The 288358-nt window shown below is 36.0% G+C and overlaps 7 protein-coding genes across 8 annotated transcripts; 3 read left to right on the plus strand and 4 right to left on the minus strand.

Annotated features, from left to right (window-relative positions):
* Window positions 1-795: 795 nt before the first annotated feature.
* LOC144435492 (xanthine dehydrogenase/oxidase-like) lies at window positions 796-25933 on the minus strand. The gene is made up of 32 exons (XM_078124084.1): window positions 25868-25933; window positions 20857-20914; window positions 20375-20471; window positions 19879-19987; window positions 19219-19407; window positions 18848-18904; window positions 18464-18550; window positions 17973-18114; window positions 17374-17541; window positions 16948-17024; window positions 16332-16428; window positions 16017-16126; window positions 15331-15524; window positions 14803-14959; window positions 14200-14289; window positions 13773-13890; window positions 13075-13126; window positions 12603-12738; window positions 12222-12341; window positions 11480-11698; window positions 11000-11133; window positions 10541-10715; window positions 9516-9707; window positions 8760-8908; window positions 8084-8165; window positions 7571-7795; window positions 6603-6677; window positions 6412-6464; window positions 4637-4823; window positions 3924-4112; window positions 1290-1472; window positions 796-828 (listed from the first exon to the last, which is right to left on the minus strand). Exons 1-32 carry the CDS (start codon window positions 25931-25933, stop codon window positions 796-798), a joined length of 4020 nt encoding a protein of 1339 aa, XP_077980210.1.
* A 6707-nt stretch (window positions 25934-32640) lies between these two features.
* LOC144435625 (ADP-ribosylation factor-like protein 16) lies at window positions 32641-38667 on the minus strand. The gene is made up of 5 exons (XM_078124220.1): window positions 38496-38667; window positions 38087-38143; window positions 36271-36390; window positions 35367-35482; window positions 32641-34345 (listed from the first exon to the last, which is right to left on the minus strand). Exons 1-5 carry the CDS (start codon window positions 38556-38558, stop codon window positions 34177-34179), a joined length of 525 nt encoding a protein of 174 aa, XP_077980346.1. The 5' UTR covers window positions 38559-38667; the 3' UTR covers window positions 32641-34176.
* A 3348-nt stretch (window positions 38668-42015) lies between these two features.
* On the minus strand, window positions 42016-61251 carry LOC144435648 (lysosomal alpha-glucosidase-like). The gene is made up of 18 exons (XM_078124244.1): window positions 61112-61251; window positions 60007-60323; window positions 59495-59640; window positions 56987-57152; window positions 56271-56367; window positions 55583-55821; window positions 54943-55074; window positions 53818-53928; window positions 52917-53030; window positions 52049-52136; window positions 51227-51344; window positions 49900-50030; window positions 49122-49273; window positions 48612-48760; window positions 47988-48135; window positions 46080-46287; window positions 44463-44668; window positions 42016-42645 (listed from the first exon to the last, which is right to left on the minus strand). Exons 1-18 carry the CDS (start codon window positions 61128-61130, stop codon window positions 42583-42585), a joined length of 2604 nt encoding a protein of 867 aa, XP_077980370.1. The 5' UTR covers window positions 61131-61251; the 3' UTR covers window positions 42016-42582.
* An 11986-nt stretch (window positions 61252-73237) lies between these two features.
* Window positions 73238-116706, plus strand: LOC144434771 (neuronal-specific septin-3-like). Its single transcript, XM_078123254.1, has 11 exons — window positions 73238-73388; window positions 73557-73587; window positions 94765-94920; window positions 104832-105005; window positions 106898-107032; window positions 108574-108655; window positions 109433-109570; window positions 110971-111088; window positions 112224-112319; window positions 112615-112711; window positions 113376-116706. The coding sequence occupies exons 1-11, from the start codon at window positions 73377-73379 to the stop codon at window positions 113543-113545; spliced, it is 1209 nt and encodes a 402-aa protein (XP_077979380.1). The 5' UTR covers window positions 73238-73376; the 3' UTR covers window positions 113546-116706.
* Window positions 116707-118576: 1870 nt separating this feature from the next.
* LOC144435796 (forkhead box protein K2-like) lies at window positions 118577-153805 on the minus strand. The gene is made up of 7 exons (XM_078124419.1): window positions 153440-153805; window positions 137467-137655; window positions 131494-131785; window positions 125465-125661; window positions 124823-125033; window positions 123688-123883; window positions 118577-122708 (listed from the first exon to the last, which is right to left on the minus strand). Exons 1-7 carry the CDS (start codon window positions 153799-153801, stop codon window positions 122425-122427), a joined length of 1731 nt encoding a protein of 576 aa, XP_077980545.1. The 5' UTR covers window positions 153802-153805; the 3' UTR covers window positions 118577-122424.
* Window positions 153806-167900: 14095 nt separating this feature from the next.
* On the plus strand, window positions 167901-172297 carry LOC144435797 (small ribosomal subunit protein uS2-like). Its single transcript, XM_078124420.1, has 7 exons — window positions 167901-167938; window positions 168837-169006; window positions 169337-169455; window positions 169972-170217; window positions 170592-170720; window positions 171345-171509; window positions 171918-172297. Exons 2-7 carry the CDS (start codon window positions 168874-168876, stop codon window positions 172089-172091), a joined length of 966 nt encoding a protein of 321 aa, XP_077980546.1. The 5' UTR covers window positions 167901-167938; window positions 168837-168873; the 3' UTR covers window positions 172092-172297.
* An 8965-nt stretch (window positions 172298-181262) lies between these two features.
* On the plus strand, window positions 181263-194965 carry LOC144435975 (spondin-1-like). Of its 2 annotated transcripts, none has more exons than XM_078124621.1 (6): window positions 181263-181363; window positions 187723-188014; window positions 189080-189262; window positions 191204-191253; window positions 192126-192210; window positions 194720-194965. In XM_078124621.1, exons 2-6 carry the CDS (start codon window positions 187747-187749, stop codon window positions 194776-194778), a joined length of 645 nt encoding a protein of 214 aa, XP_077980747.1. In that variant the 5' UTR covers window positions 181263-181363; window positions 187723-187746; the 3' UTR covers window positions 194779-194965. The 2 variants fall into 2 exon arrangements, with proteins under 2 accessions (XP_077980747.1, XP_077980748.1); XM_078124622.1 differs by having other exon boundaries at window positions 181294-181363; window positions 187726-188014.
* The last annotated feature ends 93393 nt before the right edge of the window (window positions 194966-288358 follow it).

Here is a 288358-nt window from a genome sequence, read left to right on the forward strand (position 1 = left end):
CATGATATTGTACAGAATGCAACCCAATAAGGTCATATACTCTCAGATGAATTGAATATTTAGGGTGGCAAAATGAAAAATAAAATACAGAAATCTTTGACAAAGAAATTGAACCTTCATAAACCAATGCCAGAAATGTCTTGTATTCCTGTTTGATATAACGTACAGGGATGAACCATACTAAAATAGAGACACATTTCACATGGCAATGCCATGGTAGGAAACAATAGAAAAAAATGATCTATTGATCTGAAATATTCTGGGTAATGTAGAATTGATAGTGCTAGGCCACTTCAGCATACAATCTCTTCATTTTAATATAGTTTCTGCGTTGCCCCCTGAAATTGACGTCATACGTACTCTTATGAATATGCACATTCTCGCATAATTTCCACAACGCAGACATAAGATGCAAGAGATGGATGTGGTATGCGACAACGCTGGTATTACTCGGCAAAAATGAAAGTTATACGCCAGTTTCTGCTGACATATTGGTCACCCCAACACATTACGTTTCCCTTGGGCTTAACCCGCGCGAAAAGAACTAAAGAACTGCGCTGGCATGACCCACAGTCCCTCAAGGAAACGTGTGTTACCCTCCTGACAAATAAACATATATATGATAGTATGTGTGTACCTGTGCCTCTGTGTGTGTGTGTGTGTGTGTGTGTGTGTGTGTGTGTGTGTGATCCATACCAATTAAACTGGCATATTAAGTAAAATCCATTGAGGAAAATATTAGTTATGTGATTATTGTATTTTTTATTAAGCCATCCATAGATCTTGTCCTTCATCCTACGGTCTCACAAAGAAACACTCTTCATATTCCTGTAAGGAGAAGAAATATTATATAAATAGATTTTTAATCTTATTTTAACTTAGTCTTTTTTTTTACACCCGCACGTATTTTCTTTGCTGTAATTTGAAAACGAGTACGGTAAGCTCTCAATTTTCAAATGTCACATATAAAATACCCTGTTTCATCAAAATGACATCACAAGAGAACATTTCGTAGACATTCAGAAGTTGACTTTTTCTCCTTGTCTGTATTTTTTTAAATCTAGAGGTGAATTTATATTGCCATGACGACTATCACAAATTATTAGGAACCCATAGATTATATGTTCATTGTGGGAGGTGTTTGAATGAAATGGATTTAATCATAGACACTGTCTATTTTTGTTTCTAAAAGTCATTTAAAATTGTCATGCTGTTAAAAAAATCAGGTTTCTATGCCTCGTTACATTCATATAGACGATTCAAAAGTGAGTAAAAGGTTTGTAACTTACAGACGACTCTTGGACTTTATCAGTAAACTTGTCAATGCAGGCAAGTCGAATTCTCTCAGACGTTGCAGGACTATCTAAACGGAAATATCCTGACAATCCAGCATCTGATCTGGCTGACATTATGGCGTTCTTGATTGCCATCAGAACAGCTATGCCAAGGAGGAGAGGTGGTTCTCCCATCGCCTAATCAAAGACATCAAAAAGCACGTGATAAACTACCGCGACATCAGCAAGCTCTACATCAGTTTTAATACCTATTATGTTAAATGGCGGTTTCAATAGCTGTGGTTCAAAGAATTTGGACTCAAACTCAAATAAGAAGTAAATACATTAGTTCATATCAATATGATCCATTTTCTGTTTCACATATTCACAAGATATGATAATGATCTTGATGGAAGCCATTTCTACATCGCCAGCACAGCTTACAAAAAAGAAATGGACGATACTTTATCTTTTAATTAGTATAGCTAATTTAGAAAATGTAAGTCTAGTGACGTATAATAATGTTTTGATACCATGTGACAAGTCGTCATACATTGCAAGTTACGATAGAATGCGATTCCAGCCAAAAATGCCCTGATATATATATATATATATATATATATATATATATATATATATATATATATATGTATGTATGTATGTATGTATGTATGTATGTATGTATGTATGTATGTATGTATGTATGTATATATATATATATATATATATATATATATATATATATATATATATATATATATATATATATATATATATATATATATATATATATATATATAGTACTGGTAGTACTGGAACTCTTTCTTGGTTGTAACTCGGAGTTTCACGCATTGTGCGATCATCAGACAACTCTGGTTTCTACTCTCTGGGTGTGCTGTTTATATAGAGTGTAGACAATAGAAATATCATCACTATTGTCTGTGTTGGTGGGTTGGTGTTGTGTGTGTGGAGGTGTTGGTTGTTATTGTGTGAGTTATTGGGTGCGGACAAGTAGGTGTTGGCGGGTTGTTACATGTTGGGCTTTGATGTTCCGTTAGTTAACGGGTTTAGTTTAGGTGATAGATGCTCTATTGAAGTTGGACAAATAAAACTTATTCTCGTGTCGGCATTTGGATATCAACTGAGTTCTTTTGTTTAGTGTGGAGTTTTTGTCTGCTTTAATAATGGTTAGTTTTTCGGTTAAACACAGGTTGGATCGTTTTGTTTTATTGATGTATGCTTGGGGCTGTCTTGCTGATGGACCAGGATACGGAAAAAGGCTCATTGTTTCTTTTCAGTTTCCAAATGTGTTTTGATAGTTCTGTGCTGTTTTCGTATTTTTCATGTTTGAATGACTGTTTGTGGTTGGCGTATCTCTGTTTGAAGTTGTTCTCTGTTAAACCTATATATACTTTTGTTTGTTTTTTCCGTGGACGGTGGCTTGGTATATGATGTTTTCCGTTTGGCATTCGCCGTTCAAAAGGCAGGTATCTTTCTGTCTGCAATTACAAGGTTTTTGAGTGGGTTTAGTTTCGCTGTTGGAGACGGTGGCGTTGTGCGCTTTGATTACGGTAGCCATGTTTGGCATGCAGCTATAACTGACTTTGACATTGTTTCTGTTGAATATTTTGTGTAACTTGGAGTCTGCTGGGAAGTGTTTTGCGATTAGGTTGAGGAATCGTTTGCGCACAACGCCACCAACTCCAACAGCGAAACTAAACACACTCAAAAACCTTGTAATTGCAGACAGAAAGACACCTGCCCTTTGAACGGCAAATGCCAAACGGAAAACATCGTATACCAAGCCACCGTCCACGGAAAAAAACAAACAAAAGTATATATCGGTTTAACAGAGAACAACTTCAAACAGAGATACGCCAACCACAAACAGTCATTCAAACATGAAAAACACGAAAACAGCACAGAACTATCAAAACACATTTGGAAACTGAAAAGAAACAATGAGCCTTTTTCCGTATCCTGGTCCATCAGCAAGACAGCCCAAGCATACACCAATAAAACAAAACAATGCAACCTGTGTTTAACCGAAAAACCAAACATTATTAAAGCAGACAAAAACTCCACACTAAACAAAAGAACTGAGTTGATATCCAAATGCCGACACGAGAATAAGTTTTATTTGTCCAACTTCAATAGAGCATCTATCACCTAAACTAAACCCGTTAACTAACGGAACATCAAAGCCCAACATGTAACAACCCGCCAACACCTACTTGTCCGCACCCAATAACTCACACAATAACAACCAACACCTCCACACACACAACACCAACCCACCAACACAGACAATAGTGATGATATTTCTATTGTCTACACTCTATATAAACAGCACACCCAGAGAGTAAAAAACAGAGTTGTCTGATGATCGCACAATGCGTGAAACTCCGAGTTACAACCAAGAAAGAGTTCCAGTACTACCAAAACTATTACGCTCTGCCACTGCGGTATAGAGCACTGTCTTAGCAGATTGATACTCACCGAGTTATATATATATACATATATATATATATATATATATATATATATATATATATATATATATATATATATATATATATATATATATATATATATATATAAACATATAAACAAGATGGAGAAATGATAATTGACATAGTAAAATATCACCTTTGAGGAGTACAATCCAACTTTACTTGGCGCGCCTTCCAGCAAAGTCACATTAAATTGTCTTGGTATATCACCAGCACGTGGAAGTTTGTACATTCCAGGTCCTCTTGTCAAAAGTTTACCACTCTTGGAATAACGTAATTCCTCTTGTGTGTACATACCGTAACCCTGGATAAAGCCACCCTCAATCTACAGACAGACAAACACAGATGGGTTTGTCGTAAAAACATAAGATATGACCCAGAAGCGTCAACGGAAGTGATATAATCATATCACAGACAATATTGATAAGTGTGTGGCTCTATGTTGGTGTGGCATCTAATAACACAATATCAATATGCAGACACGAACATTAAATATGAACAGATGATTTTTATTCTCCGTCTGATTCAAATCCACGATTCAGTGGTTCTTTTAATCATGATATCATTTTAAAACTATTTTCACTTGCATTCATATTTTTGGATGTACTGATAAAACTGCTAATCTTAAGTTCATTTCCAATGACAGGATTTATACTTTACTCTTACCCCCGTGATATGTGTACCTAAGTCGATAATAGAACCAGGCAGATGTAAGCATTTACTAAATGTAAGTTATTGTGGTCACATTATTATAAATGAGTTTATTCTTTAATGAGCGACATGAGAATCCCCGACTGACTTGCAGTGCCGGCTATCGATGAAATTGTAACTTATAATTCTATCCTGTACCTGTCCGATGTCCAGTGCCGGGTTGAAACTATCGCCAACATCCATTACAATATCAGCACGTTTCAACTGATGATCGCCAGTTAAACAGTCAATCTCAACTTCACAGCAGGCCGCACCGTAGCTAAAATAGAAGTTGGTGCAGCTCCCATGAATATTGTCTGGGTAGAAGTTGAGCTGTTTCGGATACCTAGAATATTGAAATTTGGCACGGACTGTTAACAAAAATACCACCAATGGCGTTGTAGCACAACTGTACAGTTTTTAAAAATGTTTATCCATATGGTAGTCCATGCTAACAATAAGTGAATGCTGAATGACTATCCAGTTGCCTATCCAACCATGTTGCTGTCTTTATGATATATGCTATCATTTGGCTGTTGCTATGGGCGTGGTCATGTTGTTAGATATATTTGCATACATTTTTGTATGTTTTTGTTCACTTGTGTATGAATTCCTGATATTATCTTTGCAATACACATGATCATTTGGCTGTTGATATGAGTGTGGTCTTGTTGCTAGGTACATTTACATACATTTTTTGAATGTTTATTCAATTGTCTATTAATCCCCTTTGTTATCTTTGCAATATATGTGATCATTTGGCTGTTGCTATGGGCGTGGTCTTGTTGCTAGGCACATTTGCATACATTTTTTGAATGTTTATTCACTTGTCTTTCTATTCCTGTTATTATCTTTGCAATATAAATGAATATTGGGCTGTTGCTATGGGCGTGGTCTTGTTGCTAGGCAAATTTACATATATTTTCTGAACGTTTATTCAATTGTCTATTAATCCCTGTTGTTATCTTTGTGAAATACACGACCGTTTGGCTGTTGCTATGGGCGTGGTCATGGTTGCTATGGTATTTGCATACATTTTTTGAATGTTTACTCATTTGCCTACCAGATGATGTTGTTATTTTACCAAAATATACTGCCATTTGGTTGTTGCTAAGGGCGTGGTCATGGTCGCTAGGGCCAATTTTGTCAAAATGTTTTGAGGAATAACACTCAGAAACATCTCACCAAGTTTCAGACTCGGTGACCAAGTACTTTTTGAGATATAAGTTTTTGACCAAAAATGAACATTTTTACACCTAATTTGCATATCAGTCATGGAATCATGGTATGCTTAATAGTTCTTCGTCCATACATCCCTAGATACATTCCCATTAAATTTCAGCCCAATCTGCTAAGTAGTTTTGGAATTATAGATTTTTAACCAAAAAGACACATTTTTAGCCTAATTTGCATATCATTGATGGAATCACCCCGTCATGAACAAATCTTACTTAACACCCCCTTAAGAATGTTCCCACTAAATTTCGCACCAATCTGCCCAGTAGTTTCTGAGTTTAAGTTTTTTGACCAAAAATCACATTTTTTGACCCAAATCACACACCTGTGATACGATCATTTTGATTTGAACAATTTCCCAACTAGACACCCAAGGTAATGGACCCACCAAATATCGTGACAATCGGTTCGGCGGTTTTTGACTTTAAGTTGTTTACACACACACACACACACACACACACACACACACACACACACACACACACACACACACACACACACACACACACACACACACACACACAGACGCCGGGCGATCCCTATAGCACTACTGAAAGTCAGTTCAGTTTTGCTAATAATCTAGAGATTATATTTCAAGCTATTAATCTGCTAATTCAAATTATTTAGAAATAACAATCTTTGTTCTGAAGATTAAGAAGTCAAATGAATTAAGACTTAAGAATGCAGATATTACTCACTTGAAAAATCCGGTTGCAGACAGGCTTACTCTATTAAAATAGGCAGCACTTATCTGCGGATGTCAAATAAAAATGTGACCAAAATCAGTATTAGCTTCTTTAATAACTTGATAGCATGTAGAGATACCATAGTTTCGGTGAAAGGAATAGTTAAAAGTTAAAAGTAAATCCAGAGTAGATATTTGACTTACCCATTCTTCCCATGTTCCCTTCGGATTTTCTTGAATCATCGGCTCCAATCTTTCCATTAATGTTTCACAGGCAATCTAAAGTAAATACGAACATAACAACATTCATCCATTCTATTACTAATGAACTGCCAAGGAATACCAGACAATTATCAAAGCCATCTTAACCGGAGCAAGAACGTTTAAATTTGAAAACATAAGCCAGTGTAAACAATACAATTAGTGATGAAGAAAGAGGATTCAAAACCCAACGGAACGGTATTAGATGGATCAAAGATACTGTGTCTTCAAATCTTTAAAGGGAAACACCACTCCACGAAATAGCTGTATTTTCATACACAATCGGTTCTCAAGAGTCAGGTCATGATTTCACATCATATAAATTAAAACTGTATATCACCTCTATTGGTCTCACAATTTCTTCAAAGCAATAGATTTTGTGGTGTCAGTTGTGGGCCACTGTACACACGGGTCAACACTCATGGAACTTAGTAGACAAACACGCTGATTAAATGTACACTGAATATTCATGACTCCTAAGTGCTTATTACCATTAGATAAATGTAAAAAGGAGTTAACAGTAACTACTTGTGCCGTGTTTTGAAGATAGAGGAACTAATCCTACAACTGGAGTAATAACAACTGGCCTTTAACTTTATATATACACACTCTGGATCGAGGATAAATGAGTAGTCTGTCGTCATGGACGCATTTTACCTATTTGTCTTCAAATCATGCCACAAGAAAGATAACCCCATCTAACTCCCCTCCCCTTCAGGTAGCGTGACTTGTGTCCTTAGATAATCTGAAGTAAGATGCTTATTGTAAATGGGTTACCATAGAGATTTGTGACGTAGAACTTCGTGTTAGGCGCATGACATTGTCAATTGACTATTTTCTCGTATTCTACCCTGCATTTAACAGAGCGCGGTAGAATCTGAATGTTATTTCATGTTAATTCGGTGCCTCACCTTCACAGCAGTGCCGAACAGCTCGGTTCCTGTAGATGCACCAGTAGCTGTAGCGTTTGGTACTTTATCTGTGCTAGTTTCATTGACTTGTATACGTTCAAATGGTATACGTAGAACACGGCTAGCTATCTGTATTGTCTGGGTGTGTAACCCTTGACCCATCTCAATACCACCATGTGTCAGTAACACAGATCCATCGGTGTAAATATGCACCAAAGCAGCTCCCTTAAACAAACCAGAAATATCAAGCCTTTACCCAGAACGTTCATTATAACCTCTGCTGAAATACGACTTTATTCAATTCTCTGGATGTTAATAAAGATAGTATTGCAGCCTATTTTCTCATTAAACGAAGGTTCTGGGATATTCTTGCATGACCAAACTTTCTTTCCTTCAGTATTTACGCGATTCGAGGTTTTCATATATATTACCAGCATCTCATCGGAATTCATTGCGATCACAGACAAAGACATCATGCTGAAAGTAAATTGCAGTCTCTATGTTAATTCCTACCTGGTTGAGGAAATTAGCAGAGTAACCAATTTGAGTCTTCTGTGGGACTAGGGCAATTCCTCGCTTTTTCCATCGATTCTCACTAAAATACAGCCATGAAAGGGAATATTGAATATTAAAAATATCACTCCATGTCAGAATTCCCTAACAAATAAAATGCAACGTGTAATCAATATTACGAAGTGGACAGCACTGCGTTCCATTTTCACAATAACACTATTACGTATACCCTGTATTAAGATACCACGTGTCGTGTAGTGCCATCAGCCAAACATCACTTAAACAGGTTGAGAAGCCTGATAGGGTTGAAAAACAAGACGTATCTTTCAGTATATAACACTGTTTAGATAACACATTGGATAACAATTATGTTTCAATTGGTATTTTTTCACCATATATGTTGTGTTGCTAGTGCTTCTCACGTGTAACGTTTTGACTTCATCACACCTGTAGAACTTGACACCCTGCTTAATGGAAATATCCAAATAATAGAATAGTAATAATCCAACATGCTGCAAGGGCTGCCAATGGACTCAGGTACCTACAAGATACTTCTGACCCACGCACTGTGGCCCCACTGAGTAGAGGCAAATACTAGTACAAGTACGCATGTATACTTCATCCACATGCTTGTGATCGATCGTTGTCTTGTAACATCTTGATAAAGTACATTCACCTATTAAAGAGATCGACTTCTTGTTTTCTATTTTCAAAGTCACTTTTCTCTATACACTTGGTCCAACATCTCTTGAGGTTCCCGATGTCTGGTAATTCATGAAGAAGGTTGTCAACATCGCCTTTTTTGAGTAAATTGACTGCACGCACCTGTTGGATTAAAAATTACAGTTGAAGCAATTTGGTCTTACAATTTCGTGTTAATGAGCTATGATATCACCAACAGCTGTAATGGCGGGTTTGGAAATTTGTGCCCAAGGTAATACTATACGTTGGCGATTTTTACCACGACCACTCAGGGGAAATTTCAGGCAATCTGGCATGTGAGTGTTGAAATACATTTTGAGCATGTCCTCGTTTATAAACCAAAGGCAAAGCATGGTGTTTGACGACAATATATAAACGTCGGATACAAGCCAAACGTTGAATGCAAGCTATCCGTATGACCATGAGTTATAACCTTTTCAGTTAATACATTAAGTGTCAGATTGTTCCAGTTATTAAGTTAAGGAACATATAAAATACATGACGATACAGAATTATAATTCCTCTCTATTACGAGATGTGAGATTTAACTATTGCATGCAACTCTCGAAGAACTAAATACGGTTCTTTTTATTTCAATACTGTTGAATCCCGTTTGTGGTTTTCGTAAGTAAAAATATATTCAAACTAAACACACTAATGGAATATCATTATAAGCTATCTACCAGAACTAAATCTAACTGTATAAAAATAATTTCTAAAAAAAACTTACTTGTTCAGGTAGCAAACCACATTTTCCAGCGACATGGTCCATAATGGTCTCAATCACCATCATGCCCTGGGGTGTACCAAATCCTCTCATGGCAGTGGAAGATGCAATGTTGGTCTTGCAAAGTTTTACTGCCACCTTATAAGCGGGAACTTTGTATGCGTTGTGAATCTGACAAATTATGTAGTCCCTCACCTGTAATGTCCAATTTATTGTGAAATTCTTTTGAATGTCATATAAAGATCTTACAACAACAAAATGTGCATAGTACAGAAATTTGTTTTGTTCTAAGGTATTATATTTTGCATAGTTCGTTCTAACATTCCAATTGGATTCTTAATATCACAATGCAAGTTACATTCAACCTGGAAATGTCAATCTACTAATAGTGAGACTGGGTATTTGTGAATTTGCTTCAACAACTACTATTATATTAATTTGCATTGTTTTTGCTATATTCACACACCGTTTGATCATTAATGATAGCTTTGGGGGAAAAATACACCTTTTTCAGCTCCCGAAAAGATACTTATATTCTCTCTCTCTCTCTCTCTCTCTCTCTCTCTCTCTCTCTCTCTCTCTCTCTCTCTCTCTCTCTCTCTCTCTCTCTCTCTCTCTCTCTCTCTCTCTCTCTCTCTCTCTCTCTCTCTCTCTCTCTCTCTCTCTCTCAAGCATGCGTATGTATGTATGTATGTATGTATGTATGTATGTATGTCCCAGTCTTTCTGTCTGTCTATCTGTCTGTCTGTCTATCCGTGTTGTTTCTCTGTGTTATCAATTATTTGGGAAACTATAACTCAAATGCAATTGGGTACACATATAACCAATTAAGTTGGCATTTTATAATAATTGGGCCGAATGAACTAATACTTCTTGGGTATGCAAATCATTTGATGAGGAAATGTTTTATGCAGAATCTCTTATCAGTATTAATTTGTATAATTGGCATAACATTTCTTAATGCACTTATTACATAAAACTAAAAAAAAGGCTACTCCATGGCACTTCATCTTGTAAAACAAACTTACAGTGAGTGATATATCAGTTGTACATCCAGCATTGAGAAAAACTTCTGCTTCAGTTACACGTAGCTTGCCATCTTTAGAAAATCCTACTTTATATCGTCCCAAAGCAGGATGACGGGTTCCAATCATTTGCATATCTTCCTGTCTAGTTAAAGCAATTCTTACGGGTTTTCCTACCCTAAAACGAGGGTTAAACAGACATATTTTAGACTTGTATTCATTATTGTGAAAAGAAACATTACATTGGTACAACATGCAGCGACTTTGGAATAATACGTTGACACATAGAAAAAGCACATATTGACATTGAAAAAAAGACACTCCGAAAGACACTGTCGTAGTCATCTGCATTCTGTGACCGAAATCAAAGATACTTATGTGCATAACATATTATATATATATATATATATATATATATATATATATATATATATATATAGTTTTGGTAGTTCTGGAACTTACTTCTTTGCGGCAACGGCACATGCTGGAATGACTCTTAGAGCTCCAAATAATTTTCCTCCAAAACCACCTCCAAGGCGACGTACTTTGCAAGTTACCTTGTTTGCAGAGACTCCAAGAGCACTTGCTGTAACCAGCTGTGGTAAGAGGCAAAACAGACAATTGAAGAGATTAGGCAAGAAAATAAAGATGAATACAATGTGCTAATGACCATGTCGAAACAGAGCAATTTGTTTACTTTGCTTTGTAACTTTTACAAAACGTTTGAATTGCACAAACTACTTATATACTATGCATTGTATCCATCCTTCATTTTCAGCAGAGTGAGGACTTTGGACGTATTTCGAACGTCAGCCATGTTTGAAGCTAAATTTGACAGAGGCCATTTATACTCGCCCGGTTTGTTCCACTCATATATAGTCTTCCAATCAACTGCAGTATCGAAACACCACTGATTTCAAATTATCGTTGTATTGGCTGTACCTGTACACCCATGAGATTTTGAGTGCTTCCAATTACAAGCATTTCATCTCTTTCTTGTGGTTTTGCGATGCAAGATTGCGTTTCCATGTAGTATTGACATTGTCCGCTCATGTACACTTCTCCTTCAATGACAAAGTCAGACTTCTCGAATTCTTCGTCGATATTACCGTGTTCTTGATGCAGGAAAGGATAAAAATATGACTCATTTTGAATCGCATCCTATATGAAAAGAATAAAAAGTGAGATATCCTTGTGTTTTAGAAGTTATTCGAGGTACACTATCTAAAGTAGACTCTCTTACAGCCCTCGGAGCTTCGCTTTACTAAAATTAAAGCTAAACGAATTATTTTGTATGTACCGATGCCAGCTAATTAACCGTACTCGAATATCCTTGTACTACGACGCTCCGTGTTATCGCTTCGCGAAAATACGGAGCGTCGCAGTCACACGTCAACGAACAGATATCTCTAGGTGGTCGATGAGGGCGCACAGTACAAGGTTGTTCGAGTACGATCATGGAGTACGTTATGTAGATGGTATCGGTACATACAAAATAATTCATTTAGCGTCAATTTTAGTAAAGCGAAGCTCCGAGGACTGTGAGAGAGTCTATATATAAAGTAGATTCAAAGGTCAGAATATGAAACAATGAAGAATCGTGTCAAGTTGAAATCATTGTATACTTGTATTGCACAACTTATTTGATATACAAAAAAATAGTTATTTTCAAGGCAATACTCACATTTATGGTAAGTATGTTTTCCATATCTTCATAATCCACTTTCACCAACATTGCTGCTTTGCGTGCTAAGGCAAAACTTTTAGCCACTACCCCGCCAATAGGTTGGCCAACGTGTTTTACCTTTAAAATGGAGAAATGGCACTTTCAATTCTCGCTTATGATAAAATGTAAGTATATTATCCTTGTAAAGAGGAAATCGTTCTCGGTATTTGTTCTGACTTCCTACAACATTGAGGATACTTTTCCGATAAGGTTATTCTGAACGTGCCACCTTTGTACAACCTACAGGATCACATCATATGGCACCCTGCTGTTTTATGCCATACCTTCCACAGGGTCACTTTCACATTGCCATTTGCTTCAGTACACAAAGTTTCTTACCTCGTTCGAAGCAAACAGTTCCTCATCAAGATTTGTAGGGTCCGCTACACTCCATGCATTGCTTCCTGGAACGTCCTCTGCGCCAACGAATGCATGAACTCCTTCCAATGCTAAGGCTTCTATAGTATCAATTTTGCTACATACAAAAAATCGAAGAAACATAAAATGTGTTCACATATAAGGAATGATCATTTTTGAAGTTTACGATAAAGAACAATGTATATAATGAAAGACAATGATTGTAACTTGGCATATTATAACCAGTGTTATTACCAACATATTAGCAACATTATAAATACTAGTTTGTGTTGCACTTCACATCATCTATATATCTGGTTCTCCACTCATCCCATCCCCACCCCCCACCCCAACTGCTTTTGCTTACTGTTTATGTTCACGAAGATCTCATAGTCAGTAATCAGCAATTTAAGTAATCGGATAACTAAGATAGATAAATGGCTTGAAAACTCACACGATCTTGGCATGAGCCTTGGTGCTGGTCACAAAAGCCAAATGTAACTCTTCTATAGTATTGAATAAAGAAAATAATTTTAAGTTTAATATACAGTTTAGGGGATGGACAAATTGGATGTGTATATATTGTTATGGCATATACACCTTAGAACGGTAATGATAACAATGTGAGTATAAAGCAGCATCCTGCCCACATCGCTGATGATTCACTTAGGAGTATTTATAAATGAGTGTAATTTAATATTGATTTCATTATATCATTGGGATCTGCATGTTTGACTATAATAATGATAATGGTTGTTATTTCAAATCCAAATGGGTTTTTTTTATATCTAAATGATTTGCTGCTTCAATGGGTGTAACAAGCGCAAACAAAACAAACAAACAAACAAACAAACAAACAAACAAACAACGTGATCGCAAGATTTGGAGAAACGAGAAAAGCGGCGAATAAACCAACCGATACAACCGACGACATTGTGTTCTAAATGGATGCAAAGGAACAGAGTGCATGTTACTTAGAAAAAAACATGAAGTATCAAAATTAAGAAGGACATGTGTAAAGAGATGAATGAATGAATGAATGAATGAATGAATGAATGAATGAATGAATGAATGAATGAATGAATGAATGAATGAATGAATGAATGAATGAATGAATGTTTCAAACATGAGGAAACTATCTGATTTCGTAACCTGGTTCTGGTGGTACGTCATCACAGTACACAGCTTCACCAGTAACTATCTGAATACCAGATTCATTCATAACAGGTTGTCCTATTGTGTCAATGGAAGATTCACCGACTGATACGGCCTAGAAAAACAACGGGAACGCCAGTTTCAATAATTCTAACAGTATATAAACCCAAATGCATATCACATACCACAATAGCTAAGTTCTTCCAAAATGTATCAGTTGTGTTGTAACATATTTGCGTCGACTTATCCCATTTTAATGGTTAGGATGGTACATCAAAGATACAAGTTGAATTCAATTTCCAAAAGTCTTGACAATCGTGTACTATCATTTGTAAATAATCCTCTACATATCAAAACGAATGTGAAAAAAAAGAAGAGATTCATCAGATGTATAAAATAGCTGACAAGATCGGATATCGCCAACCTGATAAAACTGTGTTCCAAGTACAGTCTGTGATTCCATCACTTTGGTAGCCGATTGGTAGGTTTCAGGTGGAGTCACAGTTGAAATATCCTTTAAATGTAGAGAGAATAAAAATGTTTAAAAAGTCAGAAACAGTTATTGTATGCAAATTTATTCTAATTCAAAGTTATCCTTGTATTAATTAACTGACGGGAAAACTTAATAAAGCTATATTTTATCAATCATCAGTGCAATAAAACATCAAAGTCTTCCAATATTTTGACGACTGACAGACATCTACATCTGAGAACGAGGCTATGACCTAAAAAGGTCATGACCTCAAGCCTAAATAAGGTGTTATAAAGGGAAAACTTATAATTGAAGTAAAACGTTTCATGCGATGTTTTATCTATTGAATCGTCTTTCCATTTATTCTGCGTTTTTGGTTTTCTTTCATCTATCAAATCCTTGAATATTTGCATTTAAATCAAGCTTTTCAACATTCAATAATGGGATTTCATAGATTATTAAGTTTTAGAAAAAAAATATTTTGATGATGAAGATAATGAATTATGACATAACATATGGTTTTAATTGTTACCAACAGAACAATCAAAGTCATACCTGGCATTTGAGATCTCCAAGGACTTTCAAATAAAATTTGAAGAAAAAACTTTGTAGTAGTGATCTTCGATATTCTACCATACCTCCACTAGATGACAATGGGAGGTCCTTGCTGAGCATGCGCAAAACGTCTTCAAGAAGTTCATTATTCCACTTCCTAAATATATGAAATGAAGCTTATCCCATGTACTTATTGCATACATGTATTTTTGTGCTTATTTGTCGAACAGACTTATTAGTATGTTATATTAGCTTGTCCTGCACTGCAGTGTTGTTAATTTTCTTGCATGTAATCAAATCTTACATATATATATATATATATATATATATATATATATATATATATATATATATATATATATATATATATATATATATATATATATATATATATATATATGATATATATACTGCCAATGTTCCTAATTAATAATCTTAGTACGTTATGTATGGTTTACGTCTATATCTCTGACGCTGCTGACTTCTATAAAGTGTAACACATATAAATCGTTAAGCTGTAGCACTTACCTTGCTGACATTTGGTCTGATAGTTCAGTTGCCAGGACAACAGTAGGTCCTGTTCCTCCAAAACTTAGACTAATTTCTTTTATAGTATCGGAGTGATCTTCAAACAAGACTGTCATCCCAGCATTTACCATGGCGATGTCTTTGTCATTGCGGTGTACTTGGTCTTTCACCTTGTAACCAGCAAAAAACTCGTTCTATGATTTGAATCAAATGAAAGTAAGGACGTTAAACAAATGCGATAGTAATACACACGTTCAATTGTATTCGGTTAATAGTTAGCTCTGGAAGTATACGCTACGGAGTTTCAACACGGTGTCTTCTCCCCTTCGCTATGGCGCCTCCCTATTATATATCTGCAAACCCCGAGATTACAGTGGGGACTGGAGAAGACGTGTTGACACCCCATAGCGTATAATTTCAGAGCTAATTTATAGTAGTCATCAGTTCTTATTCCTAAGAATATTCTTTAAATTTTGTAAATTAAAAAGTCATAATGTGTATTTACCCGTTTGTTGTGATAAAGGCAATTTTGTTTTCTTTTGTGATGTGTACACAGTTTACTATTTGTTAGCTGCCTGTTATGCTATTGGTGCTTGGAAAACATCATTATATATATTGCTTTACATAGGACAGTATCCGCTTGTACCTTATCAATGTTCATAAGATTGAAAATAAGAATGTCCTACCTGTTTGGTGGTTGGGACACTGACACTTAATAGAATCTCATCCTTCTTTAGACACGTTGTTCTGTAGCCGGTAAAGAAGTTCATATCCAGAGTAAGCTGACGACAGCCATCTACATTATGTAAGGGTACAATAAGTGATAGGATTATCAAATTGTTTAGGGGTAAATAGCTTTTCTAAAGGAATTATATTTTTAAAAAGAAGTTCAAGAAGTACTAGGGAATTAATATCATAATCGTAGTATAATGGTGCAGGAGTTCAGTGGCCTGAGGTGTGTCTGAGAAATCGGCATATCACGGAGATAAGAAATAAAATACCTTTTTTTGAAGCAACCATAACTGTGGTTCCTGCAGCCATTAATAATGGTATTATATCTGATAGTGGACTTGCTGTCATAATATGACTTCCAATACCCTGATTGATAAAAATGTAAAATATATCATTTTAGACTAAAATTTTAAACCACAAATTAGTTCATTACACCTTCAACACACAAAGAAAATGTCTGAAGAGACCATATAGGGGACAGGATAGTCAAGAAGTAGTAGTTCATAGTATATCAATATATCAATTTAACGCTGCGTATTTCTAAATATCAAAGAACCGTTAGATATTTTACTTAAAGGCACACTTTATGAAAGTCGATGTATACATCATGACAATAATGAGATTTGATGGATGAATGGATGGATGGATGGATGGATGGATGGATGGATGGATGGATGGACGGGCGTATGGACGGACGGACGGATAGATAGATGGATGGATGGATGGATGGATGGATGGATGGATGGATGGATATGTGGGTGGGTGGGTGGATGGATGGATGACATTGGTTAATATGTCCCAAAGAATTTATTAACACAGAATCACTGTATGATTAAAATTGGGAAATGAAAATTAATACATTCAAATGAAATATTTGGAACTGACCGCGACGTTTTTCACTTGCACGCCACCAATATCATTCAGCATTTCGACCAGAGCATTGTAAATCCTTCCCTTGTGTTCTATATTAAGAGAAAAAAATATTGATATAAAAATAATTCATATATAGTGTTTAGGTATTGATAATCTGTCTATGTTGTGCTAACGTTTAGCAATTATTGCATCAATAAAGAGATCAGTTTGATTTGAATATCAGAACATAACTGAGTCGTATGTGTTGTATTTTGTATTGTAAAGCTTTGCTTTGCATTGTACTGTACTCTACTGTACTGTGTTGTTTGCAGTGTTAATTGTGTATTGTTGTATTGCAACATCATATCATATGGTATTGTGTTTTATTACTAGACAAAGTAACTTACCCAAAGCTTAAACGATGATCGAAAAAGAATATTTTAATTATGTTATACTTACGAGGTATGTCTTCCATTCTTTTCTTCAAAGTTTGCTGTACACTCGTCATCGAAACTGATGCACCAAATATGATGACATCATCAGTAATCTCAATCTTGTTCAACTCTGGTATGTGACGAGCTGATAACAATGTTAACGTCTCCTTGTGTTGTTTTCTCATCTCAAACACTTCAGGAAATGAAAGTGACAGTGACAATATCAAATTCGTTATTAATAATTGGAGTATTTGTTAATTGGCTGTTTTCACTTTCTTTTGTATAAAATACTATTACTACTTTGTTTACTTTAATTGTAAAGACGAATAGAAGTTATACCCATAGTCTTAAAAGATAATCTCGACTTCAAAGACTTCAGGAAATGAAAGTGACAGTGACAATATCAAATTCGTTATTAATAATTGGAGTATTTGTTAATTGGCTGTTTTCACTTTCTTTTGTATAAAATACTATTACTACTTTGTTTACTTTAATTGTAAAGACGAATAGAAGTTATACCCATAGTCTTAAAAGATAATCTCGACTTCAAAGAAGAAGAAACTATTAATCAATAACTTCAAATTCAATTTGCCACCTCAATTTTGTTTGATTATCACTACCTACCGACTTCAGCATTTCCAACCACTAGTCTAGCACCGGGGGTGTCTGACTTGTACCTCAGTAATTCATCAAGAGTGACAGGTCTTATCCAAGTCACGTATTTGCCAATAAAGCGTACAGTTGTAGAGTTGTACTGGTCATCAAGCTACGAGTAGTGATAACATCGAAAATAGTACTTATGAACGTGCCTTAGTATGTTTCACTTGTGTCGACCATACTTTATACTTGTTATTATTTAATCTCTGTCTTTATATTTACACGTCTCCTAGGCAACGAATAACGTCAGCTATAGACTAGTGGTTTCGATACTAAGAGTTTTATAATGTAATGTTCGCTGTCTTAAATCTGCCAAAATTCAGGTATTCCTCTAGCAATGGAAAGAATTTTAGCATAGGTAGTGCAATCCAGCATTATTTCCGATGTTTTGTTTGGTTCAACTTTGACATTCATTAAAGCCATCAATCCCCGTGTAATATTTTCTGTAGTACATTTACCTGCAATTCTGGTGGAAATATTGGTTCCTGGGTAGGGTCATACCGCGCAAATTCATCAGTGTTCACAAAACCACGTCCACGATTTACCTGAAACAGAATTGTCGAGAAGGTAATTGATTAAAAATACAACTTTAAGGAATATATTTACAATTGCGTCTAATACAACTTTAAGGAATATATTTACAATTGCGTCTTGTAAAGATTAAACAAGGAAAGGCAACTGCGTCATACAATCAACTTTTCAAACTGTGTTTAATATAGATTCCGTTTTGTTTTGTTTCGTTTCGTTTCGTTTCGTTTTGTTAACAAGTTTTAAATTTTTTTTTTTTAATTATACGAAAATGTTTTTAGAAACTGTAATTCGTATGTATTACATATACTTACACTTGTATCATCGTTAGCACCTAGACCACAAGCTGAAGGGTTACCACAGCAACCATTCTGACAAGGAGACACGAAATGAAATTGTGTTTGTAAGAAAGTTCGCAAGATATGGTAAACTAGGAGAGGTAGTCAAGGAATAATTCTTTAAATCATACTTGTAACATTTACAATTGAAATAACAGTATGCATGAGAATAATTTGATGGGTTTTGGAACATCAAAAGCTATGAATTGTGGACAAGATACTTCTTTTCGCCTGTGACAACACACGATAGCTAACGGTGGTATATTAACCGAAATATTTGTGGTATATTTCTAAGTTAAATATAATAAATATGTACACGTGCTGTTGAAGACAAAAACAGTCTTTACCACTGCAAATGTATTAAATCCCTCCAGTATTGGTCGGTAACCTGTACATCGACATAAGTTGCCCTTGATGGCGCCCTCAATGTCCTTAGTAACTGGTTCAGGACTACTTCGTAGTAATGCATACATTGACATTACCATACCAGGCGTGCAAAAACCACATTGCATCCCATGAACCTTTGCGAGGCGTTCCTGTCAAGAGAATGAGTAATTAGAACTGTCGTTGGAGCCTAGTAGCAAATATTATTATTGTAATAATATACACAAACGAAAGCTAGATATCAAGAATCAAAGCTAAAACAAATTTTCGGTGCAAATCAAGTGGTAATATATAATATAATGAGTTTGACAAAGGATATCGATGTAATTATGTGAGTCATACATATGCAATATGTGCTAGACTGATTCATTTGCATCTCAACTATCAAATCTCCACTTCGAACGAAATCTCCAAATTCTCCTCCACGAAATCTCCGCTTGTCATTCAAAATCAAGGATCAACACAGCTACGTTCCAACACAATCTTCCCTGTAACCTAAGGATTAAGATACTTCCTTTCACATTGCCGTACGTATCACAGATCTAGCAACTGTATTATGAGTATCAATCGCGCCCTCAACATGTAAAGAGTGACGAAACAAAAGTACGTGAAGTAAGTCTTACCTGAATGGGGTGTAGTTTGGTCTTTGATGACCCAACGCCCTCAACGGTAGTGACGGCCATCCCATGTACGGCACATGTAGGGGTATAACAAGCATTTATAGCTTGATGTCTTAGACAATAGGAAATATTGTATATATAAAGTCAGCAGAACTATATCATTGCAAACTCCTAAATTTCATCGACCATCTCTCAGTAAAATGTAGTCCAAAATAAATATCCTTTGCATTAATTTAGACGTACAACTTCTCATTCTTGATCTCACAAGCTAGCCATAGCTCTCTCTTTTTTTCCGCTAACGCATCTGTATGGGATGTCTGCTACTAGTAAGTGCTGCCGTAAAGAGGCTAGGTGATTTGCGACGATGCAATTTCAAGTTGAGATGAAACATGTCAATTGGTACTATACTTGGCCGTCGTTCAGTAATCAAATCGACAAATTCACTGAAACGTCCAAATGTTTGAAACTACTATAAATCGGTTGAACCTTGAAAGGATACAGTATTTTCTTATTTTGGTGATCATATCTTGATAACATCACAGTACAAGCTCCACATCCTCCTTCACCACAGCCAAGTTTACTACCTGTCAAATGTACTGAATTTAAATATTGTTAAGGACCAAATGAATTCACTTTAATGAATATTGACTTGAGTTGTGTACAAAACAGCTGAAAAAACATTGATGACGAAATTATCGAAAAAAAAGCTATCGAAAACATTACAGTTCGAGCACCTATTTTTCAACAATCCCACAAAGAGCCATTTTATCAGGTAACATTTTTATCAGGCAACGTCACTCAGTAAGAAAACTTCATCTTCCAAGCATATAATTCCGATATACTGTCAATCAAATTTTCGCGATAGCAAAGACGTTTTCGGAGTAATCGGATTTGTATTTGTCTAAATAAGGTAACGGATATAGTTGTCGATTACTAGTTACCTATCATAATAAAACGTTTTATTTTAAAAGTAAAGGATACACTTGTTTCGTAGGTAGGACAGTAATGTTGTCTCAGGATCAATGTCTCCATCAGTTATCTGTCGATGAAATAAATTAGATGAAATGAATAAATGTAGAGATTCGTGCACACAAACTGTATAATGAGAATTGCAACGTACAACACAAACGATCAACATATTTAACAGAACTTTACAGACGTACAAACATCTGCACATATGTGTAGATGGTTCCCTAGCAAACGAGAAAATACTGAACATGCATACATACATACATACATACATACATACATACATACATACATACATACATACATACATACATACATACATACATACATACATACATACATCCATCCATCCATCCATCCATCCATCCATCCATCCATGCATGCATGCATGCATGCATGCATACATACATACATACATACATACATACATACATACATACATACATACATACATACATACATACATACATACATCCATCCATCCATCCATCCATCCATGCATGCATACATACATACATACATACATACATACATACATACATACATACATACATACATACATACATACATACATACATACATACATGAATAGGTAGCTCAACAATCGATCAAGCGCGCAGATACATCAATATATGGATAAGTGCTCATGAACGACCGATATAAACAGAATATACGGTGATAGGCAAACAGGTAGTGGCTTTACTTGGGTAATGGCCTTTGGTCAGACGAACTAATATATACAACAGGGGGACACTCCTCCGCCAATAGTAACCAAGTCGATATTTCTGGCCATGTCATTATTAATTCGTCATTCACAAAGACATTTGGATACATGTATTAATACGACAGAGCCCAGAATGAGGCGCGAGTGTGACGTACTTAATTGTGTGTGTGGTATTTGTATGAGTGCTCGCGGTGTTTTCTGTGGCTGTGTACTTGTACTTTCTTGTTGCATTGTGAGTGTAGGGATTATAGTATATTGGATAACCGCGGAGTAAAAACAGACACTCCCTCAAACTCCCGTTGGTTGGGGTAATTACAAAGGGGAACAACTGGTAGCACTAAGTCTTGCAATACAACTGTACAAGTGATGGTTCCGAAACTTTTGGTATGGCTGATTGAGGCCATTTTTGTCGCACTCCCAAGGCCCTTGCAGCTTTGACAGGTGATGATTTTATTGCCAACAATGTATGCAAAGTCATAGATTTAACACTGTTAGCCTCTAACAAAGAAAGAAAGAATGAATTCGAGGTCAAATGAAATCTATTCACAGGGACTCGAGACGGCGACCTGAATCTCTGGACCTGTATATTCACGTACATGAGCTTACGTACCAGTGTTGAATGCTTTCTGAGTAACCAGTCTATTAACTTGGCGGATCAAAATGTATGGTGATAAGACAAAAAACTGTTTACAAACTTAGGGAACAATCAGTTTTTACGGCCGGGGGGCGGCAAATAAGAGGGGGGTCACCTTAATTTGGGACTCAAAGAAGGGGGGGTTCATCATTTTTACGAAGCGAATAGGGGGGTCACCTTGTTTTCAACTAAACAAAATCATGAGTCACGCTCCTGTACTTAAATGTCCATACATTTAATATCATAACTAGGCCAACGCCCCTAAGCTCACACAGCTGGGTAGATTCATTTGTGAGCGGCTGCCTCACGATGATATCATAGATACTGCTCTCGGCGTGGAGATTGCACTTCGTACATTTGTTATAAATGACTTCTCGCTATTGCATGCCATGGGTTGCATTGTGTCATCTTGTAGTGTAGGGTGGGGGTGAGAGGAGGTCTTTTATAATGAAATCTGTTTTGTACCCCAAAACAAACAATTCTAAAAATGTCAGATTGAAAAATGGGGAAAAAAATTGTATACATGGCACTAAAATACATTTATTGTGCCAATAAAAGAGCTATTTTTCCTCACTACATACTGGCTTTGTATTCATAGCACTACATAATACTACATACTGATTTGAAATTGATTGTGCTGTGTGCAACAATTTTACCAATTTAGTTAGAAGGGATGGGGAAGGGGTTTTGAGGCCTTACTAAAAGAATTAGTTTTTTTACCTACTGATCTCACCCCTAATGTGTTGATTTATCATACATGTACAAACTATTGAACTGTTACTTTGCATAGCTATAGTACGAACTACATGTCTTATCAAAAATTACTTTTCAGTGTTTGTGTTTCACTTCTTCTCTGATACCTGTGACCATCACCAAGTTTAATATATGTTACCAGGCTATATGTGAAAGCCCGTTTTCTCTTGCTATTGTTTTACACCATAAACTACCAAGAAAGAAATATATTCCAAGGTGAACACAATTTTAATCGGATTCTCGAAGAATATATATTATGTGAATGACTGATAAAGAAAGTTATAAACACAGATTTGTTTGATGATAATCTAGTAGTCAGGACTTCTATAGTACTGACACGGTGCAAAGTTATGAGGAAAATTAGATTTTACATCTCCCCAGGAATATCTAGTATCCACATTGAGTGACTGTATACTGCGAGTACAATGTTGTCAGCAGATCATAATATTACATTTCCTTGGTATTAGAATGTATTTATTTTCAAGGCCATCATGTTGCCAGCAATATACTGGACAACGTAGCCAATAGTAAGTGAATTGAATTAGTAATCTAGTTTAGAAACTGCTGTAGTACAGAAAACATTTTTATGACATTTTTTAATGTCTATTTTGAAACCAATGACACTTATCACATTTCATTATTCAAAACCTTTAAAAAATATTTTGGTTAAAATTAGCAGTGTGGTCAATGAATGGGGGTGGAGTTTTGAGTCAGTGCCAATTATGAACAGGACAAACAAGTGCCTTGAGAAGTGCAAACATGTACACGTATGGAAAGCCGCAGTTGTGTTAAGTCTAAAGAAAACAATACATTGACTATATGATGTGAACATATCTTTATATGATGTAAACAATTCATTATATGATGCAAGTACATCATTATGTGTGGCAGTTATTGACATGGGTTTACAAGTATATTATCTCCATTTATAATATTGTACTTGATAATTAGCTGAATTAATCAATATTAATAGTTCACTCAATCTAAGAGATATCCTAGAACCTTTGGTTACTAAAACATGAATATTTTGTATGTCCGTGAACAGACAATCGTACTTCTCATAGGGTTCCTATCTAAAGAGCTTTATACATGTGAAACAATGGATCTTGGTTAGCAATTTACCAGATACACTTAAAATCACTGAAAATGTAACATGTAAAATTAATTATGCAGTGTGCGGTATTATGCTTTGAATGTCTTTTGCAAGAACAAAAAGAGTGTTTCTTGTCAACAGATGGGAGGGGGGTCATTGTGGTTTTTTAATTTGTCAGAGGGTGGTTGGATTGTTTTGTGGATGAATTGCAGGGGGTCACTATTTTTAAGTACAACATGAACAAAAAGTCACCGGCCCACCCCCGGCCGTAAAAACTGATCGCTCCCTTAATGAACTCAGTAATTTCAGTGATGAATTATGTGCATTTCTTTCCAACCATGGAGTCCACTAGTCTATCTGCTAGACCTCGGATGTTCTTCCGATAAAATACGACACACGACCGAACATCGCTATCGAGGATGAAACAAGCCCTCACTGCGAACTTCGTTCGCTTATAGTATCGAAAGAAAGCCCGAACGTCTAGCAGCAAGACTAGGAGTCCACCTGCCTCAATGTCCAACCAACTTTCACTTTTAGACTACCTTTTGATTTTGTTAAACCGCTGCCCCATTTGTGATAGAAAGGGGTTGTGTGGATCATTATGATATCGTATGAATATATGTTCCTTTAATATATCCATAGATCCCCGACTGAGCTAGCTAACATCACAACATGATATATGTTTGTATTCAAACTTTACCATTTAGTTAAAACGTTTTGATTGAATTAACAAGACATCTAATAGTATTGAGTCAGCAGGGAGTTATCGAGGTCACCATCAGATGTATACATGAATCAGGACATTGTGTATCGGTCATTGTGTGTGCAAATGCATGGCCTCTCCGATCAATGTGGACTCAGGCTGTTAACAGTTGGCCTTGACCCAGGGGATCGTGTTCTCAATGACGCACACGTGTATTTCGGGGCTTTTTTGAGGATTTTGAGAATTCCAGCAACAGAGAAGTGTCCTATCGTTTAAAGATAAAACAGGGCCAAAACCTTAACGTTCTCCAAGTCCCCACAGTGCAACTTTGTATTTCCTTTAGCTTTAGGGAGCCTTCTGTAATATTACAAAGGAGAGGGCCAAGGGAAATCAGGTAGGTTAGGTCTGTTGCATAAATTGTGACCCTCTCCCGATTGTGTCGTGTTAAAAAGTGGCTCTTCCTCAATTTATTTTCTCTAAAACGTGGCCTCAGCCTGTTTAAGTATGATTTCAAAAGCAAGTGGGTTAAAATGCTGTCAGACATGGAAAAGAAGACAAATCCAAGAATCAGTGGTAAGGACTTGCCACATTTATAGTTTAGAGCTATCGGCTATCTACCAACAAAGGGGATTTGTGTGAAGTCACTTCATTAATTAATACCTGGGTTTGGATCTAGTTGGCCGAGTGGAAGGCCTGAACTCCCGAAGACTAGATTTACACGCATACTCTCGGCATTGTAGGGACCGGGGTCAACATCTCCACTCAATAACATGATCCCCAATATATTGCCCAGGTTTTCATATTTTACACTCTCTCTCCCAACATCACAACTGACAAGTTGATTTGCTGCATGGTTATCAGCAGTAATTTTATGGATATGTTCTGATAGTACAGTACCTGACCATAACCAAAACATTGTGTATTTTCAATAACCCGACCGACCCTAGATTAAGCCGCCGACCCTGAACATTTTCTACATGCAAAAACTATGACAATTTACTTCTATTCCCCTGTATATGTGTACTTGTGAGTCAATCCGATATACAAAATCACCAAGTTTTATGATACCAAACATGTAAAAGATCGTCCACATTGCAAACATGTAAATTTACTAACCTTCTTTCCATTAACAAAAAATATCAACTGATCTGAAACCTGTCCTTGGTCTGCCGCCATCGTCATGGTGCAACTGTTATCGTTGTATGAGAAAATAGGTCGTATGCCAACGTGACCCAAAATAGGTCTTGCTAAGTTCAGTGACCCTAGACTGTAAGATACATCGTGATGTTTCGCCCTCACCGGCCTCCTCTCACGACTGTACTAGTACTCTGCACAGGTATGTCGGACACTTCAAGAGATTTGGGCCCCACCCTGAACTAGTGATTAGAAGGTCATGCAGAGGTCGTCATGTAGATTAGAAATCAAATATGTAGAATAGCTGGTACGTCAGGCGATAAGAGCGAATGTTGCTATGGTAATATACATGTATGTCAATCGCTCGGTCGGCGACATCCGCTCTGGGATTTGACTTGTATAACCACCGATAATACCACAGGCACTCGAATCAATCTGTACGATTTGGGGAGGAAAATGTATATGCTCTTATTCACTATACATTTTTTTTAAAAAATCATACACATTGATTCGAGTGCCTATGGATAATACCACCACGTAAATAAACACACACGCATGTGTAGGCCAATATACATTACCAATAATGACCATTAATGACTAATATACCGAGGCCGAAGACGGCAAATCGGTCTTCTAATTCAAGTGTCGGTCTTCTAATTAAAAAAATCGGTCTTCTAATTCAAGTGTCGGTCTTCTAATTCAAATGTCGCGTCCGTCTACTCATTCAAAAGTCTACTACACTATGCGATGCTATGCTATGCTATGCTATGCTATGCTATGATATACTATACTGTACTATACTATGCTATGCTATGCTATGCTATGCTATGATATACTATACTGTACTATACTATACTATACTATACTATACTATACTATACTATACTATACTATACTATACTATACCCTACTCTACTATATATACTATACTATACTATACTATACTATACTATACTATACTATACTATACTATACTATACTATACTATACTATACTATACTATACTATACTATACTATACTATACTATACTATACTATACTATACTATACTATATACTACACACAAACATGTGTATGTAGCATGGGCTCTTGGGCATCACCCGAAATAGCCGACATAGCATTCCATGAACTGGAAAGTCGCATAATTGAAATCTACACATCGAATAAAATATCACTCTGGACACGTTTCAGGGATGACGTTTTCATGATATTTTGTGGCACCCAAGTCGAACTAAATAATCTGAGTGAAAAAATAAACCAAATACATCCAACTTTCAAATTTTCGTTGGAAAGCTCAGATACGGAAGTAACATAATTTTTATTATCTTGATCTTACAATCCACAAATGTCAACGACACCAATAACACAAAGTATTGGATATCAAAACTCATTCCAATATTTACACAGGCAATCATACCACCCAGACTCAGTCTTCAAAGGGTTCATTAAGGGTCAAACGAACAGATACATACGAACATGTAGTAACGAAGACGAATTTCGAAGAAAGTGAAATTCTTCATCGCGAAACTGGCGAAAAGAGGCTATAATGAAACAGAAATAAATACTAGTAACTTGAGTCCACTATCCTAATCCTGGCATCTCTATTTGATGAACAATACAAGTGAACTCTGGGCAAACAAATACGGGAATACTATACTACATGTATATACTATACTATATTATAATATACCTAGTGATAATGCTGTGCCATGATTCGCTAGAATCAGTCACGTGATAGGAAATAGAATGACTATTTCCCTAGGGAAATAGTTCCATCAACTATTACATGGTCACGTGACCACCGCGCGTTCTACAGCAGGTCAAAATGGCAGCTTCGAACGATGTCGTCTGCCAACCTCAAGAGAAGAGGGCAAGATTTTCATGAGGTATATTATAAAACACATATTGCCTGGCCTATATTTGGGCTATAGCACCCGTTTATTACCCCCTCGTGACTGTGAGTTACCAGAATCACATGCTATTTCCGGGCCCTCGGCCTTTGGCCTCGGGAAATAGCATGTGATTCTGGTACCTCACAGTCCCTCGGGTGTAATAAACGGGTGCTATAGCCATCATGGTCAAGCAATATGTGTTCACTATACTATGGTGTAGCTATGGTGTAGTATATTGAACACATATTGCCTGGCCATGAGGGCTATAGCACCCGTTTATTACACCCGAGGGACAGTGAGTTACCAGAATCACATGCTATTTCCCGAGGCCAAAGGCCGAGGGCCCGGAAATAGCATGTGATTCTGGTAACTCACAGTCACGAGGGGGTAATGAACGGGTGCTATAGCCCGAATATAGGCCAGGCAATATGTGTTTTATATACCTCATGCTGTGAACTCGCGGTGGCAAACGACATCGTCAGAAGCTGCCATTTTGACCTGCTGTGAACGCGCGGTGGTCACGTGGCCATGTAAAAGTTGATGGAACTATTTCCCTAGGGAAATGGTCATTCTACTTTCCTATCAAGTGACTGATTCTAGCGATTCATAGCACAGCATTATCACTAGGTATATTATGATATATAGCATAGCATAGCATAGCATAGCATAGCATAGCATAGCACAGCACAGCACAGCACAGCACAGCACAGCACAGTATAGTGAACACATATTGCCTGGCCATGAGGGCTATAGCACCCGTTTATTACACCCGAGGGACTGTGAGTTACCAGAATCACATGCTATTTCATGTGGCTGAAGGCCGAGGGAAATAGCTTGTAATTCTGGTAGCTCACAGTCACGAGGGGGTAATGAACGAGTGCTATAGCCCAAATATAAGCCAGGCAATATGTGTTTTATAATATACTTCATGAAAATCTTGCCCTCTTCTCTTGAGGTTGGCAGACGACATCGTTCTTTTGACCTGCTGTCAAGGCGCGGCAATATGTGTTTTATAATATATCTCATGCTGTGAACTCGCGGTGGCAGACGACATCATCAGAAGCTGCCATTTTGACCTGCTGTGAACTCACGGTGGTCACGTGACCATGTAATAGTTGATGGAACTATTTCCCTAGGGAAATAGTCATTCCATTTTCCAATATATAGTACAGTGCAGTGCAGTGCAGTGCAGTATAGTATAGTATAGTATAGTATAGTATAGTATAGTATAGTATAGTATAGTATAGTATAGTATAGTATAGTATAGTATAGTATAGTATAGTATACAATAATATACTGTATAGTATAGTATAGTATATAGTATAGTATAGTATAGTATAGTATAGTATAGTATAGTATAGTATATATAGTATAGAAGTATAAAACGCCAACAAAGTCCACGATCGCCACATTCAAACTATTACGTGTACGGAGTGTGCCGTCTGTGGTGTACAATTACACCCTAAAAAAGGCGATCCGTGTTTCCTACAGAAGATCGTTTCAGGTCCTATTTACGTGACTTATTTTGTGTCCCGTTACGAAGAGAAGACCGTGAACGTGCTGGGGTTTGCAAGTTGTGTTTCGACCACGTCCATCAATTGTACGCGGGTAGAATGAAGTTAGACAAGCTTGAGCAGGATTTAAAGTAGCGAGGGGGTGTTCTGCCGAATGCCACCATCCGAACAAAAAGGCAAGCGAAGATGTTGATCATCGCCATCGGTCGCACCAACAACGAAGAAATCTAAAGAAGAGAAGGAAAATTCTCTACCTCATAGTCGACGAATATCGACAAAGTTGTTTAGCGACGTCAACGGAGAAAGGCAACATGGCTGTGTTCAGGTGAGTTTGCAAATTCTTTGGCTTTGCCCATCAATAATTAGAGTACATGTACATAGTTACGTTCTACGATGGCGCAATGCATGTGCGATTAGTTAATTTCTTTATTATTTTTTATTTAATTTTCCTATTTAACATGTTTATGTCGTTTTTCTATCCCTGTAGGTTAAAATCAACTACAGCAGCCAGTTTGTTTCGAGGTATCAGAAACCCAGGAATCAATCGTCAAATCCGATGGTCAGTGGTAACTTTTCAAAATTTGCTGCTGACATATGCTGTGTCCAGAAACGAAAGAAGATGTAGTTAATCGAATTACGCGGGAAGCAGCAAGTGAATGTGAAGGTCTTTATGGAATGAAAGGCAAATCAATTCTAAGAAGAAGTGTTAGGGATTGCCTGATGTTTGAGGGCGCCCCGTCATGGCTAGTCTTGCTGCTAGACGTTCGGGCTTTCTTTCGAAACTATAAGCAAACGAAGTTCGCAGTGAGGGCTTGCCCATCCTCGATAGCGATGTTCGGTCGTGTGTCGTATTCTATCGGAAGAACATCCGAGGTCTAGCAGATAGACTACGTCACGGCGTACCTTACAGACTAAGGCGACCCCTGATAAATAATTATTAATAAACCGTACTTGGCTACCCGACTAATTCATTAAACATGCATGTTACTTGGGGCTTGTCTCACTGTCTATTTTTCTTGCAAGTGGTACTTTTGCCCAATTTTCGTTTTCTTTATCCTATTATTACTAATATTTTCATTATTTATTATTAAAACTTAATTACGAACTCTAAGTCCAGAGAACAACAAAAAGACACATCACAAAACAACTTTACATGTTTAAGGAGCGTACGTCAAAATACAAACAGCGAAATAGTACAGCGTGTATTTAAATGTAAATCGATGTAAAATCTTCAGCCAGGTGTGCTGTGAAGCCCAACAAACGAAACGTCACATGTAACAACATGATCAATCAGACCATTTTCATTGTGAAAGACGCGCAACGTAAATCTAAACCGAGAGGGAATTAACTCCATTGAAAAGAACCATGGTTAGAGGCACTGGTAGAACTTGGAAGACCTTCGGATCCTTCGGAACGCATTGTTGTGACAGACAATTATATTTTACATACTACATACTACTTACATTGATATAAATGGTTACCGTATACCAGTATGTTATTGCAAAAAAAGCTATGAGGCGTAGCTTCATTGGGATAGTACACCCAGAAAACCTTCTCATTAAAAGTTGGTGGCTCTGTAGCACAATTTAGAACAAAAAGAGTCATGATGATCTAATATTTTGAAGGGCTTGATCGAAGGGAGATCATTTAGTCCTGGTCGATTGATTAGTGCACCACCATTCATTATGATTTGATTATTGGACAAACATTCAGTCATGGATACCACTCCGTCTTGGTCGATTGATTATTGAACTACCATTCAGTCTCGGTCGATTGATTGGTGGATACCATTCCATCTTGGTCGATTGATTATTGAACTACAACTCCGTCTTGGCCGATTGATAGGTGTATTACCATTCCATCTTGGTCGATTGATTGGTGGACAACCATTCCGTCTTGGTCGATTGATTGGTGGACAACCATTCCATCTTGGTCGATTGATCGTTGGATACCACTGCATCTTGGTCGATTGATTATCGAACTACCACTCCGTCTTGGCCAATTGATTGGTGGACTACCATTCCATCTTGGTCGATTGATCTGTAGAAAGTCTATCGATATTGGTAGGTTGATTGATGAATCGCCATTCATCTAGTCTTCGTTGATTTATTGATTAGTAGAACATCATTGATTTATTGATTAGACCATCATTTAGTCTAAGACCATGTAAGTTGACTGGTAGAACATCACTGGTAGGTTGATTAATAGACCATCATTCAGTCTTGGTCGATTGATTGGTAGAACATCAAATCAGCTTTGATTAGTACCCATAACTGCTTGTTGTAATTATTTTTGCAAATGACTTTTTTTCATTGTTGCTATGGATGTGGCAATGGTTGCTATGTATGTTGATGTATAATTCATGAATGTACATTCACTTTAACCACCCTCGGTGACTACACCCCTCGCTTTTGTTACTTTGCAAATGAAACTGATATTTTGTGCTGTTACTAAGGGAGTGGCCATGGATGCTAAGCACATTTGCTTTTATCCCCCCCCCCCCCACCACCACATAATTTTTAAAAGCTATGCAGGAACAAGCTAAGATTTTGTGGTTGGATTTTACTACCTTTGCACCAATTGTCTAGAAATGCTGTTGATCAGAACGTCGTTTTATCACTGGTTGACAATTAAAACTGACTTTGAAGGTGCCGGTCTTCTCCTTATCACACTATCAAACTGTCATACATTGATACAAAAACAATAGCGGGTGCCTCGGATGTAGATGCATGCTATGTTTTATTAGTTTGTTTTTGTCTGTGAAAGTTAGACACATTGTATATGTTAATATGACTAACTTTCACAGAAATAAACAAACTGATAAGAACATGGCCTGAACTTACATCAGAGCCACCCAATGTTATTTTGTATCAATATATGTCTACTTGATAGTGTGATAAGGAGAAAACTTTTCAGCACCTTCAAAGTCAATTTTAATAGTCTACTACGGATAAAACTATGTTCTGATCAACAGCATTTCTAGACAAGTAGTGCAAGGTTTGTATTTATAAATACAGCTGTAGGAGTATATCCCTTAAATCATGAACCTGAGTTGGTACCATCATCACTAATCTGATTAAAATCTGATGTGGTGAAAGCGTCTAAATGCTTTATTTATCACTATTTCCATCGTTTTGTGTCACTTGTTTTGTTCAAAGCGATTGCCGCAGTGATCACTCAGAACAAAACAAATGACACAAAATGATGGAAATAGAGGTAAATAAAGCATTTAGCCGCTTTCACCACATCAGATTTCAATCAGATTGCATCATCACTTGCCAAATGACTTCCAAAACAAGAATTTATAATAATACTTAATATATATATATATATTTATTGTGTATAGACAATCACATACAGGTAATGATATTAACAGCACAGACCAGACAGAGAAACATATGCAACTAACAAGAGGGATATTGATAAATATGAATTGGTCACGTTCTCAATGTCCACCCATCCATAGGTGGTAACATTGAGTATGTATTACTTTTATGAAAATAATTCTTTTCATCATGGTGGAAATTCCATGGAAATTCTTCTGTCCATCAAAATTGAAATTGGCACTACCTTTGGTCTTTTCAAATATCATTGTACAGAAACAGTTCATTAAATTCTACACTATTTACATCCATAATATATACTTGACAGAATTGTCTAAACTATTCAAGTACAAATTTTACATTGTTCAAAGACAAGATTTAAGTACTTCCTTTCTAAAACATCGGGTGACTTTGACCATTACAACCCTTGGATATCTTCCAGTGGTATGTTGGCTATTAATCACAATGTACAGATAATACGCTCAACATGTCTACTTATCAGAGTATCCACTAATAAAAGATTTTAAAAAAAGCATTTCTTGTGAATGAAAATGATAAAAATGTGCATTTTCTTGCGAATTGGTACACTAAAAGGAATAGGGAAACATCAATGGATCACAGTAAATTGGTGAACATCAGAGAGGGGACTCTTCAAAGTGGCTTTGAGGGATTGTTACGATTACTGCTACTGGTATCTAAGGGTTACAAATTATCTTCTATGCTTGGTAGTCAGATTTTGCCAAGTGATCTGTTTCAGCTACAATTTCTATTGATTTCCATTTGTCTAATAAACTACTGTCATACAAATCTGGTAGTCTAGATACAATATTTAGTAGTCTCTGTGCCCTGGACTACTGTTAATCTGGTAATCGAGATACAATGTTTATCAGTCTAAGTGCCTGGACTACTGCTAATTTGGTAGTCTAGATACAATATTTAGTAGTCTCTGTGCCCTGGACTACTGCTAATCTGGTAATCTAGATACAATGTTTATCAGTCTAAGTGCCTAGACTACTGCTAATTTGGAAGTCTAGATACAATGTTTAGTAGTCTCTGTGCCCTGGACTACTGCTAATCTGGTAATCTAGATACAATGTTTATCAGTCTAAGTGCCTGGACTACTGCTAATTTGGTAGTCTAGATACAATGTTTAGTAGTCTATGTGTCCTAGACTACTGCTAATTTGGTAGTCCAGATACAATGTTTAGTAGTCTATGTGTCCTGGACTACTTCTAATTTGGTAGTCTAGATACAATGTTTAGTAGTCTATGTGTCCTGAACTACTGCTAATTTGGTAGTCTAGATACAATGTTTAGTAGTCTACAAATGCATGTGCCCTGGACTACTGCTAATTCAGTATCTAGATACAATGTTTTTAGTAGTCTCTGTGCCCTGGACTACTGCTAATCTGGTAATCTAGATACAATGTTTATCAGTCTAAGTGCCTGGACTACTGCTACTTAATTTGGTAGTCTAGATACCACATTTAGTATTCTAGTCTATGTGCCCTAAACTACTTTTAAATTTGAGCCCTGTATCTGGTATTTTGCATGTCATTAATGTCACGATTGATGATGATTTGAGTTGATCCATTTCACCAGTTCATGCAAACCTTGTCCACCCCTGGCACTGATCTCCAAAACTGAGATTGTCTGTTTGGCACAAGCAATAATTTCCTTCATACGGATCAGTGAGTCCAGTTCTACACGATTCACAGCACATGGCGAGTCCCTGCAAATAAAAAGTACCAACATATTTATTTGCTGCTATTGTATATTTTGAATTTGCTCTCTCTTTTTAAAGTTGTGATGATTGAAATTTGGAAAGGCTGGCTAAAAAAATCGAGAAAACTATGGTTGATGTCTTTGTGCTGCCTGAATGGCTAAAGTCCTTGGACCAGATTTGAACCATGATTGTACCACCCTTGGAAACCATTTTGTATAATAGGGAACTTGCAATCCAGACTGAGCATGCTCAGACACAAAGGACTATGGGATTATCTGTGGTTATCGTAATACCTAATCAGAAGCTACCGATAAAATAAACATCCCACAATGGTCAGGGTGACTATGAACTGATCGTTTGTGGTTACAAACAATGTAACATTATTGTTTTAATACAATACTATTTGATTAGTATTTATTATCACATTTCCCATGATGCAACATTCAACATGGCAGGTTTGCAAGTTCCCTATTGGTTACCTGGTAAGACATGTGTTGCTTTATGATTGCTTCAACTTACAATGTATCCTATGAGAGGCTGCAATGGCATGCTCCACAATAAGTTGAAGATATACAAGGGGCTGTTGTAGGTCCATGAAGTACATGTACACCAGTGTTTTTGTTTAAATTAGGGAACACTTGTAACAGAAAGGGGCCGGGAAATAGGGTAAAAATGGCATAGTTTCCTTGACATTACATTGTATATCATAATATTGATGGGGGTACCTTGGTAAAATGACAGGGGAACTCGGGTAGATTTGACCTGCTACTGCCCTTAACAAACACAATATACATACATGTACACATACATGTACATGCACATGTAACATTTTTATCACCACAACTGGCTGCACAGGCTAGGAACAAAAATAACAAAATTCCTGGTTCTCTGTAATGTTTATCTACTCTTTTCACTTCAGAGTCAAAATCAACTTGCACAGCATTCAATTTGCATCTTGACAATGAAAGGAAAAAAAGCCCAATAATAGTCGTGATTGTGTCAATTACGATGTATCTTTGACACTTACATCTTATTCAAAAGGACAAGTACAGGAACATCTTGTAGTTGTTCATGTGATAGTACAGTCAGAAGTTGTACACAAGATGATGCTACTTGACAAGGATTCGATATATCAAGCATGAACTGCAAAATAAAGAAAATCGTACTTGAATAACTTCCGTCATGAAAGAAATGTTTTGTTCATGAACTCACTAACTCACTAACTTTCTAATTCACTGCACATAATGGGGTAAACTGCACATAACTGGGTACACTGCACGTAATGGGGGTAAACTGCACATAATGGGGATAAACTGCACATAATGGGGTAAACTGCACAAAATGGGGTAACCTGCACATACATGTAATGGGGGTAAACTGCACATAATGGGGTAAACTGCACATAATGGGGTAATCTGCACATAATGGGGATAAACTGCACATAATGGGGATAAACTGCACATAATGGGGTAAACTGCACATAATGGGGATAAACTGCACATAATGGGGATACACTGCACATAATGGGGATAAACTGCACATAATGGGGATAAACTGCACATGATGGGAATAAACTGCACATAATGGGGATAAAAATTACTGCACATAATGGGGATACACTGCACATAATGGGGTAATCTGCACATAATGGGGTAAACTGCACATAACTGGGTACACTGCACATAACTGGGTACACTGCACATTATTGGGTAAAACTGTACATAACTGGGTGCACTGCACATAATGGGGGTAAACTGCACATAATGGGGGTAAACTGCACATAATGGGGTAAAACTGTACATAATGACGGAAACATAAACTTTTATGTATCTTTTTATTACTGACATCCATATTTTCTAATATCTTAAAAATGTCATTGTTCACTGATCTACAGCGTATTCTAGTCAACAGTGTGTGATAGAATGACTTACCATAAGTAGTGTACAGTCTTTGTAGTAGTTATGCCATATTGGACCCATACATCCACCAAGTTCTCTGATCGTCACCTCATTCTTTTTGCCTACATTCACATTCACTAAATTAGTGCCAACCTGCAGTACAAACACATCATCCAAGGTCAAATGTATCAATATTAAGTTTACTTTCATTACAAATGATACTGAGTTGGTGTTTTACTGATGTTTTTGACACAAAGATTGACGCATTTCTAAATTCAATGCCAGACTAACAACAACAGAGACAGTAAAACACACACAGCAGGATCTTTTACCCAATCACAACACACAAAGTAGGATCCTTCACCCAATCACAACACATCCAGCAGAACCATTTACCCAATCACAACACACCCAGCAGGACCCTTCACCTAATCACAACACACAAAGGGGGATCCTTCACCCAATCACAACACACCCAGCAGGACCCTTCACCTAATCACAACACACAAAGGGGGATCCTTCACCCAATCACAATACACCCAGCAGGCGAGATCCTTTACCCAATCACAACACACCCAGCAGGATCCTTTACCCAATCACAACACACAAAGGGGGATCCTTTACCCAATCACAACACACCCAGTAGGACCCTTTACCCAATCACAACACACAAAGGGGATCCTTTACCCAATCACAATACACCCATCAGGATCCTTTACCTAATCACAACACACCCAGCAGGACCCTTCACCCAATCACAACACACAAAGGGGGATCCTTCACCCGATCACAACACACAAAGCAGGATCCTTCACCTAATCACAATACACCCAGCAGGCAGGATTCTTTACCCAATCACAACACACCCAGCAGGATCCTTTACCCAATCACAACACACCCAGCAGGATCCTTTACCCAATCACAACACACAAAGCAGGATCCTTCACCTAATTACATTGAAAAGTAATAAGAATTAGTAATCATTTACAGTGCAATAGAAACAGTCTTCTGTTGAAAAACTTACACATGGACAGAGGTACTTGATGGTGATAAGTCACAGAGAGGAAGTACAACTGGTTGTTACAAGAAATATTTCCCTTTGATAAACTCCTGACATTGATTTTCAAAAAAAAGTGCCTTTTACTTGATTGCTGTTTTCTAGTATTTCAGGAAAATCATTTCACACATTATTCAAGTGGGCTGAGATCAACTTCATCAAAATGTAACACTCACTAACTGCTTGTAATGATATCAATGGCAACCGATTATTTTAGCCAAGCCCCACAATGGCAGTTATCAGGATGCCTGTTTGTAGACATTTACATAATATTCCACATATGTAAATTATGTTGCTCTTGTGCTCATCTCAATGAGGATGCATTTACATACTGACTTCATTTGAATATAGTCAATTAGGCTGCCATACGTTATCACTCCCGTTGCAACCAATCAGTTTGATTGAGCGGATTTTTTCAAACCGATCAGTTCAAGAGTGTATGATTTTCAAATCTCATTAATTAGTTTTCATTGATAGCATTACATGTGCAAGCAGTTCAAAGAAAATCAAAGAGTGCGAGGTTTAATGATAAATATATAGAATTATTTTCAATATTGGGTTGCATGTACATTATTATGGAGATAGGAATTGTTTACATCCATGGTTACAATACATGTAGTACAATACACAAGAAATATTAGTACTGTAGGTCCTTCTACCATGGAAGTATGCTTCTACCATGCAAATGGCTTAACTTTTGGATCTCCATAGCCCTCCATGGTTTAAACCATGGAAACTGAGTATACAACAATCATGACAATGTCATATAATTGCAATTAATTATATACTTACTGTTGGTATCGTAGCTGGAGCTTCATTTACTTCAGAAAACGATCCCTTGTTTGAGCAATGTTTCCAAAGTCAAGGAAAAATGTAAAGCTGGGTGGAGGGGGACGTGATAGCGTGGTTACCATGGAAGTTTGTGAACAGTGAATACTACACGACATTTTTGCACTATCATACTGCAGGAAAGCAATATCAGTATCACACACAAATGCGAACACACAAAATGTATAATTAATACTTCACAGCCCAAACGTGTCACAGTTTAGTGTCATATACTATATAGTCCTGATTGCAGACGGTACACGCGTTACGCTCAACACCAAAGGAAGGGACGACTTACTCCGTATGCAAGCAGGACTAAGTGCCATAGTGACCACGATGAAAATAATAACAATCCCCGATACCGAAAAAGGATATATTGCAAACGCTTCAATAACAGCGTTTTTCCGACACCGGTAGTACCAACAAGTAGACACATAATGTCACTCAGTTCATGTCTAACTCTTGATGACGGAAATAATTCACCACAAATAATATACAATGAAATAATCCGATAATCTCGTGGAATAACTCACTCCACACGGTACATGACAGCCATTTTGAATTTGACCCCTTAAGCCAACGTAAAATCATACTATGACCTTTAACTTTCCTTCCTTAACTTTTCCACTGACAACAGCCAGATGTCGGCATTTGAAATTTAAGCACATGGAACTTAGGCTCAGTAAGTTTTGTTTACGAAAGCAAACAAACAAATAAATAAATACTGACAAACGTCAACAATAGAGTAATCACAAATCAGTATCAACAATAATGAATATGTTTGGCAGCATCAAGAATTAGTAATTAGGAATATGTTTTGCTATATGCAATATATAGTCACAATTCCAAATTCAACGAGAGCATTTTCTTTCATGATGATGGAAGTTATTGAAAGGGGGGGGGGGGTTCATGCCCATTGTGTAGGAAAGCTGGGAAAGAGCATGTTATCAGGAATCCAATAAAAAGAAGATGGGAGAGATACATGAAGATGATTTTTTTTTAAACTATTTTTTTTTTTTAAATCGACCAACCAAACCATAATTGCTATGAAAAGGTAATGTGAAACACAAAAAATAGGGTCACCTTGACCCCAAACAATATGTAGCAATCCCCAAGTATTATTTCAGATGTCTAAAGTTTGTAGATATGTGGGGGGAAACCACACATATGGTCATTTATATGACATGGATTTAAAAAAATTAATCAGTTAAAGGCATAAACCTGTACAAAATATTACTTCATTTCAACCCGCTGTTTTTAAATGTTATCATGTATATTGAGATAATTTGTTAATAAGAATGTGCTTCAGAGACAAATTTCATCGAAAATCAAAGTTCTTCAATTATCTCCAAACTTTGTGATATAAAAAGTTGTTGCTGGTCCTTTTGAAAATATTCAAGAAATTTGGGGTTCACTGTCTTGTTTTCAAGGAAATCATCAATCTTGTATTTCCCATGGAATCAAAATAATGCACCAGGAAAATAGAAAATCCTCTGGCCTCCCCCTGGGAGTAAAATCTGGACACTCCCTAAAGACTGTGTACTAGCTCACTATTGTGCATATAGCCACTGGAAACAATACTCAACAAAATAAAAACGTCACCATAAACAAAATATTTTATTTTCCATGTACACATAAAACTATACATGCAAGTACTGAATGAAAAAATGCATTTGACAACTGCGGCAAGGAAACATGATGGTTTGATTTCATCAACAAACCTAAAGTATGCCAATAATGGAATTGCACAAATTAAAGTACAAAGTTGAATATTTCAAAGTTACAGCATTTTGTCAAATACTTTGCAGCTACATGAAAAATTCACATGAAAGTTACATCTTCCCAAAATCTTCTTCATGTTGTAAATCGAAATCCATTATACCTTAAATCTTAATAATTGATAAGCACTCATTATTAGACACCTTCATTTTCTATCATTTCTAGTCTAGTTCCTACACGGTATCATTATGATTTATACCTTCACTCACAGTCAAAGTCATTGCTCTAGAAGTCCTGAGGTGCAATGTAAAATTCATCTGCAACCACCCACCCCACAGTCATTAACACCATGTCTTTGTTAATCAATCACAAAATTCTAAACAATAACACAGTCCCTCATAAAGTTGGTGTTTATTGGGGTAGTTATGTAATGTCCAAATATGGTATATTTGTCAGCTCAGGATGCTACTTATACACTGTTTATATCACTGTAGCAGCTGGGGTTCACTGATTGGATGAACACATTTCTGTGCTGATCAAGGGACTTTTACCAGACTGTGGTTAGAAACCACAGTTTGCATCCAGACTATATAATTTCTTGCATGTCTAATTATTTTGTAATTTATTCATGTATATTTCATCTGCTGCTAAGTAAGTCTTCATTGAAGCCATATTCCTCACTCAGTGTGTTTAAGTCCTCACTAATGTGTTTAAGTTTATTGAAGGTCAAAGTCAAAGCAACACACAGACCATGCAGCTATCAAACTTTGGTACCAGTGTCTGAGTCTATACACAATTGTGTTATGTAATAGAAAAGACAGCAAAACTTCTGCATTTCAATAATGCATAAAATTTGAACTTACATCGCTGGTCACAATCTTGCAAGGTCAAAACTATGCCAGACATATTAATTCATGCACTATGATGAAATCTCTTGAAATTGAGCCATCATTTACAATGAGTAACACTGAAGTAAAGCACTTTCTCTATGTGCTAGTACTCGTTTATAGCATTCATATTACAACTAGTAACACTGAAGTAAAGCACATTCTATATGTACTACACTCGTTTATAGCATTCATATCAAGTGTAAAAGTATACTGTTTCAATTGGTTTATTTACAAGCCCAGCATGTGGCTTTTCTAATGTGGTCATTTAGCAAATGAAACAGTATACTTTTACACTTGATATGGATGCTATAAAACATTCTGGTACATACAGAAAATGGTGTTATGGGTTGTAAGTTCTTATAGTAAGACACATTCTCTTTGGTAGATAGTACATGCGTAGGACTGGTGTAGGAAATATTTTGTAACTGAAATATCTTTGGTTGATCGTACAAGTACTTGGATGACTATCATGTCATTCAATAGGGAACTTGCAAACCCGCCATGTTGAATGTTGAATCATGGGAAATGTGATAATAAATACTAATCAATCAGTATTATAAACAATATTGATACATTGTTTGTAACCATAAATGATCAATTCATAGTCACCCTGACCATTGTGGGAGGTTTATTTTATCGGTAGCTCCAGATTAGGTAATACGATAACCTCAGATAATCCCATCACCAAACACTTTTCTCATTATCTTATAAATTAAAGCTATGAAAATTCTACTTATGAAGAAGTATGAACAAACCTTTGAAAATGTAAATTAACAACCCTTATCAAAATCCATCGCTGAAGCATCAGCGATTGTAGTACTGTTGAAGAATCAACTAAATATAAATTGCATTTTTCATACAATGTACGTACAAAAGATTGATAAACTGAAGGATTCATTTCAGACACTCCTATTACACATTAACTAAACATCTTTGTATGTAACGTGATTTTTAAGGAGTTTACCCAATGACAAAGCCTTCAGTCTATCAAATTTACAGCATACCCTATGCTCCATTATTAACTACAGTAAACTTCTCAAAACCTAAGCATCAAAACAGCCCTGGCATAAACAATACATAATTTGCATTCATTTGCATAAAATGTTTGAAATAGAACCCTGATTATCCCACAAATTAGAAACACTGTGTACTGATGTTCTTATACTTCTGGTATCAGATATAACCACCATAATTATAAAAATACCCCTGAGAAAGGTATGTGTGTGTGTGTGTGTGTGTGTGTGTGTGTGTGTGTGTGTGTGTTGTATCACGTTTACTCCAACAGTATGTGTTTATGTGTCTATGTATTTACTCCAGGCATATGTGTGCATACATATTCCATGTACTACTCCTCTTGCGCCAACTAAGTAATTACTTGTGTACAAACAAATGCTCCCTTGGGAGAAAGAGGACTAACTTCGCTACAATGGTGTCTATAATGATTATGAGTTAGATACATAGTCATTAGACCTTTACTTTGTCTAGGAATGATTCATCCTTCAATGCATTATACTCACAGATGAGGTAAACACCATTAAGAGCAAAGCATATTACTGACTCAGAAGTTTGCAGTGAATTGACATGAATATTGTGGATATTAACAATTGAAGGTGAACTCATTTTGTGACCTTATCAAATCCCTTCCAGGCACCACTGTGTGTATTTCTATAATTGAGTCCGTTTATCTAAGAGTTGCTATCATGAATATTTCACACAGTTTTACTAGAGCTCCTTGGTATTACATTTTCATTTGATTCCACATTCAAACTTAATTTCCTACCGATGTATAAAGAGACTTTACTGAAGCAGCTACTGTAGATAAGGCAAGTACAGTGTGGCTGATACCATTAGTTAGATAACCATGATAACAAATTCTTTATTCAATGGTAAGACCAGACCAGTAATGTGTAATACCTGTATATAGAAAAAATAACAACAGAAAACATAGTTTGTTAATTTTTCTTCTTTGATAACAATGACCTCTCTGTTTGCTTGGTAACGTTACAGGTTTGAGTATCTGTGGCCTTTTCCCCATTTTTTTCAGTCAACAAAAAAGACTCAGGGTATGTTACGTACAGCATTACAATGCTAACAATTTCAGAACTGTTAATAGTAGTTAGTATGTCATTGTTTCATGATAATTGATCAAATTTACATATTGCATAAAGACTTACATGGTCAGGAAGATATATATGACCTTGAATTATCAAAATAGCAGGACTTAAATTTTATTATACTATGCAGGAGCCAAGTTAAAAAAAAATGGAATATATACTCTGGGTCAATCTACATCATGACAACGTGCATCTATGTAAGGACAACCCATGTCTTCATCACTGGTTCTGCTTTGTTCGCAATATGAGTCAAACATTCTAAATTACTATTACCGGTACTTTCCCTGATTTTTCTTTGATATTACTAGCGGTGGTATAATTATGTTATTCTCCAATATTTTTTTTCATTCAGCTGGAAAATACTTGTGACCTAAAGGTTGTCACTATACTTGTCTAGCTACTTGTAGTTACAAAGGTCCCTTAGGTCACTTGTATTTTCCTTGGCTGAACGAAGAAAAATATTGGGGAATAACATCTAACTACATGAAGTATTTTCCATGATTTTTTTATACATTCATAGACCAATCATTTCATGCACATATTTTCCATGGTTTTTTTTTTATACATTCATACACAGTTTTTACCACATATTTTCCATGTTTTTCTTCCATTCATAGATCATGCATTTCCACATATTTTCCATGTTTTCCTACATTCATACACCATGTTTTTTTCCTACATTCATGTTCCTACATTTATTTAATCCTTAAGTGAGATCAAACAAACAAGTTAAGCATGTGATTAAATGAATAACATGCTAGTAACATATTTAGGATGTCCAGACTATGAAAAATCTTGGCCATGACCTGGTCCCAGTAAACAAATTAATCTCGGATTAACTTTTGGTATGCGTTCAGAGTGCTTGTTGCCATCAAGTCTGGGACAATATCGATAATATCGAAGTCAGCTATGTTTAACAATGGTACAGCATTGACATGTCTGAGGGCGCTGTTTTTGTCCCAGACTTGATGGCGACAAATAAACAGAACAATGCTCGTAATGTTCATGATGTTTTTACGTTTTACGCTGGTGTGGTTATTATCAATGACCCGCTTGTATTGATCTCTCTCAAGTATTTCACCTTCCTTCTACATTCGTCGGCGGTGCAGGCGTAATCATTTTCTTGCAACTTTGACAACATCAAATCAAAGGCAACCTTATCCTTGGATGTCCCAGCCATGATATTCTGGACGACATCATCGCCCCAAATGGAAATCAAACTCTGAATTTCTTCTGATGACCAGTTCACTCGTCTGGTTGCGGCCATGTTTGCGAATGACTATCTTAGGCTCATTGGTCACATGGGTCACTTAGACAATGGTAACAAGGTCAACATATACTGTAGGTTAGCATGTGAGGGCGTCCTCTGGGACAAGGTATACGTTCACACTGCCGCTTTTACTCTAGTCTTGGACCAGGTTCGGACCAGGACCGGACTTGGTCCATCTCCTCATCTAGTACCAAATCTTGTCCGGGCCAGGCCCGGACAAACCGTTCACACTTGTTTTTTTGTCCTAGACCAGGACCTGGCCATGGTCTGGTCCTACACAAAATGCGTAGTCTGAACAGCCTAATTGTGGGTGCCTGCTTTCAATGCACTTTATTTTCTAATCTTACCTTTGATTCGTCACCATATGAAAAGTTAACTTCTTCTCCATTAGCTATAACCTGTCCTGGTTTTACTAACACTCCCAGTACTTTCACATTGCTGAGTATCATTTTCCCTGCTTCTGGGTAGCCATCATGTAACACAGTAGAAGATAATGAACCATCGTCACCAGTAGTGAAAACCACACTTTCATACAGTTTTTTATATATAGTACCTGGATACAATAAGAAGAAGAATTTGTGTATGAATTTACGGTATATGCTGCATGCATGGATCACAGGATATACGCCATATGAGGTACAACTCGTATCTGTTACATGCATGGATAACTGGAGATATGCCATGTGAGGTTACCGTACAACTCGTATCTGTTACATGCATGGATAACAGGAGATATGCCATGTGAGGTACAACTCGTATCTGTTACATGCATGGATCACAGGAGATATGCCATGTGAGGTACAACTCCTATCTGTTACATGCATGGATAACAGGAGATATGCCATGTGAGATTACAACTCCTATCTGTTACATGCATGGATAACAGGAGATATGCCATGTGAGGTACAACTCCTATCTGTTACATGCATGGATAACAGGAGATATGCCATGTGAGGTACAACTCCTATCTGTTACATGCATGGATAACAGGAGATATGCCATGTGAGGTACAACTCGTATCTGTTAAGTGCATGGATAACAGGAGATATGCCATGTGAGGTACAACTCGTATCTGTTACATGCATGGATAACTGGAGATATGCCATGTGAGGTACAACTCGTATCTGTTAAGTGCATGGATAACAGGAGATATGCCATGTGAGGTACAACTCGTATCTGTTAAGTGCATGGATAACAGGAGATATGCCATGTGAGGTAACAACTCGTATCTGTTATGTGCATGGATAACTGGAGATATGCCATGTGAGGTACAACTCCTATCCGTTACATGCATGGATCATTAGGAAGTTTTGCTGTGTGAGGTGCAATATGTATTAGTTAAAGACATTTTTAGACTTGGCGTTCCATTGAGATGACCTATGGTCATGGGCTGGGCAAAATGTATGCATATATATGTTAATATATTCAATAACCCATGACCTCTATTATGCATACATACTAATGTGTTGACAAACACATTTACATCAGTATTTTGTCTAATTATGGCTTTATGGTAATTGTAAATTTGAGGAGTGTGTAGACATTGTCATTCACACAGTTCAGATAAGGCATTGGTGGTTATTTTTACAAGCCCCTCCTTAAGCTGAATGAAAAAAATCAGCCATTGTTTCTGTTTGCGCTAGTCGTCAATGAGGTTCTCTGATTGGCTGTTATTGATATTATGGGAATGCGGAATCACTTTAGATAGACCCCAGGCTTTCGCCCTTGATTGTACCCTGCACGTCCAAAATTACCTCCAGTTGCTTGTTGTATCAGAAGAAAGCCCAAAGGTCTAGCAGCTAGACTACATTGTATTAACATGTAGTTACCAGCTAGTGTTTTTAGTGTTTTATAGCACTGGACCCAAAGGTTAAAAACTTACCTGAGAGCACACTCTTCGTGTCTCTGTGGTCAAAAATACCAAAACTTCATGTTTTGGTGTAGAACATAATTAATATACTTACCCAAAGTTTCCCCGTCATCCCAGAAAAGACTGCCATTAGCACGTCCATAATTTGATAAGGCAACTATTAATCCAAATGTATTATTCCTGCTTGCTTTAGTGGTGGTTGCTGGCTCCTGTGTTGGTATGATGTATCCACCTTGTATATGTAAATTAATGGTATCCATTGGTGCTTCAAGTTCTACTCTGCCTCTTTTAACTTTAGCTCCCTGTCAAACAAAGAGACATGACATCAGAATGACAGTATGAAAAAAAAACATGGTTTTTTTTGTTGTTTTTTAAAGTACAGTGATCAGTATATGGCTTGGTTGAATGACTTGATTGAAAACTAAGTTTCAAAAAACTAGAGATGTAATATATAGTCAACTCGTTCGGAAGGGTTATGTGCCAATAAATGAGGGGGCGTACCCCCAAGTTTTTGGCACATAAACCTACCGAACGAGTTGTGTATCTTACTTATAATATGGCGTGATTGGCTCAAATGGATTTTTTGAAACTTTTTATCCAAAAGTCATTGAGTGCTGAGCGTAATTAGTTTCATGCAAATTTAGAATTCTTTTCTTTTAATAATATAGGTCACACCCCTAAGAAAGAGTGGGTTATGGCTCCATATAACCAACCGAAATCAAGGCCTCTAATTGGCCAAGTTGGTCTAGCCATAGTATACATATAAGTATTCATAAGCATCACTGACTAATACATAGATTAACTATTTAGCTCATAAAAAATGACTGCAATACTATATTGAAGTATTAATATAAGGTAATAATGGTGACAGGCTGGGACTCCTTAACAAGTTTCACTGGGTAAACATTTTTTGTTTTCAAGAGTCAATTTAGATGTTCGCTCATAAAAAATTGAAAATGTCAATTTCAATTCTCTGACTGATTTAAAGACCTGAGATTCAATCCCAGGTTCTAGCATTATCAATTGATTACACTAGGTTTATTCTGATGTCCTTCATGAACTTTTTTCTACAGCTCTGCCAGTTAATTGTTTTTCATATTCAAACTTTTATTGTCATATATTTAGTAAATACTCAGTCATTTAGCCTTATGGGAGTGCAAAAGTAACAAGTAAAACAGTCCTTATCAATAAATACAATCCTTGATGTTTTGAATGAATTTTCTTTTACAAAAGGATTAGGCAAGATATACATGTGGGTAAACTCCCAACAAATACCAGTATTAAACCAGAATGATAACACCACAAGTACACATAAATGGTACAGTACACATTGAAAGATTTAAGAATCACGTGCATCAAAAAGAACCCAAACGCTCACCCTGAAAGATAGAAGTGCCCAAATCTTTCCAAGATTACAATTATATACATTGAAAAACAAATGTGACTTATTTTGTCATGTGTCTATTCTACATAAAATATATACTTACACAAGCTCCTACACAGTGCTACCGTAAAAAAAGTTGACCTCCACAACTTCCGGTCCAACTTTCCAAGGTAGCGCTGCCATCAGTGAGTGGCCATATTGGATTTTGTTGTAAAACCATAGCATTCAAATACTAACATTATAATTAAGGGCAGATTTATTCATAAACAATACAAATATGAATTACCTTTTCTGTTTGGCAAAAATTTCTATATTTATAGACCAATTTTTTGGATGATATGAAGGAGAACTGGTCGCTTGTTGACAATGTACCAACTACTAAGTTTGTATATATACGCTGCACTACCTTTTGGTGGAGTTATACATAACCATAATTTAACAGAATATAATTCAGAATTGAGCCAGTCTATTTTATCAATAAACTAACTATAATTAACACCATGGATATTTTATGTTAAATATGCATTTTGTTTAAAAAGTAGCGAACATGTTACGTAAACTCTGTGATGTGTCAAAAGTGGCCACCATATCACCAATGCGTAGGAGTTGGATACTTACAGTGTAGTAGTCATACCATACTGTATCATCATCCGGGAAATATGCCTCCACAGAAGTAGCATTCTCATTTAGTACCGGTGTTATCATTAATGCCTCTCCCCATAGGAACTGAGTATCAATACTGTATGTCATCTTATCTTTTGGGTACCTAACAGACAACATTTATGTCATGATTAAAACAAATATAAACATTGCCTGAACCACTATCCATCTCTGCAACCATAGAATTCATCAATCTGAAGCAAAGGTTAACATCAGAATACATACTAGGCAATTATCAGTTTGAAAGCATTCAGAACAGTTCAAATCAAGATATCTACACATCTATATACAAATCTTTGCAGGTAACATAGTTAGTGAAGAGTAGATGTATAATTTTGATTCATTTATTAGTAAACATATCCTCATTATAGTATACTCGGAGTCAATGAATGTTGTATGTGCTGAATGTGCCACAATTCTGAGCATGATGTGTGTGTGCAAGTGTGGCATACTTGGGGTATTTTTGCACTTGTATACTTGCAGTGTTTTCTGCTGCGCTCGCTCCCTCCCTCCCTCCCTCACTTCATAGAGTTCTGTCATAGTAAGGTTTTTGATGAATTTGAACTCTAATCTAGTACTCACTCAAAGAACAATGGTCTGACCACAGGACTGCCATCTGTGTGGGCTTTGTAGAATAGAGTGTACAGATAAGGTAGCAGAGAGTATCGAATCAATAATGCTTTTCTTGTGGAATTTTGCATCGCTTCACTAAATACTGTCGGATGCTGATCCTGAAGGAAAAAGATCAGTTTACTGTTAGCCATCAAGTGGTGCCAAGATTTGTCTCATATAAATATTTAATTTTAAAAAAAGGTTCAGACAATTTTTACTAGTTAACAAAATACTAAAAAAGATTAATAATATATAAAACTATTCTTCCAATCTGTAATGGCTGTACATCTGATAGGAAGACATAAATAATACAGAGACCATTTGGAAAACAATGGAAAACCTGAACTAGACACTCATACTTGAAAAAAAAAATCATAAAATAAAATAAAAAATCTACCTACCCCACCTATTCTAAACACAATTTTTTTATTAGGCCTAACAGTAATATGTTTGTTTGGTTTGTACAATTTTTTTACTTACGTTGGCCTTGATGTCATTATGATTTCGAGCAAAAGGATAAAATGCTCCAAGTTGTTGCCATCGCTGACATAGCTGTTCTGTAGTGTTTCCTCCAAAACCACAAATATCAGCACCAACCATTGGAACACCAAACATATTAAAATTCAAAATACCTGTAAGAAATAATTTTGATTTTTTCTTTTCTCTGGAAGATCTGTCAGTGAATAACATGGATGAAACCATAGCCGGTCACAGAGGTGCATAATGTCTGTCACATACATGGTGTTTCACATATCAAAATGTTGCATGACTGTAATTAATGAGTTTATTTGAATATTTGGTATAAGACTAATTTATAAATTTATATATTCAATGATGAAATTACACAAACCCAAATTACATCTTGGTGTGATAAATTTGAATTGAACACTTCAATGACTAGACATCCTACATTGCATCTCCACCATCCACCATAAACCGAAGCAATGAACTCAGCAGTTTTTTAACACACACACACACACACACACACACACATACACACACATGCGTGCACACATGAATGCATGCATGCATGCATGCACACACACACACACACACACACTGTGTGCACACATGCATGTGGACACATGCATGCACACACACACACACACACACACACACACACACACACACACACACACACACACACACATCCATCCCCATATCCTATGGCACTGTACCTCAGTTCATTCAATATACTAAAATCAGGATTTGAAAATAGTTGTCAATGGCTATATACAGTTTTGAAGTTCCTGCTTACCTGGTATGGTGTAATACATATGTTTCCATGTACTCAAAATATCACCAGTCCAGTGAGCTGCATATTTACCACTGCTTGGAAAAGTAGACCTTGAGAGTACAAATGGTCTTTTATTCATCTCGGCAAGTGCACTGAGAGAGAAATAAAATTAGAAATGACAACACAGGGATATATATAATTGTAGTTGGTTTCACCACAGACAAGTAAGTTACTTACTTGTATGTGGTGTCACTTTGTTGCTGAGTTGATTCATCACATAGTGCATCAAGATTCATAATAGCTGTATGATGGCACAAATCACTTAAAATAGGCTCAAATATAACATCCAAAGTATGTAATAAGTAATGGAGAAAGGAAAACAGAATAAACACTGTGACAATAAACTCTAAAATTGGATAGCGCTTTGGCCACACCATGTACTTTGTATGTCACTCTGTTCATGACATCATATTCTGAAGGTACAATTAGATATTATTCCCAACATTTTTGTTCATTCAACTGAGGAAAATATAAGTGACCTAAGGGGCCTTTGTCACTATGAGTCATTAGACTAGTAGTGACAACCCTTAGGTCACGAGTATTTTCAGGGTGAAGGAAGAAAAATAGTGGACAATATCAAAATCATACCACCACTAGTAATATCAAACAAAAGTCAGGGGGGAAATAATGGCAATTTTGAACGTTTTGACTCATACTAGTATTTTGAACACAGCAGAACCAGTCATGTAGACACGTGTTGTCATGACTTAGACACGCATTGTTATGACATAGAAAGACCAGAGGATATATTCCATATTTTTGGCTTATGCATGGTATAATATAAAACATTTTTGCTGTGCTCTCATTTTCTGAGAATGAGCTGTTATAAATTTGCAGACAAAATTGTTAGCTGATGCTCATTAGGTATACCTACATATTTTAAACTTAAGGCAAAAATTCAAAAACCTTGAAAATCTATCTATTGAGTCTTCCTCTAACTAAATTTTTGTGCAAAATATCAACATATTAATTTCCTACCTCAACCCTCTAACCCTCTTCCTGAAATCATGGAGCACTAAATAATCAGTTCAAAAGATACCAATAACCCCAGCCCCACCCCCACCCCACCCACCCCCCCCCACTCCGTCCCCTCTCCCCACCACCAAACCCAATTCGTTAAAAAATAAAGAAGGCAAGTACTGAATGGTTTGGCTATATTCAGAAATTGGCCTTTCCCTAAAATATTATATCTATATGGTCGTGTCATCCAAAAGAAATAATGCCCCATTTCACCCCAGCTGCAGCTAAGTGAGCACAACAATAAGAGTTAAACAGCATGCAGTCTTACTTGTATGTGGCAATGCTGTTTGACAACCCATACAGATTATGTACATCATAGTGTCTGTTCCATTTATGCCGTGCTGTCATACATATTGTTTTAGTGATCAAGGATCCGCCACTCACAGCTGCAACAATAATCAAAAAGAGATTATTATTAAATCGAAATGGACACAAAAGGATAATGTATGGTAAATGACTGCAAAAAGTATAATACAATCTGTAATTTATAATTCTGACTAATTATACATGGCACTGCATATTATGTTGCATCAATGTAGAAAGGTCGTATCTGCTATGCAATTGTACACATTTAATGTGTCATACAATATTCTTAAGCTCCTTTATGGTTGTGAGGATACATATTATGTGTGTGTGTTTGTCTAACTGTTAATGGGTACAAATACACAAATTAGATGGTTTCAACAAAACTCAACTCAAAGGGGTTAAACTTCAAAAAGGTTCTGACTAGCTTTCACCCTGTTAATAATCATCAGGTCAGTAAATGTGTGTGTGTGTGTGTGTGTGTGTGTGTGTGTGTGTGTGTGTGTGTGTGTGTGTGTGTGTGTGTGTGTGTGTGTGTGTTTGTGTGTGTTTGTGTGTGTATGTGTGTGAAATATGTAATATGTAAAATACTATGAACATGTGTATGCAATATGCATGCATGTATGTATGTATGTATGTATGTATGTATGTATGTATGTATGTATGTATGTATGTATGTATGTATGTATGTATGTATGTATGTGTCTGTCTTTGTGTGTATATGTGTCTGTCTGTTTGTCTGTTTGTCAGTCGGTCTGTCTATCTACAATTTCTTGATGTTATTTACCTGGTAGATAAGGTGGATTTTCATATGTATTATTGGCTGGACAACCATCAACTGAACCATACAAGAAACTAGATGGCTCATTCATATCCTGATGTTCACAAAAAAAAAAAAAACATTACAAAAAAATGCATACAACATAAATAGCACGAAAAACTGAATGGTCGCAATAAAACCCAACTCAAAAGATTTCAATGAGTTAGTTTCCTTCTGTCAATCAGCAAAACACAAATAGTCCAAATAGAACAGAATGATGACATGTGACTGATATGCAAATTCCAGGCAATAAACACACATACATACATACATGTATACATACTTATGAACACAGTGGGATTCTTTCATTCATTCTCTGCATACTTCACTTTAAAGTGCTGAAAGTATGGTGAACAATAATGTGATCATGAAAATACATTAAACTCTGTCTCAATATAAGCATCACTGCAAACATACCAATTGCATTAAAAATGGCTTGGCTAATTTAACCTATACAAAAAAAAGTTTCAAAACTACCATTTCATTTTGGCTAGGTCTATATTTTGACCAAAAATAACAGCTTTCATTTGGATGTTTCTAACTTCTTGTAATTCTTAATCCCTGTATACTTTCATTTATTTAACTTTGACAAAAAGTCAGGCAGTCCACACAGGTGATGAACACCTCTAAAGGTGGACCCCAAAACAACTATACATAGAAATGAAAGACAACTGGCGAAAACTACAGTTACACTGCACAATAAACAGAAACACCTAAAATTACATTACTTTGTACGTTGACAGACTGACACCCAGGTACTGCGATTTTCATAATCAAACTTGTTCACGAGTAGCTCATGGTAACGGTTTGCAGTCTGGGTTATTAAAATACTTACATTCCAGAGACCATCAAATGGAATTTTCTTATGAAGTGTGGCAATTTGCTCAGCCCACCAAAGAGAAGTGTTAGGATTTGTAAAGTCAGGAAATGCAGTCTCCCCTGGCCATACCTTTGAAAACAGATAAAAGTTGTTTGTTGTATTAACTAACAATCACTCAAAAATGACAAAACATGGTCTAGCAAATACTATAAATGAACTGAAAGTGCTAGACTCAAGGGTTAGTTTCTAAAAGAGATGGCTGAATTGAGTAAATTATTGTATCATATATGTAAGGTTAATTCTGCCAATTAAATATTCGCACATTTCCCCGGACAAATTTTCAAATAGTGCTTACCTCATTCAGCATACATCTGCTAAATTCTGTCTTTGTTTTGTGATAATACTACATATTAGTATTACTGTGTATGTATTACAATACATATTCACTATTTGTGACAATACAGTGCACACTAAGAAACAGGGAGTTTTTGAAATTCAAAACTTAAGAAAAGTTTGGGAATACAATATGTAAAATTTCCATTCATGAAAAAAGAGTTGTATATTTGTAATAACCCCAATAAACAATTATTAAATACAAAAAATAATTATAGCTCTCTGAACAGTGAGCTTATGCAACACACTGGGACAATATCATGAATTTTAAGTTAAAATGTGATGCACTGTGTAAAGTACCAGACTGAGTGTTGCTGTTCCTCTAATGGAAGACAACTTTGTGTTGTGTTATTGCGGTTCAAAATGATAACAACTTGGTTTAAATCACCACATAGTAAAGACAAGGGAACACCAAATTTTGGTACACCACAAGGAATTGCTGTATGGCATGAGGAGTAGTGTATGTCACAATATCTCAGCACTGGTATAGACCGGATTTTACTATTTGGTAAATTCAACCTACTTTGGCTACAAGTAAACTTCCACTGGCATTTTTGATGAATATATCTTTACTCATGCCATCATCAAATGGTTGATATGTACCCTTAGGCTGACTACTGCTTATGGCGGGATCCTGAAAAAATGAATGACAATGAATGGCATCACATTTCTGAAAATTGTAAATATGCTTAACTGATGTCAGAACTTTAATTATCATTGACCTTGTAATTTTCTCATTTAAGACAACTCATTGTTTTAGTATGTGATGGTAGGTTTCAATATCTAGTTACTCTGTTCCAATACTTGGACACCTCTCTCTAGAGTACCCCTGGTATACATAGTTTGATAATAACCATTTCTATCGAAAAATAAATAATATGCAATTGTGATAAATTTCAATAGTTGTCCTTTTTTCCACACATTAAAAATGATATGTGTGTTAGTATTGTAAATCATCCTGTAGGTTATAGAGACAAAATCTAATATTAAAATAATTTTTATTGTGTGAACTACATTTAACAATCAAATTTTCATTTGAGATGTGCACTATTTACAGGAAAATTGAAGTTGCCTTGGTGTTTCACTCATATCACACTGTGTTTTTTCAAATTACATGCATTTTCAGCCCTACAGTAAAAACAACAGAGGCACAACACACAGAAGGGTTCTATCCCTAATGTTACGATAATTTCTGCCGATCACCTCCTCATTTACTGTCAAATTGATGTAGGACATTGTCAGTAAATCTGTTTTCTGGCATAACAAAGTGAGATAATATGTATGCAGTATCAGTGCTCCATGTACTAATTCTCTCATATCCATAAAACTTGTGATGTGCTAATGTTCAAAGTCAATCTGAGTTCAGCATGTCTGTTATTGTTGTTGTTGTTGTTGTTGTTGTTGTTGTTGTTTATTTTGGGTTTGACGTTGCCTATGTTTATGTAAAAGAACTGCCATGCCCCATGAGCGAAACATCATGGCAACATCAATTCTGTTGTAAAGTAAATAATTTTTCTTTAATTTCAAATTCTTCTTCTAACTCTCATTTTGCGATCTCCCTACAAACCATTAAACATTTTTTAGTTATCAAGAGTAATTCTCTCTTTTTCTGATTCCCATCTGGAATGTTTTTTTTGTGCAAACTTACCAACATAGTGACATAATACTGATTATGTTGATGAATATCTTCAATGAACTGTGGTAGTTGGGAGAACTTGTCAGGGTCAAAGGTAAAATCCAAAAACTTGTCCATACTATCAATGTCATGCCACTGTACATCCTATGGTAGAAACAAACACGTTCCAAAAACTTGAATATTTTGAAAAATCTGAAGGTAAATGAACTATTGGCACTAAATTTCCATTCTGCACAATATGCTTCTTATTTAAGCACACAGAATTAAAACATTCACTTTGCAATTTCCCATCCTGTTAGGTATCCAATTATACAGCTGGGTTGATGGGCACATCTTAATAATGACTTTTGGCATTCAGAAACAAACAGCAGTGGCAAGGCTTGAATCCACCCAAGATGGCCACTTTAACAGTTCAAGCATCATGACTTCACACGATAAATAATATGTTATTATACTTCTCACGAACTCAAAATTCTTGATAGTTAAATTTTATAATCTGTATTAATGCAGGTAATAGCTTCTGTTGTTGTGTTGAGTGCTGGAAATTAGAACAATGGATGCAATGTAAACCGGCATGAAGCATCAGTCTGTACATTTACGAACACTTAGTAACGAATGATCACAAAGTAAATCTTATAACTGTAGTAAATACCTGTGGAATACCAGCTGCACGAGTTTCTTTCACAACCTCATTTGTTTTCTCCAGTGACCCGTAACCATAGCGACAGATATGGAAACCTAGACTCCAATATGGTGGCATAAATGGCCGTCCAATGATTTCAGTGTACTGTTGTATTACCTCAGTGGGAGATGGACCAAGGAATATGTAGAAGTCCAGAATTCCTCCAATTGTTCTATATGTCAAAGCTGGTGTTGGTTGCAGTGTAACATCTGAGAAAGGACAAAATGTTTAAGGTTTGAAGTGGCACAAGCTGAGTTTATATACAGGTCAACATACTTTATTTGTTGTTTTATGTAAGAATGTATGTCTTCGATGGCATTAAAAATTGTATTCTGGAGTGCAAGCAGAATTGATCATCAAAGTGTAATACTGGTAGTTTCCACAACATTTTTTTCTACATATATTGAAAATATTCCATCAAATTGATGTTTTATGCCTGAATATCACAGCAAAATTATCCCCTCCCAAAACAAACACACACACACACACACACACACACACACACACACACACACACAGTCATGCACAGATCTTGAGTCACACCAAGTCACACACACATATGTACATACTCCCACAAACAAAACACACACGCATGCATGCATAACAAACAAACAAACATATAAATCAAGCGTGTGCCCTTACAACTACATGTACATACCCATGGCATTACTATTGAATAGAAATACTCCATGAGCATTACCATCACCCTCCATTACCATGTAAAATGGGTGAGAACCGTACAAGTTTGTATCTTCCTACGAAAAGAAAAGATAGACTTTGTTAAAGGCACTGCCAAAAATATTTTTGGGGGGAAACACATTGTGGGTTTGTTGAGATATTGATGTTAAGATATTCATTTAAAACAAGTACACATTGCACACAAACTTTCAAAATGTTATTATCAAAGATTGCTTTTATTTGGATGAACTTGTCATATGTAATTGAGACTTCTTTTTTTGTCTTGAAACAACTTATCCATATACCCAGTATCTCAGATGTAATTCACTGGAAAGCATGTGCATTAAACCCGGGCAAAAACTTTCTGTATCATGCACTGGCACACTTTGCCCAAATATGGTAAGTGGTGCACTCACCGATATCTGTTTGCTCAGTGATTCGGTATCAATTTTTTTCTCACAATAACTTATCATTTTTTTAGCATAAAATAATGTTTCAGTATCAATTTATATGGTTGCGATTCAAATGATGTTTTCACGCCACTAGATAGGGTACGTGATAAAACTTTTAAGCCCGGATATGAGTTTTACGAGCCTCAGAAGTACAACTTATGGGTCCCTCTTAAAGTCGGACCCTTCCACCGTACAACCTCGGTCCACAAAATCCATAACGAATATTATTACACTCAGTATTTACCTTAGGAATAATATCTCTGGCCCATAAAGTTTTATTAGTCCAATTCATGTCTAAAAGTAAGGAATCTAGATGTTCTCCTAAACCGTACAAGTAGTGACTTGGTAGTGATGTGGATATTTGGATGAATTGATCAGAGAAGATAAACGTGCTGATACTGGTATCAAACCTAGTAAGAAAAAGAACATGTACACAGACACAACACACTGAGTATATTATACACAGGCATCATCAATATACAACCCTTGCACTAGTTGTCTAGAAATGCTGTTGATCAGAACGTTGATTTATCAGTAGTAGACTATTAAAAGTGGCTTTGAAGGTGCTGAAAAGTTTTCTCCTTATCACACTATCAAGTAGACATATATGCATTGGGTGGATCTGATGTAAGTTCAGGCCATGTTCTTATCAGTTTGTTTATGTCTGTGAAAGTTAGTCATATTAACATATACGATGTGTCTAACTTTTACAGACATAAACAAACTAATAAAAACATTGCATGCATCTACATCTGAGGCACCCGCTATTGTTTTTGTATCAATGTATGACAGTTTGATAGTGTGATAAGGAGAAGACTTTCCGCATCTTGCAAAGCCAGTTTTAATGGATAACTCCACCAGTGATAAAATAACGTCTGATCAGCAGCATTTCTAGACAACTGGTGCAAAGGTAGTAAATGAAATTATTTAAAATTTATACACATAGTTGAAATATTTTGGGGGGAATAATTAATAATTGTACTTTCAGCGTCTGCCATGTATACACACACTTATGATAAAAAGAATGTGGAGTAATGTTTCCATCCACTGCCATGATACCAAACTCTGTCAAACTGTCTAAATATTAGTTTTATTTATATTATACCTCAGCCATTGTATGTACATCACAAAACATGCACCTACATCACTGATTCTGAAGTGCTCAAAATATAAGTTAAAATATTCACAGTTGCTATTATTTCCCATTTTTTTCAACTCAAACTATACTTGTGTATGTATGATTATATTATTCACTTGTTATATTCAACTGTAAAATACAGAAAACTCTGGTAATCCAACCTTCAGTTTACTAAGATAGGTGCAAACTAAATCTGTTGTTCATCAATGTGGTAGATTATACAAGTGGGCAACAACGGCTCATCTGTTGTTAGTCTCACTGCCAGACTCGTTACTATCGTCCCTAATCTGTTTATGTATGCCTAGTGGCACAGTCGCCGAGAAGAGAGGGACTCTTCTCGCGGCTGCACCGCTTGGCATACATAAACAGATTAGGGACGATAGTCACGAGTCTGGCAGTGAGACTAATCTGTTGTGTGATTCTAATGTGATCATGATACTGTCATGATACTATCATTGATAGTGTAAACATTGGAAGTCCCAAAACAGTACACTGCAAGTTCATGGAACTGTTGTCAATGAAACTCGGTGATGTCTCCCTTCTGAGACTATAATTAAACCAAAGTCCACTGTTGTATCCACATACTGCTTTAGTTTGTGTCTCTCTTTATAGTAAACCGAAGGCTCAATTACCAGAGTAATATGACATAAGGGAATTGTTACTACTAGTATTCATCTTTGACTCAGAGTGACAAGGCCCCTTATCTCACTTGTATTTTCCTCAGCTGAATCAATAATTTTGTATCTAATCATTGCAATGACTCACGGATAAATACGTTGAACACACTAAATACCCTAAATAAACTTATCTTTCCTGAAAATTGACAGACAACTGCAAAAGGCGAGTACAAAAGGTTCACTTGGTATCATTGTTAGTTACTGTAAACCTAGATATTTTTGCGACTAGAAAATTTTATGATTTTACAGTCTTCAGCAAGTTCTCAAAGACTACTTTTTACTAATTACCAGATTGGTACATCATGTTCATGTACAAGAAGGCATTTTACACAACTTATTTTTTGCATTTTTGTTTTCGACCGAACTAAGTGAAAATAAGTCTTTAGGGAAATTTCCACCAGGTTTACAGTATCTAGAGTGAAGTCCATGTAATACATGTCCATATAAGGCCAAAAAAAAATTTGTTTCTGGTCAGTACATTGTCTAAAATGGTGCGACAACGTGTTTTTACTTCTCAACAAACTTGTCACTCAGTCTACTATTTATGGCAGTTACTGTTCTTTTTCTTTAGTACTTTAGAGCAAGTGTGTATGTGGGGCAGTTCTCATTTGCTTGTTCATGATTGGCTCTGCAGTTGTCTTCACTGAAGTAAGAAGGTTATTTTTGTGTTGCCCCATAGATCTGCAGACTGTATGGGCTGGACACACATACACACACACACACACACACACACACACACACACACACACACACACACACACACACACACACACACAAAGACCAATTTAAGTGATTTGCTGTCAAGAAACAATTCTTTTTTTTTGCCTAATAGCACCAGGCATTGTAGCACAATTAAATGTACTGTTGATAGCCATAAGCAATGAGTAAATACATGAATAAATGAATAAATAAAGAAATACCATTATGTAATACTTACAGCACTTTCTGATTCTCTGCTCTCTTTACACGAAAACTGAAAGGTTCCTTTTCAAACTCAACCGTATATGACTGTGATAAACTCTTGCTTGTTGGTTTTGGTGTTCTTAGTGGAATTTCATATCTCCTTCTATTGGGATCAAATATCTGTTGATGAAATCATGCACCGATACACAAGTTAATATCACAGTCAGTCAAAAAGAAAATATAATGGTTTGAAAAGATAGGAGTACAGCCTAGATCTATATGGTCTTTCCTGGTTATATAGTACAACAGCTAGCTCTCTATAAAAAAAAATCGCATTGACCACATCCTTCAATAAGCATATCATATAAAAGTAGTGACTACATTACGAAAAAGTTCAAACTTTGACCTACTTTACAGAGTGTTATCTTATTGAAGGAAACAAACAAACAAACAGACACACAAAGTACTTCAATACAATGATACTGCTCACTCTCAATAGTCTAAAACTTGGGTGAAAAGAATTGATGTACAGATATTTTTTCTTACCTTGAAATGTAATCTAGATTCAGATTCTAGATAGACATCCATTTGTAACTTCAGTATATCTTTACCATAGTGAGTTGTGGTCTGTCTTTCCAGGTTAGCTGTATGCCCAAATGGGGTCTGAGTGTTGTCAGTTATTGAGTATGATGGGAAGTCACTTGGGTAATAGCAGTCTGGTGGTTTATTGGAGGATGTCTGTACAGACTCAGTAAAGATAGGATTCCAACAGCATCCACGACTTTCACAGCGTTTTTGAGTTACTCCTGTTTCGGGGTGGCAGTCAAATCTAGATGCTGGTTCTGTCACTGTGCAACTAGCAGCTGGGAATTATAGATACAAATTAGTGTTTTGTAAATACTGTAGATGAAATTTACTTGAACCACCAAGGTATTTTATCAGGGCTCCCCATCAAAATTATGGTGCAAGGTAAATACATTGTATATGCAAATTTTACCAGAATTCTCCTTTATTACTGGATTTCCTAACCTAAAACACAGCAAAGACATTATATGAATGAATTATAAAACACCATTATAGTTTTTTGGAAACTTAACACAAGCTATAAAAAGATCAAAATTACACGCATCATGACAGACAATGTAATTATCAACATTGAAATTTAAACTTATATAAAGTTATAAAACACTATATAAAGTTGAAATTTTGTGAAAGCAAAAAAACTGAAGATTTCATCCACACCTGTGGACTTGCTCACTACTCTGATGCTCTTGATTAGTCACATAAACCGTCACTGAATTTTGTCACATGATTCCAGGGATGTGTCATGTGACCAACTCAGATCAAACTGGCGAACAAGCCCACACGTGTGGGCAAAAGCTTCAGATTTGCTTTCAGTAAATTTCAACTGTGTCACTGCGAGGTATTTCAATAGTTTTTGAGACACAGTAACCTATATAGATGAACAGGCATCAATACACTTGTAGAATAAGCCTAGGCTTGTAAGTTATGATCAAATGATGACCACTGAAATTTCAACCAAATTTTAGGATGATTTGCATAATTATAGTAGTACCCTTTTCGTACTTACAAACAGTATACATGTAAGTCCTGGACATTTTATGTATTTTCTGCTATTATTTTCCCCTACCTTTTGGTTTAGGTTCCATAGAGTCATATTTATATTTCACTGTTTGATCAAACTTTCCACGGTCAATTCTTTCTATTGCCAAGTCTTGATTCTCCTTGACCTTCAAGTTGTCAACAACATTCACATTACCATCTTTTTCGTTATCAGTCTTCTCATAATTACTTGCTGCCTGATAACCATGGTTACCAGCAACTACCACTTCCTTTTCCTCCATCATGTTTGAGTTGCCAATATTGTTGTCACCAACATAATTTGTTCCTCCTGCATTAAGAGTATTATCCCGCGATTCCTGGTTTTTATTCGCATTGTCACTTTTTACATCCTGGCCTGTACCTTCTTCTGTACCTGCTGCCCCAAGTTCCAAGAGATTCTTGTGCTCCTCAACAGCTTTATCTATTACATCATCATCTAAACTAGGTTCAGATTGTCCTTTTTCTTCCTCTAGTGGTGAATTCATATCTTTTTGTAATTCAAAACTCCCCGTTTTTTCATGCTCACCTGTTCCTGGAAAGCCTGGCAGAGTTTTGATTTCACCAACTGTTTTAACTACATGTATCTGGTTTTCATTTGGTGGCACCTCCTCATTTGCCAGGTTTTCATTAGGTAGCATCTCATTTGCCGGGTTTCCATTAGGTAGCATCTCATTTGCCAGGTTTTCATTAGGTGGCATCTCCCTATTTGCCGGGTTTACATTAGGTAGCATCTCATTTGCTGGATTTTCATTTGGTGGCAATTCCTCATTTGATGGGTTTCCATTAGGTAGCATCTCATTTGCCGGGTTTTCATTTGGTGGCACCTCCTCATTTGCCAGGTTTTCATTAGGTGGCACCTCCCCATTTGCCGGGTTTACATTAGGTAGCATCTCATTTGCTGGATTTTCATTTGGTGGCAACTCCCCATTTGCTGGGTTTCCATTAGGTAGCACCTCCTCATTTGGCTGGTTTTCCTTCAAATTGACTATGTTGTTGTTGTTGTTGTTGGTTTCTTTACCATCTCCATCTGTCTGTTCCATGCCCTGACTTTTCTTTTCATCTAGCATATGAGCTTCAAGTTTCTCATTAACATTTTGTAAAGTTTTGACATCATCAGATTGATTTTCCTCTTTCTGAGCTTCATGAATGTTTATATCAACTTTGTTGCCACCATTTCCATCATCACCTGTATCCTTAAGTTCCTGATAAGTCTTAGAATCTTCCTTAACTATCGGTTTCTCAATTTCTCCAAAGTTCTCTCCTTTCTGAGATTCTCCAAGATTGATCATGGCATTCTGTTGTCCTTCCTGCAAAGTTTTGTCTAGTAGCTTTTTGTCATACATTGTTTCCCCTATTGATTTTTCACCTTTCTTTGGCTCAATTTTGTCCACTTCTTCTTCTTTCCCCAGTCCATCATTGTTGTCGTCAACATTACTATTTTTAATTTCCTCCTCTGTTTTTTCTAATCCCTGATTATTTTCATTGTTATTAGCTTCATTATCTTCCAACTTTTCATCATTTTCCTTCACGTTGGTCACTACATCTTCTTCCTTGTTTACCTCCGTCGTGGGTATATCATCATAGCTTGGAATACTTTCATCTTCTATTTTTTTATCATTGTCATCCCCCTCCCCCTCACCATTTGAAAAGCCTCCCTCCCCAAGGCCCATTCTGTCATTTCCCGGACTGCCTACCAGTGGGATTTCATATTTTTGTCCATCATCGACTCTGCTCTTATCTCCGTTGGAAGTCTGACCATAGCGTTGTTGCTGTTGTTGTTGTTGTTGTTGAGTCGTGGACCGCGATGGCGATTTGGACGATCCACGCAAAAAGTTATTGACAAAGATAAAAGAGGCAATGACAACAACAAACAGCACACACAATTTCAATTTGTGTCGACTAAGGACCAAATTACCACCCCTCCTCCGATCTCTTCGACTGCTCGTCATTTTAAAAAATATGGAGTGTGTTTGTTACGTACTGAGTTGAATCTCTTCAATACTACACAATAGTTGTGTTGTAAAAAGATAGTGAACTTCAGACCCGGATATGCATTTACAACAGTGTAGTGCTAAACCACTACACCGTGTAGATGAGAAGCTAATATCCCATGGACCTTTCAATAGGAAAAATGTTAACTAACAACACAAAACAATTGTTTCTGGAAACTGGAATTATAATCAAACACCACTGAACTTGAAGCTTGAATCATCCACCGCGTACAAACATTTTGTTACTTGACACAATTACACTTTACAGGCTAAGGCCGTTTGTGTAAGGGCAAGGCAACACAGTTGTGTCGGTTTACGTGTACTTTGTTTCCCAGGGTGGTTTCTACGGTTGTTAAATCGAGATGCCGTCTTCTCTCCTTTATAACATTGTTGCTACGATAGACTACAAACTCCTTCCACTGAACGATCCTTAGTATTCCCACACCGTCAATCCTGCCAGGAACATGTCACGTCGAGATAACCGTTCACCTTTGACCTTAGTACGTTTATTCAGATCCACCGCTGGTGGCTCTCTAGACAAAAAAATGACGAAGCTGGCGGCGGGCTATCCAAACTAGGAAATATAGGTAAATTTATTTAGCGCCGCGCCTAGTCGCTTTCACCACACCAGATTGCGGGCAATCCGGCCATCCGACCCACAGCTAGCTAGCTAGCTATCTAACTAGATGGATAGATAGATAGATAGATAGATAGATAGATAGATAGATAGATAGATAGATAGATAGATAGATAGATAGATAGATAGATAGATAGATAGATAGATAGATAGATAGATAGATAGATAGATAGATAGATAGATAGATAGATAGATAGATAGATAGATAGATAGATAGATAGATAGATAGATAGATAGATGGATGGATGGATGGATGGATGGATGGATGGATGGATGGATGGATGGATGGATGGATGGATGGATGGATGGATGGATGGATGGATGGATGGATGGATGGATGGATGGATGGATGGATGGATGGATGGATGGATGGATGGATGGATGGATGTCTACATGTATACAGATATTTACTAGTATTATCCATGAGTTGAAATGTTTTCATTAACCCATGCATATTTTGTTTGTTTGTGTATGCTTATTACTGATTGATTGATTGATTGATTGATTGATTGATTGATTGATTGATTGATTGATTGATTGATTGATTGATTGATTGATTGATTGACTGACTAATTGACTGATTGATTGATTGATTCATTCATTCATATGCATTCATTTGTCTGTCTGTCTGCCTGCCTGTCTGTTTGTCTGTCTGTCTGTCTGTCTGTCTGTCTGTCTGTCTGTCTGTCTGTCTGTCTGTCTGTCTGTCTGTCAGTCTGTCTGTTTCTTTGTTTGGTTGTAGCACGGTTCCTAGGCTTCCTGTGTTCGGACTGCTTTTCCTGGGAATTTTTTTTATTAAATTATCTTGCAAACTATATCAACCTGTAGAATTCAACATCTATACCTTGTTTAGGATATATGTTCCCTTCCGTTATGCGTGGAAAATATCCTAAAATAAAGTGTGGGCAATCTATGCGCGATCGAGTAAAGGGGGAACGCTTTCAGGGGCAGAACTGGAGACTTTCGAAAGAGAAAGATGTCGAAAACAGAAATGACATTTGTTTATATGCAATTTTCTATCTATCTATTTTCGCGATTTTTATTTTATTTTTCTCTCGAATATATTAAAAAGGTTTAGGGTCGGCGTGAAAAACTAGGTAGGGTAGGGTAACCGAAACCAAACACTTTTTTAGGCCCAATGAAAGCGTTTCACTGTCCAAATACTTTCATAACCAATTTCTTGCAGTTCTTCGATTCTTTGTAACATCTACGCATGCCTTATTGAACAATGGTATGTAACCCGACTTAAGCAAAGCGATGAAAGTGTTATTTCCTTCTATATTTTCAATCTTTATTCTCAATTTAGAACGACGGAATAGGCCATTTCGGACTGAAAAAAGGAAATTGAGAATACAGCGCCCTCGCTCAAACTGGACGGGTACCATCACCTCATAGTACCTTTCTTAAGAGCTCTGTCCCTTGGTATTCTGTAGAAGTGTAAATCGGGATGTTTTTCATATTGTTCAGACATCGAGGAAATCAGCAGTGCTCTATGATTAACTGAGTAACCTATACCATGTATACCCCAAGGTACACAGACAGGAAGTAGAGCGCCACCATGGTATATTTTGGAAAGGCCATTTGGAAATCATAATGTTGTTTTATTTTTGTAGGCGGGAAAAAAGTCCCAAAATTATGTCTAGAGTGCTTTGAAGTGGATGCATTATGTTCTCAGAAAAAAAAATTAAAAGCGTCGAGGTGAACTGATATAGTTTTACGAATATACTTTCTCTTCCTCACCAACCATAATTAAACTTTGGAAGCCATAGATCTAAAGCTGTAATTTGCCTATTCATTTTTTTTTTAATTCTGGATTTCAAAAAACAATCTGAATATAATGTCCAAGGATTCTATTGAAAAGTATATCATATTATCCTAATGTCAAAGATTCAGATCACAGCTAGTTGAGGAAGAGCAGAGCAACGGTCTGTTCACTCTTTCTGGAATTCTTTGAAAGGGCTTGGCTGATGCATAATGAAGGCGCCCGACAATGCATGCCTTGTAGTCTAAAAAAAAAAAAACCTGTGTGCTTTTGAAAATACAAGATGTAAACTGAATGTCTTTCGTAAGGGCAAACCCTTCAGATTTTTCCCTACACTCACAGTAATTGTTGGAATGTAAAACTATAGCTGTCGTATACACGATGCACATCTTAAAGTTGCCACATGGATGACAAATGGGTATTTAGGGAGTGATCAGTTTTTACGGCCGGGGGTGGGCCGGTGACTTTTTGTTCATGTTGTACTTAAAAATAGTGACCCCCCTGCAATTCATTCACAAAACAATCCACCCCCCCCCCTCTGACAAATAAAAAAACACAATACCCCCCCCCCACCTGTTGACAAGAAACACTCTTTTTGTTCTTGCAAAAGACACTCTATTCTCAAAGCATAATACCGCACACTGCACAGTTAATTTTACATGTTACATTTTCAGTAATTTTAAGTGTATCTGGTAAATTGCTATCCCAAATCCATTGCTTCACATGTATAAAGAAGCTCTTTAGATAGGAACCCTATGAAAAGTATGATTGTCTGTTCACGGACGTACACAATATTCATGGTTTAGTAACCAAAAGTTCTAGGATATCTCTTAGATTGAGTGAACTATTAATATTTATTAATTCAGCTAATTATCAAGTACAGTATTATAAATGGAGTTTATATACTTGTAAACCCATGTCAATAACTGTCACACATAATGATGTACTTGCATCATATAATGAATTGTTTACATCATATAAAGATATGTTCACATCATATAGTCAATATATTATTTTCTTTAGACTTAACACGACTGTGGCTTTCCATACTTGTACACGTTTGCACTCCTCAAGGTTTTGAATAATGAAATGTGATAAATGTCATTGTTTCAAAATAGAAATTAAAAAATGTCATAAAAATGTTTTCTGTACTACAGCAGTTTCTAAACTAGATTACTAATTCGATTCACTTACTACTGGCTATGTTGTCCAGTATATTGTTGGCAACATGATAGCCTTGAAAATAAATACACTCTAATACCAAGGAAATGTAACATTATGATCTGCTGACAAAATTTTACTCTCAGTATACAGTCACTCAATGTGGATACTAGATATTCCAGAGGAAATGTAAAATCTATTTTTTCTCATAACTTTGCACCGTGTCAGTACTATAGAAGTTCTGGCTACAGTAAATAGCCCTTTACTAGATCATCATCAAACAAGTCTGTGTTTATAACTTTGTTTATCAGTCATTCACATAATATATATTCCCTGAGAATCCGATTAATATTGTATTCACCTTGGAATATATTTCTTTCTTGGTAGTTTATGGTGTAAAACAATAGCAAGAGAAAGGGGGTTTCACATGTAGCCTAGTAACATGTATTAAACTTGGTGATGGTCACAGGTATCAGAGAAGAAGTGAAACACAAACACAGAAAAGTTATTTTTATAAGACATGTAGTTCGTACTATAGCTATGCCAAGTAACAGTACAATAGTTTGTACATGTATGATAAATCAACATATTTGGGGTGAGATCAGTAGGTAAAAAAACTAATTCTTTTAGTAAGGCCTCAGAACCCCTTCCTCACCCCTTCTAACTAAAATGGTAAAATTGTTGCAGACAGCACAATCAATTTCAAATCAGTATGTAGTATCATGTAGTGATATGAATACAAAGCCAGTATGTAGTGAGGAAAAATAGCTTTTTAATTGGCACAATAATGTATTTTAGGGCCATGCATAACACATTTTTTTCCCACTTTTCAATTTGACATTTTTAGAAATGTTTGTGTTGGGATACAAAACAGATTTCATTATAAAGGACCTCCTCTCACTCCACCCCTCACTAAAAGAATTTAGTTTTTACCCTAAATTGAACTATTGATCTCAACCATAAATCAATTTGGAACTTCTAATGGAGATGATCATAGTTATCATACATTATATGTACAAAAATGTATAGGAACTAGACTAACTATACACATGGACATTGAATATCCAATATCTAGACACAAGCTGGGTGAGGCACTTTCAGTCACAGTGTTTGCCACATATTATTTCAAAGTGTCCTAAATTGGTTATGTTTGTACACAATTCCACATGTTCAGGTCAATGGAGGAACAGATTTTAGAGCCAGTAAATCTTAAGGTATTTCATTTCTTATGTGTTACATGTACAGCTACACATGCAAGTTTTTGTACCACAAGATGACACAATGCAACTCATGGCATGCAATAGCGAGAAGTCAATTTTCTAACAAATAACTGTTGCTTAAAGGTGGCCATGGTGCAGTGTTGTGATGCCATACCATATGTATTGGATGTATCAAGAGACAGAGTTCATGTTATATTTGAATGTATATTTATAGCTATTTGTTTATGGTTTATTTTATGCACTTACATTTTTTTGTTTAATAGCTTGCACAGCGCCCACAAGTGGCAGCATAGCGGCTCAATGACTAGTATGCATGCGTGTCCTATACACTAAGTGATGTTTTTTTGGTGGTTTTACCCAAGGATGCATTGCGGTACAATGACTACGCATGCAAATTCTACATGTATGTACGATGTGTATGTACGATGTACAATCTCCACACCAAGGGCGCTATCTATGATATCATTGTGAGGCAGCTGGTCACAAATGAATCTACCCAGCTGTGTGAGCTTAGGGGCTTTGGCCTAGTTATGATATTAAATGTATGGACATTGAAGTAAAGGAGCATGGCTCATGATTTTGTTTAGTTGAAAACAAGGTGACCCCCCTTTATTCGCCTCGTAAAAATAATGACCCCCCCCCCTTCTTTGAGTCCCAAATTGAGGTGCTGATTTACCGGCCCACCCCCGGCCGTAAAAACTGATCGCTCCCTTATTTTGGAATTTTTTTATATTTCCCTTTTGTTTCTTGCAATTCCTTTGAATTTAATTGGCTTTGTATCGGTTTATAAGTATACTGCAAAGGTCACTCTCTATCCGACCACATTAGGAGATCTAGACGTTCCACCGTTGGACTGTACAAAATGGCAGCCATGGATGATCTACTACTTGGAATCCACATATACTCTCATCGCAATATCAAATGACCATTTTGAATATCAAATACTAACCCTTTATTTATGCAAATATGGATATATAATTATTATAATAAGTTATTTAAAAAACCCACAATGGATGGTCTCAACAAAACTCAACTCAAAGGGCTTCTAAAAGTTCTGACTAACCTTTGCCATGTTAACAGAGCATCATCAGGTCAGGGTTTTTAAAAAAAAAATATATATACTTAAAATACATACAAACTATTAATTATACAAAAAATATTACAATCATGGAAATAACAGGAACAAAGTTAGCTTCACTTTCCGGTTAATTTGCATACATCTTTTACGTCAGCACCTTGGTTGAAGACTATCGACAGAGTTGATGTAAAACAACAAAAACTTGTGAAAGTTCGAATTCCGCAGACTTGACTCTGCTGGTCGCAATTAGCTACCGGGTTAGTTACTTTTACTTGTGGAATTCTGGAGATCTGTATCTGTTGACTTGCACACATAACAGTTTAAGGTATACTGCATTTGTAGGATGGGCATCTAGGATTGCGATAATCGATGTTTCGGAAGAATCCGAATCAACCATTAGTCCTTCATGGTAGTAATACAGTCGACTGTTTATGTCAACATAATTACAGTTTTCAGAGTTTGTACATCTTACTGCGGTACAACTTGTTGCTGATGTCTCCTCGCAAACCATTGCTTGATTTTGTAAATACGTCCTTCAAACCATGCGCAGACAGGTAGACATCCTGACACTGGTTTGTCCTTATCATCAGGGTTAGTTTCTCTGTGCTTGGTATTAGAATTTGGGGGAAGATCAACGGCAGCGTTGTCAGCTGGCTTTCTTTCTTGCAGTGTTTTTGATACGTTGCCTTTTCCCTTCTTAGATCCCTTGCCTTTGGACTCACTCTTCTGTTTCTGTATTCTCTCTGTGATTATCTTTTCCCACTCTTCCTGTGCAGTACGACTAGTGGAAGCTCCCTCATCAAAGTCACCATCACCATTACCTGTTCTTCTCCACCATGACGGTGTCTTAGAAGAACTCACTGATATAAATACAGGTTTATCTTGAAGATGAATTTTTTCAGAATACTCACATCCATCTTCGTCTTCCTTCATTTCTTTAACTAAGTATGGAATCGCCATGGTGACAACGAGAATTACGTCACATTCAAAATTGTTTGAAGACCAAGGTTTGTATATCGTACAGACGACGATGCTTGCAGTAGTCGAACAGACAGAAGTAATTTGTTTATAAGTTCGAACGCGTTTCGACGAAAGTTTGGCGCCTTTGTACTTGTGTGGAAAACTTCCAGGTTCGAATTGTCCTCTTTCAAGGAAAATAGAACGTTGCGAACCGTATATGAACAGACAGCTACTAATAAACATGGCATCTTTTTTGTAAAATGGTAATATTAACAACAAGTGTGCAGTCTTCTAACATTCAGGTTTTCACTATGTGTTTATTGTACAGGCTAATTAGCTAATGGAGACGTTCTCACTTTCGGTCAATTTTCGATCTGTTCGATTACAATGCACGCGCGCTGCATGGTATCGCACGTTGACAGCGACAACATTGAAAGAATGGATAAGTAGTCAACTGGAATGAAATAGCAAATAAATTCGTATAGATAAATATAAATAACAGTACTGTAAACTGAGTTGCTTTTGATTCACAACTAAAATACAGTGTTCAGCTTATTTCAATTTTTTTTCACAGCGCCACCATCGGTCACAATTCCAAAGTAAACCACCTATCATGGCCGTGGGTCGGGACAAGCACTTTTCTTCTAGCGATATTGTTTTTATACTAAATTTACTGTTAGCAAACATGCAGAATAGCCAGACGGACACTGCGACACTTGTCTGTGAGACTTTGAGATTATTTTATGATAAATGATTGATTTAAAAGGTAACTATGCGAAGAGGTATTTTGAATTCCTAATATCAAATCACAGTCCCTCTATCACGTGATAGAGGGATCGTGGTCCTGTGTAAAAATTCGGAATAGTAGTGGTGTTTTTTTTTTTTTTTACGAAGCCGCCGCTAGGTGGCGATATCATTTTGCTCGGCACCTTTGGCTTTCCGTTTCACGCTCTGCTTTCACGCGCCACAGAGGGATTGTCATCCTGTCAGTTTTCAATGAACAGTAAATAAAAAATTAAAAAATTCAATCGCTATACGTTAATGAAGCATGTTCGTGTATCCGTCACCAAGTAAACATATATAAGCAAGTTCAAAGTCGACGCGTGACTCAATTACTCTGCAATGAATTATTCTGTCCTTTTCAAGGCAAAGAACATGTAGGTCTAATATTAATACTTTGCATAGAAATATTAGTGGGTATTTGTACGCATATTGCAGGTTATAAGGATAGGACGTTCATCTTATAAGAATTAACCAATAAATAATCAATCAATCAATCAATCAATCAATCAATCAATCAATCAATCAATCAATCAATCAATCAATCAATTTTATAGTTAAGGTCTTCAAATGAACGATATAGATATGTTAACTTTATGAACTTTATGTCAAAATGACAATTTACCAATTATACAACTTTCAATCATATCTTGAAATTAATTAATAGGTTCTGGACAGTTTTAGTGATACTTTACAAAACAAACAAACAAACAAACAACCAATAAACCAACCAACCAACCAACCAATCAACCAACCAACAAACGAAACAAACAAGAAAAGCGTTATCGTCACATACACGGGGGGGGGGGGGGTGGCATTTGACCATGTGACGTTGAGACAAATGATATATGAATTTGTTGACTTTGACCAGTACCTTTGATAGACACTTTTTTTGATGTACCTTTTTAAATTGTACGTACGTACGTATGTCACTTCGACGTTGTTCTCTATTATATTATCAGTGTATGCTGGCGTGATTTGGTCACCATGAACACGGTGACGAGTCTATTCTTTGCCTTTTTGAAAACAAATAATGATGTTTTTGAAAATAAAATTAATTATATATAACTATGATTTACGATATTATATATATCGTTAACCATGCAGTTCTGATCCAACTTATATATAGAACCTCAGAGTAAAGTAGCGAAAGCTAGCTAGTGCAGAATTGTTGGAGTTGAGAGACAAATCACTTAAGCTCTTATATAAAATTACATGTGTTTGAACACTTGATAAACTTCTTCGTATACACTTTGTGATACATCTTCCAAGCTACTGTTTATTTTCTCCAAAAGATTTCTTATTTTATATTATTACATGTAAAGCTTATGAAAACGTGTAACAGTACAGTAAATGTCAACTTTGCAATTCAAATACATCGATCCTATCAAATATATAATTTGTTTCGATGTTACATACATATGCTTGTAATTTGATGTCAAAGCTTATTCGTTGTTCATAATACAGGTGCAGCCAACGAAGCTGTTCATGCAAAAAACTGTTCGTACACGATTTTTCAGCTTAGCTTGGCCAGAGGTAGGGGGAAATGGTCCGGTATTTCAGTAGGCAACATGTATTTCAGCTGTAAGATATGGCAGTGGGCAAAGGGGACAGTTTTCGATATTTTTTCAGGAAGTTGTGAACAAATTTCAATTTTTTTTTTTTTACAATATTCAGAAGATGTAAATTAATTGTGTAATGCAATAATTATTTTTATGACCACGTTTGTCATCGAAACTGGCGGGGCAGTGCATTGAGATTGCAGCACAATATAATGTGTCAACTGACAACTATTAATTATATTAGAAGGATAAACTGTTTTGTTGTGAGTATATCAAATAACATCCTGAGTAAATTTAACATTGGGGCTTCAACGAATAGTGGACAGTGGCCATATGTCAAGTAGAGGGTAGCGGAGAGAGGGGAAACCTTGGCAAAAATTGCGGGGAGCGGGCAGTGGGCAGGCAAATCTGGCGGGGGACATGTCGTGTAATTTATCGCAGTGGGAGGGCAGCCACTCGTGAACAGCTTCTTTTTTTCACTTTCCCCCAATCTTGAATCAAACGTAAAATTACATGTATTGTATGTATAAAAAGTTTATTACTAATATTAGCTATGTTTGAACTTTCTGTAATAATTCCAGAAGAACAACTCGTTGGCTGCACCTGATAATAATAATAATAATAATGTACGCGAGAACAAAACCATAAACAACAACAGGTGAATTAAAATTCATTCAAAAAACAGGTGCTACATGCATTAGTCTACATGGCATGGCTTACCGCGCCGCGCAATGCGTGGGTTGGTCATGTGGATACACTGGCAACCGACTCAACTCGAAAGTGCAGACGCATAAGTAATTTAGCATTGATAGGTTAGTGACTTGGTTTTTCCCTTTTCGTAGTCTCATTACGTGTAAAATATCCTCGGAAAATATCCGGAATAAAATCATCCTACCCTATAGAGTTTTGGCGCGAAAAAAACAGGTTTCATCCTCTGCATATAAATGATACAACTGGTTACGTACTTCCGGTTTCCTCCTGACGAAGCGTCGCCCATTGCATTACATGCTAGGTAAATCTGGACCAGCGCCAGCAGGCTTTCGCCGTGGATTTTGATTGGATTTGTCCGTACTACCGCCGTAAACACGGAGAAGGCCGTAGATTTAAGCAAGGAATTCCAACCATTTCTATGGGGTCCTAGAATGGAGTTCGAAGTAAGTCTCCGCACGAGATTTGTTATGTCAAAGTTTACAACAAGTGTCGTCTGGTGATTTGTTATGGCTGTGCACTTTACACATATGATATATCACACGTTGCACCGCCTAACGATCCCATAAATTTGTTCGTCGTGGTTTTAACGTCTGTTCTTGTTTGACTTGCAGGCAACAAAACTGACCCAGGCGCAAAACGAAGGTAAGCAATGCAAAGCATAGAATCCAATTCCGTTTGTGAAATACAGGTGTGAGTTCCTCGTTGTCGAGGTCGCATGTATGCATGCAATCGGCTGGTGTACAGTCATTGTCGTCGGTAAACCGATTTTTATCAATCACAGATTCATTTGATGGATAAATTTGATGCTATCAGAAGCACACAGGTTACATAATGCTGAACCGACATAACCCGATGGGGTGGGGTTGGTAAACATTCAAAACATTTGACGTAAATCACATTGTCTGTGAGTAAATTAACACATGGCAGTGTTGGATTATGTAGGTACCACACCAGACGTAGAATGACTTTTGACGTTTACGGTTTAGCTCTATTACAATTCCGTCGTTCACTGCATAGACATTTGCAAACACGAAGACGTCAAGTTTTAGTTTTGAGCGTGAATTTTTTTCCTACATTCTAAGCTTATTTCTACCATGATGATTCAAGGTATGAATTTCATGTTTGAATTATCTCGTATATATAGAAAATTTACATGTTACAGTTTGATGCATACAATTTTGATTAAAAATGTATGAGAGTATTGGAAAGACGGCAGAATCAGAAATGTTGTTTTTGAAAAATGTTCGGAGGAATTTTTTTACAATTTAGTGAGCTCAAGGAGCTTTCCTTCACTAGTTGATGAATAAAATTTACATGTACATCCTCTACCATGGCTGTTTTATCAAAATATACATGAGCATGCATGATGTAGTAAATAAAAGTAAATTGATCATATTGCTATACATTGTCTAGTGTAGAGTGCATGGAATAGGTATGCAAGACAACCACTGCACCACCACTGAAATGGTAGTGATGTCTGAGGTATCCTAAAGGATACTGGCCTGTGCTGAGATTTTATGGGGATGAGGGTGGGGTGGGGAAGGGACACTGGGGTGGGGTGGGGTCTGGGAGTGGGGTGGCCCATACTGAGATTTTATGGGGGATGGGTGGGGTGTGTGGGAAAGGCTTGCAAATTGATAATAGTTTGAGATATAGTCTAGTACTCTGCGGCAGCGTGGTGTCAAATCTCAAGAAGAGATGATTCGATTACGATGTCACCTTGTCTTCTAAACTAGGTGAGATGGGAGTTGGAATATACGTATTGGGAATGGAAGTTGCAATAACCAACATATGGAGAGAGGGGGGGGGGGGGGTTGCAGTGGACTTTAGAATCATTCTAGGGTGAGATGGGGTTTAGGTATGATTTAACAGGTGTTGGTATTGGTAGTTCTAATAATAGCTATTTACCTATCTTTAATAAGTAGGACTACCTCATTTCACTACAATTTTCAACTTACATAGCACAGATTCTCTGATCCTATACAGTATCTCTGTGAGTTCCTCATCTGAACAAAATTTTATGTTTACAATGGATTCTTGTTATAATATTAATACCTTTATTTGCTTTTTCCTTTTGTATAATCTGTTTATGTCTTTGTCTTGATCACTGTCATTTGGGAAGATTAATTTTGGGTTTAAAACAAACAGGTGTTAATGGTGAGATGGATAGGTAATAATTCCAAATTATCTAAATTTTCAGTTTTTCACAATTTCTTATTAAGTTGCACTAGCTGCTCCCTAATCTGGTTTTGTATTTAGATATAAGGACTTTCATAGCTCATTTGCTATTCGTCAAATATATTTATGACATTCTTGTTGGTATTCACACTTTAAAAGGGAATATTTGTAATAAAAATATCAATATTATAATCTGCACTTATCTACCAGTAAAACCTTTTGATATGAGACACACGACATTATCAAAGTCATTTCAGTTTTAATGTATCAGAAAATCAAACACACGAAAGTGTCTTTTAACACTTCATGTTTGGAAGGAAAAGCCATTAAATATGATTGAACAGTTGTTTTGTAGAGCCTTTTTACTATTTTATAGTGTGCTGAAAAACTTGAACATGACAGATACCCTGTAAAAAGACACCACTAAATATGAACACACAGGAAAGTATTCTAAATGTATGTTTACCCATCCTCATTTGTCAATATTGACAGATAGTGTTGATGGCATTGCATGTAGCCTTGAAAATATGAATAAATATTGATGTTAAGTTGATGGGAATTCAGATGAAAGAATGTTGGCCACCCATATCATAAACCATGGTAGTAATGCAAACTAATTGTGATGTTTGAGTATGGTGTTAATTATTTTAGTCTTGCATTACTGAAAAGGTATTGCCCATGCACTTATAGGATTAAAATCTAGGTGTGATGGGTCTGTTGTGGCAGAGATATAGAATATAAGAATATAATCTTTATTGCATCCGTTAAGAAAACTACATTTCTTCAGGAGAGTTTCTGCAATAAGTGTTTGGTGCTAAAAGTTTACAAACTAGAAAATATCTATACTATATTTACTAAGTTGGTTCACAACAGAATGATCATCCCTGGTATGTAAATCCTTGAGATAACACTATATGCATTGCCATGACCCAGGATTAAAACATAACACAAATTAATCAAATCAATCAAACCGTGACATTTATAAAGCACATGCATCCAGAGCAGAGTAATTTAACTTGTTCACTGGCATTGAACAAGAAATACCAAATGCATGCATTGAAATAGGTTGGAATGAATCAATCAGGGAAAGCATTATTATTAATTCTTTAAAGTGAATAGAAATTGTGTGAATCTCCAAAAAAAATAAAAGATAGCTTTCAGGGAAACCAAAGCTTGAACTGCAGGTAGCTTATGACTATTTTCAGTTAATTTTTCCAAAATGTGAAGTTCATAAATTTTTTTTTTCTGCATGTGTGTCTATAGCATTATAAATGAAGTTTTGAAAATATGATAAGGGTAAAAAAAATTGTATTTTGCAAATTCAAGCCTTTGTTTTTCGATATTACAATGGTTTGTGTGATCTTTGGCAGAATCTTAACACTGAACGAAAAAGTTCAATTCCTGCAGTTAAAATAGGAGTGGCAGTGTATTACCTGTAAGATGTAAATTATGTGTTAAACAGACTGTATCTAGAAGTGGTGAGTTGTAAAGACAGCAGTGAACTTCACAAAGACATCCATTGTAGTAACTATGTCAATAGTACATTTGAAAGTGAGACACAATAGTCCCTAGTGAAGTTATATGGGGTCCTGTAGGCACTATGAATATAAAGATGTGAATTGGTTTACAAGCCAGTCTTTGTCTACCCTCATTACTGTCACCTAGAATAGTATTAAACTGCTTTGTTGTAGATGTTAAACATGACAATAGTGTCAACTTTAAATGTAAAAAAATGCCCTCAATACATGGAATCAAGTGATACCGAGACTGCATGAATGTCCCACTAGTCAGTGAAATCATGAGCATTTCAAGTCTTCCAAATTATGTGTGTTCAATTACTAATGAAAATGTTTGAATTTTGGGTCTTGTTACAAGGCATTCTCAGTAAATATTATTTTATTCGCTTTTCCTAACTACTTCTTATACGATAAGGGTGATTACAAATATTTTTACTCTCTCTGAGAAGTAAAGTCAATTTATTCTTCACCACTCCAGGGTTTGTACCGCCTTAGGACTTGGGAATTACAAAAGAGTAACACACTCTTTAAATTCTTGCAAACAATTCCATTCTTGATTTGAAGCCTTTCTGTTAATAGTGTGTTATGTCATGGGGAGCTTAGATTGTAGGAATCATTGATTGGTTCTACTTCAAGTGGTTGAGGCTGAGTGAGGGATATCCTGATAGCTGTGTGTGAGTCTCCCAGGTGAGTCTCTACCTGGGTAGTAAAGGTATAAATATAAGTACAATGTGTACAGTGTGTTTACTAAGGTTTGGGACTCTGGTATTTAAAAAGAGAGAAGTGATACTTGGCCTAGATTTCTGGCATACTAGTACCTTGCAAAATGTTGGGGGAAAGAGAATAAAAATCCTTAAATGATGACTCAGGTGAAAAAAATAAATAACTCTGTGTTTCCAGATAACATGGCCTCAGAAAATAAGATAGGTAGGGTAGGAGTTTATTTTATTTTATTTTGTTTCCATTTTTGAAAAAAACATTGCTTTGACCCAAACCAAATGAAGTGTCTGTCAGAATACCCCTGCTGTGATAGTTTGATAAAATATGTATAGTACATCACTGGGGAAAGAAAGCAGACTGCATGAAGGTCAAGAAGACTAAGAATTTCTCATCTTTTTTGTTTTAAATGTTTAAGAAAATGAAACACAAGTAGATTTTACTTGCTTTAATACCAACAAAAACACCAACGGTATACAACTGTGAGTACTTTTACCTGGATAGAAATTAGAAAGGTTTGACTTTTAGAGAGAAAATAAAATAATCAGATTTAATACCACCATAGTCCAATGTTCATCTGGAGCAATAGTGAGAATGGAATCTGGTTAAAACTTTAAATCAGTGCTTCCCTTGCATTCAGTGAGAATTTTATAGGGAAACTCAATTATAAATGCTTAAGTTTGCCACCCTCGATAGAACAGTTACTGTATATTTTGCTCCCGGGATCTAGTCTATGCACATGCATTGAATTGAGGTGTGCACATATGATGTTGATATAGGAATTTCTTTGAAGTAACAATGGTATTAGAGTAACATCTCATTCTTGTGTAAGTTTTTCTGTATGACTGTGATGATGTAATGAGAAGGCTAATTAGGTCTGTTTTCATTGCATTGTGTGGCTATAGTTACCATTGATTGTACAGTAGTACAAATGGGAATACTTAAAGTATACACTCTTTCAAGGAGTACTTCTTGCTCAAGGAATATCTTCTAAATTGGTGAATCCATTTAGGCACTTTCAACATAAAACAAACATTAGGTTTAATACTTCTGAGTTGTTGTACACTGTACCGAGTGCGCATTGTAATGGATTTCACAATGACAAGATGTTATATCAGAATAGATGTCGCCATGGAAACCTTTTACTGTCGCTAAGGATTTCAGCTAAAAGTAAGATAGCAAAATATATCAGCATGGCAATATGGTGTAAACTGTGCTGTGAATAACAACTCAAGTTTTCGGTGTTCCATTATCAGATCTTTTTAACAATCACAGGGAATATTCAGTATTTGTTCAAATTATAATGTAATGTGTTGGAAACTTTTAAGTATTCAATTTTAGTTTGTTATCCCTTTTAGTTAGACTGTCATAAAAAATTTGACATAAATGAACTTGCTTTTTGAATCTCATACTATTTGACAAAATCATTGTTGCATTGAGAAAGCTTGAACTTTTAATATAGTTGTGGACAATTTCTTCATTTTTGCCCCAATGAATAATTTTAAATACAAATATGTTGCATCAGTCTGTCTGTCTGTCTGTCTGTCTGTCTGTCTGTCTGTCTGTCTTCAGTGCAAACCTACATTTCCATGCTTTGTTCATAATGGTGCAAAAACAGGGTACATTGTCCTATGATAGCTAAAATTGCCTATTCCTTACGTGACGTAACAATTTGCTGGCTACTATACTAGTATCCTGAAACATGTTCTCTTGGACTGACTTCCTTTAATACTGTGATGAACTTTCTAATGACCTTGATTTTGGCTTTGAAAAATCCTCAAATTATAACCTACATATATATTGTGAAAGATGTGTAAAAAGTAGTCTTTACTGAAGTAACTTGGATGTAAGACATTTTAGTCGCAGGTACAGATTTAAAGAAATGACTGCAAATTTTTTAATACAAATTGTGTTATGAGGAGGACAGCAATGAAGTTGGTAGACCTATGCCAACACCCCATCGTCGTAAACCAGTCTCTTTAATGGCAGACGCAGCGCTATTATTTCGCACTGTCGTGAAAGAAATAACACCTCTGATTTGCAAGAATGCAACACCCTTGAATTACAGTTTTAGTATTACAGGTATATCATTAGATTATGGATTTTTTTTCTCATTCTTATCAATTAATACTCTCAGCATGATGTACTGACTATACTAGTATCTCCTGGCAAGTTTAGTCAGATAGCTATGAAGTACTTCAAATTATAAGTGTAATGTTTCAATTAAAAAAGAAACGGAACAGAATGGGTCAGAAATATTAAGCTATTAGCATACTCATTGATATGTACTAAAAAGTCTAAATAAATGATATTTTTAGAGTGGAGGACATTTACTGTATTTTGTACAATCATTATAGGCTTAAACACAGATGTTACCCACCTGTCTATATACAGTTCTCTGCCTTGCTATTAGTATTAGTATTATCACATCAGCATGTGGAAAGATCTGTTTTAGAATGCTGATGAATTATACTATTTTTAAGTGGAGATTAGAAGATTATTCAGCAGTTACCAAATCTGATGTAGATAGTTGATCTCTTAATCCAATCAGTGATCCTGCTGTCAGTAGAGTGAAGTGACTAGAATTAGAATGTATTATGATATCTAGATTTCAGTGTCACCTTGTAAGGCCTCCACAATGTAAGTCCTAGCTCTTATACTTCAACCAGTCCATGCAGTATTTGTGTTCTAATGGACTAGAGTTTGCATTTGTGTAACCTAGTGCTATCTTTCATCGAATCTTTCTTGATTTGATACCATATGCTGGCATCCAGACTAGTATTTGTGTGTTTTATACAGGAAATGTTCACACCAAGTGGTATTAATACTTGTGTGAACTAACCAATTGCAACTATCTGTCAATTTGTGATGGATTATTACTGACATGCATTGTTTACCCTTTGCCCAGTGCGGGTAGCACAGATTTCTGTGTTAGAATAAGGACTTTCCCTATATGTGAGTGGAGATGATGGCAGTATTCGTAATGTGTCGTATAGGAACTAGACTAATATCACAGTACCTATAGCTATTCCAGCACTTAGTATTTCATATTGCAAAGTCTAATATACATGACAGAACTGACAAGCACAAATGCAAATACCCCTGAGTACCCACACTGGAACTCATATGGCATTGGGTTGTTATTATTACATAAAAATCATACAGCGTGATCACACGATTTCGTGTGTAGCAAATAATTGCATCCTCATTTGCATATCATTTGCATGCAGGTATGCAGTAATGTTTTCAGTAATGCACTGCAGTGAAAATAACACTAGTATGTGCATGCACACCAGTGCAAGTAATCTCTGGTCCATAATTTACAGTAACATTTGAAACAATATTCAGTATACATGTAGTTAATGGCTCAGTACTGTTTTTAACAATACCAGTGCTGCCATAGTAACACTGTTTAATTAAAAACAACAAAAAACAAATTAAAAGTGTGGTAATGTGAACAGATTTAGAAGTGATTATCTTATCATAATCTGTAAGCTGATCTCATTATGATACTTAGATATCAGAATAATCTCTTTTTAATCACTCATCATCATTGAATTAAAATCTCTTATGAGGTCCTAAGGGACGATCGCACAACATTACACAAGCTCAAAAGAGGAACTTTGTTCTTTTAGGACAAAACACCCTCCCCCTCTTCCCTCCCCTCCCCTAAAAAAAAAACGTTCATAAAGTGCGACATTGACATGTTTAAATATGGTGTAAACCACCATAAAAATTGTGGTGGTCACACCAGTACGAACGATGCAATGCAAAAATACGGTGGCAAACACATTAAAAAATACTAACGGTACCCAACACAAATACAGTGTAAATTTATCAACAGCCCAGTAGAAAATAGAGAACCTGCTATCATTGAAGGTGCTGGGAGTTTTCAAAATTTGGTTTAAAGTGCAAAAATGAATTTCAGCAATCGTATTGACGCCAGAGCCCCTTTCTTCCTTACAGAACGAAGTTCATGTATTGAGCTTGTGTGAGAATGTGTGATCATCCCTAAATAGTATGTATACAGTATCGTATGTCATGAGAGGAAAATTCTCTAGAAATTTCAGTAGGGCTTCTCAAATGTATTTTACTATATATAAACACTTAAAAATAAGTTAAATGTAGAACGTGGCCATTCTTTGCAGGAAATGATAGGGTATTAAAACTGTATTAGTATTAGCTGTGACATACTAAATTCAGTTTGAAGGTAATTTATGGGGATAGTTTAGCTACTGAGTGCTACAAATGGGTGATTATGACCCTTTCATCCATTAGTGTTATTAGTCCTTACTAAATGAGTAACATTGGTACTCTGGTAATTCTCTAGGAATAGACAGAACATTTATGCAGCAGGATGTAAGGGACAAGGGACTGAGAGATATGACTCACACACACTACTGAGGTTAATTAGTTATTCTAAGAATAATCAGTGGATGTCTAGGAATCATAGTTCCCAGGGAAAGGTGATCAAGGTCTGATGGGAACTGTTCAAACAGTGTCAGACACATGGATGGTGAAATGACTCAACACAGCTCAAGGCCATTCCCATATGTATTGTCAAACATTGTATGTCAAAATCCTTATTTTGTTTTGAAAAATTTCCAATTTTTAAAAAGAAGGGATGTCAGTGAGTCATGTAAACCTTTTCAAATATGAAACATCTCAGGTCAGCGCCGTCTGTGCTCCCTCATAGTTTCTCTAAATTTTATATCAGAAGTCATTTTTGGGGGGAGAAATTTGGACTTTGAGCAAAAATTCAGCAGTGGATAAACGAACTAAGCCAACCATAAAATTGCTAGACTCAGCAATGGATCTGTTCCCTTATGGTTTGAATAATGGGAATATGTCAAAATGTATTTTTCATGAGGAATTGTGAAAAACACAGTGTGGGAAAGTGATAGCTATACAGTCAACCGACTCATTTGCAATCCATGAAAATTTATCTGTGTTGAAAGAAATTTCATTTTAGGGCTGTAGTCGAATAAGTAAAGTATACATTTTTGTTATATCAATAAATTTCAATTATATTTATGATATTCCAGAGAAAAATCTTTTAAATTTAGAGAAAAAAATAATATTACCTGAAGGCAATATCAACTTACTCAACTAGGAAATGAATCAGCTCAGCTCAGCTCAGCTGTCATCAGTCATTTGAAATTACCTTTGATCTTTAAAAATATCATTAAATTTCAGTTCTTTTCATTTTAAAATGGAAGTGATAAATGTGTTTGTAGTCTGTAAGGATTATCAGTTCAAAATATTTTATTCAAGGAATTTTTTTTCTAAAATGCATTTATTGTAAAAGATGAAATGAGGATACAAGGCGATATGCAGTGCAGAATATTGAGCATACTAAAATGCTGTCACTGGTGATTAATTTTCTTACCCCTGTGTTTATTACAAACCTAACCTTTACTAACCATAAAAACTGACATCCAATGTTGGGTTTCCTATGTACATGTAGTTCATTTCATGTAAGTGTTCACAGGCTTTGTTTTATTCAACCACATAGAAACCAGATAAGAAACTGCTTATACTACGCTTTAAGATTGCAAGATTGAATGAATACAGGTGCTTGCGACCTTTTGTTTTATGTGAAATGAACCATTAACATGCCTCCATGCAGACATCAAATGCAGACATCAGAGCAGCAGTTTCCAAGCCAATGAACGTTAACATGAAACATGTAAAAATTGACATTTCGTGAAATGCTTTGAGAATAATACATGTTCATTTTGTACATGAAAATATAGTCTGTAAAATGCAGACATTTGTGCCACGCTCAGCCAGCACTCATCATCATCACGACATGGTTGAAAAGTCTGATAGGGCTGAACAACATGATGTATGTTACAATCTAATAAAAATGTTGCAAATATTTATCATTTTCTTGAGAGAACATTACAATACATTTCTTTGGAATTTGAACAATGATGTACATAATCATTTTAATATATATGCCTATTTTACTGCAAACTGAATGCATGAATAATTAGTACATGTACTCGCATTTGATATATCATATATATGCAATCTCCCTGTATACTGTTTCCTTTTGTTCAAATGTATTTAGTTAAATAGACATTATAATAACAGACAATATTAGAAATCTGAGCTCTGAGAGAATAATATGATAATTGGGGCAAAACTTGGTCCTGATCAAGGATATATCCATGTAATATCATTTCAACTGACTATTATGATGACCTTTCACCTCTAGTGAGGAAAGGTTCTGGTAAATATTTGTGTTTCAGATTTAGCTCTCCTTGACTATAACTATAAGACAACACAGTTTAAGTTTAAAATACATGTGCCTCATTTGTTGTTGAGTATGTACTCTGTAGCTGTTCAGTAGTTGTTGGTTATTTGCCATCAAAGGGTATACAACCTTTTTTGCACTTCCACCTCTGTCCCACTTACAATTTACATGTATTGTTTTTCAACATTGTTTTTCATTCATTTCACACCTATAACATGCAGGTGTTCTCCCAAAAAACTAGTTATAGAGTTGTGGTAAATTTGCAGAATAAAAGAATACATTACAACGTATAATTTTCATGTAAATTTTTTGTTACTTCTTTTCTTTTCAATCTGTATGATGGCCCAGCAGAGAAATTAGATGACAGGCATTTGTGCTCATCTTTAAGGATGTATTGAACTATAGAGGGCGCTCATCATAATTGAACTATATGTACAAAGTTGTAGCGTCGTACAGTGTCGATGTCACACACACATACATTTGTAGAAGAGTGCAAGTTAATTACACTGAAATTTAAAAAAAAAATGAAAATCGTAAGGTCTTTACTATTGAAGTGTTTAAAGGGTGGGGGAGGGGGGGGGGGATTTACAGTTTACCTTGTCTGAAGGATGTATTAAGTTACATTAAAACAGAAATCCTTCATTGTAAGAATACCAGCTTGGTCATACTGGTGAAACTTCTAGACCTTGAGTTAATCTATGTATTAAAGTAGATTATAGCTGATAGTAAGGGACTTGATTACTAAGTTGCAGTCTGTGAAAACTGAGAGATTTGGACAAAGGAGTTCTAACACATGGTGCATGTACAATGCTTGTAACATGTACCATTACATGGTGAGGAAAGTTCAACATTTCTTAGCTACCAACTCTGGGTACCCAGTTACCCAGCCCATACTGATTTCATCATTACAAGCCAGATATTAAATAGCAGGTAATATGATTATATAGCGGTACACCACAATGCACTGTTGAACAGAGAGGTTGTTTGTGTTGGTGCTGTATTTAACTATATTAAACTTTTCACTTGTTTTCATAAATTTTTGCACATTGTAAAATACACCAGTTTAAAATTACTGACCCCTACTTAAAGAGTAAAGTTTCAAACTGAGTTCAATCAAAGTACAAAAACAAGACAATCCAGACATAAGATGTCTGCACTATATGTGCTAAATATCCTAATACATGTAATAACATTTTATCATCTTTTAAATGCTGAAGTTAAAAAAAAAAAATAACTGGTTGTTTGACCCCCATATACAAAGTAGTACTCAATGAATCATTATCCAAAGTGGGTGTTGAATTTTAATCCAGTCCAGTCTCTGAAGTAGGTTTTTATAGGAATTTATAAACAGATCAGAAGTAGCTAATCCAGATCAAGTTTCCTTAGATTTAGGTCAGTGTATCTTGTCAATAATTGCAGTGCTGACCTAAATGGCGATCATGGTGGTGGTTGGTTGGTTCAGGGGTGGTTAAGCGCTGTCCAATGGAATTGCAATGTGATAGGGAACACCCTGATAATCATAGACAATACACAAGTGCAATCGTTTGCTGTTTTTAGTATCTGCTTGTTTTATTGGCCTGACTTTAGAAGCCTTGGAAAACTGAACCCTAGCTACATTTGTAGCTTGCACTATGTAAGTAGAGCTTACTTTCTTGAACATAGATTTTAATATACACTGTAGTAGAATTTGTTTCTCTGGGAAATACTAGTATATGGATATACATGTATGTGTGCTACTGAGCAGATTTGATTTCCTCTGTGGGTATGTACGCTAATGTTGAAATATCTTGGCAGCTCTACTACATGTAGGTAAGTTTAAACTCTTTTTAGTAATGTACAGTGTATTGGATGAAGGATACTGGTACATGTTCATGGACTTGTGTATTTGAACTCTACTAGAGTTACAGCAAAAAATGAAGATGCCCTGGTGTTTCTCTAATGAGACACACCCACACAGACAACTTCAAATACAAAAGAAACAATCATAGAGGTGCCGCACACAGCGGGGATGTAGAAACAGACAAGTTACCAAGTTGATTATCAGTTGTAAAATGAACAAGTGAAGCCTTTAAAGTCATCAAATCCATTATTCGTAAATGTGTAATGTTTTTAGAAGAAGCCAATTTTTACAGCACTGTAAAAGAACACAATGCTATGATTAGGTAAAGGATCCTGCTGTGTGGGATGTGTCTGTTATTGTTAGTCTGTAATGTGCATTGTGTCTACCTTTGTGTTGAAAACATCATGTGCCATGAGTGAAACACCAAGGCAACTTCATTTCTCCTGTAGTTCATTTACATGCAGATGAGAATAACATTAGAAGGAGTCACAGTGCCACCATATCATCGGAGGTCAAAAGTTTTGTATGATATTAAATTTCAGAAGATATGAAATATGTGAACAATGTTACCATAGGAAAGGTCTGTCCTAAAGCCTGTAAAAATGTACTACAGTGAAATAGTCAGTAGAGTGAAGTGTTTGACATGTTCCAAAGGAAAAAGGTCTGCTCTTGAGACGAAGATGATCTCGGCAAACCATAATATCCTATATCAGCCCTGATAACAATGGAGTCTTCTTGCAAAAATCTTATCAGTTGAATTATTTGTGTAAAGCACACCATGGCTAAGCTAAATGCCAGTTACAAATGTAATTTAAATACCAGAGGTTTAATGTTACATATATGTATCTGACTCAACTTTTGGCACAAGTTTCCAGAGTTCAAGGGTTTAAATTGTCATTTCATTGTCACTGCATGCTGTGTACACCCATCTCTCATTTCTTAGTCATAATACTTTAATACATGCTGTGTGTATTCATCTCTCCTTTCCTTGCTGTGTAGGGGGATGTCTATTAATAGTACTACACAATACAGGTTGAATTAAAACAGGGATTAACTTGGTGTGTCTAATCAAATTAGTCATGATGTAATATTACTTTTGTTACTGGTCATTCCTCTGAAAATCTCGCTGTCATAAAAAAAACAAACAATAAAAACAATATTGACAAACATTTTCTCACATTTTCTCTGGATGATGAATTTGACAAATCTTAATGTTGAAGCTTAGAAAAATCACAAGTACACCTGTGTTGCTTTGTATTCAAGTGACTTTAATACATTGAGTCAGGCAGGAAATCACAAGAGTTGTAATTATGTAATACATTGTGTTGGCTTGCTGACAATAACAATGCATGGGTTATTCACCCTTCGGTTGTTTGCAACAGGTGACTTGCCCATAATGTCAGTCCATATTTACTATGGTGAAAAGTGATGGATTATCCAATATCAGTAACAAAGTACCACTTTAGCATTGTATTTATAATGTAGATTGACAGTGGTGATGACAAAATGAATGATTGTAGCTGAGGGTGTCCTATAAAAAATAAAGGTGGGTCACCGGTGGTGTTCAAGATCTCATTCTGGTCGAAGCCTGTAAGACTCTGGGCTATATGTAGCTAGGGTATGCATCTGCATGTAATGCCTCTGCTTGATTGTTAGACCTGTTGAAGTTGATGTATAGATGGTGCAATTAGGGATGCAGGCAGTCATGCCTAAAGGTTGTTTTGCAGAAATTATATAAAGCAGAGTTACCATTCAATACTAGCTATTCTTTGCTCAGGTTTATTGTTCAAAATGTTAATATCTAGCTCAATTATTATTTTGCCAGTTACCAGTTTTGAGTATAAGGGTTCCATATGTATTTAGCTAATCGTCCAAATGTTTACACACAATACATGTATGAAGTACACTCTGAGAACTCCGACTTTCAGTCCCACTCCGTTTTGGTCCCCCCCCCCCCCCCCCCCACCCACATACGGAAACCATGAAACTGCACAGATATTGACTGCACACTTTTCATGTACAAAAACAAACATTTGTACAAGATACTACGATATATTCAAGGAGTTACAGGTATACCGAGAGTGTAAACTACAAGTTGTATACACGGTAAAAACTATACCCACTTCTTGTCTATTCTAGTTTCTATTGTATCTTGTACAAATGTTCATTTTCATTTAAAATAGTTTTCGTATTACCTAGTACATGTAGCCATTGAAATGGGTTTGGGAAATCTACTTACTTTAAACTGTGGGTAGGAATAAATCTGCGCATGTTTATGGTCATACTAGATTTAAACACGATACACCAAAACAGACCATAATAAGTTCAGTTTAGTCATTTTCATCAGTTTTCTTGAATTCTTATGGACATTATTAAAATGCATATGGGCATTTAATTTTGACGAAAACTGCAAAGGCAAGAATTGCAATCTCATGGTTTTCTTATGGGCGGAACTATAGCAGAGTATAGTCAAGTGCTATCCTTTGTTGAATTTCAATATCTGTCTTTACGGATGATACCTTGTTGGCATCTAGACTAAGCAGGGAGGCACAGAAACATTGAAGTTCTTGGAGTGCATATTTCCAATGCTATTGTAACAATGTATATATGTATATTCATCATGGAAGCACTAATATTCATACACACGTTCTCTTTTTCCACTTTTACAACAATCAAAAGTGGAAGAAGAGAACTTGTGTATGAATATATTCATATATATATTGACATTTGATTCAAAGTTACATCAACTGAACATTGAATGCCTGAGCGTTGTTCAAGATAAAAAGATCATGCATGCATAATTAATGATGAATAAAAGAACAAATACATTTTCTGTCTGTGTTTCCCCGACTTTACAATTGTCAGTTATATTTAGCATCATCTAAAACAAGTGTGTTTAACATATTACAATACAATACATACCATACAATAGTTGTGTGATGAGCAAAGGTCATTTGCATTTACTTTCTTCACTTGGAGCAGATTATTCCATTCAATGAGAGGTGGGTCTCGAGGGAACAGATTAGATTTGTGAGTTCTGCTAAATTTGGACGCATAAACTGACATTTGTATAGAGTGGTGAATGAGACCCCTTTGTGATTTCCGGTGAATATTAGTGAATTGAAAGCAGGGCCTTCAGAGCTGTTTTGGTTGAGTCATCACATTGTGAATTTGAACCGCTGAGAAAGTGTACGAAACACGTGTTGTGAATGGACAATTCCTGACTGCTGTGAGTGAGTGAGTGAATCACTTTACATGCAGTCTTCTGCAAGATACACATTGTGTTTAGCAAGAGAAGGAGGGGTTGTACAACACTAATTAATGAATTGAGGCCCAATCTGTTGAACTATAGACTCAGTTTGTAAGAGAAAAAGGACATAGCAGTAAGTGTGGGAATGTGTTAATTTCATTCAAGCTGCTGAGATTGTGTAGACTTGATTGAGAAGGTACGTCTTTTGATTTCTTATATATATAATAGACTCTCTGCCTCTGTCTACGATGTTAATGAAGTTCATCGTATCATGACACTGTGCCAGTGATGCATGCTTATTTATTGGAGAACCATCACATTCCATCAGATTACAGCAACTCTTAACATTGATTTCATTCAGCATTGCCAGGGTTCACATATTCAGAGACATGCATGGAAGGGCTTGGTTTGAAAGTGACCCACCTACCGCCGGTACATGTATACTGTGTATACCCATCCATCCATGCACACACATGTAATTTACTTGCCCCTTTCTACATATACCTGGTAATTTTCCAATAGTCTTGTTTAATGTCATCATAACACTCAGCCACTGAATGGGTTTATAGCTTAATCAATAGTTGTTAGAGTGAAAATGAAGGTTAATGAAGACAGGACAGTATACAAACATAGACTTTACACAGTATTGCTTGGATGGCAATACAGCCAACAATGTATGGGAACAATGCTGACACTGAAATCAATTGACATACACACAGTTTCTAGTTACATGTCATTACATGACAGCATTTCATTACCTACAGTAAAAAGAAAAGAACTTCATTTGCATGGAACTAAGCAAAGTTCAAGTGATAACATGCACGCATTAAAACAAAGTAGTCGGTATCATGTAACCATTACATGACAGGTTGTACATTTCATGAATGTTTTGTTTCACAAAGGAAATATTTTACTGTATGGGAATGGAGATGTTTCACTCTGTCATTCAATACCAGTGGTGTGGTATGGGTTGTAATATACAAATGCCATCTGTCATAGTACTTTTTTGTAGTTATGTCAGTTGTCAAATACTGTCATCTTGCCAAGAATACTTGACATAATCTCACTGTTATTAGCTGTCAAACCATGTCTTGACACCGGGCTTGAGGTCCTTATAGTATATACATTTCCATATATACATATAGTTGTGCATGCATATATAATATATTGTCTGTTGGCAAGATGAATAAGTCACCCCATAAAAAAAATGTCATTTTGTCCATTTCACAGAGTCATTTAAAGCTCTGTGAATGATTCATTTTGTTGTAATTGAACAAACGTGACGTCTCAGAGTGTGACTGACTTGCATGTATATTTGGTAATATTATAGTACTCCGAGGTGTTAATTTACACTGATATGATCGAGCATGCATACTGAAACTCATGTCCTTGGATTGTATTCCTCTAAAGTCTAAGACAAGACAAGACATGCATGTATAACATATTAAATATTGTAGGTAACCTGTGTTGGATTTTGGTTTACCTATATACACATGTCGATGTTCGTTGGAAGCAAGGAAAATATAATATAGTGGAAAATTAAAGGGACATAAGCCAAATATGAATTTTTTAAAAAATGATTATATTTCTAATGTTCCTTCCTGAAATAGATTAAATCATCACTACTAAATGAAGGCAACCTTGATAAATGGTTTGATGACATTATTTTGGGGTAGACCCAAAAAATCCCATTGATGTCAAGTTTATAGAGAAAATGCTCAGACACAAACTTGTCAACACTATATAGAGATTTTACACCCATTCCAAGGCGCAGATCTATATAAATATGATGAGGTTCATATATTTGGTACGATTTATAATGATAACAATAGCGTTTAAGGTAGGCCCAAGAAGTACCTCTAATAGAAAAATTATGTATTCAATTAGTTAGTTCTGTACTTTATTGAGCACTTTTAAAAACTAATCCAACCAAATACAACCAAATGCAATGGAAACTGAAATTAAGGAGATTTTAAATAAGAAATTGAATTAATTTCAATCAAAATTGAAATCAGTTTTAATCATAAATTGAACCAAATCCAACTGAATGCATTGGAAATTGAAATGAAGGGGGTTTTAAATAAGAAATTGAATCAATTTCTGTCAAAATTGAAATCAGTTTTAATCAGAATCAAATCAAATTTAATCACTTAATTCTCAGGTCTTACATGTGGATTCAACTTTTGATAGATTTGATTTTGAATGCAATGAGTTCATACATTGTACCCGCTCCTAATATTTCTCATGGATGATTTAGCTTTTTACATTCAATATTCATTTAGCTTTTTACATTCAATATTTAGTCAACTTAGTGTGTGCCTAACTTATAAAAATAGTTGATATGAGAGAAATGTCATGATCCCTAGTTATTTGATATTTAGTATGTGTAATAAGACCTGTATGCAATGAAAGATGGTGTGGCTAATGAAATACAAAGACAGCCAATTGTAAGTATAGACTCAGCCTTATTTCAATCTACCCAATGGAATTTAAAATATAATATCATAATCATATTTTTTTGGGTGTGTATAGAATGGTTTCTGAGGAATCCCACAGATAATGTGTGCTTACAAGTCTTTGCTAAAAGCATCAGACACAAACACAGCAGTATTAGAATATTAGAGTGCCCCCCCCCCCCATCAAAAAGAAAAGAACCTTCATATGTAATGTGTTTATACGTGCATCCCACATTTTCACACAATCAAAAATTGTTGGTACATGTACATGTATTATTATCTGTTAATGAATAAATAGCCTCTCAAACACAACTATGTGTGTATGCAACTACCAATATGTCTATGCTAACTGCTAGCAATAAACTTGAATGTACCATGCCATACCATCTTTTAGAACACTCGACAAATTCTGCAAACCAGCCTGTGATATTTTTGACAGAAAGATGACATATAACCTGGATGACTACATCATCATGTATGTCAACTATGTTTCATGTTCATTCATGTTAGTTGTTATGTAGCAGAGGCAAAGGTGATTTGATACTTCTGTTGTACCCACCTGAATTGATTCAAAACTTATTCAAAGTGAATCTCGTCAGTTCATAACTAGTTTCTATCCCTCATGAAAAAAAACTGAGCAATAGCTTTGAATCGATTCAGTTTTGAACCGATTCAACTAAATTGGTTCAAAATTGGTTTTAGCATGTGGGGATATGAAAACCAACCTTACATGTAATTCTAAATTTCAAGCGAGAACAGAACCATACTCTGGTTTTGTTTTGTTTTTTATGAATAATTGCTAGTAAAATGGGTATATCTGTAAATATGTGATTTTGAGTTCAACTACATGTAATGGCTGGGTTTAACATCATATGAATTTTGAATTGTACATTGCATGCATTGTAGTTTGTGTTGTGGGTTATGTTGGGCAAGTTTTACCAGATTTCACTGTGTTTCTGAACATTGATAATTGAAACACTGGATTTAATTGAAGTATACTCCATCATTTTCAGTGTAGCCTAGCAACTAGACATACAAATGTATCTGGCTTGAAATTGTCGTTCACCAGAACACATACATGTATACTATAAATTAGCCAGTATGTTGAGTCAGATTGGCAAGCCTCTGAACTGCATGTATTAATAATTAATTAAAACACCACTAAAAATTGTGTTAAAGTTGATTATTAAGTAATCCTAAAACATAAATTCTTAGCGATAGCACATCTTGAAAACATTGTAGGAAACATTGAAGAAAGACATTCACACATCAGAAGATTAGATATTTTATTATGTTGGTGGTCTGTGTATAGTATCCCGTAGGGTTTCATCAGATTTCGCCGACTGCAGTCTAAATACTCAACAGAAGGTAGTGAAATTTACTTGTAATAACACCCTCTAGTATCACGAAAGTAACAATCCTGGCAAAGACTCATGATATGGTACAATGTAATATCTGTCTTACGCCAACTTTTAACAGTTAATTTCACAAACGTTATCGCTTCAGAGTCAGTTTATATAGTCTTGAGTCCGCTTAAGTGGCTTCAAATGGGCTACACCAGGATGATTGATTAATTAGAAAGCGGAAATAAATGACATAACTTCTAAAATAAACACCAGATCTTCTCAGCTAATCGGCCCAGTAAGTTGCAATTGAAGCTAATTAAAAATACCAGTAACGATCACAGTCAGATTATAGCCTCTGACCCGATGACCTTTCAGTGTTTTTAGTGGATGGCTGCATGCTATTTAGATTTGAACAAGAAACATAAAAACAGCGAAATGTTTAGGATAAAAAAGCCGACTAGCTGATTAGCACTAGACTAGTGTTATAACTTATAGACTTCCTGAGACATTATTTACCCAGCCAATTGACAGGATAGATTTGTACTCCACATTGTACATTCCTGGGCAAACATTGCTGATAGAAAGCAAATAAATACCAAGTGTAAGGAAAGTGGTTTCAGGTTGACATAATATTCTAGACTATTTTATCAGTCATCTTGCAATGTTACAGGGGTTGGAAGACCTGTCAAGTTAACATGACCTGGTTTCGTACTGTGTATATGTATATGCTGTCAACCATTGAGACAGTAAGAGGCATACATGAATTCAATAGTGCCACTTGTTCAAAAGTATGTGTAACTTGTCTTGTAATATCTACATTTGTGAGAACAATTTTAATGACTTGCAGTGTAATGTGAGGTCTGCTTTCATGTCTGTCTGTCTTGCCATGTGGCCATCTCTAAGAAAATATAATAAACTAATATTATGATAATTAAAATATATCAAAGGCACTCATATGAATCAAGACTTTGCTGCACATGTTCATGAAAAGAATAGGGGAAACAGTATGTAATTCTGTACTCGGTACACTTTACACAATAATAAGTAGTGCTCAACCAGTTGAGGGTTTCCATGACGATTTGAGTACACATTCTGAGAATGCAGGACACTTTGTATATTGTTTCATATATATGGACATGAGAGTATACGCATGTCAACCATAATGCTGTATTATATTAGTCTAGGAATAGATTTAAAGGGGCACAGTTGTGGAATCATGGTCACTTGGATTTAATAGAAATATTCCTAGAGTATATTAGTCCAACTACAATGTACACAGTACTAAAACATGTTAAAATGTCTATTTACAAATTCAGCAACTGGTTACAGCTCACACCTGCTTTGCTGATATAAATTATTATATGATAGAACATAATTTTTTGGATAGTACCAAATTTAAACAAACAAACAAACAAACAAACATCAGTTCGGTTTCCAAGAATCTCTGGACATACATTGTATACTAAAATACATCTATCATGTTGTCTTTTGCATATTGAATTTTGCACAATAAATATTTTGAAGCTGAAAAAAGGGCCTTAGTTACAGAGTCTACCATTTCTAAGAGTTAGGCTAAGCTCCCCCTCAGGTTCCTTGGCATACATTTTTTGTATGTTTGGATTTTCTATGGAACTTTATTGGTATGCTTATAGGTAGTAAGAAGCTCACTAATCCTAGAAGTTCTATTTTAGCTTCATTGATCATAAGGCCTGACAGTACATACAAATATACTTCAATTCAGTATTTTCCTTTGACAAAGTTTTGGTGAGAGTGTCATCACTCAAAGACCAGTAACACCTTACCTGTTGGAGAGTCGAGTCTAGTGGCTGTTTTGGTGCCATTTTTTTTTCGCAGAGAATGGAGTGATTTTCATTGAATCAAGAGGGTGCTTGGAAATGACAAATTAGAGAGTCTTGCTTGAGGGGAAACATTGTGTTGTGCAGCCTAGGAAAACCACTCTACACGTATACAGTACTAAATAGCCTAATACTGGTATAACCCAACCGCTTGTAGGATTTCCTAAATATTTCCACCTTTGCTGAAAATACATATGAACCATGTAGAGAATGTCATGCTTTTAACTGACCACATCCCTGGACGTGTACACATGTAATGGAATCAAGGTGTTTAGGATTACTAATTTCCTTTCTACCCTACATACATGTATATGTTTCTATTTGACTGGAATCCAAACAGTGTGGCCTTCACCTTAAATGACCTGGTGTTCTTTTTCTTTCCTATTGTACATTGCAGCATTAAGTGCTGTGTTTTTGGAAGCCGATATACAAAACAAAGGTGTTATAGACGTCCGACTAGTGCCACAGCTTATTAAGAAGTTACTGGGGCGACGACCGCATGGACTGGATTTTGAAAGTGTGAGACTGAAATCTGAAGCCAAATCTACTAAAGGTAACATATTCTGTACTTAGTATCAACAGTTGTTACATGTACATGGCGCTAGTTTGTTTTGTGCAGTAAGCAGGTAAAATTTACCCAGCGTGAAGTACTTTATAACTGTGCTTTAGCCACCCCCACCCTCCCTTACCCAAATCATGATTATAAGGTATAGTAATTATGATTCCAGGATAGTCACCCCCACCCTCACCCCAATCATGTTTACTATTGTTGCATGATAGCCACCTTACTCCCACCCCAATCATGTTTAGTTACCAGATAGTCACCCCCACCCTCACCCCAATCATGTTTACTATTGTTGCATGATAGCCACCTTACTCCCACCCCAATCATGTAGTTATTGGATAGTCACCCCCACCCTCACCCCAATCATGTTTACTATTGTTGCATGATAGCCACCGTACTTCTACTCCAATCACATAGTTACCGGATAGTCACCCCCACCCTCACCTCAATCATGTTTACTATTGTTGCAGGATTTTACAAATCTTTATGAAAATACTATCATTAGTGATTACAATTTACTCTGAATCATAAACATGACAAAATTCTTGGTGTTATATTATATGACTAGTATAAATGTAAAATATTTGAGATGCAAGTGATACATTAAACAACAAGATATTTTATAATAGGTGAGAAATATTTGTTTTAATTTGTAGCATACATGTACCAAGCATAAATTCTATTTGTAGGTTTTACTAAAAGGTGTATTTATTGGGCCAGGTATATTGCTAGGAATCATTGCATCATAGACCAAATTAACACTAACTCAAATTAACTCAGTACTTCACAAACGAAAAGTGTCTTCTTGTTAATTTTTATTGAAAAAAACTATTGATTTTCAGAGAAAAAAAAAAAGGATATTGCATGTATGTAGATACTCATATTATCCTATACTATAGCAATAGTATGCATTATGTTAAAATGGAGATTTATATAAATCCATGTTGGGATTCAGAAGATTTAATATGATTGGTTTAGTTTGTGTGTGAATCAGTTTGATGTCGTTAGTGGTGTGATATACATGTATATATCACATGATTCTAGTCAAGTGATCCACCTTGTCTTTGATCACCAGACAGTAGAGTTATTAGAGATGTGGATGGGAAAGGTGATATCCACTGGTAGGTTTAAGCATTTGGTCTGTTTTCCCATGTTTCATGCGAGGTGTACTGAGATACATGTATCTTAATTAATTTTGATTCCAATAACAACTTGAATGAAATAACTTTTGTTCAACATACAGTTCTCTCCAGTATCACATGGCCTTGTGTAGATCCTATTGCATACATATCACGTGACATTAGTGCTGTTTTCCACATGGAGATTGAACACTATTCTCAGACATGAATTAGGACAGATATTCAGGTAGTGTAACAGATGCATTTAGCTCTGTTTGCATAGACAGGGGTGCTGAACTCTACTCTCTGAGGTACGAGTTAGTATCACATCTACACATGGTCCTATTTTACACAATACTCACTAATCGCAGGTATGACTTACAAGTTACATGTAGGAACTTAGTGTTACTTTGGCTGTTTTCAGTAATCTAGTATGAGAGTTTGACATTTTCATGTCAGTATAAACACAAACATGTTTTGACACACAGCCTTGAAACTGCCTTGACTAATGACATTTATGAGCCCTCTCCCAAAACTGTCCTTAACTTGTTTAACATATGTGTATGAGCAGACGTGTCTCTATGGCATTTTACCATGTACTACCCATCCTACATGTAAACACAAGACCTTGCCTTACCTGGAGTAGGAGTGCCTAGGGTAGGCGGCCTACGTGTAAATGGAACTATTGTGATGGTTAAAAATAACATAAACAAATCATTATGGTGAAAGTGCGTGATATTGTTCACCTATATCCTGTAATTATTAAAATCAATGTATAAATGTTCAGGACTATTTTGATAAGCTTCAAGATATTTTTGGTGTAGGAAACTCTGGGGTATACAGAGAAGGCCCTGAATGAGTTCGACCCTGCCATTGGCAAAATACATTTCAAGTGGTAGTGTTATACTTGGCCCAAGATTTAAGATATAGACAAAACAATGCCATTGGCAAAATGCATTGAAACTTTAAAAGTGTTACATGGCCCAAGACTTAAAGCTGTCGACAAAACTTTAATTTGTTGCCGAACTATTTCTAATGAAAATACTGTCACATTAATATTATGAATCACCAGAACATACCAGCCTTTAGCAATGTTATATTTAACAGGTTGTAAAAGCATTATACATCGCCACAACTGTTTCTTTAAAGAAAGCCTGACAGAATTCATAGTCAGAGTGTATGTCATCCACGTCACAACTCATTTGTGCAAGCAGTTAGTAGTGTTTGTGGTTGTTGTTTTATTCAAAACCATGCAAATGTATCTCAAAAGTCATCCTTCCAGTGAGAGTTTGTTTGTACATCATGAAAGTCATGTGTTCAACAAGTGGCTATTGATAGTAGAAACTGATGACGGCATATGTAATTCCTCAGACATAGAAAGTCGTTTTGCAAAAAGCTAGTTGCTATAAGTTACCATGGTCAGTATGTTTGTCCCTATCATAATAACGAAACCGGTTTGTTACATGTATTGATGTAATGTCACAATGATCATCATCATCCTGATTGTCTATCACTGTCACTGTCAGTCTTCTGTTAATGTCATGGGGCGATTGATCAAGCAACTCGAGACGCAACTTGCAACAAATTGCAGACAAACCATCATGTCGGTATCTTTGCAACACACCTAGAGACATCGCAAGGCCCTGTGCTTATGTTTGTACACAAGGCAAATCGTGGCATGAGATGAATTGCTTAGTGCATTGCTCATCAAGTTGCCTTGTGTAACTCGGCCTTAAGAAATAAACAGTGTATGTCAGTGTTCCATGTTATTCCCAATCCTAATTGTGACTTTGACACACACAAAGTGAAAACAACTACTACTGTTCTCCCAAACAAAGGTACCAGTTTGTAAAATCCGAAAACAACTACTACCTTCTCCCAAACAAAGGTTATATACCAGTTTGTAAAATCCGAAAACAACTACTACCCTTCTCCCAAACAAAGGTACCAGTTTGTAAAATCATTGGTCCCCAGGGATCATATGGCAATGCAATGCAACATGATTCCACATAGTAATGGGATAGCTTGTGGTGGTGTATCAATCATATGTTGGAGCTGACTTTTCTGAAGAGAAAAACAGCTATACAAGTCAAGAGTTGAACTTTCAAACAACATGATCATTGATGTGAATTCATTGTGACTTCTTTAGTTGAAAGGCAATTTGTCATTCTGTTTTCTCACTGAATACCAATCAATGCAATGCTGCCTTGCCTTGTGGTACTTCCATACATATGTTGTGTGTATACCACTGCCCAAAGTTGCCAGGCTTATAACATACTACATGTACAACTATGTCAAATGACATCATCATCACATGTAAGAGGTCACAGTGATGGTTTTAATTTGTTTTATTGTTTATGTGGCATCACTCTCATTGATACTGGTACTTAACCTTGCATGGGGGGGGGGGGGGGGGGGGTTGGAAAGAAAAGAAGACAGCAGTACATGCTATTGATAAGAGTCTGAAGAACAGAAAGAACAAAGAATGACATACACTCACTATACTCTTAAGTTGTGATCATATTAATTGAAGAGTATATGCATGCACATGTATATAAAGGATGTTTTAAGCCATTACTCAGAGTTTCACACCGAGACAGTGAGAGCATCATCAGGCTATAAATTGAGATTGTCAAGGTCGATAAGTAAATGTTTGTGTATTCATTGCCTAACAAGATGATCAGACTAAATTATTCCTTACAGAGGTTTACTTCTATAGTTGGCAAGGAAATATTTATTTTCGTGGCAGCATTTTGGGACTAATTCTGATTTTTTGTTCAGTAGCATGTTCTTTTCAGCATTGAAATATACATACATACATACATACATACATACATACATACATACATACATACATACATACACACATACCTACATACCTACCTACCTACCTACACACCCACCTACCCACCTACCCACCTATATATACACACATATACATGTACATGTATACTCTATTAAGGTCTAATTTGTACTGTTTATTGTCATAAATAGTATTACACTTACAGTAAGGACAGTCACTGGTATAACAGACAAGTGACAAATATATTGACAATTTTGATATTGCAAGTATGAATGAAATGTAAGTATACATAGTTAAGTAGTAGTAGTGGACTGATGGTAATGTAATGTATGTAGACTCAGATGTAACTATTTTAGTGAGTGAGTGTATTCTCTCACTGATAATCTAATCTGGTAATGTTAGCCAGCCAATTAGACAATTATCCTGTTCCCTCATGGAATTTTGAATCAGTTCCAAATCAAATTGACGTTGAATAATCTCCTACCCTCACATGCACTGAATCTAGTTGTAACCGATTCAACTATTTACAAATTACAGTAATCGATTCAAAATAAATCATTCCGTTCAAAACCGACAAATGCAAATTTAAAAGTGAATGATTCAAATCCATTGCTTTGTTTTCTCATTGGGACAGAAACTTGTCTTAAAACTGATATACAGTAACTGACTTGATTCAGTGTGAATCTGTCTCAAATCGATTCAAGTGGGAACAGGGTTATTATTTTCATGGCAAAACTAAAGAAATCCAGCAATTGTACAAAAACAAATGCTTCCTGAAAGACAAACAGAAATTTTTCGGAAAATAAAGAATGCAAATAGCAAAGTTAGATTGAGTTACAGTACTATACCTACATGTCTTTTAGCAAAGAGTGCTAGGAGATACCATTGTTACTGTAAAGTTGTCATTTTCAATAAACGTATGTTTATAAGTCTAGGCACAGGGTGCTCAGGCTCATTTAGTTCTGTTTACAAATATAAACAAAACAAAATAAATATACAAGTAAACAAACAAACAAACAAAAACAAACAAACAAGTAAGTAAACAAACAAACAAACAAACAAACAAAATAACCTGACAAATGAGTAGATACATACATGAGTAAACGACAACAAACCAACAAACAACCAAACACTGTTTGTTTGTTTACAGTGTTTGGTTGTTCGTTGGTTTGTTGTCGTTTACTCATGTATGTATCTACTCATTTGTCAGGTTATTTTGTTTGTTTATTTGTTTGTTTTTGTTTTTTGTTTGTTTTTGTTTTTTGTTTGTTTACTTGTATGTTTATTTTGTTTTGTTTATATTTGTAAACAGAACTAAATGAGCCTGAGCACCCTGTGGTCTAGGTTGGTACGTCATTGGGGTCGTTGGCCGTTTGTTACAAATCACACCAGCTTACCTACATTGTAGAATCCCTAAAGTATTCTCATGAAGTAGTAAAAGCCTAAAAGGAAAGGCTTTGAATCTATTACCAGAGATTAGTTCTTATATGTGTACAGTAGTGAACTGTTTGTACAGAACAATGCAGACCGGACTTCTACTAAGACTGTGTTGCCATTGGGCATAGCGGTTTCCATTGAAGAGAGGAAAATTATTGAAGCTAGAGGTACATCGCGTGACAATTTCCAATTTCCAGTAAATAGTGAAAACAGCTAGCTGTGTATAGAGTGACGGTTTCAATTGTATAATGACAGAATACTTACAGAATGTACTTGTTGCATGGTGACAGCCTACTAGTGTGGAGAGCCAGTCTCAAGGAGAATCTGAAAACATGCCTCACTATCTCCTTTAGAGTGTGTTGATATTACAGACGTATAACACTTAGTAATTCTCAAAACACTACTCAAACGGCATTTACGAATAAATTTGATGTGAAATGACATTTTGATTGTTAATGAGTGATTAATAGATATTACATGTATTGTTTCTCATAAGGTATGTGTGACTTTGGCTATATTGATTACATTCCACTTATTAATTCTTGATTCATTCAGTTAGCCCTTTATTCATTAATGTATGTTTAATACCCATTCTTCCACTCACTCACTCACTCACTCACTCACTCACTCACTCACTCACTCACTCACTCACTCACTCACTCACTCACTCACTCACTCACTCACTCACTCACTCACCTTGTTGATCCATCCATCCGTCCATGAATCCTTCCGTCCATCCCTCCATCCATCCATCTGTTCATCCATCCATCTGTTCATCCATCCATCCATCCATCCATCCATCCATCCATCCATCCATCCATCTGTTTGTTTGCCCATCCATCCATCCGTCCGTCTGTCTGTCCGTCCAGTGAGCCATCCATCCATCCATCCATCCATCCATCCATCCATCCATCGTATATCAATAAAAGAACTACACTTGTTTGACAGTGTTGTGTTTAGTATCAAAAACTGTCCCAAACTCCAACCAGTATAATCACAATTACAAACTTTAATACGAAAAACATAATCCTCTGACTATATAATAGCTCTATAATTTGTTTAAAGTGCACTCTTAGTAAAGGTACTCCAGACATATGTTAACACAGTCAACCATATAAAAGTCAGATATCAAAGAGTGATGTAATCCTTTGATGAGACATAGAGTCCTTGGAACTCACTTCCTGTGTAGAGTTTCACAATGACTCACAAACGATTACTTCTAATAGTTAAAAACATAAACCTGACTAAAACTGCCCTCAAGACAACATACTAGTATCTCCCAGTTTCTTCCAGTCTCCAGACCTCCTGCAGTGTGCTGATAAGCCAACAGTTAGTTATTATGTAAACGGTGTCTATGAAAGTAACTGTACATGTATTTCAGGAAATGATGTTTCGTTTCATTTCCACTCTTTGTTATTTTGATAAACTTCATACACAGCTCAGCTAGACCATACAATGTACACCCTGAAATAGTATTTTGAGAATTAAGATTAGTGTAATATACAGTTTAAACATTTTTTATGGTTACCAAAATTTTAAGGGTATAAAATAACATTAAGTTATCAGATATGTATGTAGGTGTCAAGGTGTAATGTTTGGTGTTGAAAGGGGCACAAACTGAGTTTTTACACATTTGGGATGTAATTTATTGCATATTAAAAGTACTTACAGTATTCTACTCACTTTAACATATACTTAATCATCCCTTGCAGTGACTGAACTCAAATCTGGTATTAGGATTATTTATAAATGGTCCAATGACTTGTAAGTTGTATGTATTGAGAAATGTACAGAAACCCCCTATTCTGCAATCAATTGTTTTAACAATGTTGGAACACAAATAGTAATGTCGTAGAACTTGGAAGGCATGCATCGACATAATATTATACTAGTCTAGTTTTATCTGTGTTGTTTTGTAAGTATTTTCACATAAGGGAAAAGATAATAAACTCAGCTTGTAGACATGTGTCTGTGGGTTTGTGCTGTCATAGATAGAACTAATGGATCTAGTCTGGACTGATGGACTTATCTCAGACACAGCTGTGTAGCCCTTTTCATACAGGTATAACTGGTCACATTACATGATAGGTGTCCTGCAACAGGTGTTCATAAAATCCTACTGGGTCACATACATGTACATGTATAGGAATTTGTCAACACTTTAATAGGATGATTTGGTTCTTACACAATGAGCAGATGAAGTCCCTATCAGTATGCCCTCTAATGATAGCCAAATTTGTTGTTGTGAGTCAAAATGATAAAACTGGCATTTCTTGTGAGTCACCACATAGAAAGAGATAGGGGAACACCAAATTTTGGTGCGTCACTAGAAATTGTGTGCATCAGTGGTGTGTCAAATTGGCTTAGAGGGCACACTGGTCCCTCTACAGATTAAGTTGAAGTTCACTGCAGTGTCACCATTGGTACAGAAAATGTCTGATATGTGATATACAAGTGTCTGTTGTTTTAGTGCAAGGTAGGAGGACATGTGTTGAAGTGATACCCCTCAGCATCCCTTACATCCTTTTAGTAGTTGGTATTAATTACCACATATATGAAATACTTGATGGAAAGGATAGGAAGTCTCTACAAATCTCATATTGCATTGAGTATGTAGGTATGAAATTCTTCATAGTAATGTGAACCTGTATGCGTTATTTGTTCAGTGAATCATTACCGGTACCACATTTTTAAAGATCTGTTGTTTTTCATAAACAACGTATTTTCTGTATCAGCCCCTGTTAATGTTATTGCAATGGTAGTGTGTCCTGTCCTTAAATAGAGAAGTGAATGAAAGACATATTAAATCACTAGTTTCATGTCACTGAAACTGGACTCTGAGCAACACCAAAGATAATCTATCCTACTGGACTTGCTGTTTGTTTTAAATGTGACAACAGTTTCACGTCCTATCCTGGACGCTTCTTCAGGTCGACTGATGATCTAATGACAGATGGTTGGTGACACCTGACAGAGTAGAATTGTCATGTGATGATGAAAACCGTTGAGGATTTTTTACTAATCACAGTATTGTATGCGTCTGTCAAGTTATGACGTAGTCCCACTCCCCTGTTAAGAGAAGGCTCCTCCTGTTTAACATATATGGCCTCCTTTACCGCTATTTGGAACCACCTGTGTTCTTTGTCCAATATAACTACATCGTTCTTGTCAAAGGAGTGGTTCACACTGTTAGGTGTGTATTCACTGTCGAGTTCCCAACACCGGATGAAGTTACTCTTCTACGAAAGGTTGCAGTAATTTTAGAATACTGCCAACTTTAATAATAACATGTGTGTGTTGTAATACCAGTGGAAGTCTTTGACAGTGTGATATTGTACAGCTGGTAGTATTCCGTATTACCTTACACTACCTTAGTGACTGCAGTCAGAATTTTGACTGGTTTGTAGCTAGCTGACTACAGCTGTTGTAGAATGTATTTATACGAAAATGTAGTGTGCACGAAATATTCAACTTTAGGACAGTAAAAGATAAATAAAGTGAGCAGTTCACTTTTCCTATTACAGTCACTGTTTGTATAGCTTTGGAAGGTTACAATTGGAATATCTCAGGGGTACAGATCTGAGATGTTTTCTTGAGCAAAACATCCCACAAGATTTGAAAAAGTAGTTGAAAATATAAATCTGATGAAAATCTGATATTTTAGATAAGTTACTGTTATGTAGTTGTTTCCATTTCGATCTCATCACCTTTATTTGCTTTAAATAATCACAAAATTGTGTTATATGTTTGCATAAATTGTATTAATATGTTTGCATTAAAAACAAATTTGTAGATTGCTGCTCTGTATGGTGGTTGTTTTTTGCCAGCTGGGCGACACTTTTGACATAAAATCATAAATTTTAATTTTAAACCACAATGTTGATATCAGTTAATATCTAATGATTACATGTATGTCTGTGATGTCTGTCCAAAATTAATTCTAAATTTGCGAAAAATTCAGCAAAAAATAAGAACTTTGTCCCGTGAAGGAAGTACTTGATACTGAAGAAGATACATGAAAATGTCCTGTATCCAGTGATTTGCATAAGACTGTACTCTAGTGTAGTGAACAAGTACATATAGTTGATAATATTTACACAGGTCTTGTTCCATTTTGGAGACCCCTAGGTGATGTATTGTTATATTGCTACAGGGTATAGTTATTATTTGTTTTCATAGTAATAATAATGAGTGGGTTTGTTGATCTAAGGTGTGACCTCTGACCTGTTAGAGTAGTAGGAGTCACCCTTCCTGACCTTGGTGGAGATTTGAGAGGAACTCTTCTTCCTGTTTAACATGTAACATGTTTAGTTTTTCCTCTGATTGTACTTTCCTAGATCAGATGAGTTTTTACTGAACTATACAGGGTATGCTAAAAGCCAAACATCAACCCACACAGACTCAAGTTCATTTGCATTTCCCTTTTGTATAGCTTGATTTGCAGTGGGAGTGGCAGGAAGAAGCGAGATGAGAGTTTCAATGTAACATAACAAGTAGGCTTGTTGTAATTCTGTAGTTGTGTTTCCACTCGACACACACAGGTATCATACAGTTTGCAGACTTTGAAGCCATCATGACTGAAGCAATGGCACAGACGACCAACTGGGGCAGCCTAAAGACACAAGTCAGCGGATACGTTGGTATTGATACGATTCAAGAACAGATTCGCAGGAAAGCCCTGAAGAAAGGATTTGAATTTAATGTAATGGTAGTCGGTGAGTATACAGGAGTAGTGGTGTATCTTTTATGATTGAGGCCTAGCATCCCGACAATTACCAGTTGACCTCCAATGTCAAAAGTCAAAATGTAATTGTTCCCATGTGTATTATTGTCTGGGGATGTAGCATTCAAGTCTTATACAAGTGTTCTTATATAGTGTATTAAAAGTTAATGAAGCATACATTTGGTAGAAGAAGTTCATCACAATGTCTTTAGTACAGTTTGAACCCCCTGACTACGTACAGACATGAGGAAAAATTTGGCACCTTTATTTTATGACGTTTAAAGTATAAAGACTCTATTATTTTGTGTTGACATATTTAAAATAGGGTTACTTTTATGATATGTGGAAAAGGGAGACTAACCAGTAGATTAACCAATAGTGCATGAAAATAAATTGTGGTGAAATAACTGTCGTGAAAAAATTCCAGGTCATGAAATCTAAGTTTGTATTTGCATTTATGTTTAGAATCAACTTTCATATCCATGATTCTGTCTATCTGTTTTGTGTTAGAAACAAATGAAAGACTATATTTAAATATGTGTTATGAATTTTGTAGTATGGTAAATTAGTTGGATTATATATTAAGTGTAAGTGAAGGATTCCTATACATTTGATATGTAATTACAGTGCAGTGAAGCAAGACCACCATTGCTTTAAAATTCAACATTACATTCTACTATAAAACCATAGCCATTGAATTGTCTGGTCAAACATTATATCCTGCTAATCTTATGTAAACTGTTAACTGACTAATCCAAAGAGTTTCAGTTTCATAAGTTTTAATTCCATGATGTCCAAATTTGGTCCAACATATGTATATGACCCAAACTACTTACCTAGTAGTAGTGGTGACTGTAAATAAACACGGTTTCATAAACTCAAAAAAAAACACCTTCAAAGGATTTCTTTGGAGGTATGAACTCAGCTAAATCATTATGTAAATTATACCTTTGTGCTGACTTGGATCAAACACTGTCTGAAAAAAATGTGTCCTTGTATCTCATTTCTCCATATCTGTTAATTTTGACTAGTCTTGTCATATTTATAATTGCATGACTTAAAGTCTTCACCTCCAAGGAAATTCAAAATTTGTGCTTCGCCATTTTGTTTCACTGTAGAAAACGTTGTAGTAAACACTGAGCACAGGGAAGTAGAGCTGACCACATCCTTCTATTACATATACTTGGTACAATGGTTAAGTGAGAAAGGATGTTTGGCAATTAAACCACAATAGCTATTTTCTCAGCCTATATTTGACTCTGACTGAATACACTTACCATAGGAACACTCCCCTACAGCACAAATATACATACACATCTGATACTAGGTAACACAGTAGTCTTGTTCCTATATATACCAGGCATTGCATTAGGATTCCTACGACCACCTCCACTCACATATAGGGAAAGTTGTTATTCTAGCACAAAAATCTGTGATAGAGATACAAACTCAAACTTTAGTTAGGCTTTTCCAGCTGTGAAAAAAATCTTTGCAAATTACGTGATTAATAATTCAGTTAAACTTTGACTGGGATGTATTTGATATGAATTTGAATAAAGTAGTTGATAAGAATATAACTAGATATTAATGTGTGGATCAAACAGTGCGTTCACTTTTGAACCTAATAGCAACAGATCTTGCAATCAAAGGTGATATTCAGTGTTAGAATTTCTTGTATTTGTATTATAGAATATACAGGTGTACATTTTGAAAGAACTGTAAATAAAACGTAGTTATTCTCAAGGACATTCTGAATGTAAAGTACCCCCTCCCCCACCCCCAACTTTACATTTGGCTGTCTATATAATTAATTGATTGATTTGTGGTTTTCAGTTATAAGAATTTGCAGGATATGTAATTCTACATATTTGTATCTTTATACAGGGGCCAGTGGACTTGGCAAGTCAACTTTGGTCAATAGTTTATTCAAAGCTAAGATCAGTAGAAGGGCGTGTGCCACAGAAGAAGACAGGACACCTATCATTCCAAAAACTGTACAGATCAAATCAATCAGCCATGGTGAGTACCAAAAAACTGTACAAATCAAATCAATCAGCCATGGTGAGTACCAAAAAACTGTACAAATCAAATCAATCAGCCATGGTGAGTACCAAAAAACTGTACAAATCAAATCAATCAGCCATGGTGAGTATCAAAAACTGTACAAATCAAATCAATCAGCCATGGTGAGTATCAAAAACTGTACAAATCAAATCAATCAGCCATGGTGAGTACCAAAAACTGTACAAATCAAATCAATCAGCCATGGTGAGTATCAAAAACTGTACAAATCAAATCAATCAGCCATGGTGAGTATCAAAAACTGTACAAATCAAATCAATCAGCCATGGTGAGTATCAAAAACTGTACAAATCAAATCAATCAGCCATGGTGAGTATCAAAAACTGTACAAATCAAATCAATCAGCCATGGTGAGTACCAAAAACTGTACAAATCAAATCAATCAGCCATGGTGAGTACCAAAAACTGTACAAATCAAATCAATTAGCCATGGTGAATATCAAAAAACTGTACAAATCAAATCAATCAGCCATGGTGAGTATGAAAAACTGTACAAATCAAATCAATCAGCCATGGTGAGTACCAAAAACTGTACAAATCAAATCAATCAGCCATGGTGAATATCAAAAACTGTACAAATCAAATCAATCAGCCATGGTGAGTACCAAAATCAATCAGCCATGGTGAGTACCAAAAACTGTACAAATCAAATCAATCAGCCATGGTGAGTACCAAAAACTGTACAAATCAAATCAATCAGCCATGGTGAGTACCTGAAACTAAAACCAAAACTTTGTGGTTTGTTTTATTGCTTGATTTATACATAAATCATTGTACTTCCGTTTTTTCTTGTAGACCATGTTATTCTGTAGACTATTGTTAGTATTAAGCCACACTAGCAGCAACTGGAATGTTTTTGAAACTGTTTTGTTAGATATAATGACGTGAATAGAAAAAAACACCATAAAGTTTAGAGGGCCGTAAGCTGAGTTTATAGCTATACAAAGTATTTTTGGTGCTCATGACCTTCTACTTACAGGAAGGAGATCACCACTTCAGGAAATAAAGACATTTCTGTAAACTTTAAGTTCTGCCGAGTCATTTCATGACTTCACAATATAAATAAGGAATAAATACTCTTGACTCTTAAAGCTTAAATTAGTACCTTCAGATAAATATTCATGAATGTGTATTGTTCATCTAATACATATGTGCTAACTCTCACAAGACAATACTAGATGACTGCTAGGACAATGAATGTGAAACCAGTTTTAATTTGGGGGTTTCTTGGCAGTTCTGTGAAATTTATGTGATGTTAAATCAAGAAATGACCCTTCAAAACCCAGAATTTATGAAAATGTCTTTATTTCCGGGAGTGGTGTTCCTCTTAACCATCACTTGCTATCACCAAAACTTAAACGTGGTATTTAGGCTTAAAAATATTTCTGCCACTTTAAAAAAAAGATATCTTTTAATTTAGATGTGTATGGTGATTTCATTGCAAAGTATAATTACTCTAATGCTGCCTTTTCTTTCAGTTATTGAAGAAAAAAGTGTGAAGTTAAAGTTGACAGTGACAGATACTCCAGGGTTTGGTGACCATATCAATAATGAAAACTGGTAAGTTTGATATTCAGCCAAAAAATTTGATTTTAATTATTATATTTAGGTAGTATGCAACCTTGGGGACAGAATTCCCTACAAAATCACACTTTTCCATATGGAAGCTTGTTCCTTTTCTGTCGAAATAATGGGTCCACCATCTTGTTTTCATGGAAATCAGCAATCGGTTTTTCCTAATTGCGTACTTTAACACAGTATTTGACAGCCATATTGGATTGTAAAATGACGAAATATTGACATCTAATCATTTTGACCTCTATTACAAAAATTTGTATGGTGACCCCCCCCCCCCCCCCCCCAGGTTTGATTTATTGATCATTACTGAGAAAAGGTTGGGGTTTTCTTGAATGAAGTAACAGCAAAAGTTTGATTTCCAAGGCACAATCTACAAAACTTAAAACTTAAAACAGTAGGTTTCTTCATCAAAACCGTCCCCATACAAATAGTTTTAGATTTGACAAAATTTGGGGCAGGTTATTTCCCACTGTCCTTTCGTATATGTAAAATTATTTGACACAGTTGTCAAGGCAACGTTGACAGTTATAAATGTGACCAATACCCACAACATAATTTGATAAGCTGACAGCTGTCAGCTGCAAACTGTCAGTCTTGTTCACTCTGATAGAGGGCGCTGTTTACTATCAATTGCAAACTGTCAGTCTTGTTCACTCTAAAATAGATGTCAATTATCAATCTTTCAGTGTAGCTCAATCTATTTCAAAAGAAAGTCAAATCTTATGATGTACTTTCAATGTGTTTTCATTTTTTTTCTAGCTGGTTGCCGATTATAGAATACATCAATGATCAATATGAGAAATATTTATGTGAGGAAATTAGCGTAAATCGTAAAAGATATATTCCTGATACAAGAGTACATTGTTGTCTGTACTTCATAGCACCAACAGGACACAGGTATGCTTGTATTTATGTTTATCATCACCCCGGTATCAATCCGTAAAGGGAATGGATACTTTGTAAATTCACTATGTTCAATAAAAATTGGATGTTAGAAAATGAGATAAAATGCATTGGTTTCATTTGCTTTCACTTGTGAGTACATAGACTGAGAGATCCAGTCTTGTGTGTGTGTGTGCTTATGTAACCCAAGCTCCAACCTTTTGGTTCTTTGAACGTAGGTTACATAAACGGAAAGAAGGACTGGATCTTTCAATCTAATCACTATAAAGGTGGCATCAGTGTGAACTTAAAGCGGATGTGACTTATAAAGCAGATACGATGTATGGGCCTTGCAAGGCAACAACCATTAAAAGTGTGTAGTTTACTCTTTCTAGTGTTGTTATTATTTGATAACAATACAAGCAGTTGACAATAAGTTTAATGGAAGTTCCCTACCAAGGCCTGTACCTAAGTTCAGATCATTGCCAACTCCATACTCGTAAATAAAAGTGATTGAAACCAATTGCTTTCACCTCATTTTAAAATCCAAGTTTGTATTTAAACATAGTGAATTCACAAATATCCCTTTTATAAATCTACTTCTATTACATAGCACACCGTATTTAGACATACATATTATGCATTTGAAACACAAATTCAGCTCTTTTCATTGTACATTTTTTTGATGTTCACTCTTCAGGTTTTGATAAAAAAGAGATGTTTAAAACTTTATTTTAATGACATTTCAACCCCACATGTTAAGGTCTTCTTCAGGATCTAACAACAATAATGTGAGTGAACCAAGAATGAGTAGAATAAACCAAGCAGTTGACAGCAAAGGTTTTATGATTGATAGCAAAGGTTAGCTATTAACAGTAAAAAGTGAAAATGTTCTAAAACAACACAGTGTGAGAACAAAGATAGAAAGCAAACCACACCAAATATATGTTCACAGTTCATTTGTTCTCGGAGAGTCCTTGGAAGTTGTTGATTTTCACATCACTAAACAAACAAGTTTGTTGTAATGTATACAGCAGAAGGTGACTCACATGGACAAAACAGTTGACATGACATGAATTTATATACCATAAACGTACATATTTTCACTACCAGAACATTTTGAGATTTTACAAGCTTCAGCAATAGCTCTCGAAGACTAATTCTTACTAATTTTACCAGACTGGTACATTGTATTCATGTACAAGAAGGTACTTTAGTCACTACTTATTTTTGTGTTTTTGTTTTCCAGCAAAATCAGAGAAAATAAGTCTTTTTGTGAAAATTTCCAGGTTTATAGTATACTATAGAATAAAGACACACTACATTGAGGTGTAGAGAAAGTGTGTAAAATTCAATGATGGAAAAAACAAAATGAAGTGTTAAACTGTCTTGTGTGTGTGTTTTTTTTATTGCAGTTTAAAACCAATTGACATAGAATTCATGAGTCGACTAGATAAATGTGTTAATATAGTACCAATTATAGCTAAAGCAGACACATTGACATTGGATGAAAGAACAGCATTTAAAAAGAAGGTACGTTGATCCCAAATGTTGAATTTCTAGTACGGTAGGTGAATACAAATAGCATGGAATAAGTAAATCAGAGCATGTTAATCTGTGACTCACAACAACAAAATTTGGCTGTCATTAGAAGGCACACTGGTAGGTGGGTGGGGTTGGGGGTGGGGTGGGTGGTGGTTACTTTCCTTTCCATACCTAACTAGATATAGATGTGTTGCCCTTTGGGTTTTGCTTTTTGGCTCTTTGGGTAAAAAAAACATGAAAAATGGATATCCATATTTTAGGTGAAAGAGTCTAAAATGGAGTCTACTGTAGTAGTATAACTGTATTCTCAATATGTTTGGTGTCAAATGGAGTGTACTTTTCTGTATCCCTATTTACAAACACTTTAAGTGTTTTGCAAGGCAGGTGTACAATCCTGCATACAATCAGCTTTGCATTTTGGCCTCACCAGGCGTTGCATTACTGATTGTGCATGCATACAATAGTTCCGGATGGATCATACCAAATAATGTATTGTCCAAAAGTATAGAATCAATGGTTAAAATACATGTGCATGTCTAAAATGGGGTCAGGAATTTGCCTTGTAAGGGCTGCTCTCATAATTATATCATCAACCCCTTTCACAGAGTGGAGTGACACGACAGGTATGCCTTATAAGTTGTAAGGGCTGCCTCATACATAGGTGAAACCATTTCACAGAGTGGAGTGACACTACAGGTATGCCTTGTAAGGGCTGCCTCATACATAGGTGAATCCATTTCACAGAGTGGAGTGACCCGACAGGTATGCCTTATAAGGGCTGCCTCATACATAGGTCAACCCCTTTCACAGAGTGGAGTGACATGACAGGTATGCTTTGTAAGGGCTGCCTCATACATAGGTCAACCCCTTTCACAGAGTGGAGTTACACGACAGGTATGCTTTGTAAGTTGTAAGGGCTGCCTCATACATTGGTCAACCCCTTTCACAGAGTGGAGTTACACGACAGGTATGCTTTGTAAGTTGTAAGGACTGCCTCATACATAGGTGAATCCATTTCACAGAGTGGAGTGACACGACAGGTATGCTTTGTAAGGGCTGCCTCATGGGCTGATGAGTTTGTACTAACTGTGTTTCATGTCTCGTACCATCCATTGTAACCTAGATAAAGGAAGGCTTAGAGCAGAATAATATATCTATCTATCCCATGAAACTACTAGATGAAGATGAAGAAGATATGGTTGTCAATAGTAACCTCAGGGTAAGTAGGTCAAAGGTCAATCTTTCAATCTTTGGCTTAGATGTGCATTGTTGTTGCAACTAATGACCAGGAAATAAATCCCGCATTTTCTGTTGAAGTGTACAGGATTTGGCTTGTGTATAGGGTAACTTGTAAGTAGCTATATTCTGTAATTATTTGCATACAAACCCATGTGTGTGTACATTTTCAGTGTTAAAGGCTTCATTGCAGCATTGACATTTATTTTGAATACCGAGTCTTAATATTACAAAGTTGTCTTTTTCTTAATTGATTGGTTTTCTTTGTCTGTTTACAGGATAAAATGCCATTTGCTGTTGTAGGGAGTGATAAGATATATCAAGTAAATGGTAAACCCACCTTAGGAAGACGAACCAATTGGGGTCTTATAGAAGGTATGTGACAATATACAGTGTTTCGTGTTTGCATAGTACTTCATATTGGACTTTTGATTGGGATTGGTTGATTGATTGATTGGAATTGATTGATTGATTGCTTGATTGAGATTGATTGATTGATTGATTGATGATAAATGGTCAGTGTGTTTTGATTGTAAAAGAATTAATTTCTTGTCTTTAATAATGCAATGAATTGGTGAAAGAATTGTTCATTTTTTGATAAAAACATCAAAGTTAGTATACTATAAAGATAGAGTTTAATCTACTGATTTATAGAGACTGCCCCCTCAGGCTCAATTTGTAATTCATAGGAGTATAGAAAACTAATGTACAACATTAATTGTGATGTCAATTGTGCAGGTCAAAGGTCAATACTTACACCATTATTTCTCCAAATGACCAAAAATGTTCATCAGCTTGGTAGATCAAATGATTACAAATTTTTTTTTATTTGAATGGTGCTTTTTTATTTCTCCAAAGTTCTAACTAAGGGTTGTAAGTGGAGTTTTCTTCTGCATATATTGTTCAAAACATAGAATGATGAAAGTCTTGAAAAAATGAATGTTTCTGTGTTTCCCTTCATAACTGTAGTTAATGATTGGTGTTCATGAATATACATCGTGAGATTTCTATCTTCTCTTTCTCTCTCTGTCGCTTACAGTTGAAAACAAAGTCCACTGTGAGTTTGCCCACTTGAGAGACATGCTAATACGAACACACATGCAAGACCTCAAAGATGTCACGGATAGTGCGCATTACGAGAGTTTTCGCCGAGAGAGACTTAAAGGACGCGAGAAAGCCGTCAATGGAATGGAGGAAAGTCGGTGTTGAAACTGTGCAAAATGAATGATTTGAACTTTGTGAGGGACAGAATGGAAGCATCGGAGAAAATGTTACCACTTTGGTGCTGAGGATGCGAATGTGAAAGTTTTGAATTTGAAAGGTACAACAGTGATAACAGGTAGACAATTGTATAAAATGAACCACATGTTTATTGAATGTGCTCAGCTATATAACTGAACAGGGTGTGAGCTGATGGACGTCAGTTCTGTGAAAGAAATGGGTACATGTATAATTGTCTATTGTTATAGCTGTTGTGGCTTCATTATTTGTTGAAATACTGATTTTGAACTTGCAACTTGTCCTTGTTTGCAATGTAAATGTCTTTATTTTGATTGGGAGAATATTTTGAAATGCAGGGCAGCATTTCTTTTTTTTCAAATGGCAACAAAATAGCAAATTTTGATTGTTTGTCTCACTTATAATAAGTACACTCAGTGAAGGAATCGATACATTTAGTTAGCTGGGGTAGTTTTGTTTAAAAACAGTAACAGTAGAAGTAATCAGAATTTTTTCAATCATTTTAATCAAATTGTATATTAAAATAAACTTCCAGGCTGAGTTTTTTGCTAAGCAATAATTTCCAAGCATTTTTCAGTAAAACATGAATTATTAAGACATTTGCCAATCTGTTTATTTCTATTCTCGTCCCTCGAAGGCACTGAAGGTATTATCATGTATGTAGCACTTGTCTACTAGGTCAATAAGAAAAATTATCCGGCAACCTATTAGCCAATCAGAAAGCTCCTTTCATAACCGCAACAAGCAGTGCCACTTTGGTATTGTTTTGTATCCATGACGGTAGATGCAGCCATCTTGAAATGGAAGCCTATGTAAGAACTCTCCCTATTGGGTAATACATTGTCAAAGGCCACCAATCAACTTATAGCTCAGTCCATTTTATGAATAACCCTATAGGGCAATACATTGTCAGCAGCCACCAATCAAATGTGAGCATGCTTGATACATGATAATCTTTCCAATACTTTGAAGGATTGAAAATGGAGACCAACGGATTGGAAAACCTGTGATAATTCAAGATAGCACTTGGAGATTTTTGTAAAAGTCTTTCTTTGAGGTATTTTTGAAGGACTAACTTTTTTGTATGTTTAATAGTAAGTTTGCATCCACTTTGGAAGACTTTGATATAAATGTTGAAATATTGAATATAACAGTTAACAACATAAACATGTTTACATAGCTGTGTTCTCATGTAGCAAGAGCGCCATCAGTGTTCAAAGTATGAATAGATACATTCTTTTGTTTTCAATGGTGTTAATGCCAATATTGTTTGTTTTCAAAGCTGAACGAATAGAAATACGTATTTTTCAGTAACACAATATTGTATTTGACACAAAGAAAGAGAAAACTTGTCACTTTTTCAGAAGATATGTGTATATTGGTGTTGGTGTGTATGCGTGTGAATCAGCGTGTATAATTATTAGTATTGCCATATAATACGCAGTAGATTCAACGTGACGATTTAAAATAATGATACTGGGCCCATCCATTTAATCTCTAAATATTGACAGATAACAATGCTATTGTAAAAGGCTATCAATGTGTACATGAACAATGCAATTCAGACATAATCTTACTTGTCTGAAACATTCCTGCCAATAATGCTATTATTTGGGTTACTATAAATGAAAGTATTTGTCAGACGAAAATATGCCATCATTGAACCATTACGTGTAATTTGTTTGTGATGACAACATAAAGCTTAAGTGTATTCTTGTTTTGATCTTGATCCATATACAGGAAAGAACAATTTTTTTTTTTAAGGATCGTTGAAACAGCAACAATAGTATTTCTAAGACTGTCTGATCAAACAGACACTTTTAGTATGTACAGATTGTATTGAAATATTGAATAGATTTGGCTAACATTCCATCTTCTTGATAGTTTATTTTTTGTGAGATGCTGCATACTTAAATATGTTAATGTCAAATCACCAAGGCTGCATGTTGTATAGGCAAAACCAAAAGCAACGCTTTTACCCACATACAACTGAAATAACAATATGTAAACCCTATCGTACTTCAATATTTGTGCACCCTGAACAAGTGCGCCCTCTAGAGGTTAAAATTTAAATGTCGTTGGTGGCGCTATAATGTGAACTTAAAAAGGCCAACAAATGTGTGGTGCAGACTTGATCAGCGCGCAATTTGTACATAATTAGAAAATGTAGTTCTCGTTAAATACATTATGGTGGTGTCTGTCCAAGTTTTTTGGTGTGTTTTGCCCAAAGCAGTTGAAAAAGAGGAATGTTTTAACACCACAGAGAAATTCAATACTGTAGTCAACATTCTATAACAATATTGAGCTACTGCCAATGACATTTTAAACTCTGTTTCTATGGAAACAACCAATCATTGCTGTTGATAATCACTTTGCTAGAATGTCCTCTAGTAATTTGCCAATTAACTTGTACATGTTTTATTTCTTTTGTGACGATTCAAGTGACAAAGTCACACGTTTGATACGCTAGATACTTAGTATGTAAAATCAAAGAAAAAGGTGTCATGAAAACTAGATGAATTATTTTGTGACCTGAATGGTAATTTTAGAAAAAAGGATTTCCCCCAATATATATGGTTGAAGGGCACACAACAATGAGCTGCAAATGGTGCTAATTGAACTATACCAATGTCAAATTTAACATCATCAATATTATTGTAACAAAACTAACAAATGCCTACTTAGCCTAAATTCGAATCAGATATACAATGTAGTCAACTAAATTAGTAATTAATGTTTTAAATTTGATTTCTCTAAGTTGACAAAAAAATAGGCATGAACTAACCTCAATCTGATTAAAATCCGAGGTAATGTACTCAGCGCGATTTCTTTTAGCTCTTACGTTTATTGTCATTTTGTTCTTTTGTGAGCACCCAATACCTACATCTGACACAATACCTGAGGTGTTCTCGAGTCACATGAATTTACTCAATAAATGAGAATGCGTAATATGCCAAAACATACAGATACAGTACGTACTTCAGAGTGCTCTGTTTGAAAAGAGCTCAGGCTCTGACAAGGAAGGATGTTATCGTTATTGTTTGACATTCTCTTTCTTTCATTTTCTAACGTTGAATGTTATATTGTAAGACGGATTCTGGTTGGCTTCTCGTAAGTAAGACGTGTCTGAAAACATCTATGATATATTGCGTCAGATGTAGGTATCGGGCGCTCGCAAAAGAACAAATGACAGTAAACGTAAGAGCTTAAAAGAAATTGGGCCGAGTACACTACATCGGATTTTAATCAGATTGGAACTAACCTATACTGACAACCAGGGAGAGTATTAAGTATGTATTTACAAAAGATGCATAATCTATTAACAAAATTATTTCAGTCAATAATTTCTGATTTGGAAGAGAGGAAAGTACATCATGTTACAAGTTTAACTTGATAGACATTATGTTGTGTTATGGACAATGCTTTATCAGTGCTACAAACTAATCACCTTGTCTTGCTTTGCCTGGTTTAGGTGCCAATTGAATGTACATCTTAACACCTCACATACAACGCATGCACGCATACACATACACACATACATACGTACATACATGCATACATGCATACATACATACATCCATCCATCCATCCATAGTTTACCTACCTATCTAACTACATACATACATACATACATAGTTTACATACCTACCTACCTATCTACCTACCTACCTACCTACCTACCTACATACATACATACATACATACAATACAAACTTTGTTGTACCATTAAGTTGCATGTAATTTTAGTGTTCATTTGGCACCAAAGATAAAGTGTTGTCTAGAACATTGCAAAATCTAAATCGCTTCTTAGAATTTGTATAATGTATCCTTTTGTTGGCCCATAGTGCATACAGTAGTATTTATTCTTATGGAAGAACTTGTAATAAAAAGTTATTTGAAACATTTTTGAAGTGCTGTCACTGGCAGTGTATTTGTAGCTGTACGTATGTCTCATTTTCTTGAATTTGTTGATGATACTGGTTGAGGGTGCTCTTTTTTGGCATGACATTGGGGAAAGGGGCTTGCTAAGAATAGCAGTTTAATATCATTTCTTCATGATACTGGTTGAGGGCGCTCTTATGATGACATTGGGAGAGGGGCTTGCAAAGAACAGTAGTTTAATGTCATTTCTTCATGATACTGGTTGAGGGCGCTCTTATAATGGCCGTATGACAATGGAGACATTGTATGCGACAGTGCTGCTTATGTTGTTATATTTAGGCTTCTTTCGACTTTATTACACTTAAAAATAACATTTTAACCAGAAATGTTGAGAGCTTTTGCAATGGAGCGAGACTAGCAGTTATTTCTTCACGATATTGGTTGAGGGTGCCCTTCTATTGGCATGATATTGGGGAGAGGCTAGCAACGGACAAGTGTTATCATTTCTTGATGATACTGGTTGTGGGCGCTCCTCATACATTGGCAGAGTAACATCGATTGTCATGACTTTGGGGAGGGGCTAGCAAAGAATAGCAGTGTTATCATTTCTTCAGGACACTAATTGAGGGCACTATGACTATTATGGCCCGAGTAATAGTATTATATCTTTAATGTTACGTTACCACATGCATACTTGCTTGCTTTTATGTATGTATGTATGTATGTATGTATGTATGTATGTATGTATGTATGTATGTATGTATGTATGTATGTATGTATGTATGTATGTATGTATGTATATATGTATGTATGGATGGATGGATGGATGGATGGATGAATGGTTGGATAGATGGATGTACGTACGTACGTACGTACGTACGTATGTATGTACGTATGTATGAATGTATGTATGTATGTATGCATGTATGTATGTATGTATGTATGTATGTATGTATGTATGTATGTATGTATGTATGTATGTACGTACGTACGAATGTATCTATCTATCTATCTACATATGCATGCATGTGTGTGACTTTGTGCCTGTCTCTGTGAGTGTGTACACATATTTGAACAACCTGAAATGATGATACGAAATGCCACATGTTAAGATGTCAAGACCACTTTTACTGATTCATCAAGGAAGAAAAGCTGTACAAAGACTGGCCTACACATCATCTGTACTTGTCAATACACTGTACTGCTTGGGTTATGTCTCATAGAATATACGATAGCAATCAACTTGTAAAAAATCCACAGTGTCAAAGAAAAAAATAGAACACAAATGTACTGATAGACTACATGACAATCATTCTACACAACAGCATATCACTAGGTTTTTTTTTTTGATATATCTATCCACCAAGTTGTTGTTTTTTTGTACAAGTTGCAAAAAAAAGAAAAACAACCATGCCACCCCAATCTATCACTAAAACATTCTCCCCTGTCATGCCCATCATTTTATTAACTTTCACCTCTTTTTTTTTTCACTCCAATAAATGCTTCACTGAAAACAGCCTACAATTTCAATTCACAGTACTACAGCTAGCAAGCTTTCTCCTATGCTTTTGTCTATACACAAATGTTTGAGTTCCAATCATAGAAAAAACTACAAACATTTAGTTCATTGAGGTTACTGGATGCTGCCTTGAAAAGATTACATGTCATAAAAATTGATGTACTGAATTTGTTAACCTAAGTCTAAGCTGGCACATTACAAGCAGTGACAGTACAATATGTCTCAGTTGTGAGTGAAACCAGCGACACTGCCTGAACTATCTAATGCGAGATATACAGATCATTAGCATGTAGACTACAGGATTCATCACAGTGGATGTGGTGGTCACTTGCCACTCACTATGACGAATCAGTCAGTTTAACCAGCATGTTTTATATGACTGTGCACAAATCCACACATGGTGCCCAAACTGGAAATCTACTGCACCGTTTCAAATGTGTCATAAACCAGGTGGTATTTTATATTCACTGACTGGGATAGCAACTCTGCCTCCTTTCTCTATAATAGGCGTGTGCTCTTCTGCAATATACACAAACTGAAATCCCAGTCTCCGTAAATATAACAATTCCACATTAAATAAACTAAACACAAAAATATCACACTGCAGATGAATACACAACAAAACGACACAACAAGTAGCAATGCTAGGCACGACTGTACTTCTGCTGATCTTACCAGGTTATGTACCACCCAATGTCTAACATCAATCTTTGTCTAGCTTATTCAATGCATCAGTAAGAGAATTATTTTGGCAATAGACTCACTTTTGAAATACACACACCTTATAACAACACGACGTACGGATATCCTATAGATTCTCATACCATCACATAATCAATGTACTAGACACGCCAACAACAAAATTCGGCGTCATTTTCATCAAAAAATTTCACAACGACGTCTTTGTTGATACTAATCACCATGCTCCAGTTGTCTACATCATCTCTAAATAGTCTGAATGAATTATATATATTGACTAGAATCATGTCAAACATACACTTAATAATAATATGAAAATTTCTCTGCTGTACTTTTTTTTTAACATATAAAAAAATACAGAACAGTTTCGGTTAGGTTAGGTAAGGTATAATATTAACATAACATAACATAACATAACATAACAGACTGAATACTTTTACACAGTAATGTCTCCACACTAATGTAACGGGAGACTGACAAATAGTGAGAAATCATGACAAGGGTATTGTTTGTATACAAGTACTCTCTGGGCCTGCACAGTATTGAAACGATATGTATCGGGGACCCCAACCCTACCCTCAACTCGGTGTACAAAATAACTTGAATGAATGAACAATCTCTGTATTCGATTTCCCCTGTTGTAAAAATACTTTGATCCCAGTCATTAATTAAACCCTGTTGTCCCCTCACTGCTATTAAAGCGACTATGCTAACACCATTTCTCTATACAAATGGTGATGCTACATTAATTAAACGGGGGTGGTTGGGTGGGTAACAATCTAATATTCAAAATAATCTATCCACCACAATACAATGAAATAGTCTTTTTCTCTAAGTATCTACATACAAGTGTACTTATTTTTTTCCAATAATATAAATTCAAAAAAAACAAAAAAAAACAAACTAAGAATCAACACATCTCCTTCAAATCAAGAGCTTGTTGGACAAGCAAGAGACTTTCAAACCATCACAAGAACTAAGTCCAAATTTTAAGACTATTTTTCTTTTTGCACACATTGATGCTGCTGGAATAATACCATAAAATCTCTTTTTAGCTTAGTAGCTGAAGCATGCTTTTTAAGCTTTTTTTTTGTGTGACACTGCTGATGCAATAGCGCCACCACACTATACTTCTAAACGATTGGAAACGGCTTCCGTTACTTTAAAAAAAAAAAAAAGCCAAAATGTTTCCTGGTAAAAGATTTTGCCGAAAAACAAGCATGAAGCTAATAGTAACATAAAGACTTCATTCATAGTAGTAAATCCAACAGTGTGTCAAGAAATGTAACAAAATATATGAAATTCACAGAAAACAAACGGTTCAGAAACCACAACAGGGAAACTAATCTAATAACATTTCTCTCGCAAATTTCTTTAAAAATAAAAATTCATGCTGATATTTTTTTTATATAGTGTTTATAGACATGAACGACACAAATACTTGCACCTTTTGTGTTTCGAAATAAAGACAGAACTCCTATCTACACAAAGAAGGAAAAAAAGAAAAAGAAATATCTTTACACATTCATTGAAATCAACACAACTTATTTGATTGAACACAATTGTTGCTGAATAAATCTTCATAAAGGCAACCGGATATCCCCCCTCTAACCCAGTATTTTGTTTCAGTCCTATTGTTTACTTGGGATTGGGTGACACCACTACTAAGACACGGGTTAGGCAGGTATAGTAATTCAATATGTTTAGTACTCTTTGTATTATAACTTTCCCTTCAAGCTGACATGGAACAAAAAATCCACCATGCCACATTAAAAGATTCAGGAATTTGTCCATTACTATTGAACGTTATTCTACTATATTTTTTTTTTGTATATATATATTTTTTTCCATAAAAATTACAACCCAACACCCAGCACAAATAATGATCCCACTAATACCAGAAAACAAAGTCTTGTTTACTCAGTACCTAGTAATTTTTAAATTGTATGTTAGCAGGAACTGAACAAACAACTTTGTGTCAAGTCGCAAACCCATTCCTGTACACTTGCATGTTTTTTTTTTTTCCAGGCTTGAATGTAATAGACATAGTGTACATTTCACAGCCTTTCATTTTTACATACATTCAGATACCCAGCTTTCTGGTCTGAGGGACAACTAAGAATATACACTCATATAATTATCAGAAATTTAAAGAAAGGAGTCCGTTTCTCTCTCTTGTATTTATGACAAGTATGTGGTGCAAGCAAAGTAAAACGTACTACCCCATGTGTATTGGGCACTTTGAACTAAACTAAAGCTAGGTTTATGAACATAACAAACGAGGATGCTAGTAAAACTAAGTACATGTATTGCTGTGCTGTCAAAGATATGGCTTGCAAGATTCTTACTCAACCATCAATGTTTTCTGAGATATCGCCAATATCCCGCATGCATATCATGCCCTCTAATCATTGTCCCCCAATTTCTAATAGAATTCAACCTTGATTAAAAGCTCTCCTCAAACCTTCCTCAGAGAGAGAGAGAGAGAGAGAGGTATTCACTCAAATTCATTATCATGTTCATTATTGATGGATTGTATTTTGTTGATTTTTTCTTTCATCATAAAATATGGCTGCAAGACTAAATATGGACAGGATGGATTTCCCTTCTTTTGTTCATAAATAGATGGCCTTTAAACAAAACAGTGAGACAAGCCGAACCTTTACTCCTCCTCTGCCCTCACACCACCAATATTTGTCATCAGATAAAAACGGCAGCATAACCCTGAGATCAGTACGTAAAATACAGCTCACTTTCCCTCGGTGTTATTCCAAGTTTCGTTACTTTCTACTTTTGGTCGCTTCATTCCGTCTCTGTCTTCTGTCATATGGCTTCCGTTTAGTGGTCGCTTGGTTGGTACAAAGGGAGCGTTAGCTGCAGAGGTGGCTAAGACGTTTATGCCCGACGTCGATACCATAGGCTGAGTTGTATACGACACGGCAACAGACGGCATTGGTTTGTTATCTATGGCCATTACCTGTTGTGCTATTGTGTGGACTGGTTTGATTACTGCTGACTGCATTGATTGCTTGTCTGTAAACAAATACACAATATTGTAAACAGAATGTACATAAATTATGTCACCAAAAATTAAGTTGTCGGTGGCAGAGTGGTTAAACCACTTGCCTCTTACCACAGCGGTCAGGGTTCGAACACATTCAGGGTTTGATTAAATTTACCACGCTGTAAGTAAGAAGAGTGTCGTTCAGTTTGACTCTACCGTACAACACTGGTTTTCCCCGGGTACTCTGGTTTCCTCCTGCACAAACACTGAACCAAAGGAGCCTATAATTGGAACTAGCTTCTGTTGGTTATCCGATAAATAAATAAATACATACATAGACTGTGCTTTCACTTTGTTTCAGTACCTATAGTACACTGGAAAACATAGTTACACTACAAATACTATATTATATTTATCGGTACTATTGGCATTCCACAAACGACTGAGTACTTTTTTTCTAATTCCCAAATAACGTCTTGTTTTTCAAACAAATACATTCCTTTAATAGTGCATTATACCATGCACGAGCAAAGTTGAACAAAAAATATGGAGTATATTGACTATGTAAAATGAGAGACCGGCAAACGTTTAATGGTGAGATATTTACAGCCCTACACATTAGTGAGATTTGTCAAAGTACTCTAAACACATGTAAAGATTTCCATGATTTACAAGAATGGGCTGACAAAATTGTAAATTTGGAACAGAAACAAAAGCATGCAGCTACTGTAAGGTGCTAAATTTAAGTGAAGTACGGACACAAGTTTCTTATTGAGTGGTGTCACTCGCATCTTTATTCTGCTTAAGATAAGATGCCCAAAACAATATTTTGACACAGAGTTTTTGCAAATTTCATCAAGTTGATTGACAGTGCATGGGTAAGTATGTACAATAAACCAATTGGAACAGTATACTTTTACACTTGATATGAATGCTATAAAAAAGTGTAGGGCTATGGGGACGTGCTTTACTTTAGTGTTACTTGTTGTAAATGAAATTCAACCTTACCATCACTAGGCCTATTGTCATCTCTCTTCAGATTACTAACAGCATTATCTGCCATGACACCATTACTAACTGGCATAGCTGTGGCAGTTGTCACTGTGTAATTTTTAGGTTGGCTAATGATTGTAGGCAGTTGATGTGTTGCCATGGTAACAGCTACAGGAACTCCCGGCGGTGGCGACATAGGAGTAAATTTAACCTGCAAGAAATGTGTAAGAGTTAGATGTTTATTTCAAAGCTGACAATGTTATGTATCATGTTTGAAGCTGGGGACTCGTATTCAGCAAAAAATGGCAATAATTGTGATATATATACATTTGATGTCATGATGTGAAGTGTCGCTACGGAGGTCACTTTACAGCATATCATTATCACCCTACATGTGGCTATTTCTGCAGGAAAGGTGCACTACAGTATTGTGAAGGAAGGAGAAGACACCCCTCAACTCCTACAAATACTGCTAACACCAACCACCACTGTCCACCATTCCGATTCTGGCAAAATGAAAATATTTGTCCAAATTTCTCACATTCACTGATGTGCAGTTTATTGACATATCAAAGGTGTGTAGTGGTAAAAGGTAAAACTTATAAGTCTTTTAGTCGTGTCTCATTTTAGCTGAATTTCAACTTAAGAGAAATTAGAGCTGACTGCAGTCATTTCACAAATGGTACTAAGTGTATGGTCTCAGATAGTTAAACCTTTGAGAACAATATGACATACTCCAGTTATAGGAAAGATAAAATATTTCTTGGTTTGGCCACTAGGAGTGCTATTTGCAAGCCATTAATGGTGGAAGGAAGTGTGGGCCAGATTAGCGGCGTATTGTAGAATAAAGCCAACAGACACAAAGTTACCACTTGTTCTATATGTTGTTCCAACTATACTGTTTTATTAGCGACCACACACTGTAATCAAAACATATCTAACCACTACTCTAATACTCTTTTAAGAACAACACATATTTCTCTCACACACATTTCATTTATTCTTTCACGCAATACCATTCAACCAGTGGCATGACAAAAAATTTAGCCCTCATTTTGCCAAGTCTGGTGCGCCCTCTTGTGGTGATTACCTGACAAAGGGCCAGATATTCAGTACGGCATTTTGGTTTGCTTTATTGTGAGTGACCTACCTCTTGTAATTGGCTAACAATTCTAGATGGCTGTGGCGCCTGTGGTGATTGAATTACTGTCGTACTTAGTTGTTGTTGTTGTTGTTGTTGTTGTTCTAAAGTCTGTTCAGCATCACTACTTGACGGTGCTGGTGAAGCTTCACGGGACAATGCTTCAGGTGTGAAGCCATCAGCAAACTGTACAACATGACTTGGTGAAGCTGGGGCAGACCTGTCAATACAAAATTACACAATGTAAATTGGTATGAAATGGTTAGGAGTGAAACTGGTTGCCAATTTCAGTCTTGCTCCTGCCATTAATTTGCAAAAGTCCTGTGGCAAGTTTTAACCCATCAATGTGCCCAAATTAACCTAGCTCTGCAAAATAAATGGGAACATGGAAGGACAGAGCTTGCTACATGTGTATATCAAGGGTTTCATCCTTTGCACTTCCAAAAGCCTTCAAGGGCTGTTTGAGGGAGGTGTAATATGAGGATGATGTGTCAACAGTGCAGTCCTTTCAGTATCATATGGTAAAGTGCATTTAAGCAGTACATCACTCCTTGGGCTGGTATACCCCTGACAATTTGACCAGTTGAGACTACATATTGTATTGTAAACATGAATGACAACCCGAGGGGTGTGACATTCTATTTCACTCACCTTGATGAAATACCACCAAATGGTGTCCTACTAAAACAAGGTACACCTCTTTGCCTCCGTCTTCTAAATGCTTGTTCTGTAAGTTTGGCCTCTGAGGCAGGATCTAACCTCCAAAATGACCCTTTGCCAGGTTCCTCTTGAGAACGCGGCACTTTGATAAAATAACGATTCAACGACAAATTGTGTCGAATTGAATTCTGCAATGAAACAACGAAACATGTTTTACTGCTGGGAGGTCTACAAACATGCACACACACACGCACGCACGCACGCATGTACGTACGTACGTACGTACGTACGTACGTACGTACGTACGTACGCACACACATGTGGTGGGAAAATTTTAGTTACAGTTAATAAACTTTTTCACAACAACCGAATGTAGACTGTTCCTGTGAATGTCAGAGATAATTTTTCAGGCATAAACCAATAACTTTACACCTGTAAGCTTGAACGCTAAGTTGTTAAGATTCACACCACAAAATGTGGGATGTATTTTCCGACTCTTCTAGGTCACATCAGTGCATTATTATCTACGCCAAAACATTCAAAAACTGTCATATTTTATTCCATTAAGCTCCTGCAGGTATAATTACACAATTGTCTAATTTTTTCTTGAGTCAGAAATTTTGGGTGACATATGGTTTGATTTTTAATGACAAGGCCTCTAACACTGTAAGTCACTCATAGTTTCCTCGGCTGAACGAATACAAATATTCGGGAATAACATCTAAATGACAGGGAGTGGGATGCCATAATCTGTCATGTCGTACAAGAAAGACAAAATTTATCTCAAAGTTCATTAAGGTGTTTGTGTGGGCTAGGACGTCAGGTGAATTTATCAATAAAACTATGTAAATCCACTCATACATTTTTATTTAGACGCACTGGAGTCGGAACTAGCAAAGGGCATACCGTCAATAAGCAGTAACACGGCCACAAACTTTGACCAACTAAGAGTAATTGACATTTTGCTGGGGAGTCTGATGCGCCCTCTACAACAACTTCCCCGAGTAACACACACACGGGGAGTGTGAGAGTCTGCCGTAAAGATGATTTAGTATTTTAAATGCCTGATTGTAAAACGTTGAGTGTCGGCATTTTTGTCAATTGTTATAAATTTAAAGAAGAAAAAAAAATGTTTGATGGATGACAATTTTTGATGAGCATGTGCTTCTGATAGATTCAGGTGACCGCAGAAGTATCGCCCACACTCTGAGTTTAGCATATTTCAGAAGTACGGCGTCGATGTATTATATACGGCGTCGATGTATTGTGTACATACGATCTCAAGTCAAATGATTTTCCTACAATTTTCCTTCCACGTTTTGTTTTTCAAAATTCGGTGAAGGCTGTTTTATGATTGATTAAACTTGTTCTATTTCCAAAACCCATGGTGTCATCTCTGAAAGCAGTCAATCTTAACTAAACTACATGTATTACTATTCACGTCGTATTCGTTTCTAGACTAAGGCAAATATAACATCACCGTGTCACATGTGCGAGTACGAGTTCACATCTACACAACCACAAGCGATGTATTTCAAAACAAATGCATGCGGTACGGTGAATACTGATCGAGCCAAGTTTGGTTTCCGTAGCGGTAAATATAATCCCAGTATGTCTCTATGATGTTAGTTGATGTCATGACTCGACTACTGTCTGATAGTGCCAACAAATATTTAACATTTTATGAACGGCTTAGAAACATTTTAAGAGTCGCTTTCCTGAATAAAACAACAATTTTCAGATTGCATGCCTACATGGGCAACACATCAAGTAATCAAAGACACAACAACAAACAAATCCAAAGCAACTGCGGATGGAAATCATGATTTTCCCAGGGAATGATCCGTAACACACGTCAATTAAACTGAGGACCTAATTGAAACATTGAAACATTTTAATTTTGCTCACATTGTACATTTGAGTCGTCATGGACTATCGAACAGTCACTTTCAGGAACAACGATTTGCATCATAGAACTCACGTTTGCATGTACCGCGCCATTCACACGTGTGAGCTTACACTGTAGGCAAACTGGCTCTGTCTTCTTGGGCTAATGGAATACGTATGGCTGTCTGCAGACACAAATTTTTCTATGTAATTCTTATTGAAATGCGTAAAATACACAAGATCTGCTGTAGTCCGATGCGTAGTTTCAGAGGGAGTAATTCGGAACTCTAGTCTGACAATTGTCCTCCAAGGTCATGTTCATAATCTACACCCCACACGTACAAGTTACATACGTCTGCAAGCAGGACTAGATATGATCACACGGAAACACTGTCCCTCCATTCTCAGCCAAGGCCTTGTAATGAAGTTTGGAACGTCTTTTACCTATTTTCGTTTTCGGCATCGTGGTAGTGTATGCCAAATATGGTAGTGAGTCTTCAAGGGTTGTCCAACGGCAGCTAATAGTTTTCATAACACGCTGTAGAAAGTAACTGAGCAACCGTATTGACATCAAAGATACGCATGCGCAATATGCATGAGTTTGTTGATGTCCCCCGAGCCTTGACACAGTTGATCGCATTACCGAAACGCTACATATTAGCAATGTAAGCGTCCATATACCAGAGTGTTAACCTGTTTTTGAGTCATATTACGATTTTCATTCATTCTAGAGGGTTCAAAGAGACAGAATCCCTTACGCGTTCTAAAATATTGTCTTTACAAGTACCGCGAACTGGTTGAGAAGTTGTCAAAAAATGGCATTTTTTGCCTTTTTGACCATTTTGAACGTTTCTTCATTTAACTCGTTCTAGCTTATTATACATGCTAGGGAATTCGGGTTTGTTTTATTTGACAATTGAGATGAAGGACGAGAAACTGCTTAGAGGGTTTTTATGTTAGTGAAACAGGCACTCGGCACTGCTTTGTTGAAAATAGGGCTCACATACAACAAAAATTGCCTTTTTGAAAATTTATTTGAAGCATTTTGGATCAAAAATTCAAAATTTTGTCTAGACAGATTTTGACATGTATATTTATGATGACAACTGTTAAAAATTAAAAAAAAAAATAATCAAAATTGCCTATTACAGAGTGGAAAATATGAAAAATATGATATAATAATATACACAGGTGTCAAATTTCATCATAATTTAAACAAACTCTATTTTAATGTTTTTAATGTTATGATGAATATTAAAGGGACAAACTCAGAAAATTTGGAGTCAATATCGTTATTTTTAACAAAGTTACAAAAATATTTCTACAATAAAGAATTGGATGAAAAATAGCCTATACAACAACCTTAATCTTAAATCTATCTAAAACAAACTTTACAACAAATGACTGGAATACAGGGTATCAAATTTTTATATTATAATTTCACATTTTGAACCATCAAAATTTCATATTTAATATAATCTTCATTTCACAATGTTTTTGTTTCAAATAGTACATCTTGGATATTATTAAATTATTAGAAATTGAAATACACAAATAATTCATTGAGAAACTGGCTACTTTAGTATTACCTAGCATTACCTAGCAACCATATTGATAATTCAAATTTACTGAGATGCACACTACTAGACTAGAATTCATACATAAAATGCAACCATCCTCTGGCACAATGTAGTCATAGAACTTAATCTGAAGTAAACAGTTGTCTCCGTTTCATGTTCTCCTACACTTTCAATAACAGCTGTAGGTACTATTCCCTTCCTCATCTATTTATAGCTCCTTCCTATATAATATATTTCTATATTTCTAATTCATACAATAATGGTTATTGTTTTATTTCTAACTGCTTTCTATACTTCTATAGAATTCATACAATAATGGTTATTGTTTTATTTCTAACTGCTTCCTACATTTATATATTTCTATAGAATTCACACAATAATGGTTGTTTAATTTCTAACTGCTTGCTATATTGATATATTTCTATAGAATTCACACAATAATGGTTATTGTTTTATTTCTAACTGCTTCCTATATTTCTATAGAATTCGCACAATAATGGTTATTGTTTTATTTCTAACTGCTTTCTATATTGATATATTTCTATAGAATTCACACAATAATGGTTAGTTTTACAGTATTTCTAACTGCTTTCTATATTTAGATATTTTTATAGAATTTACACAATAATGGTTAGTTTTATTTCTAACTGCTTTCTATATTTATATATATTTCTTTAGAATTCACACAATAATAGTTGTTTTATTTCTAACTGCTTCCTACATATATATATATATATATATATATATATATATATATATATGTATGAACTCTATAGAAATATATATATATATATATATATATATATATATATATTTCTATAGAGTTCATACAAAGATACTATTAATAGTTATTGTTTTATTTTCTAAATGTATTCATTCATTCTATATTTTAGATTTTAGTGAATGTGCACAAAGCCAGACATGAGCACACCGACAAAACATACACTCTCTCCTTTTAGCTGCGAGTTAAATTTTCCTAACTAAACACGACACACGACTAATACAGTATAATGACGTACACTGCTTTGATGGTGGTGACCTTCTGTAATTACACACAATAATGGCGACATTTCTTTTCAATTCTTAATACCAATTTCTATTATATCAAAATATATGTATACATACAGAACAGAAACCAAATTTTTTGTGGCAGCCCATAAAAACTTTTTCTAAAAATAATTGAGGAAAGTCAGAAGGGTTCTATTGACATTGCTACGTCACTAGTCTATGGCATTTAAAGTGGATAGTATGAAACAAACAACCTGTAAATCACTTGCTATCACTTCGTGAATCGCAAGTATTGTTAAAACTACAACCTTCCCGTGTTCAGTACCTGTCAATACATGTATATCTCACACAACTATTAAATCTGTTATGACCCTTTCAACATTCATATTTTTTTTTCAGGTTCTATTTAATAAATCATACAAAGTTGCCATGGTAACACATTGTTACAATATAACTGTCACTTCTCCTGTAACTTATATATTTAGTCGGGGCTGCCTCATTTTTTATGTCTTTCAATCTATTTTAATGGATTGTTTGAGTCTGTATATAAACGTCCATAAACCAAAAGAGACACGAGATAAGTATGGTGTTTTTATTTCCTCTGTATTTAAGGTAGAATGCATGTAGTTTGGGGATGAGAATTAAAGTTCTGAAAATCTCTCCAAATTTGCCATATAAAAAGTTGTTGATGGTCCTTTCCAAATAAAAAAAAAGGGAAATATGGAAAGCATTGTCTTGTTTTCAGGGAAAATGATAATCATTAATTTTCCCTTAGAATAGTATTCGGCGGCCATATTGGATTCTAAAAATATGGTTTACTTTTCATATCATTTTCACCTCTACTTCCAAATTTTGTACAGTGAACCCGGATTATTTCCTTGATTTTAACTGAGAATTGACTGGAGTTTTCTTGATCAATGTAACAGCTAAGTTTAATTTAACAGTTTATTTCACAAGGCGCATTTCATGTTAAATCCACAATAGTTATGACCCGGATCTGTATTTGTTCTCACAATAGTTTTTCTCATTATCGACTTATAGCGAGAGTTATATTTACTCTGTTATGCTGAGGAAAGCATGCATAATTTCCTACTCATCAAATGAACCCTATCAGCATTCCATCAACTTAAAATTTGTTAGTCAGACGATTGAATAATGGTCCAGAATGTATCTTGTTTACACAGAATTGTCAAACCAGTCTACATAACACCATCAATGACCAGTAGACACTGACAAATAATTTATCTAATATGGTGATTGAAGTTTCCTGCAAAATATCACTATTATTTTTCAAAGGGTAAAAATCAACACAAAATGTTATTAATTACAGCTATGGATTTTTAACTTTAGTGACAGGCATCCAGTATTTTATTCACAACAAAATTACTTTCATTTAATTCTCTTTGAATGAATAAACAATCATGTATAATCGGCAACTCCACGCAGTTTTTCTGTCCATTCAGTGATAATTGAAAACAACAATATTTAAACTAAGTAAAACCTGACACAAGATCATTGGTATCAATTTAGAAATTGAGAACTTACCTGCCAACCTTTATCAGCTGACCGATAATACGGATAATTTTTCATAATGTGACTATAGATGCCACTAAGTGTTAATTGCTTATCTTGTGCTGAAATAATAGCTTGTACTATTAGCTGAGCGTATGAAAACGGCGGCTTTGAGTCATCCTTAGGATTCTCATTGTTTGATGATTGGCTTTCCTTGTCCTCTGCTACGGCTGCTGCAGCATAGGCTGCGGCTTGGAGGTCTGATGCCACGTTTCTACGGTGACCTGTACCTCCACGTGGACTTGACGGACAGGAGTTGGCAGCACTGAAAACAAAACAAATTTATGGAATATTATTACAAGCCTAAATATATATAGGTGCCCTTCCTTCCGCATGAACAGTCTGACACACTCGCTATGCAGCTAGAGGTGATATTGCCCACAGGCAATGCCATGAGATAAAGAACTCTATGTGGATCTTGTACCTTATAAAAAAAAATTGACTTTGCAAGTTACTCTTATACATGTACATTGTATTATTCATTTCAAATCATAGCAATATTCAAATTGTAAAAAAATATATTACAATGTCAACCTTGGCATTTGCCCTCCGAGTGTCCTACAGATTACATTTGTAGTATCCAATGCCAATATGGTATCAAATTATTCAGGAGTCACACTGCATGACTGCACAAGGTAGCAAATGTTCTATTAAGTTTATGTGACTCCCATATCTTCATTTGAATTGTCACTTTTGATTTCTGAACAAATATCATACATTGTTATGACTGCTCTATTGTTGAAATAATTACAAGCCCCCCAGTGGTGATGTTTATTGTCAGATTGTGATTTTGCCTAAAGCTACATTTTGTAAATGATGTACCCGTAATGTGAAAAAAATTGTATTCTCAGTAGTCACTTTGAATTCCTTTTATTTCAAATCTAATCACTACATTTGGTACATGTATATGGAAGCTATCCATAGTATGGGATTAACTGTCTATTAGTGTGTTGTTTTTATTTAGTTTTGATGGGCACGCAGGTATGCACGCACGCACGCACGCACACACGCATGCACACGCACGCACGCACACACACACACACACGCACACACACACACACAATCCTTTATTTGTTCTGTCAAATATCAAATAAAGGTGAATCAGTGAATAACAGGATGTACATTAACATACAAGTCCCTGCAGGAATATATTCATTTTCAGGGTTCTGCTGATGACTGGATGAGTCCTGGTCGCTCATTAATATTCATGAATAAATTAAAATAATTTACATATTGAATATTAATTAATTCATTGATTCTTACATACATACATACATACATACATACTCACAACAAATGAAACATCCCTAAAACATATGTACATTGTTCACAGCACAAAACAACACTGTACTGATATTTATTTGGTTTCATTACATTATTGGTATATTTTTTTCAAACTACAATTACAAACATTAGAATCATTACATATACAATAACAAACATATTGAAAGGCAATTATTTCTTACAGGGTGAAGATGGTATACATTATGAAATCAACATCAGAACTGAATAAAGATTACTGAAAAAAACTCTGTGTTATATTACTCCATGACAATGTAGACATCTTTACAAATTTACATTCACACATTGTTTTTGAATTTGAATTGCAATATAAAATGTTAAGGAAATAACATCTACAAACACAAATTGAACGTTCAGATTATACATACAGTGTATCAATTCAAACTTCGTCGGGTCCTACTGATCATACTATGGTTACAATAACGGTACATAATGTTGCCAAATTCAGATTGTGTCCTAGCAACGAGATTGAGTTCACTCACTGTAAACACGTGTCAGTACATCGTTCTAAAAATAGAGTCTCACTGTTCATGACTTCCTGATTACTTGTGGTTGTACAAACGACGATGTTTCCTCTTCGCCCACAATTCTACGGCACGATCATAGTTGTACTCAGCAACTGTTGGCCCGTCCACAGCTATACGCACTAAACTGTCAACACTGACTTGGCTCAGACGATTTCTTGGGGTTGTCTTGATTATCTTCAGTTGCGAAAAAATTCGCTCCGAGTCTGCGGTATGACATGGCAAAACACGGTAGATTTTGGCTAACTTCACCATACTTGGAAAGGCCTGTTGAACAACTTTGTTGGTGCACAGAAGTTCTACGATGGCTTGCGGTTTGGCATTTGGTTGTTTCAATATAGAGTCTCTTGCATAATTCTTGAAATTAGACCATTCGTTGACTGCTTCGGTAATGATATCATGCTGACCCTGCTTCTGTATAAAGCGTGCAGAAAGACTTCGAATTGCATCGTCGCCGTAGTCAGGGGATGCGTTCACTTGTAAACGAGTTATATCAAATATATCGAAGCAGGATAGAATACCAACATCCTCACACGGAAATCGTCGCTCGATGTTGCTGACTAGGGCAGCTATGTACCTCTCGATAACTTGTTTTACGGTTGATTCGTCTGTGACACGTTTCTTCACGGCGATGTCAAACTTCTCTAGTTCGTCAAGAAAACTGCCCAACGCTCTGAAATTCTCACCGCCAACACTTCCCATCTGCTTCAGTGTGGTCACTGTTGACAAGATGAGGGGCTTGAGGTGACTGTGTTCGAACTCACGTGCCTGAAAAGCCTTTGACAACTTGCTAAGATGTGGGAGAACGTCACATAGCAACAGCATAGTGGCGATGAATGGATACGCAGTCAGCGTGTGGTAAAGACCGATTGCCTTTACGTCACCACGTTCTTCACCTTCACGTTCAAGACTTACTAGTACACTGTGGAAAGTCTCTTTTAATCGTGCCACTGATAAATCGATACTCAACCATCTCGTTGATGATGGTTCGATTGGCTTCATCACTTTCTTGCCCAAAGTTGCCTGCACTGCATGAAGGCCAGCCATGCGAACTGCACTATTGTTGAAAAAATCATACAGCTGACGTAGTACTGTGTAAAACTTTTTCACCACTGGCACTGCGGCTGCTGCTTGTGATGATGCCAACTGTAACCTATGGGCACAACAGTGGATGCCTATCGCCGTTGGTGCAAGTTCTTGAAGCCGTTTGACGACTCCGTTGTTCTTTCCGGTCATTACCGCTGCCCCATCAGTTCCTATCCCAACAAGTACGTCAAGGTCTACTTGTTTTTCCCGGAAGAATGATGTCACGTGGGTGGTGAGTGTCTCTGCATTTAGTGAAATTGTTGGTGACTCGTCCAGGGTTTCATCATATTTCAAAGGTTCAATCAACTTCAGAAACTTGACACACAGCTGCCCATATTGATCAAGGAAACGACAGTTCAAAGTCAATTGTTCGTTGACGCTTACATCAGATGTCTCATCGAGCATGATCGCAAAACACTCAGATTGTTTCAGCTGTTGGATGGTTTCATCTTCTAGTAAGGCTGACAGGATACTCAACATCTCTTGAATGGATTTGTCACTGCAGTATGTTACACTTTTTGAAATATTGAGGTCATCTTTGACAGACAAGCCGAGTTCGGTTAATAAATCAAGTAACGGTTCAAAGTTTGTTGTATGAGGTATGCGACGTTTTGCTAGATGGTACAGGCATTTGAAAGCAGAGACTATGGCGTCCTGTTTCACCTCAGGTTGAATGGTTTCGCCGATATCTTGAGTTGTGGCGCTCAACAGTTCTAGTTTGACGGCATCACGGTGGGCGGCGGTTTGCTCGTGCTCTTTGATGCTGACTAAACGAAGACGTCTGCATGCCGTCTTGTTCCACACATCTCTGTCATAGGGACGCTTATCGTACTTCTGACATAGTCTGCAATACATGCCCTCATTAGAAATGAAGTACAACCATGTCTTGCGACCATTCGCCCATTCTTCTTTGTAGGTAGTTGCTTGTCTCTTCCTCTTTGTGGCTGGAGAATCGGCATCGGTGTGTCTTGACTTCTTCGAAATGTTGGCGGGATTTTCGTTTTCGTCACCAGGCACCTTGCGTTTCGTTGTAGAAAAATAACGGTCTAACGACATGACTGAACTTGATACTTTGAATGCTACTTGAAAATATATTACTGGAGGAAGCTATGGGAACGTGTGTCACTTGTGTTGTCGATCACAAAATGGATACAAACAGTCGAATTTTGGTCGCTTTTAAACCTTTTTCGTGCATATGATTAATTTTGCTTTTAGGAAAAGAAAGAAATCGGTAACGTATGATCATTCATTAGAAACAATCGATCATTCTTCATTAGAAACAATACTCATATGTAACATTTTACGTTTGTCGGTACTACTGGGGGTACTCCTGGTTTTGATTTTTACCGTCCCATTGAAGATCTCCATACGGACGTTTAACACCTCCGAGCGTGTAATTTACACGTGGTGTCGGCATCATGTCAAGTTAACTCTGTGTTTTGTTTACGTATCTGAAAGCACGTTGACACCTCGTTGTATTAGTATTTACTGTCCCTTGTTTCCCTATTGTGTATGGTCTAAAAACATACCACCTACACTAGTTTTCAATAAAGATTTTAATTCCTTATCATTTTAAACAATTGTTTGTGTGTATGTTATAACAATTGACTTTGAAAGCAGGCGGCCCATGCCACCTTTGTGACAGTGGGAGTCGTGGTCGGCAACCTTTGAGTTGTGGTCGCTAAATATGAGTGCCGGACGCTTGCGACCGGTGGCGACCACCGTCGGCAGAACCCTGATTTTAATTACAAATCTTGCTACACAAATATTACTAAACACTATAATTCATTTTGTTGCTGCTATTTGCTTTCTTGTCTGCACACTGCAGTGAAAATTATCAGTAAATCTCATCTAGATCTAATCTTAAATCTTTCAATTTTAATAAATTTGAATAAGGAGACACAGTACATCTTCATCCTCACAAACTGACAGGGTCACACACATGGGTATATATAATTATATATATTATTTTCTACATTTGTATACCTGATGTCAATAATATTATGTAAGTAAATCAGTTTTGGAATCATCAATATTTTGTAAGTATGTGTAAAACTGGAAACATTTATTACATGTACCACTCCAGAAATTTAACTGTTCGAACTGTTTACTCTAGACTGATCAAATTGATAGTTTTGAAAACATGTTATGAATTTTGATGATACACACAGTCACTGTACTGACATTAAGCGTGTGTGTACATGAAAAACACTAGGGCAAGTACATGTACAATGTACTAGTGGTGGATGATAGGACCTTGTTACATTTTTATCACATAAAATGACATTTTACAAGATTTAACGACTATTTAATTATCAATGAAAAGTGCAGTCTATAATATTCTTTTAATTATATCATTCATTATTGTATGTAACATTTCTATTTTGAAGTTTCAGTAGAGAACAGTCAATGACAGGGTTTTAGTTTTATTTCAAATGTGAATGAAAATAGCATGTCTGTACAAGTACATGTATATGTTTTAGAATTGGTGCAGAATACTAAAGACAATACTTCTAGTCATACTCAATGTGTGTTCACCGCAGCAGGGTTCACACACAGGGAATAACTGTAAGCTGTATGTATATTGTCATTAAAAATACACTTTCTGACATAAGATGTCCGGCTACAAATTGTCTTGCCACATGAATAAATACACATTCCACATATTTTCCAAATAATTTAGGAAGTGTTTATTTTGACGTATCGTGAAAGAAATCATCACATGCCTACAGCTGGCAGGTTGATTTCAGTATTCTATATTTGTAACTAGTTTTACTTTCATACGATTTTCATTATCGTTTGTAATGTTTATATGTGAAAAACAAATCAAAATCATAATTTTAATGCTAACTTTCATTTTGTCTGTTTTTGTAAACAAAATCACCATTAAAGTTTTAGGCCCCTGTGAATGAGCTTTGCATCCTTCAATGGTCCAAAAACCCCTTCATATACAATGTAGTATATCTGGGTCCGCTACAATTAAATACGGCATCCTGCACAGTCCATAATAAAGACAGCTGCCTGCTGTGCCTACCTTATTGTTGCTGTTGGTGAAGGGAAAGGACTATCAAACTCTGCATTTGAATCTGGAATGTTTATTCTCAATTCATTCAATTTCTTCTTAGGAGGGCTAGGCATTGGTACACTGGCAGGGGCATTGTGCTCTTCCACTAATGCTTGGAACATTATCTTGATGTTGGTACTTGGAAACCGCAGAACACATCTACAAATGACAACAAAATATACACGATTATCATTTTTATTATCAGTTACACTACCAGCTTTACACTCTCTGTAACAAACCCAAGATGAATATCAAAATACAAAAACCTTACATTTCTTAATGATATTAATCTTTGTCCTGCAGTGTTTTTTGTTAAGGATGGTAAGCAGGTAAAATCTACATGTACCTGAGTAAAATCTACATGTACCTGTCATTTTCACAGGGATTCCTACCAACATTATGGTACAATGTATTGGAAGCTATGCCAGTTTTACCATATTCCCCTTTCTGTTACTGGGGGTTTCCCCTAACCTTAGCAAAAAACACTGTCCCAGATAACATACTTATATATCAGCACTTGTCAGTCAAGTAAACACATAAAACTACAGTCAGGGATGAAACATATGTTCTTGCCTCACTCACACAGACTGCATACATTTTCCTTAGCCGTTATGTAGCAGTGCAGCCATTGTACATGTATCAACTCACAGGCATAATACTGGCAAAATCAGTGCTGCTGGTGATGCCATAGTAATACTATTATTGTGTAACATAACATTCATGGCCTTGGGATAATGGTGTTTTGCTGGGAGTCTAATACTACATAAACAACTGTGGCATCATCATCATGATGGCGGTTGAATAATTCTCTTTCACACACATGTTGCATTAACTATCAAATTTGCTACTGGAAAACAGGTTTTTTATTCAAAATATTGAATTCACTATACAAAGGAGAATTGAGGAAATGTGGTTATATTTTATAAACAAAAATATGGCACATTAATAACCCCAAGGAAAACCTATATAAGATGTACAAGGTACATGTACATACATTATAATTTGACAAGAAATATTTAAAGTTCTGTTGTGTGTGTTGTAAATTGTCTTTCATCTCTGGTTTATTATAAATGTTCTACACAGTTATATTTACAAATTAAATATAGAGTCCTCTGCCATTATCAATATCGATTACATCGGATTAAACGATTCACAGAAAATTGTAGTTTGTCTCACTAGTATTCGTTAAAAGCAAATATAACTTGACACAGTTTGACTTGTCAAATCACAGTGGTCAAATTAACTTGTAAGAAATAAGACCTTGAATGACAAACATCACTGTATTAATGACAATGTACAAATGTACATTTGTATAATGGTACAGACTGTTGCTTGGGAGATTCACATATATGGATGTATAATGTACAGTACAATGTACGTGTATGTACCCATTCATATTATTTGTTTGACCTGTATATGACATGACAGAGCAACACTGCAGCAGTGTGTGTGTCCTCTAAGTAAATTTGGCATGTCACTGACACCCAGCAATTTCGTGTGAACCACTAGTAATACATGTACATGTATTTGGTGTTCTCCTCTCTTACTACATGTATGTGGTGAATTATAAGAAAACACTGTTTTTAAATCTTTTTGACACACAACACATTTTGCACTGCAGACACAATGGATGATATCTGCAATGCCTATATTGAATACAAACCAATTAAATGGTAAGTAACCTCTACTGACATCATTTCACATCTAAAGACATGACCCAGTGTAAATTTTACATATTGTTTGACATGTAATAAATGAACACTTCCATTCATACATAATGACTCCTATATCACAATTCACTCATTACAAATTCCTGACATTATAAATACACTTGCGGTTTACACTATATATATATACATATATATATATACATGTATGTATCACACATGTATATAACGATAGGATATGGACCAAATGCTATATCTGTATGTTGACACAACACTTCCAGTCTCCAGCTATGCTGGTACCAATCATTCTTTCATAAGGTCATAATACAAACATTTCTGTATTCAAAAATAACTAAATGTAAACAGCTTGACTGCTTACAAAATTCATACAGACTCCTTTTAATTGGATTATTGGGTCATGATTTAAATATGCAGGAAAAGGACTCTACAACTGTTGTACATTGTCAAGGTCAGAACAAATTTAATTTTTATCTCATCTCATCCCCATCGTGATTTTTGCAAAAAAAAAATTCATTTTTAGTCCCCCACTAGCTGGTTCATGAAATGTAAACAGACTAATGGCATGTACCATCCATATTAAATTGTAAAATTCCTAGCTCATCATCACAACCCAAACGTTCAGTTTTCTTCTCATTTTTACGAATTATATTTAATATGATATCTCAGTAATTCTACATCTGTGGTTGTACTGCTAAAATTTTCAGTTTTCAATTATGTTTTTAATTCTAAATACTCATGAAACTATGGGTGACTGGCATGTGTTCCTAAGGTCTGCATACACCAATCATTTTTCCACTTTTTATTGTTCTTTGAATTGAACAATGTAAAATGATTTTGCTGACATTCAACTGTATCCATACACCACATACTACGTTTCCTTGACGATCACATTATAAATAATAAACGGATGTGACTACACCTACACACATGAATTCAGAATTCCGGTCTTACATTGTCTATTATACAAGTTCTCTCACAACGTATGGGTGTCATTTTTTCTATATCAATAGAGTACTTTATTACACTAAACAAAACATCTAGTTTATGTCATTTTTTCAACACACTTTTGCATGTACAAAATGTACATGTAGTTTTTACTAGCAAGATGTCGGCCAGATATAAGGCAATTTTTTTATGAAATCAAAAATAATCCAGGAAAACATGAAATAAAGTGAATTCATGTCTTTTATTTTGTAGAATTTAGGTCATAATTAAGATGTTTTTTATGCTGAATATATTACCGTATATTACATGTACATGTACGTGAGTTGATAACGGTGGTGTTTCAAAATTGATCCGAGATTCCTTAAGCATGTGGTGCTTCAAATGTACATACTTATTTTGAAAACTAAAGTCAATAATATTTCTCTCCTGATCTGTTGTGGGGATTAGAAAAGCTTTAATATCAAAAAGACACATTTGTCATTATTATTTTAAGGAGTGCAAATTGTGCAATGTAGATTTATCTCCCCAATTAAGCTGCAGTGTCCAATTGCAACTGTTGCTTTCCAGTTACCACAGATAATACTCCATATTCTGAGATTGCCAAATATCACTTACATTAATAGTATCAAACCTCCAGGGAAGCTTTCCAATTACTCTGCACATTTTTTTTTTTTTTAATAATTTCAAATGTCACAATACCACATGTACATTCACCTTACATGCATTTGCAATGACTTCAATATATGCAACCATTTTAAATTAAGTCTGAACCTGGTACATGTAGTAGGTGGGTATCTTTAGTCCACATTTCCCAGCCCCCCTTATTGCTACATGAACAAACAATGGATTGAGAACACCCAGCACTGGTAACGCGATACACATATTGTACACAAACACTGTAAATTATCATACTAGAAGACTTCTTTATATGGTCATACCACTGCAACTGTGATATCAACAAAAGGGCAGACTAAACGCTCATGTCAGTCAGGTCAAATCTGCTGCCTGTATACATTTTAGTAATCATCATTATCTCACATACCATTTAATACATTTGCACAAAATTAATTTTGATTTTGTTTCGACTTGCATACATACACTTGCCCCAGATGTGTCAGTTCCTATTTGTGGTGCCACCTCCCACAGTCAATGCAATATGCTAATTCATAAAGTAGGTCACACATCCATTTTCCAATGTCATGCAAACAGTGACAATCAGCTGTGCTATTTATATAATGTGTTTATGGATTTCTATATGAAGCAGGCCTTCTCTAACTAAGTATCATTTGGCTTCATCCAACCACTCACTCACTGTTTAAATTCTACACAAACAAACCCCCACTTTCAAACATGTCATGTTCAAACTAAATACCCCATACATGTACATTTGTACTTTAGTGACACTGTCAGTGGTGTTCTGGAACATGATTTCTTCAACATCTCATCTATCTCAGAGAGGAGGAGAAAGTGTGAGGCCAGGTCAAACTCACAAAGCATCCTATAGAATACACAATACAATGTACTTTATACAGTATCAAATTTGTCAATTTTTCATTTTATGATTAATATACAAATAATATATACATGTACATGGTATATATATATATATATATATATATATATATATATATATATATATATATATATATATATATATATATATATATATATATATATATATATATATATATATATATATATATATATATATATATATATATATATATATATATATAGTTGTCTGATGATCGCACAATGCGTGAAACTCCGAGTTACAACCAAGAAAGAGTTCCAGTACTACCAAAACTATATATAATATATATATATAATATATATATACACATACACACATATATATACATTGTATATACATATACATACATATATAGACATACATACACAAATACACAAACATATACATGTATGTATGTGTAGTTTTTCTTTGCCTACAACTTATATTTCATATCACATACTGTCACGAGTAGATATCATTATGAATGGAGCTGTCAATTTTGTTGTGATATTCAGCTGTTGTTCAACAGCTGTCTTGACTATAAGTAGACAAGTGTTTTTACTCATTGGCTTCAAAGCTTGCATAAATACTTGACAATTACGAGTTGTTCAACAATATTTTTCTTCTGGTCAGTCAAGGAAATTACAAGTGGCCTAAGGGGCCTTTGTCACTACGAATTATAGTTAGAATAGATGAATAGTGACAACTCCTAGATCACAGAGTATTTTCTGGCTCATTTTGGAGAATGTCCGAGTCTAAATACATGTACCTTTGTAATTTTCTTCATTAGGTTAAACTTGCTATTCATTACAAAACACTGACAGGTCAGACAATTTGGTTGACTTTCAATGACTAATGAGATGAAAGAACCAGCTTGTGTTGTCATCAAATGACCGAACGAGTACACATACTTCTGTAAGGCTACAAACAAGGGGAATACAGTGGGGCTATCGATAACTCAAGAAATTTCAAGCCATAAATTATAGCAACACATGCAAAATGAAATATTGATGTAACACATTTGTCATTCTTCAGCATTTTATTCCAAGCTAAAACTTGTCATCACAAAGCAGCAAATTAGATACTGTTGTAGTGGTTGTTTTTGTCATATTAAAACAGTTTTCAGTTCTCTACAGCAATAGCTCTTGATCAGAAAAGTAAGCGATGTAATGGCCATGCATCAGTTCTGAGGAACACAACCTAACTACATGTACATTTAGGGTCACTCCTCTTGTACATGTATATAGTTTATACAGATGTAGAAAATAAAAAATACCGCCAATGGCGTTGTAGCACAACTGTAGTTTTTAAAAATGTTTATCCATATGCTAGTCTATGCTAACAATAGGTGTTTATTTGCTGAATAACTATCCAGTTGCCTATCCAACCATGTTGCTATCTTTACGATAAATGCTATCATTTGGCTGTTGCTATGGGCGTGGTCATGTTGTTAGATATATTTGCATACATTTGTGTATGTTTTTGTTCACTTGTGTATGAATTCCTGATATTGTCTACAATATACGTGATCATTTGGCTGTTGCTATGGGCATGGTCTTGTTGCTAGGAAAATTTACATACATTTTTTGAATGTTTATTCAATTGTCTATTAAACCCTGTTATCTTTGTGAAATACACCACCGTTTGGCTGTTGCTATGGGCGTGGTCATGGTTACTAGGGTATTTGCATACATTGTTTGAATGTTTATTCATCTGTCTTTCTATTCCTGTTGTTATCTTTGCAATATACGTGATTATTTGGCTGTTGTTATGGGCGTGGTCTTGTTGCTATGCAAATTTACATACATTTTTTGGATGTTTATTCAATTATCTATTAAACCCTATTGTTATCTTTGTGAAATACACCACCGTTTGGCTGTTGCTATGGGCGTGGTCATGGTTGCTAGGGTATTTGCATACATTTTTTGAATGTTTACTCACTTGCTTACCAGATGATGTTGTTATTTGACCAAAATATACTGCCATTTGGTTGTTGCTAAAGGGTGTGGTCATGGTCACTAGGGCCAATTTTGTCAAAATGTTTTTAAGAAAATCTGCAGAATAACAGTTTCAGAAACATCTTGCCAAGTTTCAGACTAATTGACCAAGTACTTTTTGAGATATAAGTTTTTGACCAAAAATGAACATTTTTACACCTAATTTGCATATCACTCATGGAATCATGGTATGCTTAATATTTCTTCGTCCATACATCCCTAGATACATTCCTATTAAATTTCAGCCCAATCTGCTCAGTAGTTTTAGAATTATAGATTTTTAACCAAAAAGACACATTTTTAGCCCTAATTTGCATATCACTGATGGAATCATCCCGTCATGAACAAATCTTACTTTACACCCCCTTAAGAATGTTCCCACCAAATTTCGCACCAATCTGCCCAGTAGTTTCTGAGTTTAAGTTTTTTGACCAAAAATCACATTTTTTGACCCAAATCACACACCTGTGATGCAATCATTTTGATTTGAACAATTTCCCAACTAGACACCCAAAGTAATGGACCCACCAAATATCGTGGCAATCGGTTCAGCGGTTTTTGACTTTAAGTTGTTTACACACACACACACACACACACACACACATCCACACACACACACACACAGACAGACAGACAGACGCCGGGCGATCCCTATAGCACTACTGAACAAGTTCAGTTGTGCTAAAAAAGTACAATTTCATATTCATATCATACACATGTACATGATCCAACTACATGTACATCTACCATGTACAAGCATGCTGTAGCACAACACAGTTCACAACAATATTCCTAAAGACATTTGACCTCAAACGGTGATACACATGAAGACCTCAACCCAATCACAAACCAGGTAACACATTCCACTCTGGCAAAAGTAAATACACAACAAATACCATCATCAAGAAATATAATAGCATTGTTGTACAATGTAGTTGTAAGTCACAACATACCTGTACAAAATGTATGTACATTGTAGTCCGAGTGCTCAGCGAGTCAAAATGAGAAAAACTGGGATTTCTTGTGAATCACCACTACATAAGAGATAGGGAGACACCAAATTTTGGTGCATCACTGGCCATTGTTTCCATTACATTAGTGGTGTAGTGGTCATCACATAGTGAGAGATGGGGGGGGGGAACATCAAATTTTGGTGAATCATCAGAAACTGTTTCCATCATGGCACATGTCAAATTGGCTTAGAGGGCACACTGGTGCTCAGTGCTTTTACACTGAAAACGATACCCCAACTTGCAAACTGAAAGCAGTCAGCATTTACGGCACACATGACCAAACTAAGGTACATGTAATAATAATAATAATAAGAATCTTTATTCGTCCAAGTAAATTCCGAAATTTGTGGAATGGTCGCCGCAAGAGCACTCTAGTGTTGAAGAAGCAGGAGGAAACCGGAGTACCCAGGGAAAACCTGCGTTGTTCGGCAGGGTCAAACTGAGCATTACCCTTCTTACATACAGACCTGATTAAATTCTAAATCAAACCCAGCCGACACCAGGCAGGTTCAAACCCAGACTGCAGAGGTAAGAGGCGTACAAGCTAACCGCTCGGCCACCGACAACCCTGTATATGTACATTTATTGTACATTCATAGCTATTATTAATGAAGACCTTACCATGGCTCATCTGTATAAACATGTACAGGTACACAAAACATCACTTCTTATAAAATGTTGTCAGGAAATTATGGATATTTATTCTACACAAATATTTGCTGAGCTGGAGATGCTCTGAGGGGGCTGAGTGCTTAGAAAAAACGTAATTACAATGTAAGGCCATTTCTTAATTTGTATACAAAATATGCCATTATTTAGTCACGTTGGGCTTTACTGATTTTTTCAAAAATGTACATCCAATTTCTAGTTTTTTGTTTAAAATTGATGACAAGTTAGTGTTTGTTATAACATGTAGTACTGCAATTGTCAATATTTTACCTACAGCTATTTACACACCATTAGCTACTGATGGTTTTAATAGTAGACGAACTGGTGACTTGAGTATGGCATGATGTACATGTATTGTATATTTGGTCTGGATGACTCAGCTACTTATGGTTACAGTTTTGCTAGGAAACCTACATGTACACCCCATTTTAGTTGTTACTTTGTACTTTATAGCATAAATGCAACCCAATGCCAGTGTGTACTAACTATATAGTTTATTACTGACCTAAACCCAACTTCCATATTTCATCTTTATTGACATTTTATTGCACTGTACAGGCACAGTTGTCATGTTTTTATTTGCCAACTCTGAATAGGCAACACACCAGGATTCAAATGCAGCTCCCCCAACCCTTGGTTATATGAATTTTTCCCCTTGTAGGTACATGTATAACTTTCTTAATAACTGGTTACATGTATACATGTTATTATAATATCCCCTCCTATTTTGTTGGTGTAATCTCGTACTGGTGAAGTTCATGGTGTGGTATGCCACTATGACAAAGTTCAAGGAACTAAACATACAGTAACACATAACACATTTATCATCAGGTGGCCTTGGCAGCACTGCATAGTGTTTTTTGTTTGACATCCACCTGACTACATGTACAATGTAGTACATGAATGTCAAAAACAACAATGTTGAAAAATAAATGCCAACTTTAAAATAAATCAAATGTCCTTTTAGTTATCGATTCATGATTCTGTTTCTATGACATGACGCAGTGTATATATTTCTCGTGTCGACACAAACACTAGCTGGAAAACAGGTACCTGGAGCATTGATTGAAGGTACCCTCTACATGTATAAGGAAACACTGATGTAAACAAGTCTGACCTCAGCATGACCTGTACAGATACAGGTAAGACAAACAGCACTCCTTGCTGTACATTGCTAAATCACCAACACTACAGCTAAACCAACAGATAGAAAACACATACCCTACCCCCCTGTGTATTCACCAATTGAAATGGTTTGACCTTCAACTCCAAAGGTCAGTGGTATGCTCTCTACACAGGTCAGTCTGGGAGCTGATGTTAAATTTACACTACCCTACATGTACATGTACATCCCTTCTGATGAAAGTAACATTATGGTTGTTTGCATTTGTTGTACCAGGAGGCTGCCAGTGCTAGATTACTGACACATGTTGTGTTGAAGTCCCAAAATAAACAGTGACATTCACACACAAGTTCTCTTCTTCCACTTTTAATTGAGAAACAGACATGTTTCGAACAAATCACTTGTCCTTATTCAGGGTCTAAACTGAATCTGACAGAATCCAGTTAGACACTGAAGATGGACATGTGATTTGTTCGAAACATGTGTTTCTCAATCAAAAGTGGAAGAAGAAAACTTGTGTATAAATCTTAGTGCTTCCATGATAAATGTACATGTTGTTGTATGTCAAAAATATGATATTTATGTCTGACCCCTTTCTACACAATCTCAGGTAAAAATACATGACATCGTTCGAATTCTTCATGACAAAATAACATCAATTGATGGGCTTTACATATATAGATTAACGATCCTTTCAAAGCCAACATTTTCCATTCACTGTGTGATCAGATCAATAATGGAGATAGCATGAAAGCTTCACTACACTATTGACAGCATGACACAAATAACTAGTATGACAAAAACACTGAGTCAAAATCGTTACAGTTTACATATTCCGCTATAAATTCTCAACAAATGATCTCTTCCTTTCTTGAAATGGAGGTCTACAGATTTCAGTTCGATCGACAAATCTTTAACTTGGCGCTCGCAAATAAACAACTCACCAAATTTTACTGTTCATACAATGTACATGTACAATTTTTCTAAATCACACAGCTGAGGCCCGTTGTCAACAAACATTTGCGAGAATTCAGTAAAAAAAATTTTTTTTTAAATTTATAAAATAATCTGTATCATATGGTACAATTTACTTATATTTTTAAAAATAAAATAATCATAGAATTCTCGATGTTTTTTTGACAACAGGCCTCAGTACTAGAAATAGTAAGTCTTATTCAAAGTTGTACATATCTGTGCAGTTAGTAGTTACAAGTAACATACACATGCAGACAGTAGACTATTACAAAGATAATACACTATCAGATTGAAATGTTAAAAAACTTTTGCATGGTTAACTTTGTAATTTGCACTGTCATATACATGTACCCTTGCCTCCATTATACTAGGTCACTGCAATGTACATGTACATACTTTCATAGATATCACAAGACAGTATATAACCACGCATATTTCTAGTGTGACTTTACATCGAAACCTACACTACACTGAGAAATGTTTGTTTTTAAAATAAATTATGTATAATTGCATATAGTCAGTATTACTAAATCATTCATACTCTACATGACCGTCGTCAGACATGACACTTCCTGTCACTGTTTCAGGCAGTTCTCTCCTCCATATTTTATTCTGCAATACTATCCATGCATGTAGATTGATAAATTAATGTATTTTTTTTTTCGTAACTTTGGTCTTTAGCTGAAGTAAAAAATGACTTAATGATTTTTATACCCTGAAAGATGTGTTTTTCTGTAGTAAGAAAAAATGCACTGACCCAAATATGAATGCTATATCAATATCAAAGGGAGATATAACGCATATACAATTTATATATGAAACAATGAATAAAATCTTGTTATTTATGGTACCCACTATGCAGTGACAGTATGTTGTAGTGTTAATGGCATGTTGTTTACAGCTGTTTGAACCAATATTTCACTATTTCACACAAGGGGAATATAATTTAAAAGCAGTTGGTGATAAGACCCAGAGGTACATGTACACAGTGTACATGTATATATTCTGGCTTAATGAGCAGACGCTATAACATTGCAGGTACGGTTATTAAATTACCTTGCCTTCTGACTCATGTTTATGTTGCATTACTGACTACATCCCTTTTGGCAGACAATCTTTGTAAGGTGCACTTTTGTATCAATAATCAGTTCATTGCAACAGGCAATTTCTACAGACCATAATGGCATAATGATATTCAGTCACTTTATGGAACATACTGATTTGTATATGAATACGTGGTCATTCTATCTTTACTAAAGTTTAGTGTTGGTATTGTAGATCAGTGTGCCTGCTAAACCAATTTGACGTGCCACTGATGCACACAGTTTCTAGTGACGCACCAACATTTGGTGTTGGCCTACATCACAGTACCAGTATCTCTTTAATACTCACAAGAAATCACAGTTTTTATCATTTTGACTCACAACAACAACAACATTTGGCTATCACTAAAAGGCACACTGTTGTAGATACATCACTTGCTGAGTTGTATGGAAGAATCACATTGCAAATTTAAATTACAGCAGTCTGCCTTATCCTCAGCCCTCTTCCAAGGGTCGTGACCTTTAATATGGGTCAGTGGAGATACCCACTGTACACACTAACAATTTGAATAACAATAGAATATATAAATTATGCCAACAGGAGATTTTGTGGTTGAAAATCCAGTGTTGATTCCCTTTACACTCCATTGGCGGTCTGACAATACTGCTACACTGTAAATGTATGTACAGTAGTAAACATCTACATTTTGTAGACCTGTTAGTTTGGGGAATGACGTAATGCTAGGCTCTAAGCATACAAACACAAGATAACGGCCATGATGCACTAGAAGCATGAAACAACTTACATAATATAAAATATGTCTTAGTGGGTTTATGTGGGTTTATGGTTAACGCTATCAGTGAAGGACATTTACTACTTGCTAAAAAGTCAACATCTCATCATGCCACTAATGTTGTTGCTACTGATAGACATAAGTAACTTACTATCAACTTTGACCCATGTCCCATACAACATACGCTAAGTTTGTCATTGTACAGAAAGACTTTGAAACTTGCCAGCCCTCTTATAAGAGTTTCCATTATGAAAATGACTTAATTAAACTCAAGAAATGTAACTACCTTTTGGTAAGGATAACTTACATTGTGTGGTTTGATAAGCACATATATGCAAATTTAGGAGGGCACTGTCATAAGAATACTGGAGCAGCAGGTCACTGGTTACATGCCAGCCAAGGCCAAAGGAGGCCTTTCTGTATACAATATTTTGACTAGCATGGGTAATGACTGAGGACACACCTACAGTTGGAAATATATTCTAGTATGTACATGTAAGTTGTAACCATTAGAGAGCCCTGAACATTGGCTGAAACATGTAACCAGCACAGACTATATTCAGTGAAATATCAGTGTTTTTGCTAAGGGAGGTACATGTATATAGGTAAAATCTACTGGGGTTCCCGTGTCATTTTACCTGGGTTCCCCAAAAATTACAATAGACACTATGGGGAAATACTGCCATTTTACCCTTTCTTGCTTTCTGTTACTGAGGCTCCCTATCCTAGCAAAAACACTGAATATGCCCTGAGATACTCATTTCACTCAAGATCTCATTTCAATGCCACAGGTACATGTATATGCAGCCTGTGTCCACTTAACTCTGGAATAATGCACTTCGAAAATTATGAAATTGCTCCATTTACATGTACCTCTGTTATGGATCCTACCATGGGAAAAAAATAAGATTACAAAAATACAAGACGACATACTGGTTTTGAATAAAACTGCTGCCCAGATCCTTGCTAATGTCCATAAGAAATAAAGAACTTTACTCTAAATCACTAAATACAACCTATGCTTTGTGTATTCTAACTCTTTGTCTAATTACATGTGTACATGTATGTACAAGTTTGAAGATGGCGTCACAGGCTGAATACTGCACACATGCATAACATCAACCTGTAAATGAACCCATGACAGGAGTCAGGTGGTCATAGCACAAGTTGGGGTGGTGTATATGCATCTAATATTGAGCACATGTCCGTATCTTCGGACTCAAGTGTGTGTTAGACAAGAAATCAAGAGAATGGATAAAGATGTACGTTGAGTTTTGTGATTTCATGTAAATTTCTTATTTTCGATGACATTAGCATGGATCTGGTGGGTATTTGCATTTTAATTAAACTGTGTGCAGGAAATATCTACAATATGGTTTCCCAATTGGACAGTTGGAGGAACCACAGCACAGGTAAACCAGATATGTTAGCATTCTTGAAATGCAGTTTTTCCAGTGCTAGTACATGTACCCACTTAGTTTTAGTCCTATTCCAGAACATTCAAAGATGGTTTTGCAGTCAGCGGCACCATAAACTTAATGACTGAACATGGAGAAACTATGCCACAGAAGAGCTGTAATTTGTCATTGCTTTGTGTATATGGTACTACACTTTGTAAATGACTTGTTGATTCTGGCCTTGACTTCTACACCATTAGTACCAATCATAGTCACAAAACTACAATGTTTTCTTTTTTTCTCTCACATAAACAAAGCAGTTCGCATGTGAAAGACTAACAAACAAATCACTAATGGTTGCTTGTTACTTTGGGGGTGTTAGGGAATAACAGAAAAGTAAAATAATTGGAATTACCACTAATATAATATATATATATATATATATATATATATATATATATATATATATATATATATATATATATATATATATATTCTTTATCAGAACTTTTTCAAAATGGGGTCATGTATGTGAAAGTGAAAGCGGTTTCACCTCGTCAAGATTGACCTCATAATGCATTTACATTCCATGTACTGTTCTCCACTGGTCTACCCTTGTACCATCATTGAGTACATTTCCCTGTGACTACATGTACAAACCTTTAACACAACTTGTCAATTCAGTTCAAACAGGATCTACACACTATTTGAACATTGATATATGTAAGTTGTTATTTCAAAGTTATATGATACACATTATTGTGTGGGACCAGTATACAATGTACAAATGTACTACCACCTACAAACAAACACACTTATAATTTTGATGGGGCTTCATCAGCTAAACACTCTGTGGCCTTCCACGACCAAGCAGGATATGATACCCTAGATGTCTGTGCTACCAAAGATTCCCCGGGTTGCACAGTTTCTATTCAAATTACAGTAGTCAACATTTGATTCTTGCATCTCCGATACACTATAATATATCAACATTTCTTGAGGTCACTAGATCTTTAATTAAAGGAATCCCTTTCTTATACATTGTAACGTAGTTTTCGAAAGTGATAATTTGTTCAAAAAGCTGAGTGAAAACATCATAAAATGTAGTAGTTTTGAGGGATCTTACTGAGCTATTGCACAAAAATTGCCTAACTCAGACTCTCCCCTGTATTGCTTCTAGAAAAAAAATGGATTAACTTCAGGTCAATTCAAACTCACCTTGGGAATGCATCAATGTCACAAAAAATATAACGGAGAAAGGAACAAGGATTTGGCTATTAAAATCACCCTAAAATCCATGGCCACTCTAGCTGCAATAATTGTAGCGTTTGATGTGATTTTAGGGTTTTTTCGTCTGTTTTAGTGCCTTTTTTCGTTCCGAAGTTTAACCCGAATGAAACGCTACAATTCCTCTTACAGAAACGCAAATAGACGGAACCGATTCAGATCTGATTCGCAAAGTTGGGCAGATTTTTCTGCTAAATTGCACCTTACCTGGCAAAATATCGGTCATTCCGTAACGCCAACATTAATTACGGAGCCTTCAAGACCCAAGAAGTGTTCAGGGGTACCCCAATTCCGTCAAAATCAGCAAATATAGCAAGGCATGCAGCATTTTGAAACAGGTGGTACACTGACACCTCGCTCACGTTTTCAATGAGGTCTCGTCTATTTGCGTTTGCGTTAGAGAATTGTAGCGTTTGATTCTGGTTAAACTTCGGAATGAAAAAAAACCTCGAAATCACATCAAACGCTGCAATTATTGCAGCTATGGCCACTCCAGAAAGACAACAACACTGGAGTGTTGACTGGCAGAGTGGGTGGTACATGTATGGACAACAACAATGACTGCCCCTCCTTGTTTACATTTTTATAATCTTGAGCTGATAACAGAGAGATGTTGTTTTGTAGAAACCTGGGAAGTGTGACATCCTGTGCATACAATATTTCAGGAAATATGTCACAGCAAATAGAAAAAAATGTTTTTAACTTTGGTTAGAGCAAAGCCATTTTGATACCATGATTACAAATGTGCAAGGGTGTTAGCAATAGCAGGTGTTTGTATATGTTGCTGTTGGTGCCCTTTGTACCCAACACCATTGTTTTCAGTTTTGTCACTGGAGATGAAGATATTAAATTGTTAATAATCATTTTTCCTAATCCTGGACTATCTTTATCAAAATCATAGCTGTATTCATGAAGTGTGCTTCTTGTGATCCAACTAGGCCGCAAGAATATGCAAGGACCATTTCAACAGCACGATGCATCATTGCATGTAAACAAAGGTCTGTCATGATGGCATCAGCTGATCACGACAAGCGCCCCTTTCCTACGCACGTCGTCCCCAAAGACACGTGCGATATCATTATTGCGAAACAATTTTTTCTTGTGCACGTTTGTGTGCAGGGGATAGTGAATAAAAAGTATAAATTATCTGCGAGAAACAGAAAGTCGGAAAATCTACGATAAACCCGATGTTTACATATGACAGATGCATTTGTACAGACTTGCCGTACATTGTTGTCTGTAACCAATACACGTCACAGACCCCAAAGCACCCCTTTTTTGTTTTTGTTATTTCTCCTAACCCACAACGAGTCCTCGGAGAGAGTAGAAATAAAGAAGTTCCAACAGCCGACGTCTTTAGAAAATATCACATTTAGCAGGGATGGAGAAATTATCTTAACAAAACAGATTTGCTCGCCACGAGGTCGGGCTCTTTAATATCATCATGTAAATTGAGCATTCGGCCATGCATATAAAGTACGTTTTGATTTGTTACTTACGTTCTAGGTAGCTGCAAAGGATTGGCTCCTCTTCTCTGAAAAATACCATCGACAAAGATACCGTTCTTCCCATTACAATGCATGAAGAAATTGGGACTTTCGTAAACAATTTCTACGTGCTTTCTAGAAATAAAGCTAGAGTGGCCCATGTTTACATCGACTTCTCCCTGACTGCTGTTGCGCCCAATCGAAATGCGATTTTGCCTCATCAAATACTCGAACTCTCGTCCTTCTAGGCGGGCGATAGGTACACCTCTCACTGAAGGATGAGTCCATGGTATCCTACTTGGGCTAGAAGGGGCGGATTTTAGCGCTAGGAGCGCGTAAGCGTCGTTGTCTGTGGGTTGCTTCAGCACAGACATTCCGATGCTGCGAGAGGAAAACAGCAAAATGGCCGACCACGTTAATAACAATTCACCACGTTCCCGAGCATGAAGCGTGGTACTAATTACCCACAATGCAACAAACTATGTCCGATGAATAGGGTACAGCCTTGTGCATCTAGCTGTGTTTAATATCCTGGGATAAAATGTATGGTTTGTTTCTCTTCTAGACGACCATACAAATAAACATTGTTTAAAAAAAAAATACAATCTATTCACTACAGAAAACAAATAACTTTACGACAAATGTCAATAACAGCCCCCCCCCCCCTTTTCCGGGGGGGGGGGGGGGTTTAACATTTTCTGATCTACCGGTAGTATGATGAAAATTCTATCTTTATATTTTTTCAAATATCATTATTATTTGAACTATATGCATATTTCAAATGTGAATGTAATTCTCTTATTTTTTTCTTACACATCGTCTAAAATTGAAACACTTTCACTTTTCTCCCAGGGGACTTCCTATAAGTATAACCTCATGGTGCATGGTGTACCACATGGTGGTGTGGTACAATTTATATCGATTTTGCAAAGCGCCCTCAGTGGCGATCTTGACAGATAGTAGGATATTGTAGTTCTTTCCAAATGTTTGCCAGCATGAGCTATGGCTTTCCTCTGTCCGTAGCTACATGTGTAACACCAACCGTGAGTGTTGTTTTAAAAAGCCTTTCCCAGACATTTTTTTTTATTGGAAAGAAATCCTTTCGCAATGTACTATACAAGCATACAAGTACCTCACTATAAACAATAATATCCTAGAAAACATCCACAAGTGACAAGTCAACATTCAAGTTCACATTTCATTGGTTATTCACATAACTACAACATTTCAATAGAAATGTGGTGTCTTTAACTACTACATGTAAAGGACATAGCTAGAAACAGTTATATTATATTATATATATATATATATATATATATATATATATATATATATATATATATATATATATATATATATATATATATATATATATATATATATATATATAATCAAAGTAAGTTGGTTGGAACTTGAGGTGCTTAGTTGTAACTCCGAGTTTCACGCTCAATGCGTTCATCAGACATGATGAACTCATTGAGCGTGAAACTCGGAGTTACAACTAAGCACCTCAAGTTCCAACCAACTTACTTTGATTATTCCCGCCCTGCTTACCCAAGCACCGAGCACTCTATTCTACGAGTTTGATACTATTTACTCCATATATATAACGGCTCCTGTGTATCTTACTTGATACTGTACTATTATTAGTAGTTATACTGCTCTACATGTATATGTATTGAGCACTGTTTGCTCCAGTATAGACATATAGTATATGCTGAGTGTATATATATATATATATATATATATATATATATATATATATATATATATATATATATATATATATATATATATATATATATAGTATATATATATATATATATATATATATATATATATATATATATATATATATATAGTTGACAACATTTTCCTTCAAGAAATTTGAAATGAATATGAAATTCAAAACATTTGAAGACTGAGACCTAAAATAAACCCCTTCCAATCTAGTTGAGTCCATGTGAGTTTTAACTGTCTTTCAGTATCCTCTAACACTTTGTCAATTAATATCAATATGCTCCTATAACTTTTAGTGTCTGTTCTTCATGTGTGTATTATATACTAACGTTTTTTTTCGTTGTCCCCCCCCCCCCCCCAAACAAAAAACAAACAAACAAAAAAACCCAAACAAAAACCAGGGCTGTGAGTGCAACTTTAAAAGCTAGTTAACTGCATCCAGGGAGTAACAAGAAAATATAATAAATTCAACTTCGGTCTATCACATGTATTCTATCAAATCTAAAAAGGCTTGATTTTCAAAATTGATTTGGAATAAGTTTATCAAATCTGAGTAAAACTGAACAGTAGCGCAACTGAACGATTATTCAGCATACTGATACAAAATAATTATACCCATAGGCCATGGAGTGAACCTGGGTCTATGGTATAAACTTCAATTGAGGCACATACACACACACACATATGTACACACACACATGTACACACACACATGTACACACACACACACACACACACACACACACACACACACACACTCACACTCACACAATAGGCAATGGTGGCCATTGTTTGGAGAAAATGACTACAAAGAACGGCAAATAATGACTTGATTGTGACAATGATGACGTGACTACTTTACAAACTTAATGGAGGCAATCTACAGACACAGCATACACGTCAGCAAAGTGGTAACTACTGTGCAATGTTGAACAGTTCCAAAGTGCTAACTCATGTAACCACTTACTGTATATAATACTGAACAGTTCCAAATGGGCTGTGCTGCTCATCCTTCAGTATTATTCTTTGAAGTCAAAACATGTGGGCGGAATCTAGTTTAGAGTTTAAAATTTACTGTCTGATGGTTTCGTGACGTATTGAATGGTGATTTTTTGAAAGCGATGCATTCAATGTCTCACCGGGTAAGAATCTAGTTTGGAGTGTAAAATTACTGGCTGATGGTTTTAGTGATGTTTCAAACAGTGATTTTTTGAAAGAGATGCAATCAATGACTCACAGGGTAAATCTGACTGGCATTGCATACAAGTCAGTCAGTAGTTAGCACTTTGCCAACATGTATGGTGTGTCTGTAGCTTCAACTTCAAGTTCAAGCTGCTTGTCAATTTTCTCTAACCAATGCTTACCATCACCTTAAGACTCTCTCACAGTCCTCGGAGCATCGCATCGCTAAGAGATGTTTTGTATGTACTGATAACTACTGTTTAATTTTACTGTGGGCGACTACATTGGGCTAATCATTTAAATTTGTTGACGTGTTACTGCAATGCCTGCAATAGCACAGGCATCGTAATAACATGGAGTTGCAGTAACATGTCGACAAATGATTAGTCGATGACAGCCCACAGTACAAGGCTATTTTAGTACAATTATTTGATAGATATTGGTACGTACAAAACAGCTCATAGCGATGCTCCCGCGGACTGGTGAGAGAGTCTAACCATCACCTGTGCATGCATACTCAATACACTTGTATACAATGTATGACAACAATGTCCCACAGTCGTGTACACAACAAATTTTTTTCTCATTTATTTATCCACAAAGATGAAATTTGGGTTAAATTAAAATTTATTCAGTTTATCCTGAAATATGTACATTATCTGTATACTTGTAAAGATTTTAATTCCACCAAAACTGGAATATACATGTATCAATTACCTGTGATAACAACTAAAATCACTTTAGGAAAGCAAATGTCATCATGAGATATTTCAAAGTACAGCTGAACTAAGATTCAGAAGGGCTACAAGCATGAAGTGTGTTTTTGTTTGTTTGTTTGTTTGTTTGTTTGTTTGTGTGTGTGTGTGTGTGTGTGTGTGTGTGTGTGTGCGTGCGTGCATGCATGTGTGTGTTTGTTTTTTACACACACTTAAAGTACATAACTGCAATGCCAACTGCAAATCTGAATGTCAAAAATTGAACCTTCCAAACAATTGCCCATATTCCTTGAATAAATTACCCAGTTATGCGACAATGTCATCAGTGTTAACTTTTTCAAAAATGGTTTGAAATATACATGAACAAGAAATATACATGTACAAACATGGGCTCAATTCAAGAGATTATTACATTAAAATCATTAGGCTTTTTTACATCATCGAATTATTGAAAAACTATACTTTGCACATTTCTTGCATTTGTTGTCCTTTGTTAACATAAATGTCAAGGGTTTGAGTAATCAAAAGTGACATATGGTAATTGAGCACTGAATTAAATTTATACCATACCAAGAATTAAACACATAGGAGTTGTGATTAGACCCTTGATGTTGAAAACATGTCAGACAAAAGTAATGAATAGTCCTCAATACAACTACGGTGTTGTAAAACTGAATGAATCTTGTAGTCGGTAGTAACCACTCGAAACTAATCAGTATGACAGACCAATGCAGTCTGGCATTAGGAGCATTGTCATAAATCTTGTAATGTCATGAATGAGAGGTGTGTTGCATTCACTTTAACCGTGGGTTGCATATTCAAGCAGTAACACACAGTAGTTTTCTTGTACCCTTGCACAGTATGAATTCAGTGGGTTATAAAACATTGTCAGTACAGGTACAAACAAATACCATTGACTGACCCTAGGGTCATTATATGATAATATATATATATACTGTACCCCATGTACATGTATATTGTAGTTGCATATCTTTTTGAAGTTAGATTTAGAGAATACATGTAGAATTTTTTTTTTTTTTTAAGGAAAAAATCCCACTGACATACTTAAGAGTTGTCATATTTCTTTACTCAGCTGTTGTGAGAGGTGTCAACAACAGTTGTCTTGAATACAGAGGGCTGACCAGATGAGTTATTTACAAGTAGTGCCTACATGTACTTTCCCCTTGCACAGCCAAATTAAAAGTGTACCTGAACACATCCTAAATTACAATTCTGTCAAATTTTTTTCAGGAGTCAATTAAATTGGCTTACAGTATTTGTATTCCGTAGTGTGATTTGTATATTTTAATTCTTCATCAAAGCATAGACAGTGTCTATAACCAAAGTATCATGGTGGGAAATAACTGTTATGAAGTACGGTTTCAGTTTCAGTTTCCTACATACTACATTATTATAAGGCATTTGTAACACAGTCATGGTGGAAATAACCCCCCCCCCCCGTCAGGCTATCAGGGGTTAAGGAACAGAGAGTACGTACTCCTTGGTTTGTCTAGATGGAGTTGTCATCAACACAGGCCTGTATCATGGTTGGAAATCAGGGGTGAACAAATCATTTTGTGAACTGATGGTCCCCGGACCAGAGCCAAAAAAATCCAGTGGTCCTGCTGAAAGAATTAGTTGTCCTAGGTCCTACTAATGTGAAACATTAAATTTTGCCTATGAATCTGTATATTCAGACGACTTTTTAACATAGTTATTAACAGTAAGGTACTGGTCCGGTCCACCCAAAAAAAATCGCTAGTCCCGGACCCAGGACCAGTGGATTTGTTCACCCATGGAAATAACTGTCCACCATTGTGAAGCAGAGCGTACACACTCATTGGTTTACCTAATCTGAGTCATCATCAGCACAGTCCTGTATCATGGTTGGAAATAACTGTCCACCATTGTGAAGCAAAGAGTACACACTACGATACAATGAGACGTAACTTTCATCTTTGGGATTAAGATCTTGTAAAAGTGGAAGAATCTCATCAGCAAGTATCTGTAAGGTAACCATAGCAATATGAAATCATCAATTATTTAAAATATAGGGTGTAGAAGATACATACTTTATTCTTAAAAACACATCTAGGCAACAAATCTTACTATGTAGTAGTAAATATGCTACTTCCTATACGAGGCAGATGGCAAAACTATTGATACATCATTATTTGTTTACCCACTTTGCAGTCATTTTCAATAGAAGCATTGTACATGGATGGGTGCCATAGATTAGGAGAAATTAGGGATAAAAGTTTGGTCATGAATTCAAATGTTATGGCAGTGCACAAATACAATGAAAAGAACCCAGTGAGTTCCTAAAAGTTGAAACATCCTCGATGAGATATACAAAACTATTCCAGACTGGAATGCTGTTAACTTTTGCCAGATGTACAACTTGGAAAAGACAGATTCTCAAGGAGGCTGCAGTTACTATAAACTAATGTAGCCTTCGTGAGTACTAAAATTTTAACCAATACACACAACATACTTTTGATACGCTTAGAGCTATTGACTGCAAACAGTCAGTCTTGTTCACTCATGATAGAGGGCGCTGTTGATAAGCTGAGAGCTTGAGACTACAAACAGTCAGTCTTGTTCACTCATGATAGAGGGCGCTGTTTATGATCATATCACGTAATGCAGCCCTCATTTCTGTCTAAAATCATTTCTTTGAATGGACAGTGCTCAAGGTGGCCAAACTATATAATCCTTTGGGTTTTTTTAATTACTGACATATTATATATTACAAGATATGCATGAAATTTCATAGTTTCTTGAGATAATCTAAAATTGTAAGACAATATCAACAACTGTTGATTACCTTTTGTATATGTAGCTGTAACTCTAATAACACTATATCATGTTGTAGAGATACCATGTGTTTCAGTTGTTTCACATTATGATATACAAGATAGTTATTGGAATCTCTGTTACAAGTTTCTTTCTTCCTTGATGATCCTGCAATGATGAAGTACATGTACACATCAGGATTACTGGCACAACAAATAAATTCACTTAGCATTCTATGGCTTTCACCACCTAAAAGCCATATGAAACATAAATTCCATTGTTCTAACATTAGAGAAGAGTCTGTGGTAGTACACAATAACTTGCCTACATTACATCATAGACTGTTCATCAAATCTGTGGTGGTACATGTACACAATAACTTGCCTACATTACATCATATACCGTCCACCAAGTCTGTGGTGGTACATGTACACAATGACTTGCCTACATTACATCATAGACCGTCCACCAAGTCTGTGGTGGTACATGTACACAATGACTTGCCTACATTACATCATAGACCATCCACCAAGTCTGTGGTGGTACATGTACACAATAAGTTGCCTACATTACATCGCAGACTGTCCACCAAATCTATGGTGGTATATGTACATAATAACTTGCCTACATTATATCATAGACCGTCCACCAAATCTGTGGTGGTACATGTACACAATAAGTTGCCTACATTACATCGCAGACTGTCCACCAAATCTATGGTGGTATATGTACATAATAACTTGCCTACATTATATCATAGACCGTCCACCAAATCTGTGGTGGTACATGTACACAATAACTTGCCTACATTACATCATAGACCGTCCACCAAGTCTGTGGTAGGACATGATGACTTGCCTACATTATAATACATACCTTTCATATCTAAAGTCTGTGGTAGTACATGATGACTTGTCTGCTGTTGATGTACTTGGTTGAAATGTTGTTGGACAGCCTTGCAGTCTCCACATACACACCCATTATACAATTGTTGTTCACCTGTGTGTCAATGACAAATATTTCATTTGTTGTTGTTGACATCATATAACTTTATCATGGGTTGGTCAACTTGACCCATCATTTCAAAAAAAATTTAATGAAAATGCCTCAAAATTGAATTGTGTTCTGACAGCTACCTGACTATAGGTATAAGTACCCAATCTTATTTATCAGAGTTTTGGAACTCAGAAAATTTCCTTTACGGATTACCAGTGTTTATCAAAGTATTGTAGAGACTCTCTAGCAATCTGTTAAATACTTTGGGATAAGGCGAGGATTACACACACAAGTGCTTGTGAAGTTACTATACTATAGAGAATTATTGTTAGTTTTAACATGTGACAGATTCAAAACCGAGCTTGAGTAACTTTCATTTCTGTATTTGTATCTCACCCTGAAGACAATACTGAAAAACTAACTACATTTGCACATTTTCAAATAAGAACACCGAAGTAGTTAAGATAGGTGGTGATTTGACATACATCATCCATTATACAAGAAAGAATATCCCATGTGATGTCAAAAAATGGTGTTGGCATGACAAATTAAAATATTTACCCATTATTAACACTTGTATTTCTTCCTGCATTTCACTGTATCTTCTCTTCAATTGGTCTATAGTTACTTTGGTCCTGTACAAGTCTTGCCATTCAGAGTCCTCTGTCAATACATACAAATCATAACATTGGTCAGTAGCTTAGATAGCGTTTAGTTTGAAAGAGAAAGGATACGCTTTTAAAAAAAGAAATTACTTTCGATGCTAGCAGGTCAAAAGTCAAATGACTGGAATGTAGGTACACCAACACTTTCATCAGTATATGGTACAAAATGGTTTAAATCTTGGACTAGTTTCATACCCTCAGTGAGATTTATTCAATACCATTATTTTGACTTTCATTGACGGTACCACGACAAATTAATTGAAATAGGCAGTATATGTATACATTATTTTGTATATGGGGAGTGATAGGAGAGTGACAACAAATGTGAGTATGTCACTTGAAGTCCAGTAAATGTGGTGTATCTAAATAGCATACTTTATTTGTTATGTCTCGTACGTTTTGCTGATGATGACAAGTTAGTTTTACCAACAGATGTTGAAAACTAGAAAAGTGAAATGACAACCTTAAAGTGGCCATCTGGATGAGGATTGAGTATTTATTTTGGATTTTTAATTTACAAAACAATTTTATTGTGGTTTCCTACTTCAAAAATCAATGTGAACAAATTTACACCAAGTCCTTGTTTGTGACTCAATAGAGATTAATAAATATGTCAAATGTTTGGGGTTTTTTTTTACACATTTTTTAGCTTTTTGCACTGCATTGAGTTTTAAACACAGACTTGGTCTACGTTGTTTCACATTGATTTTTCAAGTAGGAAGCCATGATAAAATTGTTTTATAAATTAAAGAATCCAAAATAAATACCCAAACGTCACCCATATGGCCAATTTAAGTTTGTAACAGTGAAACTCTTACTGGGTAGTGAGCAAGTCATCAAAATATTGTTATTGAAGTTGTGATCACAAAAAACGTCAAATACTGCGGTTGGCATGGTGATTATAAACAAATGGCAACAAAATTGGTTATCAGAAAATGTTGTATTGAAATATTATAGGATAATAATAATAATAATAATAATAAACACAAATTTATAAAGCGCCTGATATCCATCAAAAGATGCCCAATGGCGCTCCCAGTTCACATGAATGCTCTTTGGAATAATTAAGTTTTGAGTTTGGCTTTGAAGATATCAACAGTAGGTGCGGTGCGAATGTCCATGTAGCGCTTTATATGTGATCAGCAGGATTTTGAATTGTATTCTGTAAGTGACTGGAAGCCAGTGTAGTTGTTGGAGTATTGGTGTGATATGATCTTGCTTCTTGGTGCGGATACTTTCATACATCCTTACCTGTCAACTCAGCCATATTTTTTAGCGTTGTTTCAGCTACACTTATCAAATACTGATATTCCGTCTTCATATTTTGAATTTGTCTGTCAAAATCTTTTTCTGAAAGACTTATCGCCTCTGTTGGAAACTGAAATCACTTAGTTAAGGAAGGTTAATTTTTGATAAAAGTCCTTCAATTTTTTTCTATTTCATGTTTTTTTAAATTTAATTTAATTTAATTTAATTTTTTTATTTATTTATTTTTTATTCTATTTTACTTTATTTTTATTTATTTATTTTTTTTTGGGGGGGGGAGAACATATGAGAACATAACATAAACCTTCACTAAGTCGAAGGTGATGGGGTTCACATGATCAGTTGCCTGATAGGTTAGAACTATCAACGTTACCCTGCTGTTAATATACACTGTAGAAATGTATTCCTGTACCTACCTATGAACTATAAAGACTTTAATAAAGTCAAACATTTCTTGGAAGCAAATCCCAAATATTCGCTGACGTCTTGTCAGCATCGTCAGTGATGTACTCTTCCGAGACACGTGACAATAGCCCATTGTAGTACACCCCCAACAATGCTGATGAGACATCAGCGAAAATTTGGGATTTACTTCCAAGAAATGTTTGACTCTGAACATTCATTCTCGATAAAGACTTAGTTAAATAGCACAAGTTTTTTTTCAAACCACAGGAGCTTGATGTCTACCCATGACCAGTCAGTGCAGTCACCTACAGGCTACCAGTGTCCCCTATGGTACCCACAACATGAAAGGATACACTTGCTTTCACCTTTTCTATGAAATGTTCAGATGTGCTGCTTTGTGGTTGCTTGGCAACCAAGCTTTCCATCTTCTCTCTAAGCTTGTAATTAGTTGAACATAGCTTTCTTAGTCTATTTGGAAGTTTCAATTTTGACCTGAAAATGAAGAACAGGGAATATGTGTATTATCTTTTCTAGAAAATCTAACATATGAATGTAACATTGTGCAGAGACAGGTGAGAATTATACAGTGTTTTTTCTACGGTTAGGGAACACTGACAAGGTGTGTGTGTGTGTGTGTGTGTGTGTGTGTGTGTGTGTGTGTGTGTGTGTGTGTGTGCGTGCGCGCGAGCGCGTGTGTGCGTGTGTGTGTGTGTGTGGGGGGGAGTCAGGCAAACTTGTTGTATAGATTCCCATACATAGTACAATATACCATAATTTTAGTGTTGAACCCTGGTAAACTTATGTAGATACTGCTTTCACTTCATTATTAGTGATAACTTACGATACATAATATGAAACTATTTTTAATTCCTCCAGTGACACTCCCTCACTACTTATAACTATTTGTCTTTCAAATGTCCTCATTACCAGTATCATGTGTTTCCATGTACTGCTAATTATACTGAAATATTATAATTGATTTCATACCCATCTTTTTTCAATATAAACAACTCTTCTTTATCTTTATCTTCTATTTCTTTGTTGTTTGAAATTTCAGTTCTTGTTAGATTTCTATCTGAATCTGTTTGATGTTTTCCCATGTTAAGACTTGACACTCTAACAGCTAGAGAGGTCACATCACTCTGTGTACATGTAGTTGAACTGCTACTTGCACCTTCTTGAGTGTCCGGTGGTGTCTTCATTATTTCTGATGATTCTCTAGAAGTTGAACCTGATCTTTGGCCCCTGGTGGATATTCCAGTTGGTACATTAGATCGCTCTACTGACTTTGACCTTTGGCTAGACACTGTAGACCGTTCAGCTGAACTTGACCTTGAATTTGGTTGACTCTTACGCTGGAATTGACTTTGTGAGCCACTCTTTCGTCCTACACTCTGTTTTGATTTGGAATATTTCCCAATTTCAGAGGAGCTGGTTTTGTAATGTTGTTTTGAGACAATTTGTCTCTGGCCTGGTCTTGTCCGACTGGCACCCACCTGTCCCTTTTCACTACTAACACGTGATGATGTTTTTCCAGACTGAATTTGATCACTCCCTGGCTTCTGTCCCTTAGTACCTTGCAATAGTTTCTGTAAAGACGACTGGTTGATAACACCAGTGTCATTGTCATTGCTGTTTAGCTTTTGTTTGGTTTCTGTGTTTTCCTTGTTTTCCAAAGGCATGTCTTTTTCAGTTGCCTTTATTGGTGGTAATGGTGGTCTAGATGTTGACAAAGGCCTCTTCTGTGTTGCCTTGGCTTCTTTCTGTGAGTAAAGTACGATGTAATTATGTACTTTTATAGTATGCAAAAAAAGTAAAAATAAAAAGTAATCATAAAATGCACGATAAATATTCATCATCATTACTTATCTAAAGGTAATAAGCATTTATGATCATGAATATTCAGTGTGCATCTAATACATATTCATGGCTATGTCTGTTGTGGAACAGAGTGAGAACAATAGCGGTGATACAGAGTTTCAATTTGGTGTTCCTTGGTAATAGCACAAAATTTACAAGTGATGTGAAATCATGAAATGAGTCTCATTAAGTCTCAAGAACCCAAAGTTTTTGAAAATACATCTATTTCCTAGAGTGACATTTTTTCACTTCTGTGGTCACATGACAAACCTGCATCATACTACAACATATGATTTCTAAGCCAGGAATGTTGTTTTTTGTATTAAAGTTTTGTTTTCCATAATCATAAATTTACACTCAAAAATCTGAATGCAGATGCTTACCTTTGCCTGTATTTCCCTGGCTTTTTGAGCTTTATCAAGTAAATATTGTAACTTTAGTAGATCTTCAGCTTCCTCTGGGTTAATATCATTTTCTGTTGTATTATCTGGCTTTGTGGAGTCTTGCATAATGGCTTCCTGTTTGTCCAAGGGCTCTGTTTTGGGCCATGGTTTTAATAACTGTCTGCAGTCATGGTTAAATCTTTCGGTCACCAATCTGTTCTTTTCTACTCTTTGAGTTACATCAAGAAGGTAACTGATAATTCTGAAATATAAAATTAAGCAATGAAGTTTACAGTAGTTTTTCTTTTTTTTTACAATATATGATTTACTGTTATAAATTCAAACTAATGTTAAACTTAGCTACATGTATACAAAAGTTGTTCCCCGAGCTTTAATATTATGCCTATTTAAAGATTGTTAAATATATTATTCCTGAGTCAAGATAACCTACCTTGTAATAGTTCAATGTGAAAACTCAGAAGTCACAAGAGTGTGTGTGTGTGTGTGGGGGGGGGGGGGGTATAAGGAGCCATGGTGTTTTTAAAATTAGTAACAGTACCCCTTTTTTTTACTGGGGTGGGTCAGAAACATTATATTGTACTGATGATAAAATCTACCATACTCTCAGCTGAAGAAACTGACCCTTACATGTTACATCAGTGAGCACCGAATACTGGGCTGAAGCTGATGGTTGGGGGGGGGGGGGGGGGGTGAGATATGCGTAATAGTAGTGTTAGTACACTGATTTGAAGCAATAGTACACAAATCTTCCATTCAAGCATGGAATTATACTGGGTTATACTTCCATGATTAAAGTAAGATTATGGTTGTTATTGGTACTTTTCAAATCACTGAAAAATGATTGTGATTGGTAAATTGAAAGGATGATCATGCAAATTAAATGCACCAATAGTAGGCCGTGCATTATTAGTTCAGAGACTAGGCAACATAATGTATAGACAGTGTTCTGGCAATCATTTACAGGCCAGCTGAGATAGTGTAATAGTTTGGTACCCCCCCCCCCCCCCATCCACCAGTTTTTAGTGTCCACCATTGTTTACAAGTTCTATTCTCTTCAGATCTGGAGATAGAACAAAGGCAGTATACATTTATAACTCTACTCTAGTTATTGTTTACGGGGTAGGACCAACTCGGCCCATTGCCAACTCGTCCCATCGCCAACTCGGCCCACGTGATTGCCAACTCGGCCCATTCACATGCCAACTCGGCCCATTTACATGCCAACTCGGCCCACGCACGTCATGACGAAAATGTTTGTGTCATTTAAAGCCAAGGTCTTGAGTCGATGACGTGATAATATCAAATACTAGTAATATTCATATAATCAGAGAAAAAATCCTTTGTTCCAAGCACCGACATCGGTATACTACTACTACTTGTAAAGACACTATGGATTGACATACTAGTACATATACAATGTAGATCGCATGAATTTACTGAAGGACTAAATATCTATAGTCAAGTTGGCAGAGAGTGGGCCGAGTTGGTCGGCCGAGTTGACAGAGAGTGGGCCGAGTTGGACGTGCACCATTGTTTACAACATAGACAAGGAGTCGAAGGACCGTCCTTTATAACATGCGTTAAAATCCTTGTACAATAGTTAGTGCCACAGGTACTCGAATCAATCTGCATGATTTAAAAAAAATCATATGTATGATAAATAAGAATTATTTACCATACATATTTTTTTTAATTATACAGATTGATCACAGGCATTTGTTTCCCGAGATATGTATCAAAATATGAAAGGGGTAACATTACACTTGTTTCTGTAGTGTTATCGCGCAGGTCCACTCACCGCGAAAGAAAACACTTCGCGGTGAGTGGACCTGCGCGATCACAGAAACAAGTGTAATTTTACCCCTTTCATATATAGGCTAAATACGTCAATATTAACGATATTATCGACATTTTATTGTATTCTGATAGAAATATGTTGATGCATATCTCGGGAAGCAAACGCCTGTGAGCTTGATTCGAGTACGTACCTGTGATTCGAAGAAACTGTTTACAGATTACACACTAGTACTACACTAATGATTTAAACAGTAAGATCAAGAAACAATAAATATGTTTCAAAAAGGTATCTATACGTACAGTCTGAAAGACTTTCGCAAGATACTAACTGCATATTAATCTATCATAGTAGAAAGATCGTAACATTTTACCTGTCAAACTTTGCACAATTTGAAACGGGCGCCGCCATTTTTAAGGCATTCAAAATTACGCCCTCAACATTCTGTAAAAGTAACCATATACTTTTTTTTTCATTTTGTAATAACATCTTTGAATAAATTACCGCAACGTCCATGAAGTATTGTAAAAAATATCTCTGGTAGTAAAAATTGACTGTTAGACCCTTTTTTATAGCATGTATATTTTAACCCGATGACCTATTTCATTGATTCCAAATGGGGAAACCCGTTGTAAGGTCAGAGGTCGTTCTTTTCGTCCTGATCTCTATTTGGCGTCAGCGCACAAGTAGGTCCCACCAAATAATAGTCATAAAATACTACTATTTGGAAATTTCAGTAGTTTTCGGTGTCGAAATTTAGATTAATACAGTACAAATTATCATTGGATATCGTGAAAGCTAGAAAAACAACCCCGTTCTTACGAAAATATGTGCATGAAATTGACTTAACATATCTGTCACACGTGGAATGCCGCAATAATATGTTTCTGCGACACACGTGTCTAGACGGTAGAAGTATGTGCGTTCCCTGTGTGACAGTCGTAATGTCCCTGAAAGATTTGTAATTCATTGCTAAGTTGGCAGGTCAATATGTAAATATCAGTAGAGATTCTGTGTTTTATTTTGATGGTGATCGTGTGAGTGAGACAGTCCGAGTGAGGTGTTGAGACTTTGAGTTACGTTTCTTTTTTCGGTAGAGCGCCCTCACGAGGCCGAACCAATTAATCCAGGAGAAAAAAAACTTGACTGCGTGACTGTCCAAATGCCTCTCCCTCCCCAAGCCATCAGCAGTATGTGTAGACGCCCCCCCCCCCCTGTTACTTTTTTTTGAGTGAAAATTTGAAGATGAAGGATACATAGGATGCAATACTGCACACTTGTATTTCAATGGTACCGTGATCCCCAAGAAAAAACTGATAACCCCAATTTGCCATTGTATTATACTGCCATAATATGATTATATTTATATAAACATTGAAGTAATCATAAGATATTTGTCCTGGGGCCTTAGATTTTTGTTTCTGCTTACAAATAAACATGTAAGCATTCACATGGAAATTGAGACAACTCAAATAGTTAATTTTTATCTGTCATATGTGCAATACTTATGATAGTGAGTAATCTCTCTACTCATAATTTTGAAAGAGTGCAAGTGATTAATGAACATGTTGTTGTTCTTCTTAGGTTGGTCACCGTTACTTAAAAGATCAACACAAGCACAATGTCCGGAGGTCTAGATGCCCTAGCCTTGAAGGAGGAAGATGTGACAAAGCTATTGGCAGCCGGCACTCATCTAGGGTCTACCAATGTAGACTTTCAAATGTTACAATATGCATACAAACGCAAGAATGATGGTAGGTTTACCTGTAGATGCTACAAAATCATGATGTCAGTTTACTTTCATGAACTGAAGGTGGTCTGTTTATGAACTATCATATCCCTAGATCATAGCGTAGACACTTTACATAATGTTGATACTTATTAATAGTGCAGAATTGTTCATGTTTTATTAATGAGAAACTCCTTTACTACCTCTTACTGTCGCCATAGTACCATGCATTTGTATGTATATATGCTATAATGTGCAGTATTGCACCAGAGAGAGAGAGAGAGAGAGCATGCGTGCGCTGGTGATCATATTGCTTATTCACTAACACAGATTATTATTACACTATATTTTTCAGGTATATTCATTATTAACTTGCGTAAAACATGGGAGAAGCTTCTGCTAGCTGCACGTGTCATTGTCTCAATTGAGAACCCATCAGATGTGTGTGTCATCTCAGCACGTCCCTATGGCCAGGTGAGAAAACCAAGATATGCTCTATAGTTCCACTCTGATTTGTGTTGTAGAGTTTGATGGAAATTTAATTTCATCTTGAGCAATGAAAAATTATGCAGTGTTCAATTTGTAATAATTGAATGGAGAAGTTTTAATGGTTTACTGTATTACATTATAATAATGATGCACAAGTTTGCAGTCACTTCTGCTCAAGTTTGTAGATAGTTTTCTTGGTCTCATTAAACAGTTGCCATGTTTACTTTTGTGTTTTCACAAGAGTAGTTGTACTCAGAGACCAAGAAGGGACAATTCAGGATTTCCTGGCAGAAAATGAAGTGGTTTGGAGTGTGATTTTACTCTCTTACGGCAAGAGGTCACTCAGAATTATGCCAGGGATTTGCTCCCTTGTTGCAGTGTTCAGGGGAACACCAAGTTTTACTCATTACCATCTTTAGAATCTTGCTCACAGTGTCTGCGGGTAGTAGAGAATAGTAAAACTAACCCTATTGTATTTCTCCATTTGACATCACTCCACAGCGTGCCATTTTGAAGTTTGCCAGCCATACTGGAGCTAATGCAGTTGCAGGCCGATTCACTCCAGGAACATTCACCAATCAGATCCAGAGAGCTTATCGTGAGCCTCGTCTATTGGTGGTGACTGATCCCCGCACTGATCATCAGCCTATCACTGAGGCGTCTTATGTTAATATTCCTGTCATTGCATTCTGTAATACAGACTCTCCACTACATTATGTGGATATTGCCATCCCTTGCAATAACAAGGTAAGTTGTGTTTGTGTGTTTAGGACACATCTTCTTTGCAAGAAATGTAGACATATGCTTTAGTTTGCATCCCCTGGAAATGTTAGCTTTATGTAAGAGTAAATAAACTTGTAAATAATTCATTTTATTCAAAAAAAGCAGAAAGGTCTTTTCTGAAATCTGACACATTGCTGAATGACTGCCACACTGATAGTTGATAAATACTGTCTAAAAAGAGAAGTCGCCATTCAGGTACATCTATGCTTCTTCACTGTGTCTGCATAGTGGTGAACAAATTGTAGATACAACATTACAGTGCACATGACCCTCATCCTATTTCAAAGAATCCCTGTCGTGTTAGCATAGTAACAGGTTCACACACTTTTCTACTACAGGGTGCCCTCTCAATTGGTTTGATGTGGTGGTTCCTGGCCCGTGAAGTTCTACGTATTCGTGGTACCATCAGTAGAGAAGTACCGTGGGAAGTCATGCCTGATCTGTATTTCTATAGAGACCCAGAAGAGGTAAGAGCTGCTATTTAGAATTGTAAAGCTAGTGGAACTTTGGCAATCACCATTATAGCGTGAAAACCACAAATTTGAGCTTGCTGCATGTATTTCATAAAACATGGGAATGACTCTTTTGTACTCTGTTGCTAATGATTTATCAATAATATCATATATATATACACAATATTTTAAGTAGCACAAATTTATAAAAAATTAAAGACAATTTTTTTCTTACAAAACCACAAGTCTATATGTGGGGTGTGTTAGATTTTGAATTGACAGCACTTGAGAGTCTGTGAAAGGTAGCAAAATCAACTAGACCTCTCATGCCAACTAATCATAGGTACACATACTGTCCAATACACAAATGTATAATGGCTAGATTTCTGTGTTGCCAGAGAAAGTGAAAAGATAGCTTCAGAAGTTGGCTGAAGCACGACTGACCATGGAAAAGAAGATTCGGTAAAGTTGTTATGTGCATATAATGCTCCTGCTGTGCAACTAGATATCCTGGCACTGGCTGACAGTGTTTGTTAGCTTTTGTACTCTGCGGATGTAATATGAAAATAGACAGGCTGCATTCTGTCAATTTCCTTCAAATACACCCTAACTCGGCGTATTTATGTGTTATTTGTGTAGGTTGAGAAGGAAGAACAAGCAGCTCTTGCTGAGAAGGCCACCAAAGAGGAAGCAGTTGCTGCTGTTCCCTATGCTGATCAATGGGGAGGACAACCAGCCGTTGAACCTGCTGCTGCTGCTCCTGCTGCACCAGCTCCAGCAACAGCTACTACTGATGTCACTGACGTAAGTAATGACTACAGATACATTTTCCTTGGCTCCAATATATAACTAGCAGAGTAAACAGTAGTTGCACTAACTTGTACTCTCAAATGAGACTACACCAAATGAATGAAAAATGTTGTGGTACTTGAATGTCTTCTCCCAACACTGCTCCTCTTCTCACTGGATCTTGCTAAAAACAGCTGACTTCAATAACCGAACCTTGAAGATTTGACATTTTAACACTTTTTATACAAAATGAACATTCCCATTTAACTAAAACAAATTTTAGATACACTGGGCCAACACCAATCATTTCCTCCAATTGTTGGGATTGATGTATGAATGATAGACAATTCTCATTTCATACATGAAAGTAATGCTAGTAGTTTTGTACAGTATAACTCTTGCATACTATTTTATCTCTCGTAGTGGGCTGCTGCCAGTGAAGTGACTGTACCAAGTGTACCCATTCAGCCAGCATTTGCTGCAACCACTGAGGAATGGGGAGCCCAGGAACCAGCTAACGATTGGTCTGCCTCTCCAGCACCAGCACCAACTACCGGTGATTGGGGTGGTGGTTCTGATGCCCAGAATTGGTCATAGACAGTAGAATGACAAGCTACGGGAAAAGTGAAAACCTACACATGCAAAGTGACTCTCCATATGAACTCTGAAAAACTGTATTTGTCAACTAGATAATGTCACATCGTCCTCTTTTCCCATGAGAAACAAACTAAATGTCAAGATGTAAAGTCTTATGAAACAATGAAAATAAAATCCTGAAAAGGTTGATGTTGTTGGCCTGTAAATGCTGTTGTTTTAGCATGACTGAGTGAGTCGCATGTGTGCTTCATGTCAAAAACTGCCTGACCATTTGCCACATTCTGTTGGGTTGAAATGTTTTTCAGTGTTTAGGTAGTAAGTTCAAAGTGATCACATGATAACTGTGATGTGGGTCAAAATTGTGAGTTTTGGTGAAGCACTTTAAAATGTACTACTGGATGAATGTCTGATCAGAGAGGATGCTTCTAAGAAAGTATAGATGACCACATTTTGATATGCAAAAAATGAAATTATTGGTAAAGAATCTGGACACACCTACCTACATCTTTGTCTGAAACTATGAGGAGATATCCCTGTGGTGTGTCATGAATGATGACCCAATTGTTGATGTGAGAATTGATCTGAAAATGTGCAAACGGGATAGAGAAGAAACTATTTTTCTTACATATCTAGATAAGCTAGACAGATATGAGAACTCACTGTCTGAGGAGCACCTCCTCTGTGCTAGAATCTTTTGCTTGGGACCAAAAGACACTAACAAATCTATGGAAAAAATTTGTTATTAAAGTTCAACAGAAGTGAACTATTATTTCAGCAATCTATAGGTACCCCTAGGCAGGGTAAGTGTGTGTGTGTGTGTGTGTGTGTAATGGTGAAAACAGCTTGATCAAGCAATCTACCGGTATAGGCACCCCTAGGCAGGGTAAGTGTGTGTGTGTGTAATGGTCAAAAACAGCTTGGTCAAGCAATAATAATAATGATGATAAAGCGAATTTATAATGCATCTGTCCTCCGAAGAGCTCTAGGTGCAGACACAGAACTATAAACCAAATTTAAACTGAATGCCTTTGGTACGGGTAGTCTTGCAATTTCGTGATTTATGCAAGAAATTTAGCTCTACATCTGTGATTTTTTTCAAGTCCCAGTGAAAGTTAGTTGTCAAAATCGTTCAAATGCCAGGAAAGCTTGTTATCCTCGACTGCACTCGACTTTCGTGATCCCCTACATACCTGGGATATGTACACCTAAACCGTTTCCACGGCAAATAATAAACGAAATTGAAACCCGCATAACAAGTTTACATACTTTATGGTACGCATCGTAACAGTCGAACAACTTTAATACAGTGAAGTGTTATGGTATTATTGCCCTACTTCGTCCCTGGTAAAGTGTATACATTCTTGTTTCGATCAATTTTAACAGACACACCATCTGCTCCAAATCGTATACATGTGTGACAGGTGTGAAGTGAGCAGACAATCGTGACTATATTTTTGCAATAAAGCTTGCAGACGATGTGTATTTTTAGTGCTCACCTCCTTGCTTTGATGTAATAATCTTCAGATTGAACAAAAATATCAATACAAACACTTGAAACCCCTGAAAACAGAGTCTTTCTCAGTGTAGAACAACAGCGTGTATCCATTCTGTAGCTTCCTGGTTTACCTTACATCAACGTTGGTGGTGCACTTTTGAAATGAAGCATGTGTGCGATCAGACGATCGATCGATTAATTATGCAAATTTCTCATTGATATTCATGATTTTTACCAAAACCTAATCAGTTCTTGCCATTACTCAACGGAACATTTGTGCCAAATTTCGTTTGAATTGAGCCAGCCGTTTTGGAGAAAACGATGACACTGACAGACACACACACATGCACACAGACACTTTCACCCACTAATACATCTCTTGCTTACAGAAGCAACAACGAGAGGATACAGAAAAACAATTGAAAACATAGGAAGGATGCAGATTGAAGTGTGCAAGCGAGTGAGATTTAAGACTGAAATAGGTGAGTTTAAGGGCACAGCGGAAGGAGGACTTAGCGTGAGTGTGTCAAGACTGTGGGAAAGACTTCCAAACTGAAGGATCAGTGTAGGCAAAGGAACGCTCCCCGAGATTCTTAGTGAAAAATGGTTTCTTTAGGATGCGGGAGTCGGAAGAAGATCTGAGAACTGGAAACTGATGGTCATTTACCGCCCTCCAGCTACTCAAAAGAAATCACTATTTTCTATTATCAACTCACTACTCCACCGGAAAACAGATGTACCACTACCTACACATAACTCAGCTCAGGAACTTGCAGAACGATTGTCGAATTTCTTTGCGGAGAAGATACAGAAGATACGAATTGACCTTCAAAGAACTCGGCCAACAACTATTACACATAAAGTACATCGAAACTTTGAAAATAACCTAACACATTTTTGTCCAGCTACTGTCGATGAAATCAGGAAGATAATAGCCCAATCACCAAATAAATTCTGCATCCTTGACCCGATTCCAACCCTACCACTGAAGAAATGTCTAGATACCATATCTCCAGCAATAACCAACATAGTGAATCTTTCGCTGTCTACAGGCACCTTCCCAGATAAGTTTAAAACAGCCATCATCTCTCCCCTGCCAAAGAAACCCAATTTAGACCAGGACATCCTCAAGAACTTCAGACTAGTGTCAAATTTACCCTTTATCTCAAAGGTCGTCGAAAAAGTTGTTGCGAAAACACTTTTGAATCATGTGCATTCTAACAATCTTGGCCGAACCGATGCAGTCCGCCTACAAGAAAGCACACAGTATAGAGACCGCACTTATACGAGTTCAGAATGACATACTTATGGCTTTAGATCGACATCAAATGGTTATGCTTGTACTCCTAGATCTTTCTGCGGCATTCGATACGATAGACCATAATGTACCCCTCTCTCGCCTGTCCGATTCAATGGGTATAAATGGTACAGCATTATCCTGGTTTAAATCATATCTCACAAACAGACAGCAAACAGTCCACATAAATGGGTCACCAATGGTGAATAAGATTTTCGTAGAGCAATGCCTTCAATTCAGAGTGACACCTTTTACTTCAGGTAAGCACTTTGGGTTTGGGCAGTGGAGAAACATCAGACACTTATGGTGCAAGTCTGGAATATTTTTTGCACAAGTGCTAGAAAAGTTTGGAGAAAGCTTAGCCCAGGCTGGAACTTTGCAGTGAAATGAAGGAATTGCTTGAGATCACAAAATTCCTGAACATTAACATAGCACCGTTTTAAAAGAGGCCATCCTTTGCTGGTGTTCATTGGTTGTACACTATACGAAAAGTCATATTTGACAATGTTGTTCCACCTGGGGTAAAGCTTGAGCAGAGGATGTGTAAATGTGGTGAGCATGATACGAAGTTCCACCTTTGACTTAATTTACTCATGGTAACCTCTCCCCTGAGGACTGTAGACAGTCGACGTCAAAAGTGGTACTGCGTCTTGTACTGCTCCTGGACAGAGATAGTGGTTAGGTGGGTCACAGGTAGGTAAAGGCCTAGGTTGGGGCCGGGGAAGGTGAGTAAATTAGACTTTTTGTGTTGTGGTAATAACCTCATTCCTATTCTCTTCTTTCCAAGTTGCCTTTTCCATTTCACTATCTTTGTCTTTTCTTCCTTCTACTCTATTTATTTGCTGTATCAATGATTCTGGCAAATTTATTCTTCATCTGAAGATGGATCTGGAAACATTGGCACAATCATGCATCTCCTTCTGAAAGCAAAAATAATGTGAAAAAATTTGCATTAAAAAATATAAACATTATATGAATTAAAACGATAGTAAAACATGAAAATGCCAACAAATCCTCCCAAAAAATAATCTGAAAAAGTTCTAAATCATAGATGTTCAAATAATGCAAAAGGAGCAGTTAATAGTATGAACTTTAAAACAATTCTTGGGGTTTTTTAAAGAAAAAAAGCAAAAGTAATAACTTACCTTTAATGGACAAATGTCAGACAATGGGCTGGATAGATATTCTTCCTTCGCTGCTTCATCTTCAGTTTTTGTAACTTTCTTCTGACGCAGTTTTTCCATTTTCTTCATATATTGGGTAGATAACTCTCTTCTCAGTTGCTTGCTTTGTTTGTGCTGAACTACTCATGCACTTTCATGGACGCTTCATGTGAGTGGACATTGTGCTTGTTGCGTTCTTCCCGTGTGTTCCATAGTAGAAGGTAGACACTTTGACATTAGTGGTGTGTTCTTCAAAACCATTGTAACAGCACTCTTCCTAATGCTCGTACATATAATTTCAGTTTGATCTCTTCATTCATTTTGTCAACATTGATGACGTCAGAGGCTGTCCATCATGTGCGTGGAAAAGATGGGTTTTTCTCTTCCAAAAAGGCAATTCGTCCATGGCCTAACTTTTTCTAAGAAGATATCTGTCCAGCGCGATAGTAACTCTGGTAATACAAGTCTGGCAGGAACGTGCACAGTACTAGTTTTATGCTTTTTACAGTGGCCACTCTATATCGATCTGTTGCGCATCTTTAAAATCACATATCTGAATTTCTTTCAATGTGACTCCTCTTTGGGCTTATATACAATGCCAAGATTGTCAGTAATGTGTCTCTTATTGTATCGTATGTCACTTTGCCAATTGCCACTTCTGAATATTCTCGCTGGAAATGCTCAAACAACCATATCACAGTGCGTGTCTGTTCACAACTTTCAAACTTCTCCATTTCCTCTGGTTTTATTTGTTTCTTCATCGTCTTGTTCTCATGATTTGCGTTGTCTAATTTTGTTTTGGATATGAAGGAGCCTATTGATTACAATGGATGAGCATTGTTATTGGCCGTTTTATGGCTGTTTGTGGCGTAATTTACGCAAACTTGTAAATCAAAGCTTACAAGTGTTAAAATGTAAGACCTTATTGTTCTTGGTTTATAAACCCAAAAGTAATTCAAAATAAGTACTCATCTGATTTGCATTATACTGCATCCAGTGATCCATCATTTTCTTTAACTATTTTCAATAGTGGCCTTTTGTTATTATGGCTGTTGTCGAAATGTTTTAAACCACCGTCCATGGATGTCATATTTTCAAAGTACACGTTTGCAACTTTGATTGCTTTCTTTGTTATTTGTCCTGTATGACCATGCTTGACTTCTGCCCTAAAGTCACGAGCTGTCAAGGTATTTTTTGTTGTTAAAAAAAAAATTAAAAAAATAGTTTTTGTACTGGTAAGTTTAGTGGTGTCTTGCATTGTCAAGGCTTTCCCTACCCTCACACTTTTGTTTCCTCCACTAGGCGGATGTACCACTTCATCTTTACTTTCCGGGCTTGAACTTGAAGTTTGTTTGCCATGGCTTCCATATCGCTTAATATTTGCAATTCTCCTGGGGGTTCTCTTTAGACTTTTTAGTGTGCAAATTGTACATATTTGTACATATAGCAAAGCTTTATGCACGCAATATGTTATCACTGAAAAAAGAAATTGTCAACATTGGCACGTTCTATTTACATCGACATTGACAATCATGCGTGAAACAGTGTTCGAATTTTTGGAAGTCTCGAAGAATATCACGAGTTCTCGCAAGTGTCCGTTCGAACATACAAACATTACTGCTGACTCTCATTAGGCAACATGGTACACAGCAAAGATCCCCACATGATGTTTCTCTGAAATTGCACGTAATGTAGGTGATATAATGACATGCCTCCTCAGAATCCATAGTTTTTGAAATTGCCTTTATTTCCTGGAGTGGCGTTCCCCTGTCTGCACATATCATGCGAATTCAATTATAGTTTAAAGTGAAATGGCCTTCTAGGATAAACCTTTGTACATGTAATAATAATTGCAGAACCTCTTACAATGTTTTATTTCATGTGCGGCTACTGGCGGCATTTGCACTGGCCCCTGTGCTAAATATGGTGTTTTAAGCTGCACTTTAGCTCGCTACGCTTTTGGAAGTGTACAGGCCTTAAAGACCCCAGCCCTGTTCCCCTAGTTTGTCATACTGGCACTCAAACTTCAAGAACAAGGAGTCTATTATATCATATCGCGTGTATCGGTCGTTATATAGTATAAATTCTACCCTCATTTTACCTCCCGTTAGGGGGAGATTATGATATGCCTCTGTCTGTCTGTCTGTCTGTCTGTCTGTCTGTGACACGATATCTCAAAACATCCTGCATCAATTCCAATGAAACTTGCTACACATTTTCCATATGGTAATGACAAGAACTGATTAGATTTTGGTAAACATCGAATGAACATAATTATTGGTTTTAGTAATTAGGCCGTATCTTTGGAACGCATACTTCAAATTTATTATAATTTGGTAATACATTAACTATATCAAAGCACATACGTCCTATAAAGTTTGTTGATTTAGCTTAAAGCTTAAATGAATAATTTGCATAAATAGTGATTTTCGGTAATTCGGCTATATCTTAAGAATGCAAGCTCAAATTTTTGCATGTCGATAATATACTAGTACTCTATCTCCGTTGGGAAGTCTTTCGCTCTCAGTTTTGAATCCTACATTTCTAGGTAATTAATCAGATATTTGTAAAATATACACCAGCATTCACAGCAAACAAATTGAACGCTCTCAAATAAAAAAATCTGTCCTCATTTTCTTGTGCATATTGATATATATTACTGTTTATATTACTAATTCAAGATTGTTGTTTTACAGCTACATTTCTGAAGTAACATAAGCCAGATAAAGTTATTTTTCATGATGCTTTGCGTCCCAACAGCAATATTGTTTCATTTCTAAATCTACAAAAATTGGTCACTCTCAGAAACTTTGAGATCTTGTTTTGAACTTTGACTCGCTAACATCGTAAATATCGGTAGTGGGTAGGGACAGCTAGTAAGCTACGGAATACCAATAAAAAGAAATCTGAAAGGTGAAGTAAAAGTTGTTTTAAAAAACAAAACAAAATGGTAAAACACAGATACAAATACTGGTTCGACTGTTTTCCGAATGTTTTATTCTACACTTGAATGTGACTTTGGTTTAATGGTGGATTTCATAATATAACCATGAGAATGGCTATCGGGTACAAGGGGGTGAAGTTTAGGTTGTACATTTACAATCTTAGAACCAAATTGTAGTTCTGTAGAACTATTTCTACAACTCCCACCAGGTCCATGGAATTACTGATGTATTTGATTGAATATTCTTTGACTTAATTTAATTTATATATTTTGTTAATTTATTTGTTATGTATGTTTTTTATTTTAATTTCCTGGTGAAATCAATAAATGAAATGAAAAAAATGAATTATATTATATCATGCTACTATGCGCCATTCTGATTGGATAATAACTGTGGTAAAATCCCATTTTACCACGGCTGGCAGTGGTAAAATGGGCCCCTAAACTAGCATATGAATAGTACATACAAGCTGAATGTGTTCGTTCTTATACCAATAAGTTAACACTTCCCCAGAGTAAAGGTGTGTCAGGTATCCTGTACAATAGTTTGGGTTACAGTAGTCCAAATAATTCCACTGATGACCTTGCGATCGAAAGCAACTATCGATTAGTGGCTTCAACATCACTGATAAGGTACAAGTTCTCCCAATGCAACGAGCCGTCTCAGCGTCCTACTCTCGTTACGCGTTGAATCAAGCAACACCGATTCAACTTTTAACCATCAGTCAAGGTGCGTCAGGATTATTTCGAAACTGTACATTTTCAGGTTCGGTCAATGTTCAATTTGTTACCCATTAAATTAAAGTAGACTGTGTAACGTCGCGTCTCTGATTTACTGTCTCGCGCCTTCTCCGATTCAACGCCGAGACATCTATTTTTAGCAGTGTACAAGATTGTATTGTTCTTATGAAAATATCCAAACAAAATTGTTACTTTCTTTGACCTCTTACCCCCTTTTCTTTGTTGCTAGTTTTCAACGCGTTTTCGTTATGCATTATATGATGTAAATAAAGTAATTTATAAATGCAATGCAATGCATTGCAATGCAGTGTATGGTTGTGTTCATGCAGTGTGTGTGGGGGCTACATGAACGTATCCACTCATTAAAATATGCTCGTTCCCGACGATCTATTACCGACGATCTTTTTCTGTACGTGCGAATTCGCCTTTTCGGGCATATAAATAACCACAGAATCACATTTAGAAGAAATATACACACATTTTGATATAATATAATAGCAATAACTCCCGCCGAAGGCGGGTATACACTCGAATTTGGTACAATTCGCTCCATGTAGCACTCGCCATTCGGCTCGTGCTATATGTCGCGAATTGTACCAAAATCTCGTGTATACCCGCCTTCGGCGGGGGTTATTGCATACCTATTTGATATCGAGGTGTGTACGATTCGTACATTTAATCAAATTGTTATTTGAGATGACATATTGGATGGCCGGTTTGTGTACCTCTAAGGGCTTTAATTTTAAAAATTGCGATTCTCGGTTTAATTATTTGTTATTAATATAATTTCTTTTTGAAAAATATGATGAATCCTTGATGACAGAACATGATCTCTCGGACAACAAACAAAATAAAAATTTTTGACAAAAATGGATTTCGAATATGACAAATCAAATCGGTATATCACTTGGCCACTTGATGTCACGCATTATACATGAAACTTATAGGCAATATATAATCAACGAGATGCAAAATGGCTTCAAGTCTTCAACACCAGCTCCATGTCGACACAACAACCGCGATAAATTGAATGCAGGAGTTTACACGCTTTACTGGCGCTATTCGCTGTCGGGGCTGAATGGAGGCTTTGCAAAACAATTATAATTTAATGCTGGATGACTGGATGAGTTTAGAGTATCATTATTCCCGTCACGTGCTGTAATACTATATTGCTCAAAGGCTTAATCTGTTTCGTGAACAACAGCTATTGTATTTTATAAAACCAAACGTACTGCACGCGGGGTGGGGGTGGGGGTGTAGTGGGAATGGGATAGGGAGTAACTTATTATCTTTACACTTTAAAAAAAACAATTACCGTAACGGTTGAATATGAGTTCAACCATTACACCATGAAGTCAGAGATGAGAAATGTTTGCGCTCAGCTAAATCACTTAATTAAATGCAAGGATTGCAGAATATTAATATGTAAGTTATGAGTTGAAAACCCCCATAACATAATGGTAAGAGCCTCTAATGATCAACGAACCAATCGTTGAATTTTACTGGGTTTGTTCCTAGTACGATAAACTAGGCAACGTCAACTCTACACAGCGCGGATTACCAACATCTTCACATCCCATTTCAGTACTTAGCAGAGTTAACTGAATCCTAAATCGTACAAAGGGAATTAAGGTAAGATTATGTCATTCATATATCTATCGTTATGTATAAGATATAATTTAGTAAAAGCGTAGACCCTACACGTAGGTTCTATGGTAAAACCGGCTCAAGTAGGTGATCTTCATTACAGTAAATACATAAAAGCAATGTGAACGGTAACCAGATTTAAACTGAATGCCTTCCATACGGGTATACTCTTGCAATTTCATGATTTATGCAAGAAATTTAGCTCTATATGTGCTTTTTCAAGTCCCAAAGAAAGTTAGTTCTCAAAAATGTTTTCAAATGCCCGCCTCATGTTCTCAGCACAGGAAAGCTTGCCATCATCGACTTCACTCGGCTTTCGTGATCCCCTACATGCGCGGAATATTCACACCCGTTTCCATGGCAAATAATAAACTAAATTCAAACCGACGCCATTTTTTCTGAGGAGTAGCAATAACTCGGAAATATTTATTTTTATTTCTGCTATTTGTTATCACCATTCAAGTAATAGTTATACCTGAGGCTTTCACCAAGGGACTGTCCGCCGCTGGTTTCGTGAAATATATGTCTCGAACGTGTGTCACCGAATAGAAATGGAGTGTTCCTTTAAAGTTTGTTTGTTTTTCAACCAATATTCCCCCTTCCAACGCGAAATCAGACTTTTCTTTCGAGACTTTGCAATAGCGACACCATACTCCGTAATTTGCATCTATGAGGTACTTGCTGTTTTCACTGGTATGGATGTTTATCCACTCAAATTGTTCAAGCCATCGTGCAAATTTCACACCTTCAGATTTTCCAGACTGTGACGATTGATCTATTGAAGCCATGGCATTTGAAACGTCGCCTGTTCTCTTGTTGCGATTAGCAGGTTGTTCAATATTTCCATCACTCGTACCTGGCTTACTAGAAATGAGTTATAGCCGTTTACTCAGACTGGAACCGGTTATTCACCGATGTGTAGGTACTCGGTCAAACTGTCATGATTTGTGGAAAGACGTTGAACTGAAATCACCAATGTCCGGGGCAAACCGGAGTAGCCAATGAAAAAAAAACAGAAAAGGAAAAATTGTGTTGGAATCAAAGGCTTGCCGTCAGAGTCATACCCAAACACAAACGTATCAAATTTGAGTACACTGTTCACGTGAATGGTCGTCCATTGTTATCTAATAAAGGAAGTGTCAATCAAAACTAATGTCAACAACTTTGTCTGTCTTCACACGGCATTGGAGTCACAGTATGTCAGTCAGAGTCTACACTACACTGCGATGTATAAATTACTTGCAAGTGCGACCTTCAAAATTGTCGGTAAAATACCGGTAAATGTGAAATTTCACCTTTTATATACCAGTAAATTTAGAATGTCACCTCCTGAATGCCGATATTCGTGATTTCACTGGCATTGGCACAGTTTTCACCGGCAACTTCCTAGGCTGCTCGGAATATCGAACAAAGTAAAAACAAGATTGATTTTCAATTTTGAAATAGTGAAGAGATGGTATGAAGTTATGTAGGCGAAATCTCCAGCATGATTGCCTACCGATGCGATCTTACGGCCAATCGCACATGTAATAATGGGAAGCTTTTATAGAAAGTTGTAACATAGATCTCATGGTGGGCGTTTTTAAGGCCAAGAAAAAAGAGAATCGTTTTCTGGTGAGTTTGCATCACTTAAATACCCTGCCTCGATCTTCTTTTTTCTTGTGTTTGTCCAGCCAATGCAGACTGCAAATCCAAGGGAAACACAAAATAAATCTCTACTACTTCTGGGAAGACAACAGCACAACTAAACATGAACAATTAAAAAACAATTTGCGTCGTCACACCACTTTAGGCAACGTTTCCTGACCAGGAACAACAACTTTCTTTTGTGTGACCATGGCGGCTAATTACCGCAACTATTCTGTGCACAGATATTTTAACAAAGTAGCGTGTCGAACTAACCAACTCGTACTAGCTCATGTAGCTCCAAGCTATGTTTGATCGACGAAAATGTTGACCCCTTTAGGAAGACGTGTTGTTCGTGACGAACCTGAACAATATCAAAATGTTTTCATTTAAACTGATATTAAAGTTTATATAATAAGGGCCAAGGACAACTATTTAATTACTTCTGTGTTGGAACTGTACAATATTTCATTATTGTTCTTATTCGATCATATATATCATGTAAACAAGTCGGTATGTGATACGTGTCTTTTTACTGATTGTAACTTTTCCCCCTAAAATTGAACAATAAGACGTTATTCCCCAATATTTTTCTTAGTTCAGCCAATGAAAATACGAAGGAACTTAGGGGTCTTGTCACTACGAGCCGCTAGACGATTTTTTAAATGATTTGACAAATTTGGAACACCGCAGAACAATTGACGTAGACACGGGTTTTGGTGACTTGGAACGGCCTGGGTATATAATCCATCCATATTTTCTGTTCAAAGACAATGATCTGACTTGTGCATGGTACATGATACATAATACATATATAATTTCGAAACAAGTAAACCTTCTTGTATGTAGGGATACGCAAAAGAAAGAACGTTGTATCAATTGCAACATATTGTATCGTTAATTTCTCAAGGTAACTGGTTTGAAATCCATTATCCTTGCCTTTTGTCTCGGGGACATTATTTCTTGGTGACGTTGGTTAAGTTATGTCTGCTCAGTATAGTAGGCCCTGTGACTTTTGGCATCACTCCTCATTCATTTCCCAACTTGTCACCTATGGGTTTAACCCCTCGAAGTGGTGTGAGAGTACATGTCTTTCAGATGGTGCGATCCTTTGTGATACTTATATGGACTTATATGGTGTCATGGTTTACTTGAAACCAATAATTTATCTCACTATCCAGTGACTTAAATGCATGTTGGCAAGTCACAGTGCTATTGTTTTCTTCGCATTCTATATTGCTAGAATGTGGTGTTTTTTGTGTGTTTTTTTTGGGCGTTTTTTACAGTGCATGAATAATCCTGTTGTTGCTCCATTCCGCAAGAGTTGAAATCTGTATATGAAGATAGTATAAACACCAATTTCAAGTTTATCGCTCTTACAGAAATTTGGCAAATACAAAATACAGATATGTATAAATTGGAAAATTACTCTCTCGAAATTCAATGTAGAGACCGGGGTAGGGGTGGCGGTCTAGGGACATATGTACATTCCACTATAAACTATACTGTTATTCCAGATATAACAGTGCCAGCTGCTGAATCAATGTGGTTGGAATTTGTTGATAGAGGGAAATATTACATTCTCGGCGTAATATATAGACCACCACATTTTGATGAAAATGCCTTTATAGATGGTATCGAAAATACTCTGAATCAAGTTAATCACAAGTACTATGGCTGTATTATTGTTGGCGATTTTAACATCAATGTCATCTAAAAATCTAACACTTCACAGAAATTACTTAACACACTTTCTTGTTTTCATTTAAAGCAAATGATTTAAAATTCAACTCGCATTACCAAAACCTGTCAAACCACAATTGATCATATTTATATATGAATTTAAGTAATAAGCACATTGACGCAGGTGTTATTATCGCCGATATTTCCGATCACTTACCAATTTTTGTATTTGTAAATAAATTCTGTACTTTGCCTTCGGAAACTCCCTTATCATTTTCGAGAAATTTCTCAAATTATACAGTCCAAAATTTCAATCATGATCTACATATAGAGTGTTGGGAAGGAGTTCTGAATTGTCATGATGTCAATGAGGCATATGAAAATTTTAGCAAAATATTTTTGAGTATCTGTGATAAACACGCTCCTCTACATGCCAATGGCAAACGAGAAAGAAAGAAAAGTAAACATTGGATTACAAAAGGATTAAAAAAACTCGATAAAAGTAAAACACAAAATGTACATTAAATTAATCAAAGAGAAATTTAGAGAACCACTGTTCACTCGGTAAAAAAAGTATAGAAATACACTGACTTCCATACTGAAAAAAGCCAAGAAATACTATTACACAAATCTTCTCATGACAAATCAGAACAACACCAAAGAGATGTGGGACGTTATACATGAACTATTAAGGAAACAAAAACACAAAAGTTTGAAAATACCGAATCGAATAAAACCCAAATCTGAAAGCTGTACAGAATTTATTACTTAACCGCAGGATATTATTGAACAGTTTAACGACTTCTTCATTCAAATATATAGGTGAAAGTCTAGCAAAGAAAATTGACAATTCTAGAGGAACTAAATACATGTCATATTTAAATAGCCCAAATCAGTTTTCCTTTTTCCTCCGCCCTGTTACTGAAAATGAAGTCAAAGACATAATTTCTTCACTGGACACTAGGAAAGCGGCTGGTCATGATGGCATTGGTGTTAAACTTGTAAAAGACACTTCAAAAGAAATGTTGAAACCCTTATGTTCACTTATTAATTTATCATTTTCAAAAGGCATCTTTCCCGATGACCTCAAAATAGCAAGAGTGTTACCGATTTACCAGAATGAAATTTTTTTAATTCAAAAAAGAATAGTGCGCACCATAACAGATAGTCACTGGTGTGCTCACTCGGGGCCATTATTTAAAAGGTTGAATATTCTTGACATTTTCAAACAGCACAAATTACAGCTTGCCGTTCTCGTTCATGACGTTTTGCACCTCAGATTACCGGATACCTTTCAGGATTTTTTCACCACCATTAAACACTCCTTCACAACACGACAGAGCGCCAGAAACGACCTTACCATCCCAAAAGCAAACCATAAGACTGGCCAGTTCACTGTCAAGTATGCAGGTGCTAAACTATGGAATAGCATCCCTTACAACATTCGCAACATAAATAGCAGAAGTCATTTCCAAACAGAGTTCAAAAACTATTGTAAACTAGATATACTTCATATTCATAGAGATTGATTACCGTTTGTCTGTATATTTAAGCAGATCATTTGTTGTTTCTTTGTGTTTGTGTATTTGTTTGTTTGGTTATTTTTATTTTTTTTATCCACCTATATTTATATAATGTATTTTTTTAAATCCTTTATGATTTTTTTCTATTCTGTCAATATTGCAATATACTCAATTTGACCAGCAGCCCCAGTAATTGGTAATTCCTAATCCGTAAGATTGTAAAATGGGACGGACTCGACTAGTTGCAAAGGCAACTATTTTTCGTCTCCTTTCCCAAGTTGAATACTTCATATATTGTAGAATTGTTATATATGTATATATATTTCTGGGAATAAAGAAGATTATTATATATATTGGTAGTAGTAGTAGTAGTAGTAGTAGTAGTAGTAGTAGTAGTAGTAGCAGTAGTAGTAGTAGTGGTGGTGGTGGTGGTGGTGGTAGTAGTAGTATTAGTGGTAGTAGTAGTAGTAGTAGTAGTAGTAGTAGTAGTAGTAGTAGTAGTAATAGTGGTGGTGGTGGTGGTGGTGGTGGTGGTGGTAGTAGTAGTAGTAGTAGTGGTGGTGGTGGTAGTAGTGGTGGTGGTGGTAGTAGTAGTAGTATAGTAGTAGTAGTAGTAGTAGTAGTAGTGGTGGTGGTGGTGGTGGTGGTGGAGGTGGTGGTGGTGGTGGTGGTGGTGGTGGTAGTAGTAGTAGTAGTGGTAGTAGTAGTAGTAGTAGTAGTAGTAGTAGTAGTAGTAGTAGTAGTAGTAGTAGTAGTAGATTATTTTATTATAGTGACGAGATAATAACATACCTCCCAGCCCATCAGGCTCAGTTATAAGTCAACTTGAACAAAAGAAATGATACATTGACAATATAGAGAGCTTACAGTGCATCGACATCGACATCATACTAGAATGTACTTTTATTCAAGTATTTTCACTTGAGGAAAATAGTGCATAAACTCGGCTTGTGCAACTTTTACCTACATGAATAATAATCAACCTTATTTAAATACAGAATCCTCCGGGACACGTATATAGTACATGTAGTAGCCATGTGTAGTTTTCATAAACAGCGCCACCAAGCATCATTTATTGACAACGAATGTGACACGGTTGCACTAGTTGTAATGTGCAGTTCCGTACATTCAGTATTTCTTTCCAGTACGAGAGTTATTTGTTTTATGTAGTGTATGACCGGTATCATTGCATTCATGATTAACACACAGTTTTACTACAAGTGGGGAAAGTTAATTAACAGCCAGCCGATCATGCACCGTGTAAAGTATTCTATAATGTGATTCATGACCTATAAATATATACGATGCCACATGCAATTCGTTATCGAATAGAAAATGTTGCTTCCATATCTTTTGAGTAAGCTGTATGGGTTAGCAAGCCCAACATGTCTTGGTCGTATCGTCTATGTATCTCCTAGATACGTCTTTAAAAACACGTAGTTAAACCAGGAACGTACATGTACTGTCCCGAAATTAATACTACACATGAAATCTTATTTCTATTATGAATAGCAGGTTCTCTAACTGGTTGCTGTAATGAGATATCGAACGTCAACACTTATGACCGTCTTCGTTTTGGTGATTATACTGTTTCACTCCGACTCATGGCGGCGACGGCGGCGACGACGGGGATGTGGTGCCGTAGACTGTTCCGTCAGTGGCTGGGGAAGTTGGTCTACATGTTCGATTTCTTGTGGCGGTACCGGGAGTCAAATTAGAATAAGAAGTATCGTGGCGTATGCATCCTGTGGTGGAAGCTGTAATTATGGTTTGGTTGAAACACAGTATTGTTATACACCTGCATGTAAGTATATCACTCCTACTTGTATTGTATTGTATTGTATTGTATTGTATTGTATTGTATTGTATTGTATTGTATTGTATTGTTTTGTATTGTATTGTATTGTATTGTATTGTACTGTACTGTACTGTACTGTACTGTACTGTACTGTACTGTACTGTACTGTATTGTATTGTGTTGTGTTGTGTTGTGTTGTGTTGTGTTGTGTTGTATTTTATTGTATTGTATTGTGTTGTATTGTATTGTATTGTATTGTATTGTATTGTATTGTATTGTATTGTATTGTATTGTATTGTATTGTCTTGTATTGCAAGTATAAAATATTGATATTTTTATCCACACCATACATAACGCAATCTTATCATGGAAACAACCTTAATGCTTGCAACAATACTTGAAAAATTCGATACTAGTTGAAAGTGTATCAATGTTATAAATAGTTCATAACAAAATTTGACTGCCGAATACGTGAAAATCAATTCAAAATTTGTCCATTTTAAAGACATGACCGTATATTTGGCGGGGTGGAAGAAAAATATATATCGTTTGAAATTTAGCTGTTAGTATTTGTTCACACCCACTATTTGACTATTTACAAATATACTTGAAGGACAACATATAGTTAATTATAGTGTACAAGGAATGCTTCATTACAATATCAAATTCTTCAGTTATTTTTTAACTTCCGTCCGTCCACCAACCCTGTCTGTCTGTCTGTCTGTCTGTCTGTCTGTCTGTCTGTCTGTCTGTCTGTCTGTCTGTCTGTCTGTCTGTCTGTCTGTCTGTGACCACGATATGTCACTGCTGAATTAATTATAATGAAACTTGCTACACATCTTTCTTATGCTAACTGTAAGAACTGAATAAGTTTTGGTAAACATTATGAATATTAACGATCTATTTGCATAATTATTGGCTTTGGTAATTAAGCTATGTCGTAAGAATGTACACATAATTCTATTACTAAGTATATCAATAGTAATAAAGCGCATATGTCATATAAAGGTTTTTCATGTATTGCATTGTTTAAATGAGAAATTTGCATAATCAACGTTTTTCGGTAATTAGGTTATGTAGGATGTGGTGCCGTAGACTGTTCCGTCAGTATCTGGGGAAGTTGGTCCGAATGTTCGATTTCTTGTGGCGGTACCGGAGGACAAATTAGAACTAGAAGTATCGCGGGGTATGCATCCTGTGGTGGAAGCTGTAATTACGGTTTGAGTGAATCACAGCTTTGTTATGCTCCTGTATGTAAGTATCCACTCCTGTTTGTATTTTTATCCACACCATGAATAACACAGTCTTATCATGGAAACAACCTTAATGCTTGCAACAATACTTGAAACATTCGACACTAGTTGAAAGTGTATCGACGTTACAGATAGTTCATAACAAAATTTGACTGCCGAATACGTGAAAATCAATTCAAAATTTGTCCATTTTAAAGACATGACCGTATATTTAGGGTGGAAGAAAAATGTATATCGTTTGAAATTTAGCTGTTAGTATTTGTTCAAACCCACTATTTGACTATTTACAAATATACTTGAAGGACAACATATAGTTAATTATAGTGTACAAGGAATGCTTCATTACAATATCAAATTCTTCAGTTATTTTTGAACTTCCGTCCGTCCGCCAACCCTGTCCGCCAACCCTGTCTGTCTGTCTGTCTGTCTGTCTGTCTGTCTGTCTGTCTGTCTGTCTGTCTGTCTGTCTGTCTGTCTGTCTGTCTGTCTGTCTGTCTGTCTGTCTGTCTGTATGTATGTATGTATGTATGTATGTCTGTCTGTCTGTCTGTCTGTGAACAATATACCAATACTACTGAATCAATTCTAATGAAACTTGCTACACCTCTTATTAAAATTAGCTCCGCTGTCAGTGACACATTCACTATTGCTATTTTGCTAGACGACATGTTTGTGAAATGTATACTGGTTTTAAAACTGTAAAAAAGCGTCTGCAAACACCTTAAAATGACCTTTAGTTCCCTTCGGATTTACTTCGAGAGTTTTCGGGTATTTCCGGTCCCACCTAGACCACGGGATTTTATGACGTCATAGAGAGACATCGTTAGCACGTAGCCTATGACGAGCGTAGTCAACAGGTGAATAAAACTCAACAGCATTGTGAAAAAATACATTGCTGGTGGTTGTAATAGACATCAGTAAACAAAAGCTACAGTCTACATGTCTTATTAACCAACATTTACCGATATTTACTCACACTTCCTGACTAATTGTCAGTGTCTGTGGGTATAAATGCTAAAATATTATGTCCCCATATTATGGCAAAATAAATCAAAATGGCTAGACTAGATATACATAAACACTTGTAATGTCGGGTGTTTCACATTCGATGACTTTTATTTATCTGATTTTTTATCATTTGCTTAGAAGAAGCATTACAATGCCGTCGTGATGCGTTGAGGGCCGGGGTCGACGGCATCTGAGGAAGGCATATTATTTTAGCCTACTATACTCGTACTCGCGTCACCTTTTATTTCATCTGTAATCAAACCAGAATACCTTTCACAAACATTTCGTCTAGCAATAGTGATTGTGAGCTTTTTGAATCACCTTTAAGGGTTAGGTGGATTCTCCGTCGTCGTCTGTTATCTGTCCGTCAACCTTTAGTGGTAAATTAATTGATGATGTCAAAATCCATGCATCCATCCATCACTCCATCCAGCCACCCACCCACCCACCTATCCATCCATCCATCCATCCATCCATCCATCCATGCATCCCTCCCTCCCTCCATCCATCCATCCATGCATCCCTCCCTCCCCCTCCCTCCATCCCTCCCTCCATTCATCCATCCATCCATCCATCCATGCATGCATGCATCCATCCCTCCCTCCCTCCCTCCCTCCCTCCCTCCCTCCATCCATCCATTCATCCATCCATCCATCCATCCATCCCTCCCTCCCTCTATCCCTCCATCCACCCCCCTCCCTCCCTCCATCCCTCCCTCCCTCTATCTATCTATCTATCTATCTATCTATCTATCTATCTATCTATCTATCTATCTATCTATCTATCTATCTATCTATCTATCTATCTATCTATCTATCTATCTATCTATCTATCTATCTATCTATCTATCTATCTATCTATCTATCTATCTATCTATCTATCTATCTATCTATCTATCTATCTATCTATCTACAAATCAATTATTTGTTCTCAGGCCCTGACGACTATTCTGGAGACGATTCTGACGACGACTCTCCTCCAAAGGTCAGTGAAATGCTCATGCAGGTTGTTTGCATATTGTGTTTTAATTTTACTTTTACCTCTCGCATAAAGGTAAGACAACGTCTGTCAGTCTGTCTGTCTGTCAGTCAGTCAGTCAGTCAGTCAGTCAGTTAGTCTGTCTGTCTGTCTGTCTGTCTAATTGTACCTTTTAGATTGCATAGAACGTGCCCATACATTGTTCATACTGGCAGGCGTTTAATGAAATGTGGATAGCATTTATCAAATTGTCTTACTGTTATGATAGATAGTGTCCCTTCAGTGTACTTATAATTTCATGTACCAATTGCAATGTCATAACTATAAAAGATCTTGCTTTTGTTTTCCTAATGGGAAGCATTCGGATATTATGCCAATGATTATATTATTTGAAGGCAGTGTGACAACATTTTTCGACAACTCAAACGGACGGTATGACTACAAGTAAATCGATCAATACATAGCCTTGCATGCTCAATGTATCATCAGCCAATCAATGAAATCCAAATTAAGGAGCATTTTGTAATCACAGGGGGGAGCTGTTGAATAAAATATGACGACCCTCCCCCGATTCCATCGTGCTAAACAGTGACCGTCCCTCAATCCCTCAATTTCCTTTCTCTGAAACATGCCCCCCTCCCCTGTTGAAATTTTTAAAGGCATGCTTTCAATTCCGTCAGACATAGAAAAGGACCCTCGCTCTATCATTTTTAGCATTGAAAAAACAAATTAAACTTTTTTGATAGTTAACATTTTTTAAGGTATTGTTTTTTCCCCAACTACTACTACCACCGGAGTGAATTTGTGAATTTCCTTTATATCGGACGCATATATCAAAATGTATATGATATGTATGGTTTAAATCCTATCCCTTGCAGAACAATGATAATGATGATATCGTAGGTGGGTTTTTCAGATTCGAGGTAATCGTTTCGACCAGTGCAGTAGGAATCGTTGTTTTAGGTAAGTCAACAGCAACCTCTATTTATATATCAACAATCTCGTTCTTTGACAGTGATGTAAACCGGCCTATGAATTTGCTTACAAATTTATTTAAATTTTAAATGTGAATTCTTTCATTTATTGTCTTTCTACAAAGATGTCGTACGACCTCTGAAAATAAAGCAAACAATTTGAAAAACTGTTTCGTGTTTTCTTTTTCTTTTGTAAGTTTACGAAGTGTTGTTCAATTAAAAGGCCAGTTTCAAATTCCTGGTATCTGATGACACTATTTCAACAACGTGAAATAGTGATTGACAAATTTAGTAGTCGCACTGCCTGGGTACATTCTAACTTTGCAGTACTAGTATCCCCAAGTGTTAATTATGTGAAGTTGGAGTTTAAGTTTTTTTAGCTGAAAGGCTTACACAACTAATGACAAGATTCACAAAGCAGAGTGTAATTAGCTCTGAAAATGTTTACTTAGACGGTTTGCCTTCTCAATTTTACGTTATAACTCAGGTATATAATTTGCATAAAATTTGATATATTTCAAAGTTTGTGAATATAAATTATCTTTATGCAAATAAGTTGTGTTTTATGCAAATCGTTTAACTGTTGGCAATGTTATTACATATTTTGGAAGGAAATACAACTGTCAGCTACTTTTATTCCTATAAATGACGTTCACAGAAATCGTTACAGATTGTGACAATTACTGCAGTTATACCATGGGGGGGGGGGGGGGCATACATGCGAAGATTTGTATATGTTTACTACTTGTACTGTGTTGAAAAAAATGTGGATACATGGGTATAAATTTTGCGTGCATTTTATTCCCCAATGCTTACACATAAGGTTGTAATTGTTCGCAACACATCCCTTCTATAATCATTCGCCATCTTGCTTAAGGCACAGGGGCCAGCGAGCATGTAACTGATCGAGTGATCGATTGACCGATTGAATGATAAATTTTTGTGGTGCAATATAACTTATTTTGTGTGATATTGATCACTTGACTCTTTGAATTTTGTGGTGATATCAAACTTTTTGTCCTCTTTTCCTTGCTACATTTCTCTCTTTCACACTCATTTAAGCATTAACTAGTATGCCTACCAGTGTGTGTATGATTGACTCTTTTCCGGTGTGATAATCTCCCCGAAGATTAGACATAAAGCAAATATTCATGGTAACTGATTCATGCTAATTATGCAAATAGGGGTGTTTTAATTTCGATAAGAGGAGAAGAATGGACAAGGTGTCTTTATTTAGTCAATAAAGAGAATTATATACAACTGAAAGAGAGAAAGGTGGCCAGGGAAAGAAGAAAAGAGTTTTGTATCACCAAAAATATGTAAATAAATGGGTCAATTGATCATTATATTATACCAGTATATTGATGGCGCAAATCGAGAGATCTGATTGTCTAGACATTGAACTAGCGCGTCTAAAATGAGCGATAATGCACAGTTGGCACGTGTTCAAATTTTGATGTTGACTGTTCGTCTACGAACGTTGTAGTCCGTGCAGGGATGGGGGCACAAATGAAACCAGAAAATGTTGTGTCTTATAAACTCGGTTTTGACCAGTGAACACAATATATGCACTCGCTATCGTTCATGCATTTTCATTCACTGGTCAAAACCTCTTGGTATACCATCCCAATGTGGTGGTTTATTGCTTAAATATCACACACAAAATAAATTATATTGCACCACAAAAAATGATCATTCAATCGGTCAATCATTCAACCAAATAATAAATCAATCAATAAATCGATCCATCAATCCATCGATTACATGTTTGCTGACATGTAAGAAGAATATACAGCGATTGTTTACACAAAGGATAGAAATGTGGTAGAGCAGTTGACAACTTATGTGTACTCTTAGATAACAGCTAAAGACATTAAGCATTTTGACTCAATGTTCAGAGTACAAATGTGTGTTTCAACACTAAGGTGCCATAAGTTGTAAACCTGAAAACTGGATTTTGGGTCCCATTCATATTGTATATTTGACTCATTGTCGACATAAATCACATACCAAATTCACCAAATATTAACATAGCCTTCATTTATTCCAATCATTTATCAGTAACCCTGAACCTTGACCCTCCTTATATGGGAAACTAAATACAATTACGTAATCAACAAATCATTCTGGGTCAAAACTACCCTCCTTTACCCGACCTAGTTTAACCTGCCTCTTGGCCGACAGAAATTGTTCATAAGTGTGTTTTTGTTATATCGGGTTAAGATTTAGAGTAGACTCTGAGACGACATAACTTGCCGAGTGTGAACTAAACCACCTGTTGTAAATTACTGTGATTGGGGAAAATAGACGCTCAATATGTAGAGTATCATCTTTATTAATACTGCAAAAATAATTAGTAAAAAAGTGTAAATCTTCGTACATATATTTCCCCTGTCCCCTGTGATTATTCCCAGCTTTATTAATTTATGAGTGACTTAAGAGTGAAATCATGAAATGTCTCTTTAAATACAAGTTTAACTTCTTTTCCTTTTGTACAGTTTGCATGTGCGTCATCTGTTACAAGTGTATACCGTCAAACAGGGTATCCACTCTGTAGTACATCAGAGAGCAAGAAAGTATATCCTCCTTTCATTCAAGATACCAGATGTGAACATCATATACATTTTCTAACTACAGTACAGTTTGTCATCATTCTATGAACGCCATACTTTGACTGTTCTATATATTTCAGTACACCCCCAAACTGTTAAAAGTGGCAATATGGATAAGGATTGGGTATTTACTTTGGACTTTTTATTTTAAAAGCAATTTTATCATGGCAAAAATCAATGTGAAACAACATGTGCCAAATATTTGTTTGTAATTCAATAAATTGCAAAAGATTATTAAATGTGTCAAATGTTTGTTATTGTACGTTAAATAACACACGTTTACACATTTTGTAGCTTTTTGCAATTTATGTTGTTTCACATTGATTTTTCAAGTAGGATGTCGTGATCAAATTTTTTTATAAATTAAAAATCCAAAATAAATACCCAATCCTAATCCATATGGCCACTTTAACCTGATTGGCTGCCATCGACGTCTCAATGCCAGATTGGGAGACTTTTTGTATTTACAAGTAATGGTGACAAAGCCCGTACATACCTTCGCGATTCTGTGACGATCCAACATCGCCGAAATAACCATTGCTTATTTTTGTTTCTGAAGCTGTGTCTACGAATTCGAAATCGTTTGAGGGCGTACTTGTATATAGTCAAAGTAAGGAGTTATTAAAAGGCATGAGATAAATCATTGTTGTAAGAACCCATTGATTCTTCAAGATGACTAAGAAGTGGTTGGCAATATAGTAAGAATGTGAAAGTGCACAAATAACTTGAATGTAAGAAACAACTGAGATAGGCGCTCCTATTTCTGTACCGTGAGGACCATGTAATTTTAAATATCTGTACACAATGTAATCAGTTTTGGTCATTAAAATAACCAGATGAGTTTGGGGAAGTAGAAAAGGAGCTGTTTTAAGCCTTTGTTTCTTAAAATTTAATATTTGTTGTCCCATTTGTTCGATAATATTCTAAAATTTATATGCAACAGAAAGTCTGAGGACACTTTTTAATGTATCGAACTTTTTAGATTGTTCATTTTCTTTCCTCAAAATTCCAATGTTTAGTAGATACAATAACTTTTTAACAATAGGCAACATGTAAAGTCAGTCAGTCAGTCAGTCAGTCAGTCAGTCAGTCAGTCAGTCAGTCAACCAACCAACCAACCAACCAACCAACTAAACAGCCAATCAACCAGCCAGCCAGCCAGCCAGCCAGCGAGCCAGCCAACCAACCAACCATCCAACCACCCACCCAACCAACCAAGCAGTCAGTCAGTCAGTCAGTCAGTCAGTCAATCTTATCACATTATTTGTAACCCCAAATAATACATTCTCGTAAACCAGAGCTGATATTTCATCAGTGACATTGCGAGAAATCGTTTTGACAGTGCCGTAAAAGAGGCTGTGGTTGTAATACGTAGATACAAATAATGTAGTCCTGGTTACCCATACTTGCACGTTTGTGGGATAGTTGGATTGCTCAGATCAAATATTGCAATAATAACAGAATCCAATAATAGTCCTTTGTATTTAATAGTGCATCATCAATCATCAATTTCTTGAGAATTCGAATATTTTCACTTATCAGTTTACTTGTTTAATTGCCCTCATGAGCGTCTACTTTTATTGGAACTTGATCTATACATCTAAATGACAATGTTTTATAATTGCACTATTAATTTAGCAAATGTTCATTTGTAAATAATTCAGGATTTATATATGTATGTGTGTGATTGAATATTAATCAATATAATCTCATATGTGTAGTAAATCAAGTTTTGCTTAACCCTTATTGGTTTCGTTTCGTTGTCATTTACGTAATATTGCCGGGTCGCAGGGTCTCCCTTAGAAGCTCTGGAGTACTCGTTTAAGGCATACATACATACATACATACATACATACATACATACATACATACATACATACATACACATACATACATACATACATACATACATACACACACACATACACACAGACATACATACATACATACATACATACATATGCATACATACATACATACATATATACATACATACATACACACACATACATACATACATACATACATACATACATACATACATACATACACACACACATACACACACACATACATACATACATACATACATACATACATACATACATACATACATACATACATACATACATACATACATACATACATACATACAAAAAAATTACACGTAATATCGTATACCCTGAACAGTACAGAATCACCAATGGGGAACATATATATTGTAACTGTTTACATGATAAATGAAATGAAAAGAAATGAAATTGATTTTTGGGTCTGTACCCAAACATCTACGCCCTCAACGGCGATCACGATTCAAACTATTATTGCAATATTTATCGATAAGGTCGACCACTGATTGATAAACATTTCAGTCAATTTGGGGTTGTCTGATCAAAACGTGATACCACAGTTACAAACTTGTAATGAATTTGTAATTACTGTGTTTGGGTTATTGTGGGTTGGGGGCATTGATTTAGTGGTAATCGAATTTCGCCAATATTGTGAATTGAAGTTGCTCTTCTGTAATGTGTCATATGACGTGAAATTTCTTGACTATGCATACAACTACATATTATTATGGTACGTACATTTCTGACAGAAATGATCACATGTTTTAAATATGCCAGAGAACAATGTCATTGTTTGGGTTCTGACATGACACTGTTTATACATGTCGCCAAACACCTAGTTAGAGAAATTAATATCTTTTATAGCAGTATCTCACATGGATGTCAAGACAATATGTAAACTAATATCGTGTCTTCTAGAGATGTCATTAAAGTTTATATAAAGTTTAGTGTCTTTTGTTTATTTTCCATGACGCTCGTAATTATGCATGACTTATTGTCTTATATTAGGAAGCTCTTCTCATATGTGTGAATTATTGTGATTTCATTATTGTAACGACCATAGCGTCGCAGGTGTTTGACTTGGATTTTGACCGTCAAGCTGTGAGCATCTGCCTCTCCTTGCTCTAGCTTTTGGAGTGAGGTCTTGAGGCCGAACTCAAAGCTTTGATAAATAAAGTCTATTTTCCAGTTATACAACATACACCGTCTCGTATGTAGTTTATCCTTTTACTACAAGTCTTGCTAATAAAAAGATTTGATAAACTTGTGCATTTTTTTACACGGCGACAGATTCAAAACCAAGCTTTCCCTCAGGCCTAATTAATTTTGTCACTACATCACCTACGGATAATAGTGACCACTAATTAATAGATACAATGTCTTTTCATAAGAAACTGACCAATTATTAGTGAATATACATTTGGTTACGTGATGAAAATAAATATCCCAGTGGCAGCTAGTGCAATTTTAAAACACAAAATATGTGTTTCGTTGAAAAGTACCTTCCACTACCTTAATACCCTCTATTTATGCCATGACTATCTGTCGATGTTCACTGAACAATGATAGTTCCACATGTGAATACATAATTTAGATTTTGATTCATTATCGGTAATTTTTGTATACATTATCAGTTTAACAATTTTATTTACATAATTGGTAAACATTTTACTACAGTATTGGATAGAAAAGTTACTCCATCATAGGTTAATTCATACATTATCGATTACTATTGATATCTTATTGGTGAGGTTTTACTACATTATCGAGTTGATACATGACTTGTTTGTTACTACATTTATTATCAGTTGTAACATGAAAGGATGTTTAATGTTTAACATTCATTTCATTGCTGAAGCGCTTTCTCTATTTTAAAAAAATATTCAAAAGCGTTGTACAATACGTTACAAGGTACATTAAAAAATAGCAATTAATACACACCAGGTAAATTAATAAATTAAAACAATTTCAAAACAGAGGTTTAAATAAAAACATTCTGAAAGAAAAAATAAACTGTTACAAGTTGTAAGAAAGTTCAAAAAGGTATATATCTTCAACCCTCTTTTAAATTCCCTTCATCTAAACTTTTGAAATCTTCCGGGATAAAGTAAAATTTATTTAAATGTCAAGATCACACTTCTTCAATTAATAAAACACGAATGATATGAACCGAAAATACGTATGAATGAAATTTTATTTTAGGTTACATTAAGGAAAACAAAATTTTTTTCAAAAGAAATTGATAATGGCATATAGGAAGATTGATATACCCACATTCTAATGGAATCGCCAAAATGACACAATACTTCCTTTCTGTGACATGTGCCTGACAGATACATATTAAATGTTGTACCTTCATTTCACTGTCTTGCGAGAAGCATGTATAGTATTAAGCAAGTCTTGGTTATCTTAAATCTGGGAATGTGTTGTATAAAACGAGGTTCACTTATTCTCAGGTTTCCAACTAGGAAAGTCTTGCAAGCTCATGGTGATTTGGTCAGTGTCTGCAAAACGCCTTCCCATCGAAAGAAACTTAGTCCAAGAAGATGATTTCCAGCCAAGGAAAACGTCAGATTCTGTTGAGTAATATTTGATAATGGAATATACATTGACATGAATAAGTATGAAATTGAAAGACTTCAACCATATTTTATCAACATGTATAATTTAAATTGATTTCAGATGATGAAAATTAAATTGTTTAAGCCAAAATATGACTTTGATAAAAAAACTTAACATTAGTTAAGAGACAGCAACATATCACCAATACTTCAATATGTAGGTAATGGTATCTGATGATGGCATTTGGTGACATATATTGCTAGCTCCCAAGTAGGCCTATATAGCTAAGCTAATTAATGAGTTACTTTTGATTTTATGCAATACATTAAATGACTCTTGCTGATCTCTATCATAATTTATAATACTACTCGATTACAAGGTAGAAATGTCTTCTGTTTAGTAGTCTTACACTTTGTTCCAACAATAAGTAAAATTGATTCTAAATGTAAAACGTATTCCCACACAGGATATCGCGCGCGCGCTCACACACACACATACACACACACACATACACACACACACACACACACACACACACACACACACACACACACGAGCAAAGACACACAGTTGCAAACAGTCACATACAGATACATACATATATATACTCACAGATATATATATATATCTTATGTGTGTGTATGTTTGTCTGTATATTATGTCATTTCTTCACTCAACATCGTTTATTCTAAAATTCAATTATAAGTTATGTTAATCATATACAATTGTACAACATGATATCTCATAACGTTAATACTTACGTCTACATATATCTTGTTCTAATAGTGACAGCATGTAGTCATCACGTTTAAATATGTCCAGTTGATTATGAGTGCCATTCAATAAATACTCTTTGTCAAAAAGATTGGGTATCATACTTTTCTTTAGGATGTTCATAAAAAGCTGTGGACGAAAATTACATTAGAAACATGTCAACAATATAGCAAAGACTGGAGAAATGAAGAGTAGAGATACGGGAAATTATGTGCCCAGTTTAAGATTATTGTACCAGACCAGCCAGGTTGAATGTTAAGACGATATATATTGGTTTTATTCCCTGGTTGTGCTACGTCACGAAAACTCGTGTCCACGTCATTTTCTATTGTGCTTCATATATTTGTCAAGCGTTCCAAATCGCCGTTAATTTTGGATATTTTTGATAAGTTATGCTTGAGGAGTTATAATCATATACATCCCAATTCAGTGATAAAATACTCTTGACCTAAGAGTTTGACTCGTAATGACAAGGCCCCCTAGGTCACTCGTACTTTTCATGGTCGAAGAAAGAAGACTATTGGGAATGCTATCTAGATACTCACATAAAAAAGATAAGGTGCATCTATTTCTTATTTGACTGCGACGTCAAAAGAATCGACTTAGAATCATATTGCTGATGACGTAATGTTACTCTGGCAACTGTTCATTTACCATAGATTTGTTAAACCTGTGGATCTGGGGCCGATCATTATTTTTGGTATTTACTTTAATGATTCAGTATTCATAAATATTTATACTCAACATGCAGTGCGAATTAGTCAAACGTTTTGGAATATATAGTTTCATTCTTTAAAATAAATCACAATTTTTACGTAGTTTCTAGTGAAATTAGACATGGCCTTTATTGAGATGTGTCATCTATAATTACTGTCAGTAAAATAAACTAAGGGAAACATGTTGAATTGAGATATGTTCATAAATGTGACATCAATTTAGACGAAAATCCCCAGATCAAAATTTCTATACATTTGATCATTATCTCATGCGTGAAAGGGTGTGGATTGGAATACAACTTACATTACATGTAAACATATATATTAATATGCATAGCTCTAACACAATTGAACAAATGTTACCACACATATATACATTTAATCCAACTGATTATTACAACAGTCGATTGAAGCTAGTTGCAACAATGCCGACATAATTCCTTATATACATTGATCTGGCGGATTTTCCTATCTCCAGTGTGTAGATAATACAAATATAATGTCAAACTCATTTTTTAATCTATAATAATAATAGAAGCAAAATATTTGGACCAATACCGAAATATAACTAAAGGAAAGATGTCTGCAAATTTAGTAAATTAGAAGTGCTTTTCATATTATTTAACTTACCACAGCAAATGGCGGATAAGCAACATATGTACATGACAGCTTGTATTGATTGAGTAACATGCGAATATCTTGAACCACGTTCATGGCATTTTCATTGATTTGTAAAATCACAGGCATTTTACCACATTCATGTTTGCACCTATACAAAAGGACAGCAAGACAAAGTATTGTTATTAATAAATATATTGCCTTTAATACTCATGAACACATGCACTCATCATGCACTCACACAAGCACACACACGTGCATACATACACATACTTCCCGGATGACATAAAATCCTTGGCATTGATCATGAAGTACTGTAAAGCCACATTTGGGATGACCAGATGCACCAGTTACATCCAGTTCGATTCCTAGGTAATTGTTTACGAAAGTATGTCATTCCTGTCGGTTTTCAACTGAAGTTTAAATCATGCTTGTTGAGTTGAGCTACGAACTTTCAACTCGCTAAGCATTCCCGTCAACTCACAAGAAGGAAATCTGTAGCCATGGACAAATTAACATTTTGTAAGCTAGGCTGTGTCCTATTATATCTTGCCTTTATCCTTGTTAAAGAATATCAATTCGAAATGTTGGATTTTTGGATTGCATTTATTGATCGGTTGTGTTTCATTCGTTCCGTGTGCACATCTACATACATACATACATACATACATACATACATACATACATCCATCCATGCATACGTACATGTTTGTATACTTTATATTGGATACTAGTATCATGTGATCTTACCCTTCACCACTCTTATTCCTCCAATGTATCGCAAGATAAGGTTTTCCATCACACATCCGTGCCATTGCAGCTTTCGCTACATCTCGAATTGCCTTTGATCGCAGTAGGTATCTATCAATCTTTCCTGATATATTTTTTTGGTTGGGTATGGCAGTATCCTGATAGCCAAACATATGGAACATTCCTAAACATTTCATGTGTTCGCTTTGTCGACCAACACCGTGATCATGAACTACTCTCCTCTGTTCGTCTTTACAGACCATCGGAAGATCAATTCCATACAGCTTCCAATATATCAGCCTGTGCTTTTCATAATTTTCTAACCTATCCGGAGAGATTGCACAGGACATTGGCATCATAACAGCGTTCACTGTGTTGTTACATTCTATTTTAAAATCCTCCAGTGATATAGTGTGCAGCACTTTATGTAATTGGTCTACATCGAAAGTGGTATTGAACATTCTCAAGTCCGTTTCTAACCCACTACTTTGACTGCCGTGTCTTGGAAATGATATTTCTACAATGGACCTTTTTTGATACATTGCCATCATTGCGGCAGTCCTAAATCTTGTGTACAAATAGTTAGGACCGCTATTGTAGTATTCGATTGGCAACAGGTATCTTCCCGTGTTAGAATTAGCTTCACTGTCCTTCCTCAAATCTTTCTTGAATGTTTTATCAGCTGTACTGTCCTTTGTCAAATCTTTCTCAATTGCCTTAATTTTCGAATGTGTCGTCAAAGACTTCTTTCCATCACTGCTCATATGAGTAAAAGAAACTGATGAATTACTTCTCTCGTCCGTCGATGTTTCAGATTTGTGTGTGGAAAGGTAGGCTGGAAATGTTACCTTCGATATTCGGATTCCAATTTTTTCCCAGTAGAAGAAAGATCCGAAAGCAAACGTGCAGACAAATATGAAGAGCAAAGCTTGTTTGGCCATCATGGTTTGAGGAAGACAGACGACAATGAGCAAAATATAATTATAACAGCAAAGAAGCAACATCCTATGATTGATGTAAAGTTAATGATAAATTGATGAAACGGCTGCCTCGTATCATTTATACAGTGTTTTAATCCTTTAATGGTTTTTCATTCTGTATATTTATGTCTACAGTTATAATTCAAATGATTGGAAGATAGATATTCATTAATTGTAATTTTACATCTGCCCTGGTTGCAACTGGAACATCTTTTTCCATCAAGCAACCAAGATATATTCGCTAAAAATAGTTCAGTTACTTGCACCTGGGTTTGGAATCCATTTCCAAGTTAGCTTGACCTGGCTCGATACCTATATAAATATTTTGTGTACCTTGTATTTAGTGTTTGGTTGCAATTATTGAGTTAAAAACACGGAGTTGTTGAATGTTGCTCATTCAATGAAAAAAACCATAGCAAACTTATTTTATCACTTGAAAGTCTTTATCAAAATAACTGTGTCTCAACTTCATAGCCATTTTAATCAGAGGGGGCTCAGGCTTAGTTACTAATGTTTACAAAACAAAACCCAGACAAATAAACAAAGAAGCAAGTAAACAAACAAACAAACAAACAAACGAAACATAAATGCTGACAAACATGAACACTTGAGCAATGACAAATCAGTATCAACAATGTTTCTATGCAACAAGAATTACTATATGTTTTCTATATTTTTTGTGAAATGGTCACTCTTGTCATAGCTAGGGTATTACAATAGTGACCATTCGCATATAGGAAAACGTATAGTAATTCGTGTTGCATAGAAACATTGTTAATACTGATCGTTTGTTTGTTTGTTTGTTTTTTGTTTACTTACTTACTTACTTACTTACTTACTTACTTACTTACTTACTTACTTACTTACTTACTTACTTACTTACTTACTTACTTACTCACTCACTCACTCACTCAATTCGTTCATTCGTTCTTTAGTTTGTTTTTGAAAAAACTAAGCCCGAGCCCCTGTGTTTTAATAAAAACACACATATAAAATAAATGGTAATTTATTCAAAATATGTGTTGAAATGTGCCTTCCACTACCTCATTAACCTCAATTTATACCATGGATAGTAACATTGTTTAAAGTTGTTATATTATCGGTAAATTGTTACTGCACCATGTGTTAGAAAAGTTACTACATAATCGATTAATTGATACATTATCAGTTAATTTTGATATGTCATTGGTAACGTTTTACGGCATTATCAAGTTGATGCATGACTGGTTAGGTACTACATTATCAGTTGTAACACGGCCCACAACTAGCAGAAATTGAATGCGATACAGAAACTTAGATAGAAAAAGTAACTTTTATTTACATGTGGAGATCACATTTCTTCAATTAATGAAACACGAATGACACGAACCGAAAATATGTATGAATTAAACTTTATTTTAGTTTACATTACAGAATTCACAATCTTTTTTTTTTCAAAAGAAATTGACAGTGTTATATAGGAAGATTGATTTACCCAAAATGACACAATGCTACCTGTGTGTGACTTGCACCCGTGCAGTATTAAGTTACAGCGGATTTCAAAGTACCGTTCAGCGGCTCTGTTTGATACAGTCATGTAAAACTAGTAAGAAACTACACATGCTACACTATAAGATAGCAAGATTGAGTGAATACAATTCCTTGCAACATTTTGTCTAAATGAAATGAACTGACTGCTACCATGCAGACATCAAATGTAGATGTCAGAACATTGACGCCAGAGTGTCTGCATCTTGTTCCAGTACATTGGTTTAAATGGTTTATGTAATTTATACAAAATGTTGCAATAAATTGCGATCTTGCTATTAAAGTGTAGCATGTGCAGTTTCCTATTGATTTCTGCATGTTGTGTCAAACAGAGCCTTTGAACGGTATTGTGAAATTCCCTGTAATGCCGTTGAGTTCTAACAGAGACATCCAAGAAGCACATATAAACTTTATAATGTACATGTGTTCACCTTATTTTGAGTCTGGGAATGTGTTGAATAAAACGAGGTTCACTTATTTCCAACTAGGTAAGTCTTGCAAGTTCATGGTGATTATGTCAGTGTCTGCAAAACGCCTTCCCATCGAAAGAAACTTTGTCCAAGATGATGACTTCCAGCCAAGGAAAACGTCAGATTTTGTTGAGAAATATAATATTTGATAATGGAATATAAATTGATATGAATAAGTATGAAATTGAAAGACTTCAACCATATTTTATCAACATGTATAATTTGAATTGATTTCAGATGATGAAAATTAAATTGTTTAAGCCAAAATATGACTTTGACAAAAAACTTAACCTTAGTTAAGAGACAGCAACATATCACCAATACTTCAATATATAGGTAATGGTAAGTGATGATGGCATTTGGTGACAGATATTGGTAGCTCCCACGTAGGCCTATAGCTAAGCTAATTAATAAGTTACTTTTAAGCAAAACGTTAAATGACTCTTGCTGATGTATGTCATTGTTTCCAATACTACTCGATTACAAGGTTGAAATGTCTTGTTTTGTAGTTTTACTCTTTGTTCCAATAATAGGTAAAGTCAATTCTATATGTAAAACGTATTATCACACAGGATATCACACACACACAAACAAACAAACAAACAAACAAACACACAAACAAATAAGCAAACAAACAAAGCCATAGTTGTAAACAGACACATCAAGAAACATACATATACATACATACATAAAAATATACATATCTTATGTGTGTGTATCACTTATTATAAAATTCATAAATTACAGTTGATTAATTAATCAGATACAATTGTACAACATGCTATAATTTCTCAACAATATCTCATAACGGTAATACTTACGTCTACATATTTCTTGTTCTAACTGTGACAGCATGTAGTCATCACGTTTAAATATGTCCAGTTCATTATGAGTGTCACCCATTAAATACTCTTTATCAAAAATATTGGGGTTGATCATTGGAGATACGGAAATTCTTTTTGTCCAGTTTAAAGTCATTATACCCCGCAAGCCAGGTTGAATGTTAAGGCGATAAATATTGGTTTTATTCCCTGGTCGTGCTGCGTCACGAAAACTCGTGTCCACGTCACTAGTTCTATGATGCATATTTGTCACGCGTTCCAAATCGCCATTAATTTTGATGTGAGTTGGTGTTGAAATTCAAATTAATGCTGGATTTCATTAATCACTTGCCATGTTTTATTGCATTTCCTTGGGTACTCAGAAATGTATCTGCAAAAAGGTAAACAGTTCATATCTTACCTGGGGCATTCCAATCGTCGTGCAAAAGTGTGGGTAATCTAGACTAGAAAGAAGATTGGTTGCAGAAAAGGATGTGTCAATATTGTGTGAAGTTAATAACTATATTTCCCATAACACTTAATTCAAAATTTCCTAACTCTAAGAGCCTATTACTTTCACTGCAGTAGTGAAAACGTCATGAATATTCATTGCTCAATCATTGCATAAACATTTCTTCCGTGTCCCGTGAAGCAGTGTGGCCTACAACAAAGATCTCAAATTGGTTATTAAATTCAACTTGATGTTTATCTGAGATCACAGATATTGTAGGGGGTGTAAACTTATGAAAATGGCGACTCTCTAGAATCCAAAGTTCATGAAAATCCCTTTATTTCCTAGAATGGCGTTCACCTTAACATTGCTAATGTGGTGGCAGTGTTAAGGCCTTACCGCTGGTCCTGAGACACATGCCCCTTTGCACATCTGGCAGCATAACATGCAGGCGAATAATCATGTTTTAGAGAAAAGAATTGAGGGCGGGCCACCTTTTACAAAAAGAATTCGAGAGGGTCATACTTTAAGCTACAGACTGGGCTTTATTTCTACCGGTCCTCCACCTTGAAATACTAAACCAAGCAAGCTTCCTTACGACGGAATTCAATCAAATGTAGGTAGGTAGGTATACGTGTGTATGAATGCATTGTTGGATGGATGAATGTTACCAAAATATTTTGCATTATTTCTAGTAGGCAAAACTTCGATTTGTAGTTGCTCTTGAAAGAATAAGTGCCTTTATGATGGTCGAAATAATATATTTGGGATAATTCCTCCAGCCACCCACAATCCAGACGTTCAGGGGGTTTACCCCTAAGGGTTCTGGCAAGACATGTAGTCAAATATTCACATCTGTAATTCCACATTATTACCTATTTCACAAAATGACTAACAAGAGACAGAATACCTCAATGATCTTTAATTACCATCACATTACAAAGTATACAATTTAAACACCATGGAGAAACATAATCTTGAGTAACCAGCATGCATGTAGATAAAAGAAAATCACGTGTGTACAAGCTGGCGTTTAATTCATAATAGCACACTTTATCACTACAGATGCCTTTGGGATGGCAATAAAAGTCAGAAAGCAACTACGAACCATTGTTTTGAAATTAAAGTTCCAAATTTCAGAAATTAAGAAAAGCCAATATTATCAATAATGTTGATACTTTTTATCGCAATCAAAGTAGTTAACATCCACTATCTATGACACCATGACGTGTTTCGGTCATTTACATTGTTCAAGGAAGCATCATGCCATCTGCACGACAGAATGCCATTTTTGTTAAAAATCAGGATAATTCAGAATCTTAATAATCGAAATTAGTCTGACTAGGTGTGAAAGTAAAGAAAAACAGACATTTGATGCATTTCTATCTGAAAAATATTAATAATTGTAGATGAATAGCCAGACATATGATATAGAGATAGATCGAAATACCAGTTGAAGTTGAGTATCGTTCTGCTTTTATAGAGCTGCAAGATGCACGTATTTTTAGGCAAATCTTGGAAACTTCCTGTATTCACTTTATTTTAAAGGGGAACACCACTCCAGGCAATAATGGCATTTCCATAAACTGTGGATTCTGAAGAGATTTCACAGAAACAGCAAGTTGATTTTGTTCATTTATAGGAGACTTTTCTATGGGATATTGCATCATGGAAGATAGCAGAAATACATTATTCAATAGTTGCACACTGAATATTCATGACAGCTGTTCCACACTAAAGTGTATAGCATTTTGTACTCATGAACATTCAATGATTGACTTGATGTTTCTGTGATATCGCAAATATATGCAGGTCGTGTAAAATAATGAAAGGACTCTCCGGTACCCTATTTCGTGGAGTGGCATTCGTGGAGGGGAGTGGCATTTCGTGGAGTGGGAATGTGTTTATTGTTTAATGTTTCCAACTAGGTAATTCTGGAAAGGACATGGAGTGTGATGCAATGTCTGTAGATCTTGCCGTCATAACCATCTTTGTCCATGATGATCTTGCACTCCCAAGGAACACGTCAGATTCTGTTGAGTAATATTTGAGGCAAATTAATCGAAATCGAGTTGAATGATTATCATTATAAAAGTAAAAAAAAAATTGCATCAATATTTTATCAACACATCATATATTTCATGACAAATTGAATTTATGTGATTAATAGTCAATTGTTTAAAGTCAAATTAATGTTAATTTGATTTTTTTATTCAAACCCCATTTGGCCTTTGTTGAGAGATAGGGAGACATGTCATCAACACGCCAATATTTAGTTAATTTAAATGGTGGCAGTTGGCGCAGATATTGGAAGTTCCCATGTATGAAGCTAAGCATGTTATATTTCTTATTTCGTTAAGAACATAAACTTTTAATTTGTAAAGTAATTTATATGACACTTGTTAATGCATGTCACGGTTTACTACCCGTTCGGGCGATAAATAAACCTGCCAGTAATAGACACCTACCTATACGTGGTTTGGAATAGTTGAGGGGAGCAGCCCTGAAGCGATTTCAAGCCAGAAACCCCGAGGTGAATGTGGTTAAACTACGATCCAAACAATAAAGAATGTTGTACAAACCGAATCTATGTTAACCAAATTTAAACTGAATGCCTTCCATAAGGGCAAAGTCTTTAGATTTTCGTTTCTACATACAACAATTGTTGGAATGCCGCAACAGCATATATGCGAATAGGTATGTTTGAAGTATGTAACAAATTTTAGTGAATTTGGAAAGTGCATCGTAAGATGTAGCCTAATTACTGAATAATATATGCGATAATTTACGTAATTAATGATTTGCAGTAATTAAGCTATATCTACAGAATGAATATGAAGCGTGTTGGAATAGTTTTTTTTAAAGCTTTAATTGATAAATTTGCACTATTAAAGATTTCCGGCAATGAGGCTGTATTTCAAGAGTGAAAGCTTCAAATTTCATATATTTTTGAGTATTCATACATATTCATTTAAATAGTTTTTTTTTAATTGTGATGTGTAATTTGCATAAATAACCTATTTTAATTGCTTGATTTTGTCAATTGTCTTTGAAGGTTAAGGTCGAGGTCAGTGTTAATGGTCTAAACGACAGCTTAATAATATGGGATAATTCCTTGACTGGAGTCTCTAAATATTACAGTTTTCGGGTCAAGCCTTAAATATTGATTTTTGACCTCAAATGTGACTGCAATTCAGAATATTGTGATATGATCACTAAAAGTAATGTTAATGTTTTTATCTTCTACATGTATGCTACCCGAAAACATGATTTTTTAAAAAGAAATTGCCAAAGAAAATACAAGTAAGTGTTTATGGCATGCAAGTTTGTGTGTCTCTCTTTTGTGACTATGTCATCCCGAGCACACAACACTATAGAACACATAGTGTGAACACACGTGCACACAACACATTAGGTAGAAAACATCATTGCTCTGATGTGCAGTATAGATGCTCATCAGTCGAAATAACTCGAGCAGGCAATAGTACCAGGCAATAGCCTCTGCATTCGCGGCATTATCATTATAAAATAGTCTATTTAAAGAAGGTTATGTGATTCGATTCTAACCAATGACAGCTTGTGTAATAACGTTGAGGTGTAAAACACCGATATGGTTCAAATATGTGGGCTATTGTGCAAAGAAAGTGTCAGTATAACTTCAGTCCACCCTGTCCATTTTATCTTAAAAGGTTCCTATCAGGAGGTAGGTCGTCATCCCTAGTATAGAATGCTACTCATTTGAACCGATCTACGATTGATCCAAAAATTTCGTATTGCATCGACTTTGATACAATTAGATTAGGTGCATGCAAAGTTTGATGTTGTGTGTGTGTGGGGGGGGGGAGGATGTATGTACTCATCTTTTTTTAAATATAAAATTCATAAAGATTCAAATCGACAACATTCCGTGTCTATAAATATACTGTAAGGGTGACACTTACTTCTACATATCTCTTGTTCGACCAGTGACAACATATAGTTGTCTTCTTTATATACGTCAAGTTCATGATCAGTGCTATTCATGAAATACTCCTTATCAAACACATTAGGTATCTTACTTCTCTTTAAGTGTTCCATAAAAAGCTGTGGATAAATCGCAATAGATTTTAACATTCAAACAAGGGAACCTTCAGTATTTACAGGGAGGGAGGAAGTGCCGGCAGTAATCAAAGCCCGTCTGTTGCATTCCGTTTCATAAAATATTTACCCCTCACTTTCCTTTTTTGACAAATAACTTGCACAAGTATTTATAAAAAGACATTGGTTAACATGCTCTCAGGCGTAAAAAGGAATAGGGAATCTCAGAATTAATGGTAATGACCATAGCCATCTCTGTCAGCACATTGATAGTTTTAAAGGCATTGGTGATGTCACAGTACATTTTGTGTATTAAATCTAATTGACGGACCTAAAGGTCAGAACTCTTAAAGACTAGATCTACTTTCTTACCACACACTTCCCACTTCATTCCTGCGAGACCTATGCATCTCCTGATATCACAACTAAGAATACATTAACTATATGGTTGTAAGCATCGAACTGACTGATATGTTCGGATATTGCGATACAGTGGTGGCAGTGTTGGGATATTGCAGCTGTAACATGTAGTAGCGGTAGCAGCAGTGGGATGCCAAAATCATATAATAATGCAAAGTTAGATAGTAAACTGAGTGAAAGTAAAATGCGACTCTCCCCTTACTCCATTTTCTATGACCGTCCACGAGAACTGATTTGTAAAATGTGAGTTAGTTGTCTTTAACAAGAAGAGACAATGCTTCTACATTATAGAAAATTCAATCATATCTGATGATGCAGCTTGTTAAAAAGGCAATTAGTTATTATTCCCGAATACAGTTTTTCTTATTCAGTCAAAGACAATGCGCCACTAGGAGTTGGAGACGAATAATAACAACCCCGTATGTGGCCAGTAGTTTCGTGGCTGAGTGCAGGAATATTATAAGGATTATATGTATTAAACATATGTACCAACATTATTCGATATCAAACAACTGTTATATGCATGTGTTTATTTCACCCAACTCAGATCAGCAGGAATATTCAGGGAATATTATGTTAAACCTAAACAAATTGATTTTGTTATAACTGTAAATGTAACTGTAAACTTATAAATGGACATCTGACACTTGAAATGGGCTTAAGGAAAATATTTCTGAATTTTGAATTAATTTTTATATAAAAACTAATCTTTATAGATATTGATGAAGTACATTTTGCTACCTCCAATATGAAGAATTATAAACGAATCAAACACATCTCTTAAAGCTATAATAATGAAACATGACTGAAGGAAAAGAAGACTGCAAATTTCTCTAAACCAGATGTAATCTAAAAACCTCCGTAAGAATTGTTTGCTCCTTTATCCTTTGTTATCTTCCCGGTTATGGAGTTGTACATTTAGTAATGGTGAATGAATGAACGAATGAATGAATGAATGAATGAATGAATGAATGAATGAATGAATGAATGAATGAATGAATGAATGAATGAATGAATATACAAATATACATACATGAGTGTGACTTACCGCTGCATATTGTGGATAAGCAACATATGTACACGAGAGATTATATTGATTAAGTAACATACGGATATCTTCAACCACGTTTATAGCATTTTCATTAATTTGTAAAACCACAGCATACATTTCAGCCTTACATGTATGCTGGCATCTTTGGAAGAAATACAAATCATTTCTAGTTAACAATCACATAATTCTTAAGCGTCATGAATACACACATCCAAACAATATATATATATATATATATATATATATATATATATATATATATATATATATATCTCGGTGAGCATCAATCTGCTAAGACAGTGCTCTATACCGCAGTGGCAGAGCGTATATATATATATATATATATATATATATATATATATATATATATATATATATATATATATATATATATATATATATATATATATTATATTATATTATATATACATATACATATATATATATATATATATATATATATATATATATATATATATAATACACATTGACTTTCTTATTTTCATAAGTCGTGTAGTGATAGCAGAAAAAGCGTTAACCATACGAATAACAGCTTCTAATATTCTTATATGTTATCTCTCTCATACATACATACATACATACATGCATACATACATACATACATACATACATACATACATACATACACACACACATACATACATACATACATACATACATACATACATACATACATACATACATACATACACACATACATACATACATACACACACACACACATACATACATAATACATACATACATACATACATACATACATACATACATACATACATACATACATACATACATACATCCGGATGCATCGTTTATATGTTGGATATAAGTAGCTCATCGATATTTAATTAATCACACTTGATCTTACACTTCACCAGTCTTATTCCTCCAATGTATCGCAAGATAAGGTTTTCCATCACACATCCGTTTCATGGCAGCTTTGGCCACCTCTTGAATTCCCTTTGATCGCTCTAGATGTTTATTTATCTTCGCTGATATATTATTTATGTTGGGTATTTCATTTAGCTGATATCCTAACATGAAGAAGATTCCTAAACATTTAATCTGTCCGCTTCTTGGACCAACACCAGAATCGTAAAGTAATCTCCTTTTGTCATCTGTATTTATTATCGGAAGATCAATTCCATACAGCTTCGAAAATATCAGTCTGTGCATTTCATAATTTTCTAACCTATATGTCGAGTTTATACTGGACATTGGCATCATAACAACGTTCACTGTGCTGTTGCATTCTCTTTTAAAGTCCTCTAATGATGTGGTATGAAGAACTTTATGCAATTTCTCTGCATCAAAAGAAACATTGAACGTTCTCAAGTCCTTTTCTAACCCTCTACTTTGACTGCCATGTATTGGGAACGATACTTCTACAATGGATCTCTTTTGATACATTGCCATTATTGCTGCAATCTTGAAATTATTGTACAAATAATTAACAGCAGCATTGTAGTATAAGATTGGTAATAGGTATCTTCCTGTGTTAGGATTAGCTACAGTGTCCTTCATCAAATCTTTGTCGACTGCCTTATGAGATGCACTGTGATTTGTCGAATGTTTCTCAACAGCATTATTTTCCATACTAGTATTTGTTGGCAAAGACTTTTTTCCATCGCTATTTATTCTGTCGGCATTGTAGACAGGAAACGTGCTCGTCGATACCCCTAATCCAAATGTTTCCCAGTAGAGGATCCACCCGAATGTAAAAGTACAGACAAGGATGAAGAGAAAAGCTTGTTTGGTAATCCTGATTTGTAAAGACCTAGAGAACAATCGGTGCAATATTAGTACAACAGCAAGGAACCGACATCGACACCTGATCATTAATGGCGTAAATTTCTGTTGTCAATGATATATATGAGGCCTGTGTGTGATTTCCTCCTCGTTGCTAGGTTACAAATCAATTCACATGATTACAGTCGTCGAGTGGTTTTAAGAAGTACGCCGACGTTATAGTTGAAGTATGATCATTAGTTACTCACACACACACACACACACACACACACACACACACTCTCTCTCTCTCTCCCCCCTCTCTCTCACGCTCTCTCTCTCTCTCTCTCTCTCTCTCTCTCTCTCTCTCTCTCTCTCTCTCTCTCTCTCTCTCTCTCTCTCCATTTACCTCCATAAGTGGAGGTATTACAATGGCGATGTCTGTCTGTCTGTCTGTCTGTCTGTCTGTCTGTCTGTCTGTGTGAAACGGCTGGCTCAATTGCAATGTAATTCGGTACATATAATGTTAAGGGTAATGGCTAGAGCTGATTACTAAAGTGGTTTTTAGCGAGATCTGTTCATGTTAATTAGATCAATTTGCATATCAATGGAATCGACTAATTAAGCAATATTGTGTTGAATGTTAATTATATTCGTGTATACTTTGCTTGGTACATTGATAACGATAAGATATAGATTGAAAGATTGAAAAAAGTAAGTTCGTAATATCTGTCTGACATTCAAATCACAATATAATTACTAGTATGAATTTAAGAGAAATCTGAAGGCTGCCCTCAGCGGCCGTCCATTGTCAGTGCAGTTGTTGTTATAAATGTCGTCTCGTGAGGACAATCCCTGAACTAGATAGCGTTTCGATGAGACCAAATCGGAAACATTTGGTGAGTATTCATATTTAGCTCTGCCTTTGGATCTAGTGGGTCTACATTTCAATTGAATAAAAAAATCCTTGTACGTTACCATAGCAACGGATATTGGAATAACAATTACTTTATGAACTCAGCATAACAAACTATGCCATGTAAGGTGGATTCTAACCAAACAGACACTATCAATTTTCTAGTATTACAAACATACATTTTACCAAAACATGACATTTTAAAGCCTAATTTACATTTCCATGGAAACAGTTCTCCCCTTTTAGATTTGTGTTACAACTGATAGCACCGACCCATATGTGTGTTAATGGTTAGAAAATGTTTTTACAACTTTTCATCTTTTATTTCATGTTTGGTGAATTTGGCTATCATGGCAATGGACTTTCATAAAATGACTACTTTTTTGACATATGCCAATCAATCGACTATCGGTCAATTATTGCTAAGCTTGAAAATTGTATTTACAGATTAAAGTAGTATCCCTCTGCACGCACACACAAATGTTAATTAAATAGGCATTTTGTCACAAATACTGTAACAGCTGTAAATACCTGTAAGTATCGTGCAGTGGTCTCTGCCATCGAAATTGCAACTTGGGTCAATTCACACAGACAAAAGCCAATAAAACTACTTTTTGTTTGTGAGAATACAGAAGATTTTTCACCCCAAACTCTTTGATCAAACACCAGATTCCTTTATACCTGTCGTTACAGAGCAAGTTTCTTGCAACAACAGATTATTTGCTGACGATTGTTATTATACAGAGAAGGCAAGAACACCGTTGATAATCAAAAATTACAGAAAGACACTTACTCACTTTGGGCAAATAAATGACAAATGAAATTCAATATTTCCAAATGTCACACGTAACTAGCTACAAATAAACAACCTGACCCATACAAATTACAACATAGACAATAAACAACTTCCAACATTCAATCACAATCCATATCAAAGAATTCAAGCACCATCCATATCAAGGCATTCAAGTGTCATATCAGTTTTGCTAGAACCAACATAACAGACAAATCACTGGCAAAGCAAGCATACGAGGACTACTCCTAATGACATCTTTACAACTCTAGCCATAAAGTTAAGGAAATGGCCTACATCACCCTAGTAATATCTTGGTTTGAATGGGTATTGAGATGATGTTATTATAAGAAGACATCTTTTCTCATATCAATGACCATGGCCTGACAACAATTAATTATGCTAATTGTCCAAGATTTAAGCAAAACAGCTGTCACAACTACCAATTACTAGTTTTTCATGTCATCTAAATTCCTACCAAAATTACACAGACAAGACACAATCCTTTAGAAAATACTGTTTTACCTATTAGATGCTTATATTAATAATCTTACAGCCATGAACTAAAATGCTAATGACTGTATTAGACACTACAGCTATTGAATCGCAAACATTTATTGTATTAAATATATTCCAATCTGTTCATATTTAATGGTTAGTAAAAAAAACTGTACACAGTAAATTACTAAGCTACAAGTCTTCGTTGGAACCAGCATATCACTCAGTCAAATCCCTGGAAAGGCAAGTACTACATGCTGTATATGGACTACTCCAGCATCATATTTACAACTCTCGCCGTAAAGTTAAGGAAAATGACTACCTTACCCTTGTAAGACTTTGTCCCCATCATGGAATCCTCTCAACAAAATTTAAGTCTGGAAAGAGGGGCCTACAAATTTAACCAAGAGCAGCCAGATTCGTTATACTAGTAAATGGTTACAATTGGAAGGCCAACGTCCAAAGTATGATCAACCAACTGGAATGGAAATCACTTGAAGAACGGAAGGCTGTATACCCAGACTTGACACTTATTTACAACATTTCAAATCAAACATTTGCTGTCGACATCCTCAGACTACCAGTCATGTGACTGTCCGAAAGAACTCGTGATATCAAATGTTATTAATGCACTCAGTCAACAATAAATTCTTACCCGTATTCCTTTTAGCCAACAACAATCCCCAACTGGAACTGTTGACCGTTGGACTTTAGGGAACCACTCTCCAATACAGCCGCAACAGTGCCCTACAAACTCTGGATGTCATGTCAGATAATGTGAAGCTTCCTGTATGGATTGTTCATGATATTGTATCACTGTATTTATAGTCAATTTTAAAAAGTTCTACTTACCAAACGAGCGATGTCATGATGGATGTGTATACGATCTGTATTTCTGCAAGTTCAATTTTATACGTCATACATATATGCAGAATACGATACAAGCTGCTACCATACCAGTGTGACCATATACGTATTCTGTGCTCGAATTAAATCAGTGAAAGTGACACTATACGAAAAGTCCAATTTACCCACCTTCACCCTACATGTGGCCCACCTAACTACCATATCTGTCCATGGGTAGTACGAGACGAAGTACCACTTTTGACTGTCTACTACCCCAGGTGAGAAATCACCAAGGGTAAATTAAGTCAAAGGTGGAACTTCGAATTCGTCTCATACGCACCACATTTACACATCCTCTGCCCAAGATTTACCCCTGTGGAAAGACATGGTCAAATGTAACTATTCATGTCGTGTGAGGTACTATGATTTATTGTTTTTAGATTTATCTAACTGAGAGATCATTTGTCTGGTTATAAAAACAAATGTCTTGATATGCATTGGTGTTGACAGAAAGCCAGACTGGTGTAAGTCGCTGATTTTTTTATTCATGAAGAATTCAATATTATACCAGTTTTACAATATACTGGCACAAACATCTCGTGTCAATACTTTGATGTTATTGTAATAGAATAGGACGAATGAGAATGGAGTGGTGTAAACTAACTTGAGTTGCAATAAAACTTACAGGTAACTGAATATATATAAATGGGTAGGAGTTTTAGGTTGAAACGAATCAACAGTTTTGTTGGCTTTTCGTAGCGTGAGTCGAATCCGTTTCCTTTGACAATGTCAAGAGTGTATGAAATAAATTACTGTTAACTAGTCAACAAGTGTTCAGGTGGGGTATAACATGCATTTTCAGATAATAAATTCGTGTGACTTTGACAATGGTCACAGTACAAATATTCATCATTATTAGAGGCGAAAACTGAATCTAACCTTGACAATGGTCACAGTACAGGTATTCATCATAATTATAGGTGAAAACTGAATGCAGACCCAAATTCACTAATCATGATTGATTTTATGACTCACATCTTAAACAAGCGACTTAGCCAAGACGATAAAAGGACAACCAGAATCTGTATACTTTAACGAAGGATTGTCTTCAAATAATCATTTCCCCTTTCATCTTTCCTTGTCTTATACAGCAGGAGTTGCGTTCATCTGTGTTTATATGAAACTTTACCAATATTTTATAACCTAATATACTATTACCTATGCGACGAACGTGTTCCTAAAATATGGAGTCAACATAAAGAAGTGGTTGCTTGCGCAATTTGTTTAAAAAAAACCACGCATGTGAAATATATGCATGCGGAATATCACTGAAATAAACACGCATGTGAAATATATGCGCGTGGAATCTCTTGGGAAAATCTTTGACTAAAAGCCTGTAATCTCTTCTACCTCTGCTAGGAGAACATTCAATGCCGTAAGAAACACATAATTCACACGCTTACCCTTTCCAAAGTTGTAAGGTTAGCAATAACATATACATATCTGATATTCATAATACTTCTGTAGTCCTAACTGACTTTAGCTGTATAGATTAATTCTACATATTGCATTTACCAAGACAATTACTGTGGGGTTTGCGTACCCATTAAATACATTCTTATTTGTCGAAGTAAAACTGACAGGGCCTTGTATTTCGACACTGCAAATCATTTTTCACATCTTACCAGTCGGTATGTGTATTTGTGAGGAAGGGAGACTGCAACCAATTCTAAAGTTTTTATAAATATGTGTTATAGATATATCCTATACTTATATATTAATTATCTGTGATAATACCACGTTGCCTCTGACAACTGACCTGGCTCCAGTGTGAAAGCAATTGTATATGTGAAAATAAAAGACGGAAATGTGGTTTTACAATGGGCAACGTCAACTCATCACCACAAAGGAATATGTGTTATTTTTAGGAAATACAACTCCGAGTCAGCCTTAATGCACCTCCGTGTATGTCCTTTACTTGTGGTACCTTTTAGGTCAAGAATTGAGCATTCCCTTTCTAATTATTTTCAGAGAATAAACACAAAAGGTTTTGACGATTTATATCGTCATGAGATTTCATCATCATCATTCGGCTGCGGAGTAGGCTACCACAAGTTTTCTCCAAGCACGATCAGTGGTGATTTCAACATGCCCACAAAATCCATTAGTAAACTCTGTGTGTATATGTGTGGGATATGACGTATGGTGACGTCGTGGTCTTCTTTTACTTACAATGTTGGAGCACACAAAGAGTTTACCTTCTAACATGCTTTTCAACTGGCATTCGGAGGATGCGTCCAAAGTGTTCCTGAGGTATCAGTCATGGCATATGCTGGCAGATGGAACCCGATCTAGACGTACTGTTTAATATGACCCTGTAGCATGAGACAGCAAAAGAGTTGTCTTATGTTCAGTGTCTTTCGAGATCGCCCTCGTCGTCACGGAACGTTTTTTTTTAAAGCTAGCGGCTCGTTTGAAAATCAAGCACTAATATGTACTGGTGAGTGAGACAGAAGAGACGTTGCATTCGTAAACAAAGAAAGCTTGATGAACTGTTGCCATCATATAGTTATACAAATTCAGTTCCGACGCCATTTTAGTGTCAATTTATTATAAATAGGTTTACGAACAGAATTTCCATCACCATTCTTACACAGAAATATATTTTTATTTTGATGTTAAAATACCCCAATTTTTTTAAATCTATCAAAATAGTTCCATCTTGATTACAGTCAGTGCCTAAATATACAGACCTCTATGTCATCATCACTTTCTCCATTAAAAAAAATGCAAAGCGCGGTGTTCGAATATGCGAGGTATTTAATAAAAGTTCAAAAATAATAATATATCGAATGCTGTATGTGTGTTCACCACTACATTTACGTTATTTGAATAGTTGGGGGTTTAGTAGGGGTTTAGGATTCCACTAATGCTGAATAGCAAAGTTTTCAGATAGTTTTAGAAATATGCCAGTAGTAAAGTAAATTAGTTAAGTTGCGCTGCTACATCAGGTTCGGATGGTATGTCACAAGTATTATGGAAAGCTCTCACGCTATGGCAGGTTGTCAATCATAACTGGACTATTAACATAGAGTATTGCTGCTATTTTGAAACTGATATCGTGTGTGCTTTCATTTATGATAAATTGACCAATAGACCTGAATATCTTTCCAAAAAGAAAGATAATAAAAACTACACAAAGCAATATTCACTACAACCCATAATCCGTATTTTCAATGAAATAAAATCAGAAACGCACCCAAGAAAAGTGGGGTACAAGACATTACTGATAGGGACATACAAAAGACAGAAAATCTGAAATGCAAACTCGCCATCGATATCTTCAAAAACACACAAAAGAATAACTATAACAAACAAACCAACAATAACTTATAGAAACCTTGTATTACTATGATGAATTATAATCATAAATGAAAACATAAATTTGAGAATATCTCTTACAAATGTTGATTAAACACGATAACAGTTTCGAAATGGCAGTACCACGCAATGACTGTTAATAGTCCAGAATTGATTGACTCTATTATAACGTGATAGCTTTCCACAATACATTGTAACAAGATGTAACAGCGCTACATATGGGCACTACTGGCATAATTTTAAAACTAGCTTAAAGCGTTGCTATTCAGCGTCAGTGGAATCCTAATGAAATGTAAATAGGCTGGTGCAACATTCGATATATTTTTGTCGAACTTGTATTAGGCCTAAACAATTGTTTGGTTCCCGATTACCTGACCCCACTTAATTTTTTACTGCCTACCCTAAACATTTTTTGAAAGTATTCGTGCGAGAAAAAAATATAAAATCGCAAAAATTGTGAAGTCTAGCGAGAAATAGTGGATGCGGAAACTGTTCCCTGTTGCGAATATATGTATGTACTACTCATTGTTTCGATACTGAGTGGTATGGCATACAAAATTATACATTTTACATGTACTATGTAATACATTCATATTTTTCTCTATATGTTCATTGATAAAGCAATAATTCTAGTTTGATCAGAAGTGCGTATTTCTAATCAGATGATACGTCAATATAGCGCCATCGCGCAGACCTTTGCACCCAGAATTTCAAGAAGTTTCAACGGGGGGGGGGGGGGGGACACGACACAATACCCCCCCCCCACTCAGTTGCCAAGCTCCCTCATTATAGTAGTTCATTACGCATAGTTGTCTTGTTTTACCCCCTGTTTTAGAATTGCTTATACCTACAATAACATTCAACGGGCAATCATGCAAACAGTGTGTCAAATATGTAGGGAGAAACTGATTGCTCATCGCATCATCAATATGTTTTCATAAGTTTAACAAGGAGTGATAGATGCATTAGAATGCCCTTCCAGCAACTTTACAGTTGTAATTGAAAAACGTAAACTCCAATTTATTCTTAGCAATTCGTATATTGTGTTTTTTCATAGTAAATGTAAAAATGAACACCAGATTATTTGCTGACGATTGTATTTTATACCGAGAAGTTAAGTACACCGATGGTAGTCAATAATTACAGAAAGACATTGACCTGTTCAAACTTTTGGGCAAATAAACGGCAAATGAAATTCAATGTCTCCAAATGTCACACAGTGCATGTTACAAATAAACACAACCCGACCCATATACTTTACAACATATACAATAAACAACTTTCAACAGTCAATCACCATCCATATCTAGGAATTGAACTGTCATATCATCTTCACTGGAACGAACACATCGGAAAAATCACTGGGAAAGCAAGGAGAATATGAGCACTACGAATATATACTATCGTCATCTTTACAACCCCAGCCGTAATATTAATTCAATGGTTGAACACTGAATATTCTGACAGCTGTTTCACATTAAAGTGTTATAACATTATGTACTCAAAAATATTCAGTGATTAACTTGATGTTTCTGTGATAACGCAAATATTTGTAGGCGGTGTCTCTAAAATAATTAAATGACTCTCCAGTACCCATAGTTTATGAAAATGTCTCGATTTCCTGGAGCGGCGTTCCATTTGAATCCGGGAATGTGCTTGCTGTTTACTGTTTCCAACTAGGTAAGTCTCGAAGGTACATAGATTGTGATGCAGTGTCTGTATATCTTGATGTCATAACGATATTTGTCCATGATGATCTTGCACTCCCAAGGAAAAAATCAGATTCTGTGGAGTAAATTTTGATAATGCAAATTAGTCGTAATCGACTTGAGTGATCATGAAATTGAAAAAACTGCATCAATATTTTACCAACACATCATATATTGCATGATAAATTGAGTTTATGTGATGAATAGTAAATTGTTTAAAGCCAAAATGTTTATTTGATATTTTTTTAAGAAACCTACCTGGCACTTTGTTGAGAGGAGACAGGTTGATTCATCAACACGTCAGTGTTTGGGAAATTCGAGTGGTGACAGTTGGCACATATACTACTAGATCCCATGTAGGGTTCTAAACATGCGTGTCTAATTATGATTATTTATGTTGTTAACAAAAACAGTTGTAAATTCATAAAATAATTTGCATGAAGCTTATTAATGCATGTCACAGTTTACTACTTTATCACACGGTATAGATGTCTTCTTTTTAGTACTTTTACTCTAGTTCGACAAATAAATAAAGTTTGTTCTAAATATGAAATGCATTGTCAATAATGGATAACGACCAACAGGTGGCTTAGAATCGCCTAATCAATCGATCGATCGATCAATCGATCAATCAATCAATCAATTACATATTCGCTGGACCATGTGGATTAGCAAAGCGTGACCGGAGCTGAGAAGGTGAAACTTTTGTGTAACGGGTGATAACCAACACTCATGGACCATACTGTTATCATCATTTGAAAAATGTACCAGGGACAACATGTCTCCTGTGTATTTGTGTTTGGAGACAAAACAAAAGAAAAAGACAAAATAAAAAAGGTTCGAAGATTACAATATCAAAGTAATTTTTGAATAGAAATTGACCACCACTCTGATATAGCTTCCAAAGTAGTAAGAACGCTTACAACTTACAACCAGTCGATAGTAACGTAATAGCATTTCAACCTGTACCTAAAAACACCAGAGGAACGACTTCATGGAGTACCATAGTTTGGAATGAATGGGCGAAGGCAAGAAATGAAGCACATTTGCCTGGAGATGCAATAACAAACCCAAATGCACATCAACTAGCTACATGCAATGTCAAAGACATTCACGTCTATATGAGCTACTTTGTAATGGAAGTACGAAACAGGGAGGAAACCATACCAGTTGGACACTCTTAACAGTCACAGTGCCAGTAGCCTGCGACACCCGAAGGAAGAATTTGGAAGAGGGGACATACCAGCAAGACACTCTTAACAGTCTCAGTGCCAGTAGCCTGCGACACCCGAGGGAAGAATTTGGAAGAGGGGACATTAATAATGATAATGGTAAGTTCTTGAAGTTCATGGTCGTTCTTGATGCAAAGAGAAAATTACCCCCCCCCCCCCCCCTCCCAGCAAGGTTATGGTTTATGAAAGAAACAGGCACAACCTATAAGTATACAGCAAGAGCAGATGCTGTGGACGATGGGGCCAAAATTGGCCCATCGTCCAGATTATCGCAAGCCGTATTTTTTATATGTGCAAAGCTTTTGGTTTACGGTCTGATGAGTGGCATAGGAATTTAGTAGCCGAGCAGTTCATCTTTGAAAGTGGTGACCAGGGCCAGTTCGTTATTTTTTTACGACAGAAATAGTAAGAATGTCACTGGTGGACCGAAGCAACGAAATATCCGACCAAAAATCTCACAGCAATATGGTTCGCCTGAGAACACAAGTGGGAAGTCTATCAGGTACAGTTCTTAGGTAATTGGAAAGAACACATTGGATCGTTGCGTACCAAATATGATGACAACTACCGGCTTTTCTGGTTTCTACACATCAACAAATCATTCGATACAACACATGTATCTTAGACTAGTGTCATACAGACCATGACAGACAGTCAACAAGACCTGAAAACTGTCAAAAGTACTGCCCCTTCGACGGTTCACCATTCCCGAGCAGGTGCAGCTAGTCCACATGTTTCAAGATATCCTCATCCATATCAACAACACGTGTCCACCACGACGGACAGCAATCAAGATCTGGTGAAAACTAGTGCTAAAAATCTTGCGACTCTGTCTACCGTTCGATGTTTTCATACAGGTACTGCTAGCCCACACTTTGCTACAAAAACACGACCGTACACGTGTTCAACTGCCGTTAAATTGTTGCTTGAATCTAATCCCCATCTGGCCATATCTGGCATATAAATTTCTACACAATTAGAAAACACGCCGAGTATTTACGTCTTTCGCGCAACGTACGCCAAACCCTGTCTGGAGCACAAGTACGAAGTCACACAAAATAATCAAGGGTAAAGGCCACAATTTTTCATCGAAATGCAATGAAACAATGGTTACCAGTGAAGTAAATCACGTAACAGACGTTTCCTCATGTTCTAGTACCAATACCACGTATACTCCACTTCCATGCATGCATAATAATTTAACTATGCCAAATTACAAAATTCATTTGAAGAGAACTTTGATTTAAATTTTGACGTGAATGCCTACTTTGCAAACGATGTGTAACAAATAAATTTAATAAGAACAGATTTTTATTTATTTCGATTGCTTACCGTTTGGTGGTGGTGGTGTGTGTGCCTGCAATTTCTGTACTCAACTTTTACTTTAAAATTCATAAATTTTACTTTATCAATCCATCATAAGCAACATCCTGTGTCTCAATAAATATATCATATGGGATTAATACTTACGTCTACATATCTCTTGTTCTAACAGTGACAGCATGTAGTCATCACGTTCAAATATGTCCAGTTCATTATGAGTGTCATTAGTTAAAAACGCCTTATCAAACAGATTGGGTATCTTACTTCTCTTTAAGATTTGCATGAAGAGCTGTGGATAAAACGCATTGATTTTAACACACAAACAATATAAGGAACCTTCAGTAAATTACAGAGAGGGAGGGAGGGAAGGCTGGCGGTTTTTATAAGAAGTGGCTCCTAAATGTCCTTTCTCTGAAAAATAATTTGACCAATATTTGATAAAAGATTGGTTAAAATACTCGCATTGAAAGGAAGACGAGTTCCAGAATAAATTGTAACTATCCCACCGCTGCCATCACATTTATAATTATAAAGGCATGGACTATTTCACAGTACTATCACTACTATACAGTGAATTTGTATGAAGACACTCCAATTCCGTAGTCTAGCTGCTAGAATTTCGGGCTTTCTTCTGATGCTATGAGCGACCGAAGGTCGCTTTGCACCTAAAAGATACAAGTGTGTGCCTTTTTTGGATCTAAAACTAAAGGTCAAAACTCCCTAAGATTAGATCGGTGTATTACCAACATTGCCTGGACCGGTTTCAACCAACGCTACGACATTATCCCCACATTCTTACCACACAGTTCCCCCTTCACACCTGCCTGACCTGTGCTAACAATAGATTCACTGCATAGTTGTAAGCAGCGATTTGACTGATATGTTCTTATCTTATGATACAGTGGTGGCAGTGTTTGGATGTTGCAGCTGTGAGATGTGGTAGCGGTATCAGCACCAGAATGACAAAATCACAAATACTGCAATGTTAGGTTATAATATGAGTAACGGTAAAATGTGACCCTCCACGTACTCCATTTTCTATAACCGTCCACCACGAGAAAAGATTTGTAGAACGTCACACATGGTACTATAACATTACATGTTTCTAGATACATTTACAATGGGTTTTACAAGTATCTAAAATGTAGTTGTATGGCAGACGCAGATTAGCTGTCTTGAAAGAAAACAGAAGTATCCACATTATATTTTAATCAGGTCATAAATTCATCAGCACTTAGTTGAATACCAAAGAGTATTTGATCATGACCTCATGAAGGTAAAAGGCATTGGATTGCAATACAACTTATATGTTCCAATGAATATAATTAAATATCAAGCAACTGTATTCACACGTGTTTATTTAATCTGGTGCAGTCAATGGACAGATTTGTGGTTTTTATTAAATATATGGTGTTTTCAGACCAAAAATGATGTTTTCGATAGCATCGCCCCCTTGTACCCAAATATGGGGCGAGGGTGTTTAGCTGTTCTTATATGCCCTCCCATGGGTGATGAAGGATACCTTCCTCCTTCTCACTGGGTTTCAACTTACCCTCCAGTCCATGTCTACGCAATGTACATACATACATACATACATACATACATACATACATACATACGTTACATAATATTACATACAATACATGCATACCTACCTACCTACCTACCTACCTACCTACCTACACACATACATAAAATACATACATACATACATACATACATACATACATACATACGTTACATAATATTACATACAATACGTGCAGACCTACCTACCTACCTACCTACCTACCTACAAACATACATAAAATACATACATACATACATACATGGATTACATGAGTGTGACTTACCGCTGCATATTGTGGATAAGCAACATAAGTACACGACAGATTATATCGATTAAGTAACATACGGATATCCTGAACCACGTTTATAGCATTTTCATTCCTTTGTAAAACCTCATGATAATGTTCATATTCACAACCATTGCGGCATCTTCGGGAAAAAGACATTTATAATGAACAATCACATCATCCTTAAGGGTCATGAATACACACATAAACACACACACACACACACACACACACACACACACACACACATACATATATAATATATTCAATATATCTATCTATCTATCTATCTATCTATCTATCTATCTATCTATCTACCTATCTACCTACCTATCTATCTACCTACCTACCTACCTACCTACCTACCTACCTACCTACCTATATATACATATATATATATATATATATATATATATATATATATATATATATATATATATATATATATATATATATATATATATATATATATATATATATATATATATATATATATGACATTTCCAAAGTTCAAAATTTCCATATTTCCAAATTCAAAGTTCAAAATTCAAAGTTCAAAAATTCTATTTAACGTCATATGGATGCCAAAGCGAAAGTTGGTCAGTATATATCTATTTTGATGTCGGCACTTTGATAATAATTCTGAAAGTTTATTTAATAAAATTAGATTTGCCAGTATACATGTATATGATGCATAGCTTTTCTGCCAGGCAAATGAGTGATTTTCTTTGCATGCATAATTATCTCAACATCCTGGTCTGACATTTCTGTGTTCTGTTTAGCGAACATTATAGATTTCCGAAGACGATTTTCTGTAATTGATGGGTAAAAATTTACGATATCTAAGACAACAACTGTGTGCAGGGATTATCTTGAACATTAATATTCACAAGCAAGTCGATTACTGATGTTGAATTTCGCCACTGAATTTTGCCACTGTGTACCGGCTCCTGTATATCTTACTTGACACTTATTTATTTATTTATTTATTTATGCCGCTCTACAGACATATGTATTGAGCACTGTTTATTCCAGCACAGAAAAGTTTACATATACTGAGTTTATATATATATATATATATATATATATATATATATATATATATATATATAGCAGTGCAAAATGAGTAGACCAGCCCTCATAAAATAAGTCAAAGCTGACGTTTCAAATGAATATTCTTTAACAAAGGATACCAAGGAAAGAGATAAGTAGGTAACCACCCGAAATTATATTTATGTGTTATGACATAGAACAAAACACCACAGGTTCTAATAGATGGTAAATGTCCTGAAGAAAGATCTAAAAATCAATGTCTTTACTGACAACAGGTATTTAAAAAATGTAATCAGATATATTGAGTTAAGTAGAACAGTGGATCATATGTTGGATACTAGTACAATTAATTACACTTGATCTTACCCTTCACCAGTCTTATTTCTCCAATGTATCGCAAGATAAGGTTTTCCATAACAGATCCGTTTCATGGCAGCTTCCGCTTCCTCTCGAATTCCCTTTGATCGCTGTAGGTGTTTATCTATCTTCGCTGAGATATTATTTTTGTCGGGTATTGCATCACGTCGAAAGTTCAACATGTGGAACATTCCTAAACATTTAATCTGTTCACTTTGTGGATCAACATCGTGAACTACCAACCTTTCGTGATCTTTACTTATTATTGGAAGATAAATTCCATACAACTTCCAGTATATAAATCTGTGCCTTTCATAATTTGCTAACCCATCTGTAGAGTTTGCACTGGACATTGGCATCATAACAACATTCACTGAGTTGTTACATTCACTTTTAAAGTCCTCTAGTGATATAGTATGAAGCACTTTATGTAATTGCTCTACATCAAAAGTGGCATTGAACGTTCTCAAGTCCTTTTCTAACCCTCTACCTTGACTGAAATGTCTTGGGAACGATATTTCTACAATTGATCTCTTTTGATACATTGCCATTATTGCTGCAATCTTGAAATTCCTGTACAAATAGTTTGGACCGCTATTGTAGTATTCAATTGGCAACAGGTATCTTCCTGTCTTAGGATTAGCTACAGTAGTGTCGTTCATCAAATCTTTCTTGACTGCCTTAGCAGATAAGTTGTCCTTTGTCAAATCTTTCCCAATTGCCTTATCTTTCATATTTGGTGTTAAAGACTTCTTTCCGTCGCTGTTTATTTGAGTAAAAGAAGACAAAATACTTCTGCTGTCTGTCGGTGTTTGGGAATTTTGTGTGGAAAGGTAGGCAGGAAAAGTTATCTTTGGTATTCCGATTCCAAGTCTGTCCCAGTAGAGGATACATCCGAAAGCCCAAATGCAGACAAATATGAAGAGGAAAGCTTGTTTGGTAATCCTGATTTGTAAAGGCCTAGAGGACAATGGGTGAAATATTAGCAAAACATCAAGAGACCAACATGTAATTATTGATGGCGTAAATTGCCGTTGTCGATGATATTTAAAACAGATGACTGTATCGTTCATACAATGTGTTCATGTTTTAATCCAGGCCTGCATATTTATATGTACAATTATAACTATTGCAACGTTCTTATATACACGTTGTTATTGATCAGAATGGAATCACATGACCTTATTTAAATAGCCTATTGCAGTGTGTACAGAGACTGTTGGCTGGAGTTATTGCGTGTTGGTGTTATGTCGACCGTTGCGAATCTATTCTGCGCATCACATCAATTATGTTTTCTAGTGTTGCGCGATCGAAATGACCAAGTCATTACAGCGAAACACACAAGTTTGTTTCTTGTAGAACCCCAATAAATGTATTACGAAAACACCATGAAAAGGAAACTATTCTATCGATTACGAATGATTATGAACGATGTGTGGATGGTGTAATGAAATTGATAATGCAAGCGCTCAATTACAATTCAATGCTTGCCCTTGGGCTGGCACTCTTTCCCAAACGTTTTCCACCAGGCCGACGAAAAGACACTGTCTCCCTCTCTGTTAAACTGAAAAGAGGCTGACCGCCCTATCACATGATGCCCCCCGCATATATCATAGTTAGAATCATATGGGTGGCGGATCAAGTCTGCCCAATTTCACCCACTTGTCCCATTTTATCGGGAATGAAATATACACTGGGCTCGAGTCAAATTTAGGATCCTAACTGCAATCTTCATAACCAATCAGGCTGTCACATTTGTTAATGTCAAGTTCAAACAATCTTAACTAACCAATCCTATTTTTTCCTAATTGACCAATCATACGATGGTCAAAACCAAATTCGCGCCAATTTATTTATTTATTTATCTCACCTGTGCATCGGTACAAAAAAACTATAAAATAGAATAAAATATACAGACAGCGAACAAGTACACAAGACAATACAAAATCAAACAGAATCAACATGAACAGAAATAGCAATCCCCGTCTTATTAAATAGCTTACTTAATACGCCAATATCTATAAGTGTCTTAACCTCGAGTTTCTTTTATCCCATCACGATCTTATAAATGTTTTTGTTAGCTTTGTAACTTCTTCCCCAAGGTCATAGTTGACCGCCCATTAGACCCTACTGAAAAGAACTTTGAATTTAAAGTTAAGACCCGTGAATGAAATTTACTACATACATTGTCATTACTAAAATTTACAAATACTTCATTTAAATGCAAGAAAAACGTTATTCTAATGTCACGAAGGCAGGACATATGAAAAGAAAGTTATAAATATCTTCTTTCCCTTTCGAGGAGAGCTTACAATTACCAGAACCTTTATAATTTGTCCAATTTACTTTATTCCCTTCTAAATCAATGGGATTAGATCTAAATGTAAAGTAAAGTAAAGTAAATCGAAGTGCCACGATGATGCTCGGGTCATTTACATAATTTTCTCGTGTGTTATCATTTTTCACCCAGGAATAGTGTTCTAAAGACTTCATATTGTTTACGTTTCGTTTAAATGATACCATTACATTGAGGTTACTAATAGACATAACTATTTAGCCAATTTGTATGTGTTGGTTCTTTGGAGCCATATATATGGTCTAATCCATTCTCTGTAAGGATATTATTAAATAATTTGGCCAGTTCCATACTAGCTTTACTTTCCTTTCATAAGACTTGTTGAGTTCAGTGAAAATCAACTTGGTCCAGCTATCATCATTCATTTTCTGTAATCTATCAAGATATTTAATCTTTGAATTGTTGAGGATAACCTGTATACCCGACCGACAAAAAATCACTTAATACTGCATGAGAAGCATTTCTATTCACTTTAAAGAGAAATTTTCCAAATTGGTATTGGAGACTTTTCAGTTTTTTAGTATCATCACTTTGTAGAAACAATACACTACTTCCATAACTAATTGATGGTAAAACAATATTTTACCAAATTACATCCCCATATTCAAAGCGATCGAAACTATTGTGATGGTTGATAAGAGATATATAGTTAATTTCATTCCTTTCTGATACATCTTTTTAAAATGTTCTTTTTAATGGTTACACCAAGATGATTATACCTATTGATTTACTTAAGTTTTAAGTCACCTAGCTTTCATACTATGTCCTTAGTATGTAGTTTCTGACCAAAGAACTTTATTTCTTAGTTAGTCTGATTGAATGAGAGTCTCCATTTCTCTTTAAAATCAGTTGCTATTGGTAAAAGAGTTTGTAGTTCCCTGTGATTGTTTGCTAGTAGTACTACGTCATCTGCCCAAAAAATCCCTGGGATTATTTGTGTGTCAAACTGAACCCCTATTTTAGAATTCTTTAACATCTTTGCAAATTCATTTATATAGATAGAGAAAAGTAATGGGCTGAGAACACAGCCTTGGTTAACCCCTTCAGTTGTTTCAAAATAATCTGTTTCAATATCATCCAACTTAACTTTGTGAAACAACTTATCATACATGTCATCAATGATTTACCATAGGCGTCCTCTTATTCCTACTTCCCATTGAATTACTCTAAGCCCATCCCTCCATACACAATCAAAGGCCTTGGAAAAATCTAAAAAAAGCCACATAGGTTGATTTATTTATTGATTTTCTGAGGGTAGCTATTCCTTTTAAAATTAAAATATTATCTTCACAGCGGCTATTTTTTCTGAACCCTCCTTGAATTTCCCCAAGAATATTATTAGTCTCAGTAAATTCTCTGAACTTTGTTTCTATAACTTTTGTATACAATTTTGACACACAAGAATTAAGAGTTATTCACAATCAAAGGTTTTGAAAAGGATGGCTAACGATCTTTATCAAATTAATGTATGGAATGTAGGGAAACCTTTATATATAAACCATTAATTCTGTGTGATCTGTAGGAGGTTTGTTAGATGTCAATTAAGTGCGAGTAGCTGTTCCTATAGTACTTGCTTGTGTGTGGACATTATTCCTTTCCAGAACCTGTTTCTAAACAATTTACCTATTCAATATTATTTATTGTACCGAGACCAGAACTGAAACCAGGATGCCCAATTTATACCCCCCCCCCCAACTGTCACTCGAAAAGTTGAAAGCTGCACGCAGAGCCCACCGCGGACATATGACAAGGCTCCACGAGAGAGGAGAGGAAGGCTTGGCACACACTGGAGCATACGACGACACGGTACTAGCAACTCGCCGGGCCAACGTGAGCGATTCCCGTTGAAGTACATGGAACTCATCATCCTTGATAAAGATATTTATACATTAGGAGAAGCAGACGACTTAGCTGACATCATTGCAGAATCAGAAGATTACCTTGACCGAGTTCATACGAAGCAATTCATATACTGTGAATTCGTGAACAACAAGACACGAGAAAATTCTACGTAACCAGCAACGGCACAACGAACCCCACAGCCGCCAGCTAGCGCAACAGCAAGGTCCGGATCAGCTTCGGAATCCTGATATCACTATATGTACAGCAGCCCTCAACACTGACTCAAACAAAGAAATTCGTAAACCTGCCGAAATTATCGCTACCAACCTTCAGCGTAGATTCAGAGTCTCAAAGTCGAATTTGCTCCCACTCACGAGAATCCAAATCTTGATAACATTCACAGATTTCAATATCTTTGTTCAAAACTAAGAGGTAAAGCCGCACGTGCCATCGAGGGCATACGGCTTAACAACGCTAACCACGGACATGCAATGACAATCTTGTTAAGAGTCTTTTAGTAGACTTTAAACACACGTGCAAATGGAAACAAGACACGCGTATTGAGGTCAATTGATTAATGAGACAACATGATAAGTTGCGTCATGTTGTACAATCGTTTATAAGTAGTCCTGCTTGCAGATGGTGTAGGCGTTGTACGCTCAACACTACACCTACAAGGAAGGAAGGAACGACTTACTCCGTATGTAAACAGGACTACGTCGTTTATAGTTGTGATGACCCAACAAACGGAAAAAAGTATCTTGATTTCAGGAACTTCTGCTTAGGTGTTGGTGAATACCACAGTACCCATGTTTTCGTAGCATTCAAGTGATTGCTTTTGTAATTCATTCATTGGCCATATGTTTATTTTAGAACAGCATGCATCTCTCTCCGTTTACAGACAAGATGAGTGTCTGCTATTGGTATTTCATACCTACTTCAAAAGTGAGATATGGAAGCCCTTATCATGGGAGTGAACACTACGTGCAAATGTCGGATATTTCAATAATCCTATGAGTGACAAACAATCTAACGGCCGTTTGTAGGAGCCCTTGTCTCATTTAGAAAGATTTTTACGTTCTATGAAACAAACAAACAAAACAAACAAACAAACAAACAAACAAACAAACAAACAAACATATTTATTTCAATTAATTTGTGTATCAAGTTACCATCCTTCGACATTCATAAACAATTCGTACATGCTTCATGACCAGTGTGTTTCTCGGAGATTACCCATAATCCTCTTTATATACGGCAGTTTCGTGTTTAACGAGTATTACTGATATTAAGCTTAAGAAAATGATAGACAGTTTGTAGTATTATTCCTTTAGCACACACACAAGTGTTAATTAAAAAGGCATTTCTTAAAACAAATTCTCTGTTACAGCTGTAACTATCTGTAGTATCGAGCAGTGTTCGCTGCTATCGAAATTGCAACTAAATTTACACAGCCACAAGCCAATGGAACTCTACTGTTTGTTTTGTAAGATGCCAATAAATGCATACCGATACAAAATATATTTCACACACTTTTCTTTGATCTAACACTGTCGTAAAAGAGTAAATTTCATCAAACATCAGATTATTTGCTGATGACTGCATGTCATACAGTGAAGTTAAGAACACTGGTAATAGTCAACAATTACATAAAAAAATTGACCTATTCACACATTTAGGCAAACAAATTACGATATCTCTAAATGTCACACTTAGCTAGCTACAAATAAACGCAACCCGACCCATATATTTTACAACATAATGTAAATATTGAACATTTCCCTTATTCGACATTGTGTTAGAAGAGCCTTTGGCTCAACAATTTATCGAGTTTAAACAAAATCAAACAAACAAACAAAAAACAAACAAACAAACAAACAAACAAACAAACGAACGAATAAACAAACAAACAAACAAACAAACACACACACAAATAAACGAACATAGACGACAAAGAACTTTCAACTGTCAATCTCCATATCTAGGTATTGAACTACCATATTATTTTCACCGGAGCCAGCACATCAGACAAATCACTGGCAAAGCAAGGAGCATATAATGACTATTCCAGTTTCATCTTTACAACACGAGCCATAAAATAAGCCTAGTAAGACCACGGGTTGAATACGACTCCACACGATGGGATCTTCATAGAAAAACTTAAGTTTCGAAAGAGGGGCTCGGAAAAAATCAATGAAGAGTAGTTAGATTTGTTATAAATGACTACAATTGGAATGCCAACTTCCAAAATATGCTCAACTAGCATGCATTATTGAAATCACTTTATCCAGATTTGATGTTTATGTATAACATTCAACAATAAATTCTTACGGTAATCCTTTGAGCCAACAACCATCCCCAACTGGAACTGTTGAACATTAGGGAACCACTATCCAATACAGTCGCAACCCGGAGTGCTAATAAACCCTTGATGTCTTGTCAGTGTGAATCTTCCTGTATGGATTGTTCATGATATTGTATCATTGTATTTATATTCAGTTTTAAAAAGTTCTACTTACCCAATGAGCGATGTCATGATGGATGTATACGATCTTTATTTCTGAAAGTTCGATTTTATACGTCATGCTTGTATGCAAAGTACGATACAAGCTGCTACCAGTGTGACCATATATGGGTTCTGTGCTCGCATTACCGTAATCATCGACAGCAATGTTGTTTCATTACAGTATTTACACAGCCCTTCTTAATGTGTAAACAATTTAGAGCATTCAATCTTTTATTTTATTATTGTTTATTGTTTATTAATACATTGACCAAAAAGAGAATACACTAAAAATAATAAGCACTTGTTACCAGGACAATGGTATTTAGCAAAATATGGCTACAATCTAAGACTTGGAATTTGTCACTGAATAACAAAAAGTTCATCTTAGGCTAAAATTTACAATATACTCTAGATGGGGAAAACAGGTAATCAAGTATATATCCATTTTTCCGGAAATAAATATTGACACAATGATTTCTCTGTTGACATAAGATATTTGGCAGCTAACTTCCAATAAAGTCGTTGTAAGAAAATAGGGAGATGCAGGTTTGTGGGAAGTAAACGACTCTATTTTGAAATGATTGATTCTCAATATATGATTATGATGAGTATCTCCCAGATTTAAATTTAATGTCTCCTGTAAGGGCAAGAGTTTCGCTCCGAAACACAACAGTTGTTAAAATGGAAAATTCTTAATTTAGCTATAGCTATCAGACATGATATACCCCTGAATTGCCGAAGAGTAATGCCAATAAAGTAAAGAAATGGAAATGAATAATCTAGCTTTACAGGACGCATCCAATATGTTATGATCAACGAGTACACGGAATTATAGTAGTATTTGACGTTTGTATTTTCAGATCATTATGCATATGACTGATTTCAATTCAAACCTACATCGGTAAACTATATCAACGTATGTACCAAATTATATGCAATTTGAAGTGTGCAGTCTTAAAATATAGTCTAATTACTGACAATCATTGATTATGAAGAATGACCAATTAAATTGAAAAACTACATCACCAAGCTTTTCAGAACATGTGCGACATTTGAAGTATCTACCAAATTATATAGAGGCAAGGTTTTTTGGGTTCTATCATAATTGGCATCTCTAATGTAGGAGGAGGGTCATGGTTGACTTTTCTCCACATAGAAATAGCTCCCGACTTTAAGCTATCATCCAAAGAAGTGGATTTCCCAAATTCTTCATAATTTGGATTATTTTGGAAAACTCTAGGATGAGGTATCATGATGGTCATCATAGTGTTGGGTGTCGTAGAGTTGAACGGTATAAGTATGGATAGTTCAGACGTTACACTCTAGCACTCACACTCTCATACTCTCGTACGGGATCGTTCAGGTCCAAGTCGGGAATTAGTCACAACTGAGAAGATATTTCGGCTTGCCAGAATCACCTACCCGAGAGCTCGTCTCCTCTCCTCTCCTGATTCTGGATGTTTTATTCTCAACCAGTATACTTCGAAAACCATGGAATTTACACAACGACTATATAAATAGCAAGTCACACCCTAAGATCATGCCATCATAAAAGTTATTATATACTTTTCTCTAACCAATCATGTGAATTTCAGTTACATCATGTTTGCCCAGCTTCGTCATCGCCAGTCTATTTCTGACCTATGGCCTACAATGCCGAAAAGTAGAATTTATTCCCATAATTCCGAAATACGATATTTTGGATCGTAACACCACCCCCCGTTTTCCTAAAGGAGCGACCCGCGACTTGAGAACTGGAGAAACATGACGAGTGGCATAGCCAAAACTTTCTTGTAAATTTGTTTTTGTGTTTTTCTTTTTATAACAACTAAGTAACACCGTTGCATAGATACAATATGTAATCGGTAATCAGGTAAAATCGTCTCAAGGAATGTTAAATACAGAGTATATAAATATATATGAGATAAATACATGTATACATAGAATAAATCACAAAGTAAACCAATTATGAAATTAAATAAGTGATTAAAATAGCACTGTAATGTTGATATATATCTTGAATAAACATGAAAGTAAACATAGCACTTGATGTAGCCTAATATAAATATTGATTATGGAACACAGTAATTGATAGTAATTGACAGTAGTGATCAGTCCTGTAAATATATGAAAAAAATATCAAGAGAATAAAATGTCACGAACAAAAAAATCCGAAAAGACGACAGCATAAGTCGTAAAACATGATAAAAGTTCAAATGTTCGTTTCAAAACCATGCCTTCAATACCCGTAAAATAAAAGTAAATACACAATCAAATTAAAATAATTGTAAATCATATATGCAACGGATTGTTCTACAAAAGTACAGTAAGATATAGCATTCCTGCAATTAGAATGCAAGTCAAGTCCGTAGTCAAAAATCGCAGTGTCGTAGAGTTGAACGGTATAAGTATGGATAGTTCAGACGTTACACTCTAGCACTCACACTCTCATACTCTCGTACGGGATCGTTCAGGTCCAAGTCGGGAATTAGTCACAACTGAGAAGATATTTCGGCTTGCCAGAATCACCTACCCGAGAGCTCGTCTCCTCTCCTCTCCTGATTCTGGATGTTTTATTCTCAACCAGTATACTTCGAAAACCATGGAATTTACACAACGACTATATAAATAGCAAGTCACACCCTAAGATCATGCCATCATAAAAGTTATTATATACTTTTCTCTAACCAATCATGTGAATTTCAGTTACATCATGTTTGCCCAGCTTCGTCATCGCCAGTCTATTTCTGACCTATGGCCTACAATGCCGAAAAGTAGAATTTATTCCCATAATTCCGAAATACGATATTTTGGATCGTAACAATAGCATGTCCTTTGAATGTCCCTGTAAATGGATGAGATAGTTTAAGATGTTCAGGCCCTTTCATGATGAGTTGTTTGTTATCAAGTGGGCATGTTAACTGTTCCCACATGTCAAAGTGACGGTGTATTTCTCCAGCTACGAATTCTTTAGTGTTTCTGAAGCCTTGGGTTAAAATTTGTGAAACAATGCCTACTAATGGAGTTATTGATTTTGTTTAATTTCTCAATATGGGTTTTCCTATCCATGTCTTGGTCCCAAATAGTTAGTTGAACGCCTGGTATTTGGGTATCCTTCTACACTCAGCTTACCCTAGTATAGATCATGACTTTCCAGGCTTGATTATCATGTTATTCGTCCTATCTGAATTTATAGTTAACTAATTCGCATTGGACCATCCACGCACCCACTGGAAGTCAATGTAAATATCGTCAAGATACCTGTACAATTGGTGAGAAATTTAAACAAGTTTCTGCCGTCTGAAAAGAGTCTAAAATCAAAAGTGCTTCTTGAGGGCATAATGTCCATAAATATATAACAAGAGGAAAACGAGTCTTTAAAGTGAACCTTCTGATACTCCCCATTTAATAAACGAATACGAGGAAGAATAGTTATCAAAGGAGACTCTTTGCTGACGACTTCAAAGATAACTCTTGAACCACTGAAGTGGTTAGCCCCTAATACCATCCTTGATGTCCAGAAAAATGTTGTGACTGAATGTGTCAAAAGTTTTCCTGAAATCTATTTCTCGATCGGGGTCAAGTCGCTAATTTTCTCTCACAACGTCACATTCACTGACTGGGCGAAAGAAAAACGAACGTAGATAGTTCCCCTTTAGCTACTGATATCCGTTTTGATTTAGCAGTAAGCTGAAGGCATGGGCCTAATCATTAAACTCTTCCGCAATGTCGATAATACTCGTGAGGGTCGTTTTGTTGGGGGCAGTTAGAATTCAAATTAATGCGGGATTTCGTTTTAAAATCACGTGCCATATTTTATTACATTTCCTTGGGTACTCAGAATCGAATCTGCAAAACAGGCCTAGGTAAACAGTTCATATCTTAGCTGGGGCAATCCAATCATTATACAGAGGTGTGGGTAACCTAGACAGGAAAGGTGAATGGTTGTAGAAAAGGACATGTCAGAGAAAAGGATAATATGTCAAGATTGTGTGAAGTAAATAAATATAGTTCCCATAACACCTGATTCAAAATTTCCTATCTCTAAGAGCCTATTACCTTCACAGCAGTAGTGAAAACGTCATGAATATTCATTGTTTAACCAGTGCACAAACATTTCTTCACTCCCACAACAAAGATCTCAAATTGGGGATCAAATTCAACTTGATGTTTACCTGAGGTCACAGATATTGTAGGGGATGTAAACTCATGAAAATGATGACACTCTAGAATCCAAAGTTCATGAAAATCCCTTTATTTCCTGGAATGAATGGCATTCCCCTTAAAAATTACTAATGTGGTGACAGGGGTCAGTCATTACTGCTGGTCCTGAGACCCATGCCCTTTCTACATCTTGCAGCATAACATGCAGGCGAATCATCATGTTGTAAACATTGGGGCAAATCATCATGTTTTAGAGGAAAGAATGGAGGGAGGGCAACGTTTTACAAGAAGGGGGGGTGTCATATTTTAAGCTACAGACAGGGCTTGAGTTCTATCGGTCCTCCCCCTTGAAATACTAAACCATGGAAGATTCCTTATGGCGGAATTGATGGATGGCTGAATCTTACCAAAATATATTGTGCATTATTTCCAGTAGGCAAAACTTTGATTTGTAGTTGCTCTTGAAAGAATAATTGCTGTCATGATGGCCGAAAATTTGTTTTTTGAGATAACTGCTCCAACCACCCACACTCTAGAGTTTCAATAGGGTTAGCCCTAATGGTTCTGGCAAGAAATGTGGTCAAACATTCAGGTCTGTAATTCCACACTCCTAATTAATTAACAATATGACCAACAAGAGTCGTAATACCACAGTAATCTTTAATAACCATCACATTATAAATGATACAATTTATACACCATGATCATGAAGAAACATTATTTTGAGTAACCAGCATGCGTGTGGGAAACAGAACTAAGGCCGGACATTTAAAAAAAAACCTATATATCGTAAAACCTGAAAAATGATGGGTAGGTTGGTGGATTCAAAAAATCAAGTGTGCTCATGTTGTTTTTTAATTCATAATCGCACACTTTATCACTCCAGATGCCTTTGGGGTTTGCAATCAAAAGTCATAAAAGAAACTACGAACGATTTTCTTAAGAGTTAAAGTGCTACATTTCAGCAAAATATAAACTAAGAAAAGTCAACGTTATCATTCATGTTGATACTTTTATCGCAATCAAAGTAGTTCACATCCATTATCTATGACACCAGCACGTGTTTTGGCCATTTACATTGTTCAAGGAAGCATCATGCCGTCTCCGCAATACACTGTAATTTTTTGTTACATAATCAGGATAATTCAAAATTTGAATAATCGAAAATAGTCTGCTTAGGTGTGAAAGTAAAGAAAAACAGACATTTGTTGTATTTATATCTGAAGAATATCAATGATTGTTGATAACTAGCCAGACATATGATATACAGATAGATCGAAAAGTTGAATATCGTTGTGCCCGTAGTTTTAAGTAAATCTTCGAATCTTCCTGTGTTCACTTTATTTTAAAGGGGAACACAACATCAGGAAATAGGGACATTTTCATAAATTTTGGGTTCTGGAGTCGTTTCATGATTTTACATCACCTACAGATATTTGCGATTTCACAGAAACATCAAGTTGATCTTGTGCATTTATACGGTACCTTTTGTACATGCTATTGTGTCAAGGGAGATAACAGAAATACATTATTCAATGGTTGAACACTAAATAATTGATGACAAATGTTTTACAATAAAGCGTATAGCATTTTGTAATCATCGAATATTCACTAATTAAGTTGATGTTTCTGTGAAATCGCAAATATTTGGTGGTTTAAAATAATGAAAGGACTCTCCAATAGCTTATGAAAATGTCTTTATTTCCGGGAGTGCTGTTTCCTTTAAATCTGGGAATGTGTTTACTGTTTATTCTTTCCAACTTGGTAAGTCTTGAAAGTACACGGACTGTGATGCAGTGTCGGTATATCTTGCCTGCACAACCATCTTTGTCCATGATGATCTTCCACTCCCAAGGAAAAGTTCAGATTCTATTGAGTAACATTTGATAATGCATGTTAATCGAAATCGACTTAAGTGATATGAAATTGAAAAATTGCATTACTATATTAACAACACATCATACATTGCATATATTTAGCTGTAGCCTGATTACTGAATGTAATTGATTTTGCAAATGAGCCATTAAAACTAAAAGCTACATCACAAAGCTTTTCAGAACATGTGCGATAATTTACATAATTAATGATTTGCAGTAATTAAGCTATATCTTGTGAATGCATATGATGCATGTTGGAATAGTGTTTTAAAGCTTTAAAGCATCATTGTCATTATTAATGATTTTCGGCAAGCTTCAAGTTTCATATACTTTAATGTATTCATTTGTGTAGTTTTAAATTGTGATATGTAAGTTACATAAATAATCATTTTTGATAATGGAAGCTTAAATTTCAATTTAGTACATGCATTGATGGTAAAGAAGAATGTATCCTTTAAAAGTTGTTCATGTAGTTAAAATTTCCATAATTAATGCTTTTTCGATAATTAGACAATATCTTTAGTATGCAAGGTCAAATGACAAATAGTTACTTATTATGAATTTTCCAGTTTAATGGTAGACTGTTTATGATAGCTATAATTCAGTTTTTTGCATTCCAACAACGTTTGTAGGCCCAGAAATCTATGGTTTTGCCCTTACGGGAAGTAATCAGTTTAAAGTTGGTTTTTGTAGTTTTTCATTGTGATGTGTGTAATTTGCATAAATAATAGTTTTTTAATTAGGCAATGTCGTTAGAACGAAAGCCTTAAGTTTCTGATACATTTGTGCATGTTGGTAAAGAAGTGTATGTGTCCGTTAGTTTTATATAATTAATATTCCATCATGTATGATAGCTATAGCTCAGCGTTTTGCATTCCAGCAATGCGTGTAGCAACACAAATATATGGTTTTGCCCTACAGGAAGCATTCAGTTTACATGAATAAGAACATCCCGAAGTTCAAAGTCAAGGTCAAGGTTCTAAAACAAAACTTAAACCTCATAATATAGGGTAGAAACTTGAATGTAGACGCTATGTATTGATGTTTTTTTAGTTATACAGTCAACATGATTGTTCACTAAAAATATAACAGCCATTGTAAAAGGGATATACGCATTAAATGTAATGCATTATGTATATTCCTTTAGTTTTGTATTATCTAAAGATAATACAAAAATAGATGTAAATACATATGTCTTAAAACGAAATTGGCCCCATATAAATGCTACAGAATGTCTGTGGTATGCAAGGAATCCTAATGGTTTCATTTCGATACTCAGCTTTGGTCAAAGATCTCTAGCTTACAAAAAGGAGCACTCATTTGATTATATTAGGGTAGAGACTTGAATGGAATCTCTGTGTATTATATTAATGTTTTTTTATTTCTGCAGTAACATATTGATTCTGTAATACTAATATGTCCACATTCAGTAAAACGTTATATAAGCACCAACAGTAATGCTTGTATATATTTATTTTATTTTACCTGTTAACAGTGATTGAAAAGAAATTGATAATAATATAAATGCCATGCAAGAAATTTAGTGACTTTGATAATTGACCTTGAAGGCCAAGGTTAAGGTCAACGTTCATGGTCTAAACGACAGCCTCATCTGATAACATGGGTTAAGCACTTAACTGGAGTCTCTAAGTATTAAGGTTTTCGGGTCAGGCTTTAAATATTGATTTTTGATCAAGAAAGTTTGATATGATCACTAAAAGTAATGTTAATGTATATTAATCTTCTTCTATATTACCTGCAAATACGATTTTGCAGGTAGTATAGATACGAAAAAAAAAACAATTGCCAAAAAAATAAAAGAAAGTGTGTGTGGCAAGCAACTCGTGTGTCTCTCTTATGTGACCAAGTCATCTCGAGCACACAACACTATAGAAAACATAATTGTTGTGATGTGCAGCTCAGATGCTCATCGGTTGAAATAACCCAAGCAGGCAATAGTACCAGGCAATAGTCTTTGCACTCGTGGAATTATCAAATTATCAAATAGTCTATTTAAAGAAGGTCGTGTGATTCGATTCTGACCAATGACAGCTTGTGTAAGAACGTTAAGATGGAATAAACACCGATATGGTTCAAATATGAAGAATATGCTGTGGGCTATTATGCAAAACAAGAAATGTCAGCTATTTATAGCTTTATGCGACAGTGTAAATTTTATCTTAACAGGAGGTACAATGTAGGTTGTCATCCCTAGATTACTACTCATCTCAGTCAATTTATGATTGATCTAAAAATCCGTATTGCATCGACTTTGATACAATTTGATTAGGTGCATGCAAAGTTTAATGTTGGGTGGGTATGTGTGTGCGCGTGTCATAAAATTCAAATCGACAACATGCTGTGTCTATAAATATATTGTAAGGGTAACACTTACCTCTACATATCTCTTGTTCGACCAGTGACATCATGTAGTTGTCTTGTTTATATATGTCAAGTTCATGATCAGGGCTATTCATGAAATACTCCTTATCAAAGACATTGGGTATCTTACTTCTCTTTAAGTGTTCCATAAAAAGCTGTGGATAAATTTAAATCGCAACAGGTTTTAACATTCCAACAACTTAAGGGACCTTTCAGTATTTGGGCGGGAGGGACAGCAGAAATCAAAGCCCGTCTGTTGGGTCAAAATATTGCTACCCCCGATTACGTTTCATAAAAAGGTTGCTCCTTGGTTTCCTTTTCTTGACAAATAACTACAAATAACAAGTATTTGTAGGATAACCACATGCTCTCAGAAACTAAGAGGGACAGAGAATCTCAGATTCAATGGTAATAGCGCTTTTCGTCGTACAGCTGCTATCACATTGATAGTTTTAAAAGCATTGGCGATAGCACATTGCATTTTGAGTACTATCACTACAATGAGACACTCCATTAACCAGTTCCCTTGATAAATCTATTTGACAGAGCTAAAGGTCAGAACTCCCAAATACTAGATTGGTGCATTACCAATACTATCTTGTCCGATGTAAACATATCCAACTCGACCACATTATTCCCAGATTCTTACCACACAGTTCCCATTTCATTCCTGCGAGACCTATACCTCTCCTGACACCACAACTAACAATACAATCAGTACATAGTTCTAAGCATCGATCTGACTGATATGATCTAATAATTTTAGTTAGATAATAATTTGAGTAAAAGTAAAATGTGACCCTCCCCTTACTCCATTTCTATGAACGTCCACGAGAAGTGATTTGTAAAATGTGACACCTCCCCCGGCCCTCCCCAATTACCGAAGGATCCCTAACAAACACTTAAGAATGAAGATTTGACATTTTAAAGTCTAAAATCACAAATTCACATAAAAGTCGAAAAAAGTCTTTGTTTGTTGACCAAACTCCGTATGATATAAATCTATAAGGGGTATCTGTCATTATACCATGCACAAGCCACGTTATACGCCTTCGAACAGAAAGTATTGAATTTATAGTTATGGACAATGTGCGTTTACATCATGGTATCTGCGCGGTGCTCCAAATATGAGTCTGAGAAAAGTTCCACAATGTCATTATTTCCCCTTTTTAAAGATTAAGCCTGAACAGGAATAATTGCATTATTCGCCTATATTTTTCTTGATTCAGCCAAGGAAAATATGAGTGACCTAAGGGGCTTTGTCAATACGAATCGCTAGACAATATGTTGGCTTTTGCATGTTATAATTGTAATATTCGACTATTTTTTCCTAGTTAGTCAGTTAGTTATAATAATAGTTACATAAATAATTAGTGGTATGTAAGTCGTAGAGACAAGCTTGTGCATTAGAGAAAAATATCTAATCCAATGCAGCTTGTTAGTTACTATTGCCGAATACATTGTTTCTTATTCAGTCAAAGACAATACGCCACTAGGAGTTCGAGACAAATAATAACAATCCCGTATGTCACCAATAGTTTCGTGGCTGAATGCAGGAATATTATAAGGATTATATGTATTCAACATATGTACCAATATAATTCGATATCAAACAACTGTTACATGCATGTGTTTATTTCACCCAACTCAGATCAGCAGGAATATTCAGGAATGTTATGTTAAACATAAAAAAGCTGATTTTGTTGTATTGAAACAATCCACTGAAGCTGCATGCATGTTTTGATAAATAGACATCTGACGCTTGAAATGGGCTTAAGAAAACTGAATTTTGAATTAATTTTTATATAAAAACAAATTCTTATAGACATTGATGAAGTGGCGTTTCTCAGCTCCAATATGAAGAATTATAAACGAATCAAACACATCTCTTAAAGCTATAATAATGAAACATGACTGAACGAAAAGAAGACTGCAAATTTCTAAACCAGATGTAAACTGAAAACTTCCGTAAGAATTGTTTGCTCCTTTATCCTTTGTTATCTTCCCGGTTATGGAGTTGTACATTTAGTAATGGTGAATGAATCTGTTACGTTTTAGTCTGTTTACTTTCAGGTTCAAATTATATGAATTCACTTGAAATACGAAGCATGCATTACAACATTACCTTATTGCCATAAATCATTAACTGCAAATATCTTCTTCAAATTAAAAATGATATCACAAAAAGGGTATCAAGACAATTGCCCCCACCCCCGACAACTGTTCCTCGCATTAGGCACAAACTAATCACTAGAGAGATATTCTGGACAACTGCCACCTAGATGAACGTCAACCGCACTTGCATGTATGCAAGTGTCGCATGTATGCAAAGAAGTATTCTTTATGTATGTGCATAATGCTGGCCGATTACTTGTGTGACGAGGAGTGATAATGACTTAATAGTTGCAGGTTCTCTACGTCATGTGAAGGCATAACACTCAAGGAGGTCCTTTGCAACAATGAAATCATTATTATTATCAAATAAACCCCGAACAGTTTATGATAATTGGCATTCAATCAAACTGACATTGAACAGTGTGTATTCTATTGTTTGTACAGCTTTTCTTGTTTTGGTAGAGACAAGCCGATGCCGGGCGCGCTCGCGGTGTGTCCTATAAATTTACATGACAGAGCTTTCCAACAGCACTCATTTTTTAAAATGATTAAAAGTTTGATTTGTGACGGAAATTGTCACAGTATTAGATTTGTAATTGTATATTTCATGTGTGTGTTACATGCATAGTGCATTTTGTGAATAAGGACAATGTTAGCAGAATACTATAGAATTCTATATCGTCTATAATAAAGATTTTGAGAATCGACATGCATTGGGCCTTCCACTCAGGGGAATAGCCCACAACAAAACTGTAATAATATATTTATAAATAGGTGGAATATGGGAAAACTTATGATATGAATTTGAACGATGTAACATTTTCTTAACTTAGAAATTTGTATTCATCTCGATGGATATTTTTCTTCCGATTACTTTGCTGTCGATTTCAATAACCTGAGGGCCTTATCCGGTAGGCAGCTGTCGGACGGAAGCGCAATTGTCCGGGGCAGTTTTCCGGGGACAATTGTCATACATACATACATACATACATACATACATACATACATACACACATACACACATACATGAGTGTGACTTACCGCTGCATATTGTGGATAAGCAACATATGTACACGAGAGATTATATTGATTAAGTAACATACGGATATCCTGAACAACGTTTATAGCATTTTCATTAATTTGTAAAACCACATTATATGTTTCATGATCACAACCACGCTGGCATCTTTGGAAAAAAGAGACATGATTTATAATTAACAGTCGCATAATTCTTAAGCATCAAAGATATAAACATACACACACTCATATATACCTTGACAATCTCGATTTAATAGTCGTGTAGTGATCGCAGCAAAGGCGTGAAACTCCAATTAACGACTTCTAGTATCTTTATATCTTATACCCCCCCCTCTCTCTCTCTCTATCTCTCTCTCTCCCCCCCTCTCTCTCTCTCTCTCTCTCTCTCTCTCAAGATACATACATACATACATACATACATACATACATACATACATACATACATACATATAACATACACATACATACATACATACATACATACATACATACATACATACATACATACATACATACATACAAACATACAACATACATACCTACATAGTCTTACATACATACATACATACATACATACATACATACATACATACATGTACATATTACAGTGTATCATATGTTTTATATAAGTAGCTCATCGTTACAATTAATCAGACTTTATCTTACCCTTCACCAGTCTTATTCCTCCAATGTATCGCAAGATAAGGTTTTCCATCACACATCCGTTTCATGGCAGCTTTAGCTACCTCTTGAATTCCCTTTGACCGCTGTAGATATTTATTTAGCTTCGCTGAGATATTATTTACGCCGGGTATTTCTTTTATCTGATACCCTAACATGAAGAAGATTCCTAAACATTTAATCTGTTCGCTTCTTGGACCAACACCAGAATCGTAAAGTAATCTCCTTTTGTCATCTGTATTTATTATCGGAAGATCAATTCCATACAGCTTCGAAAATATCAGTCTGTGCATTTCATAATTTTCTAACCTATATGTCGAGTTTATACTGGACATTGGCATCATAACAACGTTCACTGTATTGTTACATTCTCTTTTAAAGTCCTCCAGTGATGTGGTATGAAGAACTTTATGCAATTTCTCTGCATCAAAAGAAACATTGAACGTTCTCAAGTCCTTTTCTAACCCTCTACCTTGACTGCCATGTGTTGGGAACGATATTTCTACAATGGATCTCTTTTGATACATTGCCATTATTGCTGCAATCTTGAAATTATTGTACAAATAGTTAACAGCAGCATTGTAGTATAAGATTGGTAATAGGTATCTTCCTGTGTTAGGATTAGCTACAGTGTCCTTCATCAAATCTTTCTCGACTGCCTTATCAGATACACTGTCCTTTGTCGAATGTTTCTCAACAGCATTTTTCTTCTTTCCATCGCTGTTTATTTCAGTAAGAGAAGACAAAATACTTCTGTTGTCCATCGATGTTTGGTTTTTTTGTGCAGCATTGGAGGCAGGAAAGGTAACCTTCGATACTCCCATTCCATTTTTTTCCATGTAGAGGATCCATCCGACTGTACAAGTGCAGACAAGGATGAAGAGAAAAGCTTTTTTGGTAATCCTGATTTGTAAAGACCTAGAGAACAATGGGTGAAATGTTAATATAACAGCAAGGAACCGACATATGAGATTACAGACGTAAGTTATTGTTGTCAATTATATAACATGAAGCTTGTTTGTGCGTTCCTCCTCGTTGCTATGTGACAAATCATTTCACGCAACTAGAGTCGTTGAGTGGGGTTAAGGAGAAGTTCGCCGACTTCGTTGAACTATGGCAATTAGTTGACTTTCTTCCTTTCTTTCTTTCCTTGTTTTTTTACATTTGACACATTTTTACATTCATTGAGACTCTGAGCACGAAATGCATTCTTTGGTAGAGAAATCCTCTTCGGGGCTTCATGTACTCAATTAATTTTTTGTACATTTAATGACGTCCTAAAGTATCCCAACCCAAAGAATGTATTTAATGCACACATAGAATGCAGTTATTAGTATATAATACATTTATTCTATTTCGTGCAAGCTCCCTGACCATTCGTTCGAGACCCAAGAATGTATTTTGTGGAACACTAAATTTAAAGAAAAATACATTAAATATTTTAAACACATTTGTCTAACCTCCCAAGCGATCATACGATCCTAGAATGTGTTTTGTGCTCTAATAGGAAGTAAAAAAATGTATTGAATGTAAAGAACAAGCGACCTGTCGGTCACAATAGCTCCACTGTTTGTTTTTGTGTGTGCTTTTTGTGTTTTTTTGGCACGGTGGTGGGGGAGGGGTTGTAACGTGTAGAAGTGGTTCTGTTGTTCAGCTCTTCACTATGTACTTTTGTTTTACCAAAGTAATATGTGGTGAGCGGTTTCATATGATGACTCACGCACACTGTAGAACACATTATACACAGAAAGTTGGTAAAATGTTGCACTTTTATATCATAGTCACCATTTGCTAAAAATTCTATTTTTCCCCAAATTTGCATATTAATAACCCAATCAACTTGCCTTGAACAAAGGCTCATCTGCTCATCCCCAAGACACGTACTCAAACAACTTTCAACTCAATTGCCCAGTAGTTTTGTAGATGTTTGAAGCACTTTTACCCAAAATTCTATTTTAAGGCCTAATTTGCAAAACAACAGCCCAATCAGTTTGGTTACCCAGATTCTCGCCGTTGGGGCTCTGCATACGGGACCTCCCCAAACGTCCCCTTTGCTACAGAATATCTCTTCTGAAGCGACTGATCATATATATATTGATTACAACAAACAGGCCTCGTAAGCCCATTTTTATGCTTGGAAGAAATGTAGTGTGTGAGTGGCGTCGTTGGGTATTTGAAACGTGAATATCTCAGACTCTTGTTTGGGGAGGTCTCGAAGGCAGAGCTCCCATCGGCGATAGTCAGGGTTACTGAGACTAGAACAAACTTAAACTGAGTGATAAGTTACCCGACTGTTGCAATAATGCCTTACTGAAGAGCTCGTTCTGGTGTACGCATTCACGATGGCGGCCTTGTCAACATTGTGTGATGACTATGAGGAAGTTTCGGTGGCCATGGCTGAGCGAATACAACTAGTGAACGACAATTTGTTGTGCGCAGAAGAAATGCGCAGTAGTTTAAACAACTTGAGTGGGCAATAGTCTCGGGCATTAGTCTCTGCACGAGCGGGCAATATCACCTTGCCGGTAATAGTGCAGTTAAACATGGTCACGTGATTCGATTCTGACCAATGACAGCTTGTATAAGACCGTTGAGGTGTAATAAAACTGAAAATGTGCAAGTCGTCAAATTGGGGTCTATGCTAATGAATGAGGCTATGTGATGTCCATGTCGAACTGTGTCTGGCCGGCAAGGTGGGTTTCGAAGTTTGAAACAACACAAAATGATCAGGACTGGAATTTCAGTTTATATTCATTATCTTAACAAATTTGGTGCCGCTACGTTATGTGGTCTATATTTTGTACAGATTTCAATTTGACCTTGCAAGTAATACATGGTCTTTGATGTCTTTGCTGCCAAATAAGAAACTTCACAAACGCATGCATTCAGGGTTTGTTTGGGTGTTTTAAATATAATTCTTGGTCGTTGGTATAGCTAGTAGATTTACAAAAAATAAGATTTTGTCTGCTAAGAGAACATTCAATGTCGTTCAAACACATAGTTCATAAGCTTACGCTTTCCAAAGTTTAGCCGTAACTTGAACATGTCTGATATTTATCTACCGTTACGTCGGTGGCAAGCCATAATACTTCTTTAGTCCTAACTGACTTTATATGGATTAATTCTACATCGGTCATAGCATTTAGCAAATTATTTTCTTTGGGGTTTGCGTACACAATAAATCCTTTCTTACTTGTCGAAGTAAAACTGACAAGGACATGCATTTCGACACTAGGGTTCATTTTTCACACCTTACCATTCAGTATGTGTATTTGCGAGGAAGGGAGACTGCAACTAATTCTGAAGTTTTTATAAATGTGTGTTATAGATATACCCTATACTGATATGTTAATCATCTATGATAACACCAAATTGCCTCTGACAAAAAACAATCAATTTGACCTGGATACAGTGTGAAAGCAATTGTATATGTGAAAATAAAAGATGTGTAGTTTTATAATGGACAACGTCAATTCATCACCACGAAGGAAGACGTGTTATATTTAGTTATATCCATCTAAACACCCACCATCATTCTTGTCAGAACCTTATAGTTATAGTCCCTGGTGGATCAATTTTGGAAGTGAAGACTACAAGGTACAAGGTAGGAAATACAACTCTGAGTCAGCACTAATGCACCTCCGTGCATGTACCTCGCCATGGGTGTGGCTATTTTGAAAACCTAGCGGCTTGTTTGAAAATCACGCACTGATATGTGATGATGACTCAAACAGAAGTGTGGTTGGATTCGTAAACAAACAAACAAACAAACAAACAAACAAACAAACAAAGTTTGATTTCAGGGACGAGCATGACTCTGAATGATATTCAACTAACCTAATATTATCTATGTGTAAAATATTGTCGTTTCACATGTATGTAATAGTCTATCAAGTACTGATTGCTTGTGCTCGTCCTGGCATATCGCAGCAGTGCTCAGATAGCACCTCACTTGTTTAGGACAATAGGATTTACAAAGGTGTGTTACACTGATGAACTGTTGCCCTATAGTTATAAAAAATCAGTTCCGACGCCATTTTAGTGTCAATGTATTATAAATAGTTTAACGAACAGAATTTCCATCCATATTCTTCCACAAAAATATATTATTTTGATGTTAACTTGGCCATTTTTTTTAATCTATCAAAATAGTTCCATCTTGATTTCAGTCAGTACCTAAATATACAGACCTCGATGTCATCATCACTTTCTCTATTAAAGACAATGCAACGCGCGGTGTTCGAATCTGTGAGGTATTTAATAAAAGTTCAAAAGAAAATAATATATCGAATGCTGTATATGTGTTCACCACTACATTTATTTGAATAGTTGGGGATTTAGTAGGGGTTTAGGATTTCACTGCTCGCTGCTGAATAGCAAAGCTTTAAAGATTATAGTTTTAAAGGTAACAGGACAACTGCCCCCCGGACAATTGCCCCCAGACAATTGCCCCCGAAGGACAACTGCCCCCCGGACAATTGCCCCCGAAGGACAACTGCCCCCGGACAATTGCCCCCCGGACAACTGCCCCAGAAGGACAACTGCCCCGAACGAAAAAAAAACTAGTATTACAGATTTACGGGTTTGTCATTCATTAAAAAGTCACCGTCGGCAACTTACCGCCGCAATTTGCGTACATTATACTCACTAAACAAAAACACGAAGTCATTTTTTTACTGGAAAAAATTTATTTATTATCAGTTCAATACAAAATATACAGGTAACAAGATAGAAAACGAGTCAAAAGTAGAATAAATATTGAGACTCAGAATGTACATTCTCGTAAGACTTTGGTGACAGTAAATGGTGACTCGGCTCGGTTTATCATGATCAGCCAGTGTTTAAAACTGTAAATTGTGGGCTATTCCCCGAAGAAAATCTAGCACGTGACGATTTTCAAAATCTTGCACTATTGCATGGATTCTGGCTGCAGAATCTTGATACTGTCGACGTTGTGGTTGCGCTGATTCACCGGCAATCATTTGGTTGATGACGACGTTGTTAAGTGCCTGCTCTCGTTTCAGAATATTGAGACTGGTTGTGTAAATGCCATTGTATTGGAAGTATTCTTAAAGTGAGAATTAAACAGCCAGAAGCACACTAGCACTCGGGTAGGTGATTCTGGCAAGCCGAAATCTCTTCTCAGTCGTGACTAATTCCCGACTTGGACCTGAACGATCCCGTACGAGAGTATGAGAGTGTGAGTGCTAGAGTGCAACGTTAGAACTATCCATACTTATACCGTTCAACTCTACGACTCACAACACCTGTATATGATTTTGAATGACAAACCCGTACATCTGTAATACTATTTTTTTTTCGTTCGGGGGCAGTAGTCCGGGGGGCAGTTGTCCTTCAGGGGCAATTGTCCGGGGGGCAGTTGCCCTTTGGGGGCAATTGTCCTTCGGGGGCAATTGTCCGGGGGGCAGTTGTCCTTCGGGGGCAATTGTCCGGGGGCAATTGTCCGGGGGGCAGTTGTCCTTCGGGGGGCAATTGTCCGGGGGGCAGTTGTCCGGGGGGCAGTTGTCCTAGAATCGTTTTAAAAGTATGCCAACAAATCAACGGTGCGACATATTATCTTCCAAATTTTGAACGACTCTGATATTTTGTTGCACTGTTGATTGATGAAATTAAGTTTTTGTTGAGAATTCTACACAGTGAATGGAACTAAATGAAAATATGCTAGTATTAAAATAAATTACTTATAAGTAGCCTTGCTACATCTGGTTCGGATGGTATGCTACAATGTATTATGGAAAGCTCCCACGCTATGGCAGGTTGTCAATCATACCCGGACTATTCACATAGAGTATTTCTGCCATTTCGAAACTGCTATAGTGACTGTGTTTAATCACCAGTTGTATGAATTGTTCACAACATCATGCTTTAATTTATTATGGTAAGAGTGGGAATTGGTAATTTCTGCATGGTTATATTCCAAGACAATTATATAGCGTCTCAAACACTGATGATATTAACATCGACACATAGATGTGAAAGCATTAATATGTCTGCAACTGACTACATCGCTGTATTGTATTCCACCTTGTCGATATGAAGTGAGAAACAATACAATATACAAAGGCTTGCATTAAGACATCCAACTTTAATGTATTGCAACACGTGGTAACATGTTCGCACATAAACTAAGTGAAACGAAATGTAACCCTGCAGAAATTGACCAATTCTCACTCATACACGAACATGACAACACAAGTGAATATCTTTCCAAAAATAAAGATAAAAACTACATGAAGTAGTACAACCTATAATCCGTATTTTCAAATTAGAAAAGCACTCAAAAAGAAAAGTCGGGTACAAGAAGTAGAGCAATTAAAGCAATTATTTCAGACATCATTAATAGTGACGTACAGAAGACAGAACAATCTGAAAGGCAAACTCACCATTGGTGTCTTCAAAAGACATTTACCTATTCATACTTTTGGCAAATGAAATTCAATATCTCCAAATGTCACACAAAGCATGTTACCAATAAATGGGAGCCACTATCTAATACAGAAGCAACAGTGCTTACAAACCTTGGATGTCATGTCAAATAATGTGAATCTTCCTGTATGGATTGTTCATGATATTGTATCACTGTATTTATAGTCAGTTTTAAAAATGTTCTACTTACCAAACGAGCGATGTCATGATTGATGTGTACGATCCGTATTTCAGCAAGTTCGATTTTATACGTTATACATATATGCATAATACGATACAAGCTGCTACCAGTGTGATCATATAATAATGATAATAATAATAGAAGGTTTATTAAAACAGTTTTATGACCACATGCTAACATGGTAAAATTATTTGAGTTTACATATCCGTTAAAATAAGAATAGAAAAAGTGTTTGCTCAAAAGAAAAAAACATTGGTCAAAAACTTCAATTAAAATGGTAATAAAAATCTGAACATGGAGAACAAGATAAAAGCTTAGTGTACACACACACACACACACACAGACACACACGCACAAACCCAAACAAACAAAAACTAAAACAAACAAACAAACAAACAAACAAACAGACAGACTGACAGATAGATAGATACAGACAAACAAATAAACAAACAAACAAACAGACAGACAGACAGACAGACAGACAGACAGACAGACAGACAGACAGACAGACAAATAAACAAGCTACCTACACACACACACACACATACAAAGGATTTTTGAGGTTGGCTATAAATAATTCCAGTGTCTTACAGCTTTAACCCTTGAAAATTTTAATAATGAATGAAATAAACTCTAGGGATCTAAATAATTTTGAAGGCAATTCGAATTTCAATTTTCTAACAAATTTACCAAAAACAATGTCCATAAGCTTAATTGTCAACAACATTAAACTTGTAGTAGACATAACATCGTCTAATATTTAAATTTACGCAGTGTCTTGTGACTGGCGCCTGTCAGCAGACTCGGCCATTTTTTTTTCATCATTCCATTGTATTTAAACCTTGTACTTGACATTTCGCAATATTTATAATTCTCAACAAAATACCTCAACATGCTTCACCTCGCTCATACTTAAAGCAACCCCGGTATGATAACTGACATGACTAGAGAGAACCTTTTCAGATTTACATGTAAAACAGGGAAAGATACGCAAAACGTAATGTAAAGTCTGAAGCCAAATTAAAGTTGTAATTATTTTAATCATTTTTACTTGCCAAATATTTGCATTTTGGAAATGGCAAGACATGTTCATGTCGATACATCACAGATAACTAACACTAGTTATCTGTGTTTACATGTAAACTGTCGGCCAATAAACACAGTTTGGTCGATTCACTGTACGTACGTATGTACTGCTCTTAACTTCAACCGCATGCCTTTATGGCCTTGACATGCCTTGCCTTGTCTTCATTCTAGTTCACTGTCACTCCAAATTACACAACAATATAGAATTAATCACAAGTTACATGTTATCTGAAAACATCAAACTTTTATAGTGGGTCTGAAGTGTGATTTTAGTGAGTACCAAGAACTCCCACATTAACTGGCTGTGGAAAATCGCCCGGTCGAACGAGGCCAGCTTCAACTTCGGGTCAAATCAGTCATTTTCTACCGAAAATTCTTGAAACGATCTGGACCGTTACACAACGATCCTAGTACTAAATTTACTTGCCATGGTTATTTAAAACACATACAAATCCACCATTTTGTGAAATTTGTAAACTTTCCGGTCCGTATTGAGGAAACTATGAGCGAAAAACTGGGTCGAAATTTCAGGGCCTCAAGTATGCATCCCGAATTCGTCGGAAAATTGGTATTCCTAAATGTAATCCCAAAATTTATTTGTCAGTCAGTTGAGGTTTGGGCGTTTTCAGTATCTAAAATGGGGAACTCTAGTGAAAGTTACGGCAAGTTGAAAATACCGAAAAATAAGGCCTGTGTTCCGCAAGGAAGTATTCTAGGGCCATTATTATTTCTATGCTATGTGAATGATATGGAAATTTCCATCAAATGTAAACTCCTACTTTATGCTGATGACAGTGCCATTTTAGTGTCACATAAGGACGTGCATCACATTGCCTCGGAGTTGGGCAAAGAACTTGAATCATGTAACAAATGGCTGATTGACAATAAGCTTTCTCTCCACCTCGGGAAAACAGAACTCGATCATTCTATTCGGCTCGAAACGCAAACTAAGTAAGGTTTCTGAATTCAAAATAACTTGTAATCAACATGATATTCATGCCAGCAAATCTGTCAAATACCTTGGGCTCGATCTTGATCAAAATCTATCAGGGCTCCAAATTGTTCAGAATATCATTAAGAAAACCAATTCAAGGCTTAAGTTCCTTTACAGACAAGCAAATTTTCTCAACCAATACTCCCGTAAAACCCTTTGCTCTGCTCTGATCCAATGTCACTTTGATTATTCATGTTCATCCTGGTACTCTGCTCTTACCACAACTCTCAAAAAGAAACTCCAAATTGCACAAAACAAAATAATACGGTTCATCCTTTCTATGGAGCCAAGATCACACATAGGTGCTGATCAGTTTGATGCCCTAGGTATGCTGGATGTCAAGGGTAGAGTGAGCCAGCTCCGATTCAACCATGCTTTCAAAATATACAATAACTCCAGCCCGGAGTACTTGTCCCATCAGTTTACCAAAGTATCCTCTGTTCATAACTATGGTACTAGGGGAAGTAGGTACAATTTTCACCAGCCAATGATTAAAGGTCAGGCTGCAAATACGTTTTACGCTAATGCTATCAAGGACAGGAATAATCTACCAGTATCGATAAAACAGATATCACAAAGGAATGTCTTCAAAAAAGCAGTCAAATCATATCTGTCCAGTACACTAAGGGACCACTAATACTGGAAACAGCGTGTTTATTCCCTATTAGCTAGTTTGCCTCGATAGCTTTCCTTTTCATCTGTTATTCTTTCCCATTCCATGTAGTCAAATACTTATGCTAATCCTGCCACTTTCTTGAATCACTGTACGGACCCCACTGGAAACAAGTCTTTGACTTTCGTGGGTTATCCAAGTAATTCAACAATTTGTACCAGTTTTTACTTGTATATCTGCACTGTCGATCTTGTTGTTTTACTGAAATAAACTAAACTAAACTAAACTAAGCCATTCAAAGTGTCGCTATCTGGAGCATATGAGGATAGATTGTATGCAAATGAGGGTATTACGGACTGGCTGATTATGTAGAAGGGGTGCAAAATTTGGATTTGAAGTTTACAACCCTGTTTCGAACAAACACTTGTCATTTGGGCGCACAATGTGTAGAATTATGACTATAGCACATATTACATTGTTTGACGTCAACAGTGTCTTTTGAAAAGTGGCAGTTTACTTAAAGTCTCGCGGACTGATTTCCAATATGGCGTCGGTCACAATGCTCATTAACATTTTTTTTTGTTAAATTACAAAAAAAAATCATAAAAAATAGAAAAGACGATGTGCTGACTTGAAATTAAGTTGGAGTCTGTGATCGTCCTTAAGTATAGAGGATGCAAACGCTTTACAAATATGCTTACGTCATAATTCTCAAGGGTTTCGATGTTAAGTAACTGTAGAGCCTGACTGTAGGATTGAAATGGGTATATTATACAGAGTGCCCTCTTTTGGACACTCTCCAACGCTGCTCTGAGTTTGTCTGATAGTCCTCCCTGCCATACAACACTGGAGTATTCTAGGCAGGAACGGACTAAAGAAATGTAAACGAGCTTTAGGTCCTCCTTGTTTGCACCATACCTATTCAGGACTCTCATGGTGTGTAGACGTTTGGATGCTTTGCTTATGATTTCATTAATAATATGTACATCCCATTTCAAGTTGTAGGTGACATTAGTCCCAAGCATTTGTAAACATTAACAATTTCTAAGACAGATTGACCAATAACAAGGGGAGTGAGATCTACATCAGACTTCGAACAAACAGCCTCATTTCTTTGCATTTCTTCGGTTTTAACCTCGTGTGTTGGTCAGAAATTCGAGTTAGATCATCTTGTAAGTTAAATTTACTGGTATCAATAAAAATGTTCTGATATTGTGGTATCGTCCTAGAAAATAAATATATGGGTTCTGTGCTGGAATTACCGAAATCATCGACAATAATGTTGTTTCGTTAGAGTGTTATTTATTTGCACTGTCCTATTTAATGTATAATAGAGCATTCTATCTTCAAAAAACTTTACTTATGACTACATTGGCCAAATGGCGCAGTGACCGCGAAGCGGCTCAATGACTTCGCATGCGCGTCGTATATACGAATTTTTTAAAGGTCTTACCAAGGATGTATTGCAGCGCAATGCGTGTTCTAGTATTTATATGCGCATTCTCCACGCAGATGGCTATATACAATATCAACAGCCAGTCACAAATGAGTTTACCGTGAGTGAGCTTATGTGGTTTGCCTTGTAATGATATTATATTAAACATAATAAGCACTTGTAATTCAGGACAATGGTATACAGCCAAAAATGGCTAACATCTAAGACTTGAAATTTGTCCCTGAATAATAAAAGAGTCATCTTACACTAAAAGTACTCTAAATGGGGTTTTCGTGTAATGAGTACACATTCATCTTTTCTTAACTCTTGGCAATTTTACAAAAATACACAAATTGATATCCTTCAGCATAGGTAAAACTCTGAAATAATTGAAGTATTGACACAATGATTTCTGCTGGCACACGATAGTTGGCAGTAGCTAACGACGGGCTTTGGTGAAGCTTTGTGTGAGACAGTGAACAAATATAGTTGGGAGCTCGAGTGAGAGCAGGGGCATGAGGCAACAATTCTGGTGAAACCCGAAAATGATAATGATGTGATACAGGTGACAAAGGCCCAAGTTAGCTATGAGTCACATTTACATACCTATTTCTTTATTTAAAGTATATGTATATGTTATTTGCCAAATACCGTTCCATATCTTGCTGCGAGAGGTAATTTTTTCTGGTATACCAGAAAAATTACCTCGAGCAGCAAGATGTGGAACAGTATTTGGCAAATAACATACTTATACGTCACCTGCGACTATGAATTCATTTTTGAATGTCTAAAAATGCTGTTTCATTTAAAAATAAAATCACTTCCGCGTTATACTGTTGAGCGTAGTATCATGCACCTCTCTGATAACTGCAATGCGGTTGTTTACATGTCAGCCTTAACTTTATCATCCAATCAGAGTGCGCGTTTTGCTCAGTAGTATGACGTAATGTTTACTATTTGCATATCACTCAGCGATATATTCAAACTTATAACCATCAGCTGAAAAATGAGTGCGTCTTTGTTTTGCGTACTTTATTCCATTAAATGTACATAAATGTTCGTGATATGCTTTGTTGTACTAGTTAAGCAAAAATTTCACCCTCTGTGGTGGTAATTTTCATATCCTTCATAAATTTAGGAATTCATGTTTACGATCGCGTGACGACCGTGCGTTCGCCGTCACTGAACTTTCACGGTTGTGTGTGGAATTTTTGTCTATTTCCCTGTGGCATAAAAAGTACAGTTCAAAGACTTGTTACAATGTATACAACGGTGATATTTTGTTCGATTGACAACAAATTTGACACTGGAAATGCTGGTTATAGCTCGATCTCTAGTTGTCTGCTAGATTTGTTTACAAGGGGACGTGCAGTGATCACGTGATACAACAAGCAAAAATACGGCTGTTGGTGAAAAATACGCCTGTGTATCTGCAGGACTCTCGACCAATCAGAATGCGAGATTGGTGACAGGTGACGTATAATTTAATAGCTCGCGCAGCGGCAGCGAAGCTGCCGCGTAGCGGCTCAATGACTAGTACGCATGCGCGTCGTATATACTATGCGAAAAAAAAATTGGTGGTTCTCCCAGGGATGCATCGCGGCGCGCAGTGACTACGCATGCGCCTTCCATATACTACGTGCATTCTCCACGCGCGCGCTACCGTATCATCGTATAGCATAGACGACATAACATCACCATGCATTGCAATATTGTAACAGTAGGCCTGTCGGCATCGAGGCATCACTGTACCTCAAGGAGAAATTGTTACAGTATTTGGAAGTTTGATGCACGGCGGCACGCGATACGGACCACTGATGCCATAGCGCAGTTTAATTTCCGGGTTGTGGAAGTGTGGTTTTGACATTTATATTGTCGATAATTGATTTTTTTACATGTTCTAAAAAGAATAACTACTTTCTTATGTTTGTTGGTACAGTAACTTTCCTAAATCATCGAGTTGAATTGAGAAATCGTAATGTTCGGCAACACGTCAACAAACATTTGTCCAACGTACGTTGGTGGAGGGTCTATGATAAGTTGGCTGATTGAAAATGAACAATATTAATCTAATGGCTATGATGGTTTTTGAAACCAACAACTGCATAGAGTGTTGACTTTCTTTACTTCTCGTCCATGTCAGAGAATTAGATGTCATTCAATAAAATAAATTTTGATGGTCAATTCCCCTGGGAAATGACCCAAATCAAGTGTATCATCCCTGGCCCAGGCATCCGGTCACAAATGAATCTACCCTGCGCGAGCTTATGGGCTTTGCCTAGTTATGATATTAAACTCATTATACACGTCTACACATATTTGTTATTTTGGGTATGAGGCCAGAAATGATTTGTACGTATGTATTTGTACACTTTCTGGAAACATTTTTAATAATCGCAGAAAAAGTTTATATAAATATGGAAGACTCTAAAAAAGAATAAAGGAAAAGAAAGTATACGGATAGATTTAGTCTGTAATGCTTTAATGGAACATGATCATGGTGCAAAATCGACTCTTAGTTCTCTCGCGATAGCTGACGCGTGACGCGCTGCTTGCCATGCTCGAGCTCCGAACTCAAGTTCCTTGCTTAAACTTGTAATACGGAGGGGTAGGACACGACATCGAATTAACCAATCAGGACGCTTCAATTCGAACATGTGATCCATGAATTTTCTCTCGAAGCTCGATACCACCTGCTGCCCTCTTGTGGTGAGATATATATTTCGCATGCTGCAGTACATTGTGGAGTCTGCGGGACATCAAAACAGATAGCCGAAACAGCACATTATTTGAAATGAAGCTCCGAAACGTCGCTTCTGTTGTGGGGGAAATAAACAAAAAACGCAATTAATAATATCTTGGTTTAATCAATATTTGGTTCGAAGAGGTGCGGTAGGCTTGAACACACAGTTGATTCCAGTCTATATTATTTTCAAAAAATTACGTAAAACCAATCATTAAACATATCTGTGTCCAGGGAAGGCGGCGATCACTCCGAACAAAACAAACGTCACAACACGATGAATAGAGGTAAATAAGGACATCTATTCTAGCCGCTTTCACCACATCGGATTTTAATCAGATTGAGCATGCATGCATAGTTAGACATGCATTACGCATGTCATTGTTACGTCCCAGTCCGCCGTATTCTATTTATATTTCAGCGAGTTTCAAGTTATTGTATGTATTTTTCTGTGTATTTTAATTAAATAATTATTAATTCAAGATAATGAAGTAATTATAAACATAATTATAAACTTGACGGAACTTTTTGATATTGTCTTTATTCATGTTATTCAATTGTTGATAGACACCAGAATTGTTGCCTCATGCCCTTGGTGAGAGTTGAGTAGTGAGTCGTCTTTATTGCGTCCATCGAGCACGCAATCGTGAATATTCGAATATTCACTACATTGGAATGCACATGATTTAATCAGCTGTGACGAAAAATAACAATATATGCAGCGCCAGCGTCTAGCGTTCATTCATAAAGTCTAGACCATAAAAAGCCGCCACTCTGGATGCCTATTCTGCCTGTGTGTCTTTTTTTCAAAAGTAACAAGACGTTATCGATGTAACATGTCAATAAATAAATAAATTCTTAACTTAGCTATAGCTATCAGACATGATACAGTCGGAACGCAGGTACGCGATTTGACCGTTAAATGCACTTGCGCAGGTTTTTCGCGCATGTTTACTACAGTCACAAGATGGCCTGGACCGGGGTCAGACCAGTGAGTACTATTACTTTAGCATCCGTCTGTATTTGAGAGATCCTGCATTTGTCATGTTTGTGTACTTGCTACATTTTTACATCGATAAATTTTCATTGGTTTTATGTAGATATTTTGTCAATCTAGGTCGATCTTGATGTTTTGAATGTAATCCTACGAAAAGTTTTATCGCCATTTACGCAAATCAAATCCGTAATTATCGGGTCGATATTTTGCGTTAACAAATGCGTCCTAAAAACAACTACGACATGCCATATATCCAGGTATACTTTTGAGTTGTTTGTTATGCACTTTGTGAAATTTCGCTTTCACGAAATGTCACGACCTTTCCAATGGTTTACAGTGATTTGGAAATTCCGTGTTGAAAGTGTGAGATGGCCATGGCCCGGCATGTGGAGATGCACAGTGTAAAACGAAAGCGTTCGATTATCGAATTTTCAATTTAATCATTAGAGAGATTGTATATTGTTCATCATATTTTTAATTTTGCTGTTTCTACCTATAAACAAGACCGTCACACATCGAATGTTATGCAAGTTCTCCTATTTATAAATTTTAGTGGCATTTGCTAACCACAACAATATTGCTACTGTGTATCATGTGTTGGAATGATTTCCCGCTAAAATTATCCATTATCAGTAATTTCCCCACCATTTCCGATCATCGATTAATTTCTTTAGCGATTATGTGACAATGATGTTGACTCTCAGGGGTAACAACTTAGTTATAAAATCTGACATGTCTCCATCTTTCCTTTTTTTCCTAGAATAATGGTCAATGATTCGATTTCACAACAAGGGTTATGACTGATATGACACACTGCTGTTGATCATCTATGGAGAACAATAGGTATTGTTATATTTTTAACTTGTCCACATTCTCTGGTTTAATTTATTTACTTGCTTGACTGATATTGATTAACTTTATTTACGATGATTTTTCAAACTTAAATGGGAATTAATTTACAGTATTAAAACAGAAGAATCTATTATGAGTGATTAATAGTTTCAATCATTATACTTTTTCATATTTAGTTTTTGTTTTTAATTTTTTCAATGTCAACATGTTAAAATAATAGTTATTACTTTCTGCTGTACTCTTAGTATGTTTAAACTAGTGATGCTGCCAATGTACCACATATTATTGGAAGCCACTTTGAGTTGTAAGTCTCGATCACTCCGAACAAAACAAACGTCACAACACGATGAATAGAGGTAAATAAGGACATCTAGCCGCTTTCACCACATCGGATTTTAATCAGATTGGATATACCCCTGACTAGACCTGCTGTAGGTTCCAAGATGCACTGCGCGCTCTCCATGTGTTGTGTACGCACTGAGGGGTTTGCACGCGCTACTCTGGGGGATGGCTGTCACCTGACAATGTTATTTCAAACGTAAGAGACAAAACAGACTAACTGTGTAACATGTTCGATTAGCTTTTTTTGAAGCATCCAAATTATATTGATTTGAAGTGAGAATTTGGATTTATAGCCAATTGTTGAAAGCGATTCATTATCCAAATGGCCCATTAAAACTAGAAGCTCATCTTTTTAGAAGCTGAAGGCTATTTTTCAATTATTAAGCAAATTATATTGAATATGAAGTGGTTATTCTGATATCCTAATTACTGAAAATCATTCAGTATGTAAAATACTCATTAAAAAAGTTACACCATCAATTGTTTTACACCCTGTGCACTTTGATATGATTAAAGTATGCACCAAATTATATTGGATTTGAAGCTTTCTTCCTTCAGTTATCGACTAATTGCTGAAAATCATTACTTATGCAACTAAATCCTAATTTTTGGGCGAATGGATATCCAGAATGGGTTTACAAACTGCATTTTAGGGACAATGATCGTGGCCTCTAGACTTTATTTTCTATTACGTGTTTTGTAACTGGGTGGACTAAATTGAAAGGAGGGAACACATACAATACCTCCGATTGATGAAATTCACGACTTTTAAAATATATCCCTTCAAAATCACTCTGTTGAAACAGGGCGACAAACTTTGGAATGTTAGTATTTGAGCTGCAAGCCTCAATGATATGTAGATCGAACTTTTGATCGAAGTGTAACCATGTTTCTTTTGGACAAGGAAAAATTGGCGTGGTACATATCTCCAGAAACGGCGTCAGCGAGGTTAACGTTGTTTGCAGAATCATCGTATTGCAGAACTAATTTTGTGTTGTTTTTCAGGCACAATCTAAAGCATTTTTGATTACTTCGTTTAATATTGTTGTAGATGTAGATCGAATCGTCTTAGAGTTCCACGCCGGTACTAACAATCAACCATAACATCTTCTCTCACGCTATTTATGTTATTCTCCAACATGACAAGGACTCAATACAGAGCTTCGGCTTCATTAACCACGATGGGACGTTGCTGCCAATCTTTTCCCCACATATCACCTATGGTCTGATTTGGATTATTGTTGTCTCCCAATTCGAACATCGCCTCCATTTGCTAGAACTGGCATTGGTGTAGGTTCCTATGGTAACATGATGTTCTCGTAACCATCTAAACATACCCTGCCATCTTTACTGATTTTGTCATATGCCCGATATATTAACCGCACATGGCTTTGCTAAAGCAAAATATCTAATTTCTGTATATGCTCGTTAATGGTACAACTCGGTAAGAAAGACTCTTTTTCCTATGGTATCTAGAAGGCTTTTGATGGTATCTACGGTGAGACCTAGCATAATAAGAGACCCTTCGGGTGACAAGTCACCCAGCCTCGATATGCATAACTTAGGTAGTATAAGCGCAGCTAATTCTCTACTGGTAAGCATTAGATCTTGTTCATTTTTCTGCTGTTCGAGTGGACCACCGTGCATGTCATCAATATCACACATTGTGTAAACCATGAATAAAATACTTTAATTGAGCCACGCTGGAGAATATACTTTTCAAAAGAGGTGTGTTTTAACTTTGAAAGAAGACAGAGAAAGTGCATTGCGAATAGACGAATCCAGAGAGTTCCACAGCCTGGGAGCAGCGACTGAAAAAGCGCGTTTGCCATAATGCTCCTGGACATAGCGCGGTTCGAAAAGTTTCGTCGCTACTGCAGAACGTGTTAATCTTTCTGGCCTGACGACAGTGAGAAGATCCGACATATAAGTTGGTGCTTGACCATGAAGACATCTGTATGTGAGCATAAGAACCTTAAACTCAATTCGGTGGACGACAAGGAGCCAGTGTAAATCTCGGAGGACAGGCGTTATGTGTTCGTATTTCCTAGCGCGAGTGACCAAACGGGCGGCAGAGTTCTGTATACGTTTGAGCGATTAATAAGATATTCAGGAAGATGGATATACAGGCTATTACAATAGTTTGCCTCACGCCCTTGGTTTAAGCAAGGAATGTGTTTGAGCTCGAGCACGCCAAGCAGCGCAGCGCGTCAGCTGTCGCGCGCTCACTAAGCGTCGATTTTGCACCTTGTCTATCCGTATACTTTCTTTTTCTTTATTCTTTTTTGGAGTCTTCCATATTTATATAAACTTTTTCTGCTATTATCAAAATGTTTCATTTTTTTAAAAGACCAGAAAGTGTACATACATATAATATACATACATATAATATGTTTAATCATTCCATTTCTGGCCTTATACACAAAATAACAAATATGTGTAGATGTGTATAATGAGTTTATTAAAATATACCATAAATAAAGAAGTAAGTATGTAAATGTGACTCATAGCTAACTTGAGCCTTTATTACTTGTATGACATCATTATCATTTTCGGGTTTCACCAGAATTGTTGCCTCATGCCCCTGATACAAGCAAGGATTTTTGGGCTATATCATAATTGGCATCACTCATGTAGGAGGAAGGTCATGACCGTATAAACGTATACGAGGAAATGTAGTTATCAAAGGAGACATGTAAATGAAAAGGAAAGACATGTTAGATAAATTTCATCAGAAATGGAATGACTTAAATGGCAATATTGTGTAACAGTCAAAATTATCATGTAATGAGAAAGCAAAACCTCCCTTCTTTGTATGTACTCTTTCTTTATTTCCTATTGTTCCACTTCTGTACACTTGTATATGTATACATTTTGTTTGAAAAGCAATAAAGACTGATTAAATATAAAAAAGAAAAAAAGAAAGAAAAGAAAGGAGACTGTTTGCTGACGACTTCAAAGATAGCTCTTGAACCATTGAAGTGGTTAGCCTTTAATCCCATGGTGATCCAGGTTGTCCAGAAGAATGTTGAGATTTAATGTGCCAAAAGCTGTCCTGATAATTATGAAAATACCGACAGTAAGTAGTCCTTTGTCAAGATTTTAAAAGAATATCATGTCTGCCTATGTACTTAATGAGTTGTTTCTTTATAAGTGGTTCGACACTTTTACTGAATACTGGGAGAATCGATATGAGCAGCTGGTTGAAGACATCAGAAGCAAATTATTTTTATAGACTAAGATATCGTTTGCTAATTTTAATTGATCGGGGAAAACACATTGGCTTAGAGAGTAGTTAATGATATGTATGAGTGGAAGACCGATAATGTGTGCAGCATTTTTCACGGTTTTTGGGTGAATCTTGTCTTCCCCAACGGATTTCTCGATCGGGGGTCAAGTCGTACATATTCATTGATAACGTTGCATTCCCAGACTGAGCGAAAGAAAAACGAACGTAGGTACTAATGAAAATCGATATCCGTTTTTATTTTGGCAGCAAGGTTTGGTCCTACGTTGGTAAAATAATCATTAAAACTCTTCCGCCATGTCGATACTAGCTACTCCTGAGGGGAGTTTTGTTGGAGCAGTTTGAATCGAAATTAGTGGGAATGATATTTTCTTACTTTTGCTCAGGATTTCACTAGTCACATGTCATGTTTTATTGTATTTTCTTGGGTACCCAGCATTTAATCTGCAAATACAGAAAACACTTCAAATCTTATCTTATAACCTTGACTAGATTATATAGTTGAAAGGCGATCAGTTTTAAAAAGGATATGGCAAGATTGTGTGAGTGAATAATTATTTACCATAACACCCAATTCAAAATTTCCTAACGCTAAGAGAATATTAATGTCACTGCAGTAGTGAAACGTCACGAATATTCACTGTTCAACCAGTGCCTAAACATTTCTGATGCCTCCCATGAGACACTGTGGCCCACAACAAATCTGAAATTGGAGAAACAAATTCAGCTTGACGTTTTTCTAGAATCACAGATATTATAGGTGAAGTAAACTAATGAAAATGATGACTCTTTAGAATCCAAAGTTCATGAAAATCCCTTTATTTCCTGGAATGAATGGCGCTGCCCTTTAAAAAAATTGTTAATGTGGTGGCAGTGCTGAGTCCTTACCGCTGGTCTTGAGACCCATGCCCCTTTGCACATCTTGCACATAACATGAAGGCGAATCATCATGTTTTAGAGAAAAGAATTGACTCAGAGGGATTTCTACCGGTCCTCCCCCTTGAAATACTAAACTATGGAATTTTCCTTACGCCGGCATTCAATCAAATGTAGGTAAGTAGGTAGGTAGGTAGGTAGGCAAGTAGGCAGGTATGCGTGTGTATGAATGCATTAATGGATGGATGAATGTTACCAATTTTAATATATTTTGCATTATTTCTAGTAGGCAAAACTGTAGTTGCTCTTGAAAGAATAAATGCTGTCATGATGGCCGAATAAAACGTTTTTGGGATAATTCCTCCAACCACCCACACTCCAGACCTTTAAGGGGTTTACCACTTATTCATTAGGGTTCTGGCAAGAAATGCACTCAAGCATTCACGTCTGTAATTCCACATATTCCTAACTATTTCACAATATGACCGACAAGAGACAGAATACCTCTATGATCTTTAATCACCATCACATTACAAATTATACAATTTATACACCATGGAGAAACATAATTTTGAGTAACCAGCATGCATGTGGAAATAAACAGAGCTATGGCCAGGCATATAATAAAATAAATTGTGTATCGTAAAACCTCAAAAATGATGGATAGGTTGGTCGGTTAAAAAAATCAAGTGTGTACATGTTGGTTTTTTAAATAAACTTATCACTCGCGATGTCTTTGGAATGTCTATAAAAGACAGAAAGAAACTACGAACCATTGCTTTCCAATTAAAATTCCAAATTTCAGAAATACATAAATTAAGAAAAAGTCAATATTATCAATAATGTTTATACTTTTTATTGCAATCAAAGTAGTTCACATCCATTATCTATGACACCAGCACGTGTTTCGGTCATTTACCTTCTTCAAGGAAGCATCATGCCATCTGAGCAACAGAGAGTAATGTTTTGTTACAAAATCAGCATAATTCAGAAGTTAATCATCGAAATTAGTCTGTTTAGGTGTGAAAGTAAAGAAAGCAGACACTTGACGCACTTCTATCTGAAAAATATTAATAATTGTAGATGAATAGCCAGACATATGATATAGAGATAGATCGAAATACCAGTTGAAGTTGAATATCGTTGTGCCGAGTTGCAAGATGCAAATCATCATTTTAAGCAAATCTTGAAATCTTCCAGTATTCACTTTATTTTAAAGGGGAGTTTTCAAGTTGATCTTGTGCATTTATAGGGTACCTTTTGTATGAGCTATTGTTTAACTTGATGTTTCTGTGAAATCACAAATATTATGTAAGTGGTGTAAAATAATGAAATGACTCTCCAGTGCCCATAGTTTATGAAAATGTCTCTATTTCCTGGAGTAGCGTTCCCTTTAAAACTGGGAATGTGCTTACTGTTTACTGTTTCCAACTAGGTAATTCTGGAAAGTACATGGAGCGTGATGCAGTGTCTGTATATCTTGCCGTCATAACCATCTTTGTCCATGATGATCTTGCACTCCCAAGGAACACGTCAGATTCTGTTGGGTAAATTTTGATAATGCAAATTAATCGAAATCGACTGGATTGATTGGTTGATTATGAAATTGAAAGACTGTATCGACATTTTATCAACACATCACGTATTGCAAGATAAATTAAGTTTATGTGATGAATAGTAAATTGCTTAAAGCCAAAGTGTTAATTTGATTTTGTATATGTGGCCTTTGTTGAGAGATAGAGAGATATATCTTCAATACGTCAGCATTCAGGAAATTTAAGTGGTGAAAGTTGGCACAGATATTGCTAGATCCATGTATGGATCTAAGCATGTTATATTATGTGTGTCTTATTATGATTTTTTATGTAGTTAAAAAAATTTAATTAGTAAAATAAGTTGCATGAGACTTATTAATGCATGTCACAGTTTACTACTCGATCACACGGTAGAGATGTCTTCTTTGTAGTAGTTTTGCTCCAGTTTGACAAATAAATACATTTTTGTGTTCTAAATATAAAATGCATTGCCAGTAATGGACAATTACAAAATGCGAAGAAAGAAATCGAAGAGTTAAGAGAAGAAAACATAAGATTGCAACGATATTTGGCGGCATCGAAGAAATCCGGGGGAACGTCCGATTGTGCAGTTACCCAAAAGGAAGAAATGAAATATGCACACCCAGTCGGTCAACTATCACAAAACCATCCATGACATGTCATCGCTAATTTTATCCGTAGAACTGTCTTTCGCCAAATACTAGACGGATTGAAGAACGTAAACTTTGAAGCTACAAGTGTTATATGACTATCACTGTATCAAATGTTGGAGCAAACACTTGCATATCATAAAAAGAACTTGCCAGAATAAAAACAATGATGTGTGTGACTGGGGGTCACAGTCAACTTTAACCTTGTGGTTTGGGAATGTGTTTTTATGCCCAGTTTGATATTTGCTGTTGTTTTTGTTTTTGTTTTTATTTTGTTTAGTGTTCTTCATTGTCTGTGTTTATTGTTATTTATCTGAAAACATTGCTAAATTATAAGCAACACATGGACAACGTAAATGGAGAAAGTATGTAAATGACACCACATGGCTTCCGATATTGAAATATTAAAATGATAAGACAATAAATTTAACGCAAAACGTTTTTGACTGTATAGGAAACAGAGAAAATTATTTGCATGGTGAACAGACAGAAAGATAAATGTTAAAATTTTATTACAAAAACCTCACAGTACAACAGAAACATCAAAATACTAGATGGTTTAAAAGAAAATAGCAAGTTAATTTGCAAATCTTTTTGTGGAATGGTCAAAAAAAACTAGCAAGGCAAACAAAGATAGGAAATATTAATAAAGTTGGAATATCAATGCCTAATTAACGTAAAACAATTTATGCCGTTTAGCCGTCATAATGTTGACTCAGTGTTTCAGAAGTATGGGATTTCGAATGGTGCAGTTATATTAGTTTTCTTATGCATATTTTTCCAGTATTGTTTTTATTTGAACAATTTGCTGTTACTTTATTGTTGAACAAACCATTTTATTTCGAATGGTGTATTTACATTAATTTTCTTGTGCATATTTTTCCATTGCTAATGTTTTTAAATTAAATAATATTTGTCAGCAGATAATACTTGTGTCTCTCCGTGTTAGGTAAAGTTCGTGTCAGTGTGAACCTCAAAGGTGTGAACGGCATGATACTAGTGAACAATAGAGTACGCATGTTGTGTTCCCGCCGGACTGAATGTGTGTAATTTTTACCGGAATCTAGTCTAGCGACGGTGAGATGGACCAATCCCGCCATCCTGTGAAATTGTCGGGTATAAGTCCAATAGACACCATTAGAAAGATAAACAATGTGGCTCCGTCTTGTTGTTTATCTTTCCACCGGTTTCTATTGTATACATATAAGGCCAACATGTTGATGCAACCATGATTGTTGATTTGTATCGCATATTCTTTATTCTGTTATTTTTATTTGAAAACGGTCCATTCTCGGCAGCGTTTTAAAGTTGTTTGTTTTCATGTGTGATTTTGTCGTGTTCGTGTAGACGGTACGTGCAAATGCAACAAAATAATTGCGCGTTTAGTTGAAAAAGGCATCGAGAACAAGAAAACAAGGCCTATGGCAAATCTATTCAAAGGAGTACGCACCATCTCACACAACGAGGCACCATGAACAGCAGCGAATTCTACCAATCCCTTTAAATTCAACAGATTAGATCTGACGTCTATTCCACGTCGTATTTAAACATATTTGTGTCGAGTTTGATAAAATTAGATTAGATGCATGAGAAGTGTGATGTTTAGTGTGTGTGTGTGTGTGCACCTGCAATTTCTGGACTCAACTTTTATTATAAAATTCATACACTTGTATTTTATAAGTTCATAAGCTTATATAAATCTACAGCATCCTGTGTCTCTATAGATATATCATATGGGTTTAATACTTACGTCTACATATCTCTTGTTCTAACAGTGACAGCGTGTAGTCATCACGTTCATATATGTCCAGTTCATGGCGAGTGTCATTCATTAACAACGCCTTATCAAAAAGGTTGGGTATCTTACTTCTCTTTAAGATTTTCATGAAGAGCTGTGGATAAAATGCATTAGATTTTAACACAGAGACAACATAACGGAGCATGCAGTAATTAGAGGGAGGGAGGTAGGGCGGACGGAAATCGAGGCTGGTTTACTGCGTAAAATAGTCCCTCCTCCGATTCTATTTCATAAAACGTGGCTCCTAAGTTTCCTTTCTCTGAAAGATAACAGTTCCACCTTCACTCCTTTGAGACCTGTGCCTCTCCTGACACTATAACTAACAATAGATTCACTACATAGTTGTAAGCAGCGACTTGACTGATATGTTCTTATGTTATGATAGAGAGGTGGCAGTGTTTGGATGTTGCAGCTGTGCGATCCGGTAGCGGTATCCGAATCAGGATGACGAAATCACGAAATAATGGAAAGTTAGATTATAAAATGAGTAAAGGTAGAATGTGACAACTCCATTTTCCATGACTCTACGAGAACTGAGTTGTAAAACATGGCACTCGGTACAATGACATTTCATCTTTCTAGATACCTTTTTTATAATGGATTTTACTAGGATCTAAAATTTAGCTGTATGAAAGACACAGATTAGCTGTCTTAAAAGCAAACGGAAGTATCCACATTATATTTTAATCAGGTCATAAATTCATCAGCACTTAATTGAATACCAAAGTGTATTTGATCATGACCTCATGAAAGTAAAAGGCATTGGATTGCAATACAACTTATATTGAAGATATGTTCCAATGAATATAATTAAATATCAAGCTGCTGCATAATGCACTTGTTTATTTAATCAGGCGTAGCCATTTGACAGATTTGTGGTTTTCATTAACAAATGTATTGTTTCAGACCAAAAATTATGTTTTCAATAGTATCGCCCCTATGCCCCCCAAATGTGGCAAGGGTGTTTAGCTGTTCTTATGTGTCCTCTCATGGGTGGTGCAGGATATCTTACCTCTCATTGGGTTTCAACTGGCTCGCCAGTCCATGCTCACCCAATATACATACATACATACATACATACATACATACATACATACGGACAGGCCTAACAAGCATAACAATCATTCGCCACAGGAGGTAACATTGATTACCAAGATGCGTAACTTACCGCTGCATATGGTGGATAAGCAACATAAGTACACGATAGATTATAACGATTAAGTAACATCCGAATATCTTGAACCACGTTTATAGCATTTTCATTAATTTGTAAAACCACATGATATGTGTCATAATTACAACCATGCCGGCATCTTTGGAAAAATGAGACATATCATAATTAACAATCACATAACTATTTATGGTCATTAATACACACATACGCGTACGTGTGTTTACATGCCTGCATACTATATATATATATATATATATATATATATATATATATATATATATATATATATATATATACAAATTGAGGAAAGAAAAGTGACACGCTTATAATTCGAACCCACATCCCCTGAATACTAGCCAGAGTGCTCTAGCCAGCTGAGCTAACGCGTCAACTGGGTAGATTCTCTGTGTCGTTCTGGTATGTTCCTTTCTATTCCTCAGGGCAGGAGAGAAGCCGTGCTCATTAACTATTATTAGTCAATGAGTACGGCTTCTCACCTGGCCTGGGGAATATTGAATATAGTGAATTCACAGAGTAGGATTGATCTTAATCCACGACTAATCCGTCAATGAGTGTGGGGGAGGGGGCATTAAGGAGCCCTTGCTGAGCAGCCCTCAAAATGGTAACTGATAGCAGTAGGCATGTAAGCGTGCATCAAAATCTTTTTGTGCAGCACACACAATGCATATAAAATTGGTCTCAATGTCAGAATCAGAACCAGATTCCAGTCCAATCTGAGGCTAGTCTTGGCTAGTCTCCCGTTGAGCCTCAGATTCAGCCTCAGATACGGAAAGTCCGAGACGGAAAGTCACGATGACGGCCATATGAAGTAGTCAAACAAGTTATAATACAATTGAGACAGTGGGTAACGGCCTCATGTCACATCTAGACTATTAAAACAAGCCTGTTTCACATATTCATCATTGGACCTACCCTTACCTTGCACAAATATATGGGCGACAAGTTTATAAATCTTTTCAGGCTTCCCCCAAAATAAAATGATAAAAGGTGAGAAACTCGTTCTTCCAACAAGTAGTTGTGAAAGAGAGCAATTTACTCGTAGTCTGATGTAGGCATTAATTCTTGTTTGACTACTTTCTTATATGATGCTGAATATGAAACTCAATATGGGACTAGCATCAAATTGGCCTGGAAACTAAAACTGACTTTGACTTCTGAGACCAATTTTATAATTGTTAGCCCATGAGCACGATTGTGCTAGAATGTCTTATTTGGCAATGAGAAACATCAATTACCAGTTGTCAATTTTGCATAAAAGCCACAAATGCTAAGCATTTATGACAAGAAATGAGATGTTCGAGACACAATGAATTCTTATCATAAATGCTTAGCAATTGGATGTTTAATGCAACAATTTACTCTAAACCAGAACACATCAAATGGAAAAGGTTTAAAGTGTTCACATATTCAATATTTGGTGAATGTTGTTGAAGAACAAAGATTAATACATTGCTTATTAAAACACCACGGTGTAAGATTATGTCAGAGTTGTAGCTCTCACTGTAAATTGATTGCAAAATGTGATGTAGATTGATTGCAAAATTGATTTTTAATTTGATTACTAAATTTGATTATGGCCAGATGAAAAAACCCCAATATAACTGTTCAAAGGATAACAATTGACATTATGGTAATTAATATATGGCAATTTGAAGTGACTGTGTGTTTATGCCAGTGTCTACATGCTACATTGCACTGAAGACAACGATGTCATGAGTTGAGCCATAATTTGTTAAATTATAAATAATCACTTTACTCCATGGATGCTATTTATTATATACTAAACACATGTAATATAAGATATTAGAAATGAAATATTTCAGTGAACTTGGAACGAATCAAAATCCAAGGTCGTCTTAATTTTTTTATTTATTAAAACACTGTAACAATCTTTTCTATAGCTAACATCAGACATGATCTTTACAGATGAAAATAGCAAATTATACGCTTTGAGGAAAAATACAGCAAAGGCATAAAATTATGCGGAGTTGCTTTTATTACAAACTTCTGTTACCAAGACAACTGGTATCAAGATCACCAAAATATGAAAGTACTGCATATCTCAGGTACCGAAGTGATACAGATATGATGCAAGTGTCTATATATAGGTTTTAGGAGACGGGAAACTCACTTATCATATGATCTTTTCGAGTCAAGGTCAAGCAAAGTCATAGTCTAATTACAAGGTCACCGCAATTTTTCCACTATTTTAATGGAAACATATTCACATATCGTTTTCCTTAACTACCACAAGACATAACGTGTAAGCCTGCAAATCGGTCTCAAATAGCAAATAAATTATATAGTCTAAAATCTATAGCGAAAGCATAGTTTGGCTTTGCTTCATAACAACATTATGTTGCCAAGACAACTGGTATCGAGATCTATGCCAAAATCTTACACCAACATATGAAAATACTGCATATCTCATGGTTTCGAAGTGCTATAGATATGATGGAAGTGTCTAGATATAGGTTTCAGACGACGGGTACCGGGTAATTCACTTATCATATGCATCACGTGGTCTTTTCGATCCAAGGTAAAGGTCATAATCTAATTACAAGGTCACAACCTTGTTCATGTACTATGAAGACTCGTACTTTATTGACATCTAACAAAATAGCGTACAGATCACACAGAATGAAGTTTTATATAGGGTTTCCTACATTCCATACATATTGGCGCGCGAATTTGATATTGACCTTCATTTGATTGGTCAATAAGGAAGAGATGAGATCGGTTAGTCGAGATTGTTTGAACTTGAGATGAACTAATTTGACGTAACTTGATTGGTTATGTAAATTCCAGTCCGAATTCTAAATTTGGCTCAAGTTCAGTGCATATTCAAGCTCAGTATATATTTCATTCCCAATACTTACTTACAATAGTTTGAAACCAAAGTCGAGATAATGAAGTATGCGAAATACGAAAATAGTGTATATCTCATGGTCTCAAAGTGTTACAGATATGATACAAGTGTCGGCACACATGTCTTTGTGGACTGGCAACTCACTGATACATTCTTTTTTTTAGGTGATCATACAGCATTTTGGGTTTACATACTGTAAAAGGATTTTTGACAATGGTTCTGTTGCTTCTAGATAGTATTTTTGGTGTCCATAGATTTTAGTCTATAAGGACGTTGTTGTCATATTTATGTTTTCTTATTACATATATTTCAGACGGATTATACGCGAGGAATCATTCAACTTTCTGATAAGTTACATTTTTCTTGAGGACCTTTTGCCTGGGAATGAATGCCAACCCTTTACCAAGTGCTTTTATTTTATATTAAAGTATTCCATAATTGGTAAGACGACATGTCTTGACAATTTTGTTCCATCAAGCAAATTTCTTTGAATCATTTTGATAATGTTGTCTGTTGTGCTTAGTAGATTTCTTCTCTTGCAGTATTAAGCCATTTTTGATATATGTTTTTGTTTCTCTTTGTCTACCCATACTGGGTGATTGATTTCAAGTTTACAGTTATAGATACTGGATAGTGGTTTGCAGTGGACTGAAAGATTAAGATGACCTTGAAATTGTGACTATGACCTAGACCTTGGATCAAAAAGATCATGTGTTCAGTGAGTTGCCCGTCCCCTAAAACCCATATATAGGCACTCCCATCATAACTATAGCAATTTGGGATCTTGAGACCGTCAGCATTGTCATATTTTTCATAATTGCGGATCTTCATATCAGTTGTCTTGGTAACAGGATTTTCTAATAAAGCAACTCCAAATAGGCTTTTGCTGTATTTTCCCTGAAACACTATATAATTTGCTGTTTTGTGACTTATGTTCAGCTATAACAACTGTGCCTGATGTTAGTTATATAAAGCTTTCTGACAGTTTTAATAAAATATGGAAAGAATAAGATGACCGTTTATGGATTTTGACTATGATTTTGACCTTTGATCGGAAAGGTCATATGGTTAATGAGTTGCCCGTCTCCCCAAACATATACACACATACTTTGATTATGATTATAGCACTTCTGGAGCCCAAGATATGACGTTTTTCAATGTTTAGTATCCTTCAAAATAATGTCACGGTTACCATGGAAACTGCCTCCTGTGACGTTGTGCAATAGAATCCAGAGGGGAAACATCAGTTTACTGATGGCTCAGATATTGCTCTAACCAAATATGATGTCAAAAAGTGCACTTCAAACCATGTAATGTACCTCTTGGTTTAAGCCACCTTTAGACCTTGGTGTCCTGACTAAAACTAGATATATTGAGTTAAGTATAACAGTGGATTATATGTTGGATACTAGTACAATTTACCAAACTTTATCTTACCCTTCACCAGTCTTATTCCTCCAATGTATCGCAAGATAAGGTTTTCCATCACAGATCCGTTTCATGGCAGCTTCCGCTACCTCTCGAATTCCCTTTGATCGCTGTAGGTGTTTATCTATCTTCGCTGAGATATTATTTTTGTCGGGCATTGCAGCATGTTGATAAGCCAATATATTGCATATTCCTAAACATTTAATCTGTTCACTTTGTGGATCAACATCGTGAACTACCCACCTTTTGTGATCTTTACTTATTATCGGAAGATCAATTCCATACAGTTTCCAATATATCAGTCTGTGCTTTTCATAATTTTCTAAACTATCTGGAGAGTTTGCACTGGACATTGGCATCATAACAGCGTTCACTGTGTTGTTACATTCACTTTTAAAGTCCTCCAGTGATATAGTGTGTAGCACTTTATGTAATTGGTCTACATCAAAAGTGGCATTGAACATTCTCAAGTCCGTTTCTAACCCTCTACGTTGGCTGCCATGTCTTGGGAACGATATCTCCACAATGGTTCTCTTTTGATACATTGCCATTATTGCTGCAATCTTGAAATTACTGTACAAAAAGTTGGGACCGCTATTGTAGTATTCGATTGGCAACAGGTATCTTCTTGTGTTAGAATTAGCAACGCTGCCCTTTATCAAATCTTTCTCGACTACCTTATGAGATGCACTGTCCTTTGTCAGATCTTTCTCAATTGCCTTAATTGTCAAAGACTTCCTTCCATCACTGGTTATATGAGTAAAAGAGGACGAATTAATTTGGCCGTCTGTCGGTGTTTGAGATTTGTTTGTGGATAGGTAGGCAGGAAAAGTAATCTTCGGTACTCCGATTCCAAGTCTGTCCCAGTAGAGGATACATCCGAAAGCCCAAGTGCAGACAAATATGAAGAGGAAATCTTGTTTGGTAATCCTGATTTGTGAGGACAATGAGAGAAATATCGGTAAAACAGCAAGGAACCGACATTTGATTACTGATGATAGACAAGAACCAATTCCTAAAAAATACTGTTTGATCTGTAGGACGCTAACAATGTTATGGCCTTGAACTAAAATTATAACGACCATGTCTGACATCGATCGCAACAGTACAGCTATTGATCAAATTCAAATTTATTTTTTGAAATTTTCATACTCTGATATTGTGTACACAGTAAATGAATACGTTATAAATTCTCTGTACCTGCAACATCAGTTTACCTTCTGCTAGAGGGTCCAAATAGAACCAGACGTTTGCATTATTTTCAATCGTGTCTAATGTATTATTATGTATGTAATACACGTTTAGCGATTGGAGCGAAAGTAGTGGTATCGACGCAAAAACCTGATAACTGTCTATTTCTGTTATGTTATTAACGAGAATTATTGATAAGCTTGAGATATTGATGGACAGTATTATTCCTCGGCGCGCGCACACAAGTGTTAATAATGAAGGTATTTTTGTCACAAATTCTATTTAAGCCGAAACAGGTGTTACTACCGGTAAGTATCGAGCAGTGTTCCCTTCCATCGAAATTGCAACTAAATTTACATAGCCACAAGCCAATGGAACTACTATTTGTTTTGTAAGATGCCAATAAATGCATATGGATACAAAAGATATTTCACACACTTTCTTTGATCTAACATCAGACTTCTCTACATACTATACCTGTCGTAAAAGAGTAAATTTCGTCAAACATCACATTCACATTTGCTGATGACTGTATATCACACCGATAATAGTCAACAATTACTGAAAGAATTTGACCCATTCACACCTTTGGACAAATAAATGACAAATGAAATTCAGTGTCTCAAATGTCACAAATAAACGCAACCCGACCCATACATTTTACAACATATAGACAATAACAACTTTCAATAGTCAATCACCATCCATATCTAGGCATTGAACGGTTATATTATCTACACGGAACCAGCACATGAGGAGCATATGAGAACTACTCCAGTGTCATCTTTACAACCCTGGTCGTAAAGTTAACGAAACCCTAGTAAGACCTCGCTCTCGAGTTGAATACAACTCCACACTATGCTATGCTATGGAATCATCATAACAAAACTTATTACTTAAGTTTGGAAAGAGGGGATAGAAAAGGTTCAGTGAAGCACAACCAAGTTCATTAAGTGACTACAATTGGAAGGCCAACGTCCAACGTATGCTCAACCATAGAATGGAAATGACGAAGAACGGAGAGTTATATCCAGACTTGACGTTAATGTATAACATTTAGAATAAAACAGTTGTTGTCGACATCTTTCCACCACCAGTCACATGACTGTCTGGAACCACTTGAACAATATTCCCCAAGTGGAATTGTTGACCGTTCAACATTATGGAACCACTACCCAATACAGCCGCAGCAGTGCTTATAAACCCTGGATGTCAAGTCACATAATGTGAATGTTGATGAAAATGTATCATCGTATTTATAGTCAGTTTTAAAAAGTTCTACTTACCCAACGAGCGATGTCATAATGGATGTATACGATCTGTATTTCTACAAAGTTGGATTTTATACCTCATGCATGTATGCAACATACGATACAACCTGGTACCACTGTGACCATATATATGGGTTGTGTGCTCGAATTACCGAAACCATCGACAACAATATGTTTCATTACAGTGTTCTTTAGTTACACTTAGTCTACCCTATTTAATGTGTGGTAGAGCATTCTATCTTCAATAGACTTTACTTATAAATTAATTCTCCAAAAAGAATGCTTTATACATAATAATCACTTGTTATCCAGGACAATCACTTGAAATTTGTCCATGAAAGTATCGACACAGTGATTTATATACTTTGTCATGTGTCAGCTGTGACGATAAACATATCAATATATGCAGCGCCAGCGTTTAGGGTGCACTCAGACGCAGATTATATTTTGTCATCTTCTGAAATGTTTTTTTTTTTTTAAATACTAACGACTGTGTCAGACAGGACAACTATTGATTCAGCACAAACATTAATTGTATTGAATATTTTCTTATCTGCTTATATTCTTTATTGGTTAGTAATAATTGTGTACACATATCGCACAGTCAAATCTCTGGCAATGCAAGTAGTACATGCTGTATATGGACTCGAGCCGTAAAGTTAATTAAATTGACTACCATGCTTATGTAAGACTTAGTGTTGAATACTGCTCCCCAGCATGGAATTCTGACACAATTTAAGTCTCGAAAGAGGGGCCTAAAAGTTTAACGAAGAGCAGTTAATACTAGTAAATAACTATAAGTAGAAGGCCAACGTCCAAAGTATGCTCAACCAACTGGAATGGAAATCACTTGAAGAACTTAAGGCTATATCCAGATTTGACAAGTACGTGCAACATTTCAAATCAAACATTTGCTGTCGACATCCTCTCACCACCAGTCACATGAGTGTCTGAAAGAACTCGTGATATCAAATGTTATTGATGCACTCAATCAACAATAATTTTTTACCGGTATTCCCTTGAGCCAACAATGATCCTCAAGTGGAACCTTTCAACATTAGGGAACTACTATCCAATACAGCCGCAACAGTGCTTACAAACCTTGAATGTGATGTCAGATAATGTGAATCTTCTTGTATGGATTGTTCCCGATATTGCATCATTGTATTTATATTCAGTTTTAGAAAGTTCTACTTACCAAACAAGCGATGTCATGGTGATGATGATGATGGTGTTTAGAGGGCGCTCTTCATGGAGCAGTACGTCTTTTGCAGTAGCTCCATAGTATTGACATTCTTTTGCTGATTTTTGCGATCTGAAGCAGCATACAAGCATTTATGGACATGAGATGTGAAACTTGTTACACCAAGAAGGGAGTGAACATATGTCAGGGCGATTTAATGCTCTGTAGTAACTGCAACACGAAGCGTTTCGGAAAACTACCAACTCGAAGTGTTACTGAATTGGACAAGATGGCGGCTAACAGTGCAGTGTCGTATGTGGAGTCAGTGAAGACGAGAGGATTCAACGCCTGTTACGGCCGATCATCATACAGCTGTCCAAAATACAAACCGACCTACAAGACGCAAGAGAACAACAAACCCAGTTGAATAATTCAATGGCTTTTTTCAACGCCAAATATGAAGAAATGAAAAATCGCATAGACACCTTGGAACGAGATAACGCACAACTAAGACAACAAAATGCACAACAGAGTCAACAGATCAATACGGTAGAAGACCATCTGAACAATTTAAATCAATACAACTGGAGAATAAACCTGGACGTAAGTTGTGTCCCAGAGACAGAAGGTGAAGATGTGACCAGAACAGTGCTCAGAATATTCAAGAAGATAAACCCGAACATTAAAGAAAGTGATGTCGACATAGCTCACCACATCGGACCACAAGACAGACATAACAACACTGCCGCATCAGCCATGTCAACACGAACAAGACCTAGACCAATCATAGTAAAATTCACAACCAGGAAGTCAAGAAACAGCGTGTACGACAACAGGAAAAAACTCAAAAATACAACTGAGATTTTGGTATGGATAGCCCGAAACTATACATCAACGAAAACTTACTACCAGCCATGCGCAAACTACTGTACAGGGTAAATATAAAAAGGAAAGATACTCACTACAAGTACATGTAGACAAATAATGGGAAGATTTATGTTAAGAAGGACGACACATCAAGAATACTGATCGTTTCTAAAGAAGATGACCTATCAAGAATTGTTTAATATAGAAGGTACTTTCACACTCCGACTACCTCAGAACTTACCTTAAAGCTTCTTTTTATGGTACTTTCACACTCCGACTACCTCAGAACTTACCTCAAAGCTTCTTTTCATGGAATAGTGAGACCTCTTGTGGGTACCTTATGTGCCTTGTATAAGTTAGTACAACTAGTAGTAGTTACTTACCCAAACTATGAACAGTAACAATGATACTTCTTTGTTTTTTAACGTAATTTGCTATTATTGGTATATCTGAGGTTTACAAAATTTTGTCATTACTCACGCTGAGTCCCTCTGGTTGGAAGTAAACATCAGTAACTCCAAAACAATAGTTGGCATCATATACAGGAAGCCAAAACTGATATTAACGAATTTCATAACAGTTTACTAAGTGTATTGAATGATCGTAGGCTTGATAAAACCCATTGTATTTTATTGGGTGATTTTAACATTGATATAAACACTATAAATAATTCACTTCAGGTTGAATCACTACTTACATCTTTAGAATATTTAGGACTATATCAGCTGATGTCTACACCAAACCAGAGTGACAGGTACTTCTCAAGCACTTGTTGATCATATCTACACGAATATTTGTTCATACAAAATTCACGCAGGTACTCTGTTAAGCGATATTTCAGACCACTACCCTATTTTGCCCTTTTTGAGGATTATCTAATCAAATTATCATACAATCATTAAATTAAATTTAGAAATTATAATCATTATGATTATTCTCACTATCATAATGACCTACTACGTGCTCCATGGGATTCTATATATAACAGTACAGATGTGGATACTGCCTACGAGAGATTTCACTCGATATACATCAGTGATATATGTAATAGGCATGCACCTCTTACCACTAAGATAGTCAATAATAAGAAAGTAAACAAACCTTGGATCTCTATAGCAATCAAGAATTAGATAAAGACTAATCACAAACCTAGTCCAAGATGATCAACTCGGATTTTAATAGAAATACTGCCTCTAAATACAAACATTACAGGAATGTTTTGGTCTCTGTTATTAGAAAAGCAAAACAATTATATTATGCTAATATTTTTTACAGAAAACAACAGTATAACAAACATATACTATGGAAGACTATTAACGAAGTCCTTGGAGGTCGGGGTACAAATGCCAAAACACTCTACCTGATAGTCTTAATGGACTCACAACAGCTAATGATATTGTAACAGCTTTCAATAGGTATTTTGTAAACATAGGAACAGATCTAGCTAGTAAAATTGGTTCCACAATCCAAAGTTTCAGCGAGTATTTACCAGAGCCCTCTAAAAAGTCATTTTTTATTAGCTCCACAACGGAACATGAAGTGAAAGCATTTATCACTAACCTAAATGCTAAAAAGACTAGTGGTCATGGTGACTGTCCGGCTAGATTACTTATTGACGGAGCATCTGTTATAGCTAAACCACTGGCCTACAGTTTTAACTTATCATTTATATATGGTGTCTTTCCCAAAATATTTAGATTAGCCAAAGTATCCCCCATTTATAAGAAAGGTGCCACTGATGACCCAGGTACTTATACACCTATCTCAATTCTGCACCTTTTAAGTAAAGTCATGGAAGAAATTGTCAACACTCGACTAAGTAGTATTTTTGAAAATCGAAATATTCTTTATGAACACCAGTACGCATTCAGAAGCACAAAACTATCTCTTATCAATCTCATAGACCACATTTTACATCAAATAGATGCAGGCAAAGTTACACTTGGCATATTTCTAGACTTCTCAAAATCCTTCGACACAATTAACCATCAAATTATTTTGTCTAAAATGGCACACTTTGGTATTAGAGGACTTCCATTACATTGTTTTACTGATTATTTGCATAATAGATCCCAATTTGTCTCTGCAGATGGCAATAAGTCATCAAGCCTTGATATTAAATGTGTTGTACCTCAAGGGTCTGTTTTGGGACCTACTCTTTTCCTAATTTTTATCAATGACATTTTTTGTTCTTCTACTTTTTTCAATTTTAGGTTGTTTGCAGACGATACCAATCTTTTTCATACTTTTGATAGCAGCAGTCACAATATAAATTTAAACATGGTTGATGTACACTTTAGTAAAGTTGTAACATGGTGTAATGCAAACAAACTCACTATTAACCATGTCAAAACAAATTGCATTGTTTTTCGAACAAACAAAAGAAAAGTTGCTCTTCGTGAAAGTGTACACATCAACAACAAGGAAATTGATGAAGTTGATGAAACTTGTTTTGTTGGTGTCATCTTAGACAAAAATCTTAACTGGTCCAAACATGCATACAAAGTGAACTCTATTGTGAGGAAAAAAGTTATCATTATCTTTCGACTGAGTCAGTTTATACCACAAAGTATTCTCTTATTAATTTACAAAACTTTCATACAACCACATATAAATTATGGCCTTGAGGTCTGGGGCTGTACATACCGATCACATCTGACCTGTATCCTCACTTCTCAAAAAATGACAGCCAGAGCTATAACTTCAAGTGGTCGTACAGTAGGCTCCAATCAACTATTCAATCAATTACACATTCTAAATATATTTAACCAACATAAACTTCAAATTTGCACTTTTATGTACGACTTGCTCAACGGTAACTTGCCACATCATTTCACACAATATTGTTTATTTCCCACTCACTATTATAATATACTTCACAAAATTAAGGGCAATATTTCAATCCCAAGAGTAAACACTGAAATAGGTAATTTGCAATGTCATACACAGGAGCTATACACTGGAACAACTTACCTCTTGATGTTCGGTCCAAATCATCAAGGAATGTTTTTCGTAACTCACTAAAATATTTTCTTCACCTGATATGAATATACTGCAACTCATGTTGATGTATAATGTATATATTTTCATAGATATTTAGTTTTTGTCACTGCCCTCTTTATACTTTGTCATGTATTTATTTATTTATAAATTTTATTTAGTCTCTAAGGAGACAGACTTGATTAGCAAGTAGCTATTTTTCTGATCTCCTTTTACCTACCTCAAAACATGTATTACTTATTTTGTCTACAAATGTAAAATTTAATAAGTAGGTAATAAAGAAGATATATAAAAGAAGATATATATGATGATGTTACTGTCCCTTAATTTCCTTTGTAAACATGACCCCCCTGTTAAAATATCAAACACATTATTTAAATGCTGTCAGACATGGAAAAAAGACACTAGTCCCAGAATGAGTGGTTTGGAGGACTTCGGATTATGCTGCCACAGCGTGATAGGGTTTAAAGCTTTTGGTCATTTCGGAACTACTACCACCGTAGTAAATTTGTGTTAAATTGGCACTATGTTAATCTCTACCTGTATTTGGATTTCATTGGCTGAACTGAAGGCCAGAACATGAACTCCCACTAGATGAGTACATATCGATATTTTCAGGACCGAGTTCAATATATCCAAAACGTTATCCCTAATATATTTCCTCAGTTGTTCTCCTGTGGGACCAACTGACTTAACGCTCTCCTCACATCACACGTGACAATTAATTCACTATATGGTTGTCTGCAGCAATTTGATTGGCATGGTTTGATTTTATGGTACCTAACCCTACATGCAGCCCCGACCCTAACCCTAACCCATACCTTAGCCCTTACTGCTGTGGCAGTAATTGGCAAAAGAAATGCAAATTCGACAATATCATTGTCAAAGTAGAATATGACCCTCCCCATATCCCATTTTCTAAAATATGGCCCTCCCCCAAGAACCCATTTGTAAAACGTAACACCCCCCTGTAATTACTGAAGAAACCGTTGGTAAAGTTTCAAATACAATTTTGGACGAATGCAACCCTAGGACACAATGACAAGAAAATAGGAAAGGGGAAATTATTATCTTAAGACAACTCTTCATTACAATATACAAATTCTGTTTTAGCACTACTAAATTAATTAAGTTCAGTAGTGCTATGGGCATGGTGTGTTGTCTGTCCGTCTGTCTGTCCGTCTCTTTGTCTGTCTAAGTTGACGACTTAAACTAAAAAACCGCTAGACCGATATGTGTCAAAGAATGAAAAATGATATTATAGAGGACAGCAACTTGAAGTTGTTTTGTTCGATAACATTTTGGGGTTGTTATTATTTTGTCGTCGGAAATGGTCACATGCCACTAACCTGTTCTTGTCTCAACATAACAGGGCAGAAAAGCGTTTAAGTATTTGCAATTTGCAGTAGATATAATAAGGTTGGCACTGTCATATACTACTGTTTCGAAATTGTTGATACGATGGTTCCGCCCATTTTAACGTATGGCTTCGAAGTATGGGGCTTTCAAAGTTACGTGTTACTAGAAAGAGTGCAACCTTTAGCGTACAGATTATCTTGGGTGGTACAGTATCATAATGTGGCCTGAATTGTGCTGTACTTGGAGAATATGGGTGGTACCAAATTTATTTGACAACAGCACACAGATGTATAAAGTATTGGGCAAAACTAGTAAACATGCCAAATTCTAGATATCCTAGGAAATGTTACAATATGCCGTACCAAATTGAAAACTCGAGTTTAAGATCAAGAGGTGTGTTTGTTAGAGAAATAAAGAAATTATTATCTATTTGTAATGTACAGGAGGTGAGGGAAGCACAAGAAGTAGACAATATTGATCTATTTTAAATACATTGTTTTATTCTCAAATTGATATACTGATGTGTCAACCCTTGAAAATTATAGATATTTTTAATTTCTTCTTCTTCCAGTACTGTTACATTTGGTAAACATCGAAAGATATTGGCACGTTTTAGATGTTCAACCCACTCTTTGAAAATAGAAGGTGGGAGGAGAAATGGTATTGAAAGACAAGATCGTATTTGCACTCTTTGTGATGTTGGAGAGGTATAGAGGAGGAATTTCATTTCCTACTAAAATGTAAATTTATTGACCATTATCGCAACAAATATATTCCTCAATATTATTATTAACCTTAATCTTATGACAAGTTTATTGAAATAATGGGAACTGACCATGAAGCGCTTTGTAAAGCGCTTTGAGCACGGAGTGGGAAAGCGCTATATAAGAAACCAACATTATTATTATTATGAAAACGTACTGCAAAGATTAGCTGTCTTCCTCATTCATGCGCTTTCTTTTAGGAAAGGGGCAGATGATTTGTAGTTATAGCTTTATTCATGTAAGTCGTGAAAGAAGAAATGTAAATATTTGTATTTTGGGCCAACGGCCATGAAATACAACAAATGACCTAAAACATTACTATCAATGATTTCAGTAATACGAGCACAGAACCCATATATGGTCACACTGGTAGGTAGCAGCTTGTATCGTACTTTGCATACATGTATGACGTGTAAAATCCAGAAATACAAATCGTTTACATCCATCATGACATCGCCTGTTGGGTAAGTGGAACTTTTTACAACTGAATATAAATACAATAATACAATATCATGAAAAATCCATACAGGAAGATTCACATTATCTGACATGACATCCAGAGTTTGTAGGGCACTGTTGCAGCTGTATTGGATAGTGGTTCCCAAATGTCCAATGGTCAATAATTCCACTTGGGGATTGTTGTTGGCTTAAATGAATACAGATAGGAATTTATTGTTGACTGAAACATTCTTTCAGACAGTCGTGACTGGCGGTAGAAGGATGTCGACAGCATCTGTTTGATTTGTTGTACATAAACGTCAAATCTGTTTATAGCTCTCAGTTCGTCAAGTGATTTGCATTCTAGTTGGTTGAGCATACCTTTGAAGTTGGCCTTCCAGTTGTAGTCATTTATAACGAACCTGGCTGCTCTTCACTGAAACTTTTCTAGCCCCTCTTTCCAGACTTAAACTTTGTTATGAGGATCCCATGTGTGGAGCAGTATTCAGCCCGAGGTCTTACAAAGGTGAAGGAGGCAATTTCCAATTTCCTTAACTTTACGTCTAGAGCTGTAAAGATGACGCTGGAGTAGCATTTATATGCTCATTGCTTTGCCAGTGATTTGTCTAATGTCCTGTTTCTAGTGAGGATAAATAATATAACAGTTCAATGCCTTGATATGGATGGTGATTGACTGTTGGAAGTTGTTTATTGTTTATGTTGTTAAATGTATGGGTCGGGTTGCGTTTATTTGTAACATTTATTGAGTGACATTTGGAGACGTTGATTTTCATTTACCATTTATTTGCCCAAAAGTGTGAATAGACCAATGTCTTTATGTAATTATTGACTATCATCGGTCTTCTTAACTTCTCTGTATGATATGCAGTCGCCAGCAAATAATATGATGTGATTTTTATGAGAAGAGTGTGGAAAATCGTTTATATTACACATTTATTGGCGTCTTACAGGACAAACAGCAGTTTCATTGGCTACTGTCTGTGTAAATGTAGTTGCAGTTTCGATGGAAGGGAACACCGCTCGATACTTAGGGGTAGTTACAGCTGTTTTGGCTTACATAGAATTTGTTAGAAAATGCCTTTTTAATTAACACTTGTGTGTGCGCGCAGAGGGATGATACTATAAACTGTCTAAATAATTTTAAAGCTTATAAATACTTATAAATACAGATAGAATTTTACCAGGTTTTTTGGTCGATACCACTACTTTCGTTCCACATGCTACATGTGTCTTATATTACACACGCATAATGCAAATAATGCAACTTTCTTGTTCTATTTGGACCCTCTAGGACAAGGTAAAGTCAAATTGCGAGTACCGAGAATTGTAACATATTCATTTACTGTGTACACAATTATCGCAAACCAATACAAGGATATAATGTTTGGATAACACTTTCCCACCCAGTCTGGGTACTCAAAGCACTTTACAATTATTACCACTGGCTCGGATCTACATGTATATTGGCATATCGGCCCTTTATACTTCAACTCCCTGGGGAGCATACAATCCATTGCCGCCTTTATATATAAAAATGTTGTTTTGTGTGATTTTAATTATTATATAATATTAACCCCTTTCACTTAAAATATTAATAACAATAATATTATTATTGTTAATAATAATATTTGCTATATTGTCTGACATCGTCGGTGGAATTTTTAGTTCATGGCTATATCATTGTTAGCGTCTTGCAGGTCAAACAGTATTTTCAAAGGATTGGCTCTCGTCTGTCTAAATTTGGTAGGAATGTGGATGACGTTGAAAACTACTCGATAGTAATGGGTAGTAGTGTCAGTTGTTTTGCTTAAATCTCAGACAATAAGCATAACTGACTCTTCTGTTGGTTGTCTGAGCTTAAATTCACTTTGTCAGGTCAAGGGTTACCATAGAGGTTGATGTGAGAGAATGGCTAAAAAGAACACAAAAATATTGAATTTTGAATGCAAAAATAAACCGTGTCTCCGTTTATTGTGTACTTGATTTGACAAAAACTGAATGGAAGGGGGAGGGGGGTACTTGAACAAATTTGGGGATATGACAGGGGGGTACTTGAAAAAATGCCGTCCGTGATAAATACGGGAGTACTTCAAAATATATTGCATTTGCAACTGACACTGTAATTGATTTATCTTAATCCACGTCAAATCCGACAGCGAATAGAGGGAGCATTAAGGAGCACACAAAAGCAAGGCATGTTAGAAAATTGGTCTCAAAATCAGAATTAAATTCAGTTTTCAGTCCAATCTGAGGCTAGTCTCGTAGCAGGGCCATGGATCTGCGGTTTAGGGTTGCTGAATAAACCTCACAGGTAATGAGCATTGCACCTCTGTCTGGGCGCCCTTATATATATTTTTTGTATTTGTATGTGAGATTTTCAA

The sequence above is a fragment of the Glandiceps talaboti genome, chromosome 5 (assembly GCF_964340395.1).
Source record: "Glandiceps talaboti chromosome 5, keGlaTala1.1, whole genome shotgun sequence".
Classification (NCBI taxonomy): Eukaryota; Metazoa; Hemichordata; class Enteropneusta; family Spengelidae; genus Glandiceps; species Glandiceps talaboti.

Excerpts from the sequence above, each read along its gene's own strand:
- LOC144435625 (XM_078124220.1), bottom strand. The coding sequence starts at position 38,558 with ATGTGTCTACTTGTTGGTACTACCGGTGTCGGAAAAACGCTGTTATTG. Across the intron at positions 38,144-38,495 it reads TATTGAAGCGTTTGCAATAT|TGCTCAAACAAGGGATCGTT; the intron begins ATCCTTTTTCGG and ends CTTTGGAAACAT. Across the intron at positions 34,346-35,366 it reads CTTGTCCTTTTGAATAAGAT|GGACTCGCCATGTGCTGTGA; the intron begins GTAAGTGTCAAA and ends TTTTATTTGCAG.
- LOC144435492 (XM_078124084.1), bottom strand. The coding sequence starts at position 25,933 with ATGACGATGGCGGCAGACCAAGGACAGGTTTCAGATCAGTTGATATTT. Across the intron at positions 20,915-25,867 it reads TTTTTGTTAATGGAAAGAAG|ATAACTGATGGAGACATTGA; the intron begins GTTAGTAAATTT and ends TTTCATCGACAG. Across the intron at positions 18,115-18,463 it reads TATTTCCACCAGAATTGCAG|CTTGATGACCAGTACAACTC; the intron begins GTAAATGTACTA and ends CACTACTCGTAG.
- LOC144435975 (XM_078124621.1), top strand. The coding sequence starts at position 187,747 with ATGAGATATCGAACGTCAACACTTATGACCGTCTTCGTTTTGGTGATT. Across the intron at positions 188,015-189,079 it reads GTATTGTTATACACCTGCAT|GTTATGTAGGATGTGGTGCC; the intron begins GTAAGTATATCA and ends TTCGGTAATTAG. Across the intron at positions 189,263-191,203 it reads GCTTTGTTATGCTCCTGTAT|GCCCTGACGACTATTCTGGA; the intron begins GTAAGTATCCAC and ends ATTTGTTCTCAG.
- LOC144435796 (XM_078124419.1), bottom strand. The coding sequence starts at position 153,801 with ATGTCTGTGCTGAAGCAACCCACAGACAACGACGCTTACGCGCTCCTA. Across the intron at positions 125,662-131,493 it reads CAGCTGATAAAGGTTGGCAG|AATTCAATTCGACACAATTT; the intron begins GTAAGTTCTCAA and ends GTTTCATTGCAG. Across the intron at positions 125,034-125,464 it reads TTTGGTGGTATTTCATCAAG|GTCTGCCCCAGCTTCACCAA; the intron begins GTGAGTGAAATA and ends TTGTATTGACAG.
- LOC144434771 (XM_078123254.1), top strand. Across the intron at positions 105,006-106,897 it reads ATTTAATGTAATGGTAGTCG|GGGCCAGTGGACTTGGCAAG; the intron begins GTGAGTATACAG and ends ATCTTTATACAG. Across the intron at positions 108,656-109,432 it reads CATATCAATAATGAAAACTG|CTGGTTGCCGATTATAGAAT; the intron begins GTAAGTTTGATA and ends TTTTTTTTCTAG.
- LOC144435648 (XM_078124244.1), bottom strand. Across the intron at positions 48,761-49,121 it reads ATAATGACATCAAGGCCAAC|GATCAGCATCCGACAGTATT; the intron begins GTAAGTAAAAAA and ends TTTTTCCTTCAG. Across the intron at positions 42,646-44,462 it reads CATATGGTGACGAATCAAAG|GTATTACACATTACTGGTCT; the intron begins GTAAGATTAGAA and ends TTCTATATACAG.
- LOC144435797 (XM_078124420.1), top strand. The coding sequence starts at position 168,874 with ATGTCCGGAGGTCTAGATGCCCTAGCCTTGAAGGAGGAAGATGTGACA. Across the intron at positions 170,721-171,344 it reads TCTATAGAGACCCAGAAGAG|GTTGAGAAGGAAGAACAAGC; the intron begins GTAAGAGCTGCT and ends TTATTTGTGTAG. Across the intron at positions 171,510-171,917 it reads CTACTACTGATGTCACTGAC|TGGGCTGCTGCCAGTGAAGT; the intron begins GTAAGTAATGAC and ends TATCTCTCGTAG.